A 243,793-nucleotide genomic window follows, 5' to 3' on the forward strand; every position below is an offset into this window, starting at 1 on the left:
ACCCCTTCTAGATATATTAGCTTAGTTTTTACTACTTAATGCAACGGGAAACTAAAAAAAGTTAAAAACAGAAATAAAATTCGTGCCAAGGAAATTAGGCAAAATTGACCATTTTTGGCGAAATACCCATCTGTGGTCCGAATTCATGCCTCATTCATGGCACCTAAAACGTTGAAAAAAAGACCGAATTCTAAAGAAGAACGGTCACGCCCCATACAAAAAAACCCAGACCCGACAGAAACGAGACATACCTCAGATTTTTTGTCATGTCTTAATTAGTTAAATTATATATTTTTTATATTCGAAATCTATGTATAACACCAAAATATTACCCTTTGTTTTTGTTCAGGCGTTATACAAAAACCGGCCAAGTGCGAGTCGGACTCGCGCACCGAGGGTTCCGTACAAGGTTTACAAAGTTCGTTCATTACGATAATCGAGTCATAACTATGGTATTTTTGAATGATCAAACGAACTTACCAAGTGAAGTTCGATCTAAATTATCCTGTTTTCGCCGAAGAGATTTATTTTACCATGTAGTACCCCTGTACGACAACCCAATCCGCACACAATATTCAGCGTAGTAGTATTAAAAAACAAAAGAGCGGGCAACCCCACCCCTACCACGCTGTGGGCTCGGTGTCCGAGCGGTCTCATTATATTTAGAGAAGAGATGACATTGACGTTTACCTCCAGGGAAGAAGATATAGAAATCTTCGGGTTGGGAGGGACCTTAAATCTCTTCGGCGAAAACAGGATAATTTAGATCGAACTTCACTTGGTAAGTTCGTTTGATCATTCAATGAGGCTACCAGACGAGCCACTCACTTGGGGTGCTGGTCGAACATGATGGGCAGGAACTCGTCCACGGGCAGCACGCGCGCCAGCGGCTGCGCGGCCAGCAGCTTGGCGGCGCCGCGCCGGCTGAGCAGGGAGCCCGCGAGGCTACCAGACGAGCCACTCACTTGGGGTGCTGGTCGAACATGATGGGCAGGAACTCGTCCACGGGCAGCACGCGCGCCAGCGGCTGCGCGGCCAGCAGCTTGGCGGCGCCGCGCCGGCTGAGCAGGGAGCCCNAAAAAAAATATGTGATGTAACTAAAAATTTATGGTTTTCGTAATTTTTCCTTTATCGATGCTATAAGACGTTGCTTCGTACCAAATTTCAAGATTCTGAGTTCACGGCAAGCACCCTGTAGGTTTTGATTCCCTTGCAAGTGTCGAAAATTTGCGGCATAAACGGCTGTATCTTTTGATTGCGTTGGCTTAGAAGTTTTATTTTTTCACATCTTCAAGGGACAGCAGACCTGAGTAATTGATATAAATTTCAGCTTCATACCTCCACGCGTTCCTGAGAAAAAGGGTCTTGACAGACGGACGGACGGACAACAAAGTGATCCTATAAGGGTTCCGTTTTTTCCTTTTGAGGTACGGAACCCTAAAAACTAATACAAAATGCCTATTTATCACCAAAATTGGTAAATGTATGTACTTAAATGTCTATTACAGCTGCTATGGAATGTATCTAGGTGACCTGGAGATACAGCCGGATTATACAGGGTGGTTATACATATGGAACGATAAGTGATCTCACTTGATTATTTCTAAACTATACAAGATATCGAAAAACTAGTTACTGATTCTGAAAGTGCTTTACGAGCTCTTTCAAATGGTACCAATAATAGGTTACAGATTATGGAAGCTGGTAACATTGAATTTTTGGATTTTGTAACTTCTCGTTTCCACCTTGTATAATCCGGCTGTATCTCCAGGTCACCTAGATATATTCCATAGCAGCTGTAATAGACATTTAGGTACACATACATTTACCAATTTTGGTGATAAATAGGCATTTTGTATTAGTTTTTGTATAACGCCTGAACAAAAACAAAGGGTAATATTTTGGTGTTATACATAAGTAGATTTCGAATATAAAAAATATATAATTTAACTAATTAAGTCATGACAAAAAAACTTAGGTACCTATGTCTCGTTTCTGTCGGGCCTGGGTCACAGATGACCGTTCTTCTTTAATAATTTAATTATGGCTGCCACACAATACCAGCGTTATGTTTTAGGTTCTAACCAAGAGCATAACACAGTCATGCTGAGCTGAGTGGCAGCCATGTTGGTTCAATTTAAAGTGATGTAGTCTTTGGACTAAATATAAAATGTTTCTTTCTTTCAAATGGATGACTGATTGTGTATACTTACTTGTAATAAAAATTTAAATGATTGACAAATATTCCCCCTAATCCCTTGAGGTTTTCACCTCACTTGCCTGACGCGGTCTTCTTGAGAGAATTTGAAGTTACCTACCGACTAGGTACATAAATAGGCTGCCTACTACTTAACTTTTTTCAAGATACCTACAAAATTATAATGAGTTCATTCAATGATATTATATCTTAGAACGACCCAATTTCGGTCATCGATTTTAAATTGCGGATTTCGGAATAATATATTCGCAAAATAACATTAGGAAGCGACAGTTACTTCATAATCGGTTCAGCATTTTCGGAACAACTGTATTCATTAGTAGGAGCTAGTAAAGGTAGCAGACGCTGGAGGCATACCTAGTACTTAATGTTCATTTGTGGACGTCCTGTGGCAGAAATTATGATAGAAAAATAATAATACCTATATCAGAATCAGAACAATCTTGGTCTGTTAAAGATTCTGTTCAATCATTACAAAGTTACGTTTAGTTATTGGTTTTTTAAATAAATAAATATCCTTGGGCATTGCATTGCGTCTTTGTAGCAAAGCTTGTACTATGGGTAATAGACAACGGATTAAACATACATAAATACTTTTTTTTGTAAATTCATACTTCATATAGATAGAAAATACCCAGTCTAATACAAACAAATGTGTATATCCACACAAATGTTTCTACTGCGAGGGAATCGAACCCGCGACCTCTTGACTTAAAAGTGCGTTACGATTACGAACCAATACACCAAACGGCCGACGATAGTAGTCAATTATCTACTCGTAAGTATGAATAAACTCCAAGTAGATAACAAAAAACTCATTAATTTAAATTATTAGGTATAATATTTTTATGGTGAGGAAATTATAAACCAAAGATTTATTGATATAAATAAGTTTATTTATTAAATACGGCGGAATGAACATGGAATAATGTTACACATAATAAATACGATGCATATTGGAACTCACAACACATAGATATTGTGTATATTATATGGTTGATTAATAAACTATTAGTGACTATTATGTAGCGTACTTTCAAATCTACTCAACGTGATGAAACATAAAATAGTAGATAATACAAAGATCTTATTATGATCTACATGAATGTACTCACTACATTATTATACGAAAAGTTTGAAACGTTTGGTCACATTTAGAATATTTCTACTACAGTAAATACGCAGTTCTTCTACTATGTAAACAGTAAAATTCTATCATCCCTTACTTAATATACCTTCGATGAAAGCCTTCAGGTGGATACCAAAGTCTTGGATATGTGGGTAGGTAGTAGATCAGAACAGGCTATTCAGTTAGAAATACGAATTTACAATGTCAATAGTCAGTACCTAATTGACGATTTCTTAAAATATCGTGCTACGAAAGTCACTTAGCACCGAGTAAGGAGATATAATTACATATATTATGCTTGAATAATGCATCAGTGTTACTATCTAATCGTAATAATAATATGTACCTAAATAACAAATTCGTAGATACACCAACAACGTAAACTAAGTACAAAAGACTCAACAAAAACTCTCATACGCTGATAAAAACAAAGTTGTCACTTAACGTGAATGAGTGTATTGTAACAATTTAGAGAAGACAAATATACAAACAATTATTAAAATAATAATTTCAAACTCGCATTCTCAAAAGTCTTGTAAAAAATAACTTAAAACTATTTTAAAGCGAATCTGACATGATTTTTTAATAAATAAGTACAAAGATTGGGTCCATGTGATTACATTGTGAACCATAGACAAGTGTCATGTTCGCTTTAATAGTTTTAAAGAATAACGTAATGGGGATTGAAGTTATTTAGCGTTTAGAGTTCGTCGTGTTTAGGGCCTGAGAACTCCTCGTGGCTGATGAAGCCGTTTTTGTCCTTGTCCTCGTGTTGGAAGATTTCCTCGACGAGCTTGTCGTGGCTTTCGAGCATCTGCTTGATGTCCTCGCTGATCTCAGCACCATCCGAAGGCACCATTTGCTTCTTCAGGTACTCGCTTACCTGAGAACAAGACAAACAAATGATAAGATACACCGAAGAAGGCGTTTTGTAACTCCACCGTTTATTCCAGACTTCACTATCATCGGAAGAGACAAAGGTGTAACAGAAACTTGTGTAATACGACGTCGCGGATCGGCTTTCTATTCATTAATGTTCCTGGGAACGGCAGCTATTGTTTGTTTTATTAATTAATTCTATGAGATACAATTTCAATTAAAAGTTTTAATAAAGAATTAATTAAAGTGATGCACTTGAAATGTAGATAATAATACTGATTGAATTACGTTAATTGCGAAAGGATTGCATGCTTTCTTTGTTAGAATAAAGTTAAGTTGGAATGGCGTTTATTGCGTGACAATTAGCATTGAAAGAAAAGAAAATATTATGTACCTACACAATAGAATAGCAGGGACTATTTTAATTATTAGGTAGTTATTTACAACAGATAGGTACGTGCTGGATGCCAATAGTTTTGAGAAAGGCTGAGAGACAGCCACCATTGTCGATCTTTAAAGGATGTACAAGATCTGCAAATAAGGCGATAGTCACACGTAGCCTGTACCCGCTCCTCCACAAACTTGCCGCCAAGGTGCCTGCAGAAAGCGGAAACTGGTGATCGGGCGGAGACTACTTCCGGCGCGGCGTGTCATTTCTATAAAGAAAAGTCGTCTTCGTTCCTATTTTTTGGTCGGTAGTGTAGTAAGACATAGAGGAACAGTTTCATAAGTAAAAGTAGCTACCTACGTAAAGCAATTATACACTGCTTGGTAGCAAAGTTAGAGTTATAATAGTCTGAGTTGAAGTAGGTGGATTAATAATAATTAAGAAGAAAACATAGTAAGTATACGAGTTTGTATTACCAAAGATAGTAGAAGAATGAAAACCTAAAGGTTCCGCCACGAGTTTGTAGCCCGCGTGCGCGATGGCGATGGCGTTGGCAATCTTACTAAATTCTACAGATCGCCATCGCCATCGCACTTGGTTTGACTGAACTTTAAAGCTATTTCTCTGTGCGCTGGTCCACCGCGACTGACGCAGTTGCATGCAACACCTCCTCCTTAGCAGACCGAAGCGAAGACCCATCCAAGGCGGACCACCACCTGACAACTAACCTCTTCTCTCGACAGCTCTTTGTCGCCGTCCGAGTCCATAGCTTGGAATGCCAGCTCAATACTCACTTCTTCGCGGGACAGGAGGTTGTCTTTGTCGGCGTCGATCTCCTTGAAGACGTTGGTGGTGGGCGGCGAGTCGCCGATGTTGATGAGTTCCACCTCAAAGTGCAGGGTGGCGTGGGGCGGGATCACGTTGCCAGCTCCGCGCTCGCCGTAGCCAAGAGACGAGGGGATGGTCAGCTTACGCTTCTCGCCTGGAACGTGAAAGGGAAGGAGTTACAAAACTAAAAGAGTCAGTTAAGAAACAAATAATGACTGAGTTTCTTGCGCTGCTTCTTCTCAGCACTGGCCCATTTATTGTCCCGAAGACTGCTTCGGGTACCACTGGGTAGGGACGTCTACAAGTGCTTTCTAAAAGCCTATTTGCAAAAATAAACGAGTTTTATTTAATGTAGCAAGTGTTTTTCGTGTTTCTTTTTATTTAAATGAGTTAATCCCTCTGCCTAAAATGAGTTACCTACGTGTGAAATAGTCCAGTGGATAACGAGTGGTATTTAAACAATAGCATCCTATTATTTGTAGGACTATAAAATAATAATAGTTCACCATGTGGCTGCAGCCTTATCCTACCTAGCAGCTTACGTCTCTACCAATGTGTTAACTTTCATTCACACATTATTTATTTTTATTACGCAGAGAATATAATCTTAAGTACAGGATTAGGGTTTACGAACGTTTCTACTTTGACATAAGTATTTTATCAACAAAAGTGAGAAAAAAGTTATTGTGGAAAATCAAGGGTAACAAAGGTTTTGTTGGGGACACCTAAGTAAGCACTTTATGTCGGGAAACTATTTATAAACAACTTAGGCTGCTTATGATTTTGTCTCTCATTTTTGCTTTTTTTGTAACTAACTGTCCGTGACTTCGTTCGTAAGCGACGAAGCCGTTTAAATTTAAAGTAGATCTTAGATATTCAGAGATTCAGATTCAATCAAAACGTCTCTTGTATATCAGTTTTATTTAATAACTTTACTTAAGTACACATTTTAATTAAGTTACATAAAAGTAACACAGACCCACAGCTAGTTTCGTAAGGTTTCTCTACTTTCCACGTGCATAATGTGCATTACAACTTTCGGAAGAAACTGACTAAATTAGAGTGAAAACCATATAAAAACCATTACGCAGTTTAGTACAATATTTACGCGAACAAACGAATGTTACGACTGTACTCGTACAAGAGATTTAATTGGTCTATCCATGCCATAAGAAGCGGGCTAAGTTTTATTCCGATGTAGAAAGTAAATATTTCGGTCAAGCAAAAATATTTTTTATTAATTCTAGTTGATTTGATTCATTAGTTAGTTATAATAACTACCTAATAGTTATTTAATTATTTCAACCATAATATTGAACTGCCTATAACACCACACGCCCATGGCGAGTTTTGGCAAATTAAGTATTTTTGAAAAGCAATCAACACTGAAGCACAAAATAGGAGCTGAAGTCTGCAATCATCGACGAATTGCAGTTGTTTAGAAAAAGAAAATGTGAAAAGCTACAGATAAAATAATAAGTGTAGGTAGTCATAACCTCTGTCTCCTCTCTAGATCGTAGGTAACCATTATCGGTCTACGTAATCTTATCCCAAAGCTTTTCTCGCTATAATAAGGCCTACGTTAAAGTTAACAATAAACCTTTCTACTCCGGCAAGTTCAACACACGAAGTAGCTGTCATCTCTGCATCAGACATCAGTTCTATTCTTTTGTTTTTTGTGAATAGACAATGCCAGAACATAGACAATCAGATGCTTATAGCGTTGATTATAATGTAGTTTATTAATAGTCAGCCGTATTCTCGTCTTATACACAGTGTCCAAGATTGTGGTTAATCAAATTTCATTGGGAAACAGGTCTAGAAATATTTAAATATTTACTTTTCTTAGATGTTCGGCTCTAAAGGCTCTTTTTCAAGTGTTTTTTTTTCCTTTCACATTTGCAAAACTAGAAAAGTTGCAGTACAGCCGAACAGACAACAGACTCGCTAGTATCGCTGGACGCTGGCAACAGTACATTCGAGGCAGGACCACACAATTATTACATGTCATCTGTAATAAGCTAGAAAGCCTTAAAGCGGCAGGTCGTTACGTACAATATTAGTAAGCCGCTTAGTATCTGTGTGCGGACAAAGCCGGGCGCCGAGCCTCTGCGGCCTTATTCAGCGAGTCCGGGCCATCTTGGATTAGACCGCCTCCTATGATGCGAGGAATTACTTGGAAATCGATTTAATAGTGCTGCTAGACGCCTTCTTTGTCTGGAGTACCAACCCACCTGTTTATTAAAAAGTTAGTTGTTTAAATAAACCCGCGCATCGCAAGCAAACCTAATTAAAAACTTTCTTCAATATTATTTGAAGTTAGGACAAACCTCACATTTTAGCTCAATGATATTTGTATGTTTTTAACCAAGTAATAGGCTTCGACTTCAAGTGAGATCGAGGTGAGGCGCAGAAATCTCAAGTAGGTAAAAGCTTTTCTAGGTACCTAACTGGACTTCCGGCAAGCCATTAGTGCGTCAGCAAGCAATTGTTGCCTGTCGCGTGTCGTTTTACTGGTACCTCGTACTTGAGCCAGCTTCCAGATCGTGATATGTCGACTTTTTGATGTCACAAGTTACATAATTTTAAAATGCTTGGTTTGAGTATGCCAGAACTTTGACTTCAGTAAAGAGGAATCGAAATTGACTTTAGCTAGCTGATAGCGATATCATCAGACAGTAATAATGACAACAATAAGTATTACTGTCATTCCTTCCTTCGGTAATGACTCTCCCGTGCGCGTGTTAAGTAACTTGCTTCTGAATGTAATGTAACTTCCTACTTTTTTTATATTTTTTTATATTTTTAAACCGGCAGACAGTGGTGACTGACTTTGTTGCGGCGCTTCTTCTCAGCACTTGCCAAATGTTTGTCTCGAAGCGCTGGTAGGGCAAAAAAAGAATGAGACATGTATAGGCTTCTTAAGAGCATTTGACGATTTGCAAGAACTAATTTAATTAGTCTAAACAAATAAAGAAAATTTTGATTTTGATTTTGATTTCCCCACATACCTACATACCTTGTGGCTATTCAACCATAATTTTTTCATCCCACACTGTATAGTGCCTGGTCCACTTAGGCTTAGTTGCACCACCTAACTTTGACCGTAACTTTGGCGATAACCGGTGTTTTTTGTTTGGAGTTTGACAGATTTCATCTTACCTTAACTTTGACGTTTGTCAAAGTTAAAGTAAGATGGTGCAACCCAGCCTTATTTATTGAGAATTTGAGCTGCTGTAATGAAGCTGATTAAATGCCCAGCAGCTGCGTACATTACTGCATTTAGCACAACACTCAATGAAAGAGAAGAAGTCGAGCTCAGAATAACAATACACTTAAGAACAGAATAAAGAGTGACCTCGTTACCTCCGATGACACAAGCAGTTTATAATGAACTCGCGAACGACATTCGAGGAGCACTATCGCGCACTTAGCTGAAGAAATGATAATATAATGGGGCATCTTTGTGTTTGCATCAGGGCATAACAACATCGGGGCACAGTATGAGGGAAGAGTAGTTAATAGTTATACTTGGTACGTGTCACGAAATTCCACTTCAAATGAATGTAAAATGAGTAACATGCATTATATGAAAGTTTTTAACGGTTTTTTGTGATGTTGGGTTGAGGGCTTAGATTTTTTTCAGAAATCGGGGTTAGTATTATTAAGGCAACTTTATTACGACTTTAGTATGGATTAGATTAAATCAGAATTATATAAGAATTTTCAGTAAAAGGTGCACGAGTGCGGCTCTTCTGAAACTCATCGCATTGTGACCTGGAATTAAGTTTCCTTCTCAGAGAGTAACTACCTGTTCTTTTGAAAACAAGTGAGCGACATAAAATAGCATTTGTGACACTTTTAAAAAATTATAACTAACCCTCAGAGGATGCTTTTTCCAATATCAAGGTGCATTATGTTCCAATTTTAAAAAAATAGTGAAATAACACTTAGCATTATAGTTTTTACTGATTGATCTAATCGGTCTTTCTTAATTCAGTGTAAAAATATTTTACTGTTTTCTATTTGACTCTGGTTATACGAATGAAGACGCTTCCACCTGCAGCCTGATCATCCCTTTACATCAAATGGGACTAATCCCACGCATCCCATCAAACGCTGCAACTCCTGTGTAGCCAGGATCAACAGCTTGACCGCCAATACACAATAAAGACTTTATTACTTTACTTTACTTTACTTTATTACAATAAATAACCAACCAGTGAAGGTCGCTTTCCATCAGATGAGATGCAGGCCGAGAGCTTCCTCGTTGTGGATAAAGGAAATTAAAAACAAAGATACTGACCGACACACATGTCGAGCAGGCCCTGGTCCCAGCCCTTGATGACCTGCCCCACGCCGATCTGGAAGGTGAAGGGCTGGTCGCGGTCGTAGCTGCAACAAAAGAGAACAACGTTAGACACAACATTCTATAATTAACAACAAGTAATGGTTTAAGTCGCGATTCGCTTGTAATAGGTACGGGACTATTCCCACCTGCAGCTCCTATGTAACTGAGATCTACTACAGCAAAACTGCCAATAAAAACCAAACCAACGAAGGCCAAGTTTGCCTAAAGTTAAACTGTCATTGAGGTAATGACGAAGTTAATCAATACTTAACTCAAATTAAATTCATTGCGGGTCCAAAGACAGTAACTTTCCCCCGGGACAAACTTGACTTTCACTAGTTGGGTTTTTTTTGGCGGTCAAGCTGTAGATCCTGGCTACACAGGAGCTGCAGCAGTAGGAAACAGAGGTAGGAATAGTCCCATACACGCTAGTGTAAGGTAGGTAAAAAAAGAGTTTAATATTCCAAATCTAACGGTTCGGAGTATTACCTAACAAACGAGCTGTTAACCGTCAGCGTTTCCCGCTCACCAGCTAACTGCCCAAATCGTGTCAAAATTATGGGAATTAGAAAATTAGTGCGCCGGATTACCCCAAACGCAGCCCACGCGCATCCAATTACACGACTGCTGGGCCCAATTAGGTGCAGCGGCCATTTTGGCGAAAGGAAAGGTCACGTGACGCAACGATATTCACAAACGTATCTAGCAATTAGCAGATAGGTTAGTTTACGCGTTGTTGCTAAATTGCTAATTAAGATTTTTATGGGAGTAGGTATTTTGTTTCATTGATTATAAAATACAAGTATTTTTAGGCCACTATCCTTTTGACTGCAGAGTACAAGTTAAAAGGACACATCCACCAAAAAGGTGTCTCATGCATGTACCTAAATTCCCTTCAAAGCATAGAGATTTTTCCGATCAGATACTATAATCCGGTCGAGAAATAAAGTTTTTCCCGCTAGAACACAGGCGATGACCCGGATAACCAGGTGAGTGCAAACGTTATTTTATCTAAGCTACAATGTGCACTCGAATTTATGCCGTGTCAACGCAGCCGTTTCGCAAAATTTAAAACCGCTGGTTAATTCTTGGGCGGTTATTAACGTGGTGCATAATATTTAACGGCTAGTGCCGCCATATATCCGGCCGGGCATCTGATAAATCCGGCAACACTATTATTGTAGGCCTTTGTTCGACGCGCCAACGACCGCCGCGGTAATGTAAGGCCCATTCCGGTTTCCTATGCTCGGTTTTTATACTATGACGGTTTGTGTATCGATTTTATGTTGTCATAGGCATTTTTATAATGTCGCACAGGGTTATAATATTTTCACAATTTTATTTCAGCAGTTGTGGAACGGCAGAGGAAAGTTTTATTTCAGGGTGGACTGAGACCATGCTTCCATATAGCTAGTAGCAGTCAGTAGATACATCTTTGACATCGTCTTTCTACAAATGAGCTCTGAACATAATTGTGTAATGCAAACAGGCAAGCAGGTATTAATCTTAACTCCAGATAGCATACGTATATGTATCTAATACTAGCCCACTCGATTGTACTACGAATACGATAGTTCAAAGCATTATCGCTGGAACGAGATGTTCTCAATACGTAGGTAACCATGAAGTGGGATGGGATTGCTACAGCTACGGCGCGCGTTCAGTGCTACACCCGCTACGACTGCTACGAGAAAACAGGCACGATATTATTCCAAATTTCCCGATTATCGCACCTCTACCAAACAGCTCCAAAGCTCCATGTCGCACAGCTTCAAAGCTACTTGCATTTAATCAAAACTTTCTATTACGAGTGTGGAAAGCTTACTATGCAATCATGAAAATATAAACTAACAATTTTTGTTTACATCATCTTAACAAAGTTAAATATGCGCGCTCTTTTCATGCATCTTTCAGTAAGAAGGGTAAGCACAGACTACAAACATTTATTATTTTACAAGACTCTACTTTTTAAATGTAAATAGGCTACAGATACCTACATTGTTAAAATATTATTCTCGTGATAATTTACTACACTATAGCGTAAAAAGCATTTATAAATATTTTCCAAAACGCCAGTTAATTTGCGACTTGGCTAACTCTATTATTTTTGTATTGAACGATCAATTTGCAAAACGGTTTGAATAAACTGTGTGCGAGGCTAGTGATGCCTTATCATTTTGAAATAGAGGGAAAATGTTTGAATTTTGTGAATAAAAGGAATTAGCATTCAATCCAAAACATGGTTTAGATGGCTTTTATGTACCAATATATCATCCGTTTTATTTATCAACTGTATAAAATATATATTGAATTTTGATTTGTAACCTTTACAATGCTAGACTTCTTCAGCCGATATTTCCTACACGATTTCAAATGTGTAACATCATCATCACCAAAATTTCATCCCCAAGACGTCCACTGCTGAAGAAAATCCTCTACCAATAATTTTAAAAACGTCCAGTTGGTAGATTGTAAAATCGTTTCTGACATTTAAATACTGAGTTCGTCTCCAAGTAACGCAAGTCCCACCGCCCTGATAATATACAGCATGCTCCATAATTCCAACTGCGTTCCAGCATGTATCCAGGAATTTAATATACATTGAGGAACAGTCTCGGCGAGACGGGATCGCGACTTAAGATGAATCGTGTTATTTGCTGATGACACATCTTTGATTTTTAATATTGATAGAAGTAAAAATAACTTTGACGATGTAAATAATGCACTAACAAGAGTTTTAAGTTGGTTCACTACAAATAATTTACAACTCAATGCAAAGAAAACAAAATGTATAAAATTCTCTTTGCCTAACGTAAAAACAGTTAGTACCCAAATAGAACTTAATAATAATGCAATCGATCTGGTAGACTCTACTATATTTCTGGGAATTACCCTGGACTCAAAACTCCAGTGGGGCCCCCATATAGAAACTCTGGCGGGAAAGCTCAGCTCAGCGGCTTTTGCAATAAAAAGGATACGGTCATTAACCGATGTTTCAACAGCTCGCTTAGTCTACTTTAGCTACTTTCATAGCCTAATGTCATATGGAATCATGCTATGGGGCAAAGCTGCAGATTTTGAAACAATATTTATTTTGCAAAAACGTGCGATAAGATACTTGTATAAAATGAAAGCAAGAGCATCCCTTAGAGAATTGTTTAAAGAAATTGGCATTCTCACGGCCGCTTCACAATACATCTTAAACTGTATTCTATTTATTCAAAAAAATATTACTGAATTCAAAAAGAAAAGTGATATTCACCAAATTAACACTAGAAATAAAAATAAATTGGCTATACCCGCTTTTAGACTTAATAAAGTGTTTGCCACTTTTATGGGACAAGGTATCCATTTTTATAACAAAGTCCCTGATAAATATAAAGAGCTACCGTATAATAAATTTAAAGATATAGTTAAAGATCACATGCTTAAAAAAGCCTATTATACAACTCGAGATTTTCTTAATGATAAGTCATCCTGGGAGTAGGATTATGGTCCTCTCATGCTCGCACTAAAAAGAATTAAAATGAAAAGTAATGTATAAACTAATAATAATTTCTCAAATGTTATAGTGTCATGCTTCTCAACCTAGACTGTTACTTAGCTTTATTATTATTTTTTTTTTTAAAGAGATAACTTGGCATTGTCATTCTCACTAAAATGTCTCTGGGGTGGTGGCGTAGTGAGGCGGGTCGTTACATTCCCTCTAATATGGTCGAGTGAAGCGATGGCTGGTTCACTCGTCATGTCTGTGAACAGGCGCTGCTTTCGGGGACTGTTATTCAAATTTATGAATGCGAGTCATTTCTACTAGTACCTTAATATGTTAGTCTAGATATTAGCACGTCACTACCTTGTTTAATATACCACGCAATCTTGTATACCTACCCATTCTTATGAAACACCATACAAGAATGCATGGTAAATTCAGTGAACTGCTCCTGAATCGAATGTACCTACTACTACTATTTCTATTTATTTATATTAACCGGCAGACAGTGGTGACTGAGTTTGTTGCGGCGCTTCTTCTCAGCACTTGCCAAATGTTGGTCTCGAAGCGCTGGTAGGGTAAAAAGATTATGAGACATGTAGAGGCTCCTTAAGAGCATATTTTATGACGATTTGTAAGAACTATTTATTAGTCTAAACAAATAAAGAAATTTTGACTTTGACTTTGACTTTGACTTTAAGAATCAAGATCCTTGCAATAGCATGATACAATCTATAAGGAACATATTATTAACAAATATCTTGCCAATATTGTAACACAAACTAACATCAACCACGTTAGCTATTCAAATTTAAAAAAACCCGTTACCTACTTTGTTTAATCATAAAACTAAAACCCAAAACTAACTAGGTACTCTTACAAGCTCGTATTTTCGCTATTCCATTTCGGTTCGGCCGCCACAAATAAAAATACATTTTTTGCGAGTTCTAAAAGTTTTGATTTTATGAATTCCTACTTTTTCATTCGTTGTGTTTGAAAATGATTCACGTCTCGGAAAAGTACCGCACTATTGAAAAATCCTCCATGCATGACAAAAATCCTGGATGTTGTTTAAGTTAAGAATACACTACAGTCTATTCTGTTTAAAAATTTATTTAAATCTTGTCCAAAATAAACATGCTCATCCTAATTTGCTTCTATAACCTGTATCATTGTTCGCAATGTCTTGCAAGAAGGTCGGAATAGCTCGCTGTGGTTTCTGCAGGGTTGCCAGCTTGAATTGTATTAATGAGGACTCAGGAAAGTGATTTCCACGAAGTTAAGGGCACAATGCTGCTGCACATCTATATATATAAAAGAAAGTCGTGTTAGTTACACCACTTATAACTCAAGAACGGCTGAACCGATTTAGCTGAAAATTGTCAGGGAGGTAGTTTAGAGCCAGGAGAAGGACATAGGAGAGGACACTTTTTATCCCGTTCGAAATAAAAAAAAGTCTGCTTATTTATTGCCATTAAGGCGGAACAAAGTTCGCCGGGTCAGCTAGTTAATTATAATTGTCCTGGGATGAAGTGAACTTGCACTAAGTAAGAAGTGTAAAAGTGCTCTTTAAAAGCCTATTTTGCAAAATAAATGAGTTTCACAAGTTTTTTTATAAAGATTTATAAGCTGGAGGAAGAGTCTTAGCTTCTAATTTGACTTCGAGAATAGGAATGGTGCACCAAGGATTCAATGTAACAGATCTAAGTAAGTATGTATACAAAATATTGCGATGGACATCGCTGTGCGACAGGGTGGCACTGCTCAGTTTTACTTTCACTTTCATTGTATGTTTTATTTTATGTCACCTATGTCTTATTTACTTTTTTTTCTATTATTTACATCTTTTGTCTTCTGTGATGTCCATGGCAATAAATGTTTCTTTCTTTCTTTCTTTCTTTCTTTCTTTCAAATACTCTACTTTAACTGAAAGTCACTTCTTAGCAAAGAGGCAGCCCTATTTGAATTAGAAGCTAATACTATGCCTTAAGACTCGATTTGGTATTAGTGTTGAAAACAAAGCATTTACCGACGGAAAAAAGCCTAACTACAATGTGATGATTATGATGATTTCTCTAAATGTGCAAAACCGATTACGTCCCACTTTAATAGTAAGATCATGGAGGCGTAACACTTCTGCCTACTAAAACTTCTACACGACTGCTGCATTTTAAACTTCTCTTTTTAGATTCCAGCTCTTTAACACCAGTTTAACACCCTAAACATCAACCACAGAGTAGCAATTTCGCAAGAAGCAGGTCGCACGCAGCGTCCGACTCTCACGGACACTACATTATTCTCGTCTGCATTTATGCAATCTGTCTGAGAATTTGAAGAGATTTCAGTGCAACTATGGAAATTCTTATTTTGCAATCTGTAATTATTGTGAATTTTAGCGGGTCAACTATCTAAATATTGTGTTTAAAACATATTTGCAGAGCAGGACTTTAGATGTTAGCATTTTATTGAGATTTACTTTGCAGCCACTGCGAGGTGCGCCGGCGCACTCCCGCGGCTGTTGCGTCAGCGGGTCAGCGGTTAATATGCGCGTAGAGCATCCTTGCGAAACTCTTAGATTACAATCACACATGTAATCTTGAAGAAAGTTATCAACAGACGCCAGAATTTGTTTTTTCACATTCTATTTAATACTGTAATGGTTTTGACGTTGCTATTGTACAATTTTTGACTTGTATATCGTTTCTGTTAAGTTAAAATGTAATGTGAAATCAGGATCAGTTCATTAATATATCTCTGGAACTTTTTAATACCATCAAAGTTATCTGATCCGTAAATATTAAAAAATCACACATTTCCGCGTGGCGTGGAAGCTTTTTGCCAAATGAATACGGCGCCACTTTAGCTGCGTACGGCGGCCGGAGAGCAAAGGGCGTAGGGTTTGTAAAAGTGCGCTATATCGGGAAGCAATATTGCTGATAGAGCGGTACTCTACCAAAGTTTTTTGCTATTTTATCATATCTTGGTTGTAAGGGTTTTTGTGCAATTACTTAGCCGAATCGTTATTTAATGTTTGTCTAATTTAATTCAAGGTGTAGCGCAGATAATGTTATTATTAGACTGATCATATTATAATTTTGGAAAGTAAAAGTCATATTTCGTAAGTTCTGTAATTGATTTGAGGAATAATTTTAGGTATTCATTGAGTACCGTGTAGTTTCAAAATTCGTACAAAAACAACATATTTTATTTTTATGTTAAACTAAATTAATCTACACGTCTTGTAACGGCAGAGGAACCATACCCTTCTCACACTAGTTCGAATTTAGACTTTTATATCAATATAGTTCACTTATAGTGAGCTCAGCATATATGGCTTCTCATTGAATGGACCAAAGCAATCATTTCTCGGGCACTTCCACTTTATATCTGCGGAGTCTCCGGGGGAGTGCACCCGACCTGTTGCGAAGCCTCGGAAATGACACTCCTCCAATAAATACCATAATCGAGGAAGAAGCAGCAGCTTATTTCAAAGACTGCTTGAAAATTGTTTTTAATAAAAGAAGTAGTTATTCCGCTGGGGCAGGAAAGTTCTTGAGTGGCGACCACGAGCCGGAAGACGTAGCGTGGGCAGGCCTCCCACTAGGTGGACCGACGACCTGGTGAGGGTCGCGGGAGGTGCATGGATACGATCGGCGCAGGACCGGTCTTTGTGGAAATCCTTGGGGGAAGCCTGTGTCCAGCATTGGACGTCTTTCGGCTGAAACGAACAAACGAAGTAGTTATTTAGTCCGTGAGATAGGTACTCATAGTTTGGTATATTCTTCCTTTTGACCATTTCGGAGCTTTTCATAGCTGGTTACGAAATGGGGAAAAAAACAATTTTGAAGCTGGCATAAGAAGCCAGCTATTCGCTATTGTATTCAGAATTGTTAATCTTAAAAGAAGTGGTAGTGGGCGGTACCTAGACTACGTAAAACTGAAGGTCGTTAAAAGGCAGAAATTTCTCAAGTGCTACCTGAGACCTGTGCGTTGTGCATTGCGCAGGCCTATTTAAAAGCTACTTTGATTTAATTCAATGGTCTAATTTGTGTAAAGTTTTGCAACAGAACCTACTGAATCTTCGGTTGTAACATTAAATACCTAGTTGGCTTTGGGGATTTTTCAGATTAATAGCAACTCGCCAGCAAATTCATTATTATTTTTGTAAGAACATTCAATTAAAATGTATCGAGTTAAGAATAATTTGATGCTGTAAATCGAAGTTTGCGATCGACCGAAATCTAATCATTCAATTTATTTTCAGTACCTAGTTTGATTTCGTAATAAGCAAGCAATTTGATAGAGAAAATTAACAATCTGCAGAAGGATCTGTGATCTCAACGTCAGTCATTGCTTTATTGCAAAAGCTTAAAAGGTAGCTGAAGTTAACCCGATCGCGACATGTTTAAACGCCTTTTGCAGGTATAGCCTAAAACCCTCTAGCTGCCATTTCATGCATTTTCCTGACAAGGTAGGTATAAAAAGTTAAGAATATTTTCTTCCGTCGGCCGTTTGGTGTAGTGGTTCGAAACGGTTCGATTCCCGCACAGTACAAACATTTGTGTGCATGAACATATTTGTTTGTATTGGACTGGATGTTTTCTATGTATAATTTGTATGTATTTACAAAAAAAAGTATTTACGAGTATTTTTATATCCGTTGTCTAGTATCTACCCATAGTAGGTACAAGCTTTGCTTAGTTTGGGACTAGAAGCGCAGTATAAAATGTCCAAGGATTTTTTAATACTTTCGCAATGACAGTGGGTATTGGGTATGTTTTTACAGGATCACTCAGAGCGTGTTCAGACGTCAGAGATTATTCGTTTAGCATAGTGTTCGTTGCATAATTGGCTGCGCAATGGGCCTGCGCCGGACCCGCCGGGTCCACTTTCACTGGTAAACGACCTTTCGATTGCCGAGACACGCACTCTTACATATCTCATACGTCTGCACGTAGGTATCATGGCGGCGATGGCTTTCTTACGAGTATATTTAAACCAAGAGTAGCGAAATTATTCAAAGTGGGTAAAAAAGGCTTCAGAGGATGTACGGGAAAAACTTGATAGTTATAATGATGTTAGACATAATACAATTGCTATTTATGACAAAACGAAACACAGCAAATTTTTACCAAAAATATTGTGAAATTTTGAAGTAGTTAACAAACATTTAGGTATAATGTTAAATATGCATGACGAACCACATCAAAGGTTCAAATACATCTATCAAATTCGGTATAAGCAGTAATATTATAAACTATTAAAGATACGAATGATCAAATTAAGTGCTGAAAAGCCTGCTAATCGGCTTATGTGAACATTGGGCCCGAGCGCGCTCGTCACACATAGGTAGATTTCAATGATTTAGGCGGCCAAAAATATTTTTTGATTGAAATTAGTTATAAGTACAAAATTAAATTAAAATAAACCATTTTTGACTGATTTCTTTTATTATTAATGATAATAAAACATTTTTTCACTTAAATATAGAAATTTAAAAAAAAATATATTAAAAAGTTTCATTGTTATCATTGATACCCCATCGTGTGTGGTATCGTTGGATAGGTCATTTAAAATGACTTAGGGGTTTCTAAGACTATTTTTTGATTTAGTGATCCGTTTGCAAAATATTAAAGTTTAAAGTGATAATTTTTTTTTCGAAAATGGCGTCCCCCCTCTAAAAACTAAAGTGTTGGTTTGAAAAATCTGGAAAAAATCATAATTATAGTGCTTTTCATGAACTTTTAAGGAAAACGGTTAAGATAGATCAGTTAGTTCAAGAGTAATAGTCGTTTAACTCGTGTAAAATTTCATACTTAATAAAAAATCCTTAGAAGAAAATATTAAAAGTGACTTTAGATGAAGTAATTGCTTGCTTATGAAATATATTATGGTAACGACTGACAACTACGGAACCCTACACTGCGCTTGGAACGACACGCACTTGGCAAATTTTTGTATTTTTATAAAATAACAATAAGTAGGTAGGTATATCAATCTCACTTTGAGAGCATTCCTCATTGGGTCACTACTTGCTACTTGGCTTGGCAGACATCAACATTTCCATTGTTTCAGGAAGGAATGCTTTGCGAGAAGGTCTTATTGTGTCTCCTGGAGCTGATCAAGGGGTCTGATGTTAATAAAAGCCTATCTACATTGCGTTCCTTTCTAGAAAACTTTCTAGCAAAGTTAAGCCGATATGACCGGAAATGCTTGTTCGGGGCTTCTGCGGCTTGTTTTTAAAAAACACTTCTTCATGTTTATTGGCTTTCATCCACCTCTTCTTGAATTAGCTTTTCACATAAGAAGAACTTTGCTTCAAACTCTTTTCAGCATTTTCTGTGTCTCCATAACGACTCAAAAGAAAATCTTCATAAAAATCAAGTTTATCACTGAAACTTGGTAAATTTTGCCTTTGTATCTGGTCAAATAAGTAATTCCGAGTAACTACTTTAGTACCCGAGGCACCAGACAGGCCTAAAATAAAAAGTAAATGGATTTAATACAAAGTAGCAATAAAATGATATTTTGCTCAATTTTTTCTCCAAATCTTCAAATGCTGTTAATTTAAAAAAGCGCGGGTTTCCGCGGCAAAGTTTTTTGCAGATTTTAAGAACAATATGTAAACTATTAAAAAATAAAGAAATTATTGCTCGGACGGACCCTGAAGTTAGTTAAACGACCACTTTAAAATAAAAAATACAAAAAAAATCTCATTTCTGATACAGCTATCTTTGACAATTTTTAAATATATTTAGGAAAACAAAAACTAAGTAAATTACTGTTGAAAAACATAGGCTCTATCCTTAATTATCGCAATCCACCACTGTTACTCGAAAACAATGGTTTTGAAAATAAATATGCAATTTACAAAAGTTGTAAGTTTAAGAGCGTCCGAAAACAAATACATACACGTTAAGCGAACTATCGCATTCAGACTACTCTAGAGGGTAGATTTGCGCTCGTTGAACATTGAAAAAGGTACCATGGTATTCCTGGAAGTGTGTACTACCCGCGTACATGGTTTATTTTTCAATAGATTGATTTTGGAAAACTGGGTTTTGGCCGCCTAAATCGTTGAAATCTACGTATGTCCACGCGCTCTGGGAAATGCTAATAATTGAGTTCATATCAATAAATTTATAGGCTAATCACACATTGCACATATTTAAACGAGGGAAACTATACATATTGCTTTTGTATGCCTGTATTTAAGTTTCAATGCAGGATTATTTGTTTCAAATAGGCTTTTTATTTGTTCATTGATTCAGTACTGCTCTATAATTGGGGCTGTGCGCTATGTTCTAGGGTAAACTTGTTTGCAAACTAACACTCAAACAACAAAATGTGAGCCTAAAGCTTTTCAATGTGTGGTAACATAATATACATATAAGTACTTACTAACATTAAACGTCTATCTGTAAGCTCACTTGCATTTTAATTAAATAAATAAATAATAAATAAACATTTCATTCCCCATTGAATTCCACTCGGATGGTTCATGCTACTGAAATTCATGTAATAGTAATACGACTAGGTGTATCACACTAAAACCAATCGCTGCGTTCAATTTACATACCACACGGTCGTTGTTGGCTCTGGTGCAATAGACGGAAATAATTGAAATCCAACAAATAATGCACCAAGTTCAATCATATTGGGTTTGAATGCCGTCGGGACCCAAATTACCAATTAGGTGTTATGTGAGCGGCAGATGGAGGACTCTACTTCAAAGCAAGCCAATCTTCCAATGTGTCTCATTTCTCATACGACAGATCCACTACTATTGGGGCAATATGCAGTCATTTAGGGCTGCGAAAATGCAGTGCTGTTAATGATGTAATTACACTCTTGTTTACGTTTTGCTTAAAACTCATAACTTTTCACAATAGTTGTCGAAGAATACTGAACTATCGAAGTGACGTATGTAAACCACTTTGTTACAGGAACCGGTTCAAGCCACCTTTGCACCTCCAACATCAAAGGTCACCACGTGGGTGACACCTGCGTCTCGTGACACGCACTTTGCTACAGAAACAGAACCGTGGTAATTGTTACATATCTGTACTGGGATCTTCACCTGCTTCTTTGAACATTTGGTGGAATAATTTTCGATTAGTATTTACTCATTAAACATAATGAAGACACGAGTACTTTTTTACGGTTCAGCAATTTATTTAGTATTTGGATTCCAATTTGTTTTCAGTTTACTACAAAAGAAAATGAAGAAACCGTGTTGTTTCACAATTTTGACAAATTAAAGCCTTTGGCACACAGCCAGGTCGGCCTGACTTTCTTATCAAATGACCGCTGCAAGCGTTGTGGTAGCGAGCGACCAATTCTCGCGGCGAAGACACGACAGTCAATTGTGTAATAATACGTCACGCCGTGGTCACATCGCACGGCAAATGCGCCGGTTGGTTGTCTGAGCTAGTGGCTTAAACGTTTTCAGTGCGCGGTGGCGATGACATCACCTTTCAGTGAGTCCTGAGATTGTTACTTTGTCCTCTTCCATGTACGCTATGCCGCGTGTGTTGTTACAGGCGAACGTGGCAACAGGATAATCTCAAACAATGTACTTATTTCAGATTTCAAAATCGTATAGCCACATCTGTAGACGAGTATTTTGATTCGTAATCTAATATGTAACACTAATTGGTGCGGAATTGACATATCGAGTGACAAAAGGAGTTGTGACTAATTAGTTCGCTTGTAATTCTAATTGTGAAGCATTTAGCATATAATACTCGTATGTATATTATTATGTTGGAGCGTATGTATGGGAACCAAATATAATACCTAGTTAATGTCATTTTAAGTATGATGTCATGATAAATGATATTATTTCACCACAAGTTAAAACTAATTTAGTGTGTTTGTCTTATTGCAGAAGTGGAAGGAAGTTGCTAACCGGTCGCAAGAAGATTCTAATTAAAACCCCGGGATTGTCGGGATTCCGTGAAACCGATCGCTGCAACAGGAATACGGGCCGTTATTGTTATTAATGCCAGTTAGGGTTCAGCAGGCATTTAGTATGAAAGATTGCTGCAAAATATCAGATGTGTTGTGCTAAGATAGTGTACTCACTCAGTCATATCAATTCCAGAACTTAATAAAAGGTGTTGAAAACATCATCTCACGATATCCAAAAGTTAAATTTAAAAATCATAATGACATACACATACGAGTAAGTGTCATTATGATTTTTATTTATTTATTATTGATTTTATTTTTAACTAGAACACCTAGCCTAGCCCACATTTGAAACCGTAAAAATTAAATTGGGATGGTTTTTTTTTTTAATTTAATTTTCGTCGAAGTTAAATTACTGTGGTGTTCATTCATTTTTAAATTATTAAGGCAATAGACGCTTGGATATTAGGTTACTACCTATTTTAGAGAATATTGACTCAATGAAAGCGGGTTATGTACACCATTATAATGTTAGTTATTATATTTTGTAATAGTATGACTTTCCTAGAATACAAATTGAAAGTTGAAACTATCCAAACAGGTACCTAATGTAACATTCATTGTTTTCAGAGAAGCAATTCGAATAAATGAGAGTTGCAGCGACATTTCGGCGAAAGTTGGTTGGTTACTTGCGACATTTGGAAAGTCCTTCTCTGTGTTTGTTTTATATGACATTGTATGACTCACGCTTGGTCACGAAACTTGCTGCCTCAGATAGAAATCGAACCCACGACCTTTTATAATGTCATGTCAAAAGAGCAGTCGATAAGCGAAAGTTTAAAATAATTATAAGCTCATTTGGAGAGCAGAATGATAAAATGCCTGAAAAGCTGATGTATTTACTAGACTTCATACCTAATTATGTACTTGTTTGTAAGAAGGATCAATAGTCATTAGAGCTACTAATTTAACGAAATTGCGTTTAATTTGTATTTCGAGGCGGAGTACGACTGAAGCTTACAAACTGTCGAACTGCCTCACAATGCATTTATTTTTTGCCTTTTTAAAGTTTAATCCTTGTCGCTCATTCAGTCATTTCAAACGCACGCTTCTTGTTTTAAAACTAGAGTTGTAGTCTTTACTAGAAGTAAGAAAATGTAGTGTTTCTAACGTCATCGAACACTACTTCGCGATGGCAAAAGGCACATGGAAAATATTGTGGCATCTTAAGTAGTTGTAACTTGTAATCCCAACTTCCCAACTTAATATTATAAATGCGAAAGTAACTCTGTCTGTCTGTCTGTCTGTTACGCTTTCCCGCTTAAACCTCGCAACCGATTTTGATGAAATTTGGCATAGAGATAGTTTGAGTCCCGGGAAAGAACATAGGATAGTTTTTATCCCGGTTTTTGAAACAGGGACGCGCGCGATAAAGTTTTTCTGTGACAGACAAAATTCCACGCGGGCGAAGCCGCGGGCGGAAAGCTATTTAATTATTATTCATTGTACATGTTAAAGTCCATAAAAGAAGTTTATTTCAGTCATAACAAACTACCTGCCTACCTGCCTAACTACTTACTACCTAGTACCTAATTAATATTAATAATACTGGTATGTTTAAAACCAATATCAAGCCTAAAACTAATTATTATCAGTATTAACATAAGCCTATTCGTAAATTATAAATGTAGATCATAAATGTAAATCTGTGAATGCATGGATGTGTTCTATGAACGACTGGAGCGTAGAAGCGACATCAATATGCATTTATTTATGACATTTTGTAGCAAAACTTTGGGTCCGTGGCCGAGTCCTCCAGTGTTCGACGCACCGGTGGTGGACGCCCCCGATTTAAATTAATTTAATAAAATATTTTTTTTTTACTTTTGCACTAAGTACAGTCAACGAAAAAAGTTTCACAAGCGAATTATTATACTAAACTATGCATGTTTGACGCTATTTATACAATCTGGGAGCAAAATTTTAACCCAAAACCAGCAGTAGTAAGAAACAAATAACTTTTGTAGGAATTATTTTCATTTCATTAGATTCATTTGTGTTTAATTCTACTGGCCTAATAAATATTTATTCGTTTATAAACATTTTTGTGCCTGACTGTACATTTGATTAAAAATTGCTTCAAATCGAATTCAACTGACCGGGGGCGTCGACCACGGGTGCGTCGAACACTGGGGGACTCGGCCACGGACCCAAAGTTTTGCTACAAAATGTCATAAATAACTAAATGCATATTGATGTCGCTTCTACGCTCCTGTCGTTCATAGAATACATCCATGCATTCACAGATTTAAATTTATGATCTACATTTATAATTTACGAATAGGCTTATGTTAATACTGATAATAATTAGTTTTAGGCTTGATATTGATTTTAAACATACCAGTATTATTAATATTAATTAGGTACTAGGTAGTAAGTAGTTAGGCAGGTAGGCAGGTAGTTTGTTATGACTGAAATAAACTTCTTTTATGGACTTTAACATGTACAATGAATAATAATTAAATCATTTCAAGTTATTTGTTAAATCATTTTACCTAAATTGACATTTCTGATATTAATAAATTTTTTGATGAGTGATAAACATTGAATGATAATTATTTTGGCGAGTTTCAAAACCATCATGGCAGGTGTATGTTGGAGGCTTGTGCGTCTATTTGTAAACCTGAACTGGCATTTGGTAATCCAAAGCGAATAGCAACTCGTCAATGCCCCGGATTGCAATCGTGGCTGCATTAGTGCGGCTTAGTTCCACTTCCACCATCGACGGCTTTGATGGTGGTGCCACAAAACCCTTCTATTTGCGGTGGTGCATCACCAATGGCGGCACCTGTTGGAAGGCTATTGCATCGGCGGTATTTGCCGGACCACCGCTCGCGTTTCATGTAATGAAACCGTGAATCCAAAAAGCTCTTTGTCGGTTCAGGAAGTATTGGAACGGCTCTATAACGCCAATATTTGCATGTTTGTAGGCATTGATTAAACAGTTCAATCGAATAGGTAAGAGCTTTAAAATGATGATTTCAAAGGCATACGGGCCGATTATAAACGCTTTTTATGAAGCTTTTTAATACTAGTCGCACATAGAACAAACTACAACCTACAAGAACATAAATAAAGAGCAACTTTTTCTCAGTGCCTGTAGAGACGGCGTCAAATTTTTGAAAAATTATTGCTGGTGTAATAACTACCACCAAATAGTCCACAGATGTCCTTATATCGAGACTATTGAGTCAGAACTCGGTTTCGACAGAATATAATACATATGTTATTTATGAACTAGCTACAGTCTATCGGCGCGGGCAAGCCGTCTATGATGACAATAAATATCCGAGGGTATATTTACGACGCCAGTAAACAGAGCTTATGCCAATAAAATGTTAACTGTAACATTTTATGTGACGAAATGTCAGACAGTCATATGTTTTATTAAATACTTGGCCCGTGAGGAGGGCGTGAAAAATTCACGCAACGCCTCGCGGCTGTCTTTATGGCCGATACGCGCGGGCTCATGCACCGATACCCGGTTAGTTGAGGGCTAGTTTATATCTTCCTCTTCCATTTAATAAGGAACTAAGTACCTACCTGAATAAAAAGTGTTTTACAAATGACAAATTGGGTAACGGGTATAGCTAGCTGCAACTGCTATGCTGAAGAAAAGAGCATACTACAAGTAGAGTTAAATTCACGAAGAAAAACCAGTGCGAAACAACTTGACATCGTACATTACAATTTATGTAAAAAGTCAACAATCAGATCTAATTAACTAGATTTATCACACACCTAATAATAAACACCCTCACCAAACAGAGCAAAAGTGAAAACATTGTAATTTTGGTGATTTCTCATTGCTATAGACGGTCCCCAAAATCCGCAAGCCACAATATTGTTCAGGCCCTCGCGCTGTATATCAGTAAGCCACCTTAGCATGTCAATTTTTACAAGATTGCACCGCGCGGGGGCGCTGCTGGGCTGGCCATAAATATCAATCAGCAGCCCAGGATGGCCTCACCGTCCGTCCATATTGAAAGTTGCTTCATATGCCCCGACACGGGGTTATTGATGACCAACAGTTAAGTACACAATTTGATCGAGAAAGCTTACCAAAAAAATATAATATATTATATTATATTTTCATTTCATTTATCACTGGAAAACTGTTTGCATTTTAACGCAAATGTTTGGTTCGTGTTACGTAAATAACACGTTGCAGAGTCCATTATAATAATAGCCGATGAACAAATGGAAATATTTCAATATGCAACACAATGTCGATGCAAAAGCAATTCCCAGAAAGCATACCTCTGCATCATGTCGGCGGTTTCGACGCGTCCGATGAAAGGACGCGTCGAAACCGCCATTAAAGTTTAATCCGTTCAGATAGAATTATTAGTTTGTGCAAGTTGAGAACAGAAATAAAGTGTAGGGAATAAGTATAGCTGGAAGATCGTCAACGAACTCGGAGCAAACTTGCGCGTCTGCAGCCGCGGCGACCCGCAAACAGGAATCGTAACTTGCGACCCTCGAGATATCGAAACCAATAATATCGAAAACATTCTAGAAGGAAATACGAAGAGGCGTTGAATTCGTCTTCATTAGAACAACTAATTATAGCACGTAAGATCAGATAAGCTGTCTTAAGTTTAAAAGCTTATTAAGAGCTTTTGTTTTATAACACGATGCTGCACTTTGAAACTGCTTTCTCGACGCACAGTCTTAATAATCTCGCTAGCATGAACAATCAATTAAATTCTTTTCTATTATCTCATATTTAGTTATCATCAGTTTATACAAATTAATCCAACGGATTAACATTTCGCATTTATTCGATTCATTAATTAAATGAATCAAAATACATGCGACAAACAAAATGTGACAATGAAACAGTGTAGAGCCGTGAATAAATACCCGTCAATTAACGAAGTTCGGTGTGAAATGAATTAATTCGTTAATCAATAAATACAAATAATAGGAGACTCATCAATGCTGCGCTCGGAACGCTTTGTTGCGAACCTACTTTGGAAACTGCAAGTAAATCCACCATTTTCACCAAAATAAAAAAATTTATCGCTCTTGCAATGTTTTTAAAACATTCGATAACATGCAAAAGGCAAAACAAATAACAGAGGTTGAACTTTCGAATGTGGATTCAGTGCAAAGAGCAGTGATATAAGCGCTCAAAAACTATTTGTACATATTTCTGCGAACACTGAACGTGAACACCGAGCGCTGAAACCCGCGCAAATTAAAAACAAGCCCGATCGCGACAAAGACAGGCCGGCGATAACGTCGCGCTGAATTTTTAACGGCGCGGTTAGTGCAGAAACCAGATGTGGTAGCCGAGAAGACGGCAGAACGCGCCAAATTTAATATTTATGGCTACAAACACTCCCTGTTTTTCCAGTTTTCCCGGTTATGAGACGTTTCGGCGGCCACCCGCCTGACGCGACACTGTCAGCCTGTAAATTGAATTGTAGCTTGCGAGTGTTAAAATAATAAATGGTAATAGCCCCCCCAGAGGCAAGGACGTTGTTGCTTTAAAGTCTTATGTTTACGATTCCGACTCGGAAAACACGGGGAAATACTATATTCTGGGCAACACACCTTCCTTTGAAGCACGGTTTGATTGACACACAGAATAATAAAAAGGGAATTGAAAATGGTTTGCATGTGTTTGTAAATTAATGATTTTATCGGAAAATATTCGAAATAGAATACCTGGTAAGTTTTGATATTGTTAGAAATATAATCTAACCAATTTTAAGTAGCCAAACAAGATTTTGGCTGAAAAAGAATAGTTAAATAAGAGTAGGCCGAGTATTTTGTTAAGTTCGGCTAATTTTAGATTGTTCGAGTCCGTTCAAACTGATAATTAGATACGTTTTATCTCTTAACGCTTGGCTAGGGCTCTTACGTGTAACTTATATAGAAAGAAAGAAACATTTATTGCTATGGACATCACAAAAGACAAAAGAGGTAAAATGAAAAAAAAAAGCAAACAAGACAGAGGTGACATAAAACATACAATAAATGAATGAATAAACTAAGCAGTGCCACCCTGTCGCACAGCGATGCCCATCGCAATGGGACCCCACTCAGCATATGCCGTGGCCCCCGGTGAGGGAAGCCACGACGCTGGTTTTCAGTGTGCCCCATGCCGAGTGAGAGTCACGGACACTAACCTATACTGCATAAAATATACATACATAAATAATAATAATAGTGCGCGTATAAATTTTAAATGTATATACAGACGTAGTAGAAAATAATAATATACGATATAGACGAAGTAGAAAAGATGTGATAAGATATTTATAAATAAAAAGATAATATTTAAAAAACAAAACTGTGTGTGTGTACATAATAATAATAATAAATTGTAATGTATTAAAGTGCGTTTGTGTATACTGTGATTGTGTGTGTCTCGACGTCCGCAAAACAGTCTCGATCGGTCGAATCATTCTGCGTGGTTGTGGCTACTTACAAATTGGTAGGTATAATATGATCGCATGTATTGTGAGTGGCGAGTCCCGGCCCATGACGCCCGCGCCGCGTCCGCACTATTAAAACCCCGCAAATTGTTCCCGGAACCAGCAAACTGATTTCAAACTTCGTTTCCGATAGACGAGTTTATTTCACGCCTGTTACACAAAACGAAGCGTTCAATGTATACTCATTCTTCCCGGCTGAACTACGTAGTTCCCGTGATGAGCAAACAGGATTGTTCTAAAAAGTTATCACAACTGTATGGAATAATGTAGTTATAAGAAAGTTACTTTTTTCATAAAAGAATCATGTTTGTTAGACTCGAAATAAGTACCTTAGTAAAATTATGATACAATAGATGTGTACTAAAGATCCATTCATACCTTACTCACCATTAAAGTTCCAAATGAATAGAGTTCGCCTCTAATAATAGACGGTATTTAACACTGAGTAAGTATTTCGCCCGCAATTCGTAGCGCAGTCCGCGGCTCATACTTGCACAATAAATCGAGCTCTTCAATATTCCCGGAAAATACCATCCCTTTACAAACCATTCTGTTCATCGCGTGGTATTCAAATCGGACATATTCGGCTGCAAGTTGAGGGGAAATGAGGAATTAGCTTGGGCGCACCGGATTACCGGGATTACAGTCTTCATGGAATGCAGTTAGTTTTCTATATGTAAAGCCGATTTCGACCCGGTAATGATTGTGCCAGCTAAAGGACTTCCAAATTTGTATAGCCTGCTCATCGCTACCTACGCCTGAATACAACGAACATAGGTAATGATCAATATTCATGTTTGCAAATCGCGTCAGTAAGCTATTTACATCACATTACTCGTAAGTTGAACCGGTCGAAATGACGGTAGCCAGCACAAAGTAAAAGATTAAATGACAATTTACCAACTCAAATCAAATTAATGTTTCGTTGTCCTATCATTTCTTCAATGTGACATTACTTGCTTTTATATTCTTTCAAATAAAGCGATGCGTTTTCATTATCTTAAGTGAGATGGCGAAGGCTTCGACGTGAATTCTGTTTGCAGAGAAAAATCTCATCTCTTTTCATATTGCTCGTCGGTTCACTCGCGTGGTGTTTGGTTTGTCGCTGTAAGGTAAATCTAGCGGAGGTTTAACGTTCGAGAAGGGATCAGAAAATATACAGGCTAGGGCCCATTCAACAGATGTTTTTCGGGGCCAGACAGATTAGTTTCCTCAGCCCTCTTTCATGCTCGTATCTCTAAGGGCCCCTGAGCCGTCCTCATTTTTCCATCTGCCGCCGTCCGAGCTAAAGATGTTACGCGACAAAGGCGCATCGGAGTGCACCTTTACATTTTACAAAGCGGCCAATAGCCCGCAAATCGCTTTGTAGAGTGTCCTCCGCGGAACGCAATATGGCGAAAGCAAAATGACTAAAACATCTTGCGTAAAGGGTTTGTTATTTCCCTTTGATGTATCTTTAAAATATCAGCTCCAGACATTATTGATTTATCAATTTTAAAAGACAGAGGTAACAAAATTATGAGGCAGACTATTCTCGTTGTACGCTAAAAGCTTTCCGTCATCGTTATATTGTGCGAATTGTTGCCGAGCACTAACAAAAGATTCATGTACCTACATATTTTTATTCAGTTTCTTAAAAACCACTTACTCTCATTCCCTAAATAAGAAACAACAAATTGCCTAATTGGATATTACGATTGCAGCTTCATAAAAATACAACACAAAACAAGCGCGATTCTTGAAACCCTCGAAGAAAAACAATCTGTAAACAAGTTTGTTTATATTCACTGTTTAGATGTTGTTTCAGAGATGTATTTACAAAACATTTTGAGACAACAGATTTGATGGATAGAACAATGCCGGCTGATAAATAATTGGATAGAAGTGAAGGCCTCCCACTAGGTGGACCGACGATCTGGTGAAGGTCGCGGGAAGTACCTGGATGCAAGCGGCGCAGGACCGGTCTTTGTGGAAATCCTTGGGGGAGGCCTTTGTCCAGCAGTGGACGTCTTTCGGCTGAAACGAACGAACGAACGAACGAACGATCAAAATATTATATACTAGCTTTCCGCCCGCGGCTTCGCCCGCGTGGAATTTTGGCTGTCACAGAAAAACTTTATCGCGCGCGTCCCTGTTTCAAAAACCGGGATAAAAACTACCCTATGTTCTTTCCCGGGACTCAAACTATCTCTATGCCAAATTTCATCAAAATCGGTTGATAGGTTTAAGCGGGAAAGCGTAACAGACAGACAGACAGACAGACAGACAGAGTTACTTTCGCATTTATAATATTAGTTGGGATTCATGAAGTATTTTATTACAGGTATCGTGCAGTGGTTTATACTGAGATCATCAATTGAATCAGATTTGAAAACTGTGGGCAATGTATTATAGCTATGATATGAATATAGGGATGATTTGTAATAATGTCGAAAATATACATACCTTCTAAATGCGCTTCGCGTTGGATTTGAAAATTTTTACGCCGCAAAAATGTTGAATGCCACAAGCAAGTTTCACATTTCCTTTATGTTGGCATCTAATTTCTTAGCAGCATGCATGGTGGAGCGGCTTAGGCCCTGTTTGATATGGGTCCCGAACATTATTGATCGCGGGATCAAATCCGATACAGCCTGGCGCTGCATCATAACAAATGGCCCGCTGTAAGTACACAAGGCGTGTTGCCCTTTATTTACTGGAGAGGCCAATCTATCAATATCACAGGGTTTTTTCATCTAGTTCATATTATGTATATTACGATAGCGGATAATCTTTTGAACATGCCTCTTATTTTCCAATATTTAACGTTCTACGAAATCCTTTCAATGAATTGTAATAACCATTGTGACAGAGACGGCGACTTTCAATGGTCTTCCCAAGACGAAACGAAAGATTTATATTTTATTGAACCTTTATAACATTACTAGCTTTTGCCCGCGGCTGCACCCGCGTGAAATTTAGTTTGTCACAGATCGTCATACATTATAACCTATATGTTAATCTGGGTTATAAACAATTATACTGTAAAATTTCATCAAAATCCGTTCAGTAGTTTATGCGTGAAAGAGTAACAAATATCTAGACATCCAAACTTTCGCATTTAATATTAGTAGGATAGTAGCTAGAAAGATACACTCTTTGTCATCGAATCAAGCGTAAGTAGGTGCTATTCAATTGAAACAATTTAATCATTCGTTCAAAACCTATTCGCTACTTCTAAAATACCAAGAATAGTTGGAAAATAAGAGAGAGATTTGTTAACAATTTTATACGGGAATATTAAGGGAGTTAGTTTTTTTGCTGGAGAACCACCACTTAATAGAAAATTTAAACGGTTGCTCCTGCGACAGTTATTCAGTTTCCGAACCGCGGCGCCATCGGAAATTAGGTTTCTAGAGGATATAACTAGTTATCTCCTGGTTACGTGTTTATCAAATATCAATATAAAAACCAACATATTAGTCGTTGAAAAAGGTTCTTACGAAGGCCTTGTTAATCGTATTACAAAAGTCTATTAGGGCGCTTAAGGACCCAACAGTAGAGGGCCCGCACTCGGCACCTTGCCTTGTGCTGTTTTGTATTTATTTAGGATCATCAACATGTATCAATTCATCTTCATCAGCAGTAATTGGAAATAAGGTTTCAAGTAGGCTGCGTCTGGCCAGATAATCAAAGCATCCGCTTTTTAAAAATGGTCTATTCAACTTTCGAAACAGATATACGAGTAGGTAAGTAGTTCCTTTCTATGAAAAATTTATTTAATGTGATAGTTTATCGTAAGAAAAAGTGCAGACATTATTTAAGTACCGAGAAAGGTCCGATCAATCAACATCTACCTACTTTGTGCAAGTAAGTTTCATCTGGTTTTTAATTAGAGTGGAAATTGTGCGAAGCCCGATGAGTTTGCGGGGAAGAGTGGTCGAATGGGAAAATACGTTTTTTCCCCGCTCTTTGCTGATACACTCAGTTATTGGAAGCACGAAATAAGCTTAGGAAGTACAGTTTTCGTGGTAACGAGTAATCCGCTTAGCGAATAGTATGCAACGAAACAACCAGTGCGACGCATTCAATGTAGTCCAGTCAATGAATGCCTTAACGACGGTGTAGAGAGAAATCCGTGGAACACAATTTCTGACCTCGGGGCTTTATTTAGCCTAGTTAGGTGGTGAACATAGCAAAAGTCCCCGCCCTTAGCTCTTGAGCCGGCGGGGAGAGGGGGGTTTAAAGGTACCACTTTTCGGTTTTTCGCTTAATCCTCGGAAACTATGCGTCCTAGTGACATGACTACTATGAACCAAAAAAAGCTTATTCAATTTGCTACAGGTGAGACCGTCAGGTTTTTCTATATCTTGTATAGTTTTTGCGGCATCTGCTCTAGAAGGTCTGTAAAATTGGAAATTTTATTGTTGTCTTACATGTTCCTTTCAGGAGAAAATCGACTAAATCAACATTGAGCAAACACTATAGACATGCGGGAGCATGTTAAGCCTAGTTCCATGGAGGGGACTGCACCGTGCGTATATTTAGACGAACCAATTAGAGCCACTTTTGACTCCTCATCATTCAAAAACTACTGTGCATTAACACTTCAAATTTGGCTCATGTATTGAGACTTGCAAGATATACATCAGCTTCAAATTTCATAAATATACCTCAAACGGTTATTTAGGTATTGACGTTCAAAAATCGATATTTAGAGCACTACTATCTATCTATCACATGTGAAATGTTAAAATTTACTGGTTTTTTATTTGTTCCTTTGTATTTACATAACTACCTTTCTGGATGCCAAATTTGAACCTTCGAGGTCATCTGGAAGTGGTTAGAATTTGGTCTATAGGTCAGACATGTAGATTTTTGGACGTCAATATCTAAAGAACCGTTTGAGGCATATTTATGAAATTTGAAACTGATGTATATCTTGCAAGTCTCAACACATGAGCCAAATTTGAAGTGTTAATGCACAGTAGTTTTTGAGTGATGAGGAGTCAAAAGTGGCTCAAAGTGATTCGTCTAAATATACGCACGGTGTAGTCCCCTCACTGGTACTAGGCTTAACATGCTCCCGCATGTCTAGAATGATAGCTCAATGTTGATTTAGTTGATTTTCTCCTGATGGGAACATGTAAGACAAAAATAAAATTTCCAATATTACAGACCTTCTAGAGCAGATGCCGCGAAAACTATACAATTTATAGAAAAACTTGTCTATCTCACCTGTAGCAAATTGAATATGCTTTTTTTGGTTCAAAGTAGTCATGTCACTAGGACGCATAGTTTCCGAGGATTAAGCGAAAAACCGAAAAGTGGCACCTTTAAACCCCCCTCTCCCCGCCGGCTCAAGGGCTAAGGGCGGGGACTTTTGCTATGTTCACCTCCTAACTAGTCTAAATAAAGTCCTGAAGTCAGAAATTGTGTTCTACAGTTTTCCATCTATAATGCTTTATTGACTGGACTAATGGCGGAAAACATTTCATGTTTTGATTCAATAATGTCTGGACTCTGGAAAAACCTCAAGAGGATTTAAGAAATAAAGAAAGAAACACATATTGCCATTGACATCACTAAAGACAAAAGAGGTAAATAAAAAAAAGCAAATAAGACAGAGGTGACATAAAACATACAATGGAAGAGAAAGTAAACTGAGCAGTGCCACCCTGTCGCACAGCGATGCCCATCGCAATGGGACCCCACTTAAGACACTATTTAATCAAAGGTAACGGTTAAATATATGTTATAAATAAATAATAACTACACGAAAATCTTTCTATTTGAGGGTGTTTTAGTTTATCTAAGTTGATTTTGGATAGACAAACAATATGTATTTTATAGCCATGACTCATGGTGGATGGTTACTCTAGGCATCTCTATAAAAGTATTATCAACAACCCCAGGACCTTATTTTACTTGATTTCCACAAAACATATTTGACAAAACCACCTAAACACATTTATAAAACACGCACCGCGGGCACCTGTAATTTCTTGCAAAGTATCCGAGTGTCGGTGCATCACGCGGCCCTAGGCCCGACGGAGACTGCAGCGTCATTTATTAACCCAGTCACTCCCGCCGCGACCGGCATAAAATTTGTATTAAACATTCATCGGCCAAAACTTGGGGCTATCACAACTATAAAAACTTTACGCTTCCAGCGCGGGGCTCGCAGATCCGCAGTCGGCTACCGTCAAAGAGGTACCTGCCGCTAATATTAGAGGTAAAACCTGTGTTTATCTTAGCTTTTCTCTGATTGTCACTTACAGAAAAAAAGGACTACACTATTCTCAAAAGTATACTTAGTGGCTATCACGTATAATAAACCAAACTATGTAGAGATAGGTAGGTAACTGAAATTCTTTGAGTAATGCAGTTGCAGCACGATAGTTAAATAAATAGGGCTTTTTTATTTTACTCGTAGTATGTTATGTTATATCTAAAGTTGTTTTGTTTCTTGCGCCGGAAAAAGCATATAAATTCCAATGTCTAGCGCAGAGTATGTTCCAGAGGCATCTGCGGATTAAAACATGATATCAGACAAGCTTCGCCTTGCCTAAACCGCATTAAAATAGTTTCAGTGAGTTGAGACTAGCCGACAGCCAACTGTCGAATTTTTCAGAACTATCTTCGGTTACGGAAATTTCATACGTTAGAATGTTGGGGTTATTAAAAAGTGTTAAATTTTATGATAGTCGATGTGTATTAGCTCATTACCTAGTTATTTACGCACGCTTAGAATTAAAACGTTTACTCGTTCTAATAACAATAGTGTATCTCACTCAAGAGCTTTTCTTTCAGCGCCACAGGCTCGTGACTCAACCACCCAGTTATCCAGCTGGTATGCAGCTCTTTAAATTTTATTAAAATTAGTTCTTATTTTAAATTATACGCCAAGCAAAGCATTCAGAGCGCGCCCCGCCGGCATGAATTACCTGCAGTCATTTGAAAACACGCCTGCGTTCTGAAAACATATATCTTTTTATCCCCGTGAAGTGGCTGTGTTTTTGTAAAAAACACGAAAAATAAACAGTACAAAATAACCGTTCATCTGGTACATTTGTCATGCGGGGCTTATGTTAACTTAGTGGGGTTACGGCACTGAAAAAATGTCTGCTGCGTTACGTGTGTTTGAAATATTTGCCTCTTTAAGAAACCCGTATAGGACACGGAATGTGCGTATTTATTAACCCCACCTACAGGACGGTGTAGCGGGAAACATTTGATTTCCCCATTCCTTTGTGGAAACAACCCTTTATAATCAAAAATGATTGCACATTGCAAAGCTCGATTTATCAATAACTAGCTGACCCGGCGAACTTTGTTTCGCCTTAATGGCAATCAATAACGGGATAAAAAGTATCCTATGTCCTTCTCCTGGCTCTAAACTACCTCCCTGACAATTTTCAGCTAAATCGGTTCAGCCGTTCTTGAGTTATAAGTGGAGTAACTAACACGACTTTCTTTTATAATATAGATATAGATATAGATAGATGTTTTTCGTATTTGACCATGGACTATCACTAGCATTTACATTAACTCTGACCAAATAATGCACCAAGGCGCCAGCGGGTTAACAAATATTATTTGCACGGTCGAATTAACTCTGAACCTGAATACATATTCGCATTAGTTGTGTCTGAACAGGCACAGAAAGCACGCTATTAACGGTTTAACTAATATGTCGGTGAAATGATAGTGCTCAGTGTAAGCAGAGCCGAGACTACTCGCTAGAGCCATCAAATGCATGCTGATATCCAATTGACTGACGATCTAATAGTCAGCTTGTGCAGATTAATTCTGTAATATCAAATCATCGAACTATCACTATCAAATCGTCGAATCCAACTCGGCTGGGCAGCGTTCGGGAAGCTTCGCGAAATTCTCACGTCCGAAATACCGCAGTGTCTCAAGTCAAAAGTGTTTGACCAGTGTGTGTTGCCAGTGATGGTGTATGGCTCTGAGACGTGGTCGCTTACTATGGGCCTCATAAGAAGGCTCAAGGTCACCCAAAGAGCGATGGAGCGTGCTATGCTCGGAGTTTCCCTGCGTGATCGAATCAGAAATGAGGAGATCCGTAGGAGAACCAGAGTGACTGACATAGCCCGCAGAATCGCTAAAATCAAGTGGCAGTGGGCGGGGCACATAGCTCGAAGAGCTGATGGCCGCTGGGGCAGGAAAGTTCTTGAGTGGCGACCACGAGCTGGAAGACGTAGCGTGGGCAGGCCTCCCACTAGGTGGACCGACGATCTGGTGAAGGTCGCGGGAAGTACCTGGATGCAAGCGGCGCAGGACCGGTCTTTGTGGAAATCCTTGGGGGAGGCCTTTGTCCAGCAGTGGACGTCTTTCGGCTGAAACGAACGAACGAACGAAATCATCGAACACAATTTCGCTTTAGGTACTGTAATCTCCACAAAAACAGTAATCTACTGATCGAGTCGATCTTCAGCCGTCATGACCTAGCTTTTTTGAATATAATTTGAAAATAGTGTTGCCAAAATCTGAAACCGCAAGTGGAGATTAAAGTTTTGAATAAATATTAAATAAAATACATTTTCGAGTTGATCAAAAGTGGTTCTCAGTAATTCTTGCGCTAAAAAACTATAAAACTAAAAGACTGACAAGGTCTTTTCTTAATTGTAAAATCTCGACAAAGTAATCCAGCGGATTTTTAAAATCTCCTGCGTGTCAGCCTCAAAATGTTTGTTATTACACTATTTAATATTTGTCTTGAGACAGCCCGGCATTGTTTTGAAATTTAAAAAAAATGTTTCATAAAGTCAAATGCTATGCCCAGGCGAGCCAGTTTATTACTTTCAAAGCGCCTTGAATATTTCCAGAATGCCTGGTCACTGGTACAGACTAAAAGTACCCACTTCAGCTTAAAAAAATAGAAATATTGTGACATAAACAAGAAATACGGGCAAGATTTCCCGAGATAAAGGAATATTTGAATATGCCACGACGAGAGGAGGAGGAGTTTAAGGAGTTTATCTCGCGGACGCCGGACGGACGAAGAAAGGGGTCGACACCGGACAGTGTCGTACACGACTTTTATTTTCGAATGCGAAGTGCCGGAAGGGACGTTTATGTTACGTAATAAAATTATGTGAAACATTGAAATACATTCGTTTGTTTCAGCCAAATGACGTCCTCTGCTGGACAAAAGCCTATCCCAAAGATTTCCACAACATATTGCAATACATTGTTAAATGGGAATTAGAATTTCCTTAAACCTTAAGCTCTACATTATCTTTTATTAATTTTAACAGACTTGAGTAAACAAGTCAAAGCGGGGTCGAGACGATTGATTTCTCGTTGTGTCTACAATTTAAATAATAATACTCCAAGCTGTAAATAACCCAGACTAAACAGCGAACAAAGAACTAAAACTGTAACGATAATAATCTATTAAACAACTCTAGCCTTACATCTTGCTCTTCGAATAGCTAAGCACTTGCGTGGATATCCTTAGATCTATACTTACTAATATTATAAAGCTGAAGTGTTCGTTTGTTTGCTTGAACGCGCTAATCTCAGAAACTATGGTCCGATTTGAGACATTATTTTTGTGTTGGATAGGCAATGTTGCAAAAGCAGAAATTATTATTCAGACTACATATTTTCACGCGTACCTACGAAGTCGCGGGCACAGTATGATATAAACACGATCGTTCTTAATTTGTCGTGTTAAAGCAGCCCAGCACAAACGCATCGCGACGTCTTCCGAAGGGCCCTCAATTATTTACGCGGCTGTGGCTCCTTGCGCGGGCCCTTCGTCCGTGCTTCAGCCGAGGCACGCGGAAAATTGACTAAACCTTCTTTGAATATCTATTCTACGGTGCTGAGGTTATTTTTCTATAAATCTAAAAAGTTTTGAGCCACTAACCAACCAAGTAACCAAGCTTTTAAGCCAAGTTAGTACCTAGACGTAATTATCCTGCTTTCGCCTCCGAGATTTATTTTACCATGTAGTACCCCTGTACGACAACCCAATCCGCACACAATATTCAGCGTAGTAGTATTAAAAAACAAAAGAGCGGGCAACCCCACCCCTACCACGCTGTGGGCTCGGTGTCCGAGCGGTCTCATTCCTTTGTGCGCACGCCAACGACCGCACGCAGTATAAGAAAAATGCTTAAGTGACGTCACCAGGACGTTTTTACCGACAAAAAACGTAATTATTTTAAGTTGTGCAGTGTAGTGACGAGAATTAGACCCAACAAAAGGTTGGTTGTAACAACTATTTTGTGCAAGTGCTCGTACATTTTTATTATAAGCGTTGTGACACGACGCGTAACTTTGACCCATTTTTAGCTCCAAGTTAACGCGCGATGTTAACCAGTAGCCATTTTTTTAATTGAATGATCAAACGAACTTACCAAGTGAAGTTCGATCTAAATTATCCTGTTTTCGCCGAAGAGATTTAAGGTCCCTCCCAACCCGAAGATTTCTATATCTTCTTCCCTGGAGGTAAACGTCAATGTCATCTCTTCTCTAAATATAATGAGACCGCTCGGACACCGAGCCCACAGCGTGGTAGGGGTGGGGTTGCCCGCTCTTTTGTTTTTTAATACTACTACGCTGAATATTGTGTGCGGATTGGGTTGTCGTACAGGGGTACTACATGGTAAAATAAATCTCTTCGGCGAAAACAGGATAATTTAGATCGAACTTCACTTGGTAAGTTCGTTTGATCATTCAATAATAATTAAATTGTTTCTGATACAATAGAGATCATAATTAAAACTTGTAATCACTAACCACTAAATCAGACGTCAGTCGTTATACCTCTAATAGTGTCTTAAGAAACTTTAATTTTGTCGTAATATTGTCAAAAAAGCCGCTGAGTCATCGATCACTTCACTAATTTCAGAGCCTAGTCTTAAAAAGTAACGTGACTAAAAAGACTTGAGCCCGCAGAGCGTAACTTGGAAATAAAATCGTGAAGGGATCGGGACCAATCGCGCAGTAAAGCCGGAGATAGTCTTTCCAGTAACGCTACCCTGGAAAACCATTTCTATGCATCCTCGTTTCATCTGTCTCCCTCGCCCAGTGATAATGTTGCAAAGTGTGAACGAGATGAATAGAGAGGTTCAAACTATCGGTTTGCGTGGTAGCTGCGCCGTGTTTTATTCACGGGCACATGTGGCCGGCTGACAATCGCCGGTTTTTCATGTTTACACATGTGGTACGGTTTTTACGGTGCCTGATTTCCCCACCGTAATTGACTGAGCTGAAGCTTTTTATTGCTCGTCTGCCGCCGCTCTGTTTGAGGCGAATTGACACCGATGGGATCGAGATTGTATTCGTTGTCGATTTAGAGTCTATTAAAAGCATTGACTCGCGCTGTGGTGGAATTCGTTGTAGAGATACCCTACTTGTATAACATAAGAACGAGCTTTTAATATTACTTGAATTTACATTAAGTTGCAGTCAGTAAAGTGTAATTACTGCTGTTCTTTTTTAAGTAGTTTAGTCAAAATAGCAATTTAATTCCGCGATATTTATTAGTTTATTTTGTACTGATTGCAATAACTACGATTTTCTCATTGAGAGCTCGGGGCGTTTGCCTGCTATAAGAGCTCCACGCATGGACCAGCTCGTCCCTCATACAATCCGCACGCCCCGCGCACGGCCCGCCGCACCGTGAACACGCCCTACGAGCGGGGCACAACCCTGGGGCGAAGACGAACTGTTATGAGATGAGCTCCAAAGAAACGGCTGCAGAACTTTATCGATACACTTTTAAGCCGCGATGCGCGAGAGTAATGTCGGGCACGTATTACATCCTTGCATTTAACATATCGGAGCGTGAAATATAACACGTTACGCATTCAGCCGGCCGTAGATATGCAAATGCTGTATTTACGGCCCCTCTGGGCGGGGTTATTTCGTATAATAGTTCTTCGAGTTCGGAATCAACTTATTACACGTCGGGATGCAAACTCCGCCGAGTTCTTGAAGCGTGATGACACGCTTCTAATGTTATCTTTAATTTGTTTCGAAAGTTTAAATGAACTTGCTGTTAATTGTGTTAATTATGGCGTCGAATGTGGGTCTCCGTTCTCAGCTGGGTCCGGTTAGTTCCTTTTAGAGTACCGCGTTTGAACACGTATGTCGTAGATGTTCACCTACCTTTCTCTCAACAAAACGAATGGCTATGACCTTATCCAATGACAAGTGTCTCGTTGTTGTTTATTTTAATTACAAAAGTATGAGACTTGAACAAAACTCATGGTTACTTATACACGCCCCAAAGATTAGCTGGCGTTGAAAAGAAGTGGCGTAAGAAATATGCGTCTTAGCTTAGAAAAGGAGAGTTAGACAAAAGCCTCCAATACAGCACTTGACGGCATGTTTTAAACTTTCAAACATCCCGTAACGGTTATAGCAAGGGCACTAGGGCATGTAATATCGGAAGGTTTTCAATTCCGATATTGGATTCCGATATTAGATCTCAATATCGGAATTCCGATATTAATATCGGAATTGAGTTCATGTGCTATAAAATTAATATTTGGTTATATTCGTAAGAATTCTGGATTTTTTACAATAAAATAATGATTTTAATCAAAATCTTTAATTTGGTACAAAACAGCACTTCATAAAATTGAAGTATTTTAAAACCATTTTTACGTATGGGTATCCATTGCATTTGGTTTTTTATGTGACAAGAGGCAAACGAACAGACGGATCACCTGATAATGAATGGTTACTGATAATGAGCCTAATGGACTAGCAAACAATTAAATTGTTTTTGTAAAATCACAGGTATCAAACAAACTTTTACTCCTTCATTATATTACCCTGTTTTATGTTGGCGGAACGAATTTTAGAGTCATTCAAATCACGTGTTACAAAAATTGTAGAGAGTGGTAAAAAACTTGAATATGCTTGTAATTTGTTCCTTTTTGATTATCGATGTACAACTCACAAAACCACGAGCCATCATCATCATCATGTCAGCCATAGGACGTCCACTGCTGAACACAGGCTCCGATGCTGATTTTCACAATGGCCGGTTGGTGGCGGCCTGCATCCAGCGCCTTCCTGCTACCTTTATGAGGTCGTCGGTCCACCTTGTGGTTATGAGTCCTACGCTGCGCTTTCCGGTACGTGGCCTCCACTTCAGAACCTTGCTGCCTCATCGTCCGTCTGTTTTGCGTACTAAGGCAGAACCGTTGGAAGACCTTATCACAATGCTCGAAGACCTTAATCGAGTTTCCCAACAGGTAGGCCTTCGGATGAATATGGAAAAAACGAAGCTTATGTCGAATGTCCATGTTGCTCCTTACCCAGTTTCGGTTAGGAGCTCGATTCTCGAGATTGTTGACAAGTAAGTATGTCTATCTCGGACAAACGATCAGCTAGGTAGTTAGATGCAATTTCGAGAAAGAGGTAAATCGTCGAATACGAAGACGAAAGTCTTCAATTAGTGTGTGTTACCAGTGATGATATACGGCTCGAAAACGTGGCCTTTGAATATAGGGCACAACGTGCTATGGAGAGGGATAAGCTTGGTGTTTCTTTACGAGATCTAATCAGAAATGAGGAGCTCCGTAAACTAACTAAGGTCGCTGACATAGCCCGACGGATTAGCAAGCTGAAGTGGCAATGGGCAGGGCACATAGTACGCAGAACTGACGGTCCATAGTCCAGTAAAATTAATGTTTGAAAGGGAGTTGAGATGTCGTTCTTTGTTGACCAAGTACCTATGGCAAATGCTAAAATTGATTTAGAACAAGTTAAATTAACCATAAATAGTAAAGATATTAAAATATTTGCAGTGGAACAAAAAGTGATGGTGAGAGACATGAGAAAATCATTGGTCTTTGCCAATCATGTACTTTGGGCTTTGTGGCAGGTTGTGGCGAGTTTAAACGCTTTGTTTAAAATCTCAATTAAACCTTTTATCTGATTCCGATATTACGATATTGGGTCGCTCAATATCGGAATTGAAATATCGGATCTCGCCGTCCGAGATTCCGATATTACGAGATTCCGAGATTCCGATATTCATGCCCTAAAGGGCACCGCGCGCCGCGGCCCTACGGCGTCTGAAAAACATCGTAAGTGGGTGAAATATGAAACAGCTTGGTAAGTTTTAATTCTGTCGATTCAAGTTCTTGGATGGCACGCGTTAATAATTCAGGCGGGGGCGGGCGGGCGGCTACGTGCGGTGGGCGGCTGCGAGACACGAGCACAAGAAAGAGTTGAGCATCTCAACCCGAAAATGGCTTCAAAACTCTTGATGAAATTTTGCATCTGCTTACAAAAGCGTGTAATAGTTTAACTTTTTTAGTTGTAGGTACTCGTCATTAGCTTTCAGTCTATTATCACCCGCCCAGCCACAGCAGTTGACAATAAATTAAAAAGGCAATATTAATCTCGGCATTTAACTTCTTTCCTCTAAATAAAAATAGTCAGACAATTTGATTAAGAGCCGTCCATCTAAAATTAGTCTCAGGCTTTTTCGTTATTGAAACTGAAGTGGTAAGCAAATGTGCACTTTCTGAACTTTGCTTTGAGCGGAAAATTCAAATGTCAATAGCATTGATGAGTCAGCAATATGATATTAATTAAACCATGGGACAGCCGATATAGGCATTGCGAAGTCTATTTGGATGGTGGAAAAGACATGAAATATCTTTTATGGAGTGTACTATAAATAGGCCTTTAGTTTTGCCAAGTCCTCGGCTAGATATCTTGAATACTAACATGTGACACTGGTGCCGCATCTAGGGTTGCCAGATGGCCGGGAAATCCGGGATTGTCCGATTGTTTGCGTCTTGTCCCATGTCCAGTAATTAGACCTTACTGTCCCGGATTTCCGAAAATCTACTAGTTTCGTGTCTTAATAAACTAATAAGTAATAACAAATAACGGCTGGCCTGCCTGTGAGTCCAACTAAGTACGTTGACGTACATTACCTATTAAAAGTATTTGAAAATAAATGGCATTTTTCTTTTAAAATAGGTACAAATAAAATCATTTGAAAATAATGGAAACCAAGATATTGTTAACTATGGGCAAGACCCGACACCGTTGTCCTAGTAGAATTGTCCCGGATTTGATAAGTTTCCATCTGGCAACCCTAGCCGCATCGCACGTAACGAAGCAAGTCGATCTCTAGCATAGGTACTATTTTTATTTCCTTTGCTTGCTTTTGCTTTTCATCTGAAGAAAATTTGCTATAAAGAAGTTCATCTCGGTTACAAAATTAAATTGCAAATTTTTACTAGGTACCTTTATCTAATTAACTGTGGTTTACAATATTTAATTAACCGTGGTCTATTCACCTTCGCTGCAGATCTTTGTTGTTACAACAACAAAGCCATTGTACGAGAATCTCTACATAACAACTTCAGGATAGTGTTTTCGTGATTCGTAATTTCCACTAGAACCAAACGCCTAGTCGTAACAACATCGTCTTAAAAAGAACGCTCAAAAAGTTATGCTTCAACACCGACGTACATAGTAAAATTTTTAGGATTTTGTAAATGTGTATATGCCAGAGGTGAGAGGATGCCTACGCAAACTATAATAAGGAAGCAAGTTAGTCTGAAATTCTTCGTTGGTGAATTGGGTGACTAAAACTCGTCACATCATCGTGTGTTATTAGCTATTAGCTACGGACCATAGACGCCAAAATAATATAGAGCCATTTCGGCCACAAAACGTCCCGTAAAAATCTCAAAGGCTTCTACGCGGGCTTGTCACAGCCTCATACGCAAATCACATAACAAATAACAAAGTAATCCGTCCGTCCGTGCCGGCCATTGTCCGTACCGCGGCTCCCAGGGAGGGCCTTCTAGCTGCAATTGAATCTACGGTTTTATGGCGGCCGCACGACAACACGACAACTGCACGCTACATAATAAACAAACGTTTGTTACTTGCGAATTTTTAACATGTCGCTTGTGCTGCACACCCAGGGATAGGGTGAAGTGTAGAATTTAGATGGTTTGGTGTTAAACATCTCAAATCTTTGTCCCGAAGCGCAGGAAAAATAAGCAAATAAGTATAAAACCTCTGTAAGGTACGGGTATGTGACGTTCATAAGGAGCCATTATGATTTTTAAACGATAGACTAATTGACGAAGGTGTACATCAAAGAATAACATTTCTCCCCGACTAGAAAACAGGCAGGGTATCTGAAGGTTAACATTATTTTTATGTACTTCACGTAGCTGCAAACATTCGCAATTTAAAATCCCTCCAGAATCCGCGCTAAGAGGCAATCGGCGGAGGAGCCGACCGCGTCGCGGCCGATACCGCATCCATCGCTTTTTTCAATATTAAATATTAAGGCGCCGTAAACCGGTGGCGCCCCCTATAAACAAACGTCCGGACTCCGGACAATTTTATTTTATTGCCGGACAGGATTGAGCCGCCTGACGGACGGAGGTAGACCTGACGAATGCCCCTAAAACGCATACGTTTTGAGTTTGTTTCTTTAACGTCTGAGGAAAGCTATAAATTGTCAGAAAGATTGTAAGGTTTTCTGTATTTATTAGGATTTTATATACGTTTAATCAGCATTACGAGCTTTTACTTAGTAGGTAGGTACCTAAAAATATTTAGCTCATGAATAAAATCGTCTTTACAATACTTCCCTAAATAGAAGTGTATGAAGCTAGCTGCAGTAGTGGTCTCGCGAGGTCCCCAGCCCCACCAATGTCTCTATTATGTTGTAAACAGGCGCTACAAAAGTTTTAAACGAACCTGGATGGGAAGGGAAATATCCTATTTCCACCCTTTTTCCACGTACAACTGTTAACACGGCTACTTTACAATGTGCATTTGAGAGCTATTAATAAGAAAAGGACAGTAATACAATTCTACGCCACAAGCTACAATAAAAGTAAGAAATTATTGTCAGAGATCTACGAGATTACAAATAAAGAAAGATTAACTTTAAAAAAAAATAAAACCGACTTCAAATGCGTGAACACAAAAAAAAACTAAAAATTAAAAATATTGCGTATAAAAAAGTTCATCCCCAATTTTTCACCCTTGGGGGTGAAATATTTTCTTCAAATTCGCATGAAACCACCCTTTTGATAATACCTATTCAACAAAAAAATAATCGTTCAAATTGATTTATAATCGGCGGAGATATTGCGTATAAAAAAGTTCATCCCCAATTTTCCACCCTTGGGGGTTGTTTTTTCTATTATTAAATTTAAATGGGACCACTCTTGAGGTATTACCTATACGCCGAAAAAAGATTTGTTCAAATCGGTTCATAATTGGCGGAGTTATCGCGTAACAAACATAGAAAAAAAAAAAAACATACGGGTCGAATTGAGAACCTCCTCCTTTTTTGAAGTCGGTTGAAAATGTAGAGAGACGGAAATTTTGAGTTTTTCAGTGACTGTCATCACTGAAAAACTCAAAATTTTCAGGAATTCAAATTCTATTAACTATAGACACAACCAGCAGCCCTGGTGCCCAACTGCCCAGTAACAATGGAGCGCCAATGCAACCGCACATAATCGTCAAAGCACAACTCGCGGCTCTATGTTCCAATCTGAAAAATGATACAGAACGTCGGCCATTTTGGTAGTCGGAACAGATTTCCGCGGTATTTGCACTAATCGGATCTATAGATTGTAACTCTACAGGATTTAAAGCAAACAAAATGTTGCTGACATTTTATTGACAGCCCGTCGAGTTTTACAGTGAAGCGAAAATTCGATTGAGCAGTAACCACTGGCAATGGATGGGATTTATTTTTGGAATTAATTTTATCAATCTGATGGATTTAAATTGTATCCTCTTCCAGGTAGCGCTTAATTACCTCGCGGGATGACGGGTCTGTATTTAAAATTTCATGTTGAACTGTATAACTATTGCAGAAGTCGCTGGGAATAGCCGATTGATTCTGACTATATTCTTTCGAAAATCAATACTCAATAAAGTTGGGTACTGGAATTATAAGGCGAATTTAAATCCAACGGTAGAGATTTCAAAAGTAAAATATCTAATACGAAATCCACTATAATTGTAATGTTCCTTTATAACCTACTCGTAACTACCATCCGTATGAATTAATCGTATTCTTTAGACTTTTTTTGTTGTTTTTGTTTCGATTGTTGAGTGCTTTTCGCTTCAACGGGATTGTAAGGAGGGTTGCATTTTTTACTGCATTAGACAACTGCGATAACCTACACTGATGTTAAGTGCACAGAAGTATCGAGTAGGTTTCGTGCTTACATTCCTCCCCAGTAAATACTACAGCATTTATTTACTTTACATTAATTGTTGGGTATATCCAGGATAACCCCAGCAGTCTCTGGGAGGTTCGCAGTAGACTTGACGGACGCTTTATGCAGACATAGACTTGGTACATTTCACTTTGCAGTTAAGCTTCAAATTCAAATTCAAAATGTTTCAAAATATTTCCAGTTAAAATTCAAAATATTGTGTACTCCACGCTGTAACTATTTTGCAACTGAATCAGAAGTGCCACAAAGCATAGGTGCATTCAAAATAGACGATAGGCTGTATTTGACAGGCTGACACGTTCGTTTACATGCAAAACAATATACCTACTAAATGCAAATTATCAAATTAAATTCCGAATCCACGAGTCCGGACTAGAATGTTTTATCAAAAAGCTGAACAATATTTTTATACAATTGAATTTATTTTAAATGTATTTAAAATGAATTGGTTAAAACTGCCCACTCAAAGAGCTGTGCTCTATGTCCTCTAGTCTCTACCACAATAAATAATTCTGGCGACAAATGATAAAACATCAGATTCGTGACAGTTCAGGGTTTCCGGAAAAGAATGGACAGCCTTGAAGTACTGACCAGTTGTTGCAGTTATAATAAAGTAAGAATTGTCTTTTTATTTGGTACTGACCTTCAAACCCATCAAGTCAATAATATTCATTCTTGTGGTGTGTATTTAAGTGTTCACAAGAAAATATATTGGCTACAGTTACTTATGTTTGTACTATCGTCAAACGATACTATTCCCACCTCTCGTCCCCGCCGCTGCAACTCCTGCGTAGCCAGGATCTACAGCTTGACCGTCAATGAAAACCCAACCAGTGAAGGTCAAGTTTGTCCCGGGGGAAAGTTAAACTGTCATTGGACCCGCAACGAAATTATTCAGAAGAAAATAGGAGGAATTCAAAGTTTATTTTCGTCAGTATTTTCAAAGAAAGTTAGTTCGTCAGTTGAAAGCCGTTTTAAGGCTACCTATTAAACCCTTCCATCGTGCATGGCGTGGGCGCGCCTGATGACCGATCGTCCCAAAGGTTGGTGGCACTCACTTGCGGGGCTGGATCCGCTCAGCATCTAGCAAAAAGCACCGTCTCAGTCTCGGTTCAGGTCACACAGCGCGCAGCACGTTCGCTTGGCCTCGCTCAGCGTACAGTAGGTACAATTTTATTTTGTGCTTTTGTATGCTTTTTGGTAGACGCTTCAGTGAGGACCACCTCGCAATGATCGCTACGATCTACATGCATTACATTTCAAGCAATGACGACACTAATTAATATCAATAAATTCACATGCAACACTTTATTGTCTAAAATAAAATCTATATCACTCAAGTTAAAGCAGTTCTCAATACAAATAAACAAACTATTTAATAAGCTTAACAAAATTAATTACATTGTTGGTACAACGACGCGCCTTACAGTTAAAATAAAAAAGCCTAATTAAATGAATAAGTAAATGGAAAAAATATTCAAAGCCGTACAGCTACTACAGACAAAGTAATGAAGCATCAAAGGAAAAACACAAAAACTAAATAACATTTAAAGCAGCAGTGGAACTGATTACAGCAGGTAAAACCGATATTACAAGTGTAATTAAGTCAATAGGTAATCAATTGTAGATAACGCCGATAGGTACACGTGGTCAAATGACATCCACGTAAAGACAATCGTTCTGACCTTAGCCTTTATCTCGCCGTGTCGAAAACGCCACGTTTTCTCGCTTATCGCTGGCGATAACTTAATAAGTTACTCAATAACTTGATAACGGACCAAAAGTAATAATTTCTCGTGAACAAACAATCAATTTTGTTGCTACTATGCAGAACGGGATAAGATTTCTTAAATTATATAATATTACTAACTACTTCAGGCTACGCCAAGAACGAAAGCGTCATGTGTTGTCGTAATCCAGCAGTGGACATACTAATGTGTAGAATACTTTCTTCGAATTAAAGTACAAGAAAACACCTTCCTTCTTCAATCCTATCCAAGTTTTCCACACTGTTTGCTCTGCACACATTATTTTATAACGCAGAAATCTTGTTCAGTTAGACACGTTTTAAAGGTACCTACACTACTTCTTTTATTTGTAGAGCGCCAGTTCGATGCAACCCGACTTCATCTTTTAAAGGTTTATAAAATAGAAACATCATAACCAGTCATTCAATAAGGAGTTGCAGCAAAAAGAATCAGCGCCGACAAGTAATTACATTTGCGCCTTGGGCCAGACTTCCTCCTTCGCTCGCACTGACAAATAGATTGCTTGGTACTTGGTACCTGTGTTATTTATTGCTAGGTACGCTATCTGGCTTTATCATGATATCGTTAATCAATTTTAATAAATTTCCTATCTTTTGTTGTGATTGCTATGCCTACCTACATTTTAATGACGTGCGAAACGTTCACATCTATATGTATATATAAAAATGAAACCCGTTTTCCGTTGTCACGACATAACATGAAAACGGCTTGACCGATCTGGCTGATTTTTTTTTTGTAGTTTTCTAATACTCTGTACAAGGTTTTTACGGAAAAAATATAAAGAAAATCTCTACGCTAAGGCGGTACGAAGTTCGCCGGGTCAGCTAGTAATATTATAAAGATGGTGACTATTTTATATTTAAATTTTTAAGGTATGTTGAGTCGCACTGTATATTCCGTAACATCTCGAACTTTACAAATACAAATACAAATACAAATATTTTATCATGAAACACATGTTACATTGTCATTACAAATTAGCCTTATCCATTTAAGTTTTTTAAAAACTTGTCCTAGGATAAAGCTGCTCTTCACAATGTTTAAAATTTCTAACATGAGTAGGTAACTAATACTTTCGACTCATATGTACAGATTCAACACTGCCTGGTGGAAAACTGACAAGATTTTCCTAGTTCAGTCGTTAAACATCCAGCCAAATGATATTTAACGATGTCTTGGATACAAAATGTTAAAATATTTAAATAATCACATAATAAAGAGCAAAAATTTTTCATAGAAACCACGTTTGATTAAGGCATGCAAACGAAAATAATTGCTAATTGATTGAGTAATAATTTTCAATTAAATACTGAAGCCTTATCTGAAACGTCATTTATCAATTTGGGCACGGTAGTCTCGTAAAACCAGCAAAAAAATAGTGTTTCTATTTCCAATCACGTTTTTCTAAGAACTACAGGAAAGTAAATAGGTACTTATGAAAATAGAAATGCATTTAACATTCACAGAAAACTTTAATATTCGTAACCATACAATGGTATATTATATTGAGTTATATTAGGTACTAACTAAGGTATAGTCTACCACTCGACTTTGTTGATATGATAGCAATGTGACGTCAGATTTGACAAACTGCACTCATCTAGCTCTGTTAATTGCATTATTTAGTTAAATAGAGCCTAACATAGCTGTAGCAATAATATAAGGTCCGACACCTATGTAGAGGCATAGAGGCACCCACAAGGTGGACCAACGACATCATAATGGTAGCAGGGAACCGCTGGCGCCGCTACCAATCGATCAACTTGTAAAACACTGGGGGAGGCCTATGTTCAGCAGTGGACGTCCTATGGCTGAGATGATGATGATGAACTTAATCGTTTGACGAATATACACGTGCCGTAAGTACTCATTTTTTACAGCGTGAAACAAAATGCACACGGCATTGCAACTAATAATAAAAATATCACTTAAGAAGAGTTAACGGAAAGTTAATACAGTTACGCATCGGTTTCATTGGACACGCGTAAGTGAGCCACAATAAAGTCGCCTAATATGTTTATCGGCGCAAGCGCAGCCAGCCCGGCCGCGCCACGTCGCTGATAACATTATCGCGGAGCGAAACGTTTCTAAACTAACAAGTAATAAATGAAAGCGAGAATAAGTTTTTATTATCCGACTGGCGAAGATTGATTTATACTGCGACCACGTGGCGTGCGTGTGTGCATCGGCAGATATTATTTATTGAACAATTAAGTAAAATGCATCTTAGATACAGAGACAATCAACAATAGTATTGTCAATTTTTACAATTTAAAGCAAATACCTATCTCTTGTAACTGTACAGCGGCGATTTAACGGGACCAGTTAAAAGTTTTTAGGTCCGCGGAAGCGTGAATATTTTTATTCACATTAAAACACTTCCAGCGCCGTGTTTAACTTTGAGAACTGCGATGGAATAGTAAATGACAAAAAACAAATGAAAACACCAGGGAAATAAATGCGAAAGCGGTAAATAAATTGCTTGAATGTTTTTTAAACTTGCCGACGTACATTGTACACTCGAACACGCCGAGCTTTATAAGGACACGTCGTAATTGCTTCAGTTTCTATATTTAAGCCTTGATTTCTTGAGAATAGATTTTTGCTTGAGTGTGGACAGATCCTATAGAGTACCTACCTATATACCTGCGTAAGTTTTGTGCACTTAACTACATCACTGAATAAAACATAAAAACAGTTTTCACTTATTCACAGTTGAATGACGCTAACCGAGCTTCTATGAGAGACCGACATCGAATTAGGTACGTTTGGTGTGAAAGAAAAATATAATTTAGTTATACAAAACTATTGTACTCGTATTCTAGGATCAAAATCCCTAAGCGGTTACCTGTTCAAAGCAGCTTGCTTTTTTAATTGCAATTTCATTGGAAACAACAACCGTCTGAAAGCTTTGTTCGGTTCCTGTAAAACAAATGGAACTGTCAAATCTGTCAAATTGGAGCATTGTGTTTTGTGTGTTCGTTGCCTTTGTGCGTCTGCAATCTCCACAATCCCATTACGGTGAACAGCCGGCGATGCGAGCCGGACGAGTACCGACAACGCTGTAAGAACTGGGGGCGAACTGCCCGAAACATCTTCCAGTGTCCGTTTCGTATAGAGTTGCATTTCATTAAACATTGAATGAAACGTATTGTTATCATTTGACAGTGATATGCTGAATGATAGTCAATAGTCAATATTATTATCTTTATTGCATTCCATGTTGTACTATAAGGTCTTACACAATCTACAGGGTGGAAACGATAAGTGATCTCACTCGATTATTTCTAAACTATACAAGATATCGAAAAACTGGTTACTGATCCTGAAAGTGCTTCACAAGCTCTTTCAAACGGTATCAATAATAGGTTACACAATAAACTGAAACTATCCGAAAATTCAAAGTTTCCAGCTTCCATACTAAATGTATGCCAACCACACAATATTAGAAGTGTAATTTATTTTTTGTGAAATAATAAACTTAAATAGTCGGTTAAATAAACTCGTAACTTGCATCTTATTTAAAATTAGGGTAAGGTGGTGTAAGAGTGCGCACTTTAATTTTGAGACCCCATAAAAAATAAAATACCACATTTAGAAAAATCAACTTTATATATTTATTAACTCTGTTTATCTGTCAACAAATTATAGAAGAACAAATCACGCTTATGTTATTAGTTAAGGTAGGAACTGAAGATATATAAAAAATGAAAATTGCGCACTCTTATACACCCAGGTGTATAAGAGTGCGCTGTTGAGTCGTATAAGAGTGCGCGGATGAACTCTTAATGCACAAGTCGCACGTATACAGTCCTTGGCCTAAGTAGTCAGTACAGTGTTTATGCCACCATTGCCGGCACACTGAGCACTCGATCCAATCTTCCGTGATAGGTTCTCGACTTGTGCCTGGTTGAATTCCATAGCTCTAGCAACGCTTGTAGCACTTGGTTGTCTCAATGATATATCAGGATATCTCTTCAAAAACATCTCAACCATTCTTTTCTAGCTAATTTAGATTCCGCATTAAACCTGTTCGGTATATCATATACTTGAGCATACTCAAAAGCTAGCCCACGCAATACCTTTGCGGTTAATCCAAAGTACATGTTTTTAAATGGTACCTGAACTCTTTTACAACTTCATTCTCATTCTTCGTATTGTTTTGTCGGGAAGAAGTTCTTCTTTCTCCGAGACATGCTGTAAATACACAAAAAAAATATAAGCATAATAAATGACATCTTATTTTACCTACAACACTTCAGTAAATAAACGTCGTATAAGAGTGCGCGCGCAATCTTATACGCACACTCCGTGCGCACTCTTATACGTTTGACCCTTTTCAAACAAATTGAACCACTGCCGCCATCTATTGAGTTTTCGGGCAAGTTTTTCGAATGAATCGGTTAGCTAAGTAGGTAAACTATTTGCATAAAAATTGAATAATTTTGTTAAACTGAAAGTCTACGAACAGAAATCTTTGCCAAACGCAATAAAATTAGATCAAAACGAGTAAAAAACTTTCGACTTACGTGGTATCTCCTGTTTTTAACCAATTTCGTTTTTTTTTGGGCTGCGTAACCTTTATCACCAACAGATCAAAACACAACTAAAGTTAGCCGCATACCCCTCCTAGGATCGACGTGACGTGCGATGCGCACTCTTATCGCCCGCGCACTCTTACACCACCTTACCCTATTTGTGGAAAACATTAGTTTTAGGCTTTACTTGCTATAATATTATCAAGAGATGAGTACCAATGACTGTATTCACTGTGTTAGTACTAAATGTATGGAAGATTAAAACATTGAATTTTTTGATAGATCCCATTTATTCTGTAAGCTATTGTTGATACCGTTGGATAAAGCTCGTTAAGAACTTTTAGGATCAGTAACTAGTTCTGCGATATCTTGTGTAGTTTTTAATATTATGTAACTTTACCGAATGTATGGAAGCTGGAAACATTGAATTTTCGGATAGTTCCAGTTTATTCTGTAACCTATTATTGGTACCGTCTGAAAGAGCTCGTGAAGCACTTTCAGGATCAGTAACCAGTTTTTCGATATCTTGTATAGTTTAGAAATAATCGAGTGAGATCACTTATCGTTTCCACCCTGTATAGTTTCAAACATAGACCCTAAAATAAATAGATAAAATTAAAGTATGTTTGATTTGATTTATTCAATGTTTTATTATCGACAATCAAGAATTTATGATATTTTATTTGAGAAATGGCAATTTTCATACAATCTTGATTTACTTAAGTATCACGTAAGTAAGGCTGGGTTGCACCATCTTACCACAGCTTACCTTCGATTTAACAAAAGTTATGGTAGTTACGGGTAAAGTAAGGTGGTGCTATCAGTCTACGCTTTAAACTGATTATTCGTTTACCAACCAAAATATTGTTGTTGGCACATGTCTGGGTGTGGAGCTAGACTAGCCTTTGAGGCGGGTTTTTCCGTTAATTACCGCTCGCGGCTTCGTTGTGACATCCCGACCGGCTGATTAGAAAATCATATGTTTCCTTTTAACAAATATGGAGGCACGTATTAATCTGTTTGCCTTTGGATTCTGATGCCGTATTGTGGGATGTGAGGGTTGGATTTTCATTTTAATTAGCTAAGTTCAATATCTGAAACCTGTCTGGAACTGATTAAGATTTTTAATTTATTACTCGTATTTTGTTAATGAATTGTCATTCATCTGTGTGGGAGTTTCTTATTTTGAATGCAAGTGCCTAGTTCTCTATAGCTCTATGTTTCAAAATATGCAAATACATCTATGCAAGGGCAAGTTTTAAACCGTTTTGTTACTTCTACTTTGGAATAGCTTACTGAAGAATCGAAGCGAGCTTAGCTCAACGAAATGGATCAGACGAAAAGTAAGTTTAGAGGGCGCACGTATCACGTGTGAGGATCAGTGCTAATTGCCCGCCGCTCGGGTCGCGATGCCGCACTTTCACTCGGCAGTACACAATACACTTTCTTTTTCGTCGATCGGTTATGCGGATGACCTTTGCCTGCCGTTCAGGGTGCCTACTACGCGAATGAATTCGACGTCGGCTCTTTCTTACTCACGTATACCATTTAAATGTGAGTGAGAGAGACGAGAGGCTTAATTGTTTTTTATTGACGGAGTAAAACCTCTGAGATAGGTCTCAGGCATGATGGATTAGCAAATGCAGGAAAACCTTTTTACCTACCAATCTTTGTAAGTGACCTGTATCTATCCACCTTATGGTGGTGGATAGATAATACAGGTATTTGGTTATATCGATTATACGAGTAAGAAAGATTACAAGCTTTGGGTGGTATGGTAAAGTTCCTAGCTGGAGGCTTTATGAAGACCACCAAGAGGCTAATCTAATTTCTAATTTCGTGCGGCCATGTTAAAATTCTTATGAACATTAAATTTGAAGTAGCTGGTACGAAAAAAAAGATAGTTCTCTAATGCGCTCTCTTCAAACCAATCAAAGAGGATCCGTAATAAATTATATTGGTTTCGAATGGGCAAAGACAATTGAAAGTCAATCGATTATCAGGTCATCATATTAACCTCACTTTTAACTGCTTGCTAATATAATTAAACCAGATATGCTCAAAATTGAGCGCGTTGAAGCGTTATAAAACTGCCTGGTTTTTGCCAGTGCATTTCTTATTTATCCCGTAGGCTAAAAGTGAGTTTAAAATGTTTTTATTGTCTCTGAAAGCCCGCCTGAGGTGAATGTGAGTCAGAGTGGACAATTTAGCTAAAAATTCAACTAGCTAGGTGTTCGCTAGTCGCGGGAATATGTCGGAAATTCAGTTCTCCCACTAGTTGAATATAAGATTATACGTTCCCATATCCGCACGACGTGACTTAAAAATAACTTTGCTACGGTGACGCGAGCTTTTAAAAGCTTTTATTTTCATTTCATATAAAAACGAGCCAGCTTAAACATAAGAGGAAAAGCTGAGCTTTTTGTAATCATTGTAGAGACGGATAAAAAATAATGCACAAAAATTTTCAATAACTTTTATTTACTCCTGAAACAGACGTCCTGCTCCTGACTGAAGGGGTTTTGGAGAGTCTCTAGAAATGTTGAACTGGTTTTAGAAATTCTGTCGCTTATAAAAATTACATGCTATTGACATGGAAGTTGCCTCTTGAAGAATAATTGCAATGAAAAACTGCTAAAGTCTCAATTTTTATTAATTTCTGCTACCCCGTTATACATTGTGGTTTTAGGCAAATATTTTTGTTTCGTCTAGCTGCAATATTAGTGCCATCTTCCAGAAATAAACTGTTTCCTCGAGGGACGCTGCACCGTCGTGCGGCGCCGCGGGCGAGGCTTGCACAATGTTAATTATTAACCGATGCATTGTCCCCGCGCCAATTATCGAAGATAGCTGCTATTACGGTATTACAGAAGTATTTTTTATTCATGCTATCCATACTACTTGCATAATCATACCTATTTAAGCCGATAAAGTCAAATTTAATTCTGAAAACGGAACTCATTTGTTTGGTTAACAGTATTTGCACTGTAGCATCAATGTTATTTCAACAATCAAAGAACAGCAAATAATTTCATGTTAAACAGCTTTTAAATTAGAATAAATATAATAGTTTTACTTATTTATTTATTTAACACTTTTAATAAATAATAATAAATATCCTTGGACATTTTACACTGCGCTTCTAGTCCCAAACTAAGCAAAGCTTGTACTATGGGTACTAGACAACGGATATAAACATACTTAAATACTTTTTTTTTTGTAAATACATACTTATTATACATAGAAAATACCCAGTCCAATACAAACAAATATGTTCATGTACACAAATGTTTGTACTGTGCGGGAATCGAACCCGCTACCTCCGGAATAGTAGTCCGTTTCGCTTTCGAACCACTACACCAAACGGCCGACTGATGGTTTTAAATTACAAAGGCTGGTTCTATTTAATTTCAGAGCTGCATTAAAAGTTTTGTAAATAAGTAGGTATCTTGCACCTGTGCGAGTTTTGTATCGTTCCTAAAATAATCTTAAGGATCGTTAAAAGCCGTGCCATTTTAAATTAAACCTAGCAACGCGTTTTTGGTCTTAGAAAATGTAGAGTTGTGCTACACACAAGCCGTATTAATTGGGGAGTATTAGAAATCAATTTATAAACATTATTTTTATTCAAAAATACGTCTAGTACTATAATCATCGCAAATCGCCGAGCTAAAGGCGGCGTGTTAGCAAGTCGAGCATAGACGATCCGCAGCAATCCGCGGGCGACGCGTGACGAAGCGATTACGCTCTAACAGGCTGGCGGGGGACGTGTGCTAATGTCATTCGTTGCCGTAGCCACGTCGTAGCGTTTTTAAACTTTCTGCGGGCGACATTTACTGGGTTTTAGGCGGGAAATTAAGAGACAGGTGATCTGAACGTCCTGAAAAAAGTTGACGTGGTTTGGCAGGTTATGTTTTAATTTATTATGATAGTCGTGAGCCAGGTACGGAAAGCTTTAAAACCACGTAAACTGGGGGGATAATGGAAAATAGATTTTCTTAAACGAAACCTAATCCAGTAACAGCAAATGATTTGTGAATGGTTCATAATCAAAAACGATTTCAGGATCAAAGATCCGCAGCACTCATGGACTTGCCGTCAAAATTATTATGCGATTTTCGTGCGGTGCGAAAAATAACGCCGAAGACCCGCCGCAAGGAACCCGCTCTTAAATAAATTATTAACTAGTGACCCCCGCGACTTCGCCCACATTCTCGAGACTTCCCAATTTCCCTCCCCTCCACGCCATGCTAATAAAAATGGGTGAAATGTTTCCTATTTTTTAACGAAACACGTCTGTGAATTGTGGATTGAATGTAAGTACGAGTAGTCCTTACTTACTCGTAGATATTAATTAATTAGAGTATCTCAATAAAACATCTATTAGAATTTGATTTTAAGTGGCAATCTTAATCGCTTTAAATTTTTTATCACAAGAATTGGTCTGACGTCCAGACAGGTTGACGCAACAAATAAATTATTTTGTTAAAAGTTGACTTGGCGATCAGAATTGCTATAAAAAGAGATAAGTTTCATTTCTCTTAGGCTTTTACCCGACGTATTCAACTATTCGAGACTCGAGCCACTTTTATTTGACGTAATATTATACATATTTAAAAACCCCAGAGTACTTTGGACACGGGACTTGGCAAATATCAAGAATTGCTGAATTCGGTCTAACGTAACGATAAACTTGGGATGGTAGATGTATTCATTAAGCAGATCATAGTATCAAGTGAGATGAGTGGCTAAATTAGACTGTTACACTGCAGAACTCGCATGTCCAACCGACTAGCTCTACATTGCCCTTTCAGAACTTGAGGTTGCGCACTGAGCTGCCTGACGCTACAACTCTGTAAGTGTGTTTGCTGTGCTTCGCTTACGTGACAAGTCTCTGTCAGAATAGTTAATAGTTTTTCGACAGACTTGCTCTGGCTCTCATAGAGCATTCCCAGCATGAACACAATTCGATTGAAGATTTTAAAATAATTGGGTCAGCTTAAATGCATCGGTTGTTATGATCCTGAAAAGAAAGTAAGTAGTGAAAGTAGTAGAGTGGTAGTAGTAAGTAACTCTAATTGGCTATGACAGAGAGTCTAGGGCCTCGGCCCTCGAGATCTCGTGTCGTTTAGAAGTCAGCATTAGTCGTACAATGGTTAATACCTAGTGTCGCGAAACTGGTTGCAAACATGTAAATGCGAGGTTTGCGGTTTGTAATCACGAGGACGTGTCCTGGCAAGATGGGATCGCTAAGACAAAGATTGAAAGTCCAGCCGAATCAATTGTGCGGCGCCGTCGCTGCATATCAGATAAGCCACAATTCACCGGCCTTAATAAACACCTGGGAGCCTTTGTCCCAGACAATAGGCCAGCTTGCGACACACGATCAATGCCAAGATAAAAACAAGGAACCCACCAACCATTGGATCAAACCAAAATTTCCGCGAACGTTTATGCGCTTCCTTGTTGCATTCTCGAATATGTTTTTTTAATAAAATGCGGATACTTTTGCGAAATGAAAATCCTTTATTGGCTGCGTGTTCTCAGATTAATTAAGAGCTGTGGCTTGTTCGAATTGATAACGTGAAATAATTGGTACAATGTATGGCTTTGCGGTACGATAATTAACGTAAGAATCGAAGATGTCAGGAAAAGTAGTAATGAAAAATCGTTTTTCAGTCAATAAATCAATTAATGACCTCAAATAGATATTATCGATCCACTCTCCGAATTATTAATTTGACAGGCCAAAATAGAAACTATTAATTTTAGTAGAGTAGGTATTAATAACGTTATTAAACGGTCATGGCAGTCAAGTTTTAAGGCAAGCATTTAATATGGCTTTGACTTTTATTACGGCAAGCCTACTGGATATTTAATTATCAATATAGTACTCGTACTTTATAATTTTGGTTATCCAAAACATATCTAATCACTGTTCGTGTGAACTGTCTCCCCAAAGAGAATCCATTAAATCAACACATTATTTGACCAAAGCCGGGTACAGTCCGCCTCGCCAATTAATTACTAGTCGATTTTCGGAGACCCACAGATTAGATTGGAGCTTCATTTTCTTTCAGACTGGGACTGTGGGATTCCTCATTAAATTTCTATCCGTCGATTCGACAACACAAATACAAAGTAATCAAAATTGCTAATGGAAAACGCCCCTAGACTGTACTGTGTGGACTTGCCTTGCACCGCGTTACAATGTGATTGGAACAAAATGGCCGCTCTATATTCGGGAATACCTTTGGATTAGGTATGCTCTCAATTCTATTATTCGCTATCTAAACTGAGGAGCTTTTTTCGGTGTTAAAATGAACAGCAAATATATTTAATAAACTAAAAGTTGTCAACAATTTCCCATTAACGCAGTTCACTTTTGCCGCCGAACTCAAAAGCCGGGAGTTACAACACAAATTGAAATAATTTCAGTAGAGATCTAACAAACAAGTTGCACAGATGACAGTCGCAGGTATGTTCAACTTTCGCAATACCTGCACAACATTTTGATATGAGCTTTTTTTAAAAACGCATCGCGTGTCGCGTCGTTTTAATTATTTTGCCAATTTGGCCGTAGACGTGGTGATACATAATTGTATTTTGTATCAAAGCTTTTATACATTATATTGTCTCATACCACATTTTTGTAAAAGTTTTTAGAATATTGCCTACTTGGTAGGTTCTATGTAGTTTAATTTTCCTCTTTCTCTATCGTCGGCCATTATGATATTGACGTGTCATCTCAATATTATTCGTTAAGATTCCGTTTACATATTCTAGTCAAATCGGGAAAAATAAACAAAAATATTTTGCTATTTCGACGCGGTGGTCTTGGGTCCGATTTTGACCTGTAAATTAGGTCTAAAGGGTTAGCTCAAAACATGAAATTCACAAATTCCCCTACACGTGTTACGAGTGTGAATCCAGCCTCACGCCTTTTGAATAGCGTTACGCTAAAACTAAAGTTGTTTTACGCGAAGTTATTATTTAGATAACTCGCGAAGTTTAAACTATGCGATCCCAAGTCGATGCGAGTTGGTAAGGCAGGGCTGCGCCAAACGCGCGACAATCAGCCAGCTCGTTAGCTTGATCGGTGCTATTTGGGCCCTGGGGAGGTTGACCTCTACAGCTTCGATACGTAGTCCCAGGGATAGATGTAGCACTCAAGTATAACTAGGTTTCATGGACATTTTGTGTTGTTAGCAGTGTAGACTTTCATAATCCAGATTTTTACATGCCATGATGACCTTAAGACCGTAAGAAGCAGCGGGCAAAGATAGTCTTTAAACGTCACTCTACCAGCACCGCGTAAGTCAAAACTTAACTAAAAACTTGAACCCCTCCAGCAACATTATAATGTTTTAATAACTAGCGATGATGCATCGAGGTGCGAGCTCTCGCCCAACTTAAATGAGAGTTAGGGCAACTGCGCTCCTCGTGTGTGATCGGGTAATCGTTTTTGATAGGGTATCAAATTGATCACTCTAGTTAGTAGTTAATAACGAGATTGAACCTTCTCAAAGTAAGGCTCTGTAGGGCCCGTCGAGAAATCAATCTAAAGAGCGTACACAGGCCTCGTCACTGTTACTGCATAAAGAGTCTCGTAGGTGATGGATTTTTTGCTTCTTTACCTAACGGGCGTAAAACCTTTGTTTCAAAAATGTGAGACTCGCTCATAGGCTGACGTTGTCCATAAAGGATTTTAATGAAACTTTTGGGTAGGTACAGACACTTTCTATATTGTGACGATGTTGTGTGATGTAATTGATTGTCAAATATGTCTTTCTGAGTCACATTATTTGCTTTGACATCATCTGTATGCTTAATTTGAGTTAACAGTTATTAATATTCTAAATGGGAAATATCGATGTCCCATCTAAAGTCTTGACCATATTCACATAAAACTTTCGAAATATTCAATTGTTAAATTAAATTATATGTCATCAAATGAGTAGGAGGTTGTCGATGAGTTTAGATTGCAAATCGCATGTACGTTTAAGAGGCGTTTAGAAACCCAAACGTAGTCGACTTTCCCCTCAAACGATGTCAAGCGCCGACCGACTGACAATGCGTGTGCGCACGTTCAAGTTACAAGTACCGCCCATGCGTAGTGAACCTCCTTTTTCTGAAGTCGGTTCTTAAGGCTGCCCATACATTAGCCATGAAATAACCAACTATTTTGGAATAAAATAGAATAAATCATTTTCGCACTCTACTTCCATGCTCAAACTGAAAAGTATCGCCTAGCGAAGTAAATAATCAAAGGCCAAAACTAAGAGAATTTCCATGGCTGAGCTGAATGACCATATTAAAACTCCACACCACACACGTGTGATTAAAAATAAATTTACAGTGACACTGGGTCCCATGTGGGATTCGAATCCGAACCGTTTCGCGGTAATTGGCTGATTGGATGATGGATCAGCTGAACCCGCTAAATAACGCAGCAAGCAGCGCTGTCTGCGCGCTGTCAGCGCCAGTCAGCGACCGCTGGCGTTAACTCGTGACGCTAATGTCATCAACTGAGCTTAGTAGGGCGGACTTATCGGCTAACTACACTCGCGAGCAAAACTATGGAATCACTTACATGAAGTTGTTTCCACGCGATCTTGTGTACTAACGAATTTGTTAGTAACAAAAAAAGTGGCACCATTTTAAAGATTAAACTTTTAACTTTAAATTGATACCAAATTCATTTAAATCACACCAGTATTTAAAAAGATATCCCGGCTGATGTAAAGAAGTAAGGAAAAAGACATGTATCAACTGTTTGATACGTCGCGAGTTGCGGCCTATTTACCCCCTATAAAAGCACGAGTTTTCGGATTTTGCTTTTACACGTGGATCCTTACACATCTCCGCTTCTTTTGACACTTTACCTGGGATTCTACACCTTCAGAAGCAGCATAAATCGTTGCACTATTGCAAGAAGAGCGCAGCCAGCAGGCTGTCGCACGTCAGCTCCACATAAGCCAGTCCTGGGTTTCGAAAGTTTTAAGACGCTTTCGGGAGACTGGTGGCTTTATCCCGAGACCAAGTTCTGAACAGCACCGGTGCACATCGCAGAGGGATGACCGTTTTTTCATGTCAACCTCTCTATAAAATCGTCATTTGACTGGTATCGACGTCCAGTAAAAGCTCAGAAATGTTCGTACGATAGCTGTTAGCAAGTGGACAGTTCGTCTAAGATATAAGCAATAGAATTTGACTCCAAAAAGGCCTGCCACAGGCTCGAAACTGACGGCAGGTCACCGATAAGCACCCTTTCAATTTGCTCGTACACATCTCGATGGGAAGGCGAGTAATGGAGGCGAGTTCTGTTCTCCGATGAATGCAAACTGTGTTTGCAGGGCAGCAGTCGAAGAGGTCGGGTTTATAGGCGGCCTGAGGAGCGATTTGTGCAGTGCTGGTTCGCTGAAACAGTGGCTTATGGGGGTGGCTTGCTCGACTTCCCATCGAGATGTGTACGAGCAAATTGAAAGCGTGCTTATCGGTGACCTGCCGTCAGTTTCGAGCCTGTGGCAGGCCTTTTTGGAGTCAAATTCTATTGCTTATATCTTAGACGAACTGTCCACTCGCTAACAGCTATCCTACGAACATTTCTGAGCTCTTGCTGGACGTCGATACCAGTCAAATGACGATTTCATAGAGAGGTTGACATGAAAAAACGGTCATCCCTCTGCGATGTGCACCGGCGCTGTTCAGAACTTGGTCTCGGGATAAAGCCACCAGTCTCCCGAAAGCGTCTTAAAACTTTCGAAACCCAGGACTGGCTTATGTGGAGCTGACGTGCGACAGCCCGCTGGCTGAGCCCTTCTTGCAATAGTGCAACGATTTGTGCTGCTTCTGAAGGTGTAGAATCCCAGGTAAAATGTCAAAAGAAGCGGAGATGTGTAAGGATCAACGTGTGAAAGCAAAAATCCGAAAAGACGTGCTTTTATAGGGGGTAAATAGGCCGCAACTCGCGACGTATCAAACAGTTGATACATGTCTTTTTCCTTACTTCTTTACATCAGCCGGGATATCTTTTTAAATACTGGTGTGATTTAAATGAATTTGGTATCAATTTAAAGTTAAAAGTTTAATCTTTAAAATGGTGCCACTTTTTTTGTTACTAACAAATTCGTTAGTACACAAGATCGCGTGGAAACAACTTCATGTAAGTGATTCCATACTTTTGCTCGCAAGTGTAGCTTATGCCCGCGGCTTCGCACGACATAGAAGGATCCGTCGGTACGGTCCATCTCTACAAAAATGTTCGTGACTTTAAAAACTCAGTTTCAGATGTAATTATACTGAAACTAGTGACCCGCCCCGGCTTTGTACGGGTGCTAAGTTAAATGATAAACCTTCCTCTTGAATCACTCTATTTAAAAAAACCGCATCAAAATCCATTGCGTAGTTCTAAAGATTAAGCATACCTACATAGAGACAGACAGCGGAAAGCGTCTTTGTATGTAGTGATACTTGACTTGTGATTTCATTTTTTTCTGACGAACAATCTGTGAGAAATATGGCGATGATCGAGGTCTGCATCGCATCTAATGTTCTGAGGTTAAAAAAATGTTCAAAAGGAACCTTCAGCCTTACAAATTTTCTTAATAAATTGCTAATTTGGTTTCAGGAGCCTCCACCTGCGCGGGCGCATCAAACATTAACATCGCAATGAAACTTTCCAGGTGGAAACAAAACTTCTGCCGGGACGCACCTACTTTGTTGAACGAATGCTACAAAACTCGTGGAGGCGCCTCATTCTTACGCGATTCTTACATGGATGCCGCTGTTTTCTAATTACTTACTTACGTATAATAAATGTTTTCAACAAATTAATTAGACACTCGAACAAAAGAATGTTGTTATGAGTAGGAAATCTTGCAACTTACTTTTCACCACTAATGGCTGAGACCGAACACCTGTTCTAAGAGTTTTCCTTGTTTTTCAATGGAAAATAACTTATTGTTGCAAAAATCTTCGTGTAACTTTAAGAAATAAATAAATTGAGAAGTATCTCTCAATCATACTACGAGTAAGTTGAAACCTCAGATCCTATGGTCTGAAGTTGAAACAGTTTTGAACTGCATTTTCAATTGCAAAGGGTTGATCAGTAAATTTATTAGTCGTGAGTCAAGCTCCCAGGGCAAGTTTAACGGGATTACCGTAAGTTGTGATATCCGAAGAGCAGGGGAGACGCGGCCACAGGGATTACGGACAACTCGCATAATCCATTCTGCCTTGGACAGCTCTTGACATCGCAGACAGACAGAAAATGGAAATTCAAGGTGTATCACGAATTGGATTACGCTGGTAAATTAACTTTGGAGAAGTTTTCTCACTCATCCATAAACAGGTACCTACTGCTCGAATTATTGAATGCCCATGGAGTTTCATTTGATTGGATTGGTTATGCTTTCATTTATCATGAGAAGAACAATATGTTTTCATGTCATTCGCATGTATAATATCATTAAATCAATAAAAATACTGTTTCACTCGGATATAGAGCGAAAAGGAACAAACAATAAGAATAGCTTCTAAATTAGGAGCTTTACTAGTGACATGTGGTGGAAAGTCGCCCATTGTCCCCTGTAGTTTGGTCGCAAATTTTCGCGAGCTGCAATTATAATGTAAAAAACTCCGATTTACCCATCAGGGTTTCTAAATGCAGCTAAAAACGTTGGTAATTAGTGTCGCTGGCGGTTCCGCACAATTAAAAGTTGCCGAATTGCCAGTAACGGCCGCAGCACCCGCTGTGTAGGTACAGGATGTTTAGGGTACAACCTCATGGATAACGGGACTATTCCCGTCTCTCGTTCCCACCACTGCAACTCCTGTGTAGCCAGGATCTACAACCTCATGGATAGAGAAACTTTTTAAATATTTCTGGAGACTAAAGACCAAGCTTAGGTCTCAAGAGAAAACACAAAAAATACAATATTTTTACGTGACGCAGTCTTTAAGATTTCAATCTTATTTAGACAGACAGCCATTCATAAGAAATGAACCGCCCTGTATTATGATAATCTGGTAGAAAGTGGAACTTGGCCCTCCCTCCCGCGGACAACACACTTGAATTTTTATCAACATTAACATTGTATCACTATAAAACGGAAAGTGCAGACCGAGCGGGCATGAATATTAACTACTTAATTACGCCGAATCGAGTGTTCAATTGCGGGGCAAGTAAAGAAAAAACTCTCTTTACCGCGAACTTATTTTTATGTTAATTTTCACAAAATACCTACTTCAAATCAGAATATGAATCTTACTACTTACTACTTTATTAAACTTTAAATTCGACCAGTTATGGTTACATTAACCCATTGGTTTATTTTTCTTTCAAATGTGTAATAAAAATGTCGGCAACGCTGTGCCGCATATTTATGGCCTAAGTCTGCCTACGTGGCGTGACGTGGCGTGTGGCATGCGTGACTTGTCACTAGTTAGAAAGTACGAGTAGGTAGGTATGCAAACATTACTACGTACGTACCTACCTAGTTCGAAATTTGAGAAAAATTTAATGTCACTTCGTGACACGATCACATCATCACCGTTCACGTGTCACATGGGGCGAGCGCTGCGCCCCTTTGAGGCCTTTCGATGATCATCAATCTATCAAGCTAAACACTCGGTGACAGTTTATGTACGATATAGTTGTACGAGTAATAAATAGGTGCTATGTAGCAGCAGAAATGTACACTCTGCTGTCTTCACCAGGCGCGAGCGCGTGGTCGGTGCACACGCGCGGGTCATGCCGCCTCATGACACGCGCTGAATTTTTGACGCACCTCTAATCGCAACACAGTTCCGTCATTACGGCAGCCGGGTACGCTCAGTTTTTCTTTATCACATACATTTTTAACGGAGTCTAAGATCTTTTCGCAATAGACTTTGAAGCGTCTGCTCGCTTACAATTTAACTTTATGGTGTAAGTGTTACGAGCGAGATGATACTTTCTCTGTTTAATTTATTTAAATCGCGTCAGATTTTACGGTTAGGAGCAGCGAGAGGAAGGGAGAAAAATATTCGCCGGAGCGCGAAGAAGAACGATAAAGTGGTAACCGCAGGGAGAGGGCTCGGCAGGTGCGAGGCGCCCGGCAATTAAAGGTTAAATTCTCAAGCCCATAATAATAACGAAACTTCACCGCGCTATACGAAACTTTTCATTGCCTAATCACGCTCGCGAAAATCGTGTGTACGCCGCCCAGAATGTATGAACTCCAATTTTGCAGTTTCTTGCGAGGAACTTCACAACTGCTCGGTTTAATAAATTAATTTATTTATCCGACGCCTACATTGTCCTGCGTCCCGCACTTTGTCCCGGCCACTTTCGGGATAGGACAACTTTCCCGCAGTTTTGAGGAGTTGATAAAATGAAATTAATATTCCATTATTTATGAGAAAGGCTGTTCATTGCTCTTAGCGGTGAGGGATATTTTTATCTTCTCACAAAACCTAAACGTGACTGCTTCGTTGCAGAAATTTGGATTTAAAATGCAAATGATGGAGACGTATTCCAACCGTTCTAGCTGCTAATTTAACTAACTATTCCTTATGTGACACCTCAAAAGGACTTTATGACGACATCTGGAAAAAGATTCAGCAAAATGGTTTAAAATACCAGCTCGAAGTTAGTTTGCTCTTATAGCGAGATTTGCATATTTCATTAATGCTTTTTGAAACTGTTTTTTGTCATTTGCAATAGAATTACCTAGTACCTAGTGAATAAACATTATGTTTAGCATCACTGACAGGTGTGACGTGAGAAGGCATTGTGTACGGTGGTGGATGAAACAGTCTTCATTCACCTCAGCAGCAAAAAGGCAGTTTACGTCGATGACATCATTGTTTGTGCGGAGCGCGCACCTCTCCGATCCGACAATAAACCCGACGAAGGTCCAATTGCCGTCGTCTCCGTCACGTGGAAAGGGGAAGGCAGCTATTTTATTGTGACCATTTGTAGGGACATTGGGCCAATTGTTTCCCTCGATTCGCAGAACTGGGAATATTTTAGTTCCTTTGGTTTCAGAGGCGACCGAATGTTTTTTGAAAAAATAAACATGGAATAAGAATCTTGTTCCGCGCATTGAACACGGTCCCGACTTCCATGGGACAGCAATTCACGTTGAAGATTGATGTTTTGTTAAAATACAAACGGCTGGTCATCAATTCATAGAATGGAAAGCTGAATGCTATTATTAAATAGGTCATTCAGTATTGGCATGTATATTTATTTTTATCGGCCAATAACGAAAACATTTTATAGCTCCCGCTGTTTGAATTTATAGCTAATTGGCATTTTAGATGACACGTACGAGTGCGACCCAGGTCATGACGTGCTGACCCACGGCTACAGTCATACACAGTGACCGAGAAGGAATGACAGACTCAACAATGTAGCAATTTATACTTCTGATAATTTATGGTTAGAATCACAATATCATTTTTCCGAAGCTGATAAAGCTCTGTAAAACCGCAGAGCACAAGTTGTCCAGGGGATCGAATAAGGCGGTCAATAAATTAAATAAAAGCTTGTAAAAAGGCATAGGTTGTCCGCAGCTCTAGTGGGATGTTTCTTTATCATTAATACATTCTGCGAATTAGTAATGATGTGAGCGAGAATTGGAATTCGTCATGTGTGTCAAAAATACATCTCCTAAACCAACTCCTGAAAAACATATTTGTAAAAGTTATTTTTGTATGCGGCTGCAGTAAATATATCGTTAATTACATTGCCAGCGAACTGTTTTATCTATTAGGATGTGCCCGGAGCTAAAACGGAACATCATTAAGATAATTTTATTTTTTTATCAGTTTTGTTTGATTATGACTACGCTGCATTGAACTTTAGATGTCTTTTATATCTCTTGCAAAAGGTTTTACTTTGAAACGTATAATTTAGTTAATGAGTATTTTTTAAAGCATTTTGCAGGTAGTGTGTTTAATTTCCAAAACTGCAGAAATAATTCAATGTCTATTATATTATGTTTGGAGGCGATTAACTATTCTCGGAAAACGAATTAAACTTAAAGAACCTTTTCCAATTAGAAACCCGTTCACATGGATTAGAGACAATGCAAATCCCTTGGAAGTTACGATATGATGATCACTTTAAAAAAATATATTTTGTCGGTCATCAATAAATTGGTTATAGGTATCATGTTGTGTTATCGTTTTACATTTAATTTAAGTGCATTTAAACTACCTACCTTACTTCGGTAGGTATCAGTTTGTAAGTTTATTCATCCGAGAAACAAATACTCGTAAAAGAGTGCATTTAATTATTCGCTTGTAGAATAATTCATTAAAGCTTAGCCTTAAGCATGGTGATTAGTAACAAAAAAATACTCCGCAGTTTCTTCTTTAAATTCTTGTAAAACCAATTGGAATTTACTTCACGTTAGTAAGGAATCATCGTAAGAAATGTACTTTATGTACGAAAGAAATGATTGATGATTCGGTTAAAATCAGTTCTGTCTTGATAAGCAAACTGAATGTCGTCGTCCACCTACGTGAATCAGGTCAAGCGGACGCGGTGTCGAATGCTAAGTCAACAATTAAATTCACAAGTCATTCATTCACGCATCCACGATATTCGCGAGAAACCGGAATGGTGCCGGAATCCTCCGAGACCCGCGCGCTCACGGCTCACGCTCATCTCCACAACAAACCGTGTCAACTGATTCCACTAACGTGGCAAAACAACGATATATTTAGAAATCATGAGGTTAAGGAACCTCAAGGCACGACCGAGCCCAATCCAAAATAATGCGCACCTGTTGAAATATGCACGTAGCATGCCCTACTTAAATTAACAACTTCATGGAAAACTCAGCTCAAGTTTCTCGCAGTTTTTTAAGTTTTAAGACTACCGGCCACAGATAAATATCTTTGCAGCTCTCACACGGTAAAAGAGGTTTTCGCCCGCCAGCATAGAGTTGCAACTCGCTGAGGAAGCTGCGAATGTGCACTTACCTGGAGTCAAACTTGTGGCCGTCGTCCAGGGTGCCGGTGTAGTGCATGGTCAGCATGTCGCCGTGCTTGGACTTGGTGGTGCAGCCCTCGGGCACGCTGACCACGTCCACCTTGAGTTCGGTGACCTCCTGGCCCGCGAGCGCGGAGCAGGCCAGCGCCAACACCGCGAGGACGCAACGTAACGTCATGTCGAACTTACGAAAAGTTAGTTTTGGGAGAGGAAAACGCGGACGCTCAGTGCCGGTGCCGGGGAGCGACTGAACGGGTTGTGTCGGATCGCCAACTTGGAATTCGAGTAAAGTTTGCGTTGTCAGCGTGGTGCTCCGTCTTGCTCGCGCGTCGCGGCGGAGGTACATCGGAGCGAGACGGCAGGGCTTGCGGCTGCTCCGCGGGCGAGCGAGTGCCGCGTCGCTTCCTCACGATGCCACGCGACGATGACGTTAGCCCGAGGAGTGTTCCACTTTTGCTGAAACTTGCTAACTTAAAAATAATTTATTATCCGTAACTTGACAATTAGTATAATTAATACGAAATATATCCTAAGAAAAAAGAGCAAGGCGTTTTATCTACTATCGTACCTAGTTGGTAGCAGTATCAAAAAGTTTGACGTGTTAGGTTATAATAGGTTACAAAAACTCACTCACTATAACTTGTAATCGCAAGTTATACCTAAATATCTACATAAACTTTGCACTTTTAAGTTTGGATTCATGATGTTGGGGAAAGAAGGTAGGTAAGTTGCCATGAAATGTAAGTTTTTACCACAGAACTTACAAGTTACGTTTTGTTGAGTAGGCAGATGAGGATGCGCCCAGTGACGTGCAGATTGCAGTATTGTAGATGACCTATACCGACCTACTATATCCAGCCAGCAGTGCGGTGAATCTGCCTGAAGAATTCAATTAGGCTGATGATGATGGTGACGAATAGTTTTGGATAAAATAGAATACTTATTAGGGGTAGAAGAACACACGATGGTTTGTTAATGTAAGTCTGTATTCGAAATTCTTATTTACCGAGGTCCATTACTTACTAGCTGACGCATGACTTTGTTTATTAATGATAATGAAGCATTACCAGCTCTTGTTTCATCAAGTTGTTCTTGTGGGAAAGAATATAAACATTCTCCCATTTATTCTACGCGTTTAAATTTAATTAATTTAGTTCCAGTTGCAGGCTCTGAGCCCCGATTACGGTAACTTTTATAACGTCTACAATCCAGACGCGTTTCTGATTCTGCGATACGATTGGTCAAAACAGCTGACGTACGCTGTTGAACGACCAATCGTATCGCAGAATCGAGAAGCGTCTCTGGATTGTTGACGTTAAAAATTACCGTAATCGGGGCTCTGGGCGGGTAAAGGCCGCGCTGACCTTAACCACTCTCCTCGGCTTTTGCCTATAAGCTTAGATTAATAAAACCTAGATGGATAGTCTTCATACAAACGCTTCGTCAAGAGTGAGGCAAAAATCTTATGTCATTAGTGTCAATTTTGTTGGGGAGTGTAGACAGTGAAGGCGATTTTCCCGAAAGTAGGGAAATTTTTAATACGTTTTTAATTACTTTATAATTAACAAAAACAAAACGCATCATGTACTTACTTATTTATTGAATTCAAAGTACCTACCTAATAACAATAAGATAAATCGACTTAAAAGTCTCGATTTCATAAAAAAAGGAAGTGTATTTGTACGGCGAACAATTGGGAAATAAATTTTCTTGTTACTGGTATCATTCCCGTATTTAATTTTTGAAAGCAAAATTCAAGCAAAATACGCGTCGAATTGTAGTACTTACTTATGAAATGTAACACTGGTCACTTTCTTTCGTTTTTCTGATGTATTTAAGACACCCTTTCACAGCACAAACCGTTTTAATTAATAAAATTCGTCGGACATGTTTACCAATTTTTCACTTTGACAGTTCATGTGACGTTTAAGAGTAAGCCGTGCCGGCTCCCTAAAAACTGCCTCACTTTTCGTGCACTGACTATCTATCTAGGTTTTATTAATCTAAGCCTATAAGAAATACTTAGGCTTTGATAAATTATTGAAATTAAACCTATTTTTTTTAAAGAAAGAATAAAAACTCAATAGTACTTATTTTTGTGGCTAAAAGGTGTTTGTGGGTTGATTAATGTTCGGCTGAAGTTCACTTGTTTACATTTTGTAGGAAAATAAGAAAATACCGGTTAGGTGTTGTTTATGGCCTAAAAGGGCAAAGAAAGACCGCTCCGCAGAACGCAATTACAGTAGGTAATGTCTATCGTGAAGTTTTACCTAATGCTTGTATCGTTTTACTTATGCAATAGGTAGGTACTTTGAGATACTAGAATCCTAAGAAAAATCTAAACGAGTCCGAGGAAGTGATTATAATAAACAGGCTCTTTCGCAAGTGGATGTACGAGGAAACAAACGTCTAAATATAGCCATGGGCATATTCGATTCGCCACTCCACTCGCTTTCGATTTGGAAAGCGAGGCTTCCGCGATGACGTCACGATGACCTAAGACCTGCGTCCGCGCAGACTTGCTATTCTATTTGCTAATAAAACCATTTAAATAAATATTTATTACGCACTGACTCAAATATTGATCTTATATAACATCATACAATAGCTGTGACTGTGAGTAGAGATTGCAAATATTCGATAGTTTTCTATTTCGAATATTCGAATATTTTTTCAGTGATATTCGAATATTATTCGAATATTCGAATACTTTCAAAAAAAATATAAAGTACTTAAATTATCAATGTTTTATTGCTGGTTTTATTGCTTTAGGAACTATGTTTTAACTATATAACAATATATTTTTTAAAACAGTTATAAAATTCTCATCATCATCATCATTTCAGCCATAGGAAGTCCACTGCTGAACATAGGCCTCTCCCAATGACTTCCATAATGATTGGTTGGCAGCGGCCTGTATCCAGCGCCTTCCCGCTACCTATATGAGGTCTTCGGTCCACCTTTGTGGGTGGACGTCTCACGCTGCGCTTTTTGGTATGTGGCCTCCACTTCAGAATCTTGTTGCCCCATTGGCCATCATTTCAGCGTACTATGTGATCTGCCTATTGCCACTTCAGCTTGCTAATCCGTCGGGCTATGTCAGCGACTTTAGTTCGTTTACGGATCTCCTCATTTCTGATTCAATCTCGTAAAGAAACACTGAGCATAGCCCTCCCCATAGCACGCTGTGCAATTTTGAGCTTTTTTATAAAGCCTATTGTAAGAGGCCACGTTTCCGAGCCGTGTGCCATCACTGGTAACACACTGAAGTATCAATCATGGTATACCTACATAAATATTAATAATTCGTCCTAATAAATAAGTAGGTAATTAGTAATTATTTTTCTACGTTTTAGTGTAGGTTTTTTGGAGTCGGTTTTTTTTTTATTTTTTATAAAGCCTATTGTAAGAGGCCACATTTCCGAGCCGTGAGCCATCACTGGTAACACACTGATTGAAGAATTTCGTCTTTAGGCACTGAGGTATTTGGACGAAAAGATGTTGTATAGTTTCCCGAACGCTGCCCAGCCGAGTTGGATTCGACGATTTACCTTTTTCTCGAAATTTAATCTACCTAGCCGAATCGTTTGTCAGAGGAAGACATACTTGTCAACACAGCACAACAGTCTCGAGAATCGAGCTCCAACCGAAACATGAACGTTAGACCTAAGCTTCCTTTTGTCCATGTTCATCCGAAGCCTGTTGAGAGACTCGATTAAGGTCTTCGAGTATTGTGCCGAGGTCTTCAAGCGATTCTGCCATGACCACAATATCGTCAGCAAACCGAAGCTGAGTGATGTATTCGCTATTGAAAGGTAATTATGCCTAATCCTTTCCATTCAAAGAGCTTGAAAGCGTCTTCCAATGCAGCGGTCAATGATTTCGGAGATGTAACATCTCTCTGCCTCACGCCTCGCTGCAGAGGAATCGCCCTCGTGCTCTGCTCCTGTACTCGGCTCGACATGGTAGCGTTTCTGTACAGGCATTTCAGCATCTCGATATACCGATAGTCAATACGGCACCGCTAAAGAGACTGCAGCACTGCCTAAGCATCGATCGAATCAAAAGCCTTCTCATAGTCTAAGAAAAGCATCACCACACTTCTATCCCATGCCTCTGGCGTTGTTCCTTAGAGTAAGACGGAACGAGTGTCGGTGTTCCACCCGCGTTCAGAAGCTTCCAGGTTATTCCGTCATCACTCGGTACCTTGCTGTTCTTTAGCTGTTTGAGAGCCTTCCTAATCAATCTCGTATAGGCTGATTGATATACGGGATGTCTTTGGTATAGTGTCGCGTTAACCTAGCTCTTGCATCTGTTGCGGAGTTATTAACAGGTTTGGAGGTATGTAGCTGTCCATAAATCTTTTCGATCTCACCCAGAACCTCGGCTTTTGCTGACGTTCAGTCCGCCGTCTTCAGCATCGTTAGCTGACTTTGCTTAATAGTTGTCTCTTTCAGGTAATTTGGAACCTTGGTTTCGCAAGACAACTTAGTGTTCACCAATGAAGTCGGAAGCATCAATGACTAGTTCTTTTAGTTGGTGATATGTATTTGATGCCTCCGACCACATTTGCAAACACTAAGTTGTCTTCGTTCTATCTTTTCTGTTTATTTTTTTAATATTCGAATATTCGAATACATGTTAATTTACTATTCGAATATTAAATTTGGAATCTAAATTCGAATATTCGAATATTCGAATATTCGATTGCAACCCCTAACTGTGAGCCACAGAATAGGTACACTTCACTTCCACGCCGACTATAAAACTTTAAACAATCAAACAATTTTATTGAAATAGATCTTAAAGGTTCATGCAGAAAAGTTCTCGAGTGACGAGTCCAACCGGAAAACGTAGAGTAAGCAGGCCTCCTACTAAGTGGTCCGACAATCTGGTGAAGGTGTCGAGAACACCTGGCAACGCAGTACCATTGTTGTGGAAATCCATGGACATTCTTCCAGAATTAGACCGCATAGGTCGAAACGAAAATTAATGAATATCCAAGAACTATTATAAATTCAAGATTATAAATTGATGTTCCAAACCAATCTTTGAGTGCTATTTCATCATTGAGTGAATAGTCATCGCAATCGATTGGACAAAGTTCTAAGAAATCCCCTAGCTGGATCGATTACCTCTCTGGAACACCTCTCTGACACTTTTCCGACCGATCTTTTCAGTAAAGCCACGTGTTGATTCGAGCCTAACTCAAGTTTTAACTGGCAGCATTCTTAACTTACAGGGTGGTTTTGTTACGCCAAAAACAGCCTATAAAACAATGAAGCTTACTTTCCACTGCAAAGCGTTCTATCAAAATCTCAGATCATAGAACAAAACCTTTTAATTATGGGCTGGGTTGAACCTAGTACTTTATTCACCCTCAACCTGGAAAAAAAATTACACAGTGAAATATTAATTACGCAACAGTTTTCTGTAAAATCAAGTTTAACTGATGAAACCGACCGGGTGGTTTCGTCAGGTGGGCTGGTTGTGGTGGGCATGTCAAATATTTGCCGGGCATTGTCTCGCACAATGATCTAGTTAGAGACAATACGCACAATTAGTGTCAACATCAGCAGAGAATAATTAAATAGTCCTCCACCATCGCCGAAAACATATTTCGTAACAGCTCAAGATGATTTTTGGGAAGTTTGCACAATAATGGTGAATCAGTATCAGCAATATAACACCGAACAACTAAATTATTTAGCACAAAACATTTAAAGCTTTCTTAAAGCAACTAGTCTAATTTTCAGTTTTTACGCTGCTGTATACGAGTAAAACTAGGTAATAATATTTTGTCAGATTTCGTGCATCTCGTATGCTATATGACCTTTGCCCCCATGCATCGCAGTCGAAGTATTAAAAATAGCAGCCGGAACCAAAGATCAAAGATCGAGTTTGCTTCGAGCGACCTTTCTTGTTCATTGACGAAAAATATTGGGTAGTAACAAAAATTAACTTTACAAAATATCCTTGTTATTACCCAGAATATCCGCACGGCAAAGGAGCCTAAGGATGCAAGCCTGCATAATGCATGAAGATTATGTTAAAATGTGCTTTGGGCCAACGTCACGGTCCTGTTGCTCTATCTGAAAATAAAGCCGATCGAATATGAAAACTGATCATGACAAAAGTGCATAAGTAATGACTAGACTAGAATATTCGTAATTAACTGACTATAGCATATTTTTAGTTAAGTAGGAATTATTCTTCAGCAACATACATAGGTAGGTACATACCAGTGTTGGCAAAAAGTTAATCTGATTAATGAAAATTAATGATTAAAATCATAATAAAATTATTTTGATTATGATTAATTAATCATTAATCAAAAATTTTGATTAAGATTAATTAATCTATTATTAAATTATTATCTAATACTAGAATTCAATATTTTAACGTTGTTTTCGATAGAACATTTAAGAAGTTAATCAAGTTAATCAAATTAATGATTATTGATTAATGATTAACAAATTAATTTATTTATTTATTTATTTATTTATACTTCAATGCCAAAAATATTAACATTAGGCGAACTTAATGCCATAAGGCATTCTCATCCAGTTTACCTTTGGGTTATGCAGAAAAATTAGTTTGGCGGTATAACAAAAAAAAAAATTAAATAAAACAAAGCGACGGCAAAACAAATAAGCTACATATACACATACATAAATAATATATAAAATAATATAATAAATAAATACATACTAAGATGATAGATATAATGATGGATGACGATAAGTTAAAACAGAAAGCATTCATGAAGATGATAACATTTGGAGAAAGTGGTTATGGACAGATTTTTTGAACGAAAACTTGCTATCACGATTATGATTACTTTTTTATTCAGATTTTTTGAACGAAAACTTGCTAGCACGATTATGATTACTTTTTTAATCAGGATTAATTTAATCATGNGGATGACGATAAGTCAAAACAGAAAGCATTCATGAAGATGATAACATTTGGAGAAAGTGGTTATGGACAGATTTTTTGAACGAAAACTTGCTATCACGATTATGATTACTTTTTTATTCAGATTTTTTGAACGAAAACTTGCTAGCACGATTATGATTACTTTTTTAATCAGGATTAATTTAATCATGATTAAAATTAATCAAATTAGCTAGTTAATTGATTAAAAAATTAATTGATTAGTGCCAACACTGGTACATACTTAATGTAACAATAGTAATAAAAAATATTTTCTGAACACCACTGTCAGACGAACATAATGTAAGAACAAAATCTTTAATTAACACTTCCTATATTAAATTGTTGATATGGGCTATTATTTATTCTGTGATATGGGTAATTAATTTTGCATGGGAACTTTGAAATAGTTTTAAGCATTGTTAATTCAATTTAAGTAATCTGTCGTTTAGTATGAATATACATATTTATCTTCAGAAGATTCCACGTCTTGGATGCGCATACGCATAAGTAAGTCAAGCGACCCCAGCAGCTAGGTGTATTAACGTGATATTATGTGACCTCCACATACATTCTTAATTGTTATTTTTACGTTAACCAAATCATTCCATGACAGTTTTCACAAAATACTTATCACTGCAGATAACATTTTGACCCCGCTGCAATCGGTCAAGAGTTGACTGCATGCTTTCAGTCTGCGTCATCATGGCCAAAATCATTGATACATTGTGCAATTGGGCGCGGTGTCATGGGTCATCAGGTAATGATAAGGTGGAAATGTACATCATTGTACATTATTTATACTACTACTCGTCGTAACGTATGTTTTAACGTATTTTTTTAATATCCGTTTCTAGTAGGTACCCGTAGTAGGTACAAGCTTTGCTTAGTTTGGGACTAGAAGCGCAGTGTAAAAAGTCTAAGGATATTTATTTTATTTTATTTATTTAAACATTTTTGGTAGGTACAGCAAATATTGACGTCTTGTAGTATCCTTTAATAATAACGTAAGTACACGAATGTTTGTCGGCCGTTTGGTGTAGTGGTTCAGAGCGGACTACTATGCCGAGAGGTCCCGGGTTCGATTCCCGGCCGGGCAGAAATTGAAATGATGAATTTTAATTTCTGTGACGGGTCTGGATGTTACTATGTATAATATGTATGTATTAAAAAAAAAAGTATATAAGTAGTATATCCGTTAATCTAGCACCCATAACACAAGCATTAAGTTGCTTACTTTAGGGCTAGCTGGCGCTGTGTGAAATTGTCCAAAGTTTTTATTTTATTTTTATTATTTTTTGTTACTTTGTCTAACATTACAAATAACGTTCAAGTTCGATTCTTACACTTACCTACCAATGAGTGAAACAGCACTGAAAGTCTGAAAAATAAGTAACGTTGTAGGTAGGTATGTACAAGTACCGTTTGTCATACTACGATGCAATAAGTAAGTAGGTATATCAGTCTCTTAAGTGTACTGAATTTATTGAGCATTTCATGGACATTACAATAACCGACCCAGCGTAACCGGATAAGGCGAGGCAAGAGAAGAAGAAGAAGAAAACAATTCATCCTATAACATTATTAAACTCATTACCACTCCTTTGCGTCGTGCAGTCGGGTAAAAAGTACTAAAGGCCTGTGATAAAGAATCTCGATAGTCGCTTTTCATTACAATTAATTAATTATTTGATATGATTGATTTAAACTTAACATTTTACTTTGCTGTTCTGCGCTAAACTTCCTAAATGGGACATGTAAAAGTATTTATCTTTCTCCTAATCTTTATATTCTTGAATTAATTTATTTTGTGTCCAAGCAGACTTTATCTAGGTACGATAAACAAATTAAGAATCAAAAATATCATAAAGTTGAAGCGCAAAAACGTTATTCCGTGTTTGTCACTCTTGTTGCGAATTACTGCCGGGCGCGTCACTCAGCCTAACGTCGTTATGGTCACAGCGAGTGCGGGAACGGTAGGCTCTGTTACTTAGGCTATGCGCGCACGGGTGACTTTTTGTCACCGTGACAGTATATTAGTATTCTTATCTATGGAGAGACATATACATACCATCACGGTGACAAAAGTCAAGCGTGCGCCTTTACAATCATTACCTTTCTGTGAGCTTACATATTTGTGACTTTACCGCCCGAAGGAGCCCACCAGTGGTTTATGTGGGACTCTTCCCACCAGAAAGGCGGGGCCTACCCACTATAACCCGAAGGTGGCCACCGGAGCCCACGGAGGCCACGGAGCCCACGGAGCCGAAAGTTCCTAAAATTTTACTTTTGGACAATATCCTTAAATTTTACATTTGTCCGCGACGACACTCACCTCAGTCTGTTACACTACTTACACTCTGGCCTGTCTACAATATAATCTTCCGTGAATTTTGTAACAGCTATGTTGTACCTAAGTTGAAAAGGACTGAGCATACGTCACCTTCCTACGTTGTGTTGTTCGCGGCTCTTATAATTTTTTTGCGTTTTTCCAGGCTATTGTTTATTAAACAGCACTCGGAAACCAGATGTAGAGAAATAGGCACAACTGTTAACTTTTGTTCGAATGTAACTATAAAGAAAATCTCAAATTTTACTACTGATAAATAGGCCTGTGTCCAGCAGTGACCGTCATTTCGCTGAAACGAACGAACGAAATATAAAATATATCTGATATTAGTATCAATCATCAAAGTAACAACCACTTACCTACTTAAATAGAGCACTAGTTGTTTAAAGTTATTCTAGTGACTGTTAGTAAAGTTATTATTATAGTTCGTTCGTTACAGTCTGGACAAAGGCCTCCCCAAGTTATAGATGTCGTTACGTATTAGGTATACTACTTAATTCACGGAATAATTATTTATTCTGTTAAAAACCAATTTACTTATTACAATTTCAATTACCTCATAATGTATGAAACACATGAAACGAATACCGACCGTCATGAAACATAGGTACGTATTTGGGGTAACTAGTATTAAAACGAGTGACTGTAAATTAAAGTTTTAAGTGTCAAAAATAATTAATTTAGATTATAGTATTACTAAGTGAGCGACTGACTGCGAAAGATGAGAAATCAACAGAACAGCAACTAACAAACATTAATTTGAGGTACTTAAAATACACAATGAGATGCTTCTTAATATTTGAGCGACCTAATATTTGTTTGAGCGCCAACGTTACGTCCTGCATTATTTTCAATATTTGACAAATGTTTTTTTTTATACTGAGCGGCATTTTATCTTAAATGAAGTGTTTCAAATACAAAAACCACTGAAACATACTACAATGAACAAAGTATTATGAGCTCACATTAAAAATGATATTTGAAGAAACACTAATATATTAGCAAAGTAATTATTAAAATTTAAGGGTAGGTAATGAAATGAAACAAGTAATAATAATATGCATTTACATAAATCGAAATAACAAAACAAAATAAGTCACTTCAGTCAACTACAAAAAGTAATATCATTAATTGTATGGAACATTGATAGGCATGAGGAGCCCTACTATTATACTCATCTTCATTGGCAAATAAGTGCTGGCTTGGACTTAGCAGGCCGACCTTGTTTTCTTTTTTGTCCAATGGGAATCATTTTTGCTTCTAGTGGTAGTGCTGTTAATTTCAGCCGCATTGCTAGATCCAAAATCCATTGTCCAAGCTCGATATTAGGTGCCTCAGGTAACGTAGAGGATTCTAATGACTATTGGGCTACCATATAGGTAGCAACAGACAGAAATCGCGACAGAGGAATTATCTTATGAAGTTACTTCATTAGAAAACATATCAAAATAAAGAACATAAGACCTCACATAGAATATCAGTAACCAATAATCATTAATAATGCAGCTTACAAAACTTTGCTGGAAGTGAACTTTTTAGTTGTTCGTTGGAAATAACTTCAATTGGAAAACATCGAATCTATCTTAATATTGAAGTTGCCCTCTTTGTATTTCTAGTCGCTCACTTAGTAATGTAATCGCACGGACAGAATTTTAATATCTAAAATGGATTAAACATAACCCACTTTTTGTAAGCTCGTTCTGCATTTGATTGTTAATCAATATTCGTCGTTAGTTAAGTTAATTTTTCGCTTACTCAAATTCATACCGCTCAATTTATTAAAACAGTATGCCATCATCAGTCGCTAAGTTATTTTTTAGTCGATCGTTTTATAATTCCCCTTTCATAAATTTACTTAATTACTTGCAAATTGCAATCAACATAACTATTTTAAAATTAACCCTACCCCTTGTTAAATTTAATTGTAATAATAACCCAATATAAGTAATTGTTAACATGTGAAGGTTTTCTCATGACTTGGTCGCGTTTGTGGTCGCGTTTGTGGTCGCGTCGCCACGCCCATTCATTTGTAATCGGCAATTATTGCGATCGTGGGAATAATTCGCACATGTTTTGTCAGGCGTCTCCATAGCACACTTAGGTTTCTACAAGGGAAAGTAATTTTAAGCCAAGCTAATACCCGTCGACCTCGACGACCTCATAAAGGTAGCAGGAAGGCGCTGGATGCAGGCCACTACCAACTGGGTGATGTGGAAATCATTGGAGGAGGGCTATGTGGACGTTCTGTGATTGAAATGATGATGATGATGATGATTGATCATTGCATCTATTAAGCGGTAAATGTATCGTATCTCATATAATTAACTTGTTAGAATACTTATGTATAAAGGCAGGGGTCAGTCATGCTATGAATGAATGCCTGTTTACCCGACTGCGCCAGAAGGAGGGTTATGTTTTTTACTTACTTTTGATTGGAAATTAGCCCATTAACGTTGAAATGTGATATTCCGCGCCTCGTCAGACGTTCATTCGAATGGCACGTGCATGATACTACCACGAATTGCATTGTTGACAAGGAAGCTGAATCAGCAACGAATGGGACGTATGGGTGTTAGAGACCTACGATTTATAATATTTCTACGCCAACAAAATACGGCAGAATATTCATATATATTCCAAATTCTTTAAATAAACTATTCTATCTATCCATCTATAGCCAAGTCTGACATCGCACCTCACATGTCTAATATCTTACTAACTACCTACTCTTATGTTGAGAATCGTATTAGAAGGATACCGGCGGTGATTTTTTACGAACTTTGACAGATTTTTGCCGTTTGTTAAAAAGTAAGATGGTGCAAGCCAGCCTTATGACTATTTTCACCATCAACCCCCAATTTTTAAGTGATCCCTATGTCAACAAAATTCCTGTTATTTGTCACCATATGGGTCACTTAAAAATTAGGAATTGATGGTGAAAACGGGCATTAGTCTAATAGAAGTAGGTAATTGTCATAATTAGAACACCCTAGGTCAGTCTATTTTGTTATTTAGGGGCCCATTAGTAACTTAATATCTGCGCGTCTCATGTGTCATTATGTCACCTTCAGAAGCCTGTTTTGGCGGTACCAAGAAACCATTTAGGTAAATTCGATACGTATTCTTACGAAATAGGCTGTGTCCTGTGAAACTGAAACTTTCAATTACTTATTTTATTAAAAATAGCCTTAATAGCTTTTAACTTTTAATTTGACAATTAAAAGTTGCTTGGAACTCGCAAGGAACCTTAATGGGAGTCCGACTCCCACTTGGCCGGTTTTCTCCCACCATCTTCTTAGCTTGTTTAACCGCCGCGAGCTGGTGTCATGGAAATGGATCAAGAGTACATCAGCGAGTCGCGTGGCCACAGCCACCTATCAGTTATCAACACTTAGTTATCTAGCTTATCTTTTACCCTCTTCGCTTTGGAGCGAAGTCGATAGTAAACTTCGAAGATACTTAGGTTCGCCGCACACCGGCCACCGACACCGACCACAAAACGCCTCCATCGGGATCCTGTTTGCATACATTTCATAAGGACTCGTCACACACGGTTAACACGGGACTATTCCCATACACCTCTCGTTCCTACCGCTGCAACTCCTGTGTAGCCAGGATCTACAGTTAGACCGCCAATAAAAACCCAACCAGTGCAGTCAAGGTCAAGTTTGTCCCGGCAGAAAGTTTCAACAGTCATTGGACCCGCAACGAACTTAAGAGCCATTTCACAAAAATATTCCGCGCGAATTTAGGTAAAAGCTGTCAACGCAACGTCAAAAGAGTAAAAAGAACGCTGAAATGGACAAAAAAATCTTGAGCCGTGACCGTATTAAGACTTGATTTAAGTTATTAATTTTAAGGTAGAATGAGGTATTCAAACTTGATTAATTAATTTAAAATTTTAATAGAGTTTATTAAGTCTTTTANTAATCAGAAGAATATTAGGAATTTAAGGTTCGACGTCCCTCCGGTGCAAAGCGGATGACAGGTGACAAAACAAAGGTTTGCCTCACGGTTGATGCCGATGGCCGCCACATGTTATAAAACGCCGCTGCTCGCTTCTTGTGGCCAGCTCCGGCCGCAACACGCCACTCGCGCGACTACTACCTCAGTGAACCTGCAAGGGTTTAAAAGTAGCGGTCACCGACCAGTGGCAACCACCGGCCACAAGTGGCTGTCGCGCGCTTCGGCTGCATTCGTAGCTGCTTTTAGCTTCTTGTGGCGGCGTTCGTGGCTATGGCGTGAAGCCCGTCTGCGTCGAGCCTTACTCGTAGATCCCGATTACTGTCGCTGCGGCGTCTCAGCCCGTCACCGTCTCAACGCAAGTTTGCGGGTATTTTATCACAAGCTGCTCGGAGCTTCGGCAGGCACGTCCCGATATCACATTGTGGAGACACGGCTTAGACGCAGGTCTTAGGCGGCTTGCTAGCGTCTTCTGCAATTAAGTAAGCCAGTTGCGCGTTGCACCCTTCCACCAAACCAAATTAAGCCCGGAGTTAACACAGTTTTACGTCTATTATTTCTTTCATTCTAGGTAAATTGCTAATCTGTCTAGGTATTGTTTGATAATTGTAAGATTGTAGGTTTTTATCCTCGACAAGGAAACTATAGGAATGATGTTAAGCGATGGTCAGGCTGGAGGTGGAAGCGAGTTTCACCCGAAATCCTCAACCATAGAGGAACCACGACAAGAACCGTCCCAAAATTTTATCTCGTCAATTAAAACAGTACGTAGTCTGTCTCAGCACTAGAGCGAAGCCGGAGCGCTCCACTAGTGTACAGGTAAGCACCTAAAATCATACAATCTGATGACACACTTTCGTGGATACGTACAAAACACATTACGCATGATAAGGTAAACGCGATCTGCGACCAGTTTACATAGTTTACAATAAATAAATATTATAATGTATTCCTATTTACCATTAATGTTTTAAACGTGTAACAAACATCGTAAAGAATATATGTATTTATAATAGTTTTTCCAACGATGATGTTATATTCAAGAGTGACTTACGCATCTAACCTATTTATAAGGAACCTAAGCTTCTGCACGATAGCACGCGTTTCTTGATAATGCAGCATTATTTTTGTTTGGTCATGATGTAATTTGCCAACTTGGAGATTCTCAAGTAACAAGCTGCATGTGTTTCATTGAAGTCTGAGTGCATTAATCAAATCGTTAATAGTGTGTTACAAAAATAGAATGTCGTTAATTGCAAAAAAAGACAATTCAGTGACTGAAGTGCCCGAAAAGGATTAAAGACAGTGGATCGAAAAGACTGGATAATGTTAATTGGGAAGGAGAGGTTCTTTAAAGTGTATGAACTTCTGAATTGATCATTTATTTTAATTTTCATCATGTGTTTTCCAGTGAAGTGCTACAACAAACGCATTAAACACAATTCCCGTGCTCGCGGCTGCGTCGCGACATCGCAAATGAATCGGAAAAATCCTGAAAAATAATCATTCGCCGAGTTGGTCACAATAATCGAGCGAGCTCATTCATCTCACATTTCAGTTCGCTAATCATTGTTCATATGACCAATAGATTGGCCACGCATTCAGTCCAGTTCCATTCTTCGGAGCACACCGCGCCCGTGGCTCGTAAATAAATAGCGGGAAATACGCGTGTCGGAATAGTAAAGTAACTATGGATAACATCGGTTTCGTGTTGGACGAGAATTTACCAGTGGTGGGCGATGCGAGGGCTGGGCACCAGGCCGCCTGCAGCCGGGCGGGCCGCTGCAGCCAGGGCTGCCTGGCCGGGACCGTCGTGCCTGTATACGGCTTGTGAGTACCACCTTTGGACCTGTAAGCTGTTTATAATAGAAGCAGCAGCGCTTGTGCTGCTCGGTTGCGTGATTTAGTCAATTGTCGCGAATTGCTTGTTTCAATTGCGAGTGCGATGCGGACTTCAAATCAAAACAAAAATGGTTTATAATGATTTTGTTTCTCGATTATTTTTAAACTTGGTAATGCGTCATGAGTCATGGTCAAGACTCCACTTAACTCTTATTTTTGCTTACTGAAAATTAAATACTACTTACCTATTTACTTACTTACAACCAGGGCCGCGCCAACCGCCGGCAGCGCCTGTGTGCGGAACCTATGAAGCGCCTCTTTTCTAATGAATCGTCATAAAAAAACGAATTTAAATTTTTTAAAAATATTTTAATTATTAATTTTGATTAAAATAGATGTTCTCCAGTTTTAAGTATTAAGTAATTGACTATGAAATTTTTGCATGTCTTGTAGACGAAACATGTTGAACCTGATTGTTTTTATCTGACATCTGTATTGTAAGTACCATGTTCCTGTGCAAATAAATGAATTTAAATTTACAGTACCTACTTAGATAATATTATCATAAGTGTATTAAAACTGGAAACCACTTAGGAATTAGCTTACTAAATAGGTAAATCCCGTTCGTTCTGCTTGCCAATTAAGACCTACTACGAAAAAGTAAACTCAATTATAATAATTCAATGCGCACCTTACACCTTCTATCAAATGATACAGGGTGTTTGGCGGAAGGTTAGACAAACTTCGTGGTTGTATAAGAATACAAGTTCGCCCATTTGACCCTATTATAATAATTATAATTTTTGTATTATTATTCCATTTTTTTCCCTAAACTTTGAATTTTTGACGAATTTCAATATCTAATTAAAAAAAAGAAGAGAAGTTAGACATGTTTTTAAGTTAGCAATCCATTATCACCTTTAATTTTTTTTTAAATCGAATCCTATGTTGTATTCTTACCCATAGGTAAGAAGGTAATTTTAAGAATTTACAGTTTTTTTACCCACGAAGTTTGTCTAACCTTTCACCAAACACCCTGTATACTGTGGTTTTGGCTTGGCTATCTCGTTTTCTCGTTCGTTAAAATCCCCGTGGCGGGGAATCCCCGTGACCCCATCTCGCTTGTGTCGAACGCATCGCATCGGGTTGCGTTCATAAACTCACTCATAGTCATAAAAAAATTGTATGACAAACTCGGCGCCTCTACGGTTCTAAATAACTAGTACTTTATCTGAGGTTCAAAAGAACTGCCGCGCTTTTTAACGTTTAGTAATGTAAACTAAAACATCATCATCATCATCAACAGCCCTTTACAGTCCACTGCTGGACTATGAGCCTCCTCCACTATAGTGGAGGGTTTTGCCATAATCTCCACGCTTGGCAGGCGGGTTGGAGATCGCAGTTTAAAAGATTGATGTTTTTCAGAGAGCGCTGCTGCCCATTCTCTGTTTGATGCCGTGTGGTGACGGCAGAGTAGAATACATTTGTCACCAACCCCTACTCTTCCCGCGGGTGTCGTAAGAGGCGACTTAGGGACTACATCAAACTAAAACCCTAAGCGTAAAATGAAACCATAAACGTGAATCATAATAAACATAATATAAATATTGAGAGACTTGTTTAATAAGCGTAATATTTGTTTTGTTGTGTACAAGGCCTATGTTGCGCATACTGTAGGTACCTACTTACTCTATACTCCATTTTAAAAAAATTAGGTGGCAGAAGCGGCGCGGCGCCCCTATTGTCTTGGCGCCTGTGTGCGCCGCACACATCGCACACAGGGGCGGCGCNAATCATAATAAACATAATATAAATATTGAGAGACTTGTTTAATAAGCGTAATATTTGTTTTGTTGTGTACAAGGCCTATGTTGCGCATACTGTAGGTACCTACTTACTCTATACTCCATTTTAAAAAAATTAGGTGGCAGAAGCGGCGCGGCGCCCCTATTGTCTTGGCGCCTGTGTGCGCCGCACACATCGCACACAGGGGCGCCCGGGCGGCGCGGCCCTGCTTACAACTCTTCTAAATGGGAAAACAAAAAAAAAATAGTTCAAAAACTACTTACCCTTAACCTTACCTACTTACTTTATGATTTTAAGACTGAGTTGTGCCTCTAGGACTATCTTATGGAAGGGCTTCGAAACAGCGTCGTTCGAGTCCATGAGCTTTCGAACCTACCTGTCTATGCTATGAGGCAGTGGAAAAAAATTCGCAACAGCGTTCGTCGCTACAACGGCTTTCGAACCTATATGGAAACCTGCTTTTGGGATGCTCCCTGTATGGGGCTTTGTCGGGTCCGTGGCCGAGTCCCCCAGTGTTCGACGCACGCAGTAGTCAGTACCTAATTATAGTATTCTTCCTATAGTTATTATTTTTTAATTTGATTTTAAAATAAAACACATAAATAGTTATTGTTTGAAGGAGATCTAAAATAATAATACAAAAATTTTATCCATACAAAGGATAATTTTTGTATTATTTTTCAATTTTCTTCCCTAAACATTGACTTTTTGACGAAATTCAATATCTAATTAATCTAATTACTACTAAGTACATTTGATAATTATATCATTGGAAAGAACAGAAGCCAGAGATGTTTTTAAGAGTTGGACGAATTGGAACTTGGACTTGGTTTATTCGTCCAAGTTTTATGATCATTGGCAATTCATTATCACCATCAATTTTTTTAATCGAATTCTAAGTAGAATTTTTTATCGTGGTTTGTACTTTTGTTAATCAAATAAAAAAATTGTTTGAAAACACGCGAGAAAGAAAATTGAAGCACTTTTTAGGTCAAACGGAAAAAAATAAATAAAAACAAAAATATCAATTTAAAAAAGTTAGCTCACTTACTAGGGTCAAATGGGCGAACTTGTATTCTTAAAATGACCTTACCTACTTATACACCCGCAAAGTTTGTATAACCTTCCGCCAAACACCCTAGTGTATAATTAGATCAAACAGTACGGAAGCTTCTGATACTAGTGTATAACACTTTTATGTACTTTTGAGTGGAACTTCTACGTGTTATTTGGTCATTCCATAATTAACATAAGACGGGAATCGAATCCTTTCGCTTGGCCGGGAGACTGCGCTCTTCCATTTTATAATTGATGATTTGTAGGAAGTTATAGTAACTTAAGCATAGGACTGCTTTGCCATATTTTATTTATTATCTATTCTATGGCTTGAAGTACAATTTTCTATTTTGTTCTATACAAGTGGTTGGTTTAAGCCCGCCCGTCCAGTAGTGTCATCTTACGTAAATACTCGGAACTGGAACAGCGAGAAAGCGACATCTATATAGCTTTTTGGTAAAAGTATTCTCACAGCAAGAACGACACGTACGTGTTACTTTGAGCACACCTAGTACTGGTTGTTAGCGATAGATGACACTACTAGTACGCTGATGTAGATATTTCTTTGAAATTAATTCACTATGAAAATAAAACAGATTTACACAAGCCGTGTAAAGCCAACAAACGAATAAAGAAAAAAAATACAGACCGGCCCGGTTTGCTATTTATTTATTTTGTTACATAATATTTTCATTTTTTAAATAAGACCAAAAGCAAGGGACTTTTCTTCGCGCGCACAACAGAGATAGGTAACTTTTAAAGCAAATTAGTAAAATCTGTCTTTGTTACTTAAATTCATAAACATTTTCATTCCCGAAACAAAACTGTGTGTGTGTGGCAGGTACCTACTCAATCAATCTGTGTCTGCTGGTTAGGGGAGATTGGGTTACAGCATGGCATGGGGAACTTTGAGTAAAAAAAAACCAGTGTCCCCCTCTGGTACGAATCGGAAGTGAATAGTTTGAAGGCGTTTCTTTTTCTCTATAAAAAGGTGTAAAAAAAACAGGTAATACACAATAGAAGTAAGTTTAAGAATAGAATAGAATAAGACTTTCTATCTTTCTTTATTCCCCTTTAACAAGAGAAAAAGAGAGACAACGTAGTAATATTCGTATGTTTGGAGAAACACTAAATAAAAGTCACGGCGACAAAAGTCACTTGTGTGCGTGAGCCTTTAACCATTGTTGCTGACCAGAGCGCCTCATCTCTCTCTAGGACACACAGTGGATCATTTTTCTATTTCTAGATCATTTAATAAGGTAATGAACGCCATTATTTTAACTTTTTATTTTAAAAACAAGCTTGAATCTTTAGTCTGACAAGAACCTGTTTCTAAAACTAGAATAAAAATCTATCCTCAACTCTGTTTTTTCTGGATCTCCAATTATCTCATAAACATTTTTTTTAATAGGAAAACATACAGATTATAAATATTGTAACACAGGTAGCCTTTATAAAATGAGTTTGTAAAAATATGCCTAGAATTATTTGTCTGAATCAGTTCAGTGGTTTACTAAGCCTATTTCAGCGTTAACTGCGTTAATTACAGAGTAACAAACATTTATCCATCCATTCTTACAAAATCGATTTCGTTTCAGGGATTAAGTAGGTTGTAGATAGTCATATTAACTTAAAGTATACTTTGAAAAATTGTACGATTAATAATAAAATTATCCACTTTTACCAACTCTCCTCAACCAGTAAAGTATTACTGGATCGTTGGTCACCGTTGCTCAGTTTTTGGTACAACCATTCGTATTTTTACTTTATTAATTAGGCATAACTTTTCGTTTACTTAAAGTAAAATATTGATTATCGAATAGAATATTTATTTAAAAAACTAGTCATCACAAAATAAAAATAATTTTAACAACATTTAAAGCACTGTAAAATTAATTAACTATGTTACATCACTACAATTAAAATAATCAAAATGTGAACGCAGCCTTGAACGAACGAACAGAATGACGTAATTTGACATAAGTCTTCTTCTTTTTTTAATGTTGGCAATTTTCGTCGAGGTCTGACATAAGTTTTATCAGCTGCTTACAGCAAGTTTGTTTTGTTTTTATCACGTTTATATTTATCGTCAATCAACAGTTTTCAATCCGTGCAGTGAGATTATATCGAATAATTCATGTACTACGAAGAATGTAAGGTGTTTTATAAGCTTAAAATCTGCATGCATTTTAGTTAAAATTTTGTTCTACGAGTACCTACATCACGTAAACTGTTAGAAGTGAATGATAAGTAATTGATTTACTTTAGAAAAGTGATTTGAAGGTAGTTACTAGATCGTTGTTAACGCACACAAGTTTTTCGTACTTTGCTGTTTGTAGCCCGTTTCGTAACTTCCCGGGAAGTAAATTGGTTAATTGACGTATTTGTGGACGCATGCGCTGGAATAGCGCGCGAAGTGAGCCGCACCGTAAGTGGCTGAGTTCTGTACAGCACGGTTTCGGTCAGAGCCCGCAGTCGCTCGGGGTCCGTGCTCGCACAGTGCCGTCAAGTGTCATTCCCTGGTGTATCCGACCCAGAGACGCCGGTCCGCCGACTCTTTAAAACTAACTACACTTCCTATAATCGAGGTAAGGACAAAAACTTAATCAAACACCTCCAAAGTACTGTTAAAATGTTAGTGCAAACTATCGCCTGCACTTGCAACTCACGTAACTAGTTGTGCAGTAAAGTTAACTTTATTCAAACTGCAAAGTGCGAAAACTTTTTCGAACCAACCCTTTTCGTATTTTCTCCCTTCTTTTCTTCAAACTATGAATGTGCATGTTATCTGTTGGTTGTTATCTTTATTTTGCTTTTAATTTGAGGCTTTGTTTTTTCTTTTTGATATTAAGTTGGCATGCCTGGGGGCTTGCTGAGCGGTGGGTCGTACACATCGCTGGATCAGGTGTACAGAGGTACAACGTTGCCAAAAAAAAAGGCAGACGCAAAGAAAATGCTGCGTTTAAAAGCGGTGGCCAAGAAGAAGTTCAAGCCGTTGGTTGACCAGAGCGGGTCTGACATGACCGAGGTCCTCACCAAGTGAGTAGCCCCGCAAGCTTTTCACCTGCTTCTGTGTGCACTTTTCCATTTGTCCGGTGTCTGTCGTTTACATAACTCTTCAGTTACGTCTGGCTTTACTTTTTCTTTGCATGTTTTGTTATTAAAATGTTACTGTGTCAGTTTCTCTGTGTAATTTTTAAAGAACTTGTAAAGTTCAGGTATGAAGACATCTTACATAACATAACCCAAGTCGTGTTACTTACCCTAATATTGCCTAGAAATATCTTTACAATTATTTTAACATTGTGATAGTGGTTACGAAGATTAATTAATCTAGAAATAATTTGCACAGCTTAATTCAGAATTGAAAAAGCAAAATTTAAATTTTCTACCTATTTACACCATTAATTTTTAAAAATGAAGACTGTAAGTTTAGAAGCTATAAATATTTTTAGATAAAACTAGTATAATAAACAAAATTTGAAAGAAAATCTGCTTTTGAAAAAAGTTGTGCGCAAAGCGAACTATTGAAAAGTAACTTTTGAATGAAAATTATTTTGGTTTATCATCATTTGAATCATTCTAGTCCCCAGTTCGCTCATTTGGGTCATTATCTTTCCCCATCTTTCGACTGTAGACCATAACGGCACGTTGGCCCACATCGAGTAAGCTATGTACACTGCACTATTTCAGGAATAACTTTGACGAGGACGAAAAGAAGGATCCGGAGAAAATGCCATCCATGAATGCTGAGGAGACCGCTCTGCTGGGGTAAGTGGCTCATCTTCATAAGTGGGGACAAATGGGAATATTGTATTGTTTTCATTGAAAACCAGATAATAAAATATTTTGGGATTAGTCCGGTTATAGTAACTAACTAAAGTAATAAAAATTAATTTACATTTTGAACCATTTTTTATTTTACATAATTTAAAAAAAAAACATTACTAATGTTAAATTGTCATTACTTATTAAAAAAAGGCTACTACGAAAACTTAATCAAAAAAGTTAGTTGCCTACCCACTAAAAATAATAAAGAGTATGTTAACATTTCCCTACTGTCCCCACTTCTAATTTGTCTTATATTTTAACATTAATAATTATTGCGTATCATAATTATTTTAACTTTATCTTCTACTTTTACTTTAAGTAGATTTACGTACGCTTTTTATTAGAGGTAAAACTATTCTTTATCAATGGATGGTAGTGTTTGTAATGTAATGTACAATAACATTTCTTAATTACATGATAGCGCGTTAATTACGCAAGGTATTATTTATGTGCCCACACAACCGAAGGTGTTCACTGCCGAATGACACAACGTGGTCGATAACGTTATTTATTATTCTGACATTCGTCACTCGTGTTGACATGAAGTTAAAGAACAGAATAATTGATAGTGCCTACTTTACTGCCACTCGTAATATAGTAGGCGACTTGTGTCAGTCTTTAATCGATAAATACCGCTGATGTATGTGAGAACTTGTCCATGTTAGTATCGCATTACCGTTACAACGTATCAAGTTAGTCGTTTGAAGAAAATATTGTACCTAGGTCTTAGAATAATAACGCAAGACCTCGGTGTTCATTTAAACTTAAATTTAAAACTGATGACTGTGAACATGAAATGACTATGCCAATTGGGTCGATTGCCATGGTTACTTTGTCATATTAGAACGGAATGTAATAGTATTTTTTTTAATGGTTTCAGAATTTATTTTTAAAGACATTTTAGAATTAGGTATAGCCTATAGGTAGTTACTCTTTATCCGGAATACACATACTTTATTATTTGCATTAATAGAAAAAATGTATTACCCTATTTTTCTATTAACATAGTAGGTAGGTAATTCAATGTCTTCCAAGATCTAGAATTCTAGATCTTTGATCAGAATCTGAAACTGACTTCACAACGAGGTAGTCACGCTCGCGTGAAACGTGACAGCGTTTCTTCGTCGTACAAGTTGAATCAACTTTATAATAACTAAGACAAACAATCTACAAATATTTTCTATTACATTATTCCTTCTCCTTCATAAACATGAAATTAAAGCTATTTATTTGTCTGAAATGGTTGAAGTCTTTTGGAGAAATTACCTACAGTATTATTTCAGGCTATGTCCACAAAGCAAAGGTCCCGTTTTTCTTTCCTATATGAATTCGTAAACAGTTATTCGCTATACGAGTGGCCCTTAGCATTTTCTCGGCAGTGGCTCGGTGTAATAAAGAGTATCGTAACTCCGACAACGCGTCGTAAGTAAGAGGATTGGTTGGAGACCAGCTGTAGTTAATATCGAGTTACCCCCCACTCCACTGTAAACTTTATTGCCGTGGGTTAAAGTTACTTTTGCTATGAGTAGTTGCAACAAGAACGTATTTCGCACTTTTCACAATGCGGCCAGTTTGAGGATGACCTCCAGCAGTTAATGAGGCTCCGTTCTGGTGTCCTCTCCAAATCGGGCGGATGGCGTCAATACGGCTAATAGCATTAGCGCCATTGGTCGGGAAGTCGTATCATTGAACAATATCAAACCACGGCAAGAATAATGTTCATGCGATGGATGTTTTTAAATTTAGTTCATTGGAAATTGTTCGTTTATAACTAACCTACTGATTTTAATATTCCTTACAGTCAGTCGTTAGTTTTTTTGCAAGAAACTTAAGTAGGTAATTTTATGACCAGTTTAATTTAATAATAGATACTTATGTGGGATTTGAGGATAACTCAATAAGGAAGCTAAGGTGGAATTGCTTCTTTCCGAGCGAGTGCTGTGCTCGGGGACCAAGGTCCAGTTATTACCATCTCAGTTTTCCAAATATTCTCAGACAGGGCGGAAAACTTCGATACCGCGATGCAGGTTTGTAGGCGCGGTGGCGTGTGCCATAGTAAGGTAGGTGTCAGCGCCATCTGTTGGTTGATGACTGTAGTGGCGTGTCGCTAGACGTCGCCAAAGATACATTTAGCCTGAGCTATCTTTGCACCAAAAATGTTGAACCGACTTAGAAAATTCTTTCACCAGTAGAAAACTATATTATTCCTGCCTGAGGCTCAAATAATATTGTATTTTAACTCTTTTTAAATGGGAGACGCACGGGCGTTAAAGAATATCAGTCTGTGACAGACCGATATCCTCTCAGGCAAAGCCGTATCCTAAAACTATATAATTTTGGTTGAAATATTAAGCTGGTTAGCCTAGCAACGAAAGTCGTAGAAGTTTGCATAGTATGTTTCGGACTTCACCGGCAGTTCGGTACACAGCTCTGGCCAACAAAGAATGTTTATTTGTACCTTAGCTATTTGCCAGGTTTTACCGTTATTACGTACTTTGTTTGCTCAAACTTAGGTTATTACACCCGAAAGTTTCTGCTCACAATTAATACGCGGAGGTCCATTATAAATAGGATGCCAAAGGCAGCTGCCAGAGGGCTAAGCAGAACTGCTAACAAAATTATGTTTTAATTAAGTTTACCTTACCTGAAGCTAGCTGAGATTTATCACAATAAGTAGGTTAGGTAATGAGTTATCGGACAACTTTATTAATTTTTTCTCATCTAATTCATCAAAACCTACCCTCAAATCAAGCTACAACTAAAACAGATACATAAGATGTTGGTACTCATATTTACAATGTCTTAATCCTCGTGCTAATCACATCCGTCACCGATGGGGTTCGAACCGGCAATCATTTTGGCACTGTTGTCCTTCACCAGGTTAGGCGACCGTGAATTTTCCTATTAGGTTTATTATCCACGTAAGTAGCATATTATAGGGCTGATGAAACGTTCTTATCTACCGCTTAGCATGGAAGTTTGCGGGACGCGTTCCGGGATATTAGGTAATAGGGGTGCCTCTCTCTCGAAAAAGGGTGTAGAGTTTTCAAGCGTCCAGCTTACCTGTCTCCGTTGACTGTTATTATGAAAAGCTGCCAGTTACTGCAGCCGCTTTGTGAGCTTTCACCGTTGTATTTTTCGAAAAGATTTAGCATGTGCCATGAATTCTGGCCTCTTTCCGCATGTGGGAAATTTTGTTTTCATAACAGACAGTTTTTGAAAGAACAAAATAAAAAAATATTTATTCACACATTATAACATGTACAAAACTTTACATACACATTGATACTGAATACCTTATCCACTCAGCATTGTGTCGTGGTCGTGGCATCTCAGTAGGTAGATAATGCCACGACCTTCCGTTTGCTCGTCTTTCAAAAGGTATTATTTGATCCGATCTGGTATAGGTTTCAGTTTTCAGTATGATAGATTGTATAAATATTTCAGCTGCATTCTCGAAATTATTATATTTTTCGTATTAAGTTAGCGGCTACCCTGGCAACCTCAAGCGGTTTCCTGCCGCCACTCCGCTGCGTGCAAACAAACGCTGCATTAATAACGAGCTGGCTTCATCGGATCCATCATGCCCGAATTACTGGATTAACCTTTTATTTTATTTTGGCAATATTTCGACGACCTATCTGCAGACAAAATCACAGCTTCTTTTCCCCTTTCTTGCACGCCTCTTTGGTGCTCCAAACGGACTTAAGAATATCAACATGATAAGAGAACTTTTATAGGAATCAGACTGGACCGGAAGACTATATTAGGTAGCTTAACCCTTGAGCTCCTTATACGTATCAATGTTTTATTCCTTACTAGCTTTCCGCCAGCGGCTTCGCCCGCGTGGAATTTCTGTCACAGAAAAACAATATCGCGCGCGTATTTGCTCACCGTTTAGACCTACCCTGGACTACGACAAACATTTTAAAACCAAAATCAGCTCAATCGCCCCAGCCGTTCTCGAGTTTTAAGCAGACTAACGAACATCAATTCATTTTTAGATTTGAAAAACATACAGCTTATAAGTTTAACACAGATAAGATATTAAAAAAAATGCAAAAAAAAGTGAAAATTCATTTTGAAATTGCAATTAGGATTATTAACATCAGACTTTAATTTGTTGCTATTAATTAAAATGAATTTTAAGCATTAATTTTTGTGTTCTTTAACCGTCTTATATAATTATTTTTAAATGCCAGGACCGAAGCTTTGAATCAGCAGACCTGATTACGTTATCAGTCGAATCCAGCATGGCGTCTTCTGCCGGCAAGTTTAATATTCGCAAGTGTCAGATATCATTCGCTAGAGAAATCCCGTCCCAATTTACTGAGTAGCAACTTGATTTTACTTATGCTAACATTTTCTGAGGAAGAAGTGTAGTATTTTACTTTTAGTGACTTGAAATTGATGTTCTTATCGCGGTTTGTGAACTTGTTTTATATGAGTATTCATGTATGTCTTCTCGTTCTATCTCAACCTAATGCCGTCAATTGCTGGACAATGCCCATATGGAGTTTCACAATTTCCGTATGTTTTAATTTAAATTAAGCTAATGAATTTCATTGTATTCTTATGTTGTCACTTCCAAGATCTTCTATCGTTATGTTTTTTAACTGAGACATCCCTGAGATCTATTCTGAGATTTTTAACTTTCAGTTAATTGCAAATAACCGTCGTACTTACTTACCTCTTTTAATAACTTCAGTACATACCACGTTCATGTGCCACACATTGTTCGCAAGCCGTCCGCCGCGTCCGGGCCCGTCCGGAAATGACGCGGGCGACGGTCGCGCGGATCCCTCGAGTGGTCATGGAGCGGCGTTCCGTTCTCTGAGGACGAGGGTGGCAACTGATCTGTATGAAGACAGTTAAGTTGTCTGAATAAAAGGGCCCGAAAAACGTTTTATTACGTATTTGAGACTATTTTACCAAAAAGAAAAAAAAGCTACTTAAATACTTAAATCTAACGAGGCAATTAAATTGCAATCACTCTGCAATAAGATAATTTTATGATTAGTTTTTTTTACTGGCTGTGTCAGCCAGTAAAAAAAACTTTGATTTAATTTGGAAGATTTTACAACATTGGACAACATTGGTTGGACGTGGACAGTGCCATCATGCAGCACTGGACACGCGTCCATCTTACTAAAGACACCAAATTGTCGTTCGTTAATTGTGTTTAGGTTACTGTGTGATTTACTAACCATAGTTTATAAGACCTTTGTTACTAACACTTTTATGGGCTATGCCTGAAATAAATACCTTTTATTTTATTTTATTTTATTTTATTTTTATTTTTTTATTTGGAAGATTTTACAACATTTAAAACATTGTAGCCTAGATTGTCTGCAAGCAAGAGCTCTTTAATTATACATTAGTAACTTCATTCTACACCCCGAAGCGACCGCGTATACATTGTCAGGCCCAGACAAGGCGTCCGGCGTCCGGCGTATGGCGCGTCCGAGCGGAAATTGCGCGGGCGCGGATCGCGGCCGCGGCCGGAAGCCCTCAAGTGGCGCAGATTGACGTCTCTTGTTCCCTCAGGACAAGGGACCCGTAATTGATCTGTGTGAAGATTTTTCTTATTACGGCTTCATACACTTTCATTTGTAATGTAATTACTTTTATTATATTTACTAGCGGCCGCGGGTGGAGTTTCGCAAAATTCTTTCTTAGTGGATGCCTACGTCATAACATCTAACTGCATGCCAAATTTCAGCCCGATCCGTCCAGTGGTTTGTGACATGCTGTTAGAAAAGAATGAATTACTTCACGGTTTTTGATGTAGGTTGCATTTGATGCGGTTCATGTGGTCGAACATAAAGACATTTCAAACAAAGAAAACTCATCGCGCCGGAGCAGACGACGCCGCATCTCTTCAGTCTGCCCGCGACCATGACTCGTGCAACCGAGCCGAAACGTCGGGAGGGTAAATATTATTTACCGTTAAAATAGATATTGTTGCAATAAATCCCGTGAAGTGATAATTTTATTTCAAAACTTGTTTTTGAGAGTAAAATTACCTACTCAGTATTTCTCATTTTTACCACTGGGAGAGTATCAGGAATACCCACAAGTTAACCTTTGTTATACCTTAATTAAACATCAAGAACGTTGTTGAACCAACAATAGAATGAAGAGGAGGCGGTTATCTGCACCACAACTTATAGATCAACGCTGATTGGCGGTGTCAATTAACCTGTTCGCTGTCCGTTGGCTTCATTGAGATAATTAATGGAATATTGTTTTTATTGCAAATGGCCCAGTTCGATCAGTTAATGAAGTTCGATATTAATTAAATGCTGACCTCAAGCGGAAAACTGGGACCTTTGTATTTGGTTTTTGAGTCAGGGAATTCAAGTTTTGGCTCCAGGCAGGGGTGGGAAGTGGATTTTTTTTTATGGGACAGGAGGCAAACGAGCAGACGCATCACCTGATGGTAAGTGATTTACCGTAGCCCGAGATTTCGGGATCGGGTTGTCAATTGGGACCGCTTCGAGAATGTTATCCATGAGAAAATGGGATATCTGGATATGAGGGAGCCCGCGTCCATGGTTAGCAGGCGCTTCACTGATGTGATTGTTCGCGCTGCGCATCAAACCCTCGGTATAAAGAGGAAGAGCCGGGACGTGGATTATGAATGGTGGACGCCAGAACTAGACGATTTAAGGAAGGCAAACGGCGCTTCACGCCGTGCGTTGCAGAGGCTCAGGAAGAGAGGGGGCAGGGCGGAGGAGATAGCGCAAGAGGAGTTCCGTGCGAGCAGAGCGCGATGCAGAAGGAGAAAGGAGGAGACGGAGCTCGCGGTTTTCCGGGTGCTTGCCGAGTCCTGCAACCAGGACCTGTGGGGTCTGGCCTACCGTGAGGCGAGTGGCAGGAAGCGTCCTCCCTCGAACGTAATTAACGGCACGAAGTTCGCCGAAGGCTTTGCGGGGACTGAGGACGAAGCCATGCACGGCCTTGTATACGCTCTAGAGGTGGGCGCCACGCCGGCGCGCCGCCGCCGCCGCGAATTTTTTCACGCCGCCGCCGCCGACGACCAGCTGTCGGCGCGCCGATACTGATACTGTACAAACTATTTGCAATTTATTCCTCTCCTATACTGTACTAATTTGTGTTTCGAACGCTTTTTTATTGAGTTCAGAGGCTATTTTAGTTCAATAAAGTCCTAGTATCACTGCGACTGGACCGATCTATTGTTTCTGATCGCCGCTATTTTCCTTACAGTTCGCCTCCGAGTCCTGCATCAATTAGGAANCGACAGATACCAAAAATGCAAATTTAAAAAAAAACCTAATGAACAAAGGTCAAACAAGGTCACGCCGCCGACGCCGCCGCCGCCGAGGTCAAAAAGTCGGCGCGCCGCCGCCGGCCAATTTTATATCGGCGCCCACCTCTAATACGCTCTGTGCCCGGACGACGACCCATCTAAGGACACAGGGTACCACAAACAGGTGCGGATCTCGGCTGCCCTGGTTCCCTCTGGCCCAGACGTGTCTCCTCCGTCCCTTGAGTATCTGCGAATCATGGTGAAGCAGTTGCCTAACACCGCACCGGGATTGGATGGAGTGACTGCGAGGATGCTCGTGTATGAGGCTGCACCGGTGGAGTTCCACTTGGTATACGCCAAGTGCGTAGAGGAAAGAGAGTTCCCAGACGTGTGGAAGGACGGTCGAAGCACTTGTGCTGCTGACGAAGGCCTACCGGTCGGTCAGCACGGCCGCGCTCCCGTCTTGGCCGGAGTGTTGCCCGCCGACCTCGAGGTGGAGTATGCAGGTATGACAGCGGTACTGAGGACGCGGTAGCTCGCAACTCGAGACGAGATGAGCAGTCGCAAGCGCGATGTACGGGAGTCTGTGATCGTAGCTTGGCAGCAGCGTTGGGAGCAGGAAACCAAAGGTCGAGAGCTCCATCAGTTCTTTCCGGAGTTGGCCGGTAGGCTCAGCATGCGCTGGGTCCAACCGAACTATGTAACTTCGCAGATACTCACTGGACATGGATGTTTCAACAAAAGGCTGAGTGACATGAAGCTGCGAGAGGGGGGTGTGTGAACGTTAACGTTACGTTGAAATCACCAAGTATCACGATATTTGCCGATGGGATATGCCAAGTAACGAATTGTAAAAGTGTATTTTACCTGCTGAAATTAATGATTATGAGTTTCATAAGTATAGGTGTGTTATTGGTATGTTCTGAAAACATTTTAAACAGTGCAACTTAACACCAGAAAGCTAGTTAAGATAATGTGCCATGTCCGACGTCTGTCTCATGAACTTTTACACCAGGGTTGTTATGACATCTGTTTTTACGAACAGTGTCTATAACTTTATTTGAAATCAAAAAATACTTTTTAAGTTTACACGGCAAAATGATCTCCTTCAAAAGGTTTTTAATTTGTCGCTCTTCATTATCTCCTCAACAAACCACAGCAGTTAGTGTTAACGAATAGATAAACTAGCGTCAGACTACAGACACTAAACCTTCAACTAATTAAGTTAATTTTTCTCCACTCCTCTCGGTGGCAAGCGCTCGCAGCACAAAGAGGCGAAACCGTGCTCATTAAAACTAGGCGAGTCAAGTTTAGCAAAAAATTAAAAAGCACACTTACTCGACGCGTTGTGGAACTCGCCTTAATAATGACAGCGTTTTAAATTATTCAATGTTTCTTGGCTATCATTAATTTGGTTTGGTTTTTAACTACCTACAAAATTATATGTTAATTACCACATTAAAGGAACTTCTCTTTTCAACGTGATTAAGGAAACACACGCCTACTTGCAAAAAAAACATTGTTGTGTTGGACGTTAGAATTTTACAGGGGCTTTTTTCGTAATTCAAAATTCGCTCTTGAAGTGTGTGCCATGCGTGGCAAACCGCATTGTAACGTAGGTTAAAGCGATGTTCTAAGAATGTATACGCAAAATAAATAATTCACCTTTATATGTATAGGCAGCCTTAAATATTATCGTCGAGCTACGAATGAATACTAACCTACGTCTTTAAAGAGGCAATAATATAAGTATTTTCACATATGGCACGGTACACACCCTGTCTCACAATTGATACAGTGGGCGATACTCGTAAACGTCCAGGCTAAGTAAACGTCGATTCAGCTATTAGTGGCGAGAATCAACTGTTCTCATCAAGACCTATTGATGGAATGGCCGCTATTAATTCCCATTTGCGGAATCGTTTTCGTTACTATTTAGAAAATGAAGATAAAGACCATCGTCTTTATCCACATGGACCTACTTTTAATTGTCATTGTGACCTGAAGATTGAGACAAGTCTACACTCGGTCTCCATCGTTAGACGCCCTAGCTTGAGTATCTTCTATCGCCACTGCTCAGTTAAAGCTGAACCTGACCCCTGACCTGTACTGTCCATACCTACCACCTGGATCGGCAGGTTATGTGGGGCTCGAACCCACTAAAAACCTTGGGTGCTAGAAACGACCAAGGCGCCTTCCGCGAACGTCCTGCCCTACACTGCGGGACCCTCTCGTGTGGAGGGCTGACAGGATTAGCCGGGAGCCAATCCCATCCAACGGCAGTGGTGACCTGTGCAGTGCAGGAGAACCTGCTGGCCTCTCCCAAGGAGAGGAAGAAGAGAGCGGTCATACAACCACCTTCTAACTACCCTTTTCTATCTGCGAAGCGGGGGTACAGAGTTGTCGCTTTCACGCTTCGGCTCCACCGCCTCCTTCTGTGAGATAACTTCTTTACAGAAAGAGACAACGACCTCCCAGGCTCTTCGCCTCCTAGCATGGCGGTTACCATACTTGGGAGAGCGAAAGATTCTGGTCGACCAATGCACAAAGGACACGGCTGTTCATCCTCGTCTGGGCAGACAGCTGGGAGGGTGCGCTCCTCCACCATGTCCGCCGCCGCGCCACACTTGTGGCGATGGGGTTTCCTCTCTCCCGTGCCGGTACGATTCAAAGCAACCATGCCCAGATGATATCGGCACTAGACGGTAAGTTAGGGAACCGTGCGGTCGCTCTATCTCCTGATTTATCACCAGAACCAAAACGTCCAGTGATCGGCGCCCGAACTTTGCTGCAGCCATGTCTTCTCTCCACCGACGAAACATAGCCTCGTGGGCTTCGCACCTTACGGCGTTAATCTCCTCTGGGACTGGGCGTTCATCTCCCGCCCTCTGATCCGGTCAGGCAGGAGTACCCCAGCCTTCAACTCCCATGAAGGGGTGCCGGCAATAGCACACGCTGCGGAATGTGCTACCGTACGGTATGCCCTTGCCAGCATTTGTGCGTTGGCCCGTCAGGCCTGCGTAGGAGGGTCGCATTCTCTTTGGATAGGGAGTCGCTCCACACTGGGGCACTAATATACAAGGCTATACTTTTAGCTATGCCTGCATAAAGATTACGGAACTTAAAGCTTGGCCCCCTGAGTGATCCCATTCACAGGATAAGATGGTGACTTACCCAAGGGTTTTACCTTATCACATGTGGGGACAGTAGCATGGGGCTTCTAGGAATAAGTACTAGAGAGCAAGTTGTTCGTTCGAAGAGAAGATAGTTGTGAAAAGACTGACTTTTTGACTCTTGCTCCATGTGTGGATCATCGTGGTCTATCTGCCGACGCCGACATTGATTCAGTACATCTTCAGTTAGTTTGACAATGACAATCGACAGTTTGACCACGACATTCGATAACGATTACATTTCCTACATTACTCACTAATGTATTTTTTTTTAATATTCCACATACATGATCCAAATGACTGCAATTTTACAGATATAAAGACATAAACGGGCTACCTACTGGTAACAGTTTGGCTGTATCTACTATTTACATTAGACGTTTCGGTACGCCTCTGCAATCTACCCAATGTATTGGATCCCTGATGTTTATCTTGAGCACCGTACCAATTCCAATGATAGGATCGTGTAACTCGAGTGTATCAATCAAGCGGATTGCTGAGCCAGCAGTCGGCCTGCAAACAATTACGCACGGCTAATTGCCGTCTGAAACACTCTGAATAGGCCCTAATCAATGTGGCAGGATGTGGCTTAGGATATCAGATGTCCACATCAAGACTGCCAATCATGTGTCTAATCCATCAGCTTCCAAACTTTTTCCCACATTTCGCACAGCAATAAACTCTTCTAAACTAGCTTCTGTCCGCAGCTTCACCCGCTTGTTTGAATTTTTTCATTGTGCGTGGTGTGATCAGAAACTCAAATAAATTGACATAATATATCTAATTTGAAAAATAACGAGTTCTAGTAAAGCTTTCATGTCCTATAAAGTCGAAGTGTTTTTTCCATAGATAGATACCATAATGTGCCCTTCTGCTAGGGCCAATCTAAACTTCGGTTTATTCTCAAATTGATTCAGAGATCTTAAAGTGAAACCGTGACAAACAAATATTAGTTCCTTTTACATAATTTTATTTTAATATTGTAGGTTCTGGTCAACAAAACTTTTTATTGACAGTTTCCCAAATAAAGCTTTTAAATGTATTTATCAAGTCCAGTCTTTGAAACGTTTATCTGTGTACTTTATAGGTCAATCCTTTTGAGTCTTCGTCTTACGTAGCCCATAAAATATGTGTATGATTATATTTATGATTCGTACGACCAAAATAGCTGCACCAAACTACGAGTATGTCGAGTAAACACCGTCTCAGAACCTCATGCTCTACAGTCTACACGTCTGATTGGTATTCAATGTTGTAGTTGACGAGAAATTCAATACATGTCACGAAGAGATCGGGGCATGAAATTTATACTGTCAAACTAACCAAGTGCGCGACCATGCCCAAATTAACGTTGCTTCATAGTTATTCTGCATCCAGCAACTTCCTGCTACCTTTATGAGGCCGCTACCAACCAGTGGGAGCCTATGTTCAGCAGTGGACGTCCTTTGGCTGAAATGATGATGATGATGATAGTTATTCTATGCCTTCACTTATATCAATTGACGTCACCTTTGTTGTTGCCACGTCTATGACTATTATCGCCAACCTATGCCCGTTTAGTCCCATTGAGCCAAGAAAAAATGCTCCAAAATATAACAACGAACTAAGAAACATTACATGGGCGATTCCAGGCTCTAAAAATAGTGAGACAAATGGCATGGCCATTCGTCCCCACAAAACACGGGTGACAAATGATAGTGAGAACGGCCTGCCAGAAACACCGTGTTACTGATTGTTCCGATTGATTTATAAACAATTTAACATTTATCAGCAGAGTATTTTGGTCAACAAAAGAATTAATATAAAAACAGAACAGAAAATTGTGTAATTGATGAAAAACCCGCGTTAATAAATTCATCAGTAGTTAGTCAGGTGCCAAAATACTAGTCAAAATTGAATAGATATTTTTGATTTCATTTAGTTATCTAAAGTTGTATGTACTCGTAGGTCTCATATACACAGCTGGCGTGACTTCAGTGTGACGTAACGAGTAGCATTGACCCCCAAAATCTTTACCTATGCTTACACACATGTATGCTTGAAACTTAAACTCATTGTAATCTGAATAGTAAAAGCAAGCTAAAGCCACAACTTTTATGGGTACAATACAATCAAGGGTAGATTACTCTGCATACCCCAAATTTATTTTAAAACGTAAAATATACATCCGCATGGATCCCTGAAACTTTCCGTCTATAAATTTGGCATTACAGTAAAGACTGAGGCCAAGTTTCTCTAAAATATTTCCACTTTGGTTGGAGTTGAATTGGTTTGATCTAAAATATTTTTAGGATGAACCATTTAATGTCATTAAATCGTACTTCATACTTAAATATGTACCCTACTCCTACTAGAAATAAAAAGTAAATTAAAACTACTAACGAGCAACAAGACACACGCATGTCTTTTCAGACAAATAATCCAAGGTTCTCTAGGCATTTTGCCTAGAGCACAGTTTTAAGACCGTAACTTATTAGTAACCTGTGGTATTATACTTCTCAAATAAATTATTTTGAGGCTGTTTTCTACTACATACTCGTACTTAAAGTATTTCCAAAATGAATACAAATAATGTTAGGTAGTTAGGTAACGTCTTAGGCTGGGCTGCACCATCTTATTTTTAACGGTTTAAGAACTTTATTTCTCATAAGAATTAACAATAATTCACTTCCTGAGAAACATTTCAATTTAAATTATTTAAACATAATGAGTGTACAACTAATTACAAACAAAATCAAACTATCAACATTCGAACAAAAATAAAAATAATGTGACGGTACACAACAAAAAACTTCGAGCCAAAGCATTAATCAAGCATCAATATATAAAGGGAATCCGAAGAATGTCGGTAACGTCGTTTAATGTCTGCTGTGAGAAAATGTAAAAGTATTTCTTAGGCATTTCGCAAACGTGGGATAGTTGACCCGTCTCTCCGGAAGAAATGAAAAAAAAGGCCGCGGAAAAAGGAAGCCAGTTGAAGTGTGAAATGTTCACATTCACATCCATTTTAAAGTCACCGGTGAATGGGTATCGGTTTTCAATACTTATTCTTACGCGAACTGCAATGGTAACTTTAATATATCATCCACACTTAACATGAGATAGGGTTACGGTCAAATGACCTATAATCAGATATTAATTCAATAAATTACTATAATTTCGATAGAAGACTAATCCTAGGCATTATTATTCCCTTTCTCTATAATAGAACAAACCCTTTATAACGTGACTAAGGTTTTAATTGGTTGTAGAGTACACCATCAACCAGCAATTCCAAATTATATTCGTATTAATCAATTGATATTTTTTTACTATTCTATTTATTTTAATTGTCCCTATTATTATTTTTTACAAACAAACATTTTAATAACTTAAAATTAGATTTTTATTTCTTTTAAATCATATACAAAAACAACATTAAAACCATCTCGAAAGAAAGTACACTGGATAATTTAGTCGGTGATGGAAACAAGTCAGTATTCCTATTAAAAAAAAAGAAAGAAAGAAAAACATTTATTTGGAATTTATAAAAAGAACAGCCACATAGATTTTGTGGTATGCTCTCTGAGAGTATGTTGGTGAGAGCAGCTCTCACCAAAATACTACTATTTCAAAGTTTCTGGGACTCTGGCTGCCTAGGAACAACAATAAGGCAACTAGGATAACAACAACAACATCCTAGGCAGCCAGAGTCGGCAAAAATTTGTACTAAGCGTTTCACTTAAGGCACTATAAGGCACATAGTTGGCTAAGGCACTTGTGTGTTGGGGAGCTAGGATGCACCGAACTATTTATTAACAGGGAGAAATTCAGACCGAATCGCGATTGAAAACAGCACAGTGACATCTAGTGAAACTAGCCCGAATCGCGTGTCTGATAGTTTCGCTAGTGCTAGACGGTTCGTAGTTTCGTAGCGCAGCTGCATACAAGTAGGCCCGAAGCCGGCTGCGTTATCCGTTTACCTTGGAAAATTGGTTTTCTTTCACATTTGTAAAATGATGATTGATGTCAAGTTGTTGTAAAGCATGTTTTGTGTTCTTATCTTCTTTTTCGTCACCCTATAACGTGGATTTCATTTTACATTACAAACTGTGCAAGTAAAATAGAAACTAATTGTAACTTATTTCTCATAGTCGAGGTCGGATGCTACTGGGGACAAATTATGTACACAATAATGAGCACGAAAATGGAGAATTGTTTAGAAATTGTTCGTGTTTATTCGTTATCCAGTAATAGTAAAATAGAATAAAAAATAATAAATATCTTTGGACATTTTGCATTACGCCTATATTCCCAAACAAAGCAAAACTTGAACTATGAGTGGATGGATATAAACATTTTTAGTTACTAGTAAAATTCTCTATTATTATAAGTATTCTTCTATTTATTATTGTGAGCCCACTCGTAACACAAGCATATTAATATTACCACGAGGGGCTAACGGGACTATTAGTAATTTGTATTTTGTGCAATACTTTGCACAAATTACTAATAATCTTTAAAAAAATGTGTGTTTTCATAATGAATCCTTTATTAATTATTATGTAAAAAAGATTATATTGAGACATGACATAACTTTAAAATCCAAACATAACTTGTATGTAGGTATAATACATGACATGACACTTTCGTTTCACACCCGATGTTCTGTCGTACCTACTTGGCGAGTCTCCACCAGCGAGGCGCGGGAAGAGTTCGCACTAATTACTTGCACCCGCTAGCGGCTAACTTTTGCAAATTGACAACGAACGGTGTTCAAGTTCACTTCTGATTAAAGAAATAGTTATAATTTTAATTTATTTGAACAGAAGCTTTCTTTGTTACTTACCTGAGTGAGACACAGGAACCTTCCTAGCTCAGGTATCAACCCACCAACATTCTTAGTTTTTGATTTTCCTTTTTTTTATATTATAAACATTACTTTACATTTCCGCCGAGTTTTGTTTAAAATCATTGCGAGGCACAGTATGTTACTTACTTAGTAAATTATAAGAATTTGTCACCAAGAAAGAATTAATATACCATGTAGAGATCTAGATAAAATTCCTTTTTTCATGAAAATGGGGCACGCATTTTACGCACCAAAAATCAAAATCAAAAATATTTATTCAGTTTAGACCACAAGTGGCACATATGAACGTCAAAATATTATTATAGAAAATAATAAAATAAAAAAAGAAAAGGTAGCCCCTTATGGGGCACTTTACATGTCTCCTTATCTTTTGGGCCCTACCAAGCGGCGCTTGGCAGTTTTTGTCATTGGCGTGTAACATTGACTTGATAGACGACCTAAACTGTGGTTTATGTCAATGTGTACCTAGTTTAAGTGTCTGGTGCATATTTATACAGTGATCCCTTGTCCCAGCTCCCAGCAGGCCGATCCTCCAGCTCGACCGGCTGCGACTCCTGGCCGGCTGCCAACTGTCCCGGTCGATGAAGCCCGGGGTGGGGGCACTCGCTCGACCTTATTTTTCTGCCTATACCTACGGGTACAGGCCTTTATGTTTAGAAGTCTTAACCCTGAAAGGCCCTAGAAGTTTTATGCTCATTTGTTTTTTTATGTTTTTTTTTCAACACAACATGAAAGTTATATGCTTGTCTTGTATAAATAACGCGTATTACCTACATATTTTCACCGAAGTATTCTAACACTGAAAATGAAATAATAAAAGTTAGTGGCTAATTAGATCTCAAGGAGTCGTTTGCGAAATTGCGACCCAGTTCCTTGTATCAGGTTGGGCTGTCAAAAACGTATTGTTATGTAAGAAAGGTGACATTACAATATTCTGTACGGGGCTGGGGTAATGATGGCGCTGCGCTGGCTTTGAAAATCTCGTCAAACGTTTGTTTAAGGCAACTCACTTTTATTTTACTTCGATATTCGTGTAAGTGTATTCGATAAAGAATCAATTGTCTTTAGACGCCCATGTTAATAATATAAGAGGTCTGAGAGAACACTTCTGTAATGTTCAGTCTGTATTGGAGTGAATGTACTAGGTAGGTATGTAATATTTATAACAATTATTGTCATTCGAAAGAATCTATTTTTATTTACCTGAGTAGATTGATTCTAAAAATATTGATAAGTCAATAAGTACCTTATTCAAGTTTAGTTTCTAAAAGCCAATCTAAATAGAAACAGTGTGAAAAAATGCATGATATTTTACAATCGTAAGTAGGTATACCCAGTATAAATGTTTTTGAATGTCTAAAAACCTAACCAAAATAAACTGATGGCGATGAAAACGTAATTAGTTTTACATCTAGTCTATATTAAAGGCGATTGAATGAAAGGTATTGTCTAAGTCTAAGCAAAGAAAGTTTTAAAGAAATCTGTCAGCACAATAAACTTCCCCTCAAGGCTCAATGTTCACCTTAACCTGAATTTTACGGGCATTATTACTGGCGAGTATTGGCAATGACACCCGGACTCGGCCTGACGGTGAAGGAAACGCATGGAGGCATAAATAAGTAAAGAAATATTCTTCGACATCTTACACTGCGCCATCAAGTCCCTAACTAAGCAAAGCAGAAGTAGTCTTGTTATAACCATCAATTTATTATTATTACCTTCTCATATTATTATCATGATTGACAGTTTATTGTTACTTTGAAATTGGTTGAATTAGATCTTCTGGCAAGTACCTACGTATCAATATTTTTGAAAAATATCGCAAAGTAAATGGCTATTGCGTCTGAACTTGTTGCTTCTATTACCGCTTGATACAGACAGACTTGACTCTCGTGTTTTGTTGTGTTAAATACACCTAAGATACCAAAATGTGTGTGTCTATGTGTGTTTACATACCCATACCATAAACCTACTAAATGGTTACCTGGATGCCGTCTTGTAAAATCTTCAAGGATATTAAGATGTAGTTCGAGATTGTAACTGTTTACCTATGAGTGAGTACCGCTTCTACGCTTCGGCTGTCATTTGCCTGGACCTTTTTCTGGAGGTTTCGGCTATCGAGCGGAGTTACGTAATTGAGCTGAACTTTGTCTCAAAGCTTTATCTCTGAAAGCTTTTGCCTTAAAATAGACAATCGCCTATTTCCACGTGGCCAGACTTAATGGTGGCTCATTATTAATTCTATGCCTCCGTTAAATAAATATAAAAGTTAAGTTAACGGCAATAATCGATAAAATTGCCAGGTTGCTTAATGCCGCCGTGATTATAGGTTACTAACGACAGAAACGTGACAGGTTTTTCAACAGTCAGCCAGCGGTTTTACTTTTGTAAAAATTCTAAAACATAGGTACAAAAGTATTCTAGACAAATGGGTGGACTTGCATTCAAACAGTGGCGATTGCGTCATTTCCAGGTTTTCAATCAGCTAATTGTTGTCTCGAAGAAGGTTAATTGATAGTAGCCATACTTTTACACACAGAAAGGTGTGCCAAGTGCCAACTGTCTTTCATATCCGTGATCACATACCTACCTATTACCGGACTTGAAACAACTTAAGTGGCTATATTGACCGCTCAGTTTGAAATGTTACTAATCAAAAGAAAACACCATTATCTACTGAATTTGCAAATAAAATGTTTCGCCTACAAATCCAAACGTTTGAGTGTTGCCACGAAAAATGGAAACCTTGCGAGTTGTTATGGCTCACCGCGATGTTTACACTTTACAGCTGTATCTGCGGGCTAATCCAATATGGCACTGCACAGCCAAGGGCAAGCAATCCGTCGTGAACCGGTATTGTGGGCTACAACCGACTACGATTTAATCTGCCACCCCTAGGCGTAGGGCTGCAGCTGTAGAATACTGTGTACCAGTAAATAGAAAGAAATACCTGTTGTAATGTAATTAAGTCAGCTATGTTTTCCCCACGGCACAGAGAGCAGGCCGTCTTACGGATCTCCTCAGATCTTATAAGTTCTTTTGGTACTAACATCCTGTATGAGGCCTGGGACGTGACTTCGGACTGCCTTCGGTTTACCCCCCGACGTGTTATCTGAATCGCAGAGTCATTCTATTAAGATTTTGAAATCGATCTAATTCCTTACTTTGTAGTTTGAACTCAAGATCTTCGAGGCCCAGGATCAAAATATCTATGGCTTAGCTTAACTGACTTTGTAGAGAAACAACATGTCATGTAGGAGATATTCCTGGACATTAAAGCAACCCTAAAGAAGAGCCATTATGTCAAGCGTCCGACTGAAGATCGCGCCAGATTGCACCGTTTGTGTAATTTATTAAGATATTAAGATTAATTGCGTCTTGCCTCTCACCCCGGGAGTCTCATCTCGGAGCTTGTTACACAGAACTTAATGATTATAGTGCTATAGCACTAGAACTTGATTCCTTTTTAGCTGTCCTAGCCTGGCTTGAATCTATCTTTAATCTTCTGCAAGACTCTTTAGTTTTAAAGTTGACAACAGTCTTCGAATCGATAGCGTATTTTCGATATCTATTTTATAAGAAAATTGCAAACTGCTCTGCATTTAATAACAATTTTCAAATAAAATTACCATCTTGTGTTTAACTTTTACATAATGAATCTGTTTACGAATATTTATTAACTTTTCTCAAGTTAGCTAGACAGACTACTAACGTAGACGAGCATATTCCCAAATTCGGCCAAACTATTAAAAAAGTGCTGATAAACATGTACTTTCACTCAACTAAACTAAAATACAGCTAAAACAATGCTTGTAAACAACTCGATCACATTACGTCTTAAGCCTGGTCCGTGAGCACGTAGAATTTTGTCCAATGACTCCAAGCTACCCATCCTTATCGCTTGCGCGTAATTATGTTGCTGTCGCGCTCGCACACTCACTGCGGACTAGGGAATGCAAAACCGGTTAATCGGAAACCGAAAAATCGGAAAAACCGCCCTTTTTCGACGAATTCTAAAACCGGTTTTAAAAATCGAAACCCGGATTTAAATCGGTTTTTCTATCTGTATACACTTAACAAATTCCATAAATAAATAAGCAATATCATTTTATTATAATATAACCTGGGTAATTTGATATTTGACGAATATTTGGTTATTTTACAATAACTTGGCAACATTGTCACTTGGTTACTCCGCCGTTTACCTTTGAACGGGGAATCCCCGATAATTATTTAAGACTCGTACCGCCCGCGCGCGCCACCTGACATGACCCACCCCGCGATTCAGATAGTTGATGATTATTGCAGTGAATAATTAACCTATGTGTGAGTGAATTGAACAGTTTTTATTTCTGAATTGTTTTGAACATTGAATCTCATTTATTTGCGATATCTGCAGAAGCTTATTACTGTAATACTTAGTGTATTGAAATTTGACAGAAATAGATAGGTACCCCTAACGTTCACAAATAAAGCGTTTTACATTTTATTCTACTTTTTAATTTAAGATATTGCTTATATCAATCGTAATAGTAAACAAATACGTTTTTGATGTAGGTACATTACGTACATGGTGGTAATTAACAAAATACTAAACCGACAGAGTAGGTAATGAATTTTAAAAACGTATTCGTTGAATTATTACGTACAATGGAGATAAACTACCATCCCTTGAGTTAAATTTAGCTTATTCATTATTCATTATGTGCCAANATCAAAACTGTTATAACCCTCTCTTAAATAATGTAATTTAACACAAAACGGACAGGACGTAACAAATCGCTGTATGTAACTACTAGTTGATTGAAAAAAAAAATAGAACGATAATAACCGATTAAAAACCGAAAACCGGTTTTTTTTCTTGGAAACCGAAAAAAAAATCGGTTTTTGATAAACTTTCGGTTTTGCATACCCTACTGCGGACGCCCGTCGCACAGTCGCGACAGCAACATAATTACGCGCGGGCGATAAGGATGGATAGCTTGGGGTCATTGGACAAAATTCTACGTGCTCACGGACCAGGCTTTAGGTACCTTGTGGCTACGGAGATCAGTTTGCAAAACTATCTTTTCTTTTTAAGGCTCTTTTCACTAATTTGTTCTTTAGAGCTCCTGATTTACCCAGGACATGGTCTTTAAAGCTTTGACCTCATTTCATTGAGCTAATCCCTAATTTCTGGCTTCTTATTGTCTGCCTGCTAATCCTCCGTGAAGCTACGTTTTGTCACTGGCATTTAAAGTTTATTACAAGTATGACATTTTTAATAAAAACTTAATGTGGATTTGCTAATGGATGTCCCTTCTCCTTTTCACCTTATTATGATAGAAAAAGGTGCACTTTTTCATGATTAGCTATTCCCTTTTAGTAATAAATCTTAATGTAATCTTGCTGTATTTGATTGAAAGACGCTGACAAAGTGACTGAGTTTCTTCCGCCACTTCTTCTCAGCACCAGTCCATATGTGGTCCCGAAATGGTGGTAGGGCTAGCTATATTTGGGACGTGTATAAGTGCCCTGGAAAGGGCCTGTGTACTGAATAAACAATTTGAATTTTGAATTTGTAGTAGTTGTACTCAAGTTATATGTTCCAAAACTTGTCCAAATTAAAGGTTTTGTTGGTGAAAACTGTTATTAGTCAATCACAATGAAACGAAAGTCGATAAGGCAAGCCCGACATATCGATTTCATGTTATCGAGAGATTTTATCAGTACAGTAGCAGGTCAATGTCGTGCGCTCATCTTATTTATGTGGGACAATCATCACTTTTTCATAAGACAACCATTTCAGTGTGATTAATGCTTACATACTTCTTGTTTATTCTAGTCTGTCAATTTTACCAAAGAATGTAACACAAGAACAGGTAAAGCCTGGTCCGTGAGCACGTAGAATTTTGTCCAATGACCCCAAGCTACCCATCCTTATCGCTCGCGCGTAATTATTAGTTAGGGGGCGTCCATTAATTACGTGAGACGCTTAGGGGTCAAGAAAAACCTCACTAAATCTCACGTAGGGGAGAGGGGGGGTCTCGACAAATGTCACGTAATTTTTTCAGCAAGAAAGAACTGGGTTATTTTAAAATAAAATAAATATATTTTAAGATGATAAAATGATAAATTATTCAATTTTTTTATTTTAAACCGCCTAAACAATAAACAAATTAGAAGAAACGGTTTTTTAGGGTTCCGTACCTCAAAAGGAAAAAACGGAACCCTTATAGGATCACTTTGTTGTCCGTCTGTCCGTCCGTCTGTCAAGACCCTTTTTCTCAGGAACGCGTGGAGGTATAAAGCTGAAATTTATATCAATTACTCAGGTCTACTGTCCCTTGAAGCTGTGAAAAAATCAAACTTCTAAGCCAACGCAATCAAAAGATACAGCCGTTTATGCCGCAAATTTTCGACACTTGCAAGGGAATCAAAACCTACAGGGTGCTTCCCGTGAACTCAGAATCTTGAAATTTGGTACGAAGCAACGTCTTATAGCATAGATAAAGGAAAAATTACGAAAACCATAAATTTTTAGTTACATCACATAATATATATTTTTTTAATAATTTTAAACTTACTACCCATTTCCTCATAAACGCGTAGAGGTATTAAATTGAAATTCATACCAAATACTAAGGTCTAAATACCTTTAAGCTGTAACAAAATCAAACTTCTATGTCAACGCAATCAAAAGAAACAGCAATTTAAGCTGCATATTTTGAAACTCGCAAGTACTCGCAAGGGAATCAAAACCTAAAGGGTACTTCCAGTCGACCTAGAATCTTGAAATTTGGCATGAAGCAACGTTTTATAGCACACATAAAGGAAAAATTCCGAAAACCTTAAATTTTTAGTTACATTACAAAATATGTATTTTTTAATAAATATAANCTAAAGACCACTTCCCGTTGACATAGAATCTCGAAATTTGGTAGAAGCAATAGCTTACAGCACAGGTAACAGAAAAATTCCGAAAAGCTTAAAATTTTAAGTAGTTATACCACCAAAAAAATTGTGATTGTAAACATAATTTTAGTTACAGCAATGACCGCGAGTTATTATACTATGTATGGGGAGGGCAACATTTTTCAAACGGCAAAGACGACCTCACTCATCGTCATTCAATCCCGATGTTTTGGTGAATGTAGCTGTATAATCTAAATGCGTCCTACCATAGTTATGACTCGATTGTCGTAATGAACGAACTTTGTAAACCTTGCAGGTTTGTACGGAACCCTCGGTGCGCGAGTCCGACTCGCACTTGGCCGGTTTTTTTATATTAAATCCTAATCGAAGCATAAAAAACCCATTTACATTGCAAATATTTTATGTATTTTAAGAATCTCACGTGAGATTGTGGGGAGGGGGAGGGGGTCCGGAAAAATTTCACCAAATCTAACCAATATTGATAGATACATAGTATAGTAACCCATGGGTTTCTTGAAACTGCCTGAGTCTGAACTAGTTATGTATTGAAAGCCAGTGGTCTAGTTGAAGTCTAGAAATGCCCGGTTTCAGGTTGCGCCCACCAAGGTGGACTGGCGACTCTGGTTACTTTGCTAACTGCTTCGAAGTTTCCGAACATTGTTACACTAAAGACTATTTGACCGCACAACTTTAACTTCAGGATTTAAAACATCAGGGATATACAGTGTGAGTCACGATAAAGTGTACATATTTGCTTTTGTAGTCGACAGAACATATTTTATATTATACTACAAATTGTTGCAAAATTGTCCCTTTTACTAAGCTGCCAGTGTAAAGGTTTTATGTGCCCTTGTACAAAGGTTCTTTTCTGAAAGCTTTGTTAGGGATTACCTTAGAAAGCAACTTTCTCTGCGGTCGTGAGTGTATTTCTATGATATTATAGTGGCATCTCCGCGCTTCAGAACTAAGACGTTATGTTTAGTTTATGGGTTATTTCATGATAAAGATAAATTAAACATAAAATATGTACAATAAAATTGATTAAAACAATTTCATCTATTTATTTACATCATCATTATCAGCCATTGGACGTCCACTGCTGAATATAGGCCTCCTCCAATGATTTCCAAAATGGCTGGCTGGTGGCGGCCTGAATCCAGCACCTTCCTTCTACCTTTATGAGGTTGTCGGTACAAATTTAACCTTCTATGAAATATTGTGTAGTTAAGTTTCGTTAAAAATGTGTACAATTTTCGCTTGATAGTATCGGAACGGCCCAACTAGTCGCGCGGTCGAGGTGCGATGCCCGCAAATCGAATTATAAATATCCGATAGCTAGTGCGATCACTTTCATGTCCGGTACTATTTTTAGTAGAACCATAAAATAATATTTGACAGTTTCATCAGTTAACGTCAATATTTCATGTGGACAACATGCATTTTTCAGCGTTAGGTACGATTTCTTTTTATTACCATTAAATCTTAGTAACACTTTGTCAAACTCAGGTCTCCTCAACACACAACAGTTCTTTCCTTGTCTTTTCTTTGATTCCTTGTCCTTTTGTCTTATTCCTTCACCGTGGCTCCATCGCAGATGTCTATGATTTGATCTTTGGATCATTGGTCCAATTGGTCCTGTCATGACATTATGAAACTTTTTTGGGATTTTTATCAGTTAATTTTAACGTCACGACGATTGAAGATTTATTTTCCGCCATTCATAATATCGCTCATCGATATCCAGTAGTACGGCCTGTCAGCGAGTCGTCTAATCGAATTAAAAGGTACCGATAACTTGATCTGGATGCGACCACTCATCGCCGGGACTTCAGCGGTTAAAGCCATTCAACATTTCCCTTGAGCGTAATGTAGATAAAGGTGGTATGTTTGGTCTTCTACCCCGTCGTCATACTGCCTTCTTAGGCTGAGTTGTACCACCTAACTTTAACGGTAACTACCTATCACGATAACCGGTGCTTTTTGTAAGGAGTTTGACAGATTTTTGACGTTTGTTAAAGTTAAAGTAAGATAGTGCAATCCAGCCTCAAATTAGAAACATAAACCGTACCTAATTTGAAGTCGATCAAGTTGTAAAGGATTTGTCACACTAAACAATGTCACACATTCAAATTGAACGCAATCTTTTTTTACGTCGGGATATGCTCTGCGCGTACTCAATGGTCGATGGGGACGACCAGTAAGTGGTGGTGAGGGACTCGCTTGGCCAGGGCCAGTTCACTAAAGGCCAAAGGGCGAGGCCTACCCACTAAAACCCGACGGTGTCCACCGGAGCCCAAAGAAACGGAGCCACGAGTTATTTGTTGTCTTAACTTCGTCCGCAGCTCCGTCTCAGACCACAGCCAGCCACTCCAGCTTTGAGGGGACCCTTTATCCTCCCTTCAAATTGTTGTATTAACAATGTTCTCGTCTCTCCAGTCTATTCCAGTCGTATCTAATGTGAAAAATCCTTAAGGATTTTCGAGTTTTTAGGACAAAGACTTCCTTTGCCAAAATAGATTGAGTTATAGAGTGAATATAGACCCTCTGTGCCTTTTTTCCTTGTGGCAGAAGTGGCATTCTTCAGATTTAAAAGATAATTAACTTTCCTGTAAAAGAAACTTTGCAATAAAATTGAAAAGTGTCGATATCTTGATCTCCTGACAGGAGGAGTATTTTTTCGACGAGTTGGATTTAAATCCTCTGGGATTCTTTCGCGTTTCATCTGTAAGATCATTTTAATTGAATCGGAACTTAGATTTAAATATTCCTTGCAAACATAGTAGGTATACCTACCTATATTTTGTAATGGTAAATAAAAGGTTATTCTTCGAGTTAAGAAAACATTTTTAAGCGAAGCCAAGCTACTTATAAGCAAGAGGTTAAGATTACTTTTTTAATTCCTCTCGTAAATAGGTTGTTATTTTCAATGTTTGGCATCTGTTATTATACCCGTAGCTTGATGAGAATGGATCATCATCATGTCAATGATTCCATAAAAAAATTAATTTTAAATTTTTTTTTTGATAAAAATACAGGGTGTTGATTTCAATACTCGCCATATTTATTTAGGTGATATATTATGACTTACATAAACGCATTATCCACCAAAAAATAAATTACAAACGAAAGTGGAATTTTTAGCGAATATTTTCCGTGCAACATCAACTGTACTATGGCTCGCAATCATGCAATATACGTTTACTGTGGCACGGGCACCCATCGAGCTACGCGGATCGCTCGCTTATCATGTTGGATAGTCTACTGAAGGATACGTAAAGTTGGTAGTGTAAATAGGTATTTTTCTTTGACTAACTAAAGTTAAAGTTCGTTTTAAATTAGTTTGCTGTTTCCTATGTGTGTGTGAGTGTATTGGAGCGCTTTCCGCCACTACCTACCGCGACGGCGGGAGTATTTTCTACACAAAATTACCAGATTCACTTCCTACATTAAAAAGGAAAGTTTAGAGTTAGGTACTTACCGATGCGACTTCAGATGCGTTTCCACGTGCCCTCCCGTAACAGTAAACCATGTTTACGTATCTACTCACGAGCACTGTACGTATGGTTAGGCATATTCCTAACACTCACTCACTATTACCACACTCACTATCACACGTTCACACACTAACTACTCAAAACCGCACGAGAAAACAATCAAAAATCGCAAATTTGCACATTCGATGACCGAAGATCTTTGTTAACTAAAGATCCGTCCTATCATAATTAATGCTCTTATAGCAAGCTTCCAAAATACTCAAATGCAAATGATTTGTAGTAGCTCAATCGTTATTATTAAAACGATAAGAATATCAATACATTTTGATAGTTATTTCGTGTAAGTAATGAAATTAAGTTCATTTAAAATAATCACGAACATGATGATGAATTATTTTATGTAAGTTATGAAGAATGGAAGTTTAACCTGAACCTAACTAACAGCCTAACAGTCGTTCAGGGAATTTAAATTAAACGCCGATAGAAATTAAATTACGTTATTATTTTAAATCAAATTCTTACAGAGATAGAACACGGTAGTAAGAAGTTTNGGGCGCGGGACGGGGGGCGCAGCGTTTGCCCGGGTCACCGGGTGAGCGCCGCGCGCCGTTTGCGTTGGGGGACTATTCTGCACTGTAGTGGTCGATTATGGAAATCGTAGATATTTAAAATATAATTTAAAAAAAATTCAAGTCAGTTTTTTTGCTGATTCGTGATCAGAATAAGCTACTTAATCAACTCCCTAAATATGGCGGGTATTGAAATCAACACCCTGTATACATTTAGAAAAGACATGATGGATATTGGCAGTTTAAAATGTATGGTTGTTCTACTGGGAGCAGGTGCTCCCAGCTTTTCCAATTAGTAGGTACTAAATCCACCATCCTTCATATCTTCTACCAATCTATGGATTCACCAGCTACCTCGATGGTCAGTTGGTTACATGTTAAGGGCAAAAGATGTTTGTCAGATTTTGGTTACAAAGCCTTGATATTATAAGGATGTCATTTTGCAATATACGCAAACTGCTGCTATAAACTCAGCCATATAAAAAATGTTTTTTTTGTCGGACCCAGCTTTATAATCCAGGTGAGATTGGCCTTGCTCGCCAGGACTATTGTACGATTGGCTTGACTCACTGACGGCCTGCAAGTTGGCCTGACTGTCAGTGATAAATTCATTTCAATTAAATTGGTATTCTTTTAGTTATAACTGAACGGACAGGTTTGATATTTTTTGATTGATTACTTAAGGTTCGGTCAAACCAACGAGATCACACGCGATCAGCTGGCGTGCAGCGATGGCGACCAGACTTAAATGCATTGGTCGCCATCGCTGCACGCCGGCTGATCGCGTTGGTTTGGCTGAACCTTTAGCTATTTCGTTCTTATGCTTCCACAGAGTTGTAGTTGCAATGCTATTTAATCAGAGTTATTTGAACCGAGTATACGGTTACCTTATTAAGTGCCACCTTCTCTGTACCATAGTAAGTGTTTGCGTCTGGGATTCAAGATATCATGTTTCTGAGCTGATGACAGCGAACAGTCCTGACGTCAGTCTTACCATAATAGCAGCGCATCCGTATGCATTTAGGTCGACACTCCTGAAAAGGCTGTCTTCATACAAAAGCATTCATTCACACCTTTACAAATTCCCAGAAACGTGAACTCGCGAATTTTACACTCTAGATTCGGGACAGTGCGATCTGAATGCGAACTAGTTCGCGGAAGCTCTACAATTTAGCTTATAGTTTATTAAAGTTTCAGCCGGTGTTTGATCATCTCAAACCATGAGCTGATTAATCTCCACAACTTCTAATGCAGTGCAAATAGCATTTACACGAGCTGTTAACGCCCACTTGTTAAGCTGCTGACCAAGAGCAAGTTGTACAAATTATCCCCGAGATACAGAGTCAAATATTAGCTTTGGGTTGATTGAAATGTTTCGACTTCCAAATCTACCTTAGTCGTGTTTCTAGTTTCACGAGATGATGTGTGGGTGGAATTAAGTTAGATTACAGTTTAGTTTAATTTGTACGACGCAAGCAGAAATTCAGCATTTCTTGATCTTCTAGTCAGTGTTAAATTATCTTGTGATAGATAATTCATACAGTGTTACATAAGTTAGTGTACACTCTGTTCGTAGCAAAAGGAGAGCGAAAGTAAATTGAAAGTACTTATAAGCTATAGTATGATCTAACCGTCTTTATTCATTCTTCGGCTTAAAGAATCGTAAAGACACGAATGGTTTTCCATTCGGCAAACAAAGCCGGTCATTGTGAGGAGTCGGCAGCGCGGACGGCCCGTCCGAGGGCACGGACCCGCATGGATCGGGTCGGAAGGGCCTCGGTATTCAACACAGATGTGGTAGGACCATTACCTGGTTACAGGTGGATATATGATGCTCTTTAATATGATATTGATCCTAATCACAATCAGCATTCTAGAAGACGCATAGGCAAATTCGAGCTGCTAGCTATTTCAATTCTGCACCTTTTTTATTCGAAAATAGAGATAGGCTATTAAATTACTGGAATTATTAACTAATGAATATTGAAATGGATCACCAATTTTGATAGACATAGATAATATGGTAACGCCACTTACATGTAATATGCTGATGGGTCTACTTACTATGATTGTAGGCGCGCGTTTGCAACGACGTCTTCATTATTTGTTTGCCGTCCTGTTATTTGGGTCTACTTCAAAGCCGATGTTTTTCTCAACTGAAGCTATTTCAAACGTCAATTCCCGGGGCTAACTCTCAAAAGCTATCTGTGATCGTTCTTAAGAAGATATCAATACATATTGCTTAATAACTTTAAGATAAGGCTTGTTTTACGAGAACTACTTAATGATTATCCTATTTTCCCGCTCAAGAAATGTCATGTTGTCAATTCGTTCGTTCGTTCGTTTCAGCCGAAAGACGTCCACTGCTGAACAAAGGCCTCCCCCAAGGATTTCCACAAAGACCGGTCCTGCGCCGCTCGCATCCAGGCACCTCCCGCGACCTTCACCAGATCGTCAGTCCACCTAATAGGAGGCCTACCCACGCTACATCTTCCGGCTCGTGGTCGCCACTCAAGAACTTTCCTGCCCCAGCGGCCATCAGCTCTCCGAGCTATGTGCCCCGCCCATGTTGTCAATTGTAGCGTTCCAATAGTTTTCACTATCAGAGTTAGCAACTGCTACGGGCGAGTTGCACTGTGCAGTAGAATGACGATAAGATACTATCGGCGAGTGATCAGACCAAGACATGTGCATAGCTCAGCAAATATACAGGGTGACTTTGTAAACAGTATCTAAAAGTTTTTAAAAGTTTTAACTGTCAGATATCCATTACATCTCTTTTATTGAGTCGAGTCGAGCTTTTTACTCGCTTTTTCGTCTGCGGTGAGACATGTGCTAAAGCTTGTGTGGTAAGCGCTTGCAGACGAAGTTGACAGATATCTCTCTCCGAAGTTTCCCGCAACATTCGCCGTCATTCTGGGCCGCCATATTAGTTTTGCGATTTTATCGCGTCGAGCAAGTCTATGTGGAAATGTCTCATTTACCGAAAATAGGAAGTGCCTTTCTGAAGAACTTACGCAAGTCCCTAAAGAATTTAATCTTTCTCTGAAGTTGCTGTTATCTCAAAGTCTAGTGTAGTAAACTTTAAGACTGAAGTACAGGAGTTCATTTTAATCAGAGTTTATTTTAGTATGATCATTTGCACAGAACTGTAAAATAATGAGAAAGTTAAGCAGTTTTCATAAATTGTCTTTCCTCCACTGATAATGAGAATTGCAAGTTTGTTATTGTTACTTTAATTTAAAGCTTTTGTTTGAAGTTTTTGTAGCGATGTAACATTTTGAAGATATTTTTGAACGAAACGGTCCTGTTGACATTGTCATTTGCGCTGTGCATCCATCTGATAATGCCGCAGTAATGGCGGGCACCCACACACGCGATGTCACGGAGACACCGATTACAGTAATCGCTCGCCTGTCCTTTTATATTGCCTCTCGAGGTCCGTATGTCATCCACATACATATAACATCCAGTTGAGATTCATGAGAATCGACTGGTCTGGATAAATTAGCCGCTGCTTAGGTTTTAGCTACATTATGTACACACGGCCACACTGTTAACTATCCATTTCCGTTTTTGCTCTCGCTCTCATCAAAATATGGTGATTCTTTACAATAGAACGAGACGACATGACAGGCAATGGATAGTTAACACTGTTGCCGATGGCACACAATTTACACGTATGGGCTTATTAGCATGTAGTAAGTGTGTACCAATCGCACAGTTTGCAGGGAGAAGTATTAATAAAATAAACCAATATCGCAAAGGTTTTCGATATCTAATTTGAAATTCCCAAATTGCCACCCTTTATTTTTTTCCGCTGAACTTACAATGGTGATCGGGGTTGGCTTATCATATGCTTGTCAAGGGTTTTACCGTGTTCGGCATCTTCACTTGTGATCTTCGGCTCGTAATCACTCGACCGCGTGTAGTAAGCACAGCTTGAAGAGAGTACAATCCTGGTCAATTGTCATTTCGCTTCCATGTCAATTATTTTGGACAACAGTGTACCTACCATGAGTTTACGTTAGGTGTGCTCGCTAGCGAGTAGGTACCTCAAAAATCTCTATAAAGATTTTGTTTCTTGAAAGTAGCCGCTAGGGGCGCTGCACCTTAACCTATTTTTCACTTTAAATCAAAACAATGTGTTATAGGCATTATGGAAAAGTAATGTTATGCAAAAAACATTCCAAACTCATTTTGCCAAATTATATTAAGGCCGGGTAGCAGAGAAAATGGCGAAAATGAGGTTTTCATTTTTCATTTTTGAGGTACTAAACAGTAAAATTAAAGGCTAAGATTTTTATTGGGCATAGTTGAGGATATTTTCTAGGGCTATTAACGGATGGAAACACGATTTNGGCGAAGTATTGCGCGCGCAGATTGTGACAGCGCGAAATACCTACTTTAGCAGAAATACCAAGCCTTAATATATAATATTAAAACGTTCAATGTGAGGCTGTACATGAGCGCTGTACACGAGCCGGTGTTCTCTTTTATGGTATTTGTTAGTATTAAGGTTACATTATGAAATAATCACTGATAAATGTTATTAATTTATCACTTTTACCAAGCATGTCGGTAATTATTCATAATAACCGGCGATTATTCATAATCTTCAATTTATCACATTAACCGTTACATATACCTAAAGATTAAAGATGTATAAAGTTATACTTTCCATGATTATGAAAGTGCTGAAATGCTTTCAGCCAGAGATTAGGGAGGATTAACAAACATACTGACAGCAATAAAAATACAGGGCGTATTTGTAGAATCCCTGTTGACTAACACAAATATTTGTGTATTTATTTTTTGTTTTGTACGTGGGATGATTGTCGTCACTTTTTATTGTGAGTATGACAGCTATACGCGTGATTTTATGGGGTGATCCATTCGAATGTCGTATTTGGCAATACTGTAAATAAGAGGCTGGCTATAATGGCGCGTATCATGTTACACTTCGAATTTTAGTTACAAATATAGGTCATGGTGAAGTTTCACATACAGTGTTGCCACTAAAAGCCTCAGCAAGTATTGGCATGGTTAAAGTATGTAGGTTTTAATTATGTAATGTTATTTTCTTGCCTATAGGTGAGTAGCAACAATAAGTATAAGTTGAAAAGTAACCTACGTTGTCTTTATAGATTTATGTACACCGTCACATCACTTCTTGATCTCTATTCACTTCAATTACGAGTATCTATGACTAACGAAGATCTTACATGTTCTGTGATTTAGACTGACAGCATCTGAGCTCGCTCAGCTCAGCTCTATCCATATTTGAAGCGAGCTTCCCTCCCCTCGGCATCTTACAGCGGCTTCGTCGGGAAATGAGCCCTGTTTTATTACACAAAACAAATATATTTCGTACAGCTACAATAATAAAAGCTCGAGGGCGCGACGAGTTGACTTAAAACTGTAATAACAACTTCTAGAAAGAAGTAATATCATTGGAGTAATTTATAATTATTAACGGGTACCTGTAAAACAATTAATGTGTGAGACTATCGTTAATCCAATGTTGCAGAAAGCTGTGTGATGCCACATTCCTCGTATGACGATTTATGCCAATGAGACAGCTAACGTTTAATATTTCTTGATAAATTAATGAAAAGTCGATAAAAACTGACGGACGGTAATAAAGGCTAGTGGCCCTTGTAAAGCTGAATTTATCTAAAATTAGATATTATGTCCCTTGACAAAATAACCGCCTCTCATCATTTGAACCCACGCTTTTTCGATAGCCGGGTGACTGCTCGCTCTGACCGCAAAGCTACGCTGACACTGGTAAACCTTTCGAAGTTTTATAGTTTAACGCTGTAAGTAGGTAGCTTAGGTTAGTATATGAGAAAGGTCGTTGGTTCAAATTCCACAAGCAGCATTTTGTTTTTCAATGTTTGTAAATAGGTACGATATGTTTGTAGTGAATAGGGAGGATAGACATTGTTACTCGTAAATATTACACGAGTCCATGTCACTTTCTATTTGTATTCCATAAACGAGCGGGCAGCTCCATATCTGTAGGTTTTGTTGATACATTATATCAAAATCATAGCTTACAAACTATCTGTGTACATTAATCCATTAGTACGTGCGGTTAGGTACAGACGACAGCACATTACTAAGCAATGAGGTTTAACTAAATAATAGTGGTACTATTTTGCAGCAAAAACGACCGATATACTGCTGAGTGCTGACTATACAGGGCACATGTACATTACTGACACTATTGAAACTGAAACAAGTGATAGTGATAACGAGAGTTTTCAGAGAAAAGACGGGGGTTAGCGACGTGGTAGAAGTGATTGAGAGCCGTAAATGGAGATGGGCAGGGCACATTACAGGGATGAACCAGAATCGCTGGGCCAGAAAGACCCTGGAGTGGCGACCCCGCAACAACACCCGCGGCAGATGAAGACCGCCTAAACGGTGGACAGATGATATCCGGCAACAGGCTGGAGTGAACTGGATGCGTGTGGCCAGGGACAGAAGTCTGTGGAGGGTTGAGTTGAAGAGGAGGCCTATGTTCGAAGGCGAACCCAAAGGCTGCTATAGATAGATAGAGATAGTTATAACAGAACAGAAGCTAACGCGACTTGTAGGCTTTAGTTTTGTACTGTTGACGAAAGCAATATCATAGGGTGTGTAGAAGTTTGTTTCTATCAATTAGAATGAATAGCCTTGCGGTGCTAGTATCGGACTGCTTCGAAGGTCGCTGATTCGATTCCGGTAGGCGGGTGGACTATTGTGGTGACTGGTAATTCCTAACACGAGCATATATTTTAGAGGAGCTAACGAGAGTATGTACTAAAGCAAGATTTAACTTATTTCCTAACTCACACTATAGTAGTGACTAGTTCAAATAGTTGTTTCGGTGGTCGTGCAAGTGTATAAATACGATGGGTCTATGTGCTAGTTCTATAACTCAGCAGCTATTTACTTTCACATACTCGTGACCATAATGAAAGCAAGACAATGCCTCGAAGGAGCTTTTGTACAGCTTGACCGTTTCGGCGCTATACGGAACGCATGCCCCGTCATATACGAGTATTGTGTTTCATTGTCCTACGCCTCTTATTGGATTGGAATTATTAGGTATGTGGAATGTAAGACGAGTGTGTGCGGCTCTATAAATAGTTGTGTGACTCTCAATCTATTGCAGTCTCTCTCAGTTTTACAACCATTACTGCGGCAAAACGAATCACCGTTTATATGAGCTTATAATGGACTCACAGACTATCATATTGAAAGCTATTGTGGATGATGACTTGACCAATTGAGCCTCTGGTTTGCCGTCTCCGTTATACTCCAAGCATAGTTTTTAGTTTTCTCCCTAGCAATATCAAGATCATTATCATTATCATTGGTAACTCTACATGTGTTATAGAATGCTGTTTGTTTTCCTAACAATAAAATAAATAAATAAATAAATAAATTAGTCTCACTGGAGCGTCTCTAATTTGCCAGAGGCCTGGCCTCAACTCTTCACGCTAGCCAGACAGTTGGAGGAGACCTGATCTTCGCATATTTGTGCCTTTGCCGATAAACCGACGGCTCTTCCCTCGGTAGACGTTAATTTTCATTTCATAATTAATGTGGTTTGGACAAATAAAGCATTGTTTAAGGGCCTGCGGTGAAAGCCTTCGCGCCCTAATGACCAACAAGAAATTGGTTCCCCACCTGCCTTTATGACGAGGGGCTAGTTAGACGGAGAGACGGGAACAATCTTTGACAAATATCGTCGCGGTCGGGTAGAGCTTAGTTTGGAACTAGCGGTGAATCTATTATCTAAGCAAATCTTCATTGTTGTTCTAGGTCAGCGGTTCCCAAACTTATTTTGTCTACTGCCCACTTTGAGAATAAATTCTTTTTAGCGCCCCCATTTGTAGTCGAGAGTCGAGTGCTCCTAGTAAATGACGCCTCCCAAGCCTCTACACAACGTCCGATTTTTTTTCTGGGTCTCTTACTGCCCCCCTTTAAGCGTCCACAAGGGGGCGTTATCGCCCACTTTGGGAAATACTGTTCTAGGTGTAGAGAACGATTTTTTCAGCTAAGCGACATTAGGTTGCGATTTTATAAACCCATAGAAGAGTTTTAAGTAATAATTTTCTTGAAACAATGAGAGACAAAAGCGGATGCTGAGTGTTTGACCTTTTGGTCTTTTTTGCGCAATAAAACAGATCTTTTTAAAATTATACAAGAACTGAAAGCGTTTAGTTATCAGCGTATATCGATACGTGTTATTTAACAGTAAGGCCCAGAACAGGTGAAACGCAACTGCAACGAAACTGCAACTGCTAGTTACTTTTGAGTTGCATCTAAGTTTCTGCCATAGCGTCCGTTGAGAGACCACACATGACGCGACCAGTTTGAAACTTTCAGTTTCAGTTTCATTCATAAGAATCATCAGAAAGTTGCAGTTTCGTTGCAGTTGCGTTTCACCGTCTGTTCTGGGCCTAAATGGTACAGCAACTCCAATTAAACTACTCACTTAACTTAAATATGTAACCTTAAGTCCAATAAAGATATCTAAATAATCTCCATTAGAACGATAAAAGTAGCTGTTAAAACCGCACCTTTTTTCCTGTTGAGGGTGTTGAGAGTAATGCTTTATGTACCTTTTGTTTTCTTATACATAATTATACATTTCTATCTATTTAATGGTTATACATAGCTTCATAAATTATAACGTTAGGTGATAAATAATACGGCGGCTTACTATAATAATGATTCATAGTGTTCTACTGCTATTATTACCACATTATTATTATGTAGTCGTACCTGGCATCAGGTTACGCACCTATTATGATATCAGGTGATAGGATTGGGCACATATTACGCTAATTATCGTGGATTCCAATCCCTGTAATCCAATAGGTTTATTCATTAGCTAATTGTGTTTATAGTAACTTGATTTGTAGATAAAATTAACCAAACAATTAATCGAGTATGTCAAAGACAATCTTCGTAACTTGTTTCAGTAACATGTGATCGCATCGCATTCGCAAAAACCATAATTTTTGCCAATACATACATGCTGTAAGAGAAAAGTTAACAAAAACAGTGAAGTACTGAATAATTTCTGATTTTTTAACATCGTTTATGTTATATGTGGAAAAGAATTTGAATGAAAAAGAATTAATTAGACAGGATGAGTTGCACCACCTAACTTAAACGGTAATTTTAACGATAACCGGTGTTTTTTGTCAAGGTCTTGACGTTCGAAAGTTAAAGTAAGATGGTGCAACCCAGCCTTAAACTTTTTCTTACGGCCTGTACGGTTAATCCGTGCACGAGTTGAATGCAGTGTGCTTACCATGAGTTTACGTTACGTGTGCTCGCTAGCGACTGCGTAAAAAAATGACATTAATTGTACGACATATTGTGCAGCGCCCCTAGCGGCTACTTTCAAGAAACAAAATCTCCATAGAGATTTTTGACGTTTTCGCTAGCGAGCACACCTAACGTAAACTCATGGTAGGTACACAGATCTCCAAACTGCATCCAACACGCTCAAACTCTTTCAACACCCACCAATATCTCTATAGTTCCAAAATACTGAACTGTCCTATCGATGACATTGACAGTGGGGCGCCACCGTCAATACCGGATCGCTGGTTCCGATTTTTGCCATGTTGGAAACCATATAGTTGAACGATGGTAGCGCCCCCCTGTCATTGAGTTTGGTGGGACAGTTCAGCGTGGGTCATCTATAACAGTCGTTGTCATTCGGCAGCATGGACGACATCGAGCTGAAGAACATCCAGCTGGTGTTCCCTTCGGCGCGGCGCTTCAGCGACGGCGCGTGCGCCGAGACGCGCGTGCGCACCGACCGCGGCGAGCTGTGCGTCGCCGTGCAAGGCGACCGCGCCAAGCCCGCCATACTCACCTACCACGATCTGGGGCTCAACTGTAAGTAAGAATAGACAACCTTTATTTGACACAAAATAAATAACAGACATAGGCTATACAAATAAAATGACTGTCGGTATTTTGTGCCAAAAAGGCGCCCGCTCAGCATTACAGAGACACGCGTGCATACGCGCGCCTCGACGCTGGTTTTCAGCGGGTGCCTCTCCAGCAATTATCCGTTTAGTACTAAACACAAAACACAAAATTATACACGAACAATTAATGACATAAGTATTGCATGATAACTTGACTTAAGGCCCTATGTAATAGTTTGATTGTGTTCAGCTTCAAGGACGTACCTACAATCATTGAAAATCTGATAGCTATATCATAACTCATTCCTGATACCAAAAAATGCACAAAAATATAATTTGTACTGCACAAACCTCTACACACCTCTCCAATCAAGCAAACTTGCATTTGTAATCCGCTGGACGGTGAACCCACAATAGTCCAGCGACGGACTTGAACTAGCGTTCCTCGAATCTCGAATCGGCTGTCCGATACCGACACCGATTGGTTGTAGCTTCAAATTCATAGGTACGGCTTGTCGTTTGAGAATACAACCAGGTTAGGCTTACACAAAGCTCCGGAACATTGAATGGTCTAAATAATGAAATTCCTCAATCAAAGGTTTATCTTCACTTGGATTCAACTTTGGAGCGTCTTCTCAGAATACGAGCTTTAGTGCCGATTCAGTGTATAACTGGAATAACCGTCTAAGTTTAACCTACGTCCTAGCACAGAATACATAATAGTAGCAACAGAAATTGCACTCCCTTGTGTAGGATCAGATGCCGACATTTTAACGGTAATAATAATTATGCAAAATATCCAACACACATGGTGCATTCGAAATCGCACCTTACTACTACGCTCACAAGAGCGCAATTTTTTTGTATTCAGAATTGATCTACCACACAGCTCAAGCGTCAGGGTTGTATAAGCAAAGTAAAATAAATAAAAACTTAATTTTAAGAAGCATTTATTGTATGTACGATTGGTAAACTTTAATCTAGTGGTGTTTTTATAATCGTACGATCTCTAAAGTACCTATTAATAAACTTCAGTGTTGCGATAATTCGAAATTGGACAAACAGTTTTAAAAGGTGTAGTGTCGGAAAATAGACACGGTGAAATAAAGTTAATGTTTTTATTAGCTAAAATATTTTTTTTGCTACAGTTTTTTGGCATAAGTATTTAAAAAAAGTGCAGTTTTTTTAATTATTTAAATCACTACAGTTAATTATAATTCCTAAATATTACGATTTTCCATTAAAGAAGAATAACAGTGCTGTTGGAACAATAAACCTTGATTGCGACGATGATCGACCTAGCGTGTATAGAAATACGCGTGTGCAAACAGGCGCGTGGCGGCCCTTACTGATTTGCAACTTGAAGTTGTCGCGCGCTGTAGGTAATTATCTCGGCCGGCATAGGCGAGTGACGGAGGCCTGGTCCTAGCTAGAACCACAGTACACAGTACACACACATGCCACTTTTAGCATCGGTGATCGGTGATCGGCGATTTAGCGATGGCATCGATGCAGCATCGCGTTTTTGCGACTTCATGAGTTCAGACGCGGTTTTACCGACTGCTGTCGCTGCATCGAGTTTCTGCAAAGTGACTCAATTGCCTCGTTTAGCGTTTTTAAGTGTACGATGTGAAATGTTTTGTCGCTGCATTAGATTTCTAAAAAGCAGATAAATCGCAGATCGCCTATGCTAAAAGTGGCATGTGTGCTGTGGCTTTTAGCCTATGTAGATGTCTATAGTCTTGTCAAGTGTATTACAATCCGTGATTACCCATATAATGCCACCACAGGGGCTCAAAGCCGGAGATTACAATATGGGGTATTGCAATTATATTGTGTGCAGTGTGTGTGCAAGCAACAGCGCACCTGCAGGTTATGGAACAAGGCTTCCATTGCAAATGGGAACATTAATTTGTCGTTCGCGTATTTGACTAAACAATAACTATGTTGTTTGCGTTGTAGTGAAACTTGTGATTACTTAACAGGTATACTACAAGAAACAACATTAAAGTTACAAGACAACAATTTATAGACTATCAGGCTAACAAAAATGTTTAGAAAAAGCTACGTGTCTACTAAGTAATTTGCAAGTTTCAAAAAACAATCAGCAAATCCATAAGTTATAGAAATTGGGTCTCAAATATTTTTACCACTGCATCACTCACTGTAACTTGAGGTGGAATTGTGTAAAGCAATCGTTATAATTTGACAGTTCATAACGTACGATTATTCTGTCAAACGCTTTGTTTAACTGACTTTATCGTACGTTATGAAACGTCAAATGATTACGATTGCTTTACAAAATTCCACCTCTGATCGAAAAATGATCAGTCTTCATAATTATACAACTTGACCTGCTTTTCGTTTCCAATGAACTAGGTCTTTGTTATCTATGCGTAAAGCATTTCTAAAACTGGTTGATGATAGCTGCACCTATGATAAAAATGCATTTGTCTGTACACGTCTGAGATTGACCGCGTAAACGCAGCGTGCCACGGGCCAGAGCCCGCGCATTTCGGCTTAATCAGGATGCTAATTTAGTTAATCACGCGTGAGCAATTAACGCCTCTGCCATAAGCGTGAAATTGGGAATGTTCCCCATACCAACACAAGATGTGTTGACACAGGAGGGCCGTAGAGTTATTAGAAAGACAAAATATGGCGCAAAGAGAAAACCTTTTATGATAAACTTCGTCATCATCATCATCTCAGCCATAAGACGTCCACTGCTGAACATAGGCATCCCCCGATACTTTACATGTTTCCCGGTCGGTAGCGACCTGCGTCCAGTGACTTCCTGCTACTGCGAAGAAGTTCTAAACCTTATAATAACCTATTTTTGGTTAAATTAATAGTAATTAGTAAGTATCATTAGGTACTCTTGAGGCGACATCTATGATACGCCACTACAAACTAGTGTACCAACAGATAGCACTGTTACGACTTCACTATGGCATATACCACCGCGCGTACAATCCTGCATCGCGGTGTCGGAGTTTTTAGGTACCCTGCCCAGCATATAGGTAGTATAGGAAAACCAACATGGTGTAAATTGGACTTTGGTCCCCGAGCACAATATTATCCGCTCGGAAAGAAGCACTAACACCTTAGCTTCTTTATTATGGCCAATCCTTCGAATCCCACACTCTAGATCCTATATGATTAACGGTTTCAGCTAAGAAATAGGCTAGTTTGCTTAATTTCTTTTACTTCGGAAGTATGTAATAATGAAAAGAATAATATGTAATTAAAAACGAATTATGTGGTATCTAGAATCCTCCAAAATCTCAGCATTTATTGGGTAAAAATCCATTGCATTTTGAAGATAGATGTAAATTAGAGGTACGAGTAGGTACATCTTCGTTTCGGTCGAAAGACGGGCTTTAGTGCTATCCAGTCAGGGATCCTATGAAATCTGACAACTTTCTTTGTAATTAACTCACTTTAGACTAAAAAATAAAAATGAATTCTCCGGGGTTACCGTATCAACGTACAATGTGTCGTAATGTACGATATTAATGTGTCTGCTGGCAGAGTACCGCGCTCACAGCTACGTCATGTCATTGTGAAATGTGTACGGGCTCTTATTCCAAATTCCAATCGCATTATCAGTTTTGAGGGTTTCTTTTATTAATTAGTATTAACATTAACTGAATTCTACATAATGCAGACATTTTTGGTTACACTTTTGTTTGTATATCTCTACATCTAGGTATACTGTCTGACTAGGTATATGCTGCGCGATTTCATCTGAAAAATGTCTTTAACATACCATACATTTACTACCTCTATAGTTGATTTATTTATAGTCCCACGAATCTGAAACGTCTAACGTGGCAAAAATCGAAATAGTAGCGCCCTCCTGACAATATCATAGCTGGGACAGTTCATTGTTGGTCATCTATACCATTTTAAAAGTATTTTTCAACAGTTTGGCTCAATACAGAAAAGAGGTGATTATAACCATGATTGATCTTTCCAGCGTGCAAATCAAATGTCGGATTCGCATAAAATTGTTCAAATATTTTATCTCAGTTTAAAGAACTTGGCCCTAGGGTTGATAACTGTTTATTTTGGTAGAACAAGGTATTTGAGTAACTTTATACATAGGTATAGGCTAGCAAAGCCGTCGTAAAAACTGATCACTTCTTTTAAAACTGATTTCAGACGTTTCGTAAGAACCGTACCGTATATCAAAGACGCATATTTCGAATACCACGAACGAAATGAAATAATTTCGTTTTCATATAGATTAAAGAAAAAAATGGGTTGTCAATAAAAAAAAATAATTCCCATCCCATTATTCTCGTTGGTAACATTAGACACCTGAGCTTTAATCAAATTTGGCGGCGTTTGTGAATACGAATGCCTTTCACGCTAGTGTACAGTCCGCAACACAAATCGGCAGCCTTCCAGCCAAATATGGTATATAAGTCGTTGACTGCCGAGACAATATACATAGTAAATTGTTCGAGACTCACCGGTGAGCCGCGTGGCGCATAACGCTTTAATCTCGTCCTTCAGAGTAAGTGAAATGATGTTGCCACCACTTAGACGGTTCAGAGTCTCTATAAATGTTTATTTAGTGCGCAGACTGTAGTAGAGCCAATACCTGTCACACTAGTGCAGACAGTCGCGTTATCAGGCGGCTCGTAAATATTTATAGTGCGTGTGTTTACTGCTATCGCTCCGCGGGTTAACGGCGTCTACCTTCAGCTGAAGACAAATTGATATTTGCCTTCCTAAAAAACATCCAGGCGAATTGCTTGCTTTACAGCCTTCGGGAATAGCCTGAAAGATTCATTATTTAGACGGGTGACACTGCTGACTAAATTTAATTTAGTTGAAACTCCCCGTTTTATGTATGGACTACATCGTTATGGGTTTACATTACCTACGGGGCTATTCCCACCTCTCGTTCCCACCACTGCAACTCCTGTATAGCTAGGTCTACAGCTTGACTGCCAATAAAAGCCTCCTTTACATTACCTCTGTAACTCGTAACAGCTAAACATCTCCTTTTTGGTAGCTAAAAATATACCTACTTCCAGTTCTGACATTGGAAAATGGGACCGCCCTAAATGGCCGTGCTATTTATAGTCATCATGATTGAAAGGACATTGACCAAACGCGGGCCCAAATTGTGTAACGACCCACGTATAAAACAAACAGTTTAGAACCTTAATGTTGCTTAGATCTACAAATCAAAGGCATCAGAAAAAAAATGTATGGTATATTGTTTAAAACCTATTTATGTGTATTTTTAGGAAAAAATCCTGTTCATCCTGAAATTGTACTTTAAGTTCCATTCAAGCTTAAAAATTAAACGGTACATAGGTGTTTTACATTTTATGTCTCGTTTCGTACAATCCTGTGATTTGTGTCTATGATTTACATCTGTTTTGCCAGCCCTAACGCCTTAGTGTTCCGCGATCTCAGACCGCGATGCATTGTCATGTCAAACCTAATACCGGGTGGTTACCGTGCTCAAGGTTGCGTTCGGTGCCCGCCGGGGGCACTGCGGTGCTATTCGTCACGAACCGATGTCTTATTCGTTGAATCGGCGCCAACTCGTTAACTCGGCGTTATACAAGTGTTTGCCGACGGTTAACTCTAACTTTGTTTGCTGAAACGGAGAAGATATAATTAAAGTTTGGTTAATGCGGTAATAAGTTTGCACAGCAATAGGCACGTTGCTAGAACAAATAGAAGATTAAATGGACTGTCGAATGATTTAAATGTAGCTTATTTATAGTCTACTTACTTAATTATTAGCGATTCGATGTGTAATTTGAATTGTAAGTAAAATTAATATAATGAACTCATAGACCATGAGTTCATCTTGAACATAAGTAACTGTTTCCAAGGAAAGAGCTTAAGTATGAATGCACTGCACATAATAATGAGAGGATAAATCGTTCCACTCTTTCAGCTGAGCGAGACGAGCTGAGCTGAAAGAGCTGTACAGGGTGAGCGACTTGCAATTTTAACCCTCAATTGATAAACATCATTGAGGTCATGAACACAATCGCGCTCCTTGCGCTGCGGACCACAATTAATATTATGAGAATATTTTTTATTTTGTTTTTTAACCGTTAACCGTTAGGTCGTAGAATACATTAATTTTAAATTCTTGTATACAGCGGTTTATTTTTTGCTACTAAAGTTTTTAAAACTAGTATCTGCGCCACCCTGTATTCGAAGCAGCTCGAACCGACAATATCCGCTTTTAAGCGGCTGCGGGAAACTCAAACAATTTCCCGACGCAACGCCACGCTTTATTGCATACTAGGAGCCGCCCTGGCTTCGCTCGCATATTACAAGACATGCTCGATTATTAGTTCCTCTACCTAATCTTTCTACTAGTTGCGCTTTTATACTAGAACGTCCTGACTTTGCTCTCAGTTTCAGTTTAGGAGGTATCTTAGATCACAAGATGTAAGCTAAGTTAACTAATAAATATCGATCAAGACATTAGTGTTTGGATAAATGAGGTAAGGGCTAATTCCTCAATATCTAGTTAATTTTTACTTGAATACTTTTTACCTACTTTATCATAAGTTAAACCGTTTGAAATTGTTTAAATGAAAAAGTCAGAAGAACTAGCCCCCTTCTTGCAATTAATTGGATTCCTTATAAGAGTGTTCTCCATAAACATTGCCGTCCTCGTATCGCTTTATGCGGGTGGTACTCAGGAATTCCCCCAGTTTAATATCAGCGGCTTAGACTGTGTGTTGTCAGTCACGGCACTGACAAGTGTACAGCTGTATGCGTAAGAGATTAAATAAAACCATTATTCTTAGCGAATAGAGTCGCTTCTCAAACTAAATTTTTAAATAAACAACTTGAAAAAATCGAACTGCCTAAGGCGGGTCTAAGTAAGTCCAGTGTCTAAGTAGCTCAGTTGGAAGAGCAGACGGCCGGCAAGCGGAAGGTCGCTGGTTCGGTCCCGGCTTAGGCAGTTCGATTTTTTCAAGTTGTTTATTTAAAAATAAATAAAACCATATTTTATTTCCATGCAAAAAAGTTCCATTTACGTTTACAGATTAGGTTTGTTAAGTTATCCAATGTCATAAAAGCTATGATTTCATCCAAATCTCACCAGAGGTAAAGCAGGGTAATCTGGCCAGATTACGGTTGCGAATTCGAAGCTTAATGCTGAACGATTGCTGCACGATTGGCAGACGCACTGTAATTGAATTGCAGCGAACGTTTCGCAGTCGCGTGAACCGCTGACCGAGTTTCAAGATTGGGTGTCAAACTGATATATCAATAACCACTCGTTAACATAATTTTCCGCGGTTAACCACGTATTGAAGCTCGCCTGAAATGAAAGTATTTTCTGCTCTGCATTGATTTGAATATTGGATTTTTATTTAGGCTAGATCGCTACCAAAATTTGGAAATCATTAGAAAAGGCTATGTTCAGCAATGATGATAATGATGAGATTGCACAATATAAACATACCCATTTGCAAGTTTAGTCCTTTTACAAAATAATGTTCTAATTGAACTTCAGAGATCAAACCGTACTCTTCAGGTTCCCACTTCCCACCCTAGCAGTCTGACCGGCAATGTTCCGTCGAGGCTGACGTCGGATCACCGTTTAATTCCCCATGTTTGATCTGGCCCGGACCAATATTTGATCGCGACATAATAACCGGCTGAAATATGAATCTAAACTGTTTATTTTCCTAAAAAAATATCCTTACGAAAAAGCTGATGCGAATTTTTCATTTCTAATTACGGAGAAAATGGTCCAATAAGGATTTTTTCAAATATTGACGTTACCAGTTAAGAAATATTATATCAGTATCTATTTAATTTTAGATTCTTTAACTCTTTTCTTGGTGCACTTGTTTTGCACAGTTATACGAACAAACAAACGTCGAGTCTAAACTTAACGAGCTCACCGTTGACCCCGTTATACGACTATTTTACTTCTTATTTTGTTTTTTGAGTTTTAAATGCTCGACTTATTAATGTTAAGCTTATGAGCGTTAACCACATGCAACCTAAAGATATAATTGGACAAAAGTATCACAGTAATTTATTTGAAGTTAAGTATTACAGTTTCTTCTAAAATATATTTCACATTTGATTGTTAAACGGGTGTAAGTATTTGAATTATGAGTTGATGAAAAAAAAATGTATACAGCCTTATTAAATTAGAAGCCCCTTGTCTAATTCTGTAGATGGAAATGACATCGCTTCGTCAAACATGATTAAAAAATAACAAGATGTTGGGCCGTGGCAGTTATGCCTAAGGGTGGACCAGGGGGTAAATATAATCTGCCATGTTTTATTTAAATGCAATTTAGGTAATTGTGGATGATTACTAACATTTTTGCTTGATGAATTACGTGAATAAAACTGTAATCAGGAAAAGTCCCATCAGCGATAAACGTCACCTTAGAAATTAGCTGTCTGTTTCTTGCATTTTGAGCTACCGCTTCCTCAAAAATAAATTGAGAACTAATCACGAAAGTAATGTGAGAAATAAATAAAATGTTATGAAATTAATAATGATGTAATTAATTCGCTATTGAATCTGTCACTTTTTTTTTCTCTTTCGTTACTAGGGCTAACCACCCTCTAGCAGTCTATCTAGCTAGGCGAGCTAAGTAAATAATGTAATGTTCGTTGTAGATTCGATATCGAAATATTTTCACGCTGAGCTACTTTATACATACCTACTATGTATAGTACAATCGGATACTTGTTAACATCTTCTACAAGCACCGATTTGTTGTAACTTTTACCGGCTAGTTCCTAACAGCGGTTTCAGTGCCGTCGCATATTTATAGGGCGGGCGCAATCTGGAATCGGGAGCAACGCCGCGATAAAACCCCATTTAAATTAGTCTTAAATTGGAGAAACTCGTAACAAAACTCCGTAATTGGCTGCCGGTACTTGAGAGCTGGTATTTATACGTTTGTATTAAACATTTACAGATTGAAGGATATAATACGTCGGGCGGAAATTGAAAAATCAACATTTTAAAAAGTTTTTCGGTAAAGTTTATGCAGTGTTAAATTACTTATGAGTACATTGCGTACGCTCTTGGCCGATAGATTGGGTAGAAAGTCATCGACAATCGATCAATATATCCTAATGAGTATTAAGAGGTAGGTACTATTTCATCATGAAGGTATCATTACGAGTACCTTACTAATGACATTTGAGAAAAGTTCTTTTATGATAATACTTTAGTTCTTTCTCCCTTTTGACCCGCATAAGCGGTATTTTAACATACTATATAGCTTTCTGGAAGCTTCTCGAATCTGTGGTGATGATGAAAGGTCCAGGCCTACTCAAATAAAGATATTTTGAGCCTTTCCCACGCGTGCAAACGTTTGCTGAACGAACTTTGTGGTGAATTGTGGACTCTTATTGGTAGAGAGCGAGATATAGGTTACGTCTGATCGTCACATATTTTGGTTGTTAACAATTAAACTTGACAACACTGACATTTAGACTGAGTTGCACCACCTAATAACAGTAACTATGACGATAACCGGTGTGTTTTGTATGGAGTTTGACAAATTTTTGACGTTTGTTAAAGCTAAAGTAAGATGGTGCAACTAAGCCTTAATGTAGTTGTAACAAGTGCAATTTTGCAAGAATATTGATCAGTCTTATAATATTGTACTGTACTACGGCAGAATAACAAACAGCGTCAAAAAGCGGAATTACATTAGCATCGTCGGTGACATTGTCGTCACTTTGACTTTCAGCCGCCCGCGCTGTACAGTCGGCGCCGAATCAATCTTACACGGATAAGATTTATTTTTATTTTTTATTTTATTTTATAAAGCAGACACTGTCTAACTCCCTGACGATATGAATATGGTTTATTTTCCTTTGATTACAAAGTAAATAGATAGATATTAGATAGTAAATAGATAAAGAGATTCATACTGGGTAGGTAGGTAACTAGACACGGTCGTGACTTCGTTCTCGTAGAAAACTTTCTCACTCAACTAAGAGCAGAGAATCCTTAATGCATTTTCTCATCCTGGAGTCTAAATAAGTCCGTAAAGTAAATATCCTGGAGTCTAAAATAAAGTAAATAACAAACATTTTAATGACTTTAATTATAAACTCTGCATAGGTACTCAAAAATTCTGGACATTATTCTGATTAGCGCCTCGAGAGCCCAAAAAATAATACTCGTACTCTCAATCGACGTCTAATCCGTTTTGAATTTGCAATAGTTGTAGGTTTGTTCCGTTGTCAGCTCCCAGATGTATGCGAATGCGATTGTTTGTCGAGAGCCGCCCAAGGCCGCCCGATGAAGAGGGCGGAAACGCGCCGGGAGCATTATGTATGCCAGTTCCTTTGACTATTTATAGGAATGTCGCGGGTCGTGTCACGAAAATGAATTGAGAAAATGGAGGATTTATCGACTAAAATTGTCTGTTGGTTACATAAAATGAGAGTTCTTGTTGGTTAGCCTGTATCGCGTCGAATAGATTGTTCGCGCGTGTTTGCGGACTGATTTTGATGTTGTTACCATTGATTGAATGTAAATTGTGACTAAATAAAAAGCTGTGGCTTGGGATTGTGCCTTCCTGCTTACGAGTCTGTTTTTATGAGCCGCAGCTATTGATATGTGTAGTATCAACAGACACGATTGTACTTGGAGTTAGAAATCTTCTTTATAATCCGCCTATTCACTTACCACGTGTCCCACACGGGTCTGATCCATGAACTAGCAACGAGTCCTGGTTACGCCCAGCTTTGAGCGTCGCTGTAGAGCCATTAAGATGGCCATAGGGCCACAGGGCCGCATAGGGCCATAGGGCCACAGGGCCGCATAGGCCTATAGGGCCGCTTAGGCCTCGGCCTCGAGTTTAGCGGGCAGCGGGGCGGGAGCGGCGGCGGCGCGGGATCGGGGCGGGCAACGCAGACCCGTTCTCGAAACAAGCGGGCAGCGCGCGCGGCGCTTTAGCGGCGAAGTGTTGTGTTCGGGGTTGTGTTGTCGAAATATTTGTTTTTATTCGCAAACGAAATGTCTGAACAACGCGGCGACAATTTTATTTCGATTCAAATTTATTCCTAACGCTCGATTTATTGTGGGTAAAAAATGGAGTGCGCTGCCCGCTCGTTGCCCGCTCCCGCGCCGCTGTTTTCGNTGTGTTGTCGAAATATTTGTTTTTATTCGCAAACGAAATGTCTGAACAACGCGGCGACAATTTTATTTCGATTCAAATTTATTCCTAACGCTCGATTTATTGTGGGTAAAAAATGGAGTGCGCTGCCCGCTCGTTGCCCGCTCCCGCGCCGCTGTTTTCGAGAACCGGTCTATTTGATTTTACGCATAAGATCCTACCGCTCCCGCGCTGCCGCCGCTCCCGCCCCGCTGCCCGCTAAACTCGAGGCTGAGGCCTTAGGGCCATAGGACCACAGGGCCGCATAGGGCCATAGAGCCGCAGGGCCGGTGCATTGCGTCCGCTAAGCAGCTTACACTGTCCCCGCCACTTAGCGACCCTCGTCGGGACTTCGGGAGAGCCTCCATTTGGGGGTATTCCGATATGACGTCTTAAACATTTTTGATGAGGAAACACAAAAGTTTTCCAATACAAAGACCGCGCTTTAATGGACAGACCGCTGTTAAGTTCGGGTGGATAGAACATAAAGTAGAGTGCGTAAATAAAGGTTATGTAAATGATAAATGAGACATACATATAACACTATACGTACGTATTGTGTCGAGGGACCTACATTCAGTTTAGGTACTAGACATACAGCAATTTAATACTTATATCTTTAATTTTATTTTATATAATTAGGCTTTCTTAACGTGTATTTTCCATATCGATCTTATTTTATGAAAATAAGAAAATTATTAAACCTTTTAGAATCCTTATATTGACGTTTTGCTCTTTAGTTGATAGAAAAGTCACAGTAAGGTAGTTTTTATCAAATACCTAAGAATATAAACGTGTTATTGTATTAGGATTAGATTAGCGTGTTATCCTAATGAAGGATTAGATTTCATGACATTTGTAATTGAGGATGTTAATTTATTACATTGAAATCCATACCTCGCTCATATAGTGTTCACGAGTCTCTTGCCAGTTGGAGTAGTTCGCCGTTTGCTCGCATACGAGTTACGAACTCCAGTCAAGTTAGCAACCAACTCGTAACTGGCTTAGAGAAATTAACATTCGTGTAGGTAATAGACACTTGCACTACGAGGCCTTTGTCGCCTCGTACAAAAACCTCGTAAGTGAAATTAAATTTATGAGTAACGTAGTAAATAGAAATAGTTCGATTTCGAATTCTAAGGCTGGGTTGCATGATGTATCATCTTATTTTAACTTTGACAAACGTCAAATATCTGTAAAACTCTACAAAAAACACCAGTTATCGTTATAATTACGGTCAAAGTTAGGTGGTGCAACTCAGCCTAAGTATAGATTGTTGCAATGCAATTACAGTAATTAATTATTTTTGATTGGAACATATCTAATTAGTCCAAAAAGGACCCAGAAACCTTAGGTCTTGTGTTTTGCACAAGCTACAAAATACCTAATGCTTAACAAACTTTTTGGGTTTCCTTTGAATGTTTCTCATTACGAATTCTATGAAACAATGTGTATTTCGATATTCTAGTGACAAAAATAATTTAAGCCGATACGTGATCTGTTTGCGTCACTTGACATGTAATAGAAATTCAATACAAATATTTACGTTAGTAGGTAACCTACGTAAAATATATTAGTTGCGCAATTATTAATCTTCCATACATTACCTTTTCACCCTGAATAATCATTGAAAAAACTCCCCAAGACCTTAGCGTTTGAAAAATTCTAGAAGACTAAAACAATTGAAGGGTTTTCCACTTTGTTCTTCTAATTTGCATTATAAATTATCCCATTTTAACCTTTTTAGCGGTCACCTTTATACATAATTAATAGACGCTTTCAAACACGCAACCTGCTAGTTTACATTCTCATTTTTCAGTCTTTTTATGTACATTTAGCTCATTTTGTCAATATTTCGCCCAACAAGGTCATGGTGACTGTTCACAAAGTAAAATGTACCTTTTGCCCAAAACTCACGGCATAGATTTGCACTCGTGTAATCCGGGAAGGCGGCACTGACTCCGGGCATTATGTAACAATCAATAGGACTCACTACTCCTGAGCTGTACACAAAGATATCTTTTGTATGAGAAATGCTATAAAACGTAGCTCCAAAAAACCTGAAAAAATGTACATTGCGTAAAATTAATATTCCGTGCTTCCGAGGGCACGTCGAGCGACGACGATTCCGGACTGCCTCCTAATTAAGGCACTGATTAAAACATACGGCCCGAATTAATGTTCCAATAGTGAATATTTGTTATATGGAACGGAAAGACGAAGTTTTCAACTATGGATTGTCGGTAGTAGATTTGTCGGGAAAACACTTCAGGGTACCGATTAACGTGACAATGAGATGCTTAAATGCGAGTCTAATGCCCGTTTTCACCATCAATCCCTAATTGTTAAATGACCCCTATGGTAATACATAACAGTAATTTTGGGGTTGGTCACTTAAAAATTAGGGATTGATGGTGTAAACGGGCATACTTTTCTTCTTCTGCCTCGCCTTATCCCGTTCCGCGGGGTCGGCTTTCCCAATCATGCTCCGCCATTCGATTTTATCTTGAAATCCCAATACATTAATGTCCATTTGGACATTCGTTACCCAGGGTATCTAAATTAATATCCTCTCATTAAATATACAACAAACAACTGCACGCAGGAAGATTTAATGAAGGTTAGTGACAACGCCATTCTTGTGGCGGAGTTTTAGGCTGACGCTGTGTAGGTTTGTTGTCGACACGACAAGAAGAAGAATTAAATATGCCAGCGATTTCACAATATTACTTCATCTGATCAAAAGAGTCCTGTCCAGTGGCGCCTCTACCGGCGATAGGCGACAAGTGTAGACAGCCGGCAGGGCGAGGGCTGTAAGCACAGATATAATCTGTTTCGAATGGTATTGACTAGAGGGAGCGATCCAACAAAACAATTGTTATATAACACTTCATATAATTCCCCCCCCCCCCTGAAAACTAAACTGTTGGCTTNCCTGAAAACTAAACTGGTGGCTTGAAAAATCATATGGTTGAGTTTAGTGTCTCCTTTTTTCTTTTTAATGTATTAATACTAATACTGCACTAATATTAAATGAGGACAGATTTGAACGTTTGTATTAAAAACCTTCTGGACAATTTAGTAAATTCTTTAATTAAAATGACGAACTTCGTACCGCCTATGTAGGACATAGGCGGTACGAAGTTCGCCGGGCCAGCTAGTAGTAGATATACAGCTACAAACTAGACTAATTCGCACGGTCTACACAAAACCGCCTCTGTGGTCTAGTGGTAAGACCACCTGCTTCAGACGGAGAGGTCCCGGGTTCGATTCCCAGTAGGGGCAGATTTTTCTGTTCGGTTTGGTTGGTGGTAGGGCTTGTTCTAAGTCCGCCTGGCTAGCTACCACCATCTTACCTAAGTCTGTCGCCATAACAACAATGTTATCAGCATTGTTGTGTGCCGGCAGTTAGAGGTAAGATAGCCAGTTCCTCCGTGGTTGAGGATTCCGGGTGAAGCTCGCTTCCGCCTTCGGCCAGATCGTCACTTACCATCAGGTGAGATACAGGCCAAGAGCTTCCTCGTTGTGGATAAAAAAAAATCCAACCTATAGTGACGTCATATTGTAAGACTAGTCCATATTTTCGCCGGCTAGAATACTGGAGGCGTAGCTCAGAGAGCAGAGCGCTCGCACAGGTCATGCGAGAGGTCCCGGGATCAAAACCCGGCGTTTTCATCGACATAGTCTCGAAGTTGAGCAAAACTTTAAGACTGTGCCGTTTTGTCTTTTTTTTTTAAATCAACAATTTTATTTTTTTACCGACAACAAAACATTTTAGTATTCATGTACACCATAGGGATGATGACTGGGTAATGAAATCGAAATTCTATTTAGGCCCAGTTTTTTGATTCATAGTTAAAATAACTAATTGTTAAATTTTGCTACTAATGGTTAAATATTAACAAAATGTAAACAAATAGTTAAAAATGTACTAAAAGTCAAGCTAACCATTGTTCGGAAAACATTTTTTTCTGATATTTAACCACTTGTCATTTGACATCTGTCAAATTTGACCATTGGTTATTTTAACTACGAATCAAAAAACCGGGCCTTAGTCCGTCAGACAGATAATAAAAAAAATTTGGACACATATTTTTTAATTTTTTTCTTAATCGAATAATTACAGTATTTGAGTTGAAATGTCGCGCGACGTCACTTTTGACTAAAAAATCTACTCAAGCGCCATTTCAACTCGATGTAGCACTGTTTTTTGATTCATTATTTAATTATGAAAGAAATTTAAAAATCTTTGTCTAATATTTTCTAATTATCTGTCTGACGGACAAATAATTGAAATTTTGTCATCTAGCCTATTACATACAAGGTTTGCATCCTTTTAAGCAGTTATTTGCTTGTGTTAGGGCTCGTTCCCACGGCAATCCAATTTAGCAGGAACCCGTTAAAATGGTCTGAGAAATCAGTTCCCGCAAAAAACAGGATGTCTCGGTGGGACCTCTGCCTAATCCGAGTCTCCCGTAGCACAGTTATTATACTTTGAGACTTTTATCATTTCAAAATATACTTTTAACCTGAAAGTTGTGGAGGTGGTATTATAAAAAAGTCAAAACTATTATTCTGCATATTTTCTCTATATTTTTCAATTCATAGACCCAGCAGTGTAGCAGTTATTTCTGCTATAACGATTTCAAAGGTCTGACATCTCTTTACGTAAAGCCACCCTTTTTAGTTCCATTAAAAGGAGTCGTTTTCCAAAAGCTCTTCGAAAGGCCGGCTAGTATTCATCGGTAAACGGTTACACAACCTGCCGTGATGAGGGGCGGTTAAGTTCACATCGCATCGATCTGCTACGGTAATGTTGGTGGCAACCACTGTCAACCAGTGCTTGGAGCGAGCCTCACTCGAGGCTGCGAATTAAAAGTTCTTTTTCTTTTTTTCTTTTTCAGCCAAATGACGTCCACTGCTGGACAAAGGCCTCCCCCAAGGTTTTCCACAATGAACGGTCCTGCGCTGCCCGCATCCAGGCTCTTCCCGCGACCTTTACCAGATCGTCGGTCCACCTAGTAGGAGGCCTGCCCACGCTGCGTCTTCCAGCCCGTGGTCGCCACTCGAGAACTTTCCTGCCCCAACGGCCATCGTCTCTACGAGCTATGTGCCCCGCCCACTGCCACTTGATTTTAGCAATTCTGCGAGCTATGTCGGTTACTTTGGTTCTCCTGCGGATCTCCTCATTTCTGATTCGATCACGCAGGGAAACTCCGAGCATAGCCCGCTCCATCGCCCTTTGGGTGACCTTGAGCCTTCTTATGAGGCCCATAGTATTAAAAGTTACAGGCAAAGATCTGCACGAAATGTCATTTTTTAACAAAACCAGTGATTGTGACAATGATAGAGACGATAATAGCCCAACGATGTCTATCGGACTGCCAATCCGAGTTTCTGTAGTTCGAACCACGTCGTTCGCGAGACCATTGTGGAGACTGGACGAATCTCCTTTCTATCGAATTGATGTTATACAGACCAGTACGTTAATTTGGTTTCTCTACTTTTTCGAAGCAATCAAAGGAAGGGACGTGGCGAAGCGTTCACAAGATCTGACACAAATTTTACTTTCTCTCGCTCACCTGATTAGGATTTTAATTCCTACTTAAGAAAACTTTGGCACTCTGAAGGAAAAAAATATAAAAGTTTGTCAATAAAGGCATAATCCCAGCCCTATATTTTAGGCCCAGTCAAGTGTAGGTACCTACTAATGTAGGTCGTATTGTTCAACAATTTCCAATTACGCAGCCGCTAGCTTCTTCATCATAAATCATGCTTACCGAGTTCGGATTTGAGTAACGAGCGTGTATCGTGAATCAATAACTATTGACTTGAGTTTTGAAAACCTTTTCGAATCAATTCGACGAGTAATTCTTGTTTTGAATGGCAATCTTAATTCGGCCACTGTGATTTCCCTTTAATATTAGTGCACTGAAATAATATAATGTAACCTAGACCTCAACAAACCTATCGTATGTCTCTCTGGACACCAGTGTGCCTACCATGAGTTTACGTTAGGTGAGCTCGCTAGCGAATACGTCAAAAAATTCTATGAAGATTTTATTTCTTGAAAGTAGCCGCTAGGGGCGCTGCACAAAATGTCATACATTTAAATGTAATTTTTTTACGCAGTCGCTAGCGAGCTCACCTAACGTAAACTCATGGTAGGCACACAGATGAAAGAATTCTACCTCAACCCATATACAGGGTGTTTCTTGTAAGGTGTCAAGCCGAAGGCAGGTGATAGGTGAGGACTAGACCTATCGATTTCACTCCCATGTATGTTCTACGATTTTTCGTAGTTTAGAAGTTATCGTTAATTTTTAGATTTTTTCAAATTTTATGACCTAGTGGCTTAATTTTTTTTTTATCTTTTTTTTGGGTTGACTTTTCTCAGATTTCTTTTTTTTGACAGATTCCCTATTAGTTACAGATATTTGAAAAAAATAATCACCTTCCTATCTTTGATGCAAGATACAAAATTTTTGCTAGAAACATAAAAAATATGCTTTTAGCAGAACATTCTAAAATTTTCAACTGAAATGTATGAGAAAAAAAAAGAATTTCCATAGGTCCAAAATAATTTTAAAAACTGCGNTACTACTTTAGTAGAGCGATTACAGAAAATAATGGCCTATTAAGTACATGTTTTTTTGTGTTATTATGAAAGTTTAGGAAACTGCGCAGTTTTTAAAATTATTTTGGACCTATGGAAAATCTTTTTTTTTCTCATACATTTCAGTTGAAAATTTTGGAATGTTCTGCTAAAAGCATATTTTTTATGTTTCTAGCAAAAATTTTGTATCTTGCATCAAAGATAGAAAGGTGATTATTTTTTTCAAATATCTGCAACTAATAGGGAATCTATCTAAAAAAAGAAATCTGAGAAAAGTCAACCCAAAAAAAAGATAAAAAAAAATTAAGCCACTAGGTCATAAAATTTGAAAAAATCTCAAAATTAACGATAACTTCTAAACTACGAAAAATCGTAGAACATACATGGGGGTGAAATCGATAGGTCTAGTCCTCACCTATCACCTGCCTTCGGCTTGACACCTTACAAGAAACACCCTGTATATATTTGGATCAAATATGTAATTGCTCAATAATGAATAATAAATAAATAAATAAAATAAATATGCCCAAAACTTTTTAAATATCAGATTTTTATGTAATTTGGCATATTTACAGTTTTTTTATAGGCATCGCAAGAGGAGAACTTGTCGTTTTCGTGTCTCTGGGCATATATGGGTTAAAAGGAACTTCCTTCTAGAACAGAGCCTTAAAATTTTATGTTTTACACATTTCACGAGCTTTGTTGCAAAATCAATGCATACGTTTGTCGTTCACAGTTCAATGAAATGTTAAACTGAAATATTTTAAAGCATTAAATAAAGCCACCAAGCTTAAAACCATTAAACGTCTAAATTACGCCGTTAAACATGTAATTTACCGAAGTAGTACTTACTAGTTTAGAACGAAGCAACCATTAAAGGTTTTCTAAATTCAGCTCCCGAAGGAATCATTTGAGTTTCCAGACAAATAAAGTCGACCTGTACTGGATTATTCCAACCCAAAGCTCAGACTTACGAATAACTGACTTAATGCCTAGGTACGAGTAGGTATGTAGATAGACATCGGTATATTATCATACAGTTGAAATTAATTAGGTTTTTAAATAAATTATCTACCTCTAGGTGATTGATAAAAATATTAACTTGCCTCACAGTTTTTAGGGAGTTTTTTTAAATATCTTGGTACAGTTTCTATTACATATTGTAAGTGAAAACAAGTACTTCTATACTTTTCCTTGTAGTCCTTAATATCTTTTAGTTAATGCGGTTCCTTCAGACTTAATCACGTAATCCACTGTTGGAAATTATGAACAAACTTTACTATCTGCATACTCCAGTAGCTTACGCCAATAAATTGAATCAAAATAAGCTTTTAATAAGTTGATCGAGCAAACAAGGGTAATTGTTCAAGTTTTCTGGTTACACTGAAACTTGGGAGCGCGGTTACTTGGACCGAACTTGCCGCTGCGCTGCAATAATGGAGTTTCGGAGCGGCTACACTTATAAGCACTATGTATTATTATTATACTTGCATATTATATTATATGTCATTATATCTATTGATGGTCATTTACGCCCGATTCCCATATTCAATCCTTGTCCAAATCCGGATTACAACTGTCAAATTGAATTCAGTTTTAGATTATATTTCCAAAATTTTCGATGCATTTACACTTTAATATTGTTTAAATAGTCTTTTAAACAATATAAAAATGTAAAAACATCAAAAACCGCAGTTATTTTGGCCAAAAACATATTAAAATTTGACAGTTGACAATCCAAATCCGTATAATTTGGATTAGGATTGAATATAGAAATCCAGCATTAGTCTTCACAGCAGGAGCACAACTCCCTCTATGTTGCCTGCAATGATGATGATGCACAGCAGACGGTGATCGGCGATTTTACTACTGTGTCGATACAGCATCGCGATTTCGCGATATCATGCGTTCGGAGGCGGTATTGAAATCGCGCGAAAGTGTCACTACTTTGACACTTTTTTGTCCGTTTTCACCATCAATCCCTAATTTTTAATTGACCCCTATGATGACACATAACAGGCATTTTGTTGTTGGCAGGGGTCATTTAAAAATTAGGAATTGATGGTGAAAACGACCATAAGTCGAGCTTTTGAAAAGCGACTCAATCGCCGGTTATGGTGTTTTTAAGTGTGCCATGTGGAATGAGTGGTTGCTGCATTCAGCTTCTAAAAAGTGACGTTGGCAATCGCCTATGCTAAACGTTCGCCAATTGGCGTGCAGTTTCCGCGGAACACGCAGTCAGTTCTGTGAGTGGATCATTGCGCCAATTGAAGGTGACCGTGCGGCCACAATTAACAATTGAACTTGTGGGAAGACGCAGTATGCTGTATGTAGGGTTCTTCGCGATTTTAGGGACATGTTTAAGACCCTCATAAAAATAAAGATTCAAGTTTACGTAAAATTATCAGTATTTCTACAATAACTACAGAAATTGTTACAAATACTCGTAGTCCGTTACGCCAGCTTAGTTTGCCCTAAGAAAACAGATTCTTAGGGGGTTTTCTGAAACATTTTGACAAACCAGCTTGACCGAACTGTCTCAGTCTTAATTCAAATCCGCTATAAAGTAAAAACGGCTATTAAAATATTAATGTTTAACCCCACTAAGTCCCCGAGGACCACTCCAGGTCCCGCGGGATTATCTGCGCGAATCAGGGCGGGTGGATTTGTGCCGCCCTAACCGCGTCTTACGGTAAGCCGGGTTGTTTCCAGGTATTTTTTTCCAGGAATTCGCTTGTTCTCCTACAATGGAAAATGTTGGATGCTTTGGATTTGCTGGCTGACGCGTATTCCGAGGATGCTAAGGAATAGCATATCTACTATATAAAAATAAGTCGGGTTTTCCTCCCTGACACTATAACTCCAGAACGCACGAACCGATTTCCACGGTTTTGCATTCGTTGGAAAGGTCTCGGGATCCGTGAGGTTTATAGCAAAGAAAATTCGGGAAAAGGGGGTAAAACGGGATCCACGCGTATGAAGTCGCGGGCGGCCGCTAGTATTTTATATTGATGTAGGATTTATACGGTTTAAAGAGTCTCGTTTGCAAAATATCGTATTGAGATATTAATCATCAATTAAAGTCGGATTGTTTATTAATCTACTTAATACATAAGGATCACATCAACAAGTTTTCATTAAGTATAGGAAAGTAAATAACTTTATAATAACGTCTTAAGTGACTTTCACCAGCTTAAAACAAGATTTAACTAGAATCTTTTTAACTGGGATCCTGTAGTTTAGCTGTCAAAAGCGGCGTTCCTCTCATGATATTGCACATTGTTTGTCGGACCACTAGTTCAGAGCTCGTCTTTACGAGACTCATTTCACGTAGACGAACAAAGCCGAAGCTAAATTATCTCTGGCGCAACCACAAAATCTCTTTAAAACCTTCACCTCTGTAATGTATTCGCCAGCACGAATTTGTTCATTTTTCCTTGTACCCACAAACATCGGGCGTCTTGGCGCCGCGATCAAAATGAATCCGATCCACCTGTATAACCCAGCCCAGGAATATTGATTGAAGTATAATGCGCAGTTATTTTTAGCTAAATTGATTTTTATTCTCCTCTCGCTGGTTGAAACTTTATAATGACGGGTCTTAACTAATCGAACCGACCGAGTTCGGATCGTGCTGGGACTAAGTTTTGTATTATTACTCGGAGTCAACGACGCCGAAGTAATCTTCCATCTATAGTTGAGATTTTTCAGACAAGACGACTCTTAATTTGATATCCTGTGACTGATCATTTTCTACGTTTCTCGTCGGCTAAAAGAAACGATATTGTAATTGGCTTACTGGTATTAGAAAGTTTCGTACAGTTTGTTTCAGGGATTACACGATCGATAAGACAAAGTGTGTCTTTGTACTTTACACGTTATTGTCTTCTTTCATGTAAAAAGTTATTTTGGGAAGGTATTGTTTGAATGTTATAGTAACAATTTATTTATTTCCCCCATTGAAAATCTTACTTGCTTTGCCTTCTGTACAAGGTGTGGTATTTCTCTGGTCGTTAGGACAGTAAACATTTACTGTCAAGCATGGAGTAGCAGGCGCCTGAAATACAAAATGTGCCCTTAACTCCTGACTGATGGCCCCCATCCACTTGGGGTGACCACGTCTGGTGCATGGCGCTGCGCCAGAGACAGCGACAGTCTCGAATGATACCGGCCGTTGACATTTGAAGCACTTTTGTCCATAATCAAACCTTATAAGAACTTTAACGCCCATTCACAAACGATGCTTGCTTAAATGAAGCAGCAAATCGAACGCACAGCGTGGAATAAAGCTCTGTGATTGGTTCGTGTGTCACCCTGTGCGTCCACAGGCACTGTGAGACCACATAGTAATGTTTGTGAATACGGGCGTTAGTCTTTTAGTACATACTTCGCCTACGGCATAGAGCTCTAAGTGAACACAAATGTACATTTGCTATTATCACAGCAGTTAAGTAAATACGCCAGCACGTCACCCTATATGTACTTATGAGTACTTGCGACATATACTCGTAATATGTGCACTTATAACATACAAGAACATAAGGAGTAATATTATTTACTAGCTGTTGCCCGCGGCTTCACCCGCGTGAAATTCATTTTGTCACAGATCGTCGTAAATTATAGCCTATATATTATTCTGGGTTATAAACCATAATACTGTAAAGTTTCATCAAAATCCGTTCAGTAGTTTTTGCGTGAAAGAGTAACAAACATCCAGACATCCAAACTTTCGCATTTATAATATTAGTAGGATAGTAGGATTTTGACGTGTCTACGTCCATAAAACTATGTGGCTTTTCTCTATACTGAACAATACAGGATGAAACAACATGTTTGTCCGAACAACAAGATCATTCGATAATCTTGATGACTATGACAGACGCTATTGTCTGTTCTAATAAGAGCGTCGCATACTATGTAGTTGTCGGACTTTCCAATAACTTTTATTCATCCGAAAACAACTAAATAAACCAACATGAAACTGCTGACGTACAACTTTCACACACAACTACGAAACTAACTACGTTTTTGAAGATCACTCTCCCGAGTTAGGTGCTGGTGCGCCCGCATTGGAACTGTGCTGTTTACAAAGATTCTCAGAGCGCATCAAATCAAAGCTTGCTGTCGTTGTCGTTAAAATAGAAAGTGCCCTGTGTTTTTAGTTATTTTCGCTGCATTTCCAAACGGTTAACGAGCACTCGAGTGTTTGCTCGCAGCTTCTCGAGGGCAGGGCAGCTCGAAACTTAAGCAAAACACTTGACGCCTTTCACCTTTAAAATGTCGGGAATCGTTTTTATAATTTCTGACCGACATTTCACGGAGTTTTGGGCTGGAAATGTGGGCTTTTAAAAGCTGCCATAGAAGCAATGTTGTGCTTTTACATTGAGTGGCCGAACTTATAGTCTAACAAATAAGAGGATTTTTATCAAGAGCATCTTCAAGAAGAGGAACATTCTTTTAGGGTAGAAACATGTGCCACAGAGCGCCACTTCGCTACCTTGCTTTCAAGATAATGTCATGCAACTGTAGGACTCAAATAAATATCCTTGGACATTAATTTATATTACGTTTCTAGTCCCAAACTAAGCATAGCTTGTACTATGGGTACTAGACAACGTATACAGGGTGTCCCGTAATGTAACGTCAAGCCGGAACTGGGTGTTGAGGCAAGTTGTGCTGGTTATCAGAAAAATATAAAAAAAAATCTATGTGGCACATTTTAAAAATAATAGGCATTTAAAAAAAATCAAAAAATTCTACTCCAGGTGACGGTCCTTTTGCTCGTGTTGCCACAAATCTTCACTTTTTCCAAATTTTTTTTTTGTTATGTAACCCTGAATAATGCTTCTCTAAATTGTTATCAAAATTACAAAACAAGCTGCTCCAGCTTGGATGAAAAAAATACATTATTCCCAAAAAAAAATTTCAAAATAAAAATTTTGCCTAGTTTAAACTGACTGTACTGAAAAAAAATTGTACTACGCGAGTGTGGCAAGTGACGTCATAATTTGGCGCATTTAGTAAGGATTCCAAAATGGTATAACACTTGGTAAATTTTTGCTGTAATTGTCGACAATTTTTGGTTTTTTGGAAATAGTCCCGTTTTTAACTTTATCTACCTTGGTTAAAAATTATTATTCTAATGTGCCCAAAATTCAAGTTTCTGTGACTGACTACCGTACAGTCAGTCACAGAAACTTTTGTCACCATGACAGTAATTAGTAGTTGACATACTGTGACAAAAGTCACCCGTGCGCGCGCGCCTTTACTACCTGCTCTGCCTGCACTTGTACTTGGTAACAGGGATAATAAGGATATGAAGTTTCGGTTATGGATACGGTTACGGATATTAGAATAATATTATACCGGTTTCGGTTACGGTCACGGATATGAAATCATTTCAGATTATCCGAAAGTCTCGGATAATTTCGGTTACGGAATTATTAGAATTTCAAAAATGTAGGTATAATACAAATAGCAAGATGCTGCGTGAGCGTGACCCACATAGCTACTTTATGTACCAACTAAGACGACACCTATGTATGATAAAGGTAAAACAGGCTGGCATATTAGATGGTGCCAGCGAATGCCAGACAAGTTGGTAACAAATATTAAGATTTAAGGTACAATTCCAAGACGGGCCGCAGACCGCAAACTGCAACCGCAAACTGCAAAACTATGAAATCGGCAGCGCGGCATTGCAGCTGCGGCGTGTATACTGCAGATTTCATAGAGTTTTGTAGTTTGGCCTTTATCCGAAACTATCCGTAACTTTTGAATCAGTTTCGGTTACGGTTATGGAAATTTTTTTATTTCGGATATCCGATAGTTTCGGTTACGGTTACGGATATCCATAACATCCCTGCTTGGTAAGATGGCCCACTCCGTTCCGCTCATACCTTTTAAAATGGCTTCTCCACCTCACTTAAGCCAGAAACTTGAATTTTGGGCACATTAGAATAATATTTTTAACCAAGGTACATAAAGTTAAAAACAGGATTATTTCCAATAAACAAAAATTGTCGACAATTACAGCCAGATTTTACAAAGTGTTATACCATTTTGGAATCCTTACTAAATGCGCCAAATTATGACGTCACTTGCCACACTCGCGTAGTACCATTTTTTTTCAGTACAGTCAGTTTAAACTAGGCAAAATTTTTATTTTGATATTTTTTTTGGGAATAATGTATTTTTTTCATCCAAGTTGGAGCAGCTGGTTTTGTAATTTTGATAACAATTTAGAGAAGCATTATTCAGGGTTACATAACAAAAAAAAATTTGGATAAAGTGAATATTTGTGGCAACACGAGCAAAAGGACCGTCACCTGGAGTAGAATTTTTAGATTTTTTTTAAATGCCTATTATTTTTAAAATATGCCACATAGATTTTTTTTTATATTTTTCTGATAACCAGCACAACTTGTCTCAACACCCAGTTCCGGCTTGACGTTACATTACGGGACACCCTGTATAAACATACTTAAATACTTTTTTTTTAAATACATACAGATTATACATAGTACCTAACACCCAGACCCATCACACCCATTACAGAAATAAAAATTCATCATTTCAATTTCTGCCCGGCCGGGAATCGAACCCGGGACCTCGGCATAGTAGTCCGTTCCGAACCACTACACCTAACGGCCGACCTATCTGCTGTGTCAAGATCTGCCTTCACCACGTCATCTCAGCTGTCAATCAGTAGCAGCTGATCAGCCTTTATTAGTATCATTGCTAAAGAATCCTTGCCGTGTCTAGTGAGTGGCCCACACGTCTCCGGCTGTCGGTCATATTTCAAACTTAGGCAGGTCTAGTTACCGCCCGACGTGACTTGCCTTCGGCTATACTCCTGTTAGTACCTAGTTCGTCTTAGTACCTATGTCTCAACAGATTGTTATAGGTGCTCAACGTGTGTAAGCAAATGGCAGATTCTATTTAGATAGATATTGTAATTTTATAAAAGCTAAAGCAGCTACTTTCTTTGAAGATTTCTTAAAACCATTTCGTTCGTTAACTTTTCTCTAAGCGTCGACTCTAGTAAGGAGATGTTATACTTTTCTTTCTAGACGCAGTTTACAGCCTTTTAGTCGACCGATAGTTAGTTTGGCTTCCAATTTGGATGAAGAATCATCATCATCTCAGCCATAGGACGTCCACTGCTGAACATAGGCCTCCCCCAATGCTTTCCATGTTGCCCGGTTGGTAGCGGCCTGCGTCTTCCTGTTACCACTATATATGATGTCGTCGGTCCACCTTGTGGGTGGACGTCTCTCGCTGCGTTTTCCGGTACGCGGATGAAGAATCGGGTGATACCAAACCGGTGTAATGTGCGCACTTCCATACATGTTCATACTGATTAAGAGCCCGACCCAACCATCCCCCAACTAAAAGTCAACTCTGCGGGGTTTTACTATGATAAAGTTCGTTTGCCCGCCAGTCACGTGCGCCAACTGCATTGTTTTGTCAACACATCGTCCCATTAGCTAAGCGCACGTGGGTAATCCAGTCTGACTAGCAAGGGGTAGTTTGTTCAGCTAAACCAAGCAAACTAAAATATTGTTTCAAGTGATTCAACATCGAGGTGAATAAATTAAAGCGGTTAAAGCTCTAAGCAGTGAAACGAAATAGCTACGTCTACTTGAGATTGTTACAGATAAATGCATTTTTATTATTTACCACGTTTTGTTATTAAATAAATGTAGAAAGAGTGTATTGTTAGGCAGTATTGAATATAACCATCATATCTAACACGAGTAGCGCAACTATTTGCAAATACAAATTGCTTTTCCAACAAAGAAATACTGTAAGTTTCGAAGAAAATCCTTTTACTGGTCATATTATTGGAAATGTAATAGTGAATCTGTATTTTCAGCAAAAAGACCAACGGTAAATAAAACACTGGGGTCATATTATTTTGTATCAATAAGAGTACCTACTATTTAGCAACAGAAATGCATATGAATAAATAATATGAATACGGAAATGTGATATGCTTGCGACGTAAATCGTATAAGTACATACTAGTAGTGAAACCCCCAGAGGGGTGGCGCTGACTCCTTCAGAACAAGCCACGTGCTCTTCAGACTGCATTGTTTTGTCAACATGTTGCCGTGTTGACTAATCACAGGCGGGGGAAATAAGGCTGGGTTGCACCATCTTACTTTAGATTTAACAAATGCCAAAAATCTGTCAAACTCCACACAAAAAGCACACTTTATCGTTATACTACCCGTTCGCGCTATGTTTGCCGGTCCGTGGAATGCGCGTCCCCTCCCCCAACCGCGATTAAACGCAATTAGTTAATGATTAAAGCAATTAATGTGTCTTATTTTACGAAAATAACTATATTATGCAATTAATGTGTCTTATTTTACGAAAATAACTATATTATTAAAATATTATTTTAAATAATATTTTAAATATAGTTTGATAAAGTTATAGACGCTTCCCTTCGAGTGACGTCATATCGCACGCGGCAAAGTTAAAGCTAATGGAATAGTACTCGTAGTTACGTTTAAAGTTAGGTGGTGCAACTCAGCCTAAGCCTGGGGTTCGACAACATATCTGTTTGCTCAATAAAACTCCGCAAATTCTAACTTTGTATTTTAAACTCAAACTACGTTAATTACGCACTCGTTATAAACATGGCAAATGTGCTTAATTATACCCTAACAAGATTTCAGATGATCATTAGTTTTCATTTATGAAATGTATGCTTTCCATTCCTTAATTGCAAAGTTGATTCGCTCTCGCCTAATTAATTACGAATACAAAGCAGTTGCAAAGGAAAATAATTTCTTACTTAAATTATAACGATGTAGTAACCAAAGGTGCTCACATAAATTATTACACAATTTTCATTTTAATAATGTCTTTTAATGATGAATGATGATCGGTCCGGTTCTTTGTAAGGGTTATAAATTAAAGAGTTTCATGTCTGCTCTTTCCATCCCTCTGTCAATGTCAATGACTATAGCATGTCATTGTAACCATATTATGTACTTAGACTGCCCTATGACCTGTATTGTCTTCTTAACTACTTGTAGATTTGATTTTTTATTTTGTCGTTATTGTTCTGACTTTATTTATTTTCCTACGAACTCGATTCTACTCGCTCCGACATTATCATAACAGTAATATGATCAGCCATTACCTTACTTAGGAAACTCAGATAGGTATAGTTGCTGACGTCAGCGCGTTGCAGCTGTTACGTCAGCGCGGACTGCACCAAGCTGATGTAACTTGTACTAGCGTGGGCGCGCAGGTGCCTTTTCATGTATTGAAAAGGCTTAGCCTAGGCGCAGACCACTGATTTTTATTTGGCCGATAGTTGGGCCCGATTCTAATATGTATGAATAATTGGCCGATACCAAATCGGTTTAATGTGCTCACTCCATACTGATTAACAGCCCGACCCAACTATCGGATAACTAAAAATCGGTGGTCTGCACCTAGGCTTAAAAAGCGAAGAAAAAAGGAGATGCGCGTGAGACACATAGTATGTGAGGATAGTCAAAGGGGTTTTGGTGAGAAGTGTCTACTATGTACCTACTTTCACTTTATGTGAATTATTTTAAAATGACATCAATGCCTCGCTGCTGGACCAATGCTTGGCCCAAGGAAGTCCACAACGACCGCCACCTCCCGCGACCTTCGCCAGATCGTCGGTCAACCTATTTACATTTCAAAGTATTTATTTAGCCCCATAGTTAATTCGCACTTCTCCAGATTCGGTGGTTCTATTTAGATAACACAATATGGTGTTGATATGTTTGCGACGATGACTATCTGCTGATAGAAAGACCGTATGACCAGTATAAGGACTCCATTGATTAGTTAATAAATTGTCGCCTCTCTTTGGGTGGATTCAAATAGTAAACGTAATAAATTGCCATCTATGATAAGATAATGCAAACATTAGATACCTTGATATGAAAGATAGGGCGCGTGTTAAAGAGTGCAAGGATAGAGGGGAAGCCAGGACAGACAAATTGTATTTAGATTAGACTCATAAACTCTGTTCTAAAAGGAGCCTCTAGATCATTTTGCTCCTTGTAATTAATGAAATATTTATTACTAAAGCTAGCTAGATGAAATGAACAGAAAATCTTTCTGGAGATGTTTTGTATGAATGTTATAACAAAGTCGCGGACGAAGTAAGGGTGCATGCGCGATTTTCTTTATGGCGGTCGGCGACCCGCCTCCTTACTGCTAACAAGCCTGGCCTGGATGTGTTTTAGTTATTTATTCTACAAAAATGTGTACGTTGTTACTTTTGTGAGCTAATTATAGTTACATGAGCAATGTAAATAATGTTCGTTGGTCAGATCTAATGGTCAAAGTTCGAAATGATTACTGATGTATTCTTCAAATCGTTATTGCTGAGAAGAAACTTCCAACTGCCTAACTATATTTATTATCTCTAAAATAATTAGAAACGCGGAAATACGTTATAACTTGTATTACGCAAAAGCTTTCTTGGGCAGACAGGTCCAAGTTGGAACCTAGTTCAGTAACTTTTTTTCGACGTAGGAGGGCAACACTTCGCTTCGTAGCACTGTAGCTTTGTCAGCACTGTAAGCTACGAACGCCATTCTTTACCTAGCTGAGACTGATTTCAGCGACAAGCGCAGTTAAAATGCTGTATTGTCGTTTACGTTGACTTGTACAATAAACAGTAATTTATCTAGGAAATGATTCTACTTGATCTTTTGCTTACTGTGTCAATAGATACATTAACAAATGGACTTCGAACGATTGTTGTCTATTTCAATCAAGTTGATCATTATACTGTTTACAATACCATTGAGATTGAAACAATTCTGTTGCGATAGGTACCAATAGTTTTAAAAGATTTAATGATATAAATTTTTACTGTACATTCGTGGTCCCCGTCAAAACATTTAACCTCTAAGACGGCGGCTCATTCAATGCGCAGTAAAGCGCGCGCCGACGCATCGTTCGCGTTTACGGCGCGATACCGCGTTAGTGCGATACAACGCCTTTACGACGCGCGTTAGAACCAAAGCACACGATGCGTTGTGCCGGCGGTGCGACGCCGGAGCGGTGTCGCTGCGTTGTCTTACATAGAAACGTCTGTGGCAGGCACACGAGCGGTACGGCGCCGTGACGCGCGATACGGCGAAATGTTTGCGGTACGGCGCCGCAACGCATCGTGTGCTTTAGCTCTTACTACACCTTTGTGACGACATGTCGCAATTGCTCGTAAACGAATATCAATCTCAACGACGTCTGTCGTCCAGTGTTTGGCTGTTTGACTCATGTCTTCGTGATTACTACCTACTGTCCAATGTGTCGTTACCAGATTGTTCATGCCACGGCACTCGTTGACCTGATTGTTAAAATGAAAATCATGATTTCGTGCTATATTAGATTGAATAAAAATATTCCTGAGGATGCTGAAAAGTTTTTGAATTTCAACTGTAGGTACCTAAGTAAACAGTTTTAAAGTTTCTTTTATTACCCTTAAGATATCCACCGCATATCCTCTCCTAATGCAACTAAAAGAGCATTTCCGTAAGACGAGTCTGCGCGGAAAGATCACGGCTGCGGAATAATAATTGTATTACGGAGAGCGCCGCCATCCATTATACTCGGCCGCTGGCCAGGGCTGCTGGCAGAGAAATACGGGGCTTATGTGGCACAAATAACAGCTATATTATGCCCAATTTAGAATACGTGTAGAGCTGACGTAGAAAAGACCAAGTACAGCTGTCTGGTGCTGCTCCCGAGAAGGGGAGTACCAATATTAACCAATGAGTGTGTGAATGTGAGTCACTATACTATTGCTATTGGTTAGCGGTGTCAAAGCTTTGCTCTTCTCCTGTCCTCTTCGCTCTAGACCTGAGCACTGGACAGTACATATTTAATTGGCTTTCTTCTTATTAGCTGTCATGGTGATAAAAGTTGATACTAATATTGCTAGGTCAAAATTAAATGCTATTAACACTCTCCTCAGCAATTCCGCAAATGCAAAATAAATGTCATTGTTTGCTACAACTGCAAAGGCCCTGAAGGACGTCAGCTAATCCGCCCAGAGACCAGCTCGTTAGTGCCAGAAGTTCCAGTTTTCGTGGTTAATGCGCCTGGAGTTCGTATAGCAATAACAATGGCCTACATTCCAATTGTAGACCTCAGTAGCCTAGTTTCGTAGTTTTACAGTTACCTAAGTACCAATATACGAGTAGCAAACTCGTCTAGAGGGACGGCAGCGCCACCTATCATCGGCATGTCTTTTAGACTAATTTAGGCTGGATTGCACCATTTTACTTAAACTTTGACAAACGTCAATAATCTGTCAAACTCCATACAATAAAAACACCGGTTATCGTTATAGTTACGGCCAAAGTTAGATGGTGCAACTCAGCTTTAAAATCATTTTGTCTGTGGTGTGTTGGCCCAACCCTACGTTAAGTATTTGACGCTCATAGAATCTGCTACGTATAGTCGTTCATCTTACACTTATCTACCCGCTGTACTTAGCTACCTGGTATCTGGAAATTTTGTTTTTTTATTTCCATAATAGTACCTCGTATAAAATTTAGTTTGCCTTATTTCAATAGCTTTATTTGTAAGCAAACGATTTGGCGGCAAGTTTGTTATTTGTATTTCAAGTGTTGCAATGACGGGTCACGGGTACTAGGATAATATTTTCATACGACTCTTTTGTAGGACAAGGATGCCTTCAGTGCTACCACCGGACCCTATAGCTATTTGGATACGTGCTAATATAGTGTTCGATTATAGATTATGAGAGTAGCTGAAGTTTAACAATGCTATGTTAATAATGCTATGCGTCATGTAAAAAGTTAACAGACCGAGAACCCAACTAAAAATTAAAAAGGAAAATCACCATCGTCACATCAATTAAATATTAAGAACATCTACGAGTAACAGTGTGGTGTAGCTACCGTAATACTTACATTATTGTGCTTCTGTCGTGAAATGGGGTTATCGTAAAGTTCCACGATAGCAAATTTGACAATATGCCGCCCGTGATTGTTCAGTTTGTTAGTGAACAACTAAGAATTACGCGTCCCGGGCCAAGGCCGGGACTTGTGTAATCTGTGGACACTTTCAAAGGAATTACGAAATTAATATGAATGCCGGGACCGTACATAACTGTCGACAAAATTACCTTCGTCAAACAATTTAACATACCAATTTTTCGCGACAAGGAACTTCCTTATTTTTTGTCAATTTTCCCACAAATTACAGCTTTATCTCATCTGCTTGCATAGGAGAGTAATCAATCCTTCGAACTCTTCTCTAATCCACCTTATCTGGTTTTATACATTTCGAGTGTTTTATTTAATAGTGACTCAAAAAAACGTGTTTTTTATTTTTAATGAATAGTGGTAAAATCAAGAATTTGTAATAAAAATTCCTGACTTACGTAAATTCTCCGAAAATGAATTCCTTTAGTAGATGAATATTTGTGAAATGAAAAACATTTCAATGAAAATACCGTATGAGTTCCGTAAAAGCAAAGTAATTTTTATAACAGTGCTGTTTTACTATAAATGCATGTTGAAGTATTTTACATAAATCGAAATTCAACAGATTAATCTGTTCTGGTATGGGAACAGATTAACAGCGGAACGACACTTGCGGTGCGGACTATTTGCTGAAATGATTGCAAAAGCTGAATACAGTGTTTGTATGAAAAAACCATCATGAAATAAATATATTTTGTAGTGATTCGTACTATTGCAAGATTAATTTTTGAACCAGTTGCTACATGATGTTGACGATGTCATTTGATTGCTCGGCTGCCACGTGTAACTTGACCTCGACACTGGATATGCAGATGACCCTGTTGTATTGGTGGTATGACACGAGTGCTATTTCGTGGACTACAGTCGGCTGCAGGTCATTCTATTACGTTTGTTGTTGCAAAATGACATTTGTTACAATACTGTACAAGATTTTGTAGTTTCTTGGTCCAACGAAAGTACTTAAAAAGCATCGTTTTGCCCTATTTTACCTTTCTTGAATTAGTTTGTCATTTCTGTAGGTTGGGATTTCTCTGCACAAGAATGTTGTCAGTGTGTCAGTCAAAATTATATGTGTATTGCGAGTTGCGAGTATTGGTAATTTTCAAATCAATGACCAACCCTGAAACTTTTAACCAGTAACTAGCTTTCTAGTCTAAACTATAGAAAGTTTCCACAAGTTGATCCTGAGCTTGTGCCCACTGATTGCAAGGCTTTCCAGAAAATGCTGATTTCTTCGGTTCGTTTCAAGTTCTAGATTGCATTGAGACATCGGTGAAATGTCGGCGAAAGTTAGTTTGGGAATAAAACGCTGCTCAGTGGAGCTGCTTTTATTCTTTAGTAAGCCATGCTGATTAAGAGTAGAGGTTTTAAATAACCTTTCTATCATTAATTGTTGTCTATTTGTCTTCCCCGAAACTATTTTTCTTTCAGAGATAGGTTTCGGACAAATACTAGATAGGGAATAGGTATACACAAAATTAATTAACCAACTCAGCAGTTGGACTTGAGATGGGGATGGACCAGCTTGCTGAGCGTTACTATTTTAACTACTGATTGAGTACTTTCGTTTCAAATAGTTCTGATAATTTGAGAACGACGTGTCATGTTGTAGTAATTGTATTGCAAATAATGGTACAATCGAAGCTGGACAAAGTACCTACTTGTAGGAAAATAAGGTTAACTCCGTACTGCCTTCCAGTGTATGAACTTAAAGAACATGTTATCCAAGCTACCTGTAATATTCTCCCGTACTTGACGCCTGTTTCCATTCCATTACCTCCAGAGATAACGCGCGATCATGCGCACGAGTGCATCGAGAGCGTCTTCGATGGGCCACGACACTTGTTACCATAATTGAAACGTCACTACTTTATGATAAAGTAACGTCACACTGCAGTTCGCGAATCCGTGACAACACTCAATACACTACCACGACTGTCATGGTGTCGAAGGATGAAATAAATTTATCTATGTTACTCGTATTGAAAGTATTTTGGGACAATGAACTTGTTTTACTTGTAAATTTCGTTTTAAAATTGAAGAGTATTCATATTCCAAGTAGATACAATAGATAAATAAACTAATTTAATCTTGAATCCTCTCTTGGAAACAATTTTGATTCCAATCATTAGGAAACTTAAAAAATATTGAGCGCCGTTCGTCGCGGCGTCGTCGTTTAATCCTTCAAGGCCCGCGAATCTAGACACAATAGATAATCAATTGTTATGTCATTAATGAATGCCGTCTGGCCCTCAAGCGGTTAATCTAAAAAAAACTAGCTGGCTAAGTTCGTCTACCAATCCCGCGTTGCACTAGTGTGCCCAAGCCTTACTGATTTCGCGTAACATTAGCGCGGCCGTGTGTAACCTTTGACATGCATATCGGTCCGGAGTGAAAGGAGCTCATGAATTACCCACGTGCATATTGGCGTCACGGCCGCTTTAAAATTTTCTATGTATACTTAATTAGTTACCTGCGAGATCATTAACGTATTTTTAATCCTTTATTTTGTTTATAAATTATCCTTTTCGAGTTGAATCGCGTAAAAAAATTGGTAAGTAGGTAGGTAATTTCTAAAAGAATTCAAATGATTCGTTATCCTTAATTATTCGTCATTCTTAAAGCTACCTTACAAAAGATTGATAGTGTCGTTATTACTAGGTATGTACGAGTAATGTTTGTGTAAAAAGATTATGAGACAGGTAGCAAAATATTTGACGATTTGTAAGAACTATTTAATAGTCTATACAAATAAAGAAATTTTTACTTTGACTTTGAAATAAAGCAAGTAGAATAACGCGTCGCTCAGTCAGACGTCTCTTTCTTCATCAATAGATTTCCTACTTGTTTATTCCTGAAGGTTTGTTTCCATTCAATTTTCTTGTTCCCGCGGGACCTTTGAAAACTTTATTTAGCTCTTATTGAAAATAACGGTACACGAGTGGTAAAGTGATTTTCGTTTTATATGTAGACAGTAGTTCCAATTTTGTATATTTTATATTTAAATATATTTTTTTTACACTTATTCAAGTCAAGGTGGTTAGACTGGTTATTTTTTTACGTTACTGTATTTTACACTCAAAGTTGCCTACCTTCAAATCGAAGTTTAAACTTCTGAGACACTTATTGCCCTTAGTTTTCTTATACCAATTAATAACAAATACAACCTCTGCAATAGTGACTACATTGAGAAAATCCTTGGGATCCGTGATTTATCATGCTACTGGGCCATGGGACAGACGAAGCTACAATAATTCGTAATAGGTCATAAATATCTTCCAAGTCAATAATAAACCAGACGAGCACGGAAACACTCAATTATTTCATTAATAAATTAATCGTAGCAGGAGCCAAATGAATCATGCAACCAAACATTTAATTATTAACACAATGAAAATTCCCCATTCAAAAATTAATCTTAATAAGCCAGCGTCAGATAATTTTAAACCGCAAACCAACATTAAATTTTGATGGATCTGCTATAGTATCAGTGAGTTGGTATTTGCTAGTTATTCCACAAACAATGCATGTGCAATAATGTGCATCTATCAGTGGCTCCACCTCATTGCTTTTAATAAATTGAGGTGAATTTTAACCATGCTTAATGCCGTCATATGCCGGCCGATAGTTTAACGTGCCCTCCGAAGCACAATCATCTGGAACTGCAATCGAACAGGAAGCAATTACGCAAAGAGATTCTAAACTATACGTGTCTTGCCTGGGTATTGTACCCGTTATCCCTGAGCCCTTTCTTACCACTGGACCACAGAGTTGTAGGAAAAGACACACACAAGTCTTTTTCGGAGTACAAACGTATGACCTGCGAGACAAACAGAATAGCACCTTTAGTTAGGAAGACGTCAAGAAAAGCAACTTCTGGATGGCGCTCCATTGCGCAGGTAATATGCCGTTCGCGTAACATATTACTGGCATTACTGACGCAATTAACTGAAGCGATCTCTCTACTGGTAGGGTTGATACCATTTGATACTTACGCCCGATAATGCGTATAACGTATAACGTTAACAATGGATAAACTTATGTCAAAGTCCTAGCTACGCCATTATTTGTACGTTTGGTACAAAAAGAGCTGTTTCCGTATTTCACTCTATTATAAAGATTATTACACTTTTTAATATAGATTTGCTTAAAACACATTGTCATCGGAAATATCCAGGATTTATGACAGAGCGAGCGACACTCTTCATAAGAGGATTAGAAGACTCTCAGACTTTAATGAATAAGTGATGGATTTAAGGCACTAACGTGAAAGCGCCATGAAAGCCTATTTTCATAATAAATGACTTTAAACAGGAAAACGGACAGACAGCCGAAAATTGGACGAAAACTTATTAAACTCGTGGCAGACCTTAAGAGCTAGGCGTCCGTCATACGCACAGCACGAAACCGTCTGAATGTTCACAATCTTTTTAAATCAAAAGTGTAATATCCTCGCCAAACTGGGACTTCTGAATGGTCCCAACCCTGCTCTCGCCTCATTATCTCCCGCAAGCGATATGCAGCCGAAAACATTTGTTGGTTTGATTAAAGTTTGACACGCGCCATCGGAATTATGAACTAATGCAAACTGCACATGAGTCATTTGTAGCATTGAATAGCTTTTTCTGATATATCTGATATGACGCCCGCGACTTCGTAGGTACGTGTGAAAATAATTTCAATAATATTTCCTGTTTTTGCAACATTTTTCTTTACTGCTCCGCCCCTATTGACTATAGAGTAATGTTATAATATGCCTTAACCTAAAGCCTTCCTTGATAAATAGATTTTTCGAAATCGGACCAGTACCTTCTTCCTGAGATTAGCGCATTCAAGCAAACTCTTCAGCAGCTTTATAATATTGGTTTAGATTAGTATAGATATAGTCACGTCAAATTAAACTTTCTAGGGTGTTCTTCAGCAAGTTGCGGTGTTATTCGAGTCTCAACTCTATTATCCACGTCCCCCGCGTCAGACAGACATCCTTTAAGACGATCCCGACACTTTTGTTGGGGGATCCGTTAATCTCTAACGCCACTGGGTAAATAATGAGGTCGCAAATTCGCAATTAAACAACTGTTCAGTTAGTCGATTTAACTTGAAGTTAGTGTTGTGGAAACGTCGATGGCTTGATAGATAGTATTCCAGAATCAATTGTTGAGTAGGTACTACTTTTGAGTTAGGAATAAATAGTATGAAGTTTAGTCTAATTACATCGCGGCGCATTGTAAATGTGAGTACTTGTGGGTTGTAATAACTACTGAAGTAGTTAGTCCGACGAGAAAGTGCCACAAGTATCTTGCTTGCAATAATTTTAAATTTATTTTATCAGCTATATCAAGACGAAACTAGCTGAACGGTTCAAGCATCTGCTGATCCGAGCGCTAACAGGGATATTGTGTTGGACCCCTTCTAGGCCAAGTGCATATTTAGCTTCTGGGGCACACAGGAATATTAGTAATTTGTAAACCGCATTTATATTCCCGACAACTTTATTAATTGAGTGGCAACATTTTTAAAGCATATACACTACTTTTTATTTTTTAAATTTATTTAGTGTAAAGGGAATTAGTTAATTAAATTGCTGGCAATAAGAATCTACTAACACCAGAAAATAGTCGGCCGTCGTCTCTCATCCCGGAGCGTGTGTTTCCCTAAAATTGTGCCACCTGTGTGCCTACCATGAGTTCACGTTAGGTGAGCTCGCTAGCGAATACGTCAAAAAATTCTATGAAGATTTTATTTCTTGAAAGTAGCCGCTAGGGGCGCTGCACAATATGTCATACATTTAAATGTCATTTTTTTACGCAGTCGCTAGCGAGCTCACCTAACGTAAACTCATGGTAGGCACACTGGTATCCGGTTGACCGGAGCAGGCCTCGGCCTGTCTGGGTCTCTACTCTGGATATCTTATCGTAACACCAGAAAATGGTTAGATATATTTCTATAAGATATACAGAATCATTGATATTTAATTTTATTCCTTGCAGCACTTTAATTGACTTCATTATAATTATATCAGTGCGCGGGAGCGCCTGATTTAAGCCTGCCTAGGTTTCCACCTGAAACTTTTTCGTTGTTTACAGCTCCGTGTAGCTCCAAATACTCGAGCCGAGGAGCCTTTCCAATTAGTACTTTGCACGTCTGAAAATAGACTTGACATTTACTAAAAACGGACCTAAGATTTTCATAAAAAGACCCGCCAACTAATTCAGCTGTAACGATCATGAATTCACGCGCTTGTTTATTTACACATGTATTTGTTGTTTGATAGAAGTAATAGATTCAATGTTAAAAAAATGGATACTCACTCATCATTTCTGCCGATTGCAATCCAATGCGTACTGCCGCTCTGTATCATTTACGAGTATACCTACTTGTTTTAAGTTAGGGATATTTTGTTTTTTTTTGTAAGAATTAAAAATGAATAAGTATTTATTTAATTACAGCTAGCGATGCAAATGCCTTCTCTGCTGCGAATTATGCATAGCGAAAGTTTTGAGAAAATGATCAACTTTTTGTTCTGTGGTGGGGTCTCGTCGCTCAGGTTACCACGCGGTATCGTCAGAGATTACGCGACACGATGCGACTCGACGCGATGCTACTGAAGTAGGTTGCGTTTCAAGCTACACATATGCCACTGTTGGGAAAACGCGTCGTGTTGCGTTTAAAGGACATAGGTTCTATGTTCATAGGCTCTTAGGCCGGGCCAGACGTATCGTGTATCGTGCACTTTACATGTAATGCTCGTAGTGCCGTCTACACGTAGAATTCGTATTACATATATTACACGTAATCTTACATTACACATAACACCCGTCTGGACCCGGCTTTACAAAGTCTAAGTTCTATCTATACTTAATATTATAAAGCTGAAGAGTTCGTTTGTTTGTTTACTTGAACGCGCTCTCAGGAACTACTGGTCCGATTTGAAAAATTATTTCAGTGTTAGATAGCCCATTTATGGAGGAAGGCTATAGGCTATATACCATCACGCTACAAGTAATAGCAGCAGTAATGCAAAATGCAGACATGAGCAGAGCAACAATGAAAAATGTTGTGAAAACGGGTTTTCACGCGTACGAAGTCGCGGGCACAGCTAGTATAAAAATATGCGTAGACCCCAGGACTTTCTACTCAGTTTTATTTCATTCTATTTGGCTTTGTGGTAATGTGTCAAAACAGACAAGCACTTTAGTCATAATATCATAAGCAAACGCCACGGAATACCTTCGTCACTTTATTTATCTGGGTAAAAGTGAATGTTCCTTTTGATTGAAATATAATATTCCATCAACTTTAATCTAAATTAAGTACAAAGGCCGTGACACAATTGATTGTATACTCGTACTGGCTTATAAAAAATCGAATTCTACATATTCTTAAAGTATGAGTAACACAGTAAAGCGAAAAATAAAGCTACCTACCTCACATAGCGATGGCTCCTACGTATAAGGGCGAAACTGCCGCTTACGCCTTTTTCCAATTATTTAAGCAATGATTTCACTTTGCTCTAATCTATAACATCAGTAAGAAAAAAAAATTTTTTTTCCATTAGATACAAAATAAAATTTTAGGCAAATAGGCGTATGTGCAAAACTACGCCACGTATAAAGCCCAATCATACGATTCGTCAATCTATACGAGTAGTTGCTTACATAAACATATATTTTTTATAATCCAAATCTTAAATAAAGCCATGAAAATATTTAGCAAATTGTTTTATTTATAAATTATGACACATTATATAGTTATTTAATTTTTAGCGTTAAGAGTCGCATCTCAAACTAATTTGAAAATTATAAATAACTTGAAAAAATCGAACTGCCTAAGGCATCGTGGGTTCAATTCCCGCCTTAGGCAATTCGATTTTTTCAAGTTATTTATATTTTTTAAAAATATGACACATTATGTTAAAAGACCTAACTAAATCTCGAGCACAGTATATGGGCGTATTTGCGTTAAAACGTAAAACGGTACATTAAACGACTTTTTCTAACTGATTTATTATTGATATAGCACATGATAACAATTAAAATAATTACATGCATAAATAAAGAGAGTAATCGCTTAAAATATTATATTTACGTTGTCATTTAAGTCTCTTTACGTTGAACAATATACATGAAATTATAGAAATATGCCGACGTAAAAGGGCAATGCGTAAAATCTCAAAATATATAAGAAAAATATAAAAATTGATAACAGCAGTAGCAAAAGCATTACATGTTAAGGCTAAATGTGAAATTTCATTAAATTCGTTTTAGTAGGTCAGAAGATATGACCCAAAAATATGGTTCTGGCCACTAAAATGGCTCTCCTGTAAAATTTACTTTTTTCACTTACGCCAGTATACGTAGGAGCCATCGAAGTGGCTGGAAATTGCCCGCAAAAATTCGTACACACAGACTCAATCACTGTTTGCAAGAAAATTAGCACATTCGTGCTAAGTTTGCTTTCGCACAATGCTCGCTAAGCGTTGCACTTTTGTTTCTAAATGGAGGCGCTATGAATGTGAAGGTGTCTTATTTTTTACCTCTTTTACTGTGGCAAGCGGACAGCAAAACAATACTAGTGACGTTCAAACTTGATTGGCACCTTAATGAAAAGGCCCAACAGTAGCCGGGCCTCTCATCATCTTATCCCTGTCAACTTAAAAGAAACTGTCAACTACAAAATTGTTATTTATTCTACTTAAATCACAGATATAGGTCCGAGCTGGCCTTGTCTCATTTAATATTTACATTTGTTTCTTTTGTTTGTGTTTTTCTTCATTTTACATCCACAAGCCAAAGCTGCAACGACTGTTGTTGCGCTGCCGTGATATCATTATTTGTGAATTGATATCAGTTGCAATAATAATTAAAAGGACAAACATAATTTTGTAATGTGTAAATTAACACCTTTGGCAGTTGATTGTTTATTTGCCCTCGTCGTGCTTATATCGCTGCTATTGGTATATGTGTGCACAATCCTCACGATACTCAAGAACGCTCAGCATCCCATGGAGAATGAAAATACTTATCAATACCTTTATGATTATTCTTATACGTCATTCATAAATTCATCCATCCTATTTAACTAGATTATTCATAGCTGGGTGTGTTTTAATTAATTCACGTTACGAGTACTAGCGATTTTAGAAATAAAGTTGTCGGCCGTTTGGTGTAGTGGTTCGAAACGGACTACTATTCCGGAGGTTGCGGGTTCGATTCCCGCACAATACAAACATTTGTGTGCATGAACATATTTGTTTGTATTGGACTGGGTGTTTTCTATGTATAATATGTATGTATTTACAAAAAAAAAGTATTTAAGTATGTTTATATCCGTTGTCTAGTACCCATAGTACAAGCTTTGCTTAGTTTGGGACTAGAAGCGCAGTGTAAGATGTCCAAGGATATTTTATTATTTAAAGTGACATGTATAAGTAATAGAGAGCATATTCTTTGTATACAGAGAGTGAAACTTGCAAGTGTATTTGTTGTTCTTTGTATACTTAGAGTCCAACTCATGAAGTATGTTATTCTTTGTGTACAAAGAGTGTTTGAAGTGTATTTGTTGTTCTTTGTATACCAAGAGTGTAACTCATGTAGTGAATATGTTCTTTGTATACAAAAAGTGCATTTTATGAAATGGACGTGTAATTCCTTGTATACAGAGAGTGTAACTCATGAAGAATAGAATAGAATAGAATAGAATAGAATTTCTTTTATTGCGTAAGTATACATATTGTTCTTGTTCTTTGTATACAGAGAGTATAACTCATAAAGTGTTTATGTTGTTCGTTGTATACAGAGAGTGTAACTGGCGCTATGTTTCAGATGTGTGCTTCCAACCGTTCTTCAACTTCGTGGACATGCGCGCGCTGCTGGAGAACTTCTGCGTGTACCACGTGAACGCGCCGGGGCAGGAGGAGGGCGCGCCCAGCCTGCCGGAGGAGTGAGTACCTAGTTGTAAGCTAGGATTGAGCTGGGTTAGGCCCAGAACAGACGGTGAATCGCAACTGCAACGAAACTGCAACTGCTAGTTACTTTTGAGTTGCATCTAAGTTTCTGCCATAGCGTCCGTTGAGAGACCACACATGACGCGACCAGTTTGAAATTTTCAGTTTCAGTTTCATTCATCAGAATCATCAGAAAATTTCAGTTTCGTTGGAGTTGCGTTTCACCGTCTGTTCTGGGCCTAACACCATATTACTTGGACTATAACAAACGTCAAAAGTCTGTCAAACTCCATACGAGAAAAACCGGTTATGATTATAGTTTTTCATAAAGGTTGCTTTTGTCACCTGATGTTAATGGGCGATGGAGTAGACTGTATAGTGCTGAGAGATAGTTATAGCTGGTGGTGATTATATGCAAGAAGCAATTTAAGGAAACACTCGCAATAGGGCCAAAACAGTATATTAGCTCAAGACATAAAACTAGACATCAACTTTGCAATGGAGGGAAGTTGAATCTTAACTTCGAACTCCTATGTTCTTCTGATTAATTTCGTTGCGGATCCAATGACAGTTTAACTTTCCCCTGGGACAAACTTGATCTTCACTGGCTGGGTCTTTATTGGCGATCAAGCTGTAGATCCTGGCTGTATAGTTATGGTTAAAGTAAGGTGGTGCAACCTTTTGAATTTTTTAAGCATTTTTTTAAGTATATCAAGACGGGTTATTTGGCCGCAATCATACCTGATGCAGTCTTGGGTGGGTACATAACTGCCCTGTAAATTCATTCTCACTTTGAAGTTAATGGTGTTCGGAAAACAGCAGCGAATTCCCTAGCTGTTCGTATTATAAAAGAGTTAGTTAGTGCGAGCTGGTAGAATGGGTCCAAACAGCACACAAATCTTGGTTTAGTCCTATTTTTAAATATCAGCTTATTATAATTTCGCTCTCATCAACTTTCAAGACAGAATCAACGCAACTGCTAGACCAGTTTTATTCTACATACATACTACATACCTACTTTATAGAGGTCTCATACCTTTATTTTCCAACCGTGTACAAAGCAAATGAATTTAAATGATGCTTAGTTAAAATACTTTACGTATCTAAAAGAGCTCCACACAATTTCTTTTAATCCTTGCTTTTAGCTTAACTAAAAGAACTCTGGCTTAATTCACAAGCAAATTAGAGGGCTTGCCGTGCAAGTAGCACGTTTAATGCGACCCACACATACATAAAGCAATTTAATTAAAACCTACCCCCTCTACCCCCTACGTGATCAATGCCGCACGTGTCGACAAAAATCATGGGTTCTGAAGAAAAAACATAAAAGGACAAACTGTCAAGTTCGAGTCAAGATTGTGCAAAGATTTCCTCCAAAGTTATAGGTTGACCATCGGTATACTCCTATGTATTAGGTATGTACTACGCACATATCTCGATCCGAACACTCACTGTACTGCAATCTGTACACCTTACTTTGGTTCGACTTTGACATTCAAGCGAACTAACGCAACAAATAGTTTGGTTAAACGATAGAACTAATGTTTTAACGGTGCAGCGAACTTGAATTTTAATTACCTACGTCCTAAATGGAGCAAGAATTTTGCTTACGATAACTTGTTTACCCTTTAAAGCTCTATGAGGTTGACCTTCTAGAAACACACAGAAGTTCCAATTATTCATCAAACTTGTATAGCGATAGCTTCTAAAGCTCTATAAAATAAAATTTCCTTACGGGAAAACACTCCCAAACGACTTGACAGCTGTTAGTTTTATGAGAAGTGACCATAGTTTTTGTAATTGACAAGTGATTTTATTTAATATAGAAATCTTCTAATTGAATTGCGTGATCAGTGATCACTGTATGTGGCGAAAGTCTACCATTCAAGTGAAATCATCATGAATATTTCTTATTTTTCTGTTAGTCTTGGTCTTTGCCAACCACGGTCACAAATCCCAAAGACTACTTCTTGGATCCCTGATCAGCATCATTTGCTGATGACTTTCCTTCCAGAATCGGATTATTTTTTGTCGTCCATATTGTGTTGTCTTTACAATCTGGCACATGTTTAGTACAACTAGGGCCAAATAGTTAGTGACACCCAAAGTGATAAAAAAGTTGACAATACAACCTTATTCCAATTGTAACAAAGACGTGTTGCGAACTTTTTGGCTACTTTGGGTGTCACGATCTATTTGACGCTGACTGTACAAGTCTAAATGTATTTTAATTCCATTCGTCTGTACCCTTCGTGCTGATATGGCTATACGAAAATAGCTTGAGTACGTGTGAATATTTTTTCTTGCGAATCACTAAAAATATATAGGGTGTCAGATATAGGTTGACCAAAAACTCGGTAAATGGATAACATTACAATAATTATTATTCCTATATAACAGTGAAATCCCGAAGAAAATGGAAATGTCTTCTACGTAAAAATGTTGTTAAGCTTATCTAGGAAAATATTCTGCTAAGCACTGTAAATCACTAGTCACTATGGTATTACAAAAACAGTAAGTAGGCGTATATTTTACAATACACTTAGTATCTAGGCTGAGATTTCGTTGAAGACGGCAGAACAAAATATAAAAAAAGTATCTCACTCGGTATAAGTTTAATGTAATTTTTCCCAACCTGTTTTCTACGCCCTGTATAAAGGAACGTAACGTTCTCAATGTAAGATGTTTTTTTTTGCTCCTTCAGCCGCGCAGCCCGGAACGTGTAGATGTGCCTTAATGCCTTCCAAGGCAATTAGGGCTGACACCCGTTTTTTTATTAATGTCTCCCGCTTTATTTTCAGCGTGTCAAGTTCTCGTGTATGAGTTTTGTGAGAATGTTTATCTTCTATTTGAGATATTACAAGTTCTAGATAGTTAAAACCTTTTTATTAGGTTTCTGGTGGCAACCAGAAAGATTACAGCATTTTTCAGTCTCTAAATAAACTAATTTTTTATTCAACTTAAATTATTTGAATCTACTCAAATTGGCTTCCAGTCCCATAAACTCAGTAGTATCTTTTCGTAGCAAATAATATTCAATTCCGTTTATTCGATCCACCTAAGTGGATTATCGAGTATCTCGTACACTCCGAACGCTTCACTTATTCAAGCAGCTGTTTTATGCGCCCGCCGCTGCAGCCTGCATTGGCTCGGTTGAAGTGTCCCGTAATTGAATAGATTTCTATTTCACGCCGTCTTTGCCGTCACACACAAACACTATAAGGACACAGAAAACGTACCGCATGTAGAATGATTGAAATTTTGCTGACAGCCCTGCCACGCCACTCGACATGCCACGTTAAAAATATAATGTCTTGTCAATGCAACTCAATATGATGCCACGATATTATTGTATCAAGCATTGGTACCTACTAGGACTATTAATATTTTTATTGATATCGTAATACGGCTGACGTGTCTCAATCATTTTAATGTTTTACGTGCGTATCGGAGCACGAATCTTCTCTGGTATTAGGTAGGTACAATCAAGTTGATTCAAACGTTTCAGACATAATCATGACACCTGAAAGCAGTTCCTACGTGAAAAACGAAGCGAGAAGCTCCGGGTCGAAACCTGAAGTATTTGTACAAAAAATTCTCTCTAAGAATGAACTCTAGGAATTTTATTGCTCAAAGTATTTATATTAGAAAGATAAGCTCTAATTATTCCAGAAACTGCAAAGGATCACGATAAAAATGCAAAAACCTGCGACTAGTCCGTGAACTTTCTTTTTCCCACTCGCCTGCATTGTGCTCCGGGCATTTGATTATTTTTTCATTCCCTTTGAAATCTGTAGTTGAAAGCAGCGCCTGGAATATTGCCTGTACCTGGATCGCAATAAAAGTCTTATTTTCGCGATTGAACGATTCTGAAATCTAATTTCAGTTTATCATATCGTCCTGTAGACGGTCGGGGGTGTCCCGCTGGCTCCACGTCGTACCGTAAGCGGATCGCCCTTATATCGGGCACGTTAAAGTTCAGTGTTTGTTCAAGATTCGTAATTGATCCTTTGTATTTTTAAACAATCTCCTTTAATTTGTTTTCGCAAGATGGAAAATCTTTTAATCGTAACACAGACTTTAGATTACAAAAAGAGAAATAGGGCAGCCCAGTCTTCAGTTAAATCCTAACTGAAACATATTGCTTCGATTACGGCGCGATCGTATTGCTTCTCTGTGCTCTTATTGTTGAGGTGGCCCGTTTTAAATTAAACGAAAAGTAAGTTACTACTCGTAAGCAAAGATTGTTTCAAATGTTGGTGTGTACATTATGGTCTTCAAAGACAGTTAAATATTAAATTAAACTAGCAACGATGAAAAGCTTGAAAACATAAGGTCTGTTTTCTTAAGCTTTACTTGCATCTTTTGACCGCTTCTGGCTACAGTAACGCATTCTATTATCCAGAGCGCCCTGTCATACTCATTACTCATATGTAGGGTGTCCTAAAATTAGCACGTCACACCAGGGTTGCCAACTCTACGTATTTTTACGTAGATCTACGTATTTTAAGCCTTCCTTGCAAACCTACGAACTTTAGTCCCAGAATCTACGTATTTTCTATCAAATTTGCAAAATAGGCTGAATGGGCATCGTTTCCTTTACTTTCGCGAAAAAGTTAATAAACGTTCCGTTTCATACTAACTAACATAAGAAACAGGCTTCACACTGATACGCTCACAGGATTACTTTACACGAAAAGTGGCTTAAAAAAGAACCGCGAGTCTTCGCAGGAACACATTATGCATTTTAACAAAATTATGTATAAATTTAATTTGTCTGAAAACATTTCTGAAAATGATACACAATAAAAGTGAACTTTACTACTTTTAGGGTAATATAAATTGTCGTTTTATTACTTTTACCTACCCCTACTCTCTTTATTTCACTTAGAAAAAAAAGTACGTAGATCTACGTATTTTCTATAAGGAAATTGTACCATTTCTACGTAATTTTCTAATCTGACCTACGACTTTTTCAAAATCCGAGTTGGCAACACTGCGTCACACTGACACCGGAGATAGGTGGGTCTAAAGACTGATTTACATGTAGGTATTATGTAAAGTATTTGTGTGTGGACGGGGCTTATCATTTGACACGTTTTGACAAGCAGTTTCATAGCAAACAAGAGCTTGACTATTTAAGTACGTTTGGACATAGACTTGAAATTAAATTACCTACTTAACTACTTAACACGTGTAAATAAGCCAAACAAGTCTAATAATGTCCATTTTAAAAAAATACTAAAACTGAGAGTGTCAAAACTTATGCAACTTATCTAGTCAATTTTACAATATTGCTTTTTAAAAGTACACAAACCTACAACTTCAGTTCGGGTAATCGACATGGAAGTCTCCAGCAGTCTCACCTGTGGTCGGCCATCAATCATCGCTGCCGCTTAATGGTCGGCAGCCGCTGGTATTCCAATAAATCGCCGACCCTTCTCCGCGACGCCGCCTTTTCGTTTATTGCTCAGTACCTCTAGTACGAAAAACTTTCGAGTTCGTTTCGTTTGCGTATTCAAAGTGTCATCGAAAAATTTTGTATGAAAAATTAAACAGCGCCCCCTATATTATTGCCGCCCTAAGGGGCGCTGTTTAATTTTTCATACAAAATTTTTCGATGACACTTTGAATACGCAAACGAAACGAACTCGAAAGTTTTTCGTACTAGAGGTACAGAACAGCGAGCGACCGCTGAGCGAAAGCCGTGAATAACTGAACTGGGAGTTTGTAAACTGTCAATCAGGAACAAACGGATAATTATGTTAGTCCTAGCCATTTGAGTGGATGGATGTTTGTTCTCTTTTCTGTTAAAGTTACTACATGTAGTAAAAATAAACTTTATTGCGCTTACTCTTTAATATTTGTAATGTAGGTACCCACTTCTATTCTCTAGCTAGACTCCACAGGCTATGCCACCTGCTTACATTAGAGTGATATCCTTTCAAAATAATTACACCGCCCGCTCCACAGACCACATAATAACAGAACAAACAAATCCACGATTCTTTGTTTGAATAACTTTAATTTTTAGAAATATTACAACTTGAAATGAAATGTTAAACCCTTGCCCTGTTATACATTTATTCATTTCACTTATAATCTCCAGTAATACGGCACCCGACGGCCCAGTGTGGATTGTATTAAACTAAGTACAACAAAGACATTCGGCTTTAATGCTGGAATAAAAACACCTTGTTGTGTCTCCGTGAACTTCAGAGGTATTAGTTTTCCAAAGGATTTTCCTAATGCTTCACGCTGTGCCGATAAGAGGGTTTTACAAAAAGTCTTATTTATCTACCAGACACCTCGGCAACGCGTTCCGCCCTCCGCTCATTGCGTTCCGCCCTCCGCTTATTGGGTTCCGGTTCGCTCATTACAAGTGCAGCGGACAAAGGACTTGCGCTTTTCAAACCTATCCACACTCTCGTGTTGAGAAAAATAGATTATGACTAGCGGCCGCCCGCGACTTCGTACGCGTGGATCCCGTTTTACCTCCTTCATCTATCTTACGCGGTTTAGATTTTTTCATACAAATGTTTTTTCCCGCTAACTCCCGTTCCCGTGGGAATTTTGCAATATCCTGTTATAACTAAGCTTTAAGTTTACTAAAGTACCTGCATGCCAAATTTCAAGCGTCTAACTTAAGCGGTTTAGATTTTTCTTACAAACGGATTTTCCCGCTAATTCCCGTTCCCGTGGGAATTTCGGGAATTCCTTTCTTAGTGCACCTCTACAGTACCTAAGCTACGTCCCTTCCAAATTTCAAGTGCCTATGTTTAGCCGTTTAGGCTGTGCGTTGATATGTCAGTCAGTCAGTCAGTTTCTCCTTTTATGTATTTAGAAGATAGATAGATATCTCAGACAATGGACTGTGAACTGGACTCCGCGTAGACGCATTTCAAAAGATTTTATTGGAATGCCTTTATTAAAATAACACGCAGTTCCGCCCGACCGCTTATTGCGTTCCGTTCTCGTTCCGAGTGCAGCGGGACAAAGACTTGCGCGTTTTAAAGTTATCCCTCTCATATCGAGACGTAAATGGATTACGGTGGCTCTCTACAACAATGCACGGGAACCGATCGCCGCCTGCTTTTTATTAGAGGAGCGTCGATGTCTCTCTGCAAAAGAAAACTTTGCACGCATTTCTTGTTATGTGAATATAAAGTGCCGACTGAAATTTAAGTTATGGCAGCTATTTAAAATATTTTCAGTATTTTTTTTATTGATTGGAGGCGCCATTAAGGCTGAAGTGGCGCAAAAAGTATCCTTGAATATCTTTTTTCTATTTAAACCTCATTGTAGTTAATATTTTTATTGCAGGCATTTTTACCGAGTTTTCATAATGTCGGACAACCTAATAATTTGATTAAATAGTTTTAATTAAGAGTGCTGACATAATTTTGCTTCAACAACGAATACGGACAGCCCCCGACAGCTGGCATCTGTAATTACTCAAATAACAATCGAGCTTCCCGGGTGCAGCGCATTCCGCCCTCGCACATTGCGTTCCGCCCGCCCTCGGTCGCCCGCGCCGCCCTGCGTTCAGAGGGTTAACTGGGTGAATTAAAGAAAAATAAACGTCGACTTTGACAAAAAATACGTTGCGTGTCTGTTATTTTTTTATACTAAAAGGATCCGAATACACACTTCAGTCCAGTTTTTAAAGGTTATAAGGCAAACAATATGAATCTTTATACTAACTTTTTCCCATTTTCCCATTCATCATTAATTAATTGTTCAACGTCAAATCATAGTACAAATTAACGTATGAAAATATTCATAGTACGTTAATTTGTAATTTGAACCTTTAACTAAATGGCAGATAAAATGCCAAGAATCATGCCAGCCAACCATAGAACAGGTCAATCAAAAGGTCTTTTGTGTCCTTGCGCCGACTTTTCACAAGGGTCCCAATGGAATCCCCTATACTCAATTCAAAGTACTATGTTAAGTACTTATAATGTATACTCTTTATTATGAAACAATTGCAAAGGCAGTTGAAAATCTAGCGGCAAAACATTTAACCAAGAGTTATATTGAGAGAATAGAAACATGATAACGTTCCGGTTTGCAAGCGTAAGCGAGAATGTCATTCTCATCGATACGAATATTTTTTCATAAAAATTCTCCAAAGCATATGAAAAAACTGAAGAAAAATCCCGAAACATTTTCGCGTTTCGTTTACGCTGTAGCTGACTTGCAGCGCTGTATTTTGTCCCGGACCAGCCACCGGCAACGGGCAGCGCTGTTTTTCTATTGTTTGTTTCCTTTAAAGTTTGCCTTTGAATTGATGGGTGGAGTAGTGGCTGAGCTTGATTACTGTCGGTATTAGGTCCATGTAGGCCGTCCTATACCAGCCGGAAAAATTCGCTTTGCTGGTTTGCAAACGCTCGTTGCGCGTGCTATTGCCGTGAGCATAACAGGCTACCCACATGGTGCTAAGCAATCATCTATTCGCGAGCACACCGTTCGTCGCCGAATTATTTTTAATTTACGCAAGTTTTGTTTTAAGAACTACGATTTATAAAATTATCTTCATTCAACTAAATAAATCAAATGCCCTAGCTTTTCTAACTTCGCAAGGATTCCAGATTCCGTGTATCGCCTAACACACTTTCAGAGGCCAATCAGAGGAGTTCAAATTTAACTGCGAGGCGGCTGTAAAGCTAACTTATGCAGCAGCTAACTGCGCTGACGCGTGTCACACGAGTCCAGCTAACTGAATTAAACTCGGTCCAAACGGGCCGTCTAAGTTGGATTACATATTCCCAGTCTAACACATTCGCTCAAAATTAAAAATGTCTTTAACACTTGAACTACGATTAACCAGAGACAAACAGGTTTATACTCATATCACTTTATAATTTTAATGTCGTAGAAAATTTTAATTATCCTAATTGTTCTTAACAATTTCTAACTATACCGCACCAATTACAATATTGGAGTGAGGAATTAAAATAATTGGTGTAATTAAAATTACATTATGTATTCAAAGGCGTAAGTAATTTATTGTACCTACCTAAGTTGACTTCTAAAGAGCTCTGACACATTTTCCAAATTACTTCTTCAACTTTAACCCTACCAGTCCTACTACTTCTTGGAAATAATTATGATTTTATTAACATTGACAGTCCCTTCGTTTCAGTCGAATGACGACCACTGCTGGACAAAGGCCTCCCCCATGGATTTCACCAGATCGTCAGTCCATAGCTCGCAGAGCTGATTGCCGTTGGGGCAGAAAAGTTCTAGAAACGCGAGCCGGAAGACTGTAGACTTGTGGGCAGGCCTCCCACTATTGACAGTTACTTAAAAAAAACCGCATGAAGTGTACTCACCACTTTAAATAACCCATATTGCCCATAGAGTCATCAAGATATGCTTATACTCACACACCAGCGTTGCCAGTTTTTTTTTTCGCCAAGTCGGGACTTTGGTACTTTTTGAGTGAAAATAGCGGGATTCTTCCGTCAAAAGCGGGACATAGTAAAAAAACGTATACAATCAAATGTTTTCAAATATTTATCTTTTTATTTGACTTAAAATTACATTTACGTGACAATAGATAGCAAAAGTAGCCATAGAAAATGTATTTTAACAAAAAAATAATATTTTAAATCACATTTACTCTATTGTTAAATTCGTCTTTAGAATAAAAAAAAGAAAAAATAAACCAAATCGAAATAAAAAAAAATTATTCTTTAGAATAATATGGCGTTTCAAACAATAGTCTGGTGAAGTGAATGTCTCTCTTCGAAAAGCGGGACTGAGCCTGTCCCGCGCGGGACATATAAATTTTATTTAAAAATCGGGACGTCCCGCCAAAATCGGGACGTCTGGCAACGCTGTCACATACTTACATATTTTCCCTTTGGGATTCTGTTTCATCATCTTACATCTTATACACAAGTTAAAATATCTAAGACAGCAAATTGTTAAGCATAAGCTTGATGCCCCATCCCTAGATAAGGGCAGTATCTTAGTCCTTTAGGGGCGCTACGGAGATTGTCTTGTGACCCTGCACTAAATGGCTAATTTGTTGTCTTAGGCTGGGTTGCACCATCTTACTTTAACTTTGACAAACGTCAAAAATCTGTCAAAATCCATACAAAAGCACCGGTTATCGTCAAAGTTACGGTCAAAGTTAGGTGGTGCAACTCAGCCTTAGATTGAACTAGGTCAGATTTTTCAGCGCTATGGCATCAACGCCAAAGCAATTTGTTCCATCTTCAAAATTACTGACGAAGCTAGGAGTATTTCTTACATGAGCTTTTTCTTCTAGAGACGTCTTCTAGAATGTTCTGAGTTCGATTTCTAAATGGAACATTTATTCCGTGGTGAAACATAAAAAGATCGAAGTTGTTTTCATTTAAAACTTAAGTTTTATGTTCTGCACTTAATGTCACAAATAGTTTGACTTATAATAACACTATTTACATATTTTTATTGGTAATTAAGGCACTTAGTATATTTTTTAAAAAAATTTTTGCAGACGATAATGTTGACGTGACGGCAGCGCCATTTCTCCTGCGCCATGGATAAAGGCTTTCCCAAGGATTTTTATATCGACCGATCCTGCGCTGCCCGCATCCAGGTTTTTCCAGCGACCTTCACCAGATCGTCGGTCCACCTAGTAGTCACAAATATCTGAAGTTCTTTTTTGTAAATTCAATATTGTTATTTGAACATTTTGGAAAGCCATAAATTAGATCGTAATTACAGCTTTCATAGATTTAAGCAGTGACTTAAAATTCATGTAGTGTCCTGAACTTTGACCCGAAAACGAAACGAGGGTAGTACAATAGAGCCCTCATAAACCTGTTTCCTTCAATGCCGCCTTGTTGTTGTTTTTATATTCCGTGAGCGTTGTTTTACTTCGCACCCCTTTCAACGCCCCCATAAGATACACCTATAATAATGATTATACGAGTATTTAATGTATGTAAATTAATTATATCTAGAACTAGACTGTGGTTATATAAGACTTATAAGTAGATGAAGCCACACTCCTGCCTGCTTGTTACATTTAAGGGCTAGTTCTCTCCCACTGTTACATCCCGTTTTTTGCAGGAACTGTGCTTTACAGGATACCGCTTAGTAGTATGTTGTAATAATAACGTTCACACGAATATCCCGTTTGCAGTGTCCCGCAAAAAACCGATTCGTTAGAATTTGTAGTTCGAATTTCAAACAAACATGTGTGCTCATACGACAGTCCTGTTTTGTGGACTTCCTGCATTACTGGATCCCGCAAAATTGAATTGCCGCAGCAACGAACCCTTAATGCAGTAATTTTGACCTTCTGACTAAAACATTGAGTGACAGTGACATTAATTTAATTTATTTGTAGGGTATAGGTAGGTTAATTGATTCTGTTGCATGCCGATATGGTATGATGTAGCTGAACAATATTTTATTGAGTGGCCTGTATGTAATAAATTTTATTATGCAATAAAAATATTTGATTTAAAAGCGTCAACGAACGCAATTTGCTATCTTATCATACTCCAAACAAACGATTAACTAATGAAATAACATAGTTGACAATTTTAACTCGAGAGTCTCAAAAACTATCGACAGCACCTCAAGCTATACGTTTTTGTTGCCGTCCGTACAAAAGATTAGCTGACATTACCGTCGTCGGGAACACCGGTTCTGGGAAAACAACGTGAAATCCCTAGGAATGCCAGTTGATGCAGCGTTATATGTATAAAACTGTAGAAAATGTGATGGAGAAAACAAAGTTTCCTTGTCTATAATCTAAGGCTGAGTTGTACCATCTTACTTTAACTTTGACAAACCTCAAAAATCTGTCAAACTCCCTACCAAAGGCACCAGTTATTGTCATAGTTAAAGTTAGGGGATGCAACTCAGCCCAAAAAGTCTAGAATTTTGGTCCTGTCTGTAACATTTCAAAATAGCATTGGGGAATAATTCGGATAGTTATTAGAGAGCCGCAAAATATAAATAAAAAGTGTCAATTTATATGTAAAATAGGCCATTTCTTCGCAAGAATTTACCAGGTTCGGGACAATTCCACACAAAGGGTAAAGTAAAATTATTACTGTTATCTGCGTGTTTACCAACTTTACTTTCAATTTAATGACACTTTCCATTGGAAAAAACTATTAAAACGTGATTTAACAACGGAGGCAGCCAACAATAGATGTTTTATTGTGAATGTGAACATGCGACTGCGGTGGACAGACCCGAATATATCAAGTCCTTTGTAGTAACAGTAGGGCTTCTGATATTATCGCCAAACATGTCGTAGACTGGGGAGCGTCCTTGACGAAGTTCATACGAATGTCAGACGAGTGTAACTCGCTTTAATAATTTAATAGTCAATATTTACACAAAAGAAATGAAAATACAACAACAATGGTGTCACTTGCCCTCTTTTCCGAACTGCCCTCTACCTAAAGGTCGTCTGGACGTGATCGTGTCTGTTGATAAGGAAGTTGAAATTGTTCTGTAACATTTTACTCATATTTATAAAGACTATTAGATGTAGGTACCTGCGACTTCGTGCGCGTAAAAATAGTTTGAATAATACTTCCCGTTTTCCAACATTTTCTTTACTTCTCCGCCTTTATTGGCTGTAAAGTGATGTTATGCAGCCTAAAATCTCGATAAATGGGCTACCCAACATAAAAATATTTTTTCAAATCGACTCAGTAGTTCCTGAGTCAACCAAACAAACTTTTCAGCTTTATAATATTAGTATAGATTCATCATTTTTAAGCAGGTGCTTTTGATCTGCCATACGGATTCCCTCTTTGATTCCCAAGCTTTAGCCGTCAATAAGGCTTTGCATTCAGTTCCGAGTCGGCACTTAACGTTATCAATGCTGCTGCACTCTTACTTCATAATCCAGCCTTTGTCAGCGTCAAAAGCTCGGGGATCAACGCGGCTATACGTTTTCATGCACTTTACACAATAGTCACACTAGCTACAGTCGACAATTTGTATAAAAACATCACGTTGCATGCATGCGTATGTCTAAATATATGTAACTCAAAGGTGGCTGACTGACTGACTGACTGATATAGTGATCTATCAACGCACAGCCCAAACCACTGGACGGATCGGGCTGAAATTTGGCATGCAGGTAGATGTTATGAAGTAGGCATCCGCTAAGAAAGGATTTTACGAAACTCCACCCCTAAGGGGGGTAAAACGGCAGCCACGCGTACGAAGTCGCGGGCGGCCGCTAGTGTCATATAAATCCTTTCAAACAAATCCTGTATGTCCAGGATTCCCAGCTTTATATCTTAGCCAGAGGGTTTTAATAGTGTTTTTGTTATGCACTTGCAATAGAAGCTATTAAATTACTCCAGTGTACCTACCATGAGTTTACGTTAGGTGTGCTCGCTAGCGAGTACGTCAAAAATATCTATGAAGATTTTGTTTCTTGAAAGTAGCCGCTAGGGGCGCTGCACAATATGTCATACAATTAATGTCATTTTTTTACGCAGTCGCTACTTCGCTAGCGAGCACACCTAACGTAAACTCATGGTAGGCACACAGTTGCAATTCGGTGTTTTATTTTCGTGATCCAGGTTCTATAGCATAGAGATTATGCCGATAGTACCTATCTAGTTGTTCCCCAGTGACGGATCAATTATGGAGAGAAGTGAAACATGTCCAGGCGGTCAAGGACACACTTAAACATGCGTGTCGTTTGTTTCAGGCAGATTATGACTCTCATAAGTAAAATACTGCACTGCTTTATAAGAATGTCTATCTATGTAAGTACATAGGTAGACATTCTTATGTTATACGTTGCTCATTAGCACTTACGTGTGTCATGTGGTAACGTTTGGGACGTCAGGATGCATGTACAAATGCTGTAAAGTAATTTTAAATATGAAAGTGCCTAAGTCTACCTTGCTTTCCAATGTGCACAGTTTCACTTCTTGCACATGCCATCACATTGGCGCAGTTCTACGCGTGCTTGGCACGAAGAATTCCCGCACAAATCGTGTCCCCCAGTTCGATTCCCGCGTGTGCCCCTCAGGAAGTGACCTGGCTGCCAGGTTCAGGAGCAGTGCCGTCTCCTGGCTGTCTGCGGGCCGCGGTGACGTAAGCGGCCTTGCGGGCGTATTGATTTTGTGAACGCCGCCCGCCACGCGCCACTAATGCTATTTGAATTCCTTGCCGTGTAGTTTGATTTGCGAATGAACATTTTTGGGCAGGACGATCGATTTGGTCCAACGTGTAAACAAAAACTTGGTCAGATTCCACCAGCGGGCGGCTAAATCAAATACGTTGTTAACAGTTACGTAACATAAAAGAAGCGTGTTTTCCAGACGACGTCGATTGTTTTAATATTTTACGTCTGTTGCTGAATTGACCCTTAATTGACATTCGTTAATGACATATAGGTAGCTACTTACATCATTTTCTAAAGAAACGATACCAATGAATTGTAATTGCACGAGTATGGAAAACCGTTCTGCTGTTATTTCTATGCCAATATTTTTTCTGTAGATACAAAAAAAAATGATGCGACACTAAACAAAATAAAAACGAATAAACCAACGCAATGGACACAACAATTGCCAACAAGGCTCTCCTCGCATTAAAATGTAGGCGCTAATACAACCCCTGATTATATTTACAACAAGGATTAACGAACAAACTAAGAGAAAATAATCGTTTGCCCACGTTTACGTAAGGCCCGATTTGACACAATAAAGTATCGCTTATTTATTATTATTATTTATGACCCTGCCTGTTACGTTTTCACGCCTAAACTTATAAATTATGATTAATTTTGTATGTGTATCAAAATAGGACTTAAAAGATAGGGAATGAACTAAGTAGGTATACTGGATACCAAATTATCGTCAAGTTCACAAATATTTTGAATGCGATAAACTTTTTAGTATCTTTTTGATGTTCGATTAAGATTTTTCGTGACGGTCCAAAAGATAAAAGGAGCGGATAAAATCATATTTCGTCATAAATCGGATAAATATTTTTACGGATTTTCAACTCTCTGGTCAGATGTTACCTAGAACATGGCTAAGATCAATCAGTCTGAAATATTATGAGAATAGCTATGGCGCACACTTCGAAAAGGTATTACAATTTACAATCACCCTTCCATCCCCAAGGTCGAACACATCGGGATGAAATTATCAATTTATTCGCGTTTCTTCTTATTACTAGTCCGATGTACGAATACTCGGCACGGTCGCGGAATAGGTAATGGGCACGGAAAACTTTTTATTCGGCTTATATGCCCGTCTCACACGTAGCCTGCCTACCCGACGTGAAATGAAGATTTCAACAATACACGAACCTGCATACATTCCACTTCCAAGATAAAACATATCTGAAAAAAAAAATCAATATCGAAAAAATTACTTGGCCCGAAAAAAAGCGAGAAATAAAATTACTTAGCTCCATGGACACTCGTATCTGCCTAAAGTATGGCCACAGTGCCAAAATGGCGAAAATCGAACCTAGGCACAAAAATATTATGGCCAGTCCAGAGAGTACCTATAGAAGTCAGTGAGCAGTGGACACTGGACATCATTCGGCTGAAACGAACGAACGATTCTATGGTTAATTTGTCCTAGCAGATAATTATTATTATAAAATATGTACGACCCAGGTAAAATGGCTTTCCTTGATCGTACTGAAGAAGGTATACTAAAGAAAATCAATTACGGGACTAATGACGATTTTAGTCAATTAAAAACTCGTTTTCTCGTTTCGAAGGCTTCCTTCAGAGAAATATGTTACGTTCGTTAAACGCTCTAGCGGGAAGCCGTGCAAAGGCGCTTGAAACGACTCAGTTTCTGATGTTAATTCAGTCTCTTACTAATAGTTTATGTAAAATATTTAATATTTTAATCCGGATTTCTTGGAAAGACTGCTGAGTAACAGTACAGCCTCTACCTTACTTTGGCTTTGTAGAGAAATGTATAAATAAGTAAACAATCCCTCAAATCCCGAGCAATATGAAATTCATACAATTTCTCCGTTCCGAAAGAACCTTTAGCTGTTAAAATTAGTTGAAGAAAATATTAATTTAGTGCTGCTGTAAATACAAGTTTAAGGTGTTTTTTTTCTATACAAACATGACCCAATACGAACGCCGACTGTATAAAAACTAGAGTGTATCGTTAAAAGTAGTCGACAGCCAAATAAGTAAGTAGGCAGACTCGCGCGGGATGAAGGCAGCCTCCCGCGGGAGCCGCCTCGCGACGTGACGTGCTATTATCCCGATATTACCCGTCACGCCTGCAATAGTCGCAGAAATTGAAACGAATATTAATATGCTATTCATATGGAAACTATGTACACTTTGTATATGTATGCAAGCTAATATTTACCACCACCAGCACAACGTTTGAGGGAAACCAATCATACACGTTGAATTCTAAAATGATTGGCTGACTGCGACTGCCATCACAGCTGATGTACTCGTACATAACATTTGTATTTGACACGTGAACGGAAAAAGGCAAGCCTAATTTTGAGCCTTACAACAGATTATATACGCCTGTTGTTTATAGATGACCCACGCTGAACTGTCCCGCCAAACTCAATGACAGGGGGGCGCTACCATCGTTCAACTATATGGTTTCCAACATGGCAAAAATCTGAACCAGCGATCCGGTATTGACGGTGGCGCCCCACTGTCAATGTCATCGACAGGACAGTCCAGTATTTTGGAACTATACGCTTGATAGATGATTTCTATAATTTTCTGCGTATATTTTATTCAGCCTTCGAGACCCCATTTCATTATTTAATCAAGATAATGTTGAAATCGAAAGCATTGAGTATTATTTATTAATTTTGTTAGCCCTGATCGTTCTAGATTGTGTACCACATTTAGGGGTCTGAATAACTCTGTCCGCCTTTTGGACGCAAGGTGATTCTTTAAGGTTGAAAAATTTTTAATAGACCCATCAACTCTTCCAATTAAGCTTTTGCTCTTTAGGTACAAGATAACATCTTGTGCCATACGTAGTCTAATTCCAGCAGTTTAGATTCCACTGGTGGGCCTCTCATACAGTCTCAAACGGAACCTAGAAAACAGCCAGCCATGTTCCGCAAATATTATTTCCTACTTATTGGCAGAACATCTCACATGGTACTCCTAACTACCGCCGCAAGGGCCCTCGAGGCCGCGAACAGCCTTCCACAAGCCCTCGGAGTCGGGAGCACTCCAAACTTCCTCTTCCCCTCTTTTCTCTGCCGTACAGTATAAGGCGTCGAAGCGACCACCTTAACACAATGTAAACTCTTAATTAATACCCTTTTTTATTGTTTTATTCCATTTAAATTATACTTCGCACGTGTTCTTCTATCGTAAATTAAAATGCAGCCGAAGGGGATGGGCCCACTCTAACCGTAAATGGAACTGGCATTTTCTTAGTACCAAGAAGTTATTTTCAAAGTTAATCCCAGTTGATATTAGTTGCAAAGCCAGAGCCTTTGGCTTCATAGAGTTGAGCGTTATTACTTAGAGAGAGAATCCTTAAAAATAAACAGAACTTGTCGTTTCAATTTAATCTGGAAACGAGTAGGTATGTTAAACTTCAAAGGGCAAAGATATTCTGCATATTTATTTAACTTTTGCATTCCATCTTACTCGTAAGTAGGTAAGTCTTTTTAATTCAATGCATTACCCTTTTAAATCCACTTAGTATATACCTATACTTATTTATCTGAATATCCAAATTAAATTTTTTGGAGCATATTACATTATCGCTTCACAATCATAGACTAGCAAACAGACTTTTGTGTAGGTAGTTACAGTTCAATAAATGCAGTTTTCCAGCTGCAAAAAATAGTAAAGAACCCATAACGGTATGTTACGCAGAATCGACCGGTATAATACCATACTTGTGTAGGTGCAATCCTTTCTTCACAAAGATACGAGTATTTATACAGTCAGAAAACGCTAATCCCCTTGTTATCATATAGTTTGCTGTGTGCAGTTTCTTTGGAATGCATACATTAGACCTGAACCGCAGTTGTACTCGTAGTATGCGCAATAATCTAATCTCTGCATATGACATCACGACCCTGCTCTCCGCTGGAGCAAACGATCGAGTTAGCTTTTATAGTCCTACTCGCAGTGAACGGGAACGACTTCTGCATGACTGAGATATTTCAGAACGACCCTTAAACTTAGCTCATTTAAAATTAGTTTTGATAGAAAATTTTGCCACATAAGCCAACCAATTTTGAATAAAGGTGTTCATCACTGAGTATAAGGTAAAAAGGGCAAACGTGACTTCATTAGTCTAACAAAAACTAATAAATTAGTTCCAAAAATTGACTTATTGGCATTTTCTCCGACCCTTACTTATATTATCGCCATTAAAAGCACACAATGTAGTGTTAAGAGCGACCGTGTTATCAGCCGCGCCATAAAATTGATTGATATGGCACTTCGCTTCGGCACCGCTTGATTGAAGACCTCGAGATAGCCTCTGGAAGTATTATGACGACTAGGTATTAAGTAATTGAGGTGGACTCAGTAAGCTATGTGCTTCCTATCCCATCTTTATGTAAAACCACAGAATAATAATAAGTACTACGTACAGAAGTTTTACTTCGCGAAGGTATTTGAAAAAATGTATGCTCAATGTCATTAACAATGTGGTGTAATTTAGCCTGTCTCAAGAGTCAAGCACCATTTTGTTGACAAACGTCAGTGATCGGCACTGCGCCGAAGCTATAGGGCTGACTTCGGTAAAATGATGTGACGTGAGGTGCCAAACTGCGGAAAATGGCGGAGGAAATACATGATTTAGTATGAATTATCATGAATAATATTAACTACTTATTTACCTCTCAGTGTCTTGAGGTAACTTAAAAAAGTACATTCTGTTTTCAACCGACTTCAAAAAAGGAGGAGGTTCTCAATTCGACCCGTATGTTTTTTTTTTCTATGTTTGTTACGCGATAACTCCGCCAATTATGAACCGATTTGAACAAATCTTTTTCGGCGTATAGGTAATACCTCAAGGGTGGTCCCATTTAAATTTAATAATAAAAAAAACAACCCCCAACGGTAAAAAATTGGGGATGAACTTTTTTATACGCAATATCTCCGCCGATTATAAACCAATTTCAACGATTATTTTTTTGTTGAATAGGTATTATCAAAAGGGTGGTTTCATGCGAATTTGAAGAAAATATTTATCCCTAAGAGTTGAAAATTGGGGATGAACTTTTTTTTTATACGCAATATCTCCGCCGATTATGAACCAATTTTTTTTGGTCTCAATGTACTGCCTACCTTCAGTGGTAACATCAAGGTAATAATTAGTTAACTAAAAAGCAAGAAATAAGTAAAATTTTATAAAAAAAAATAAAACCGACTCCAAAAAACCTACACTAAAAAGTAGAAAAATAATTACTAATTATCTACTTATTTATTAGGACGAATTATTAATATTTATGTAGGTATACCATGATTGATACCTACTTTTGGAGTCGGTGCAGGCAAACTTTACATGTTTCATAATCTTGGCACCGACTCCAGAAGTATCAATCATGGTATACCTACATAAATATTAATAATTCGTCCTAATAAATAAGTAGATAATTAGTAATTATTTTTCTACTTTTTAGTGTAGGTTTTTTGGAGTCGGTTTTATTTTTTTTTATAAAATTTTACTTATTTATTATTATTTAGGCAGTTAAATACTGCACAGTATATTTTAGTACACCATTTTCTTTATTTTCTTCCATCATACACAAGAATACGCGTGCGTGAGTCAATGCTAGCTCGTATGTGAGGCCTTGTCGAATAGTATCCTGTAGGTGGGCCATCGTGCGTGTTTTGTTTTCGATGTAAACTCGCGGAGATGAACAGGCCTGGTAAAACTGCCTACTTGACACATGTTTAGTTAGCTCTTTAAATCGAAGAATTGGGCCATTAAATATATCCAGCTGGTTTAATATGTGTTCAATTGAGCTATTGCACGTCTATAAACGTTCGAGTCAGATTTTCTATGGGATTTTATTCCATGGCTATTATTTAAAATGCTTTATTTGAATTGTATTTGAACTGACGGAAAAGCGATTAAAAAGCGCATTCCGAATGCGCGGCGCGTGGAGCAGAGATTTATTGATTTCTTAAATTTTTGTGATTTCTTTACGTGCGGAAAATAGGACGGGCTTTTTAGTGCAGCATAAGTATTCCATACTTCCTTTGGTCTTCTCTTCTGATTAAGCACCTTTTTGTCTGTGTTTAACCTGTGGTTGAACACAATTCTGAGTGGAGTGAGGAGTGTTTTGTCCTATTTAACTTTTAAAATATAACAGTTCTTTAGCAGTGGCAAGTTAAAATACCATAAACCTACTTTGGTCATATTAACAGTTCGTTACAGAGGGTTATGTGTCCTGCCGGCGATGTCTCTAATTCCATACTCAACGGCTCCGGTCGCGCTGGGAATCGCATTTATCAGGCACTCTGCATGGAAACCGATACATTTTTATATTTTTTATGCACCGCTTTTCAACAGTTTTTCCACAACATTGAATAGACAGTTTGACACCATACCGCAATAATTCAAAACCACAACTTTTTTAAAAATACCCTTAATTCTGGTCTTAAAAACTTAATTAATTTTAAATTACCTACCGAAATTCAATAAATTACGATTACGATTTTTGTTCGCATTGTAATTGATAAAAGTAGTATCATTGAGTTGAAAAAATAGTGACGTCACTTGCTTGTAGTGCCATACAAAATCTATGGGAGAGTTTCGTTTTGACAGTTTAAAAAAGTACGTCAATTGATTGGTGGTGTCAACATGTCTATTTGAGAATTGAATAGATTGCAGCTCCGAGTTCATCATAGTTCCTTTGATTTTAAATTAGATTTAATAACAGTATTTCTGCAATAGATGGAAGCCAAAGTTTTAAATTCATTTGTGAGTAAAGTGATTTTTTTTAATTTAAATTCGTTAAATTTTGATTTCATAAGTCGTTATTACATGCACGCTTATAAAAATTACAAAACGGATCATCATTTTTTACTAAAGAAAAGAACAGAGATTAAATGCCGACAAAGTATTTATCACATTCATAGGGTCACTAATCAAGAATAAGCATTACAGCGATAACATAACTAACTCGCAACCAAATGTTTATTCACCAGCCTCCATAATAAAAATGGCAGGAAACATGAATGATGCAATGTACGAGCATTATTCGCGTCAGCGAGTCCGTCGCAAAATTCCGTATTTGATACACTCGGCATCAAATAAATCGCACCTCCCGGAACAAGTTATTTCAAACGTATGCAACCCCACTTCTCACCAATATTGGCACCATTTAAAAGCCTAGTTCTAACCTTCATTTCATTAAAGGAAAGATTTTTACCCCAAAAATGTGTCTTTAGAAGGATCCAGAGTCACTTCTTCAAAAAATAGGTAGTTACGCTAGAGCCAACTTTTATGGCTATAAAAAAAAAATCGTTTATTACCAAATTAAAACTGTTAAGTTGGGATTAATCGCTATCCATCTGTTAAAGAGGACACGTGAGATCATTATTTGGTTTTATAACCACAAAAATTGGTCTAATTGATCCCATAGGTGGGCCCAAAGTGAGGTATTTTTTCAAGTCACATTTATGGTATATGTTAATCATTTATTAAGAAATTAAATGTGTTTTTCTTTAAGGATATTTATTGGACTTTAAAATAACACCAATATTGTTGGGGCACCATGATTGTGTAAGAAGAAAATTGTTAAAGTTCGCGTCGCGGAAGGTGCGGTTTATTTGATGTTGAGTATATTTTCATCCGGAGTTATATTTTACCCGCCGCATTCGAAAATGCACAGCGGAGTGCAGCGGGGCGATAAAACATGTCGGTGGTAGCAAAAATCTTGAAATACGCGCGCTGGCTGCCCTTGAAGATCCGATCAGCTGCTCAGGTGCATAGTCGAGGGAGGGCGCAGTAAGCTCATTCTTCATTGAAATGAAATGGTGTAGTTTATTCAGTACATAGGCCCTTTTCTACCACCACTTCCGTACAACCTATGGGCTGGTGCTGAGAAGAAATGGCAGTTTAACCGCCTCTGTAGTCTAGTGGTAATACCACCTGCTTTAGACGCAGTGGATCGATTCCCAGTGGGGGCAGATTTTTCTGTTCGGTTTGGTTGGTGGTAGGGCTTGTTCAAAGTCCGCCTGGCTAGCTACCACCATCTTACCTAAGTCTGTCGCCATAACAACAATGTTAACAGCATTGTTGTGTTCCGGTACTTAGAGGTAAGATAGCCAGTTCCTCCGTGGTTGAGGATTCCGGGTGAAGCTCGCTTCCACCTTCGGCCTGATCGTCACTTACTATCAGGTGAGATACAGGCCAAGAGCTTCCTCGTTGTGGATTAAAAAAATCCTTTGTCATTGGGCAGATGAAGTCACTCACACACAGACATCACGTCAATATTACCTTTCTGAAAGCATATTATAGCAAATATCATGGCGCAGTCCACTCTCTACGTATCGCGTAAAGTAAGAATTTTATTTTCAGTCTTATGATAATAAGCGACTTATTGAGCTGAGCATTTTAAGTATCATCAAGTTTGCGATGACAACTAAAGGCTTATGAAAGTAATTCTAATACTACCTCCCTGAATTCAAACCCAAGAATAGCAGTTAAAATACATGTAACCAGGCCTGCTTGGGTGTTTGGGTCATGCGGCGAATTCCAAAATGTCTTGCCATTATTTAAGCTTTTCCAATTTATCATAAGTAAATAAGTACACCCACTGCATCTTCCTAAACTATGGCAACTCCACACATGAGATTTATCGGCATGAAATTCTGGCACCATGTGCGAATTGTTTCATTTGTATAATGCAGTTGGAGGAGAAATGTACCAGTGTTTGGGAATATTGAACTATGAATATAATAATACTAGCTGTGCCCACTACTTCGTACGCATGAAAATAGTTTGAATAATATTTCCCGTTTTTGCAACATTTTTCTTTACTGCTCCGCCCCTATTGACTGTAAGGTCTTCATCGATAAATGGGCTATCCAACACAAAAAGATATTTCAAATCGGACTAGCAGTTCCTGAGATAAGCGCGATCAAGCAAACAAACTCTTCAGATAATATTAGTATAAACAAATTGCCATGCCACTTCACGTCCAATTCCTGGAGAAACGTTTAGAAATAGCTCATGTCGATTATTTAGTCATTCAATAATGATGGACAACTGCAACTGTGACATAACTTGAAAGGAAAATGGGAAACCAGCAATTGTCTTGTCATTTCAATCGTATACACAGTTTAATATTATAATAACTGCGTTTCAACCCTTGTTTGTGTATCATGTAGTTACCATTCTATGCTATTTTCGACCAACCTATATCTTATTAAAACCTACTTTCAATTTGGTATACCTACGGGGTAGAGTTGTAGAGGTACCTAACCAGGTTAGGTACCTCTACAACCCTACCCCCGCCGGTTAGGCTAACCTAACCTAACATGTTATCTGCCTACATTTTTAAGTGAATCCATAGAACTTGTCTAACCCCCCTATTATTAAAATTCTGCGTTTATGATAGTGAGGTACGGCCCAATCGATACCCAGTACTACTGGCGGGACCGTCCACGCACACTCCTCGGCACACCTACCATTAGGGGTGTAAACTTGTTATAATGAAAAAATGAAAATGTCTTAATTTATAAATAAAGTTGATTCACAAAGTATTTTGGTAACCATCCTTTTAAGTATAAGATTACCTGTAGTAGGAGAAGAATGTGAGGCCTTTTCAAAATTTTTTCTCAAACTAACCAATTTTTTCTTAGTTTTTCTAATTGAGCAATAGATGGCAGCTTTCTAAAACATTTTTGTGAAAGTTAACTTACTGTAACTTTTAAAATGTTATTGAGTAGTAACTAGAAAGGAAGTATGTGTAAAAAACGAAACGTAAGTGGAATGCAGAAGGTGCATTCCACTTACGTTTAATTTTTAACACCCGGATTGTTGCTGGATTTTCTACACCTAGGTTCCTAAGCCTCGTCGCGGCAGGTCGTTAGTTATACGTAAATGTATTTTTGTTCGTATACAAGTCCCACACGATCGCAGTTTCGTTTCTTGCATAAAAACGCTGTACTGAAGTTATTTACGGCAGCCCTGCAGCCGCTACCTGCCGGAACGCGGTGAATCGAACTAATGTCATTAGGGCGCGTTGTTCGGCCATTTCAGGGTCTTCGCCGAACGTCTTCAATCATGCGATGTTATTGTCTGACAAGTTTCAACGCTCGACGGAACACGTAATCCATTCTATTGCAGAAGGATTTTTGTTTATATCTCAGTTAGGCCCGATTCGACCAAACTTATTCGAGAATAACTCCTGGTATAACTGGCACATGTTTCAGTATGGGAAATATGTCAAAATGTCGATTAACTGACGATTTATTCTGAGTTTAATATTTACTCTTGTTTGGTCGAATCCACCATTAGGAAAATATGTTTTGATTTGGGACATTTATAAATAAATATTGTCTAGTAAGTACAGTTAGGCGGCGGTTATCACACTGCGCCGCGCTCCGTCGCGGAGCGCGGGGCGATAGATTTAATAATTGTATGCAAGTACCTCAGTTTGTATGGAAAACACGCGCGGCACTTCACACTGACGTCACTGACAACGCGTCCGCGTTTTCATATAAAAAATCACGCGCTCCGCGGCGGAGCGCGGCGCAGTGTGATAACCGCCTTAACAGCACATTAGACTATGTATTATTTTTATGCTAGAGTATTTGTTTTGATGTACCGTCGACTGTATCAGATCCTGTTTATTTGAAATTGTGTGCATCCTGTAAAAGTGTAAAAGATTCGTTCGGGCGAGTTCCGAACGTGTTCCAATGCATACGGAATGCGTCAGTCCGACGTGACGAATATGGCACACCGCTACAACACCATAGTGAACGGGAATCGTAAAACATATGCATACCAGCGTCCCAGAACAAAGACCGGCTCGCCAATGCAACCTAAGACCCAACTCTAAGACTTTATTACAATATGGTTAAACTCATTTTTGTTCAAGCAGTGGACGGACAATTTTAATAAATCAATCTTTACAATGTTTTGTAACATTATTGTCAAAACGTGGACGCAAAAGATTAAACACCGTGACTCTTAATTTTTTCAGAATTTTAGACCGTCATTATTAATATAGGTTAATAAAAGGTTATAATGCTTTCTCTTGCTTTCCATCATTTTTCGATGTCATTTTCAACATTTCTGCTAATAACAAGGAAATTCGGAAGCGAAGTAGAATTTAAGAATTTCAATTATAAATTGATGAAAATAGCGCTTTGCAAAATTTAGACGCGGAATTTTGCATGCGTTATCTGGAATTTGTTGAACACTTGTGAAATGCCGAAAAGTGGTTGCATCATAGCTCATATCGCACCTGTGTTCACTAAATCGAGGAGCTGTATGAAAATGTCTTACCATTTCATTTCACTATGCCAATATGGAGCCAATGTGTGGCACAGATTATGAAATATTGTATGCGAACTCTGAGGAACGTACGGCTACTACTATAATGACTGACCTTTTGGCAGCTGCTGCAAAAAATATGTATTAATAATATAGGATGTATCTTCATAGCCCACATAGACAATGTAAAGTATAAAATAATCATTACAAAGTTGAATCTTCTGAAATGTACTCGTACATACCTTATTTATAAACGTCCACTTGCTGAGCCATGAGCTTTCCCAAGGATCTTCAAAATTGATTATGGCTGGCGCATCTTCGCAAACTCTGCCAGTTGGCATTCTTAACTTAAATCTTATAAAAACTTCCACTGTATGTAGCTGAACGCAAAGCAGAGCTAGGTCAGCAACGAGGGCCCTTAGTGCAAACTACGTAGAAAGTTCCTTTGGTCGGTGAAGAAGCTTCTGTTTATCTCAAAGGCATTTCTAGTGGCTCTTTATAATACTCGTAATTAACGCTGCATTTTCTCTACTAGTGTAATCATATTTACATCCACTAATCACAGCTGTTAACCTCTTTATTATGCTAATATCTTTCGTCGGTGAGTTAGGATTGAATTATAATGTAGTAGGTAAACCACCAACACAGCAGATTTATACAGCTGGTGCGACCAGCTTTAGAGCTATTATTAGACCGGCTTAAACAATACCTTTGTAGTCTGCATTATTCAAATTGCAACAGTATTTTAAATTGCGATGCTCGTAGTTTCAACTGAATACAGCTCTGCCACAACTGTTTCGGTTCAGCTCTTCCCGTAATGGAAAATATCGTTAAAATCAAGACTTATCACTCGTCTGCTTCTTGAATATCGAACACCGGGATGTGAAATAAAATCGTACTCATATTTTGTTAAAGCATTTTGGTATTCGTTTAAGATTAATAATAATTTGTCGTCGTACCCGCAAAGAATGTCCACCGCTTGTTATAATGCAGGGGGGTCCAATACCACGGCGTCTAAGATACGGCACCGTACCGTGAATTCCGAGACGCTACAAAATTTCCTCTCGGGAATTTTTCCTCGGGGAATTCCTTGCAATCGAGAAGTACCGCCGGAGAAAGTGTCAAATACTTGGGGAGTTCCCGGAAGCCTAATGTGGACGGTGCCTTTAAAGTTATGCTCAGACATTTTAAACATTTCTGCAAGGAATTTCGGCTTGAGAACTAGAATTTCGTTTGAGCCTTTGACAGCAAGGATACGATGCCATTAGCTCGTGTCGGAAAAGACATACGTTAGAGCCTTCTTTTTCGTGAAAATCTTGTACATGACACTTAACGTTAACAAATTCAGTAGCTTCAAGGTGCGACAGATTTATTTTCAGAACAGGTAATATCTTGGGCTCGTGAAAGCTTTTAAATCCATTATCGCTTTCTGTATTGAAACAGACAGAATGTTAAATTGCTAGGTATCATTTCGAAAAGAAATAAAAGTTAAATCTATATTATCACAGTGAAACCATAACATAGCTTTCCTATATATTTTGAAATCTTTTTATTTCATATTTAACAATCAACTGGAAACTGAAAGGTGATAAGCACAGTCCTTCTAAATCAGATTTCCTACTTTGGAATTGGTTGACGGATAATTGTAAGACGTCAACCGGTGGTTAATGCACCAATTTGTTGACAAAATGACGTTAATGAATTAAAAAGCAAATGATCGGAATATAAATACGATGACATGAATATCAGTGAAACATAGTATGCAGCGGGCGAGAATAAACCCACTGCTGCCTTTGCGATTGTAAACGGTGCTTGCCCAACTAATTTTCAACTGAAAAATTGACTGTTATTTCTCATGTACTCGTATGTGTTACCTCAATGCCTGGGGCCATCGTCACCGTTTAAAAATGTACTGTGTGAACCACACGTATTTGACGTACTAGTGAATTCCGCCCAACAATTACCGGTTGTTAAGGGGTGGTGACAGTTTTGTCCCACCATGCAATGTGCTGCACCATACCTCCCCTACCACCCCCATAATTGGTAAGATTGACCGATGGCTTAATATGATAGCATGTTGATGAGGCGTAATTGCCGTGGCCTGGATGATGGCTAGAAAATTACCCATAATCGTTTCTGAAGGACCAGCCCCATTATAACGTCTAGACGACATTAAACAAGCATGTCTCTGGGTTTACGATTGTGTAACGTAGTACAATTAGGCGACAGACATAATTTTTCACAAATCCCTTTAGTTTAAGGGTTGAAATCCACTCCAAGCACACACAGCCATGGCAACGTTTGGTCGATGAGCATAGGGTAAACGCTACATTGTAATACCTACACTTATGCTTTATTAACAATACCCTTACGGCTAATTTGCCCATAACACTGACTGTTCATAAACTTGGAAAATTAAGTGCATCGAATTAAGTCTTGATATACCACCTTCATTGGCAAAGCCTGCCTGTAGGTGAAGTTTGTTGGCACGAACAATAAAGCAACACAACTGCTAACAAACTTTTTCGCTTAGATTTTTACAAAGAATTTCCGCCTAACTAATATTTTGCAGTCGGTTGCACTTTCATAATAACTTTTTTCCTATAGGTATTTAGAAAATAACTTTTGTTCAGCTACAAAATTGCAGGGCTCCTGCAATAAATATTACATGTTGCGCGCTCAAAAACCTGCGTTGAAAGCTCGTCGACTCTTATGAATACTTAAACTCGCTTGTTTCAAGTTCGCTGGTAACTTAGGGCTCGTACGGGCGGCCCAGAACTTGTAGTTGTTCCGAACTTCCCAAGGTCACCGTTTGAAGGTCGATCAATTAACGCGGGAGGAACGTTTCTAGCGCTTGCTGTTTCGTTCGGGGTATCGGAGATGTCAACGTTCTTATTCAATAATAATATACTTATTATACATATCTGATAGCACTTTTTGCACTTGAATCCCAATTTATTTCTTGTAATTAAAACTGTCCTACCAGTCTTTCGCCGGCCCCCCGCGTGTGCTAATTTGGTTTTATTGGTGACAGAATTTGAATTATCTACAACGTAGGTCAAGGTAATATCTCAGGCAGGAACTGCGCGTTGAATAATATTAATTTATGATAATGAAAGTAATAAACAACACCAAGTTAGGTAAAAAACAATGAATGAAATGTTGCAAAAAACCAGTGCGTGCGTAATAGGCTAGTTTCCTAAAAAAAATTTTTTAGTCCGTCATGTTTAATATAAAAAAATATTGGACACATATACTTTTATTTGTCAATCTAACAAATAATTACATAGTTATGGTGCGTTGAAGTTCCGCACGACGTCACAACGTGCGGCACTTTTATGCACGCATTGACGTCACGTTAAATTTTCATTAGTTTGAAAAAGTGAAAAATACGTGTAGAGTATTTTTTGATAAGTTAACTGACGGACTAATTAAAACTCTTGCTTTTTGACCCAGGAAACATCCCTATTGCGACATCTTAAAAGACTTATCTGCCTAGAGCTTACTGACGCTACCGCTACAGCAGATAACGCTGAATACAGGAGTTGAAATATCCCTTCGGCCCGAGGCAATTTTCCGGATGGCGAGACGTGGCGATCCGCGGTCGTCCGCTCACAGACACAAAAACTAGTACCCTGCCCCAGTTGCCCGACTTCCCGTGATAAGAATTTCCTTTAATACTTCAAAATATTAAAGGAATTTTCTGATCGGAAAATAATATAGGAAAATTAAGAACATTAAGTCAATTTCCAACTGTGGAATGGACTGTCGTCTGCGGTATTTCCGGACTGATACGATCGACCTACAAACTTTCAAGAAGATAGCGTATTTACACCTTAAAGGCCGGCTACGCACCTGTAACGCCCCTGGGACTACGGGTGTCTATGGGCGACGGTAATCATTTACCAAAAAAACCTCATTATCAGACCAGCTGGGCCAGGATACACGCCGTGATAAAATCTTATCGATGATCTGATCTTTGATGAAAAACGTGTGGGCTTATCGTGTAAAATACATGTCACGATAAAAGCTGTAGCCCTGAAATATTGTAATACCATATTATGTCTGAAATACATAATGTCCAAAAATTTTCCCTAACACCAACTTCGGAATTGGGTCAATTTAAACTTCCGAAAAAAATACGGACACTGGGCTTTGCTTAATAATGAGGCGTTTTTTCATTCTGTGGGCCTGTATCACTTACTCACTCACTTATGCACTTACATTGTACTCGTATTAGGTAAACTTCCTATAGCTGCTTACCTACCTACTTGTTACTATCATGTATTTTCTGTCAGAATGGTCCTCCCGTTGCTTTTACTCCAGGCCTTACAAGTCCCTATTATCGTTTGTCTGCCATAAGTGTACCTCGACTGCTGTCGCGTTAAATCACCATCTCTAACAGTGGTGGATTAACAGATTTGCCGCTAACTTTTTTATTAGAAAAAAGTTATGAACTAAATCTGCCGCCCCTTAAAATTTGCCGCCCTAGGCTTCATCCTACTCAGCCTGCTGGTTATCCACCACTGATCACTAAACAACACCAGTTTGTAGGTATAATAGATACTTTTATCTCACTAATCCTCCTTGAGAAAAGAACTCAAATCACGTAATGGTTTAATGCAAGTGCCCTGCCGTTGGACTTATTCATATTCCCTCTGCATCTTCCCGGGTGAAAAATTTAAATAAGTAAGAAAAATAGTTCTGAATATTTTGTAGCAGTGCAAAAGGCATTTCGGCTGCTAGCTTTTAAAAACAATCTTCAGGGCAATTCAACGAATGCACAGTTTGAGGAACAGCAAGAGTTGGCAACACTTGGCCACGTGCCATAAGCTGGCTACATCGCGAACTTTCGCTAAAACGACAAATGGAAAACGAAAGGAATGCAGCACAAGCAGTACAACTGAAGACACGAAAACAGTACTGGAAAAACTTGTATCGTCAGTTATCACAACAATAAAGTTAGCGAAATTATATTACTATTTCTTAACTTAGTTGTATCAATCTGATAAACGGATGATTAGATATTTTTGAAGCTGTTTTAGTTTAGAGGAGTTTTGAAGTAGGCCAATCATTAGGTTGATATCAGCTTGTTATTCTATGTCCACCGGGCTGAAACTTAAGTTATTATCTCTTCAAGGGTTTTTGTTAGCTTGCTGTCCTCACAGACTCATCGATCAAGAACCTCAAAACCCAACTTCTTTCAATTGGACAGGACTAAAGAAACTTATAATCAATCTGTGATCCCTTCCCGAGCGTGTAATTGTGTCCGTGAGTGTAGCCGCTCGCGGGCCGGCGCCTATCGAGCGAGCCCTTACGTAACGTTGCGGCATGGCTCCCAATGTGGAGCAGAACCAACAGACGTAAGGACTTTGCGCCGGAACCGTCATGCTGGTTCTGTAGTAGTTCACATTGACATTGGACCAAAATAGCCGCCGCTCTTTGGGCCTATTTGCGCGCGCGGAGATGCTTTTACATTTTCAAATGGCAAGTGACAGTCAACAGTACACGTTCAGTCGTTTTTAGTCTTCCCACTCAGAGATTGCGACTTTCCTCAATTAAGGTAGACCATTTAAGAGTCCGAATAGAATCCATAACAGTTTCGCAATTGAACTGCCACTAGCTAGCTTTTTGTCCGAACCTGTGTACATATGGAGTCTTCGAGTATTTTTTGCTTACCAAGCTATTCATTACGAATAGCGCTTACTCTTTTTTTCTTAATTTGTACTTTCATATTAATCTTTAATTTATAAAGATATCCTCCTGAGATTAACAAAATTGGAATTGTATTTTCTGTAACCTTAAAGCTTGAGACCTGGCAAACCTTTTGTCTTTCATTATTTTATTGAAACTTAGCTAGTACTCAACTATTTTCGGTGCAGAACACTTGAAACCAAGTAGTACTTAAGGGTGGTGTTACTCCCGCGAGTGGCGGATTCGTCTTAACGTGTTGGATATGTCAACGTGAAATTGTGAATTCTGTCAGTTTATAATATAACGCGTTAGATTGTAAACTAACAGTGGGTTAGGTTAGGTTAGATTGTAATTTAACTACTTTAGATTATAATCTGACGGAATTCACAATTTTACGGTGACAGATACATGTCAATAAGATTGACAGGGCATTAAAGGGTCGCGTGAGGAACAGTGTGTAATGTCTGCCTTTTAATTAGGTAACCTGGAGTGACAGGGCTATTATTAACACTCAGCCTCTTAACCAAGTATTTTTTATCTAAGGCTTCTAACAAAAAAGCAATGAAATCGTTTATTTGGTTTAATAATTTATTTGTACATACCTAAGTATAGACTTTTTTTTTTATCCACAACGAGGAAGCTCTTGGCCTGTATCTCACCCGATGGTAAGTGATGATCAGGCCGAAGGTGGAAGCGAGCTTCACCCGGAACCCGGACTTATGTATGATGGTGGTAGCTAGCCAGGCGGACTTAGAACAAGCCCTACCACCAACCAAACCGAACAGAAAAATCTGCCCCCACTGGGAATCGAACCCGAGACCTCTGCGTCTGAAGCAGGTGGTCTTACCACTAGACCATAGAGGCGATTGAGACTTATTTCGATATTTATCTATTCATAGCATGAATTGTTTTTCATAGTTTACGTTTAAAAGCTTGCTTGCTGACTTACTTGCAGTTTCGTAGAAACCACAAGTGCAGCTAAACTGTAATCGCTGATTACGTCGCTTATGGTTATTAAATGACGTGCCGGCCGCAGCTGAGGTTCAGTAGGCATACTAAAAATATAAACCCCAAAAAGGTTATTAGTATTTTTGAATAAATAGCGGAAAATAAAACAAAGTATTTTTGCATTGTACAAATTAATATTCCCAATAACTCATCAATTAAACTAAATGTGCGATGTGGAAGTTATTAGGGGAGGCCTATGTTCAGCAGTGGACGTCCTGTGGCTGAAATGATGATGATGAAGCTAAAATGCTTGTGTGAGGAGTGGGTTCATCACAACACAACAGCCTAGCGGTCGGCGGCCTAATTAGATTAACGACACTAATAATGTAAGAAATAAACCTACTGCTTTAATTTTTTGACTGTCTAGGTGCAGAATTAAAAGCAAAGGCGTTGTGTACTATATCCTTGTTGCTAGGCAACCAGACACCAACATTGGCGGTGGTTAGGTAGATTTAAAGCAAAGTAATACTAGTTTTAAGTCGAACGTTTTTCTTTCTAGGAATAGTTTAAGTATGGTCGTACATAATAGGGAGTTACTGTTTTCTGTTATATTTATAGATTTTCAATTTTACTCTTTACTTTTACGTAACGTTTGTATACTTACAAAATATTATTACTCTAAATACGACTGATACGAAAAACTCAGAATTAAATAGACATGAAAACCGAAAATGTAGGTAGTCTAGGCTAGAAATATATCTTCTTTCTAATCATCATCATCATCATTTCAGCCATAGGACGTCCACTGCTGAACATAGGCCTCCCCCAATGCTTTCCACGTTGATCGATTGATAGCGGCCTGCGTCCAGGGCTTTCCTGCTACCTTTACGATGTCGTCGGTCCACCTTGTGGGTGGACGTCCCACGCTGCGTTTTCCGGTACGCAGCCTCCACTCCAGAACCTTGCTGCCCCATCGGCCGTCAGTTCTGCGTACTATGTGCCCTGCCCATTGCCACTTCAGCTTGCTAATCCGTCGGGCTATGTCAGCGCTCTTCTTTCTAATATCGTGCGTGATTTGACCGAATGTGACTCGGAATGTATGAAAAGTAAATTATTATTCTATTTTCTACACACTTTGTAGACACGATAGTTATTATAACAGCAGTCAACAAAAGCTTTCGTGTAAAAATGTTGCACTGTAAATACTGCAATACTTTATTTACTTAGTTGGCGTTAGATTTCGCGATAGCTAAATCTTTGAAAGAGGTACCGTGGCAACCGGCTGCAAACATAGGAGGCTCGCCACGTCGCGGCTCGCAGGCCAAAAACAACAAGTTCTATTTCAAAAGGCTCTTGGATTTGGCCTGAAAATACATATTATATTCCTTTTATATTCAGTCAAAAGTGGTGTGTAAGAACATTTGTAAAGGTTTTTCAATTTTTGAAATACAACAAATCCTTTATACCTAACTTCACTCACGTCACGTGTTTGAACTATGCGTTATTTCTATGAGTTATTATTTGTACTAAATATATCAAACTTATGACTATTCTAGAAAATACATGGTGCGATAAAACGCGAGTATAGTCGCACTTGATTGGACATGACCATTTCATTCTTTCATATATCATATTTCATTGCTTAAAGCAAGCACATTTATTATCCAAAACATCTTATTATTCCTATCAGCAGAACGTCCCTAACTGATATGAAGCAGCTGAATCGTAACCGTAACGACCTGCCCTCCCCTATAACCGATAAATTAATAGTGATCCTGCAAACTAACCCTACAAATTCGGTACCGGTGCCCAACAGTCACTGATTGTACCGCTGTACACGGCCGACTTGACTTAAACTGTGCCGTAAGTCAAGGCACCAAGGTCTCAATTGCAGCCCATCTGAACTTTACAGCACCACCGGCCTTGGGTGCGGCCTTGGGGCGACCATTAAAGTTCATGCGTACAATAGGGCCTTGAGGCTTTTGCGGCATTTAAATTTTTGTGACATTCACTTGATGACTTATTACATCTCTTAGAATAAGTCAAGTCAATGGAATTATGTAATCTTGCTTGATATCATACTGAAAAATTGCTGAAAATCAGACTTGCGAGTTGTGAATTACCTACCTATTAAAAGACCTTAGTAATTTTTTTGTATAGCAATTATTATTTCATTTCAAATTGATGTTGTGCTCTTAACTAACGTTGAATTGAATGATCAAACGANATAATTATTGTTTTAAATAACTTAAATATTGTAATATCCCCTTCAATTGAATGTGCCACGCAGGGAACACAGGGCTTGCATGGCCATAGGCGGTACGTGGCCCGTTCCACGACTTCTCACAATTGGGCACGCCAAGCGAGACTGAACCTATATTCGGCTTCCAATTCAAGCCCTTATTGAATAGGCATACTCGCTATGGTTGTGAAGGCGAGTCCAAATGAGACACCTGATCCACAAAGAAAACGGACCCGTGTTTGATTCGACGCAATCAGCCGCTGACGTCAGCAATTTTTCAGCAACAACGGATTCTTGTCAGCAATAAGATTTCTTAAAATACCATGTTCGGGAGGATTTAGAATTCAATTCGTTTGTGTTTCACACTGAAAAAAATGTTTCTGCTTACACAACAAAAGTGACCACCGACCTAAGTGTTAACTATAACCAAACTAAGGCTGAGTTGCACCACCTAACTTTAACCGTGACTATTACGATAACCGGTGTATTTTGTATGGATTTTGACAGATTTTTGACGTTTCTTAATGTCAACCCAGCCTAAGTGTAGCTCACTACAGAATTATTTGTTCAATTTACAAAACATTTGTGGTCTTGGTGTACGAGTATGTTTGTTGGCATTGACTAGTAGGCAACTTTTCTGCGGTATAAACTTGCACGGACGCGATCATTTTCTTTTGAAAAATAGTTTAGCTATATCGTTTTTAATTCCCCAGTTTTCCATACTGTAGTGGAATCTCTTTCAGACGTCAGTCAGTGTTTTCTGGAGCGTTGTTTTGTCTGATCGCTGGAGATAGCCCTTTGGCAGAATGCAATTTCCCGGAGGCAAAGAGGCGTTAAACAAAGAATCCGAACAAAGCCGGATGCAAGCTGTCTGTCGGGGACGCAATACTTTTTGCGGCCGCGACCACAAAGCGGCGGATTGTTTCTGCAAAAACGCTTAAAACCACATCACAATACTCACGTTACTTTGTATTGAAATGTGATTTAATAAAAGTACAAACCTTTGCTATAATATTCACACTGCTCATTATAATTTATAACACAACGAGTGAACAAGGTAAACATGCTCTCTTTTCATTCGTATTATTTCTTTAACGGTCAGCTATTTTTAATTACACCGGTTTATAGAGAAATAATTTCAATGAGTAATAAGACCCTTGTGTAGCTTTCCATGTGAACAAAGCTTTCAGCTTTGATTACTTGAGAGTAAGTAAATGGCACAGTGTTTTGGTTCTTTTTAAACATGGACCAAATTCAAACGGAAAACCCAATGCATTCTTTCTTCTACAACATGAAGTCAAAATATCTATACAAGAATATGTTTGGAAAGTCCTATAGATGCGGCTACAGCTCATCCGTAGTGGGCACAATAAAAGCCAAGCTTCTATTGTCTTGTTCCAGAATGGTTTATCCCAAACCATTATCACACGCGCTTAATTCTTATAATTGCTACGGAACTCGAAAATACAAAATACCTACTCTTCATAGCCATAATATATTTAACTAAAGGCCAAAGGCAGTAAAAACCACCGAGACGTTTCACGAACAAATAAATCCTGCATTTCATGAGATGTAATAAAATCAAGCGGCGCATAATTAGATTTCACTGTTGAACAATTTTTAATAAATTCAGCGAAATTGTTGTTCCTATCGAAGCAACGGAGCTGAATTATTAAATAACCTTAGACTAGTTTCAGCTTGTAAAATTGAATGTAAGTGAAATGAAACATTCTTTGCCGAGAGCACCTCATTTGGAAGTTAATACTGGCGTTCAATTGTTTCCCCGAGCCGCATGCGCCCGCTAAGATTCGACAAGAAATTTCATTAGACTGAGCATCTGAGCTGTGTGTGCGCTCTCACTAGTTTAACTTTGCATTTGTAATTTCCTTTCATATTGCAGTGTTTTATACGAGGCTACGATCATGGTTCGCTGTCTGAGGCTTGTTCTACAACATGAGTCCTGGCTGTCGTTTTCTAACAAGCTCTCGAGCATTGTCCAACGTCGGTGCAGGCATCATTGACTATTCATGTCAGGTTATCGATACGTGAAGTTTGGCGAGTCGTTTTCGTTTAGAGACGAAGCTGACTTGTACAAATAGATAAAAGTTTGATTTGCCAAGTTGTTTGCTGGTTATAAAAGTATCGTTTTGTTTGGATGCAGCTCGCCCAAGGTCAGGCTGTCGGGTCGCTGGCAAGTATCCACGTGGAAGTCAAAGCCTACAGGGTATTTTTAGTTCCCGAGTACAGTTGTGTAAGAGCAATTATTATTTAGCTCCGCGTGCCCCAGTGTCTGTCTGTGGTAATCAAATCTCACGAGCTTAATTGGACCCGCTTCCTAGAATGAAATCGAGCTGGATTTGCATGCTGATGTTAAACGGATGACAATTTAGATAATACTATGTTAGATGATTCGGTTGGCTGATAAATAAGAGACACGATACTGTCGCATTATCAACTTGAATTCTCACATTCAGCTAATTTTGAGAGCGATCTTATGATTTGTGATTTTAACCAAAAACCAAAGGTTCGTTTTTGACCCAATCGCAACAACAGTTCACAACTTGTTGAAAGCTTAAACTTTCGTAGGCATCTGTCCATAGAAATCTGAAGTTGCGTTATTGAAACACAGGCTACAGCAGCCAAATTGTTGCCTAGTGGGTCTTAATCTAGTGAATGATTGATGAGCGGTGTGTTGCCGTCCCGACGGGTCTCCTCGCTCCTGCATCCTGCCAGCCCCGCCGATCACAGGACGAAGTCGGCGAACTATTTGCACTATGGCGAGATTAGCAGCTGCTCGGACCCGCGCGCCTGGGATGCTTCGTGTTATATTGAGGACCATGAACAATGAACGTGTTCTATATTGGTTCTTACAATAAGTCACTACGCATCCGCTCAAAAGGGTACCTAATAGTTAGTGACCTCACAAACAGTAAGAAAACACCGAACAAAGGAAAAGACGTTTTTCATGTAACAGCTTTTTCGTATCTGTCGATCAGATACTCGTATATAAAAGAAAGTGGCACTTTATAGCTGCCATTTTCAAGATTAATTACTTAGCAATAGAAGACTGCCAACAAACTACGCCGCAAGCACTTTACTCAAGTGCCATTAAGGCGTCAAGACAAATAACTATAAGGTGCCTGTTTCGAGCTCAGGCTTTCGAATATATGTAGGAATAAGGGTCTCTTCAATGACTAATTATTATTGAAATTACGGTTTTAACGTTTATTTAAAGTGACAGGTTTACAGACTGTATGCAACGAGATCAAATTGTCGAGTGTTTGAAACGTTCGATTTTAAGTTGACAGGAGGGCGGCGCGGCGCGAAGTTAGCTGCGATCTTCACTCTGGTTCCGCGCCTTTGACGTCATGAGTTGTTTTCTTGCGCCCATAGATGGCGCTAACATGCCATTGCTAAACCCACAGCGGTTAAGATAAATTAAGTTGCAAAAAGTCTCGTTGGAAACAAACACCAGACTTCATTTTGTTGTAAAAAAAATAAAGTCTGACTTGATCACACAGTCTAACGTCTTATTGCACCCTTAGGGTAGAGAATGGAACTAAACAAATTCTCTCAACTCGACGAACAGATTCTTATTTATTTGTTAGTTCAAATGATAAAACATATTCGTAAATGGAATGTTAAAACAAACCAGATGAAACCGATGCCAACAGGTGGTATCGAGGCAAATGAAACTACAAATAAAATCGTATGAAAAGATTAAAATAATGTGAAAACTAAGCTGCCCTCTTGGAAGTTGTGACGAATCAGCTTCAAATGCAATACAATGCGAATGAGAACAAAAGGATCACACAATGAGAGGTCATACACCCAAACATAAGTAAGTCTGCCGTTCCACCGATGATAAAGGCAGTCAAACCTAAATTTAAATAATGTGGTTATTACCATAAAAACTAATTGGTATGAGGGAGCTGGTAAGAATTGTGATCAGATATTAGTAGATGGATATATAGCCAACATAGTAACTCTAATTCTTAAATCCACAACCCTTAAAACTCTTCTTTAGTTGCAAAATACTTAACTGAACCCTTTTAAAAGCATTTAAGCTAACCTATTGATGTATATCAGACGTCCTCGCAACGCAGCTTGGCAGTTGGAGCATCTTTAGTGAAACGGCGGCCTATCTACGAGAAAAATGCGGGCTTACCTTGACAATAAAACGAAGTGGCGATTTGGGGAGTTTGGGGAATCCGTCGCGAGAGGCTTCCGTGCCCCAGTTATGTTCGGAGATTACTGCAAAGAGACTGAAGGAAACACCACATTATCACTTAATGATGACCACTTATGCTGTATATTGTCTGTTCTGTACCCTTATCCATGACATGCGCTCAGCTACTCTGCAATTGTTACAGTATAGTCTTTTATATTGACAAAGATCTTGACTTGAGTATCTCACCGCGCTTGTGAAACCTTTATGATACACATTTTCTAACTTCAACATAGCTTACATTAACATGAATAAAAAGCGATTGAGTCCTGAAATGTATGGAAAGGTAAGGTAGAGCTTTTAACGTTCTTTATGAAGTACCTAACTGAAGTATCCGTAACCTGCCGTTAAACTACATCGCATAACTTGCACTGAATACTTGGAATAAACTGTGATAATAGTCCGCCGGGTCAGCAGGTCAGCGGTGGCAGCGGCTGCTGAAATGCAGCAGGCATTCGCGTACTGTGACCCGGCCGGCTACCGCTAAGCTAAATGAAGGCAATTTAATCGTTAATATTTTTGTTCCATGGCTGAAATGATGATGATGATGTTTTAGTTCGGTTTTTGGCTAAACATTACGGAGTAGACATTATTTCGTCTTAACAAATTCATACTCTGTAATATAATTCATACGTCTTAACAAATTCATGTCTGTCTGTTCCAAGTCTGTATCACAATTGACTGTAGTTAAAATCTGTTTGCCGACGAAACCACTGACTTGGTTTTGATTTGACAACTTTTATGGCAGAAGAACTGCGTTACGAGACTAGTCCTTTTTTCTACATGCTATGTTTTTAATGGGATATGGACATTGGATTTGGACATTCCCTTGAAAGATACTTCAACTTCAAAAAGCTCAGTTCAGATTTAACATTGCATGTTTTTTAAACATCTCGAATTGTAATTAAAAAGGCGATTTGATTATTATTCTACTCTTATTATATTGGTAGCATCTTAGTTCAGGTTCAATATGTTATTACGTAATATGTAATTCCTAACAGCTGTTCCGGCACAGCTACTCCCGTCTAATATACCTACAATCAGCTTAGTTCATAGTTCCCAGATAAAGCTCTATCGTGTTGTCTCGCGAGCTTCCGAAGCCTATTACCGCCTCTGTTCCTTGCTCGGAATCCACCGATACTTAGGCTGGGTTGCACCATCTTATTTTGACTTTAACAAACGTCAAAAATCTGTCAAACTCCATACAAAATACGCTGGTTATCGTTATAGTTACGGTCAAAGATAGGTGGTACAACTCAGCCTTAAACATTTAATGCTCCTCTGATGCTACCCCGTGTGATTGCCTGCTAACGATGTTATCAGTAGAAAGATGGAATTATCCGATCTTATTGAGGCTTTTCTTTGATTAAATACTCATGGATGAGACAAGACGACTGCAAAGTAGAGAAGATTCGAAATTAGGTTTTGCTACCAGTAAGCTGATGTGTGAAAGAAGTTTCAAATTCGGATGTTCTACTATTTAATAAATAATAATAAATCTATGGACAATTTCACACAGCGCCAGCTAGCCCCAAAGTAAGCAACTTAATGCTTGTGTTATGGGTGCTAGCTCAACGGATATACTACTTATATACTTTTTTTAATACATACATATTATACATAGTAATACCCAGACCCGTCACAGAAATTGAAATTCATCATTTCAATTTCTGCCCGGCCGGGAATCGAACCTGGGACCTCTCGGCATAGTAGCCCGTTCTGAACCACTACACCAAACGGCCGACAACTATTACTCGTACTACTAATATTTGACTGCAAGACTTAATAAATGCATGTGACTAGCGCGGACGCGTCTTTCCATTCTATACATAGCCAGAACGCAAGGGTGTGAAACTAATCGAGTATAGTTTGGATATGACTTTTTTTACTTAGCTCCTCCAAACTATACACGACCAGTACGCATACGCTGCGTACTGCTCGCGTATACTTTGTAGTGACTTAGGTCAATTATCTTCCTCCAAAATATACATCGCCAGTACGCATACGGACTAATCATGTATGTATTGTAATAAGTGCGTGATTACAATTTATACGCGAGTAGTTGCATGCTAGTCATTTTGACTTATTGACCTCTCTTTCTATTACATACTAGCTTTCCGCCCGCGGCTTCGCTCGCGTGGAATTTTGTCTATTACAGAAAAACAATATCGCGCGCGTATTTGCTCACCGTTTAGACCTACCCTGGACTACGACAAACATTTTAAAACCAAAATCAGCTCAATCGGCCCAGCCGTTCTCGAGTTTTAATCAGACTAACGAACATCAATTCATTTTTATTTACATAGATAGATTAATTCATATCTGCGTGTCTACTTTAAACATTGAATCATCTTTCGACACGTGTCATTGTTTTGATAAAGGATTTTTTGGTGTTTCTTATTCTGCCATAGAAAATTGCCATTTTGGGGCTGATATTTCACCAATTGTAGGTATGGAAATATGTCAAAATGATTTTGTTCTTGAGATAAAAGTTAATAAATAAAATAAATAAAAAATAAATATCCTTAGACATTTTACACTGCGCTTCTAGTCCCAAACTAAGCAAAGCTTGTACTATGGGTACTAGACAACGGATATAAACATAATTAAATACTTTTTTTTGTAAATACATACTTATTATACATAGAAAACACCCAGTCCAATACAAACAAATATGTTCATGCACACAAATGTTTGTACTGTGCGGGAATCGAACCCGCTACCACTTTGAACCACTACACCAAACGGCCTACAGTACAAACCTAGCATTTAAAGTCTCGCATAATATTGTATTTAATGCGCGTTGAACTTTCTTCTCTCACTCTCTCTCATATTAATTAAATTGTTATTTAATTTGAAATCTACCTAATCAATTTAATTTCAAAAACCACTTACAATAGTTTTAAAAATCTAGATTTATTATAAATTCAGTAAAATAATAATATTTTATGTAATAATATCAAATAAATGTAATTTTAAATATAGTTCCATATTTTACTGAATTTTACTAAATCAATATCAACTAAACACACTCTAGTCAAGTGTAAGTGGTGTAGTAGAAACTAATCGAGTATAGTTTGGAGATGACTTTTTTTACTAAGCTCCTCCAAACTATACACGATCAGTACGCAAAATTCGTGTATAGTTTGGAGTCACAGATTTACAAACAGGCACTCCGAAATATACACGAGCAGTTTCCTATGGGTGCGTTCTGGCCATGTATAGAACGGAAAGACGCGGCGCAGACACTGAGCGCCGAGTTAGTTCGCGGTCGGGCTACGGTTTGTGGTGTACCAATATTGTACCAATTAATATGGCATTAATGATTAAATAAACAGTGCAAATAAGACTACTTATACAATTTTATTGCAAAATAGCACCTCTTGCAACCCTAACATTTGCCACAGTGCTTAACTTGACATGACGTCTCCTCTGCGATTATGCCCGTTTATCTTCATTTCAATTTTAAATTAAAAAAAAACTTGTAATCCAAATTACTGAAAACTCGTACTCGTACATCTAAATTACGGAAAAAGTTCAAAAATTTATATACCTATGACTGCAAAATTCTAGATGTCACTATTCAATCACCAGGAAGAGCAAAAGATTTATCTATTAATTAAGTTAATAGTAGAAAAGGTCCCGCGGGCAACTGATTGATGATCGCTCAGCCGAGATCCTACTCTGAATTTCGACATTCGACTCTTCGAATTCAATTGGTCATGGACTTTTACTTTGGTTCATAAATTACTAATACCAGGCCTGTTCATCTCCGCGAGTTTACATCGAAAACAAAACACGCACGATGGCCCACCTACAGGATACTATTCGACAAGGCCTCACATACGAGCGAACATTGACTCACGTACGCGTATTCTTGTGTATGATGGAAGAAAATAAACAAAATGGTGTACTAAATACTGTGTAGTATTTAACTGCCTAAATAATAATAAAAACACAGAATGTACAGTCACAGAATGAAAAGGTTCGTCAGTTTTCAAATTGATTCCTTCAACGAATCGCGAGCACATATTACCTTTTGAAACTATGTTACAGAATAATCTCGAGTTAGAGAAAATAATCTTTAACTGTTCGTCAGTAAAGTTCAAAATTATTCAGATCAAAGTTGTTTGACGATTTATCTTGTCAAGAAGATTATTATGATTGATAAACTAAAACCTTCTTGTTGGTTCAACCTGCCATTATTATTTCTATTAAATAAAAAAAAACTATTGTCAATTGGTCAATGTCATCATTGCATTGCACTGATGGGATAGAAAAATAAACAAGCAAAACCTTATTCGTTAGCAAACGTCATATTTATTTAAATGTTAGCAGCACTGTTTCTTGCACTGTTATGTTGGCAGGTTTGACTCTTACAGTACCTAGTGCAAGCGAAAACCGACACTAAGGTGACGAACCTTTTCATTCCGCGACTGTACATTTTTAAGTTGCCTCAAGACACTGAGAGGTAAATAAGTAGTTAATATTATTCATGATAATTCATGCTAAATCATGTATTTCCTGCGCCATTTTCCGCAGTTTGGCACCTCACGTCACATCATTTTACCGAAGTCAGCCCTATAACTTCGGCGCAGTGCCGATCACTGACGTTTGTCAACAAAATGGTGCTTGACTCTTGAGACAGGCTAAATTACACCATATTGTTAATGACATTGAGCATACATTTTTTTAAATACCTTCGCGAAGTAAAACTTCTGTACGTAGTACTTATTATTATTCTGTGCTAATACTCGTAATTAGATTTCCGGTAGCGCCGTAGCCAACTCAATCATGTGTTTGCCGATCTACGGGCAACTGTCTGCCTGTTGACATTTTTAAGCGTGAATGATGACATGAGAAATGACCTCATAAAGGTTCCAGGAAAGCGCTGAATGCAGGCCCCTACCAAGCAGCCAATCTCGAAGTCATTGGGGGAGGCCAGTATTCAGCGGTGGACCTCCTGTGGCTGAAATGATGATGATGACCTAGTAAATGATATTTAAGGGAGTAAAGCAGGATAAAGTCAATAATAGGGGCTCATAGTAATCTCTGATCAGCAGAGCTGACTGAGCAGCGGCATGGAGCAGACCGTAACCCGCTACGGCTGGCCGGGTGTCCTGTTGTACCAGGGCTGCGAGGAGAAAACCTCTATAAAAAAACAACTGGAGGAGGGGATTGGGGGTTCCCTCGAAGCCGGAGAGGCTCGCTCGTGAGCGAGCTTCTAGCCTGAGGCGGAGCTGCGGATGAATGTCCAACTAGGACAATAACTCGCGGCTCCGTTTCTTTGGGCTATGGTGGAAACCGTCGGGTTATAGTGGGTAGGCGGGGAGAGTCCCACATAACCCACTGGCCGTCCCTGGGTATGCGCAAAGCATTTCCCGACGTAAAAAAGGGGCTCATAGTAAAGCAATCTTTGACAGCTGGCAATTCGTATTGGTCTGTGGAGGTGGCATTCGAGCGTAGACCCCAGTTAGCCGCGCCGCTGGTCCCAGCGGTCGGCTGGGCTCGGGGCCGCTGCGGCCGCCGCGGCGCCAGCGGGAAATTGATTCCTGACGACATTATTGAGCATCACATACGGTAATACCATTTCAATATCGAGGGGAATACGTCGAGATGTCACTGGATTGTAAACTGCGGTTAGAACGTAATCATACGACATCTCCATCGTATATCTGAATAATACTGTTTCAGTTTCATGCTCCTGTCATGTAACGTTTTCATATTGTTTATTTATTTCTGATTCACATGTAAGGATGTCGTCTACTCAAAGCATTTTAAAAGAAGAGTTGAGACGAGAGTTCAAAATTGTCGTTATCTACAATTTTAGTTTCCTTCAACTGTTTAGGATTATTTTCAGTGAATAAAATGTAAAGCTAAATAATTAGATTTCTTTTAACCATGACTTCGTGAATATTCCGCCTGTACTGTAGAGCACATTCCAGCGAAGTAATGCCTCATACCTGGCGTTTGTTATAAAAACCCTGCAGTTCTTTGCGCGAGTCGTTGTCAAAGCGCAGTGTAATTAAGATGCATGCTGCGCGGTAATTGACCACCGAGGCTGGTACGTGGCGAGCAAGATCCTATATTCAGTACTAGGTTCTGCCCGCGACTTCGTCCACGCTGACTTATTCTTCATTGGTGCTCCGCTAGATAAATAGGCTATCAAACACTGAAAGAAATCGGACCAGCAGTTCCTGAAAGTAGCTCATTCAAGCGAACAAAATACAAACAAACTCTTAAGCTTCATAATATTAGTATGTATAGGCAGATACCTAGAACATTTACATTCAGATGTAAGACAACCAATAAAACATCTGGAGTAGTCTATCATCATAAAATTGTTTGTTTTATAATTCCAAGATGGAGCCTCGTTACATACAGACGAAAGTATTTGCCCGTCTGAAATCAAAGTGCATTTGCACAAGTGTAAACAAACTGTTCGCTGCTTCCAACCTTTAAAAAATATCCGATAGCAAAGGGAATGTTATATTCTATTTCTATCTAATGCATAGGATGGCTAGAACTCCTGTGACCCATGGTGACTCCATGGGTCTGATGAAGGCCTAAGAAGCGCGTTCCGATGATTGCATCACGATTTGTATGTGTCTCCCTTTTGGCCACATAAAGTACAAGTGTCGCCTTTTAAATATTAACGAGTTCTTGCACTTCTATAAAGTGCACTCGCTCATCAGCCAGTGCCGCAGTGTTATGCAACAGCGAGTGCAGTCAATACTACTTATGTAATGCGCCGGTATTGTAGGGAATTGCAATATTAAAGTAGATGCAGTTATGATTAGTTTGTAGGTACCAGAATCCGTACTAAGATGCTGCAGCGGTCTTGAGAGAGATCTTGGGGGAAATAGGTACTGGTTCTTGCATTTGTCCCGTAATTGGAAGAAACAAGGTCAAAAAGCTCATATTCAAAGCTTCAAATCTCCAATGTGGCGCACCTTGAAACTTTGACAGGTACATAAAGTTCAGCTGCCATCTCTGGGAAAAATAAAGCTTTTCACTGGTATTGAAACGGCAAAAAAACATTCACAGTTTAATTTCGCATGGCATTTTGTTGGAACCCGCTGCAGATATTGAAGCGGTTTTTGTGACTGAAAAGAGTATATGGGCTGGTGAGATATATGCAGAATTTTTTCCTGCACAACTTCATGCGGCCGGTGTTTTATTGAAAAAGTAAACCAAATTGATCAATAATTGGGGAAGCCCTCCTCCTTTTTAGTAAACCTTAGGAAACACGGCGATCAGTTAATTAGGATTCTTTCAGAAACTATGATTTGGGGAGACAGAACGATAATCTTCACGAGGGCTTCACGTCATTGACGCTATTTTGACGAGTGAGAAAAAAAAGTAATACTTAGTCGTGAATCCTAATAAAATGATGACGTCACTTTCAGCTTCATTACTTATGTGTAATGAGGTCTAAGATAAGAACCAAAACACGTTAGTATCAACCCCAGCATTCCAAAGGCGGCTGAACGTACGAGTACGTAGTACTTATTGTTATTCTGTGGTACGAGTGCTTTTGTAGGTAATATAAAAAGCAGTTTGTCAGTTGGGCGCCGTCGCGACGCCGGTCGACAGCCCTCGGCGTCAACAAACATCTAATCTAGCCCCAAACTATCTGCAGTCATTAGTACGGCGGCATCGACCCGCCCTTGTATGTCTCTGTGCTAATTCTAATACATTTTTAATCATCTGTCTGACGTGTGGGAAACTTTCCAAGCTGTGTTAATTACAACTTACTAACATGATTGTACCAACCGGCCTTTGTGGAAATCATTGGGGGAGCCTGTGTTCAGCAGTGGACGTCCTATGGCTGAAATGATGATTATGATGATGAACATTATTGTCATTTTTTTAAAAAGCTCAAAGGATTTGCCACATAAGATGCAGTTAATTTTTAAGTAGTTCAATAAATAATGGTAAAACCATTAAACATTAAATTGGGAAAGAAGTTGATCTAGATAAAAATTTGAAAAGTACCTACCTACCATTAAGAAGAATGAAAATACCTAATTAATAACGATTCGTTTTTTATGTTATGGTTGCTTTTTACAACGTTTTCGATTCGTGTATGACAAGAACCTATCTTCCACTCGAGTCTTTTTTTCGGACTTTATAGCTCCTATATTGGATCTAGGAGACAGAGCTCGTTAAATGCTCGTTTGTGTGTGTGTGTGTGTTGTGTCTCGTACCGAGGCTCATTCGACATTCATTACCTTGCAGCTCCAATTGAATACCCACTTCAGTTTGACGTCTATCTGAGCTAGACTGGTTATATGAAGTCGTATCTCAGTAAAATTAATCCAATCTTCATTTGTCTTTAATTTACCTGATTTTATCCAAAACTTTGGATTCCATGTGTTCTTCTTAGGTATTTGCTATGTGACTTGTGATTACCTGCTCATGAGCCTAACTCCATGAGTTACAATGGTGGGAACAGATTTGTAAAAATACGTAATGTATCTCTACGTAACATGTATCTCCTATTAAATCACTAAAATATAAGCATTTATGCATACAGGATGTTAGGTAAATGGGTATATGAGCCGACAAAATAAAATTTTATAAAATCTGATTTGTATGAAAATTAAAATAATTAAAATGAAGATATCAATTTTCTGACTTCACCATACCATTTATATGCCCATGTTAACATGAGCTAGTGTCTGCTCATATACTCATTTACCTAACACCCTGTATACACTGAAATTTTATAAAAGCAAATAACGTCTTTAAAACGTTATTTGTATAAAGCATTCACTGAAATCGTATATTGATCTAAGCAGGGTTAAAGACAGCTGATAACACTCTATAATCCCTACTGCCTACATCCCGGGGCGGGAATGAGGGCGGGTCCTCTCGCACAGCGGGAGGTTATGAAGAAGACCAGTGGTTCTTAACCTTTAAGTCATGAGGGACCACTTTACCAAATTTCTGTCTTGTCAGGGACCACCTCATAATCATAATCGGTCAAAAGTAAACCAGTTTGAGTGCAAAGTGGTTTTGATTCAGGCGTGCAAGTGCAGTTCGTGGACCACTTGGAATGCCTTCAGGGACCGCCAGTGGTCCGCGGACCACCGGTTAAGAACCACTAAGGTAGAGGATAGGCATAAACTGCTGATGGTGCACAAAGGGTCATTCATTATCAGGATATACAGTTACAGAACATTAAATTATACATTTTTGTTGCAAAATTGCATCTATGATAAGACGTCAGTGTTGATTTTGATCTGCCGTCGTCTGTGCAACCAAACTCGTTATTATATTGGCATCAGCGAGAAAGAAGATGCCGTTGGTTGGCCTTTTAGCTGACCTTCTCGTAGATAGAGGAATGTTTGGTAAGTATAAAAAGCACAATCCTTTAATTAAATGTTACTCGTAGCTGGTCGCTAGGCTGTTATTCATGTTTATCCATGTTAGTTTAACTCTTCTTTGTCTTTTTAGATGTTTGAGATGGCTGTCTCACTGGGGCTTTAACCAGAGTAAATACAAATGAGTAGGTCATGTTCATAGAAACGCGCCGAGCGCGGCGAAACTCCCCGCTAATCCACGCAAAATTTTGTCAGTGTGTGCGTGCGCGCCGCATACGTATTGGCGCGCTCACATACAAACCGCGCTCGGTGCGTTTCTATGAAGATGACCTACTCATTTGTATTTAATCGGCTTTTCAACCGACTTCAAAAAAGGAGGAGGTTCTCAATTCGACCCGTATGTTTTTTTTTTCTATGTTTGTTACGCGATAACTCCGCCAATTATGAACCGATTTGAACAAATCTTTTTTCGGCTTATAGGTAATACCTCAAGGGTGGTCCCATTTAAATTTAATAATAGAAAAAACAACCCCCAAGGGTGGAAAATTGGGGATGAACTTTTTTATACGCAATATCTCCGCCGATTATAAATCAATTTGAACGATTATTTTTTTGTTGAATAGGTATTATCAAAAGGGTGGTTTCATGCGAATTTGAAGAAAATATTTCACCCCCAAGGGTGGAAAATTGGGGATGAACTTTTTTATACGCAATATTTTTAATTTTTAGTTTTTTTTTTGTGTTCACGCATTTGAAGTCGGTTTTATTTTTTTTAAAAGTTAATTATACTAAGGAATAATATACCTACGCTGGTAACCCGCTGTGCTCGAGGACGCGCCCGCGAGCCGCCGCCGGGCTGTCTGGGACCAGAACAGATTGCGTCACTGCCCGAATCCCTCAGACTAGCTCTCGAAGCTGAAAACTACATTGCCAAAATTCCTCTTGTATTTATTATGCGTGTAGGTGAAAAGTGAAAGATAATAAATCGAAATAAAGCTTGCTGAATATTGGAATCGGTGAAAGTTTAGAAATACTTTTTCGGATCGCTGGATCGTGAGTCGTGACCCGGTGGTTTATACTATAAACTGGAAATATTTAACACCATTATTTCACTTATTTGGTCATATAGGTAGCAGAGGGTTTTAAATAACAGAGTCGGTACATTAAGGCTGAACTAAAATTCCAGATATAAAAGGCAAGACAAAAGGAATCCAGGCATATTTAATGAACAAAGGGGAAGTTAGCAAACAGCAGTTTATATTGAAATGAAAAACTTTCGAGCCATTTTTCCTTCTTTTTATAGTAAAAAGGTTAATAGGACTGTTCTCACTGCTGCAACTCCTATGTAGCCGGGATCTACAGCTTGACCACCCATAAAAACCCAGTCAGTGTAGGTCAAGTTTGTCCCGGTGGAAAGTCAAACTGTCATTGGAATCGAAACGAAATTAATCAGAAGACCATCATAAAAGGGTTTATCATTAATTGAAAGAAGTTTATTTTTCGCAATGAGTCACGTGAACCGTTTCGTTTGTTGCAGCTACGTGTACCCGACCATGGACGAGCTGGCCAACCAGCTCAACTACGTGCTGGGCCACTTCGGGATCAAGTCCTTCATCGGGTTCGGCGTCGGCGCCGGCGCCAACATCCTCGCTCGCTTCGCTCTCGCTCACCCTACTAAGGTAACATGCTCATATAAAATACTAACACAGATCAGTTTACTAAATTTTTCATTTGAAATTTTGGTATCATGTATCTCAGGTTGGAAGTCACAAGCCTCTCAAAAAGTATCAATTCAAATCAAAATATATTTATTACCCTTCACAATTCAGGTACACAAAGACAATACAAATTAGACCAAGGATTTCTAACCTAAAGTGTGAGGGACTGGTGCCTGTACGCACGCACTGCAGGTCGCACCCCCGGAACGAATGGCGTATTACTGTCATAACTCTTGACTTGTCAAAGTTAAACTATACATATAACCTCATGTCACTCTGCATTTGGTTGTTTAAGGGGAAGCTCCAATAGATTTCCGTTCACCTTCCCACTCCCAGAAAGTAACCACAGTCACATGTCTTTACTAATTTAAGGAAAGACTAATTCACTACTTTAGTCTGATCTAATCGATTTGTGATCACTTGATTGACATCTACATTTCGATCCGGCTAATCTGTTCAATGGACACATCTCCGAACCTCATTGACACATACAAGTGTATGTAGCGTTACAAATGCAATGCCAAAGGCTGCTCCAGGCAAGTGACGGCCGAGCGACTGATCGGCCCTCAAACACACTCCAGTGACGTATTGACTCAATCGCTTTGGTGCTCACTGGCTCGGCGGCGACCCGTTTCGGCTGAAGGGCACGGAGATTGGCTGATCAACCGTTACCGCAAACTAGTAATATCCGATACGGTTTCCGAAATGTCGGCAATTGGCAAAATCAAAGGCATGCATCAAATAACCCCCGCAGATGCGAACAGATTGGGATCGGTAGTGACTAACTTTCGACATCACTGTCATATCTACTATAAATAGGTTAACAGTTACGACGACTCACGAGCACTACAGTTATTTACTACACTATAAATTAAGACCGATTTAAAAAAAATCACCATTAGAATCCTATAGGCAATAAGAAGTTCGCCAGGTCAGCTAAAGTTGTGTAGACATCAGCTAATCAAATTTTAAATGTGAAATCCACACAATAGCGTTCATCTAGTCTTCCTCTGTACCATTATCTAAACATAGCATAAGGTGTTGATAGCAAATATCAAATATTATCTATTGCTAATCTCATAACAGAACGTGCAACGGTACAGTATCTCGGATATAGGTTTGCATTTGTGGCCAAAACGTAGATCGTATCCAGGCAGTGGGAAGCGACCTGAATCAATTGACGGCGACTGCCAAACCAAGATCGACAGCATTCGGTTACAATGCAAGTTACCGTCGCCTGAGTTCGTCTCGCTTCACATCGACCTAAGGCCGCTCGTGCTTGAGCAGTCTTAACACTAGATAGCTTGGCCACCTGGATTCCGGCTTAGAACCTCGCATGAAGGCAATATCAATCAAATTTAATAATAATCCAATTATATCATTAGCCAAAAGCCACTGCTGGATAAATTAATATGAAAAGAGTCTGCATCCCTAAGAACTAATTTAATTAAAATTTCCCTGTCTTAATCCAGTTTTATCCCGATTCCTTCCTTATTTTATTAGTTCCTATTAGGAGATATCTACTACTTTTTATTCACTTTTAATATTTATAAATTGACTAGCTTTTACCCACGACTTGCTAGCTATTACTAGCGTGAATTTCGATCTGTTACAGAGTTTTTATCGCGTTTTACTAAGCGCTAATCCTACTTGATTAGCAAGTTTTGTTTTTTACCTCGTCACTGGTCCCTATTTCAATATTTGCATATAACATGTCTTGGATTACGGTCACTACCCTTCTTGTGATCAAATAAAATAAAAAAATGTTTACTGAAAATTCAGGGTGGCGAACATGTTGGTCGGATCAGGCAATGTCGAATGTAATTATTCGCCGCGAATTTTTTCGCCCAACCCGCGTGACACGCCGCGTCGCCGTCGGCGCTGAACGTGTAATATGCCGCTTAAAAATATATTACTTTTCTATTTTAAATAACTTTTACGGTTTTTCACAAAGTTAATTTTACCTCGAATTTTTATCAAAGTAATTTACCTACGTTTGATCTAAAATAACAATTTGAAAGCAATGAAACAAAAATAGTTGCTCTATGGACGCTTTTCACAGTTGAATAGTCACAGAGCTGTGTTTCCACTAAAGTGCGTATGTCGAAAAAGTCAGAATAGTGCCAAGGTATTTGTTCAAAAATATAAGATAGTACATATAAAATGTGATGTAGTTTCTTATGTAAACGTCGTGAGTGATTCACGCGACATTTGTGTGTAAAGTGGGTCGGAACAAAGGCAGGCAGCGCCAACTTCAGGCGCCGATGCGGGCGCGACTCAACTTGCGCCCGCCCTAATTAGGCGGCTAGTTAATTATTTCATGTTGGATAACTTTACTGCTGTCACATTCGCAGTTAAAACTATCAAAATACAAGTGAACTCGACGTTGTGTTTAAAAGGGCGAAGGTACCGTTCACACATTAACAAAATGAGTGGTTCCTTTTCATCTTTGGGTCACAAATCTTTCGAACGGCTTTTTATTTATCTGTATTGTAGAGTCAATACAGATAGTCGATGTGGTTCTGGCAGAGTAAAATACTCCCATTCTTCCCGTAGCTGTCTTAATAGCGACTACGAGAGAAATATGCGAAAATTATGGCTCACCAATCCGTTTGTCCCGCATGGGGATTTTAGGCCTGTGTTCCTCCTCCTTTTGTTTCTTTTTTAAATTACACTGAATTATCCTCTTGCAATGCAGACCAAATGTCTTGATGATGATGATGATAATGATGATGACTTCTTGCGTGAGCAGGCAGACGCGCTGGCGTTGATCACGAATATGAACGAAATGGGCGGTTCGGATTATCCTTAGGACCAAAAAGCCTTTTATGGATATGAATGGCTTTTTATTTATCTGTATTGCCATAAGACACTGACAGAGTAAAATAGGATCAACCTCACACTTAGAATGGATGTCGTAATGTCGTAAGATGTGACTAAGGGAGAAATATACGAACATCAGGCCACGCCAATCCGTCTGTCCAGTAGGCCTAAGATGCGCGCCCTGATCTTTTATCTAGATCAAAATGTATGTGTAAAGTCGATAAAATGGCGTGATAACCGCTTATCGCGGCGCCCATCTTAGGCCTACAGGGTATAGGAGTACCAGTTCCCTTCTCTTTTTAAAGAAGAGATGGCCGTCTTCCTGCAGCAGAGACCAACTGCCCTGATGATGGTATAATGATCGACTCCGTGCGTGTGCAGGTGGATGCGCTGGCGCTGATCAACTGCACGGCGAGCCAGGCGGGCTGGATCGAGTGGGCCTACCAGAAGATGAACAGCCGCTCGCTGCGCGCGCGCGGCATGACGCAGGGCGTGCTCGACTACCTCATGTGGCACCACTTCGGACGCGTGAGTTACTTATTTATTTATTTCTTTCTTTCTCTCTTTGTTTTTTGGTTTCTTTCCTTTTTTTCTTTGTTTTTATTGTTTTTCGTAAATTTTTATTTTAATGTTTTTTTAATTTAAGTTTAGTTACCTAGCGATCTGTGTCATTTATTTTATACTAGCTTTTGCCCGCGGCTTCACCCGCGTGAAATGTCGTTTATCACAGATCGTCATAAATTATAGCCTATATGTTATTCTCTGTTATAAACAATAATACTGTGAAGTTTCATCAAAATCCGTTCACTAGTTTTTACGTGAAAGAGTAACAAAAATCCAGACATCCACACAAACTTTCGCATTTATAATATTATTATTTATTTATTATTTATATGTAGTAGGATCTTAACTGATTTTAATGTTTTAATGTAGGTATGTCTATTTTTAATAATTTTGATAAACACCTTGGTATGCTAGGTGCCAGCTAATGTTAAAAATAAAAATTTAATTGTAAATTACTCGCACTTGTCCCTATTAGTATTTTTACAAGAAACATAAACATACAAACATCCGTTAAACATTTTCCTTAACGGGACAACAATACAAAAATATTAAACGACGCTCCCCCGGGAAGAATCTGAAACATGGTAAAGTCGCTACTATTAGAAAAACAGAGCGAACGCGAAATAACATGAAATTCAGATGATTTCAAGCCTTTCTTTCGTAATCACATTTGCAATAGAGATGCCCGGTTTTTGTTCGCATCATAATATCGATAAAATATTTTAACTAAATATCTTAACTGATTTCTACTTGTATAGTAGTTATATAGTGCTTTTGAGCAATAAATCGGTATTTTAAAGTCCTACTTACAACTTAAATAAATTAAATACTTGTATACTACCGATCATTTTGGGTAAGATGTCAGCATTCTCGATATTATCAATGACTATGGTTATGTAATTTATGCATAAAAACCTTTCCCTTGGACAACTGAAAACCGCATTAAAATCTGTTTTAAAGATCTAATCGTACAGACAGCGGAAACGACTTTGTTTTATACTAATGTAAAGATAACAAGCCCTTAGACCTCGATGCAAACCTCGACATAACCCCAGCACTATCGCTCGACCGATATCGCATCGCTGATTTGAACTAGCTGCTCCTGAGCCTTGCCGGCTCCGGGATTAAACCGGCTCGGAGATCCGGGATCAATAGTAATCCCGAGTTTGTTAGCTTTTGTAGTTTTTAAGCCACGCTCTGCTGTTCTGTTTCTGATTAGTTCTAGTTCAAAGGTACTGTCTATGGTACTGTGATCACATTTGATCAAAAACCCAATACACAGAACTGTCCCACCCGTGCATTGACAGAACAGACGTGGTTCAGAACTGACTACTACTATGCCGAGAGGTCCCGGGTTCGATTCCCGGCCGGGCAGAAATTCAAATGTTGAATTTGAATTTCTGTGACGGGTCTGAATGTTTTCTATGTAGAATAATATGTATGTATTAACAAAAAAAAAGTATTCACGTATGTTTTATAATTATATCCGTTGTCTAGTACTCATAGCAGAAGCTTTGCTTGTTTGGGGCTAGCGGCGCAGTGTAAAATGTCCAAGGATTTATTTAAATTAAGTAAACGTGAACGAAACGTCTTTTGTAAAGTAGGTAAAATATTCACCAGCTCGTGCTTAAAGTGTGAAAACCATTACAATTTCTTTACGAAATGAATAATGGATGTACGAGTATATTATTAGTATATCATTTACCAGCTATCTATACGAGTAGTAAGGTAGCTTAGTTAGAGACGACAAGCCGCAGTGTTTAATATCGAAGGACTATTTATTTGGTAATACTTTGGGACAGTTGTGTAAGTTTACTACCCGCCATCATGTCCCTCACATCCTGTGTAAATAACGTGACGTAGAGAAAGACATTATGAAGGTTTTCCTTAACAGTGGTTAGGTCATCGTGGATCTTAGAAATAATTATAAAACTATATTTACAGTCTTTCGTTCCCTTTAACACACAATACATAATTGGAAGTAGATACATCATGCATTTTACGAAATGAATGAAGTTTTTTCACACTTTTATAAAAGCTTCAAATCGGGAACAACTGTCTCAAATGACGCCACAATCGTCGGTACAATCTGCCGACTAGTTTGGAAGTCTGGCCACCTGGAATCCAATTTGAATGGGGACCAGCTACCTGTAGTATTATCTGATTCGACCGTTGTAAGACAAATTTCTGGTTATTTGACCCTCCATGCCACAGATCATTATTGTTTGCGCGACCTTGGATCACTGCGCGATCGTTGTAGAGGGGTCGCCATCTGATTTGTATTATACCGACTGGTTTGTTGCTATCGCGTCTCAGACTGTGGCCCGAGTCCTTGAAAACATGATATCTAGGCTAGCTACCACCATCTTTGATAAGTCTTTCGCCATTATAACAATGTTATGAGCAGCTTTTCTGAGGTTAAGGATTCTGGGTGTAGCTCGCTTCTACCTTTAGCCTGATCATCACTTTCCATCAGATAAAATGCAGGCCAAGACTAAAAACTGCAGGATCTAGCACGTGATAGTATTGCTTTTAATACATAATACAATCCCCTGGAGTAAGACAGCTGGAGCGATCCAAATGCAGGACTTAATTGAATTCGTGTTTCGGAGCAATGCCGCTGTAGATAGATGCTGTCCTCTTACTGAACAAATAACGGTTCAAGTATCGAATGTGCCCAAGAAGGTACATTAGTATGTATGAGAACCGGACTGGGCAGAGTCGCGGTCGTAGATACGTATATATGAATTCAATCACATAGATGTGACTACAATGTATCTAAAACTTGTAAATGAAATAGAAATATGTATCTCTCTATTGCTAAATATTTTCACTATTATTGTTATTTGCGTTTCTAAACCCCAAAATAGCCATTTCAAAAACTGTCAGCTTCGGCTCAGCTAACTTCGGTAATGGCTGGACCGACTTCAGCTGGCTTTGAGCTGATAAATAGTTGAAACGGGCGGTCAAACGGATAAACGAACCAATAACAATAAGCTATACGTCATCGGAAAGGTTTGGGGCAGGGATGTTATGGATATCCGTCCGTATCCGTAACCGAAACTTTCGGATATCCGAAATAAAAAAATATCCGTAACCGTAACCATAACCGATTCAAAGGTTTCGGATAGTTTCGTATGTAGGCAGAGTCAAGCAAGTCCCTACGCTGATTTTTATTATTGCACTTTGAAGTGCATGAGTTTTTTTATTTTTCCCATAAGATAAAAGCTTTTTGTGGGACCAAAAGAAGGTGACAGATGCCAAATAAATCTCTTCTGTACCCATTCTATTCTTAAGGTATGAACTGTGTTGGACAACTATTGGAATCTATACTTAGCACAGACTGATATCCGTAACCGTAACCGAAACTGGTATAATATTATTCCAATATCTGTAACCGTATCCATAACCGAAACTACATATCCGTAACATCCCTAGTTTGGGGCTTCTTTTCTTGGGGAATCTCGTTCGTGACATGACATACCGCTTGTCGTTATTGCTCATGTAGTATCGAATCCCCTCCCTATCTCATATATTTTCCATAGAAAGATATTATCTACTTATAGATACACAGGTTCATGAGCGAAAATATGTAACTAGCTCTCAACATGACATACCTACAAAGACAAACAATATTCTATTGTAGGTATTCGGAATACACACTGACCTTATTAATCTGATCCAAAGCCAAGTCTAAACCAACAATCTAGTTTCTAAGCTAGAAAAGAGACACTAGCAACAAAGAGTCAGTTCTAATTGGCCCCCTCATTAGCCGTAACCGTACTGACAACTGCAAGGGAATCGTTCCAGTAACCGTACTGACAACGGGAATCGTTCCAGTCGGAAACATTTTTCCCTTTTTCCTAATAGCTCCATTAGTCTCCACTTAGTTACATCAATAGCTTCTTCACAATCTAATTAGGATTTACTTTTGCAGAAAATAAAACAGACTTTCAGTTAGCCACTTTCTGCAATACAAAGTAGCTATTGATTTGGATGTAATGTCTACAGTAGGTATAGTAATGTAGATGACTAACAGCTGCCCGCGACTTCGTACGCATGGATCCCGTTTTACCCCTTTAGGGGTGGAGTTTCGTAAAATCCTTTCTTAGCGGATGCTTACGTCATAACATACAAATTTCAGCCCGATCCGTCCAGTGGTTTGGGCTGTGTGAGATCACTATGTCAGTCAGTCAGTAACCATTTTACAATTTTAAGCTTCACACGGATAAAATCCTGAGCGTTTTGCTAGTAGAATATAAAATATTAATGCATGGAAGCACTTCAGGTATTTCAGTGATGTATCGGAAATTTAATTACGTGCATCATTCATCAAATTTGTTATGATTTTATCGGAAAACCGGAATGAAGGATCGGAAAATGTACGGAACGTGGATTAATTAAATTAATCTCGTTCTTTCCACGAACGCATTAAATTTCTACGGTGGGTACTATGCGCTGTTAGTAAAATGACTTTTAATCAAAATTTTCAGCTTCAATTATTGCAAAACTTTCATATTGACCTGGTATATATGGATAGATTGGACTTGGAAGAATAGATAGATTAATTTGCAGAAATTGTAAGGGTGTGATTAAGTATGAAAGTTTGTATGGGGAACCACCTGCTTTCTAGAGCAAGTAAACCATAATCCGCTTGGGATAAGCCAATGATAGAGAACATAGTAGTATTAGTAGTTAGATTATTTAATTTACAAACGGGTCCACTTAGTTCATTCATTCATCGTTTACTCACTCTTACAACATTGTGTCCGTTTTCCATCGTCATATGAAAACATTCTCAACGCAGAGCGTGGTTTCAGTGGCTAACCACAGAATACTAATTACGACAACAACAAAAACCGGACGCTGAATACAAATCTGCTTACCTTTCCCTATAATCTTGTGTATGTACAACGATATAAAGATCGTTTTCCAATACCGCAAATTAGTCAGCTACATACAAGCAACGTTGTATCCACCTTAGAATACCGTGCAGAATAACAGAGAGGGTTAAAACAAAGGCGCTTGTTCGAGAATGGGCGTTTTTAATTGGGTCTCATTATCTCGTAGCAACAATTCAAACGCGAAAAGAAAAAGAGTGCATCTGATGAATGCAGTGCAATGCAGGTTTGAGCAGCGAGCTCATCAGTGCCAAGCTTGTAGGTATAGGGCTATGATGGAATCATGCGGCGCTTTTCAGCAAAAGATTTTTAGTTCATTCTCTCAATTTTTTAGGTAACCATTTCCCCCACAATAAGGAAGCTAAGGTGTTAGTGCTTACTTCCAAGCGGCTGTTTTGCTCGGGGACCAAGGACCAATTTACACCATCTTGGTTTTCCTATACTCGTTATATGCTGGACAGGACAGAAAACTCCGACACCGCGATGCAGGATTATACGCGCGGTAGTGTGTGCCATAGTGAAGTTGTAACAGCGCCATCTGTTGGCACACAGTTTTTAGTAGCGTATCGTAGATGTCGCCACATGTATTATTTTTAATATTCTTCGAGTTGTAAAATAGGTTACAAAAAGTCTTACCTATTCACCAAGTACAAAGTGCTGTCTCCATCTGCGTGTGATTCTGCTAACGCGATTGAATCAATGATTCTTATTGTATGCTCCGCGACATTTTTGATATTTTTACATAAATTGTGGCTGTGCGATGTTTTATATTTTATTATCGCGAACAATTGGCTATACTTATTTTATGTTTAAAAATGCGAATTATGTATTATTATATTTTTGACAAAATTGCGTATTATAATTTTGTGAACAATTTGAATACGATATCGAACATGAAAGTGATACATGTTATGTCACAATTCACAAAAGCATTTCCAGTGCAATTGTTATTAATAAACCAAATAACTGATGTACCTATTAAGTAAATCAAGAGCTTCCAAGAGCGGTCAATAACCGGGCCGATGCACAAAACGTTCTTGAGGCGACGACTTTATTACCTTTATTTTGATTCATTTGCAGTGCATTGCTTGTAAAAACTCATAAAACTCATTTATTTTTACAAATAGGCTGTTAAAAAGCACTTTTACACAATTGCAATTAATTCTTCATTACGCAAATAACAGAAGTTGATTGTATTGATATCAATAAACAATTTCATTTCAACCTGTACATATTAAAACATTTTTAAAGTAAGATTATTTTACGCCTACAGTTAAGAGAAAATCTCTAACAATAAATGATAACCAAAAATGTTCAGCTCACATTCTTTCAGCATAGCTTATTGTAAAAAAAATGTATCTGTTACGTTGTCATTGATGGATGTTTGTAAACCCTAGCAACGTTCGAGCTCACAAAGCGCCATTTATTCCGCTCTATACAATTATCTGCTCAATGAACAGAATTTAAGAAGCTCAAGCAACACTTTTCAGCCCGCAGTATATCAACATTCAACATCGTTTATTTTTAACCTCCAGTAGTCCAGTCAATGAATGCCTTAACGACGGTGTAGAGAGAAATCCGTGGAACACAATTTCTGACCTCGGGACTTTATTTAGCCTAGTTAGGTGGTGAACATAGCAAAAGTCCCCGCCCTTAGCCCTTGAGCCGGCGGGGAGAGGGGGGTTTAAAGGTACCACTTTTCGGTTTTTCGCTTAATCCTCGGAAACTATGCGTCCTAGTGACATGACTACTATGAACCAAAAAAAGCTTATTCAATTTGCTACAGGTGAGACCGTCAAGTTTTTCTATATCTTGTATAGTTTTTGCGGCATCTGCTCTAGAAGGTCTGTAAAATTGGAAATTTTATTGTTGTCTTACATGTTCCTTTCAGGAGAAAATCGACTAAATCAACATTGAGCAAACACTATAGACATGCGGGAGCATGTTAAGCCTAGTTCCATGGAGGGGACTGCACCGTGCGTATATTTAGACGAACCAATTAGAGCCACTTTTGACTCCTCATCATTCAAAAACTACTGTGCATTAACACTTCAAATTTGGCTCATGTATTGAGACTTGCAAGATATACATCAGCTTCAAATTTCATAAATATACCTCAAACGGTTATTTAGGTATTGACGTTCAAAAATCGATATTTAGAGCACTACTATCTATCTATCACATGTGAAATGTTAAAATTTACTGTTTTTTTATTTGTTCCTTTGTATTTACAAAACTACCTTTCTGGATGCCAAATTTGAACCTTCGAGGTCATCTGGAAGTGGTTAGAATTTGGTCTATAGGTCAGACATGTAGATTTTTGGACGTCAATACCTAAAGAACCGTTTGAGGCATATTTATGAAATTTGAAACTGATGTATATCTTGCAAGTCTCAACACATGAACCAAATTTGAAGTGTTAATGCACAGTAGTTTTTGAGTGATGCGGAGTCAAAAGTGGCTCAAAGCAGTTCGTCTAAATATACGCACGGTGCAGTCCCCTCCCTGGAACTAGGCTTAACATGCTCCCGCATGTCTAGAATGATTGCTCAATGTTGATTTAGTCGATTTTCTCCTGATGGGAACATGTAAGACAAAAATAAAATTTCCAATATTACAGACCTTCTAGAGCAGATGCCACGAAAACTATACAATTTATAGAAAAACTTGTCTATCTCACCTGTAGCAAATTGAATATGCTTTTTTTGGTTCAAAATAGTCATGTCACTAGGACGCATAGTTTCCGAGGATTAAGCGAAAAACCGAAAAGTGGCACCTTTAAAACCTCCTCTCCCCGCCGGCTCAAGGGCTAAGGGTGGGGACTTTTGCTATGTTCACCTCCTAACTAGTCTAAATAAAGTCCTGAAGTCAGAAATTGTGTTCTACAGTTTTCCATCTATAATGCTTTATTGACTGGACTACAGCGCCATGTTTGTTTGAAGAACGCTATAAAAGGCACTTTGAATAGTTTAAGCGGTGCTTAATAAGCGCAAACATGTAAAAACGTTTTTTAAACTTCAGCGTTGGTTAACGATACTCGCCCGTACAAAAAGTAAACAGCGGAGGAGTATAATTGACTCTTCACCAGGATTTTTATTTCATTTGCGCTCAACGCTTTGAGGGCCGTTTGAAATCTTTTTACACTTTTTATAATAATGCTTATTTTTGTCATTCCTAAAAAAAAGCCTAACTTCAAAGTATACTCTGTAATTTAAAACACTCAATTAAATTAACAACTCGTCTATGTAAATTAAGAAAAAATAAATGCGTGTTTAAAACAGTCAAAATTTAATGCACGTGTGAGACTGTTATGCCCGTTCTCACCATCAATCCCTAATTTTTAAGTGAGCCCTATGGTAACACATAACAGGAATTTAGTTTTCATAGGGGTCACTTAAAAATTAGGGATTGATGGTGAAAATAGGCATTACTCCCTAAATAAAGATCTAGTCGAACAAGGTAACTCGCATTGTACTTACTAATTAACTGCTGTTACTCGTATATGTCACAGTCTGACGTGGGTTATCCTTAGTTGTTGTAGCCCGCACAAATAGAGAAGGATTATGTATGATGGCCAGAGCTGTAAACACACGTCACATTTAATACATAAGTACATAGTTAAGTAAGACAAAAGGTAATAATACGCCTATTGAGTGTTAACTATTAAAAGAAAAGAATGACCAGTCCACATGTGCTTGCATAGCAAATGGCTCAACCAACAAAAATTCAAAACTGAAGAAAGGCTATCCCAGAAATGTACCGACCCCGCAAAAAATGCATCGCATCGTAAATTTATTCTGCATGAACCCAAAATGTCTTCTGCATGCGCTGTTATTGCAAAAACGTGCAAGCACTACAATGCCCTCCAACGGGCAGTAGATACAGTATCCTTATTCCAATAACTGATTGCATTGCTGACTGGTTCAACTTCGAACTCCTCCTATGTTCTTCTGATTAATTTCGTCGCAGGTCCAATGACAGTTTAACTTTCCCCCGGGACAAACTTGACCTTCACTGGTTGGGTTTGTATTGGCGGTCAATCTGTAGATCCTGGCTACACAGGAGTTGCAGCGGAGGGAAAGAGAGGTGGGAATAGTCCCGATGACTGGTTTAAAACAGCAAGTAGAACCTAGCAGTGGTTCCAACTGTATAGAACAGTACCATCTTGCCGTAAATATCTTAAAAGATGATTAAGAGTATTATTAAGCGACTTTATTCCGTATACAAACTAAAGTCGCTGACATAGCCCAACGGATTAGTAAGCTGAAGTTGCAATGGGCAGAGCACATAGTACGCAGAACTGACGGCCGATGGGGCAGCAAGGTTCTGGAGTGGAGGCCACGTACCGGAAAGCGCAGCTTAGGACGTCCACCCACAAGATGGACCGACCACCTCATAAAGGTAGCGGGAAGGCGCTGGATACAGTCCGCTACCAACCGGCCATTGTGGAAATCATTGGGGGAGGCCTATGTTCAGCAGTGGACGTCCTGTGGCTGAAATGATGATGATGAAGAGTATTAGGCGTTGGAGCGAGTTTCATCATCATCATCAGTAAATCAGAACTACTTTAGTACTATACATAGGTAGGTTATGTTGGTGAGAAATAAACATTACTTTAACATTATTCTAAGTCCGCCTGGCTAGCTACCACCATCTTACCTAAGTCTGTCGCCTTAACAATAATGTTAACAGCATTGTTGTGTTCCGGCAGTTAGAGGTAAGATAGCCAGTTCCTCCGTGGTTGAGGATTCCGAGTGAAGCTCGCTTCCATCTTCGGCCTGATCGTCACTTACCATCAGGTGAGATACAGGCCAAGAGCTTCCTCGATGTGGACAAAAAAATACTTCACTCCATTTTAACTGAGCTTACTGTCCCCATCGCCTTTATAGCTCGTATGAGCTGCAGTGCTGTGCTCCAAAAAGCCCGCCTTTTGTTAAGGGTATATGTTCAGCAGGAGTAATGTACACTGTCTGGCCAGGATGGCATAGTTTTTGGCTACTTCGCGTTATTGCCTCTCCCACTCGTACGCAACTTTATTACTACTCATAGAAGAAACTTGGTATTTAGGCACGAATATGTTTATACCGTTTAAGACAAAATTTAGCCTGGGAGCTGATTGCGCTGTGGTAAAATACTAATATTTTATACATAACAAGCAACTAGATACCTACCTTAAATCAAATCAAATCAAAAATTGTACTGTGCGGGAATCGAACCCGCTGCCTCCGGAATAGTAGTCCGTTTCGAACCACTACACCAAACGGCCGACTGATGAATAGATCTCTCTATTCTGAAATATTTTGTAACGTAAAACTACATGGGAAGTTATTGAGTTGTTGGGGGTTACTTTAGTAGGCCAAAATTACGTTAAGGATACATAATTCGATATTCTATTCTATGTTCTTATCAAATTGAAATCATATAAGGATAAAACAGATTGTTAGGTAAATGGGTATAATATGAGCCGACACTAGCCCATGTTAACATGGGCATATACGAGTAAATGGTAGGTGAAGTCAGAAAATTGATACCTTCATTTTAATTTTCATACAAATCGGTCTAATAACGTTATTTTATACCTTTATTTTCGATAGTCAAGAATAGTAAAATTTAAAAAACATTTTAAATATTGATATTACAAAAATGACAAATATTCAATGTTCCCATTATACAGCAGTTTTAATTGAAAATGTAATTCTTTGATGAAATATTTTTATTAAATAGTGTCACAAAGTTAATTAAAGCTTATTTAGTAATACCTACTTAGGCTGAGTTGCACCACCTAACTTTGAATACACTATAACGATAACCGGTGTTTTTGTACTCCATACAAAACGCACCGGTTATGGTCATAGTTACCGTTAAAGTTAGGTGGTGCAACCCAGCCTTAGTAACGCGCTATAAAAATCGCACAAGACTTTCATGCTCGTTACCGACATCATAGAGCGATGTCAATATTATATTCTTAGACTAGCATTAGTCGAGTATTTAATACTCGTGCTAGCCTCCAAAAATTATTTGAAAAATATGGTCGTCGTTGTTTGCCGCCGAAGTATAGGTCTCGCTATTGATAATGGCCAGAGTATAAGTTTGGAAAAAATCAAACGATACCGCGGGCTAAATCAGAACAGTGCCATCTAGCGGATGCGGAGTTTCAGTCCGGCGTTGTAAACCCTCTATCACCCGATAGAGGGCTTTTGATCGTCGACTCAGCGCGGGGTGGTGTTTCGCAGGTGGGGTACGAACGAAAGTCAATTTGATTTAGCAATCGCGTTCTCGTATTGAATGCAAAAATAATGTTAGCTTCTACGTTGCAGTAGACTAGTCTTGTCAAGTTTGATTCGTCCTGAATAATATAGAGACGTTATAATATTAGGTATTTATGATCTTAGCCTCTTTACTTATATTAGCCCAAAAGGGGACATGGAAATGAGCAAAATCAAGCGGGCAAAAGATGACTAAATCACCCTTTATTTGCTCTAGGTGTCAGCTTGAACAGGAAAATATTTCAAACAAACCATATTTTGATTTAAGAACGGACTTATTACAATGCGTAATCACACCAAAGCCGAGTATAACTGGACATTTAGATTTGTGTTTAGTGTGTGTGTGTGTCAAGTATAAAGTGTTACTTGTACCGTATAAAAAAGTACATTTCCGAAATGATACTAACTTAACTGAGATGATAAACATTTTATAACAATGGTTCGAAGGCAATAAATTATTTTTTTTTAATTAAATCTTGGTACTATTTTATCTTAGGTATGTATAGTTAATTTATTACCCAACATTAGCGTTTACACCCCCCGTTAACAGCAGAGCGTGCTTCTGTCATTGACTCTGGCTCTGCACTTTGCAGTTCCCTGACGAGCGCAACCACGACCTGGCTCAGATGTACCGCATGTACTTCACGCGCAACGTCAACCCCACCAACCTGTCGCTGCTCATCGACGCTTACGCGCGCCGCTCGGACCTCGGCATCGGCCGCGACGCCGAGACCCTGCGCCCGCCCGTCCTCAACATCACCGGCGCGCTGTCGCCGCATCAGGAGGACACGGTCGCCTTCAACGCACGCCTGGCGCCCTCCACCTCCACCTGGATGAAGGTACGCACCCAGACCCGTGTCACATCGGGCGCGCGTGTCACAACACGGCGCCCGTGTCGCATCACGGCGCCCGTGTCACATCACGGCGCGCGTGTCACATCACGGCGCTCGTGTCACATCACGGCGCCCGTGTCACATCACGGCGCCCGTGTCACATCACGGCGCTCGTGTCACATCACGGCGCCCGTGTCACATCACGGCGCGCGTGTCACATCACGGCGCGCGTATCACATCACGGCGCGCTGTCGCCGCACCAGGAGACATTCCTCCTCATACAATCCACGAGTGACCAAACCACTAAACTCAAGGCTGTCCCTCAATACCAGGATTGCTCGAGCATGGTTTGACAACATCAATCAAATTAATCAAAAACATGCATGCATCAATATTTATTCACTGCTGAACATTAGTTTTCACTAACCGCCAGCACAGTATAATATGTGTTATCAGGCTGCAGAATTTCATCGCGTTATTAACAAACCCATTTAGGGCACTGATTTAACGTGAGAGACTACTAGTTGCATCCGATAAGCCGATATACTGTGATTGGGCGCACCGCACATAGCGTCATAAGCACTAGCAAGATAGAGTACATAAGCTTAACTGTGGTAAATACCGTGGTTGGCATCGTGGGGAATATGCATTGCACGCTAATTCAGTGCTATAAAATGTATGTACAGTCCTCTCAACTTAAGCTGAGAATTGCATTTGTGTGAGTGCACACCGATAGTTTAGAGTGGCAATCGGCTTGAAGCGCGGTGCGTCCCGCGCATGGTTTATTATAGCAAGCGGCCTGAAGCGCGGCGCGTCCGCCACGCACCGCTTCCTTGTCGCTCACATACTTCACTTCATCCCCAGTACTGGTAGCAGATACATGTAATTTTATGTAATTGTGTTCCAAATATTAGTGAAATGGCTCCTACTGTAAGTGAATTTCCTGTACGAAATCCATTAAGCAGCCAAGTGAAAGAAATTTTATGCAAATTGAATACGTATTTTAAAGGTGTGAACGAAAAGTTTTTAGTCTGTTTTTATTTTGTAATTTTATAAAGTTTGTCTTTTTGTTGTATTTTGTAAGGCTGGCTGGACGCCCTCTCTATAAACGGTGCTCGCAGAATATCAGCGTCGAGGTACTTCGTGCCTTGGCATATGCTGAGCGAGGACCTGTTTTTATTTATTTAAAAGGATGTGTCAAGTGTCGTTACATCGGCCCAATTGGTAGCAAGTGTTTTATAGACTTCCTTTTAATAAAACATTAATTTTATTTGTATGTGTTTTACTAACGGTACTTTTGGCGATCACTCACACAAATGCAATTCTCAGCTTAAGTTGATAGGACTGTACGAGTACGATATGAAATTCTTGGTTTCGATATAGCTATTAGATAGATAGCAACATCTAAAGTCCCTTTCTGATGCTAGAATACCGTTTACTTTGATCCAGCTGTAAATAGCACAGAAGCTATATTTACTAGGCACACGTAGAGGATCATCAGAAAGTATCCGTTTTGTAAATGTTTTACGTATATCTATGATGTATTCATAAGTAACAAATGTAACTAGGTATGCAAACTTTCCCATTTGATAATTACCGTGTGGCGTAGATGTGTCGCTTTTATTGGCTTTCTTAATTCCCGCCACATCATCAACAGCCCTTTACAGTCCACTGCTAGACTATGAGCCTCCTCCACTATAGGGGAAGGTTTCGCCATAATCTCCACGCTTGGCAAGCGGGTTGGAGATCGCAGTTTAAAAGATTGATGTTTTTCAGAGAGCGCTGCTGCCCGTTCTCTGTTTGATGTGTAGTCCCTAAGTCGCCTCTTACGACACACCCGTGGAAAGAGTAGGGGTTGGTGACAAATGTATTCTACTCAGCCGTCACCACACGGCTTACAATATTTATAATTCCCGCCACAAGTATACTTCAAGTTTGTCAATGAGTTATCACAGTTATAAAAAGGAAATATCACCGCGTTTCCAGATCTCCGACTGCGGGATGGTGCTGGAGGAGCAGCCGGCCAAGATCTCGGAAGCGTTCCGCCTGTTCCTGCAAGGCGAGGGCTACGGTAAGTAGGCCCGACGCCTGCCCGGACCGATGGCACGGAACATTCGCGCCTATCCTGGATAGTTTAACGACATTCGGATAACTATAGTCTGGTCTGTGAGCACGTAGGATTTTGTCCAATGACCCCAAGCTACCCATCCTTATCGCTCGCGCGTAATTATGTTGCTATCGCGCTCGCACACTCACTGCGGGTGCCAGTCGCACAGTCGCGACAGCAATATAATTACGCGCGAGTGATAAGGATGGGTAGCTAGGGGTCATTGGACAAAATTCTACGTGCTCACTGACCGGGCTTTACAAGTCTTAGTGTGTACAAGGAAATGGATCAGGCCTTGATAATGTTAGTTTTTTTTTTAATTAATCCGATATTGCCGCCACTCTTTCGCTGCATATCAGCGCTTACACCTATGAAAATAAAAGGTCAATTTCCTTGTACGCCCTGCAGAGTCAGGTCATTCCCAGACGCGAGGCACATCTCGACACTTGCGGACTCAGCCAACCTGACACCAGAACAAACCGGTAGCTGAGACGTTAATACGCCGCATAGTAACACAGTACTTGTATCACGGGTAAAAATGACCCTTTATAGACTGAGAAGTCGTTGAGTCTCACCCCTTTGTCCTTCAGAAATGTTCACAATCGGCTCTTTTATTGGCTCGCAGCTGTTTCCATTGTGCGAGTACATGATCTCAGCATTACCCGCAGGTCGCGAGTGCCGCGCGTACGGAAGTGCACCGCGCCTAAGCCCCAACTTGATCGTTCCTCTGGGCCTCTCCTCTCAAACCTTACAGTAACATTGTCATGCAGAATTGGCTTTAATTTCACCACACAAATGACGACCTCCGTCTTGTACAGCCGCGTGCATTATTAAACAAATATTTTTAGAGTGTATTTTTTATTGATAGCGTTTTATTTTTGTACACAAATGTCACAAATAATAACGCCGTAATATTTCATACCGCATTTCAATATTATTTTTATATTTTATAAACTACTAGCTGACCCGGCGAACTTCGTACCGCCTTAGCGTAGAGATTTTCTTAATATTTTTTTCCGTAAGAACCATCCTTGGACTTCCACAAACATTTAAAAAAAAGAATTATCGAAATCGGTTCAGCCGTTCACACGTGATGCCGTGACAACGCGAAACGGGTTTCATTTTTATATATATAGATGCACGCGTCTTTAGATACTTTATTTTTAACTATTATTCTTCTAACATACTTCATATTATTATTATTCTTTATATTTAAACTTAATGAATGAATACTCAATATAAGTATATTTAATCATAATACGCTTTAAATGTTATTTAAAATTAATACACAAGTCACTAAAAACTTACACCAAAAATAACTTTAGGTTAACTTTAATATTTATGAAATGTACTCAAGCTTTTAATGTAAAAATAGGTTAATTTATGAAACGTAACGTCTTATTGTAACTGTTTACTTGTAATGTTTAACTTTTAATGTAATCTTTTAACTATATTTTGTATTAGTTTAGAATGACGGCATGTGATGGTATGCTGTTAGACCGCGGCGCCACCTGCTACACTTAACAGATGGTTAAAATCCTAAATTAAGTTATGATCACCTTCTCTGTTTCCGAAAATGGAAATGAAAAATGTGCCACCATCTTACATTTGTGGGCATCGCAATAAAATTATGCTAGTTTGGACCTATCGAGTAAATTAATCATCTAACGGGGCCGTTGACTGGATATCGCGAGTGTCGGCGACCTCTAGTACTTAAATAATGCAAGCTCAGGACCTCTGACTGGATGTCCCGATTTTCTTCGAGCTTTGGTACTTTAGTACGCATAGTGTAAGCTCTCAAGTGAAGCAGGTGAGCGCCGTGTAGTGCCTCGGCGAGGTCTGTAACGGCGTATGTTCTATATCTTTGCGGAGCGGACGCTGGCAGGCCGCGGCCCGGTACGTATCGGCCCCCCGGTAGCCCGGTAGCCCGGTAGCTCGGTAGCTCGGCTTGTGTCCTGTGCTAGTCGTGCTGTCGGTAGCCCACTGTGCAACGTGTAACCAATAACTTACCTACTTCAAATATGAAAATAGTTTCAGTCACTCGCCAGTCGATTGGCGTAACTTATATGAACTGCCAATGCGCTGATGCATATTCATTGCACAGCCATTCTAATTAATGATGATAATTTTCCATCAACTTAATTGAAAACTAAATAAGGTTTTCAGGGCATTTGTAGGAAAGTATTTGATGAAAGTTTGAAACGCATTTGCCTAATTAAATTACTAATGTAGGTTAATGTTACATCGAGCTAAAGATCTTAAGTATCGTGCAACGTTAAAATTAAAAAATAACATTGCATTCAGCTCATTTTTAATAATCTGAAAATCTCCTCGATTTATGTATCATCAATTATTACGGACAGTATAACTACACATTTAAAAGTTACATGTTGTATTAGATATAAATAGTTATCCTCGAAGAATTAGCAACCCCTATGCATACGTAGGTAGAGCCAATGTTGTGTGAGAGTGGTTGCCGCTGTAGATAGAATAGAACCCTAGTTAGGTATGTGTTTGCTAGAACCTTGTTGCCGATATCCATTTGTAATAAGTATTATTGAAATACCTATTGGAAAAATCAATTTTGATTTTGATGAAAATAAATAGCTAATGGGGAGAACATCACATTACCTATAGTTACCCCTTTTTGACCGCTCATAAGAATCGCTCGCCTTAAAATATTTTTGTAAATATATAAAATTAAAATTGTGGAGTTACCATCGTTATTGTTTCGTCGTTCTCGTTTCTGCACCCATTCGTAGATTAGAAGCCAACTGCATGCTTTTAATTATTAATGTTTATTACGTGTTTATTTTAGCATTAAGTATTTTTACATTTTCACACCTTTATTTTGATTTTTTACATGTTAGTGTTTAAGTTTTATGACACTGAAGTTCTGTTCTGCCACTGAAAAACCAAACATCTCTTGGTTTTCAATTTTATTATCTAAAAGTGGTAAAACAGAGCTGAGGCGAATCTAGGCGTTCAGAGCCCCTTCTAGTGCTCTTTTTACAAGTTTTTTCACAAAATAATTAGAAAACCAGTTCATTATTTTAACCCTTATGAACTCCTGGGTTCGCTTTTAACTAGGGGCCCATATACGCCGGCTAATTGAGCACCAGCGGGAACCCACAGAAAAGTGTCAATTACTGATATTCAGCTACGGGACTATTCCCACCTCTCGTTCCCACCACTGCAACTCCTGTGTAGCCAGGATCTACAGCTTGACCGCCACAAAAACCCAACCAATGAAGGTCAAGTTTGTCCCGGGGGAAAGTTAAACTGTCATTGGACCCGCAACGAAATTAATCAGAACAACATAGGAGGAGTTCGAAATTAAGGTTCGACTTCTCTCCATTGTAAAGCGGATGACAGGTGACAAACAAAGGTTTAAAACCTTTAAGATATTCAGCTAAACAGTCAATTAATTTTCCGCGTGCGACTGTTGCGACGTACCCAAGTGAATTTTTTCTCATGAGCTTATTATTTGTCTCATAAAGACGTCCCTATAGTCCTTGTTAGAACTACTTTTAACCCTAAGTTTTAAAAACTGGTTTTTAAAGACTCCCTTATGTTTGGAGTGAGTCTTTTTCATCTTTATCATTTAAATCACGATGGACACGTGTGAGTCAATCAATGGCGTAGCCTCGAGAACGCTGGACAAAAGACGGAGGGATAATGCCTTGTTTTGGCGGATTTCGCTTCTCTGTGGGCCCCTCCAGTGGCCGGGGTATATAGGCCGGCACGTTGCGTACTGACCGTATTCTCTGCGCCGGCGCAGCGCTGAAGCTGCGGGTGCGCGCGCCAGCTAGTTCCGTCCCGACCCTTGCGTAGACACCGTAAGTTTATTTTCACTATTTTATGTTCGTTGTGTTTTTTACTGGGAAGACGACTGATATTTTTGTAACTGATTTAGTTTTTCTTATTGCAATCTTTGGATTTGCTAAATTAATTGTCATTCTTGAAGTATTTCTGACGCTATTCAATTAAATGAATTGACTAACTTAATTTGACTGTTAAATTTCCATAGCGTGTTAAAATATAGTTCGCTTTTATAAACATGACTCATAAGCTAAGGACCAAGACTTTAAAACCTTAAAATTCTTAGAAAAGAGTCGTCTTCCTAGTTAATTATTAGTCACTTTAAGCTTTGTCCTGCATGTTATTATTACACATTTCACAATCATCTTTATTTGTTAAGTGTTTTAGTAATTCTTAAACGTTCATAAAGTGATATAACGAAATATAAATTTGCCCCGTTAAATGTTCAGAATTAATTTGATCTATTGAAAATCATGATTAACTACTCGTCGTTTTTTTCAAGTCCTTTAAAATACTAAAGTTCTATTCGGTAACTTATTTGTTACTTACATAAAACCTTTAATTATTTTGATTTGTATGTATGTTGTTTAATGTTTCATTTTCCCTTTTTTTACTTGGTATTTCTTTTTTTACATACATACGTATAATGACGTAGGTGCTACGGTGAATGTTAAGAAAGGAGGTGAGTTCTAGTGGATTTCAGAAATAGATAAAAAAAATAAGTCGTGCAAAAGCAATAATAAATTATAAAGTACCTACTGACATATTCAGTTCCAATCAAAGTGAATGGTTTGTAATCTTAAAGTGACACTAATGACGCAGTTAATGACGTTAATGTATTTTGCAAACATCTCATCTAATGTTTAAAAGCTACCGTTAAAAAGTAACACCAAGTGTGAATTATATTGTGTTTTATTGAATGTTCATCCTTTTGCTTTTGTATGACTTCTGTTTTACAATATTGACTTTATTTTTGTGTCCACATTGTCCTGTGTCTTAAATCTAAATGTAAACGCACCAACCTTCAAATAGTTAACCACATCTTATACGTTTAATATTAAAGAAGTCACGTAATAAAAACATTTATATTATAGTTATTAGGCACATAATTGAGATAGGTATTTCAGAAATTGTATCGACACCGTACGCACCGCAGGCGTTGAAACAGGTCCTTGCTCACTTGTTGAAGGCGTACTGTACAGGCACTTGCCGACGTGTCTCCGCGGACCAACATGTCTGTCATAGAGCAGATATTTCATTCAGAACTTACGTATTTTATTTGTAGATTCGTGTTAGACAGTTATATTCAATTTTGTAGTTTCATTTAGTCTTTTTTTGTGGTTTGTTAGCGATTCTACAATGTGACATGTTACCTCGGAGACCTGTCGGTTCACTCAAGTGTTCAAAATCACACATGGTAATGTTTCTCTTGCGTGTTACAGTCGCGCCTCTGTCGCCGACGAAGATCGTCGCGTTCCGGCGGCTGTCGGACGCCGCCGAGCGCCGGCGCTCGTGCCGCCACTCGCCCGTCATCCGCATCACCGAGAACCCCATCTCCGAGGCCGTGGTCTGCTAGGCGCCCGGGCCGGCTCGCGCGAGCGGAGAGCGGAGCACACCCTGTAAATACATTGGCGATTTCGATTTTTTCCCCGTATTTAACCCGACGATGCGGATAGTTGGCTTCGGAGATGCCGTACGTTTGGAGGTGCCTGTACCTGGAGGGCCCGTCGAGCCGCTGCGCGCAGCAGCCGCTGGCGCGCTGCGTGGTGCTGCTGGCGCTGCCGCCGCGAGCCGCCGCGAGCCAAGCCGCGCGCAGCTCGCTGGCGCTAATTCGCTCGCTGCTCCGCTCGCTGCTCGGCGTGCTGTTCTGTTTCAATAACCTCCGACGTTTATTCACTATTAAGTAAGCGCGGGTGGCGCTGCGGCGGCAGTCTGTGGTGTCTGCAACGAAATTATATCATGACGATGGTAGCGCGTGCAATATCAAAAATATGTTTCTTTCTATCGCGATCTTTATAACGAACTGTACTGACGCCAGTATGTTTGTGAACAGCGCCACCTGCTTTTTTATTTTTTTCTCATTTTTTAGATGTAAGTTATTTTATTAAGTTTCCAAATTTTGTGTGACCGCCTTCCCCTGGGGTTTGAATGAAAGTGTTTGAATTATGCGCGTGAGTGTGCTGCGACCGGCAGGCCGGCCGTCTGAGACGGAATAATTTAGTTTTAATATATATATCGTGTCGCAGCACCACGCTTACGAGAATGTGAGGAACGATAATATAAAAAAGGAACCAAAGATAATGTAAGTGTACATATCCGGAAACGCGCGGGCCGACCCAGTGAGTTGAAGTTATATCAGGTGTTATAAGTTTAAGGAATTTTTATTAGAACACACTGACTCACTGACTATACTATTACTGTAATGATATACCACTATCGAGCATTTATCGTTATTCGGTTAGGCTATCGTCACATTGGTGTTACTTCATGCAAGTGTGCGAGGATCGGCGTGGATGGTGACTAGAGATAGATACGAGGGCTGCGGCGCATCGCCGCGCGGCCCGCTCGGAGCAGCTGCCATGACAATCGAGCAATTTCCAATTCAAAATCGAAGGTTATTTATTTGATTAACTTTTCTAACAATCTCATCAACTTCCATTTGGTTATTAAAGCTGTATTTATATGTGAACGAACCTTTCTCGCGGCAGCTGCGCGGGCGCGGCGCGCTCCGCCGCCGGGTGCTATGCTAAGACCAAGACAGTTTTTTGAGATCGATCATTTAATGACGAGTGTTTTGGATATATTTTCGCTTAGTTTTTTTAAAACGCCTATTGTACGTCACCTTTTTAAATATACTTAGTTTAATATTGATTTTAAAAAATTGTAAATCACGGCCTGTACTGTGTAACGGAGTGTTGTGAGTGATTTAGTTTTGTTTATCAGTATTATTCCCGGGTGATCACCCTTCTGTTCGGCCGCTTGTAGCCGTTAGCTTGCGCCGCGAGGCCGGTAGCGACGCTTTGTAGAAATACAATAAGCGCATTACGTTCTTAGATACTACTTACATTTTATCAACTTGTAATTGTTTTGTAGTGATTCGACTCTAAGTTTACTGATTTGTGTAAATTTAATATGGGTCTATTAAAAGGTGATTTTGTAAAGACTTCTTGTTTCATTTATCTTACCTATTACTTTTATTTCTAACGCTAATTGCGAGTTGTTTTTATGAAGTCTACTTTGCATTTTCCTATTTTACACATTTCTCGTGCTTGGTGTGCCAGATAGTGAAATAAAAGAAAATTTACGTGATAGTATATATTTATTTCAAGTACAAGATATCAACAAGATTAGTGTCTAATATTATTACAAAACATGATTCTTAGTATTAAACTTAATGGTGTAAATGTTCTGCGATCTAAACTCTATAATACTTAACATTAAGCGAAATATATTGCTTAGCGAATGACTGCTGACATGTCTGATATATTATCACTAAGAAATAATATCATCGCCTTTTATCTGTATACATAATCGTTATTCGTTTATTAATATCGTGTTTATCAAGCCAACTGTAAATAGTGAACATAGCTCCTTCAAAAGTCGATGGTCTATTATTTCTGGTGTCACAATATTTCTGGCTGCGCGCACGCACTGATTACGTTGACAAATCTTGTTTCGTCAGCAGTGTGATATTCAAAGGGCAGTGGAGATGACTGACAGGGCTGCCAACTTTAGTAGCGCAGTCATTTTAGTCTTATCTATTAATTTTTAAGAGAAAATTCAAATCCAATAGAAATTAGTTCGTTTCAATTATAAATTGTAATATAATATGAATGGTAGCGTAGATACATTAAAAAATTATTTAAAGTTAAATCATCAAGTCTGAATTAATAATTTTCT

At 38.7% G+C, this 243,793-nt stretch overlaps 2 protein-coding genes and 1 non-coding gene across 11 annotated transcripts; 2 read left to right on the forward strand and 1 right to left on the reverse strand.

Annotated features, from left to right (window-relative positions):
* Positions 1-3,131: 3,131 nt before the first annotated feature.
* Positions 3,132-69,489, reverse strand: Fkbp14 (peptidyl-prolyl cis-trans isomerase Fkb14). The gene is made up of 4 exons (XM_028313667.1): positions 69,215-69,489; positions 9,749-9,837; positions 5,409-5,596; positions 3,132-4,230 (listed from the first exon to the last, which is right to left on the reverse strand). The coding sequence occupies exons 1-4, from the start codon at positions 69,400-69,402 to the stop codon at positions 4,048-4,050; spliced, it is 648 nt and encodes a 215-aa protein (XP_028169468.1). The 5' UTR covers positions 69,403-69,489; the 3' UTR covers positions 3,132-4,047.
* Positions 69,490-89,190: 19,701 nt separating this feature from the next.
* Positions 89,191-243,025, forward strand: MESK2 (misexpression suppressor of KSR 2). 9 transcript variants are annotated; one of them, XM_028313657.1, is made up of 11 exons: positions 89,191-89,330; positions 90,030-90,216; positions 90,871-90,948; positions 127,024-127,199; positions 168,852-168,969; positions 218,397-218,538; positions 221,782-221,928; positions 233,725-233,970; positions 235,951-236,035; positions 239,853-239,910; positions 241,336-243,025. In XM_028313657.1, the coding sequence occupies exons 1-10, from the start codon at positions 89,315-89,317 to the stop codon at positions 239,903-239,905; spliced, it is 1,248 nt and encodes a 415-aa protein (XP_028169458.1). In that variant the 5' UTR covers positions 89,191-89,314; the 3' UTR covers positions 239,906-239,910; positions 241,336-243,025. The 9 variants fall into 9 exon arrangements, with proteins under 9 accessions (XP_028169458.1, XP_028169454.1, XP_028169457.1 ...); XM_028313653.1 differs by lacking the exon at positions 239,853-239,910 and adding an exon at positions 240,549-240,575; XM_028313654.1 differs by lacking the exons at positions 89,191-89,330; positions 239,853-239,910 and adding exons at positions 89,366-89,765; positions 240,549-240,575.
* TRNASTOP-UCA (transfer RNA opal suppressor (anticodon UCA)) lies at positions 141,601-141,672 on the forward strand. The gene has a single exon. It is a non-coding gene; the product is annotated as a tRNA-Sec (tRNA).
* Positions 243,026-243,793: the final 768 nt, after the last annotated feature.

Source organism: Ostrinia furnacalis, unplaced genomic scaffold (genome assembly GCF_004193835.3).
Source record: "Ostrinia furnacalis isolate ACB-3 unplaced genomic scaffold, ASM419383v2 OfSCF4318, whole genome shotgun sequence".
Lineage (NCBI taxonomy): Eukaryota > Metazoa > Arthropoda > Insecta > Lepidoptera > Crambidae > Ostrinia > Ostrinia furnacalis.

Bases quoted from the DNA above. Each gene is read 5' to 3' on its own strand.
- Fkbp14 (XM_028313667.1), bottom strand. From the start codon at position 69,402: ATGACGTTACGTTGCGTCCTCGCGGTGTTGGCGCTGGCCTGCTCCGCG. The intron at 9,838-69,214 runs GTAAGTGCACAT...CTTTTGTTGCAG, and splicing joins GGCCACAAGTTTGACTCCAG to CTACGACCGCGACCAGCCCT. The intron at 5,597-9,748 runs GTCAGTATCTTT...TTCACGTTCCAG, and splicing joins CCTGCTCGACATGTGTGTCG to GCGAGAAGCGTAAGCTGACC.
- MESK2 (XM_028313653.1), top strand. The intron at 90,217-90,870 runs GTGAGTAGCCCC...GCACTATTTCAG, and splicing joins ATGACCGAGGTCCTCACCAA to GAATAACTTTGACGAGGACG. The intron at 236,036-240,548 runs GTAAGTAGGCCC...ATAATGACGTAG, and splicing joins CCTGCAAGGCGAGGGCTACG to GTGCTACGGTGAATGTTAAG.